Source organism: Paramormyrops kingsleyae, chromosome 3 (genome assembly GCF_048594095.1).
Source record: "Paramormyrops kingsleyae isolate MSU_618 chromosome 3, PKINGS_0.4, whole genome shotgun sequence".
NCBI classification, from domain to species: domain Eukaryota; kingdom Metazoa; phylum Chordata; class Actinopteri; order Osteoglossiformes; family Mormyridae; genus Paramormyrops; species Paramormyrops kingsleyae.
The window spans coordinates 40,596,236-40,884,593 of record NC_132799.1 but is presented as its reverse complement, the minus strand read 5'-3'; the positions used below and the strand labels follow the sequence as shown (position 1 = coordinate 40,884,593).

The following is a 288,358-nucleotide window of genomic DNA, read 5'->3' as shown; positions in this document are numbered from 1 at the left end:
TCTCATTCTGTTTACGCCAAATTCTGACTCTACCATTTGAATGTCTCAACAGAAATCGAGACTCATCAGACCAGGCAACATTTTTCCAGTCTTCAACTGTCCAATTTTGGTGAGCTCGTGCAAATTGTAGCCTCTTTTTCCTATTTGTAGTGGAGATGAGTGGTACCCGGTGGGGTCTTCTGCTGTTGTAGCCCATCCGCCTCAAGGTTGTGCGTGTTGTGGCTTCACAAATGCTTTGCTGTATACCTTGGTTGTAACGAGTGGTTATTTCAGTCAAAGTTGCTCTTCTATCAGCTTGAATCATTCGGCCCATTCTCCTCTGACCTCTAGCATCAACAAGGCATTTTCGCCCACAGGACTGCCGCATACTGGATGTTTTTCCCTTTGCACACCATTTTTTGTAAACCCTAGAAATGGTTGTGCGTGAAAATCCCAGTAACTGAGCAGATTGTGAAATACTCAGACCGGCCCATCTGGCACCAACAACCATGCCACGCTCAAAATTGCTTACTGTATATCACCTTTCTTTCCCATTCTGACATTCAGTTTGGAGTTCAGGAGATTGTCTTGACCAGGACCAATAATAATAATCCTTTAGGTGAGTGTATATATACACTGAACAAAAATATAAACGCAACACTCTTGTTTTTGCTCCCATTTTTCATGAGCTGAACTCAAACATCGGAAAATTTTTCTACATACACAAAATACCCATTTCTCTCAAATATTGTTCACAAATCTGTCTAAATCTGTGTTAGTGAGCACTTCTCCTTTGCCAAGACAATCCATCCCACCTCAGGTTTGGCATGTCAAGGTGCTGATTAGACAGCATCAATATTGCACAGGTGTGCAATATTTGTTTTCAGTTACTTACACTCCCACCAAATCATGTGTGTAATACAATAAGGTATATGTAGGGCAGTAGTTCTGATGCACCGCTATTTTGGCCATTTTACATTTATATGTTCGCTCTGGGACACCGTATTCCATACGCGGGTTTAGAGCGGATGGCATTTTTTTTCCTTTAGTTTGCTCTCGCTACCCCGAAAGGTGAGCATTGTTAATGGCCGCTCTCTTTTCATATTAGAATGACAGAGCTAAAATTGCCCACCCATCCAGTTGAATATATTCTGGTTAATGTGAGGTTCGGATGCAGACCGTTTGGTTTGGGGTATTTTGATGTTTTGGTACTGAATTATAATTTGTAACTTTGGGTTGTTAATTGTCGGAATGAAGGCTATGTGCGGCAAAGGGGTTATTATCATTTTAGTTAGTAAAATGTTACGATGTCATTAAATGTACTGTATTTGTTATTGTCTTACTTTTATTTTTGAAGTGGGAATTGTGCATTTTGTTAATTTTGAGTTTGCTCTCGCTACCCCGAAAGCACGGAGCGGCAACAGCGGAGAGAGAGGGAGCGAAGCTGTGTCCTCATTGTAATAAATCGCGTCAGTCCCGACCTACAATCCCGAACCTGCGTGGCTGGTGTTTTGTTCCTGCCCAACGCCCCTCGACCCAACACATACAAACACAACGCAGAGCATTGAGGCGCGGACCGGAGGCAGGCGGACCGACGCAACGCAGCGGGAGGGTTACATATACATAAACACAAATGATTTCTACAGTTACAATAGCCCTTTAGTCAGAAACACCTGTAAAGCACACATAATACGGCATAACAAGTCTCAAGATATCTGAACATTAAGCTTTAAGGTAATGAGAGTTGAGAGTAACACTCTAATCAGTCTCCAACAGCAAGACTAATTTTTGTATTGGCAGTTCAATCACCGACGGCCTGGTGGAGGTAAAGCAGCAGTGGATTTCAAAGTAAGCAAGTGATTAGGTGTAAGTGGTGTAGGGCTCCGTACTTTCTGTGTTCAGAACTCGTGCAGTCTTTACCTCTGGATCTCCAACTAACAGTTCTGGAATCAATTCCACTGAACTAGAGATCTCCTTCTCCCACAGAAATTTGGATCCTGTGAACCAGTTTGAGGATAACAGTTTTCTTGCCGTTAGACCTCTCGAAGCGTGGTCCGCAGGATTCTCATCGGTACGGATGTATCTCCATTGCTAATGTAGGAATTAATAGCTCAAATAAATTTTAATATTCTCCACCAATATGTTTGAATTAATTAAAGCTTAATTAATTATTATTTAATGCTGATTATTAATCGATTGTTATGCCGAATGGTCGGCTCCTCCAAACTCAGTTGGGGTATCCCTGTGAGTCTGTTAATGTGACACTTAAATGGGATTCACTAATTACCAGTATCGCTTAGTAACCTGGGTTAGAAGGCTCGTCCAGCGAGCTGCTTCATCAGGTAATGTAAACAATTGGTAGCGAAGCTCCCCTCACGGCCGATGAGAGAGAGTCTCGCGATGTTTCCGGTGAGTTTGAGGTTCAGAGCGTGTAGCAAGATCGCACAATGGCAGGAACTTATTATGAGACACACAATGACGGAGGCTAAAGTTGTGTAAAAGACATGCATTTATTCCTAGCTAACACTACAACTGACATAAGACAGACATTACACCTAACACAAACAACAAACAATGTAATTATGAAAATGCAATGACCGGATTTAAATGAGTAACCTGAAATGGGAAATACTGTTCTGCAAAGCAAGCATAGTTTGTGGAAACACGACCCTAAAGTCTTATAGCAGGTTAAACAGAACAGCTTAAGTTGTTAGAATGAAAGGAAGTTGGTTTACTTGGTTGAAGAGTGGGGGGGGGTCTTGGCAGTTGATGGCAGAGCTGCTGAGCTGATGGCACTCAGGAAGGCGCGGCGTTTGGAGCAGTGGAGTGGAGTCCCTTTAGATTCTCTCTCCTGGTGAAGCTTTGTCTTGGGTGCTGTTCTCTGTTCAGCTGGGCCTTCACCGGATGGCTTCTTGTGGGTTTCTCTTCTCCCGGGCTGATGTTCTCCTTCGGGCGGATGGTTTTCTCTGCGCCGGCTGGCGGTTGTTCTGCTCTGCTGCTGGTTGTTCTCTGCTCGCCTTTGTTCTGAGGTGCTAGATTTTTATGGTCTAAAGTTCATGAATAGGGATGACCAGGAATTCGACTCCTGGCCCAATGGCTGGCCATCCATTTGGCGGGCTTTCGGAAGGGGGTCTGTATCAGTCCTTTTGTGATTTATGGCCCGCCTGATTCTACCTTTACTGATGATTTTCATTAAGCTGTTATAACTTTTGATACATCCACTTTTATGGTAATCACTGACCAGATTTGGAATCAGGGGTGATTAACAATCAGATTGATACCAAACATGCCATACCAGCTTCACAGGTACATACCTCATACCATCTGCATTAATTGATTAAACAATTAATTATTGTATCTATGTGACTGATTCACATCAGTATAGGATACAGGTGTTTTGGGTTGCACCTCAACAGATGTTACACTTTGTGCGGATATTACATCAAATATTCATATTACAAACAGCACATCTTATCCATAGATAGGCGTGGCCGTTAGTTTGTGGTAATATCAATATAAGTTGCACATCTGGAAAGAACATAATTTGTTTGGTGTGGCTTATGCCAATTCATCTTCTCCAGAATGGATAAAATACACCTTAATTCAGTTCTTTTAACATAGCATGGTAGAAACAAAGAAACTTGGTGAGGTCCACCAAGATCAGATAAGGACCACAAAGGAATGTTGGAAGAGAAGGGGGGGGTTTTAACACAGAAGACTCTCTAAAAGTTAGGACACATTAATTACTCTCACTTTTCCCGATTCTTCTGGTATACCATGAGAACATATATACGATGGTAGCTATACCTATCTATTTATTTAAATTTATATGTGTTCAAGTGCAAAGGCGTAAAATAGGTGATACTCCGTGAACATGGTTATAAGGGTGGCACACAAAACACTGAGATTGTCTAAGGACACATACAAACATAACGTATCTGTATATTGAGACTAGTAGTCGTGAGTAAATCAATATACAGGGTATACAAAAGCCAAACTTAAATGAAATTTCCTTTAGGGTGTTTGTCTGTTGGGTGAGTGAAATGTAAGGCAGAATGTATGGGGAGGGGGTTGTGTGCCAAGTCGAGGGACCCCTGTCCGTGAAGTCCACTCTGCTTGTCTGTAGGTCCCTAAATCTTTGGGCAATAAAAGTTGGAGTGCTAGCCTCCCTGGTTATCTGTGTGTGTGTGTTTGTGTGTGTAACCCCCCTTTGGTGCCTCTCGTACCAGGCTCGGCCTTGTCTCAGGCCACCTGGAATTTAGGCCCTGTGATATGTGCATGTGTGATCCTACATATCCCCCCTTTCGGCTGATGATGGCATTGCCATCATTCAGGCGACGGAAGTTGAAACAGGATCACCACCATGCAACGAGGCATTGTTGACATCCCATTGTTTGGCACTCTGGGTGGCACAGTGACAGGATGGACAGGGAGGAGGCGCAGGGGCTGGCGCCTGGCTTCTGGGACCGCGAGGAGTGGTGAATCTTATGTCGAACAGGTTGCCAACGGCTGCTGCAGCTCCCAGCCGGGTGCTCAGGAGCCTCTTGGGCCATCGATTGGTCTCAGCTTGGGTCACGGTCGTTGGGTTACTGCTCCAACCTGTGGGTAGTGTCAGCGGCAGCATGATGCAGGGCCTCCTGAGTCCATCTGACACCTGTCCCACTAGTTTGGGGTCTCTCGGGCAGGTAATGGCTCAGTTGACATCGTCCGACGAATACTCTTTCTGTGTGGGTACAACAGTTAGTAATCAAGAGACCGGGCTGTCCCCGGACGATGGTGCTAGGCGGAGGCCCAGGGAACGCCGTGTCAGACTGGAGCCTCAGCCTCCTAGCCAGAGTAACGCTAGTAGCGGGGGCAGCATCATCCTAGTAATAGGGGGTAGAAAATAAAGACCAGATTAGGATTGAGGGGGTGAGTCGAGACTCTGAATGTTGTGCACACCGGTGCAAAAGGAACAGGAGAAAGAAATAGTGGGCAACAATTCTCGGCCAGAGAACAATTGCAAAGAAATAAACAGGACAAAGAAAATTGCAAAACCGGATCCTCTTCAGTAATTTCCCGGGCACGCGTGAGCCACCCCAGGTCCTTACCAAAAACAACAACCAAAATAAAATGAAAAGCTATCAAAAGAAAGAAACAGATAAGTACGGCAAAAACTGAAAAGGTCACCCAGATATCAGTAGTCAGGCCCACCACCTTAATCTACCCTATCTGTGACCATCTTTCCTCCCCTTTCTCTTTGGTCTTTCTCCTTGGGAGTTTGGGGAGATTTCAGACTGAAAAGATTTCTTTCTTTTGGTTGGAATGTGGTTTATTCCAAGCTGCTGGCTTCGTCTTGAGAAGACTGGTTGGTGGGTGTTTCAGGCTTTCTCTGGGCTTGGTGTTTCTTGATTTGATTCCGATGAACCCACTTGAGGCATGTTTCGTGGGTGCCTTTGTTGGTTCGGATTCGGTAAGCCACAGGTGACAGTTTGTCCACGATCTCATGTGGTCCCGACCAGTGTGGTAGAAGCTTCCTGGAAAGTCTTTGTGCTGAGTTTTGTTGCACAAACCTATAGGTCCAGATTTTGTCTCCCACTTGGAGTTCATCTTGTGAGGTTTTCTGGTCATAGTAGGCTTTCCTGCCCTCTGCGGTTCTTTGCAGGTTTTGTTGGGCGAATGCAAAGGAAGCTCTCAAATGCTGGTGCAGGCTGTCCAGATATTGTTGTGTGGTGTAGGCTGTGATGAGATTGTTGTCACCAGGTTGGTAGAGCAGGTGGAGAGGGAGTGTCATTTGTCGTCCTATCATCAGTTCGAAGGGGGACACTCCTGTGGACTTGTGGGGTGTGGCTCTGATTGCCATGAGCACCAGAGGCAATTTCACATCCCAATCTTTCTGATTGGATGCCACATATTTCTTGAGCATACCGACGACGGTTCGGTTGGTCCGTTCTACTTGGCCGGATGCCATAGGATGGTGGCTGATGTGGAACTGGGCTTTGATCCCCAACAGTTTCCAAATGTCCTGCATCACTTCGGCTGTGAAGTGGGTGCCTCGGTCTGAGTTGACTTTCAGTGGGAGGCCAAACCTGGAGAACACATGGTTCGTGAGCAGATATGCCGTTGTCCGGGCTGTGTCGTTGGGTGCCGGGAGGCATTCTACCCACTTAGTGAACTGACAGGTGACTGTGAGGAAGTATTTGTTTCCGCGAGCTGATCTCGTCAGGGGTCCTACCCAGTCAATCTGTAGATCTGACCATGGGAAATTGATACCCCGTCGCTGCAGAGGTGCCTTGTAGGTTGTTTTGGCATTGCGGTGTCCTGCACAGGGTGCGTCGTGGGCGTACAGTAGCATGACCCCCCTTTGTGCCTGAGGGACCACGAGCTGTGGTGAAGTGTGGGCATCAGGGACACCAAGAGGTACGCCCTCGGCAAAATGAAGAAAAGGTAAAGCCATGATCAGGTGATGGATGTCAGGAAGGGATGCCTGATCAGTTGTGGAGATCGAGTTAGCAGAGAGGTCGCGGAGGTGATCACAGACCTTGCCGAGCACAGCATCAGTGGGCTGGAGGGAGACGATGTCAGAGTTGGAGACCTGAAGGGAAAGTTCCAGAAGTGAGGCCTCTGGCATCGAGGTAGGTGCTCGGCTGTGGCTGCAGGTGACGACCTGGACAGCATGGGTGGGTGGGAGGGGACAGTCACCATGCAGTGCTCCTGCTTTAGCGAGTGCGTCCGTGTGGTCATCGTATGTCTTGTCCAGTCCTAGGAGTCTGGAATGACAGCTGACCTTCTTCCAATAGATCTGCGTGTTTCGTGCGGTAATCAGAGCATCGCACGTATGCAGGAGGTCTTTGTGTTTGACCGGCTTGTTCCCTGATGTCTTGAAGCCATTTCGTGTCCAGTGAGGGAGATGGCACATGAAGCTGAGACGTGCATAGCTGAAGTCTTTGCAGATCAGCAGGTCCTTTACTTCACGTTCGGAGGCCATCTCCAGGGTGATTAAGATTGCTGCCAGCTCTGCGTACTGTGACGTGTGAGGACCAAGCTTGAGCTGTTGTGGTGGGACAGGGTCGTCATTGAGCCACAGAATGCCAGCTCCAGCTTTCAGGGTCCCCTGATGTTTGAATGAGCACCCATCTACATAAATGGTGATCATGTCTTGACAGACATTTTCCTCAAAGTAGTGGTGTCGCGACAGTTCCATTGGTGTGGACGTGTCCACAATGTTGGGTGCCGCTGGTCCCTCCTGAGAATAGCTATGGCAGCTGGGTGACTGTACTGCGTCAGGCTGGGCAGTTATGGCATGGATTGTCAGGTGTTGGTCGTCAGCAAGCTCCACGTGACATACAGTCTCTTTTGTCACTGGTGGCTCTTCTACCCCCATGGTCATGACCACATCTGTGACTTCCATGCCTTGGGGCCACATGCATTTCCCGATCTTGGGGCAGAAGGATCCCAGGGTAGGGTCCTGCCTGCACAGGAAGGAGTCATGATGCTGGTATGGGTCTCTTGTGTCAAGACACTGATCTCCTGCTGCGTTCTCTCCATGGTGTGGAGTGAGGTCCGAGGAGACAGCCAGGGTTTGACATTCCCATGTGGCTGTGTCAGGTGTCCACAGTGGCAGCGGTTCTCTAACTTGAGCCCAAATTTTCTGACGTTGGAAGTCTAACAATGGCTCGAACCGGTTCAGCAAATCTTTCCCAATGAGGAATGGAATGGACTCAAGTTGGGAAATGTATACAGGGTGCATTACATTCATGGGGCCGATGGACAAATCGAGGGGGATCATGTGATCCATCCTGGTGCCCACTGGTGAATATGCCTGCACGTCCAAAGAGCATTTCCTCGGCTGGAGGGTTTTGTTCTTCTGGGCGGCTAGGTGCTGCACCTGGTAGAAGAGACTGGCTGACATGAGGGTGATGTCTGCTGCAGTGTCGATGAGGGCCTCGAGGGTGAGAACATCTTCCAGGGTGATTGAGAGGTAGAATTTCTTGGCTACCCCCCTTTCCATCAGGTCACCCAGAAGCTGTGGCACAGGGGCCTGGCCAGGAAATGGTGAGGCGTCGCCACAGTCAGATTGGTGCTCTGAGTCAAGGCACACAACCAGGACAGTGCTGCCGGGCACCGGCGGGGGCTCATCCCCTTGATCAAGCTCTGTGTTGGTGATGGCAACATCAGGTGCTCTTACTGGGCATGAGTCAGTAGCACTTTCTAATTGAGGTGGGACTTCTTCAGTTGTTCCAATATTTCTGGTAGGGAAGGCCGATGACTGTTGAGTGTCATTTGGGGCTGACCTCTGAGGGAGTTTGTAGGCATTGTCTGGTGTGGGTTCAGGTGAGGGTTGTGGGGTCCTGCGTGATTTGTGCTTCCGTCCTAGTCATTTTGGATCTTTCTTCTGAAAGTCCTCTTGACCCTTGAGGGGATGCTGAGTAAAGAAATCACGCAGCAACTGTAGTAGATTAGCCTCTTCTTCTTCCTTGGTTCGTCCAGGCCTCGAGTCTGGATCATAACCTCTCCTTCTGTCTTGCCAATTCTGTGGTGGATTCCGTCGGGAACTTGGGGGAGAGCTTAGCTTAGGAAACTGGTTTCCCTGTCGGTCTCTCCACTTGTTCCATGGCTCCATTGGTCTTAGCTTACCCTTGTTAGGATAGCGCCGTGTCTCCCACCAGTCTGGCTGAGTCTTTGACTGCTGTGGGGGCACACCAGGGTAACGCTCACTGTGGCTTGCTGCTCTCCAACCTCGGTCATGGATTGGTGTTTGATGAGGAGGGTGGCCACCTTCCAACGCTAGGTTGGGATCTGTAGTGCCAAGGTTCAGCACTGCCGGAGCCTTGGTTGCCTTCTCAGCTGCTGCTCTTTGTTTGTGGTACGCCTTGATCGCCAGGTCTCGCAGTTGTTGACTTGTCATGGTGCGGGGACAAGCCATGAGCCCCAGGTAGTGGTTAATGGTTGGGTGGAGGTTCCGAAGGAAGAGAGCCTTGAAGTTCGCATCTTCTTCCATGTCTGGCTCATTTCTGGACCCAAAATATGCCCGACGAAGGCGATTGTAGTAGGCTTGGGGAGCTTCTTGTCTGCTCTGTTTAACATCGAAGGCGACGGTGATACCTTGTTCTGACTCAGGATCAGCAAACTCCCGAGTCAGTGCTTCGTGTAGCAGCGTGGCGTCGGCTTTGATTCGACTAGGTTGTCGATCCAAGAAGCTGCGGACCTCGAGGCTAGATGTGATCCTGATGAGGTAGACTCTGTCCTCATTGGTCACATTGTCCAGTCTTTGGAGGTGGAAGTCAATGTCTTGGAGGTAGGCATGAATGTCGTGGCCTCCTCTGGGATTCGGGGTGAACGTGTTGATATTCCGAGCTACTTTATCAAGCTCCTTTGTGGTAGCACGGTGCTGGTGTAACGTTCGCTTTGGTAGGCCTGTTCCATCTGTGGTGTCTTCTCTGAGAGAAACCTTCTGGGTTCTTGGTTCCTCAAGGTCTGGTGAGGGGCAGGGAGTTACCTCGTCCCGATGAGAGATCCCCGTGTGCCTTGGGAGCGACCGCACTGTGGGAGATGACGTTGGTCCCCTCGCTGATTCGTAGGGTGTTCCGAATTCCAACTTCATCTCATATGCTTGCTTCAATTCCTGTCTCACCCGGTCAATCTCTTCTGCGTCCGCCCGATGTTTCATCCTGGCATCGGTGAGCTGTTCCTGGGAGCTGATCAGTTGGTGATTCATCTTGTGCAGACGTCTCTGTGCCTCATCCAGATGGTTTTCCAGGGCCTGGATCCGACCATCCTTTTTCTTGAGCTCCTTGTGGGCTCTGTCCAGCAGGGTGTCGGCCTGGTCCAGTCTGGCTTCAAGGTTTTTTCTGGTGGCTCTGGCTTGCTGTTTTTGCTGGTCAGCTTCAGCTCTGAGCTCTTCCAGGGCATGTTGAAGCTTTTTGCTGGTGTGAGGCATTTCACCTTCTTCCGTCTCCTCCTCCTCATGGGGTGGAGAGCTTCTCTTTTGGAGTTCTTGCTCCAGATTCCCAATGTGATGCTGGGCCTGGGCGGCATCTCTCTGTGCCTCTGCCAGTAGTCGTTGGGTGTTTTTCTCCTGCTGTTGGAGTGCTTGCACCCTTTGCTGGAGACGGGACGTTCCCTCTTCATTCATCTTCAGCCTGGCTAGTAGTTTGTGTGCAAGGGAGCCGAGTATTTTGGTTAGCTCTTTACTCCCGCATTTCTGAGTGGGTGGCATGTCCATAAGTTCGGCAATGTCGTCCTCAATTTGGTCAGCTTCTTTGGACCATGTGAGATTGACATGACCGGGCGAAAAGTTGGGAGTCACATCTTCAGACCAGATACCAAAATCTTTCCACTGGTCCAGTGGGCTTTCCATGTGGGTCATTGGGTCCATGTGACTCGGTCAACAGGAGGGTGGCCGCAGATATCTGTTATACTCAGGCTGGCTGTTGCCTAGGTGGGAGGCCTAACACCTACATCTGGGCGAACAAATAAAACCAACAAAATAAAATAAAGTAGAACTGGGGCCTGTCAATGGGTAACTGGAAGGGTGTAGTGAACCACGGGAATAGTTACCCACGACAAAATAAACAAACCAAAATTGTTCCCTGGGAGAAGTTGTTGCAGGTTAGAACAGTGTGAGTTACTCTAGGGCCTGAGAGATGCCCTACTGAGGGGGAAAGGATAAAGCCTTATCCTGGAAATTGCAGATCTGTGGCTATTGACAGTGTCAGAAGACCACAGGAGAAGTTGGGAACAGGAAATGAGAAATAACAGCTTCAAACCAATGGGACTGCATTCAAACGTAGCTTGCTGTTGCAGATCAGATTATCCCTGGGTTGGGCTCTGTTGTACAACTCCGCTTTGACCAGAAGGGGGACCACTAGCAGGTTCTGCTTTATGTGTCCCTATATGAGGTGTTGCGGTGTTAAGCTAGTCATGCAGTTAGAGAGGTTTGAACGCTGTCAGGTGTCCCTCCTGAGTAGGGCACGTCCCACAAGCTCAATCCCAGCCAAGCAGGCCCAAGTCCAGCTCCCACTCCCCCGATCCCCAGCAATGTCAACTTGGAAGGGGGTGTTCTGTACGCACAACTGAAACAACCCAGGTGGGGCTCAGCTTATCGGGCGCACTTTTGGCCCTGACTCGAACAAGAGACAGCGCAACGGCACTCGGGTGTCACCCAACCGATTGAGAGTCCAAGCTAGGGCTGTTCTCCTGAACTTCGCCCTAGACGAGGTCCTGCTCAAACTTGTAATGACCTCCCGAGATACCTGCCAACCTTGCCCTTAATGAGTCAGCGGGTGCAGCCCAGCTGGCGCGCTTTTGGGCGTCCAATTGCTGAGAACTCCCCTTCGGTTCTGACAAACTGTACGATCGTAAGCAGTGACAGCAGAGCCACAGGCAAGCTCAACCAGCAGAGAGCGAATGGTAAGCACCCAGCACAGGAAAAGCTCAACCGATCACGTCCAAAACCTCAATGACTCCCTGATGTGATTGTATATGTAACTGGTTTTCTGTTATTAATAATGGTTGAACTTCTATGCAAGTCTCCTTGTTGGGGAAGAGAGAGTGAATGAAAGCATAAAATGAAGTAAAACCTAAAATAAATCAAAAAGGTAAAACAGAAATCAAACCAAATTAATTGTTTCTTATTGTTTAATTGTAAACATCAATTAGTTATGCAGCAATAACCTAATTAGATGTTAATGTGTTGTGATCTAATCGATTTGGTCTGTGAAGTTGATTCCTGCTTTCAGGCAAGAACCTGTGTGTCCAATTATGTGTGTTGGTATTACCGGTGTTGACCACTAGAGACCCAACTCAGATGTTGTTACACTACTATGGCTGACCACTAGAGGCGCACTTTTGAAATGGAGTGGTAGTTCAATGCCTGACCACTAGAGGCGCAATTTCGAAATGGAGTGGTAGTCCAATGCCTGACCACTAGAGGCTCAATGGGACGTTGCTCCCTTTGTGGGGGGGGGTCCCAGGTACGTGAGCCTAAGGGGTGGGGTCACTGGTGACCCAGGAGAAAAAAAAAACAAATGGCGTCAGGCAGGCCTTCAGGGCTCTGACCTTTAAGTGGTTAGAGTGGCGTTCGCTGACTGCACTCGTAACCAAGACGGTTGCTAGGCGATTGCCGACGCTAGATGAGTGACATACTGTACACTTTTAACGTATGCACACGCCGCTTGCGGCTAACTTCTGTGTCTTGCGCAGTTTAAAACCCCTTAAAACAATTGCTGAAGCGAGACAGCGCTCGCGTTACGGCGACGGATCTAAATAGCGAGTGCACTATATCTCGTCGCAAATGGTGCTTAACCACGGCGGGTCTCAAGCACTGGAGACTCCCAAATTCTAAATAACACACACACTTGGCTCACAGCGCAAAGTGGTGTTAAACTTGCTTTGTCTAAAGCAGGCACACACATACGAGAAAGATCCTGATAGGTAGCTAAGCTATCGGTCTTATCTCAGGGAGTACAAACGCAACAGAATTCAGGTTAGATCCTCTTAACAAGAATTCCTGTTCGCTAATAGAAAGAGAGATCTCTGCCAGGATTTATAGAAACGGAGAAACTCGTCCGAATCGTCCTGGAAACAACGCGCTATACCTGAGAATCTCGTCAGATATAGGGTTTAAATTTACTGCAGTTTAAAACGAATGAAACCTAAAATAAAATAACCGAAAATAAAACAAAAGAAAATAACTACTAATAATAGAAATAAAAATAATAAGCCCGTATAATCCCGCTTAAATGCCTTCGGACTGCCGTGAGTGCAATTAATCCTCAACTTTGCAACCTGTTCACAGTAGCGCTTATTCAACTGCACGTTCGGTCATAAAAAGTTTAAATTGTGTGCTCACAAAAAGTTTGAACCTTGTGCCCGCGTTCTTCCACCATTAATGTAGGAATTAATAGCTGAAATAAATTTTTATATTCTCCACCAATATGTTTGAATTAATTAAAGCTTAATTAATTATTATTTAATGCTGATTATTAATCGATTGTTATGCCGAATGGTCGGCTCCTCCAAACTCAGTTGGGGTATCCCTGTGAGTCTGTTAATGTGACACTTAAATGGGATTCACTAATTACCAGTATCGCTTAGTAACCTGGGTTAGAAGGCTCGTCCAGCGAGCTGCTTCATCAGGTAATGTAAACAATTGGTAGCGAAGCTCCCCTCACGGCCGATGAGAGAGAGTCTCGCGATGTTTCCGGTGAGTTTGAGGTTCAGAGCGTGTAGCAAGATCGCACAATGGCAGGAACTTATTATGAGACACACAATGACGGAGGCTAAAGTTGTGTAAAAGACATGCATTTATTCCTAGCTAACACTACAACTGACATAAGACAGACATTACACCTAACACAAACAACAAACAATGTAATTATGAAAATGCAATGACCGGATTTAAATGAGTAACCTGAAATGGGAAATACTGTTCTGCAAAGCAAGCATAGTTTGTGGAAACACGACCCTAAAGTCTTATAGCAGGTTAAACAGAACAGCTTAAGTTGTTAGAATGAAAGGAAGTTGGTTTACTTGGTTGAAGAGTGGGGGGGGGGTCTTGGCAGTTGATGGCAGAGCTGCTGAGCTGATGGCACTCAGGAAGGCGCGGCGTTTGGAGCAGTGGAGTGGAGTCCCTTTAGATTCTCTCTCCTGGTGAAGCTTTGTCTTGGGTGCTGTTCTCTGTTCAGCTGGGCCTTCACCGGATGGCTTCTTGTGGGTTTCTCTTCTCCCGGGCTGATGTTCTCCTTCAGGCGGATGGTTTTCTCTGCGCCGGCTGGCGGTTGTTCTGCTCTGCTGCTGGTTGTTCTCTGCTCGCCTTTGTTCTGAGGTGCTAGATTTTTATGGTCTAAAGTTCATGAATAGGGATGACCAGGAATTCGACTCCTGGCCCAATGGCTGGCCATCCATTTGGCGGGCTTTCGGAAGGGGGTCTGTATCAGTCCTTTTGTGATTTATGGCCCGCCTGATTCTACCTTTACTGATGATTTTCATTAAGCTGTTATAACTTTTGATACATCCACTTTTATGGTAATCACTGACCAGATTTGGAATCAGGGGTGATTAACAATCAGATTGATACCAAACATGCCATACCAGCTTCACAGGTACATACCTCATACCATCTGCATTAATTGATTAAACAATTAATTATTGTATCTATGTGACTGATTCACATCAGTATAGGATACAGGTGTTTTGGGTTGCACCTCAACAGATGTTACACTTTGTGCGGATATTACATCAAATATTCATATTACAAACAGCACATCTTATCCATAGATAGGCGTGGCCGTTAGTTTGTGGTAATATCAATATAAGTTGCACATCTGGAAAGAACATAATTTGTTTGGTGTGGCTTATGCCAATTCATCTTCTCCAGAATGGATAAAATACACCTTAATTCAGTTCTTTTAACATAGCATGGTAGAAACAAAGAAACTTGGTGAGGTCCACCAAGATCAGATAAGGACCACAAAGGAATGTTGGAAGAGAAGGGGTTTTAACACAGAAGACTCTCTAAAAGTTAGGACACATTAATTACTCTCACTTTTCCCGATTCTTCTGGTATACCATGAGAACATATATACGATGGTAGCTATACCTATCTATTTATTTAAATTTATATGTGTTCAAGTGCAAAGGCGTAAAATAGGTGATACTCCGTGAACATGGTTATAAGGGTGGCACACAAAACACTGAGATTGTCTAAGGACACATACAAACATAACGTATCTGTATATTGAGACTAGTAGTCGTGAGTAAATCAATATACAGGGTATACAAAAGCCAAACTTAAATGAAATTTCCTTTAGGGTGTTTGTCTGTTGGGTGAGTGAAATGTAAGGCAGAATGTATGGGGAGGGGGTTGTGTGCCAAGTCGAGGGACCCCTGTCCGTGAAGTCCACTCTGCTTGTCTGTAGGTCCCTAAATCTTTGGGCAATAAAAGTTGGAGTGCTAGCCTCCCTGGTTATCTGTGTGTGTGTGTTTGTGTGTGTAACCCCCCTTTGGTGCCTCTCGTACCAGGCTCGGCCTTGTCTCAGGCCACCTGGAATTTAGGCCCTGTGATATGTGCATGTGTGATCCTACACTGAGGTGATGTACAGGAATGTATCTTCTGTACACTATTTGCGACAAAAGTATGGAAGCGACGTGCATCGTTGTTTATATAGCCTAATACTACCATGGAATCAGTCCAAAAGTATTCCTCAATGTTTGTACAGTATAACTCAATTGCTCTATGAGCATTCTGCTAGCTTTAACAGAGACAACTGCAGCTGTTAATTCTAATCTGGGGATGGTTGTAACTTTAATGGGGGAGACTCTTGATTTCCCCATAACCAATGCACAATGCACATCTCCTTCTTTGTAACAGAGTCTCACGTAGGAGCATTGTCCATATCCATAAGTGCTGGCATCTGAAAAATGATGCAACTGAACTTTGACCGCTTTTCCAAAGTTCGTAGGTGCATAGCTGCGAGGAATTTCAACCTCCTCCAGATTAGTCAAGTCATTCTTCCAGCGCTCCCACCGTGGTTTAAGTTCATCAGTCACTGGATTGTCCCAGCCTGTACCACGTCTACACATTTCTTGGAGTATTCTCTTTCCAGTTAGTAGTAAAGGTGCTATGAGTCCCAAAGGATCATAAATAGAGGCGATGGTGGACAGTATGCCTCGGCGAGTATCAGGCTGATCGCTGAGTTTGACTCGAAACTTGAATACATCTGATTGTCTATGCCACTGTATGCCGAGTGCTCTTTCCAAAGGCAAGTCCTCAAATGGTAGATCAAGATCTTCTGTGTCTGTTGCATGTTCAGATGGAGGTATGCTTTCCAGTACAGCTCTACTATTGGACACAAATTTGTGGAGTCTTAGGCCACCTATTGCGCAGAGCTCTCGAGCTTCCTTTGCAAGCCAGATACCATCTTCTTCAGTTTCAATGCTGGTGACTCCATCATCTACGTAAAAATCTTTTATCACAAACTGAGAGCCTAATGGATAGAGGTTACTGTTCACTCTCGTGAGATGTTTCATCCCATAATTTGCACATCCAGGAGATGAGGTAGCAGCAAACAAGAGAACCTTCATGCGAAACTCTTGGGGATCTTCGCTCAGGTTTTCATCCTTCCACCACACATTAATGCTGTAGAGTATTGACGGAATCGCATTATTATTCCAACCAAGTTATTAATCAAATCAGGCCCTTGGAGTAAATGATCATTCAGAGATGTACCTTCATATCTTGCTGAACAATGGAAAACTACACGCAGCTTATTTGGTTTCTTCGGATGGTAGACACCATGGTGAGGAAGGTACCATTTCTCTCCTTCTACACCACCATCAGTAATTTCCTCAGCATCACCCCTTTCAATAACTTCACAAATAAACTCAATGTAGTGTCCTTTGTATGTCTCATTCCTCATTAGCTTCCTTTTTAAATGGTTGAGTCTGACCATGGCAGCTTGCTTGTTGTCGGGTAGAAATGGTCTCACTTTAAAGGGTAAAGGCATTTCATAATGGCCGCTAGTGTTTTTCTTTATGCCTTCCTTCAGCTTGCTCAGAAAAATTATGTCATCTTGAGATACTTTCTTTCCCTCTTCATCAGCATCCTTAAGATTTGATTCAAGAACGCGAATGGCGTCCACTGGAGTGACAAGTGGAAGCTCCTTACATGCAAGATGATGACAGAAACCACTGGCTCTAGGCAGGTAATGACGTGGTAAGGAACACCCTATAACACTCCATCCTAAATCTGTCCGTACAGCAAAGGGCTCATCATCACCTCCTACGATTACTTCTCTTGGAACCATTGCCCTTGAGCAGTTAAAGCCTATCAAAAGACCAATTTCACAGTCCTTCAATGGCGGAATTTTATCTGCTATTGCAGCAAGATGATTCCAACGCTTGGCAGTTTTACAGGTGGAAATGTGAGAATGATTTACTGGGATACAGTCCCGAGTATAAGCAGGAGGAAGGTCAATGTAAATATCAGACTTAAAACCTCTTACCCGCAGTCCAGGCACTCTCTCACTCTGCAACACTGTGTCTTTGCCAACCATAGTAGATAATTTAAGTCTCACTGGATACGTGTCAACTTTAAGAGCCTCACTCACCCCATGGTCAATAAAAGTTGTGTTGCTCTGGGAATCCAGTAGAGCATAAACAAGTTTTTCACAGCTTGGATATTTCTGTGACGACACCCATACAGGTACAATCATTGATGTGCTAGTAGTCTGCTCTTCTCTAACCACACTCAGTGCCATGGCAGAGCTCTCACTTGTGATATTCTGGCAAGTGGCTGATGAAAATTTCTCTCTTTTCAGAAAATGATCATCGTGAAGACAAGTAGGATGTCTCCCCTTGCAATTACTGCATGCAAGACGATGACGATAGTCTTTCACAGCATGACCAGGTCTTAAACATCCATAGCATAGTTTCTTCTCTTGAACAAACTTCCGTTGTTCGTCAAGGGCTTTAATAATGAATTTGGAACAGCTGTGAAGCTGATGCTTATCTTGACAAAACGCGCAATGATGTCTTTCATTGTCGCCGCCTAGTGGTTCGGACGCATACGTCCGAATTTTCAATAACAGAAAAAAATGACGTTCAATAAAAGAAACAAATGTATCAAATCAACCAAAAACGGCTTGTTACACTACAAAAAACCTTTCAGATAATATCTGTAGAAAGTTGCGCAATTTTTGTGCCATGGTTTTTTTGTAACAAGTAAAAATAAAATGACCATGGTAGCCATCTTTAAACGGGTCGAGTGTCAGGAAGTAAAATATAAGTGTTAATAAAATGAAAACTAAGCACTTCAAACTATTTCTTTCACGGCCAATAATTCATAAACCGTCACAGTATTAAGACAAAACACGCATTTTTCCATAAATATGACTGTAATGCTCTGAAATAGCTTGTTCACTCATCGCGGAAAAATGTCAGTCGGCATTCTGTACATTCGTGCAATGTTTATTATCTTCGGAGTTTTAGAAGAAAACCAATGAATAAAATGACAAAGTTACCCTCGTTTGAAAGCTTGATCTCTTATGTACATAAATCAATCACTGTAATCCTTCATTGTCAAGTATTTTTTCAGATATATGCTCTGCTTCCCTGCTAGCACATTATTTTTTACGCACTGAACCTTTGCCCATGGTTATGTTTCACCATAATAAACTTTTTACATGAACATCAAATTACAGTGTCATTTGCTTCATCCAATAGAGGTGTGTCTAAGGTTTGCAAAATGGTATGGGATGTGCTGATTGGGCATTGTTTTTCGCGCTGGGGACATGAATGCGCAACTTATTATCTGCAGGTGCAGTATTTGTGGGAGTGTCTCGAGTACGCATTACGCACGTAGTCTCCGTGAGTTTACCCAGTTATTTTCGGACAACAACTTTTTTGACTGAAGAAAAATGGCTCGGATGACTTTCACTGTTGAGAAAGCACAGAAGATGATTTTGAAGAGTGGTTCGGGGGAAGAAAGTGTCGCTTTTATCCATTGATTCGATGGAGGAGGACGCTTTTTTGCGCGGAGAGGATGCAACGCTCGACATAAGTACATTTATTTACAGTTTACTCTTTTATTCTATAGATTTTTATAATTCCGTGATTCAGCAAATTACAATTAACATTTGCTTTGGTAACATTGTATTGTGTTACATTGGGAAAAGTTCCGCATTGCCTTTGTCAAGCTTTGAAGTGTTCAAAGTAATGCAGCGCTTTTGGCTTTCACTTGGGCAAAGTTACGCGGGGCTCTGTTTGGGCAAAGTTATGCGGGGCACTTGTCGGCCTTGTTTGAGCAAAGTTATGTACAGTACTTGTCGGCTTTGTTTGGGCAACATTATGTACGGTACTTGTCGGCTTTGTTTGGGCAAAGTTATGCGGGGCACTTGTTGGCTTTGTTTGGGCAAAGTTATGCGGGGCACTTGTCGGGCTTTGTTTGGGCACAGTTATGTGGGGCACTTGTCGGGCTTTGTTTGGGCACAGTTATGCGGGGCACTTGTCGGGCTTTGTTTGGGCACAGTTATGCAGGGTTAGGGTTAGAAACAAAATGTTTCTTATGACCCATAAGTGGTAATGCATATTAGAAAGAAAGATGCTATCCCAAAACACTGCTAGTTACACTGCGGCCATTTTGGATAGGTTTTGGATAGGTTTGGCACAAGTCGTGTGAATAAAATATAGATTTTCCTACAAATGTGTGGTGATTTTGTGTGACAAAATGTTACTTATGACCCATAAGTGGTAATGCATTTAGAAAGAAAGACGCTACCCCAAAAAACACTGCTAGTTACACTATTGCCATTTTGGATAAGTTTCAGATTAGTTTAGGTTAGGTTTTGGATAGGAAAAGCTCCCAGTTGCACCATTTGCTCTTTCCTCCGTAAAACCTGTTGGGCTGCATCAAATGATATGAAATTGGGCACACATGTAGAAAACAAGTTTGGGAACCAGATTTTTAAAATTGGACCTATTCCATCATATAGTTTTTGAAATATTTGCAAAAATCCAAGACACAAAGACAGATTTTGTATTTTTCCAGCTGTTTTTGTTATATTCGCATGTCCATAAATTATACACAGGTTATTCATTTCGTTATTGAACTTCCTACAATCAATTGTAAAGGGGTCAACTTTGATTTTAGGTATCAGGCATGTGTCTGTGACTTTTATATCTGAAGTTATAAGGTAATTATTCCAAAGAGGGAAGAAATGCCCCCCCATGCAAGGGGCCCCTGGTGCACTCCATAGGGACGGAAGAAGGAGGACATTATTATTTAATTATATTTAATAGTTAACTAGTAAGCTGCATTTAGAATTAATGGCTAGGCAGATGTACCATACTGATAGCCTGGCCAACGACCTACAAGGTAAAAACATATGGCACCAAAACGGGTTCAGTAGTCTTTCAAAGAATAAAATACTTTACAGGTATTTATTAACGAATCATTTAAATGCGTTTTAAGGTTAATAACTTTTATCAGCGTACTTTTAACGGTGCTCTGTGTAGTGATTACTGTTATTGTCCTCTAGATGGCAGTAGTGCTAAAACGAGATATAATAATAACAGGTTGGAACACGGTGGTAGAAGAGAGCCTAGGCCGTGGTAAGAGGAACGTCTTGGTGGCTTGACTAATAAAGAGGCTACACGCTAGTTCATACATTTAATTCCAAGAGTGTTTATTCAACAAACACCACATGGTACCAGGAGTGAACTGTCTTTTGATGCAACAGAGATGGATGCTGTTAAACCACCGGAATCTTTGAAACTCACCGGTAATGTAGATAGCAGCTGGCGGACGTTTAAGCAGCGATTCGTGCTTTACATGCAAGCAGCTGGCCTCGATGGTGAACAAGATTCACGGAAGATAGCGTTGCTCCTGACGGTAGCTGGTCCTCAAGCAATTGAAGTATACAATACTTTTACATTCGTGGACGCTGCGGCTGGAAGGAAGTATGATGAAGTCATGAAGAAATTTGACGAGCACTGCTCGCCAAAGAAAAACGAAACATATGAGAGGTATGTGTTTCGCTCACGTACTCAGTCACAGGGTGAAAGTTTTGACTATTTTCTAACTGATTTGAAACTAAAGGCAAAAACATGCAACTTCGGCATCTTGACTGATTCAATGATCAGAGATCAAGTTGTCTTTGGAATTTTTGACAAGAAGATAAGAGAAAGATTGCTCAGAGAAACTGAGTTAACATTGGATAGTGCTGTTAAGATTTGCCATGCAAGCGAACTTGCTTTGAAGCATTCTAAAACTTTCGGTGATAAGGAAAGTACTTCTGTTACTGACAGTCCAGTAGTTGGCGCTGTTACTCACAGAACGAAAAGATGGAGTCAAAAACCCACTTCGAAATCAAGCGCAGATTCTTTCAGCTGTAAAAGATGTGGTTCAAAGCATCAACCTAAACAATGTCCAGCATTTGGAAAACAATGTGCAAAATGCAAAGGCATGAATCATTTTGCTAAGCAATGTTTTTCAAAGAAAAAAGCAAGGCAATCAACAAATGTTAACGTTGTGGAAGAGACTGACTTGTCAGACACTTTCTTTGTGGGCATGATCAATAGTGATGCAGAAACAGTACGGCAAGAGTATGACACAAAAGAAAGAAATGACTCGGATATGACCTGTGTGTCTAAGGACAAATGGATCGTGTCGCTGCAGGTCAATGGAGCAATTGTGCTGTTTAAGCTTGATACAGGAGCGAAGGCCAATCTCATAAGCACAAGTGATTTAAAGGAAATGAAAATCAAGCCCCACATAAAAAGAAACCATGTGTCACTCAAAACCTACAATAGACAGGCCATAGAGACACAAGGTGTGTGCAGACTCAAAGTATGTGTCAAGAACAGAACTCATCACCTGCTCTTTGTTGTAGTCCCAGATGATCATCAGTCTCTCCTTGGTGACAAGGCCTTCGAGGACTTAGGACTGGTGAAAAGGGTGTACTACATCGATAGCCATGTTACAGCAACAATACAGGACACTGCAAATGACATTGTTTGCAAATTTGATGATGTTTTCAAAGGACTGGGAGCTCTACCATTCATTTACAAAATTCAGCTCAAAGAAGGTGCTCACCCTGTAGTTCACGCTCCAAGAAGGGTTTCTGCGCCACTGAAGGAGAAATTAAAAAAGGAACTTGACAGGATGACAGCTCTAGGGGTAATCAAGAAAGTGGAGGAACCTACAGACTGGGTAAACTCCATGGTTTGTGTTAAAAAGAAAAACGGTGATCTGAGAGTATGCATGGATCCTCAAGACCTGAATGCAAACATAAAAAGGGAGCATTACCAGATTCCAAAGCGTGAGGAGATCACAAGAGAAATGACTGGTGCACAGTACTTCAGCAAGTTGGATGCTTCACAGGGTTTCTGGCAATTAAAGCTTCATGAAGACAGTACCAAATACTGCACTTTCAATACGCCATTTGGACGTTATTCATTCCTACGTCTTCCCTTTGGCATAATCTCAGCCTCAGAAATCTTCCATCGTGCCATGGAGCATGTCATAGAAGGACTGGAGGGAGTACGTGCATATGTCGATGACATAGTGGTTTGGGGATCATCAGTGCAGGAACACAATCAGAGACTTTCTTCAAAGGATTCGGAAACACGGCCTCAAGTTGAACAGAGCTAAATGTCTGTTTGGTGTCACTGAAATGACTTTTTTAGGTGACAAGTTGTCTGGACGTGGTGTGGAACCTGACAAAAGCAAGATTCAGGCAATCCTGGATATGCCAAGTCCAGTTGACAAAACAGGTGTTCTGAGGATAATGGGAATGGTAAACTTCATTGGTAAATTCATTCCACATCTCTCTGTAAAAACTGTGAGCCTCAGAGAACTGTTGAATCATAGAGCTGAGTTCAAGTGGACATGTAAGCACGAGCAAGAATGGAAAATGCTCAAGTCAACACTGACAATGGAACCAGTTCTCACCTACTTTGATTCCTCTAAAAGTATCAAAATCTCCACAGATGCATCAAAGGATGGATTAGGTGCAGTCTTACTCCAAGGAGATCCTGAAGGCTGGAAACCCATAGCTTACGCCTCCAGGACTATGACGCAATCTGAGTGCAGATATGCTCAGATCGAAAAGGAATGCCTTGGACTTGTTTTTGGGTTTGAGAAATTTCACGACTATGTCTATGGCTTACCATCGTTCACAGCAGAAACGGATCATAAGCCTTTAATTGCAATCAAAAAGAAAAATCTGAATGAGATGTCTCCACGCATTCAACGCCTAATGATGAGGCTGCAGCGGTATGACTTTGAATTAGTTTACATTCCAGGCAAATACATAGTCATAGCTGATGCACTATCTCGTGCACCATTAACATGTAAATTCTCAGATGTGAGTTCCACAGAGGATGATGTGAGGATGCATGTCAATCTAGTTGTTGAATCTCTTCCAGTCTCTGATCAGAAGCTCAAGCAAATAGTTGAGGAGACAGCGAAAGATCCAGTTCTCCAAGCTGTAATTGACAATCTGAACAATAACTGGGTCAGAAGTTCTTGTGCACAATTCTATAATGTTAGATCTGAGCTCAGTTTGGCAGATGGTGTTCTTCTGAGACGAGATAGAATAGTCGTTCCACAAGTGCTGAGAGAAGAGATGCTTTCCAGGATACACGAAGGACATCTTGGAATGGAGAAGTGCAAAAGGCGATCTAGAGATTCTGTCTATTGGCCTGGAATAAATTCGGACATTGAGAAAGTGGTCAGTAGTTGTGAAGTATGTATAAAACATCAGAACGGGCAAGCAAGAGAACCTATGATCATAACAGACCTACCTCAGTATCCCTGGCAGAAAGTGGGTACCGATTTGTTTCATTTCCATGGAAATGAGTACTTGCTGGTAGTGGATTACTTTTCTAGTTTTCCAGAAATAGCCCTGCTGTCTAACTCCTCAAGTGCATGTGTGATTCAGCATATGAAATCGATTTTTGCCAGGCATGGCATTCCGCTGGTAGTTGTGAGTGACAACGGCCCATGCTACCATTCAAGAGAATTTCAGGATTTTGCTGCTCACTATGATTTCAAACATGTGACTTCGAGTCCCCTTCATGCTCAGTCTAACGGGAAAGCAGAAAAAGGAGTGCATATTGTGAAGCAATTGCTCAAGAAAGCGTCAGAAGGCAAGTCAGATCCGTATCTAGCTCTTCTGAGCTATCGGGCAACACCTCTTGAGCATGGTGCATCTCCAGCAGAGCTCTTAATGAATCGTAAGATAAGGACGACGCTTCCCTTCAGAATTGACACGAAACAAGACAAGATGAGCAATGCAAATATAAGGCTCAAACAAAAAGCTCTTCAAAAGAGACAGAAGACAAACTATGATAAACAGACAAAAATGCTGGAAGTGTTGTCAAAGAATGACATTGTGCGGGTGGAAGATGCAAATTGCTGGGACAAGAAAGCTGTTGTGTTGGAGGAAGTAAATCCAAGATCATATGTGGTCAAAGCCAGAGGCGGAGTCAGACATTTTATACACCCGGGGCTTAGCCCCAAAGGGTAGTATGCATGTGGGATTGAGGGGGGGGGGTCGGGGTTAGAAATGACTGAAAAACATGCTGTGAAGTTGAAGATTTATTAGGCTACTAACCTATCAGAAGCTTCTTAAGCTCAGAATGGAATCGTCTGGAGTTTTCTTATTAATTAAAGACACAATAAACTTAGTGTATATATACTCATAAATTTGATGAAAGTGATAAAAAATAGACATCTCTCTCTCTCTCTTTATTCTGACATTTAACTAATTCAAAAGATATTTCAATATTTATTTATATAAAACAAAAAAGTTTACTCTAAATTGATGTTTAACAGTAAAAAAAATGTTTTTATGTTTTTTCCCTAAAGTGTATGTAAATATTTGGTTTCAACTGTGAATATACTGCTGTGTATTGAAATTCCTCTTTTTTTGCATAGAAATATATTGAACAACATACAAAGCATAATATATAAAATAACATTTACCTGAGTTTTTTTCTGTGAAAGAAGCCCCTTATGTCCATTGTTGTGTACACCAGTACATAACTGAAACCGATTTAGAGTGCTTTATTTAGCCATGGAGGGTAACAACTGAAAATATGAAATAAACACACATGTAACCTAAGACTCTCTAAAAAAACAGCATTGTTGTTCGGCTTTTCATTTCGCCATTTCTTGATTCACTCGAAGAGCAAGTAACGTAATATGGGTCAAGTGATCAGTTTGATATCAATCTTTTGTCAGCGTCATATTTACATTAGCTATTTGTACAGTACGAATGATTTGCTTTGGTACCTGGTCAAACTTAAGCTCTCCTCTGTCTGCCTGTCTGCACTTCTCCTACAGCAAATTCGCAGGCAGCAGCTTCTCCCCCCTCGCTCACATGCGTAAGTGCTGTGCTCAGTCGCCTAGTGCCTGAGCTCGGATCATACCAAAATTATGGGGAATTTACGACTGTGCGCTATGTGCTTCGAATATTGTGTGTAGTTTTTGTTTTATACAGTTGTCAGTCAGGCATCTAACTATGAAATAAATTACACTCCAAAAGACCCTGGGCTTCTGAAACAACAACCCGGGCTTAAGCCCAGTAAGCCACCCCCCCACTCCGCCAATGGTCAAAGCAGAGAATGGACAAATTCTAAGGAGAAATCGCAGAAGTCTCCTGAAGATGCGAGACACAAGCAAATCACTAGCTGACAAGAAAGGAGAAGAAGTTCTGGTCTCACCTGAAGAACAAGCACCACCAAGCACGCTGTCTTTGTCCTCATCTTCCATTCCCTTGGATAATGGTCAGACTGAAGAAACCAATGACTCTCCAATGCTAAGAAGGTCATCGCGTATCATAAAGAAACCTGATCGACTTAACTTGTAACTGATTGTCTAGTTACATTTAAAAGCAGTGAACAAATGCTTTATTTTGTTTCTTTGTTTCAAATGCCTGTTTAGTGACAATTTAATAATTCTGTTTAATATTAATATAATTTAATATTACCTCTGTTGTTAATGCACTACAGCTTGTATTTAATTTTGAAGAAAAGGGGATGTAGTGATTACTGTTATTGTCCTCTAGATGGCAGTAGTGCTAAAACGAGATATAATAATAACAGGTTGGAACACGGTGGTAGAAGAGAGCCTAGGCCGTGGTAAGAGGAACGTCTTGGTGGCTTGACTAATAAAGAGGCTACACGCCAGTTCATACATTTAATTCCAAGAGTGTTTATTCAACAAACACCACACTCTGGGCTCGTCAATTTTTTCTAGCTAGAGATGAAATGAAAGACGGTCTGGATGTTTTAAATGGTAAAAAAGCAATAGTTGTATTTGTTAGCGTGGTGTTTTATAGCAGTAAAAACACAGCCAACATGTTTAGACATGTCAGGTGACGAAAGGGCTACACGAGGCCTGCCCAGTAATGATTTTAACAGGGAGTAGACCGGATAGGAACTAGCAAGCAGCATTTAGCAGCAAGCATCAAAAGCATATTTTTTTAAAACTTTGACAGAATACAGACTTAGTTATTTTAATAAACACGGTTTTTCAGTAAATGTTTGTTCACGCTCATATGTACAAACACACACCACGGAGGGCAGATGCTTTAGAGTTTAACTTTAGGTCTGTGAAAGTAGTCACACAAGGCGTATCAAAACACCAAAGCACACTAACTTAGGCGTTCACGTGCCTTATCGCGAAAACCAGACAGAAATAGACTTTTTTAAAAGGTATAAAAAACTTTAGATGTATTTGTTAAATTGGCAAAATTGTGTTATGTGAACTGGTATAAAAATTTAGGAGAGACGAACACCCCACAAGCGCTGAAAAGCCCCGGACGCACGCGCACAAGCCCGCAACCAGGGGTCAGTCTGCAAAACAATTGTCATTCTCTCTAGCCGACAGTAGGCGCGCCCTAACAAGATGGGTATTACAGGGCCCCTAACAACCCCACTTCATGCTCCTTATGAAAAACACCAGACATATATACACTCACCTAAAGGATTATTAGGAACACCTGTTCAATTTCTCATTAATGCAATTATCTAATCAACCAATCACATGGCAGTTGCTTCAATGCATTTAGGGGTGTGGTCCTGGTCAAGACAATTTCCTGAACTCCAAACTGAATGTCAGAATGGGAAAGAAAGGTGATTTAAGCAATTTTGAGCGTGGCATGGTTGTTGGTGCCAGACGGGCCGGTCTGAATATTTCACAATCTGCTCAATTACAAGGATTTTCACGCACAACCATTTCTAGGGTTTACAAAGAATGGTGTGCAAAGGGAAAAACATCCAGTATGCGGCAGTCCTGTGGGCGAAAATGCCTTGTTGATGCTAGAGGTCAGAGGAGAATGGGCCGACTGATTCAAGCTGATAGAAGAGCAACTTTGACTGAAATAACCACTCGTTACAACCGAGGTATGCAGCAAAGCATTTGTGAAGCCACAACACGCACAACCTTGAGGCGGATGGGCTACAACAGCAGAAGACCCCACCGGGTACCACTCATCTCCACTACATATAGGAAAAAGAGGCTACAATTTGCACGAGCTCACCAAAATTGGACAGGTGAAGACTGGAAAAATGTTGCCTGGTCTGATGAGTCTCGATTTGGTGTAAACAGAATGAGAACATGGATCCATCATGCCTTGTTACCACTGTGCAGGCTGCTGGTGGTGGTGTAATGGTGTGGGGGATGTTTTCTTGGCACACTTTAGGCCCCTTAGTGCCAATTGGGCTTCGTTTAAATGCCACGGCCTACCTGAGCATTGTTTCTGACCATGTCCATCCCTTTATGACCACCATGTACCCATCCTCTGATGGCTACTTCCAGCAGGATAATGCACCATGTCACAAAGCTCGAATCATTTCAAATTGGTTTCTTGAACATGACAATGAGTTCACTGTACTACAATGGCCCCCACAGTCACCAGATCTCAACCCAATAGAGCATCTTTGGGATGTGGTGGAACTGGAGCTTCGTGCCCTGGATGTGCATCCCACAAATCTCCATCAACTGCAAGATGCTATCCTATCAATATGGGCCAACATTTCTAAAGAATGCTTTCAGCACCTTGTTGAATCAATGCCACGTAGAATTAAGGCAGTTCTGAAGGCGAAAGGGGGGCAAACACCGTATTAGTATGGTGTTCCTAATAATCCTTTAGGTGAGTGTAGTTCACGCTTTTCTTAAAATTGCATAAGGATTGTTTTGTCATAGCGAAATTTAAAATTAGGATGAGTGTGATATAAATCAATTAGGCAACAAGAATTGAGTAACGGTAGGAATGAACTGTCCCTGAAAAACCCCCGACTTCTTGTATCCATCCATCATACAGTCATTGACAAAAGTCTTGTCACATAAGGACATAGTAACTTAAAAAGGCATATAACTTTATTTCTAATCAATCAATTGTTACATTGAATGGATCAATTTAATGCCAAGGGCTTTCACATTAATAACTGGGTACAAAATGAAACAGTCAAAAAGTGTCCTGATGTTCACAGCTTGTTAAAGTCCATAACACCTGTTTTTGCAAGGACAAAAGTCTTGTCATGTCTTTTAATTATTCAACCAATCACAAATTAGAGGTTCACCTGTGACAAATATTGTAATGAACATAATCCCAGGTGTGTATAAAAAGAACCCCAGTTCACCAGACCTTCACTTGAAGTGCAACCTAACTTCTGACAACATGCCAAAGATTCAACCACAGACCAAGTCTGCTGCTGAGGTGGCAGACATCGTTAATGTATCCAAACGTCAAGTGGAGAGGATTAAAAAAAGATATGAAGAAACTGGTGATGTTCATGACAAGCCCAGGTCAGGCAGACCCCGTAAGACAACTCTTTGAGAGGACCGTTTGTTGCTTCGAAAGTTCAGGGCCAACCCTTTTTCAACTGCAGCAGAGCTACATCAGAACTGGTCACCAGAAATTGCTGTGTCTACAAGAACAGTTTCTCGAATTCTCGCACGCAGTGGTCTCCATGGCCAAATTAGTGCTCAGAAACCAGCATTAACAAGAACACAACAAAAAAGCATGTTGAATTTGCCAAGGCCCACAGCTTGCAGCAAGGATGGACAGAGGCAAAGTGGCAGAAGGTTTATTTTTCTGACGAATCATCCATTGAACTACATACCAAATGCCGCAAATACTGCAGGAGACCTGTTGGAACCCGCATGAACTCAAAATTCACCCAGAAAACAGTCAAGTTTGGTGGAGGAAAAATCATGGATTGGGGTTACATCCATGGGGGTGTTCGAGAGATCTGCAGAGTGGATGGCAACATCAACAGCCTGAAGTATCAAGATATTCTTGCTGCCCATTACATTCCAAACCATAAGAGAGGGCAAATTCTGCAGAAGGATGGCGCTCCTTCTCATACTTCAGCCTCCACATTGAAGTTCCTGAAACTGAAGAGGATCAAGGTGCTCCAGGATTGGCCAGCCCAGTCACCAGACATGAACATTATTGAGCATGTCTGGGGTAAGATGAAGGAGGAGGCTTGGAAGACGAAACCAAAGAATCTAGACGAACCCTGGGAGTCCTGCAAAACTGCTTTCTTTGCCATTCCTGATGACTTCATCAACAAGTTATTTCAGTCATTGCCAAGACGTATGGATGTGGTCCTCCAAGCTCATGGGAGTCATACACATTATTAATTTTTTTTTCCAAGGCACCATGACTTTATGTTCTGATGTTATTGTAGCATGTTTGTGTATTCTAAATGAAGTATATGTATAATTTCTACATTATTTTTGCATATGACAAGACTTTTGTCCAGGCAAAAGTTGACCTTTCTGTCCTAATTACATGACAAAACTCAATGAATGATGCAAAACTTTATTTTGGTATAATAAGCATAATCTAGAGGGCTTTGCCTTTTCTTATAAGCCATTTCTGATTCCAACTGATTAACTACAGGTCAAGTTATTATTTGTTGTTCCTACAACTTGGTTAAGCGACAAGACTTTTGTCAGGCACTGTATGTTGGAAGGGTTAGAGTGTCTCCATTTAATAGGATGAGGTGCCTAGACAGTAAGGTAGTGAAAAATGTTACAGATACTGAGGTAGTCCTGGTATCGGCTGTTGGAATGCCTAACAGGTCTGTTAGAGGAGGTAGAACTATGTTGAGGGCCTGCACGATGGTTTTGAATATGCCTGTCCTGAACTCAGATAATCAAGGACAGATCCGAAAACACGTGGAAGTGGTCCGCTAGGGGGCCATCACGCCTATTGCAACCGACACATCTGCAGGGGATATTTTAGACAGCCTAGCTTTGGTAAAATGAGCTTTATGAAGCAGCTTACACTGCATGAGACAATGTCTAACTCTATCTAGGGTACCCCTCCACTGGCGGTCTGAAAAAGTAGTACCAAAGGCTGATACCCGGAGTTTTTCAGGGATAGAGTAGAAACTGTATTTAAAGAGCTAATTAAATCATACATGACAGAGATAAGCTGTTTACTGTGGCAATTAAGGGTTAGAAGCGCATCAAACACCGATTCTGGTGGCCATTTAGGGATATGGGGATACAGCTTTTGCGCAAAGTGTCTGCTTTGAAATAAATGAAACAGATGATTCTTTAGCGGGGTATACTTGACTGATAGGATTGTGAATGTTTTCAAGGTTCAAGTGGTTACCCTTTGTTACACATAGTGGACATCTAGCAATAATGACACAATGTTCTTGAGGCAGATCATTTAATTAGAATGATTACAAACAAATAAATAATATTCAAACATATTTTTGACCAGATTTAATCGCAAGCAGTTATACAGTATTCAGTGCACAACGTCTGTCGGGACCTGCTTTTCCCGCTCCATATCCCAGAACGCTTGAGCAGCTGCATCTACATCATTATCACATTCATTGACTATAACACTGTGTATCAATTCATCCATTTTGCTGCTGTCACGCCTACAGGGGCGGGGCCGAGCAGGAACAGCTCGTTAGCAATCGGGTTACCACCTATATAAACCAATCACCCCAAACCATCAGTGCGAAGTATTGAGCAGATATATAGATGCCATACCGAGCAATCTCTCTGTCTTCAGTCTCCCCGCTTACCCTCGCCTTGCCTGTTCTCTCCTTCTGTGATCCTAACCTTCTCCCATTCCTTCCTCAGTCCAGTTCCCGATCCTAACCTGCCTGACCCGCTGATCCCGGCGTCCTGTGTCCTCCTTCCCTCGTGTGCCCTGTTTTGGTGTCTCTGTTTCGGACGGATTCCCCTGGCATCGACCTTCGCTCTAGGATCACGACTTCGACTTCTGCGCGCCCCTTCTGTACCTTCGCCTCAGTTCCCCCTAGGGAAAGCTCTGTCTCCGCTCACCGCCCTCATAACCAGCGATCGGACTGCGGAGCTGTCACCGCTTGCCCGTATACCATAGGTCTCGATTTACTCCAGTAAAGCCTACCTTTCACCGCACTTCTGGATCTCTGTCTTTCTTACCCCAAGATCGTGACAGCTGCGTATGTCCCTCTCATTTTTCAACTTATTTAGAACTGTATCAATAACCCTTTGAACCATTGTGGGAGATGGCAGAATTGGGTTAAACCTCAAGACCCCCTTCACTACAACATTTTTCAACCACAGTCTACACAGTTTTTTTGACCACTTTTCAAAATTGTCAAAAAGGTATTGTGGTTTTGGATTGTAGAGACATGAGTGCTGCTGTGGGTCTGAGCAGAATGTGGTGCATGCCTTGCAATTCTCCTCTAGGTTCTTGTCTATTATCGTATCCAGAATCCCTACCACTACTCCTATAATAAACTGGATAACATTCAGCGGTCTCATGCTTTCGTCCTCGTTCTCTTCCACCATTAATGATGCCAGCTCTGTAAATCCCTCATTGACAAGCTTATCAATTCTGCCATGTCTGGGGTTTTCCATCCAAACCTGAAACTGTGAATACAAAGACATTCAGACTTTGTCCAATTTTAAACATATAAAAAAGCACCAGTACGGTAAACTATGTACACATACCAATAAAACTATCAACACTTTTTCGCTTAAGGTTGTCTTGCTTGGTCTCAGGCCTTCACGGTTGTCTCTGAAAGTAGCTGCTGGTGTGCTTAATAGATCGCCGTTATCTGCAACTGTGAGCATAAACACGTTCAGTCTTTTGCCGCATTTAAACAATAAAACCCATTGAGATAACTAATTATGAAAAGTAAGTTACCACTATTCCAATCCTTTGTTTCACGGTCCTTACTCAGGCTTGATAGCATAGAAAAAACTTTTGGTCAAAAATATTCGTCATATTTTTTCACAGTAGCGACAATTCTAATGATTCTAAAATGCGGTAAAAGATTTAGCATACCTCCAGTTTAGCATTTCCATCGTTGCGTTGAAAGCTGATCGGCGAAGATGCCTGTGTCTGTTTCAAGTTTTCAGATGTATTTGTATTTTGTGCTCACCACTCGCTCGCTTAATAAAGCGTGAGGTGGGGTTACCCCCCAGCTTGGCATTTCCATCAGGACAACTAGACATTATTCTACCAAATGAGTAATGAGATCAAACGTGATGACAGTTTTTTTACCGTTAGAAAATAATACATAACTAAGGCATTATTCCACAAAAGTTTTTTAAATGTTTTGATGTATGTTGATACATACCACTCACTAGTTCCTACCATTAATCAATTCTTGTTGCCTAATTGATTTATACACTCATCCTAATTTAAAATTTCGCTATGACAAAACAATCCTTATGCAATTTTAAGAAAAGCGTGAACTATACTGTATATGTCTGGTGTTTTTCATAAGGAGCATGAAGTGGGGTTGTTAGGGGCCCTGTAATACCCATCTTGTTAGGGCGCGCCTACTGTCGGCTAGAGAGAATGACAATTGTTTTGCAGACCGACCCCTGGTTGCGGGCTTGTGCGCTTCAGCGCTTGTGGGGTGTTCGTCTCTCCTAAATTTTTATACCAGTTCACATAACACAATTTTGCCAATTTAACAAATACATCTAAAGTTTTTTATACCTTTAAAAAAAGTCTATTTCTGTCTGGTTTTCGCGATAAGGCACGTGAACGCCTAAGTTAGTGTGCTTTGGTGTTTTGATACGCCTTGTGTGACTACTATCACAGACCTAAAGTTAAACTCTAAAGCATCTGCCCTCCGTGGTGTGTGTTTGTACATATGAGCGTGAACAAACATTTACTGAAAAACCGTGTTTATTAAAATAACTAAGTCTGTATTCTGTCAAAGTTTTAAAAAAATATGCTTTTGATGCTTGCTGCTAAATGCTGCTTGCTAGTTCCTATCCGGTCTACTCCCTGTTAAAATCATTACTGGGCAGGCCTCGTGTAGCTCTTTCGTCGCCTGACATGTCTAAACATGTTGGCTGTGTTTTTACTGCTATAAAACACCACGCTAACAAACACAACTATTGCTTTTTTACCATTTAAAACATCCAGAACGTCTTTCATTTCATCTCTAGCTAGAAAAGATCGACCTTACCTTAATTAACGTGTGTAATGTATTTTATTCTTTTGAAGACTAATGACCCCCGTTTTGCTGGCATGTATTGTACCGTATATGTTATGGGTACTGGCGGCCATGTTGCTTCACCATGCGGCCCACCAAAAACATTGCTCACGACATAATAGTGGGCTTGCGGGCATTCGTCGCCTGCCTGTGCTTTTACTGCTATCTGCTAGCACGTTAACAAACACAACTATTGCTTTTTTACTATTTAAACTCGCCAGACCCTCTTTCATCTCCAGCTAGAAAAGATTGACGAGCCCAGAGCACCGTTAAAAGCACGCTGATAAAAGTTATTACCCTTAAAACGCATTTAAATGATTCGTTAATAAATACCTGTAATGTATTTTATTCTTTGAAAGACTACTGAACCCGCTTTGGTGCCATATGTTTTTACCTTGTAGGTCGTTGGCCAGGCTATCAGTATAGTACATCTGCCTAGCGATTAATTCTAAATGCAGCTTACTAGTTTCTATTAAATATAATTAAATAATAATGTCCTCCTTCTTTAAAATACCAAAAGAACAATATCCTAAATTCTTGACCGTTGGTAACCTGGGGTATAAGAAAAACACACTTCTGTTGCTATAGTCTGCACGCATGTGGCATAATATGCTTGAATTCTTTATTAATTATCATTGGTCAAATGCTTTATAACACATTTAAAACTTATTTTAAAATAAGAATTCTACCAAAGTTTTTAAAATGTTTTTGATGTATGTTGATACATGCCGCTCACTAGGTTGTACAGCAATTAAAAACAACAGTGTTACCATGCAGTCCAATGCTTATCCTGTCTTGCTGGCTCACGCTGTGCCCCATATCATCACCGATAGAAAAAATGCCAGCAGTTTGTTCGAAAACTTTCTTTATTTCTTTCCTGATAGATTTGAGATGCAGGTGATCTGTTACCCATAGTGCACTGCTTCCACTGTCTCGCTTGCGAGGCATCCATGTTGGGTTAGATCAGTGGTTCCCAAACTTTCTCTGCAGGGCCCCCCTTTTCTAGATAGGAACATTATTGAACCCCCCCATTCAAACTACATAGGTTCAGATTCAAACTTCATGTGAAATACAACTCCCTTTTCTAATTGAATGAAACAAATGCAATTACAAAATACAAATGGTGCAATTTCACCACTGTGGGAGAAAAAAGAGCAATCAATTAAAAATAAAAGTCCAGCATAAGTTTGAGATTATGCAAATACAGATTTAACATTACTGTTAATATTCATTGGCGTACACAAATTAAAGTTTGTCTCACGTTTACCGCATTTTGTTTTTAATGATAATCGCAGGTTTCAGCCTATACTATAGCACAAAACAATACTAAATCATACCCATTAATTGATAGTCTCCCTGCACTTCATGTAGAAAATTTTAAACCTCGTTTTTCATGATATGGTTAGATTTTATTGTCCGGCGCTGCAAAACGTTGTCACGCATCACCATGTCACATGGTACAAAAACCTTGCAAGAGCAAGACGACGTAAGACAGATCGTACAGCACCATACCTCTCAGCCGGCTGAACAAACTGGAACTGCCTCCGTGACGACACAACTTTGCCCTTATTGGCTGAAGAACGTGACATTTGTATGACTTTGTATCCCAGGAAGTTCCGATGCGTTATCTGCTATTTCTCCCGAATATCACGTAAAGCAGTGAGAACTGGTTTTCAGTTAATTTACCTGGTAAAATAAAGTTTAAATAAATTACATAAATGTTGTAATAGTACACGTAAGTTAGTGGTTTATATATTGTTATTTACTGTAATGTTGCGCTGCTTTATTTGTTTAATCGTCCATTCTGTGAAGAGATATACTCGACATACTCGACCCCAGAGAGTTAACTAGGCCGAGGTTCTTTTCCTCAGTGAGGCGAGGTATCTTTGTCGAAAGTCCGGTCATTCTGTCATATGTGCGAGGGCACGAAGCAGGAAAGCAGGAGTCAGGGAAACAAGGGATTTATTTAGGGAGAACACAAGCAGGAACATGGAGCAACATGCCGGACTGACGTCAATGACCGACTGGGGAAACATACTATAACGCGGACTTAAGTACACAACAACAATCAACATGATTCAAAACAGCTGATAACATGGGGATTCCACACGGGGTAGATGAGGGGGCGTGGCACACAAGAGGATCGGCACAATCGGGGCATGACACTGTTCTAGCTGAGTGATCAATTCTGTCTCTTCTTCACTTCTCCCCACACACCACAAGTGACTTTTTTTAATTGTAATCATTATGTAGCGTTATTTGCATTCATGTATTTTTATGTCACAAGTACACATCATATAATGTTTATTTCTGACTATGTATTGTTGAATATTTGGTATTTGTTTCAAACTATATATCCATCTAAAAAAAAATTTGGATGTATTGGGGGAACCAACAGCGAAGACGATTGTGTAGTGTTATGGTGATTTTGTCCCGTATGCCTCTCCATCTCCCCATTAAATCCCCTTTTGCCCCAGTTTTTTAGTCTTTTGCCTGCTTCCCCAGTCCGAGCACCTCGGCACATAACAGAATGACGGATCTCACAGAAGACGCACATCAGCTTACCGATAGCCAACGCATCGGTCTACCACAGGAGGTAGTGTACTGGCTAAACCAGCACGAGGTTCGGGAGGATCCCGTGGCTTTAGAATTAGCCAGCCAGAGTGGGACTCTCCTAAAGGAGATGACTACACCCGGGAACGTGCATCTTATGAGCGAGGTGCACGAAAACCCCTGGCAGCTGGTGCAGCGTGTGACTGAGAAGAGGACCTAGCTCATCGCGCTGCGCAAGGCAGAAGTTGCTGAGCCAGCGTTCATCCTCCAGGAGACCAACCTCCTCCGACAGCCACAAACCGGAGGAAGAAGCGCAAAAGCAGGAGAGGTACAGAAGAACCCACAATCTTCCTGTGAGCCGTCTCCATCGCCTCCGCTTCTTTCCCCGCCGGGTCTTGGGAGGAGCCTCTCTCAATTTTAAACCCTGCGGTATTCACGCAGGAGATCACCTCTGCTGACCTGGAGTGCTTTCCTGCAGCTACCCCACCGGGATCAGCAGCATACACCTTAATTAGGATGGCTCTTAAAGGGGCCAGGTCTGTTTGGAATGCCATCCCGAGGGTCCCAAAGGCTTTTAAATGGGCAACGCCTGCTTGTAGGACACCAACCCAGGCTGCTACGCCCATTGTTCATGTTCTCGTGCTGCCTGACCAGCTGGACCCGGAGGCCGACGTACTGGCCCCAGTGGTTCCAGTCCCAGAGGCTGACGCGTCGCCACCCAGCTGGTCCTGAGCCGGCGGTTCCTGCGGCACCCCCTGTTGGTCCTGAGCTGGCGGTTCCTACACCACCACCCGAGGTCCCTGCTGCACCGCCGGTCGATGCACTGCCCTCCACGGAGCCTGTTCATGTGCTGCCTGACCAACCTGTTTTTTGTGTTCCTGCCCTGCCTGTGCTGCCTGAGCCTGACCTGCTGGTCTCAAAGGTCCTTAAAGGGGCCATGCCTGCTGCTGAGGTGCAGACTCCTGCAGCGGCCCCTGTGGTTCCTGTGCCGGTTCCACCTCCGCCTGCTGCTGCACCCCAGGTTCTGCCTCTGCCTGCTGCTGTGCCCGATGTCCTGGCCCTGGCTCCGCCCGCACCCGATGTCCCAGCTCCGCCCATCCTGTTTCCAGTCCCAATTCCTGCACCACCAGTCCCTATCCCTGAGGAGGTCCCAGACTGTCAGAACACTGCTCCTTCCCCCTTGGGGGAGGAGGAGCTCAAATGGGATCCCTCAGGGATTTCACTAATGGCCCCAATGGACCCCTAGAGGGGGCTGACTCTTCCACCATGCGCAAGGGTCAGGTCCCACCCGCCCTGCCCCCTGGCTCGCCCTTGCTTGTCTTGGCTGGGGCGCCTGCAGGTCTTCTGGCTCCTGTTTGGCAGTTGACTGCAGGTCCCCCTCCGAGGACTCGTTGGCCGCCTCCGGTTCCGCCTCCCTGTCGGTTGCTTGTGGTTTCCCCTGCCTCAGGTCATCAGTAGCCTGCGGCTCCCCCCACTACGGCTCGTCTGTCGGCTACGCCTTTTCCAGCTGTGGCTGCGCAGTCGCCTGCTGCGGCTGCTCCTCACCTGCACCGTGGTCCCCTCCGACTCCCTTCTCGCCTCTCCTGGTGTCCCCTCTGACTCCCTCCTTGCTTGCTCCACCAGTCCTTTCGCCTACCTCCTCGCCCCCTGTGAGGTCTCCTTCAGCTGTGGCCTCACGGTCGCCTGCAGCCCCTCCGGCTGCCACTCCTCGCCCACTGCGGTTCCCTTGGGCTCCCCATTGTCTGCCAGCCTTTGTTGCTCTGCCTCCTTCCTTCGTCCCTCCTATGTCTGCTCCTTGTCCCTTGGTTTTTCCTCTGTTCACTCCTGGTCCTTCTGTGCCTCCATTCTCTGTGCCCTCTGTGTCTCCTTTCCTGTTCTACTTGTCTGCGTCTACTTGTCTACCCGTAAAATGAAATTTACTCACACTGAACACAATTTTCATTCTCAAAATACTGAACAGAAATACGCGTCACGTGATCTGTACTTGTATATGAAGATTTGTGAATGAACGTGAAAAACATTTTGCAAATACACGTCAATATTTTTTGTAAATGCCAAACCAAACATCTTCATAAAAATATTTTTTACAAAGATAGAATGTTTTTCAAGTACAAAACCTGTATTGCAAATCCAAGTCCTCTTGCAAATATCAACCTGCGAGTGCAAATTCACACTTGTGCACATAAATAATTTTGGCACTAACTTGCCTAGCGCTTTGCAGATAAATATTTGCTCGCATAGCCACCAATCAAATAAATTTTCTAGCCATTCATAAAGCTGCAGGTAAGGTAACAACCAATCCTGGCCTTCCAGTAAAAAACATGCTGAAGAAGATGAAGGTGCTAGAGCAGGACTTTATACGGGAAGAAAGTAGTCAGAATTTTGAAAAAATCCAACAATTTCATAAAAATTGTACTGACGTAAGAATAAATTAGCAATGATAGCTGTAAAGATATGATAATGCCTTATCAAACTATGATGCAATTAATTTGTTTGCCGATGCTAATTCTATTTTTAGCTGGGTGTTTCAGCTGACATGTTTTTAAAATTAGCAATAAACTTTGTTGCTGCCCTTGGAAACGATAATAAAGTAGAGCGTCTTGAAACGGGTGCAATGTATTTATTGCCGCTCTGTGAGCACCGTGAAACTAAAGAAAGAATATAAATAAACAATGAGTTTTGCACGTTGTTCAAAATAAAATGTTAACAATCTCAATAATAATTTAGTGTACAGTACGTACGAATTCAATACAACAAAATATTCAGAAGTTACACAAACATAGATAAGTAATTTAAACGAAGAATAGCATTACAAAACAATCAACAGGTCATACTTAAAGATATCATACCTCGATCCACTTCCCGAGGGTACAAACTTTAATCTCTCAGCTATTCTCAATCAGGCTTGTTAGGCGTTTCACGTTACATGCCGCTCCCGTGAGGATGCATGAGAAGTGCAATGGAGGTCTGTGCGTGATCCTAAGGTTTTGTTTTTTTCCCCATAAACCCTCACTATTGCGCGCTACTCTCGCGCCGTCTTGCGCACTCCAAAACAAAGCTCCAAGATGATTACGTGGTCACTTACAAACTTGAATGCTAACTATAGGTTACTTGTTAAATCAGTGTTTCATACCAAGTCTAAGACCGTGAATGTTTTATTTTTTAAAGTCTTACAACGTACATAGCTAATCTAATAATAATGAATAGATATGTTATTAAAAGGAGTGCTGTTGTGATATCGTAGCTGTAGCATGGAGTTCTTGTGTGCTTTGGGGGTTAAGAGTAAGGAATACATTGTCCAGTAGATGGCACTCACACATTATCACTGTATGGGTTAAACAGTGGGCCGGCAGTGACGCAGAAGGAGAGGGAGATTTTTGTACTTAGCCAGTAGCTAGTGGCTGTGCCGGACGATTTGCTGTATGTATGTCTTTATTCAGTAAATGTTGTTGGAGTTAATCCAAGGCTGTAGTGAATTATTAATTTCAAGACACAACATCTTTTTGGCGACGAGGATGAGATGGAATTCAGTGATGGAGGTTTTTGGCATTGGATTCAAATGTGAGTGATCCAGTTTGTGTTGTTTTTTTTTTAAATGTAAAAAAAAAAAAAAAAAGAAGAAAAAGGGGGAAATGGCTAATACTATTGGTACGCTAGTGGCGTTTGATGTAAAAAATCAGACATGGGAAGAATATTGTGAAGTAATGGAACAGTTTTTTGCGGCCAATGAGATCAGCGATCAAGCTAGGCAACGAGCTATACTCATAAGTGTAGTCGGGCCATCCACATACAGTCTGATGAGAAGTCTTCTTAGCCCCGAGAAACCAAAGGACAAAACTTATCAACAACTAGTCGAACTGTTAAAAAATCACTTCCATCCTAAGCCAAGCGAAATTGTGCAAAGGTACAAGTTTGATTCACGCGCTCTGAAGCCTGAGGAATCCATACTGGAATACATGGCAGAACTACGCCGGCTAGCGCAAGATTGCAACTACGGCAATAAGCTACTGCAAATGCTGAGGGACAGACTTGTATGTGGGATAAATGACGAGCATATTCAGAGATGTCTCTTGCCAGAAACGGAATTAAGCTTTGATAAAGCGATGGCCATTGCTGTAGCAGTAGAGACTGCAAACAAGAATGCTGAAGATCTGAACATTCCAAGTTCGTCAGTTAAATTTATGAAGACACAGAAAGGCTCGCACGAGGTTAGTACATTTAAGGTAAAACCGAAAGAGTGTTATCGGTGCAAAGGAACCAGGCATAGCCTACTGCAACAGACTGTAAGTTCAAACAAGATAAATGTCACGCACGCGGCAAAATCGGACATATCGCGAGAGCCTGCCGTAACAAAGATCCACAGAACCAAGGCAGTAAAGAAAACAAGGGTATAACGAAGGAGAAGAAGCGAGGGTTCTACCATCGCTCACACCAAGTAGAAGTAAAGCAAAGCGAAAGTGAGAGCTCAGATGAAGACACACTCTCTCTGCATTGCATAAAATTTAGGCTGGGACGCATGAGTGAAGTGCATGTTAGAAGAATAGACCCCTACGTGCTGACGATGGAAGTGAATGGGAAAGGTGTTCATTTTGAAATAGATACTGGCTGTAGTCTCACAGTGATGAATGAACACATGTTCAAAAAGATATGGAAGGATGCAAAGAGCCCAGACATGAAGCCAGTTAAAATCTATTTGGAGACATATACAGGTGATCCTGTCAAGGTCCTAGGAGTAGCGTTAGTTAAGGTTAAATACGAACACCAGAGTTGCAAACTGCCCTTAGTAGTGGTTGGAGGGAATGGCCCCAGTTTACTAGGGCGTAGCTGGATGGAGCAAATTCAGCTAGATTGGAAAGAAATCAAAGCCAATCATAAAGCCGACAAAGTGAAACACATCAAGACAGAGAACATGACATTACAGCAAGTATTAATTAAGCATGAGAATGTATTCAAAGAGGAACTGGGTGCACTCAAGAGCACAAAGGCCACCACTCATGTTAAGGACAATGCAGTTCCCTGTTTCTTCCGCCCCCGGTCAGTCCCATATGCCATGCGTGCAAAGGTTGATGAAGAGATAGACAGACAGTTAAAGGAAAACATAATAACACCTGTGAAATGGTCAGAATGGGCAGCACCAGTTGTTCCAATTTTGAAACCAGATGGACATGTAAGGCTGTGCGGAGACTACAAACTTACTGTAAACACGGTGTCTTCATTGGAACAATGTCCAATACCAAAGGTAGAAGATCTCTTTGCAGCTTTATCTGGAGGGAAGCAATTTTCTAAATTGGATATGAGTCATGCTTACCAGCAAATACTCATGGACGACGAATCAAAAAAATACTTGACGATCAATACCCACAGGGGACTATTCACAGACAACCGACTCCCTTTTGGGGTAGCATCAGTCCCAGCGTTGTTTCAGAGAACCATCGAAGGACTTTTAAGAGGAATTCCACGAGTTGCGTTGTATCTCGATGACATACTTCTCAGTGGGTCGGATGAGGCAGATCACTTGAAAAATCTTGACACTGTGTTGAATAAGTTGGAGGAGGCAGGATTACGTTTGAAGAGGTGCAAATGCATGTTTCTACAAGAGGAGGTGGAGTACTTGGGACATAGGGTGGATTCAAAGGGACTGCATCCTGTGAAAAAGAAAGTAATAGCCATTATGGAAGCCCCCACTCCCAAAAATGTCACAGAACTCAAATCATACCTAGGGCTGTTGAATTATTACAACAAATTTCTACCCAACCTGGCAACACTGTTAGCCCCCCTACATGAACTCTTAAGACAAGATGTGTGCTAGAAATGGCATGCACAGCAAGAAGAGGCTTTCCAGAAGTCTAAAGACTTACTGAATTCGGCACAAGTGTTAGTCCACTACTCAGCGGATCGCGAGTTGATTCTATCGTGTGATGCTTCGCCATATGGCATGGGCGCTGTTTTATCACACCTGATGGAAGATGGAACTGAGCGCCCATTGGGGTTTATGTCACGCACATTGTCACCTGCTGAAAAGAGGTACTCCCAGCTAGATAAAGAAGGGTTCGCAGTCTTTTTCAGAATTCAAAAATTTCTCACTTTTCAATGAGAAAAAACCTATACCACAAATGGGATCTCCCAGAGTTCAAAGATGGGCTGTTCACTTGAGTGCCTACAACTACAACATAGTGTACAGACCAGGAAAACATCATGCAAACGTTGATGCACTGAGTGGACTACCTGTCACTGAAGTAGTGCATGATGCAGGGAATGAGCAGGTCTTGATGATGGATCTTTTGGATGACGCACTTCTAAAATATAAAGCGCTGGACAGTTACAGTTGTGATACTGTCCCAAGTGCATGATCATGTCCTAAAAGGGTGGCCTACTTGCACTCAATTCTAGCCGTCTCTGAAAATAAGGCTTCAGGTGAGGCCTTATTTTTAGAGACGGCTAGAATTGAGTACAAGAGATGGATGTGTGCTATGGAGTACTAGGCTTATAATACCCACTAAAGGGAGGGACAAGATACTGAAGCTGTTGCATCAAACTCACTCTGGCATGTCCCAAATGAAAGGCTTGCCCGGTCATATGTATGGTGGCCAGGCATGGACCAAGATGTAGAGAGGGAAGTGCAGTCATGCGAGGAGTGTCAGAAACACCGAAAGTCACCACCTACTGCGCCGTTACACCCATGGGAATGGCCAGACTGGCCATGGTCAAGAATTCATGTGGACTATGCTGGTCCATTCCAAGGTGAGATGTTCTTACTGATAGTGGACGCTCACAGTAAATGGCTAGACATCTACCCAGTGAAGGCAGCCACATCTCAGGCTACCATAGAGAAGCTACGGCAAAGTTTTAGTGTTTTTGGACTTCCTAAATTGTTAGTGTCAGACAATGGGACGTGTTTCACAAGCGTTGAATTTGAGTCTTTCATGAAGCAAAATGGCATTCGTCATGTGAGGTCAGCACCTTTCCACCCTTCTTCTAATGGGCTAGCAGAGAGGGCGGTCCAAACTTTTAAGGAGGGGATGAAAAAGATGAGAGGTGATACTTTGCAGACCAGGCTGTCAAGATTCCTGTTCAGTTATCGCATCACGCCTCATGCAACAACAGGCTTGTCTCCTGCAGAGCTGATGCTGTCAAGGAGACTCAGATCTGTTCTTGATTTGATACTGCCAGATGTGAAAGCAAAGGTGCAAGAAAAACAACTGAAACAGAAACAAATCCATGATACAAACAAGAGACTGAGAAGTTTCACACCCGGAGATGAAGTATACATCAGAAATTACTCCTACGGTCCTAAATGGGTCCCTGCAGTAATTCAGGATGCATCAGGTCCTGTGTCCTACACAGTAATTATTGGAAGTGGTCAGATCATGAAGAGGCATGTGGATCAAGAACATTCCAAGTTCGTCAGTTAAATTTATGAAGACACAGAAAGGCTCGCACGAGGTTAGTACATTTAAGGTAAAACCGAAAGAGTGTTATCGGTGCAAAGACGGTCTGACACAGTACCCAGCCAGGAGCCCAAGAGAGAATTAGGGCTGTTGGTATAGACTGATGAAGGTGCTGTTGGCTTGGTGCCTACAGAAATTGCAGCGACAGAAGAACATCCTTCAAAAGAGCTCGATTGTCGGCCTGTTCCAAAGGTCCAGGTCCTGCCAGGCTCTCCTTTGGCTACCGAGGTGCGACGCTTCGGGAGAGAGAGGCGTTCACCTATGCATCTAAAAGACTTTGTTACTTAGAGTGAGATCTTTTCCTGGAACAGAGCAACAATGCGCTCTGATCTCACTGGAAGGACGTACCTTCCTAGTTTAAGGAAAGTGTTTATTTATGTATAACAAGGAAGTTTCTGTTTTTTGTATTCGGGAGATCTGTATCTAATGTTTAAGTAACATGTTGTTTGCTTGAAGGTGGGGGAGATGTGTTATCGTAGCTGTAGCATGGAGTTCTTGAGTGCTTTGGGGGTTAAGAGTAAGGAATACATTGTCCAGTAGATGGCACTCACACATTATCACTGTATGGGTTAAACACGCAGGAGGAGAGGGAGATTTTTGTACTTAGCCAGCAGCTAGTGGCTGTGCCGGACGATTTGCTGTATGTATGTCTTTGTTCAGTAAATGTTGTTGGAGTTAATCCAAGGTTGTGGTGAATTATTCATTTCAAGACCCAACAGCTGTAGTATTTTATTCTAAGTTCTAAGTTACATGAACATATAAAACAAGTAATTCATGGTACAGTAATTATCAATTAGTATGGTTATGGTATTATGCAGGACACCAGTGGTTTTATGATTGGCTAGAAAATTAATTAATTTGATTGGTGGCTATGCGAGCGAATATTTATTAGCAAAGCGCTAGCCAAAATTATTTATGTGCACAAGTGTGAATTTGCACTCGCAGGTTGGTATTTGCAAGAGGACTTGGATTTGCAATACAGGTTTTGTACTTGAAAACCATTCTATCTTTGTAAAAAATATTTTTATGAAGATGTTTGGTTTCGCATTTACAAAAAATATTGACGTGTATTTGCAAAATGTTTTTCACGTTCATTCACAAATCTTCATATACAAGTACAGATCACGTGACGCGTATTTCTGTTTAGTATTTTGCGAATGAAAATAGTGTTCAGTGCGAGCAAATTTCATTTTACGGGTGCAACTTGTAAAGTACACATAAAAGTATATATGGCACTAAATTCTGACTCCATATCATTGGGACCATGGCGAGTTGACCAGCACTCGGGGTAACACCGGGCTAATATATTTGATATTCGTTTGATATTCGGATTTGCCTCCTCTATATCTTTGAAACGACACCACCAAAAATCACACTCTCTGTTTCAGGAGAAAATCCAGATTGTACTACAACATTGCATAGTGAGTGATATGTTCATTAATTATTGTAGTGACGAGCAGGGGCGGATTAAGGTGTACAGAGGCCCCTAGGCTACAGTAGTCTGTGGGCCCCCCAAACCCACCCCCCTCCGCGCCAATGGGGGCCCCCTTGCAGGCTGGCACACGTGGGGCCCCTAGGCTTAAGCCATATCTAGCCTGTGCGTTAATCCGCCCCTGGTGACGAGGCATTTTCTGCGAAACTAATAAGTCAGCGTAGGAAGCGCAGCTTTTTGCTAGGGACCGTCTACAAAGTGCAAAGTGCATTCTGGAGAAACAAGCATTGCTACTGGGGCTTTTCTGCTGAGATTTTTTAATACAAACATCTGTGAAATTGCAATAATTTTACATTCATACTAAACCAATTTCTCCCACTTCAGAGGTTGTAGTGGTTGTCAGAGGTGCTCCCTGACTTACTACAGGTGGAATTTCTCAGAAATCTCTCGTGAAGTGAACAGTAATTCAATACTGAAATAATCTTGCAAATTAGGCCATGAAGTGTGTCACCGAGCACAGAGCACACAAGACAACGGGACTTCCGTGGAAGGGCTTTATTTACTTGACCAGGCAGACAGAGTCGGAGGGGGTGATCAGAAGACGTAATCGGGGCACGGAGCAAGGGGTCTAGGAAGCCGGTGAAGTCAAGCCGAGGGAGAACACAGGACGTGGGACGGGCGGACACAGGTGGGAGTGGGGAAAGCGGGGGGTATCGGGATCAACACGGAAGGACTGGGCTTAGGGCTGCAAAGAAGACAAGGAGAGAAAAGCTCAGTAAGTTGCATGGGAATCAACAATACCTCGCACCGAGGAGAGCGAGGCGACTCCTTTTAAAGCCGCTGGTACAGGTGGACGCGATTCCGCAGATTAGGGAGTGCGCTCCATCCGTTGGGGGCGTGGTCGGGACGTGACAAAGTGTATATGTGACCATATAATGAACTCTGCAAATGAAGTAGGACAGGATAAAATATCTAACCTATCTAACTGTAACAGAAAATGGAAAAATTACTGATTTGGGGAGACTTCAAATGGTTGTTCAAGGTGAGAATAGTGGGCCTAAAAGCAAAACAGTAAGGGCGAAGACTGGTGGCAAATAAAATCAATATCCAAAATGGATAAATTAGAAAAACGTAGTGTGTCACAGAAATGACCTGGAGACAGAAATGTGGCTCAGAATCCCATATAATCAAGGAAGTTTTATTTAAGGAAGTTATGCTAATAATAATTATTATATAATATCAAGAATGACAATAAGTGTCACATGCCAATAGTTCCGATCCCCGCTCTGTGACAGATTGACCAGACTCAACAAGAAGACACCTCATCTTAATGAGGTGGTGTACCTCAGACTAGTCGATGAGGTGATATACTGGCTCAGACAGTCCAGGAGGACCCCACAACTCGAGCCTTTGCTATACAGTTGAGGGATAACCTGGAAGAGATCTCCTCGTCCAAAGACCCGCACCGTGTGGAGAAAGTGCGAGAAAGCCTTCTGCAGCTGAGGAGTAAAGTAGCAGAGAATATGCTCAGGCAGGTATCCCTGGACTGTGGACTGGCTTGTTCTCTGTTAGAACTGCCTGAACCATCCCTGGCTCTGACTAAAGCTGCAGGTAAAAAGAAGTGAAAGAATCGCAGAGAAGCAGTTTCCTCAGGAATCCTGTAAAACCCCATGTGAACCCCGCTTGCTTCCCAGTGGTTAAGAATGAGGTGTATCTCACAGTACTCGACCTGGCGGTGTTTGTCACACCTGTGTCGTCAGCCACCACTGTCAAGTCTGCGTCTGACCTCCCTGCTGCTGGTCCGCTTAGATCGGCACTTAAAGTCCCCGCCGCTCCATCCCTGTTGGGAACCCCGGTCTCTATTCCAGCGGTTCCTGAGATGCCTCCCGACACGGAGTCTTCTGTTCCCTGACTTCCAGTGTGCTCAATCTCCTTAGCCCCAGTTCCTAAGGTTCCTGTATCTGTCCCAGTTCCTGCACTTGTCCCAGCTTCAGGTCCTGTCCCGGCTCCAGTTCCCGTGTCCACTCCAGTTCCTGTCCTGGGTCCAGTTCCCGTGTCTGTGCCAGACCCCATGGCCACCCCATTTTGGAAGATCCCGGCCAGGATCCTGTCTCTCTGTCTCTTGCAATGGGAGAGGCCACTTACACCAAGGTCAAATCACACCCACCCTGCCCCCAGGTTTGCCTTCAGTCCCCATTGCTTCTGCCCAGCAGTCACTGACGGTTCCTCCACCTCCTGCTCGGCTGTCGCCTGCAGTCCCACTGGCTCCTGCTCGGTGGTCACCTGCAGCCTCCTCTGCAGTGACTCATTGGGCATCTACTATCCCACCTCTGATGACTCGTTGGTTGCCTGCGGTTCCCCCAGCTCAGCCTCGTCAGTCGCCTAAGCCGTTGCCGGCTGTGGCTTCTCCTTCGCCTGTGGTGGCTTCAACTTCCTCCTCGCCTTCTCTGGTGACCACTTCGCCTCCCCCCTCGTCTCCTCTGGCAGTCTCTTCAACTCCCTCCTCGCCCCCTCTGATGTCACCTCCACCTCCTACCTCGCAGTCACTGAGGGTCCCTCCAGCTCCGGCCTCGCGGTTGCCTGTGGCCCTGGCTGCTCCTGCCTTCCCTCCGGCTCCCAGTTTTTTCCCTGCCTTTGTGCCCCCATCCCCTGGTTTGGTTCCCCTTGTGGGTAGTTTCTCCATGTTCCCTCCTCGTTCACTTGGTTTTCCCATGTTCTCGTTTGATTCTTCTCCCCCTTTAGTCAGTGTGCCCTCCGGTGCTGTCCCTTTGTTGTCCCCTTCCTTGATTTCTTTGGGTCTCCTGTTCGTGTCTCCGTTTGTTCAGTTGGTGTCCTGGTTGTTGCTGTCCTGCTTGTTCTTGGTGCCTGTACAGTTTCTGTTTGTTTGTTAATGTCTTTTGGTTTTTGTTTCCCCCAGGTTCCATTGTGTCCCCTGTTTGGTCCCTTTAGGGGGACTTGTAGTAAGTCAGTCATCAGCTCTGGCAACTACTACAACCTTTGAAGTGGGAGAAATTTGTTTCTCTGCTTTACAGTAACTTTGCAAAAAACATATTGAATTACTGTAAACTTATGGTTGAATATTTTTGTAAAATTCCACATGTAGTAAGTCAGGGGGCATCTCTGGCAACCACTACAACCTTTGAAATGGGAGAAATTCATTCCTGTGGTTTACAGTAATTTTCAAAAAAAAATTAAATTACTGTACACTCATGGTTGGATATTTCTGAGAAATTCCACCTGTAGTAAGTCATGGAGCACCTCTGACAACCACTACAACCTCTGAAGTGGGAGAAATTGGTTTAGTATGAATGTGAAATTATTGCAATTTCACAGATGTTTGTATTAAAAAATCTCAGCAGAAAAGCCCCAGTAGCAATGCTTGTTTCTCCAGAATGCACTATGCACTTTGTAGACGGTCCCTAGCAAAAAGCTGCGCTTCCAACGCTGGTTTATTAGTTTCGCAGAAAATGCTTCGTTACTACAATAATTAATGAACATGTCACTCACTATGCAATGTTGTAGTACAATCTGGATTTTCTCCTGAAACAGAGAGTGTGATTTTTGTGATTTTTGGTGGTGTCGTTTCAAAGATATAGGGGAGGCAAATCCGAATATCGAATACAAAACCAACTTTACCACGCTCTTAATTATTAATAGAAGGGATATGAGACGCGCTTTTTGCTTATCTGAAATTTAAGCTCGGCGTTACTCACGTATTGCCAGCCGTCACAGTTAAACTATAAAGAAATCCTGGTTGCTAAAGCTGTGAAGTGAAAAACTCGAACTGTTAAAATAAAACAACGGTGGCGTCAGCGTGATTATTACAAACTAAGTTATAGACCCACACGTACAAGCGCTTATACTCATCGAAATCTCGAGATGGTCATCAGTCAAACAAAGCGTCAGAATCCGCATCTAATCATACAACACTCAAATGTTACGTCAGTGAGATTCAGCTGTCAAAACTATTGAGTATCCTGCAAGTTTCAGAATCACTTAAACTATTTGGAATAACTGAGTCGTTGATGTAAATATAAGGCGAAAAGAGAATTATATATATATATATATATATATATATATATATATATATATATATATATATATATATATATATACATACACACACACACCTACACTACACACTACATGTGTTTTCCTACTTACATGCTGTATATTGTATGTGTATTGCATATTTTATATATACTGTATGCACCTTACTATTTTTTTACAAACAGGTACAGACGATGGGTGGGTGGGTGCTCTTTATCGTTATTTATTGTTTAAGTCTGTTTAAATATTTCATTGGTCTTGTACAAATGAGAAAAAAAGTTTATGAATAAGTAAGTCATTGAAAAACTCTCATTAAAAAGAGCGCATATTATTTAATCAGTTGCCTACAAGTTGAATGTACATACGCATTGTATTTAAATTTCCCAACTTGTCTCGCTTCCGGGCACAAGTTTCCTGCCCTGAGACAGAAGTGAGTCCTCAGTGTCTTGTTAGTATGCGTTGATCGAGTGTGTAATTCGGATGTATAAATAATCGTGCTTTCTGTGCCGTATCTGCATAGTTAATTAGACAAGCTCAGGGCGGCGAGTAGCGTTAAGTCGTCTCGATGCCTTTCCAGCTCTGGCCGAGTCCGCTGTCACCGCAACAGCTGAAGCGGCTGGATGGGCACCGGTACAGCGCGGCCGGGCGCTCCTTGCTCGACGCACCCTGCCAGCTCTTCTGGAACTGGCTCATAGAGAGGATCCCCACCAGGGTCGCGCCCAACACCTTGACCATCACCGGCCTCCTTGTTAACATTACCACGACTGTCATACTAGTCTACTTCTGTCCGTCTGCAACGGAGGAGGTAAGTTAAACTGTCAGGTCTTTAAGATTTAATAACACATACGCAATATTAATTTATAGTTCTAGAATGGTCACTAGAATGAGAAAATGATTGTATATTTCGGTTTCGTTTTAATAAGCAAACACTATGGAGACAACATCGTGTATTTCTGTTTTTCTGGGTGTACGTTTTAAATATATTCTAGTCGTCCGTGTATTCGGGGGATAGGTCAAGCACTAAATAGCATGAACTTTACTCCAGAAATGAGCGCTGTGTGATCTGCTCCGGATGGTTTCGACCACTGCTGTCTTTACTCATACAGTGTTATAAAAGCCCAGACGAAATCAGGTGATCTGCACGAATAATGAATGAGAAATGAAGGTGCATTCATTTGACACACAAATTCTAGATTGTCAAGTTCTAGATGGCCCTGGGCAAAATTTCAGCAGCGACTGCCTTTCTGAGGAATCTCTTTCATTGTTGTAGTCCCTACAGGGCACTCTCAGAGCTGTTATCTGTTGGTAGTTACAATGAACTTTGTCCAGGTCAGAAAGGATTACTGGCAGTTTACTTGACAGTGGCTATATTTTTGTCCTACTCAGATAACAACTCAGGAAAGCTTGCTGTAGAGTTCAGGGTGACAGGGGGGCAAAGGTAACACTGGTATTGTGGTGTAATATAGAATTTAGTATATCTGTGTAATATATACATCGCTGGCATATGCCACAGCTGAAATGGACTGACAGCAAACCCACTTTGATCACACAAACACTAACTTATTCATTATGGTGTACACTGTGTGGTGATCTGTGAGCATGGGCTAATCCTTGGCACCTGTGCTGGCCATGCAAATTTATTATATGTTTCTTTCTGTGTCCCAGGGTCCAGGATGGATCTTTCTCCTTAGCGCCCTGGGTGTTTTCATCTACCAATCACTGGATGCTATCGATGGGAAGCAGGCACGGAGGACTAACAGCAGCTCGGCCCTCGGGGAGCTCTTTGACCATGGCTGTGATGCTGTTTCCACAGGTATGGGGCCTTACTGTAAGAGTTGCCTGTTATTGTAACACATATACGAATAGTAGGCAACATCATGGGCTTGAACATAGATTTATAATCCAAAGGTCTCTAGATTAATTCTCATGAGGCATTCTGCTACCCGAACTGAATTTTGTGCCATGCTTTGTCTGCAGTGTTTATTGCTGTGGGATCATGCATTTCCTGTGGAGTGGGGATGTACCCTAACTGGATGTTCTTCTGTGGCTTTGTGGGCATGTTCATGTTCTTCTGTGCACACTGGCAGACCTATGTGTCCGGCACACTCCGCTTTGGCTTGTAAGTGTTCCCCACCACGTCTAGGCGTTTGTACATGTATTAATGCTGGAGGAGTGCTAATTGAAACCAGTCTAGATTCTTGACCCTGGAGTGTTTAGCTGATGTGAGCAGTCTAGACCCATTAGTTATAACCCATTGCCTGCTTACAATTTCCTCTGTCTTAGGCTGGATGTGACTGAGGTCCAGATTGCCATCACCATCATGTATATAATGACTGCGTTTGGAGGTGTGGGTTTATGGGAGAAAAAGGTACTACAAACATACTCAAGCCCATTTATATCACATTGTCTTTATCTCATTGGTCATGGATGGATGGTCACAGTCCATATAGCCTTTGAGTCCTTTAGATTTTACCATTTCAGTTGAAGAAATACAGTGGTACCTCAGAACTCGAATTTAATCCGTTCAGAACTCCGGATCGAATCCTAAAAAGTTCGAGTTGTGATCGAATTTTCCCCATAAGAAATAATGGAAAACCAATTAATTGGTTCCCGGCCCCAAAAAATTACACCTAAATGTTTTTTTTTTAGTATTTAAACACAAAATGAACCGGATAAAACAAGAAGAGCATATACTGTACTAAACACATCTAAGCACATTTATCAAAACAGTAATTTGTAAAGTAAGAAAATGAATGTATCCAAACAATGTGTCCTGCCCCGATCGTGCGCTCCTTCCGTGTGCCACGCCCCCTCGTTAACCTCGTGTGGAATCCCCATGTGATCAGCTGTTTCTGGTTGTTGTCATTAGTTCTCTGTATTTCGTCCGCGTTTTAGTTTGTTTCCCCAGTCCAGTCATTGTATTGTCCGTCTGCTTTTGGCTGCCTAATTACCTGTAATTAAACCCCGTATTTCCTGATACCCTGATGTCTGCGCCTTTGTCTCCGTTCTGTCCCCGCTCGGCACAACAATATAATTATAATTAAACGTATTAATGGTTTTTTATTAATATTAAAATAATGAACAAGAAATCTTTATTTTAAAATGTATTTTATTATATAATAATAATTACTGTTATTGTCTATCATTGTCTAAATCTATTTTACTGTGTAAATATATGTATTCAGTTAGTGTAAACATGCACGGTGCTATCACAGCTAATATGAGGTTGAGACTGAAGCTTTACCCTTTGTTTCCACTGAGAGATGTGCCGCGTGACTCATTTCCCCACGTTCCCCGTTATCTTAGGTTGGCGTTCACGGTTTGACTTCTGAGATTCAGATCGAGCTCTAGGTAATTTTTTTCGAACTGGTTGGTTCGACTTTTAAGAAATTCAAGTTCTAATGAATTCGAGAACTGAGGTACCACTGTGTAATGTTCTGAATAATTACAATTAAAGTTCATGTGTAAAATAATGTAGTGGATTCAAATCTAAGGCCAGAGCATACCGACGTGTTGCGTGTTCATCGTTGCTGTGGTGCTGCTACTGCAAGCCCAAACTTTAAGTAAAAAGTAATAGAATATTTGATTTCAGTTTATTATAAATGTAATTTATATTTAGTGTAGACAAAGGTTAAGAAGCATGTACTGAATTGTAATAATAACAATAATAATCTGTATATTAAGTGTAATGCTCATGCGAAATGGTTTTACATTTCAAATTAGCATGTCTGTTATGCTCTAGCTACCCATTCTAGGCATGAAACTGAGCACTCTTCCTACCCTGGGCATAATTGGTGGCTTCCTGTCCTCCACCTTCAACTACTTCCAGGTTATTCTAAGTGGAGGTGTTGGCAAGAATGGATCCACAGTAGCAGTAAGTGTCTTTCAATTACCAGTACTCCTGATTTGACTGGCAATGGGAATTTAACAGCAGTATACACTCACCTAAAGGATTATTAGGAACACCTGTTCAATTTCTCATTAATGCAATTATCTAATCAACCAATCACATGGCAGTTGCTTCAATGCATTTAGGGGTGTGGTCCTGGTCAAAACAATTTCCTGAACTCCAAACTGAATGTCAGAATGGGAAAGAAAGGTGATTTAAGCAATTTTGAGCGTGGCATGGTTGTTGGTGCCAGACGGGCCGGTCTGAGTATTTCACAATCTGCTCAGTTACTGGGATTTTCACGCACAACCATTTCTAGGGTTTACAAAGAATGGTGTGCAAAGGGAAAAACATCCAGTATGCGGCAGTCCTGTGGGCGAAAATGCCTTGTTGATGCTAGAGGTCAGAGGAGAATGGGCCGACTGATTCAAGCTGATAGAAGAGCAACTTTGACTGAAATAACCACTCGTTACAACCGAGGTATGCAGCAAAGCATTTGTGAAGCCACACATGCACAACCTTGAGGCGGATGGGCTACGACAGCAGAAGACCCCACCGGGTACCACTCATCTCCACTACAAATAAGAAAAAGAGGCTACAATTTGCACGAGCTCACCAAAATTGGACAGTTGAAGACTGGAAAAATGTTGCCTGGTCTGATGAGTCTCGATTTCTGTTGAGACATTCAAATGGTAGAGTCAGAATTTGGCGTAAACAGAATGAGAACATGGATCCATCATGCCTTGTTACCACTGTGCAGGCTGGTGGTGGTGGTGTAATGGTGTGGGGGATGTTTTCTTGGCACACTTTAGGCCCCTTAGTGCCAATTGGGCATCGTTTAAATGCCACGACCTACCTGAGCATTGTTTCTGACCATGTCCATCCCTTTATGACCACCATGTACCCATCCTCTGATGGCTACTTCCAGCAGGATAATGCACCATGTCACAAAGCTCGAATCATTTCAAATTGGTTTCTTGAACATGACAATGAGTTCACTGTACTAAAATGGCCCCCACAATCACCAGATCTCAACCCAATAGAGCATCTTTGGGATGTGGTGGAACGGGAGCTTCGTGCCCTGGATGTGCATCCCACAAATCTCCATCAACTGCAAGATGCTATCCTATCAATATGGGCCAACATTTCTAAAGAATGCTTTCAGCACCTTGTTGAATCAATGCCACGTAGAATTAAGGCAGTTCTGAAGGCGAAAGGGGGTCAAACACCGTATTAGTATGGTGTTCCTAATAATCCTTTAGGTGAGTGTAGATGGCATAATGTTAATTGATGCTGGTGTTTTGCTGATTTAGTTGAACTGGTTTGGACTGCTATGTTTTTGTCTAATGTGAATAATCTTTTAGCTCATTTCCCGTAACCAGCTCCTGGTACATGGTTAGCATCATAGGACTCACATGGCATGAGACAGGACAAATACACATACACATGCATGCACAGTGATTCACTGTAGCAGGGCTAGACATAAGCCGCGGCACCGCGGCCAATGGCCGTCGTGCCTTTCAAAATTGGCCGCACGCCTCCTCAAAATTGAAGTACCTTACGGCCAAGATTGGCCTGCCTGGCCGTATGCCCCCTTTTTACCGAAAGTAACGTTCATTACACAAAAGACTTGCACACGACACGGTCCACTTTACCTCGTCAACAATCGATGCATCTGTACTGAACCCGAACCCAACCTTCGATACGAGAAACGAGGTCGACCCGCACATCTCGTAATTCCCAACTACTGAATGAACCGCAATGAATTCTGGACTAATACGATCATGTGTTCGTCACATGATTGGCTGGTACGGTATGTATCGTCCAGCCTACTATGGAGCCACAGCAATGACAATGGTGCATCATCGGGGGTTACGTTTTTGTTTGGAAAAGCCATCCGACGGTTTCCGAATAACAGATAGGTGTCCTCTTCGGCAATCATCGTGTAGTTGTCGTCTGCTGCTTATGCTGTCACCATGCCTCGCAAAGATCGAGAACGTAAAAGAAAGCAAGCTGAACTCGCGGCTACTGCCGCAGAATGTTGCAAATTATCTACTTTGTTCAGGTAAGTGTCAGATGGTGTTGTAAAAAAACATTTGCTGAGGCAGAGCAGATTTGACTCAGAGAAGTACCAAGCTCTGCTGGGAGGATATAGGACTGGTAGCGTGCAGTGTGCAAAAAACGAACGTCAAGTCAATTGTCATGTACACTAAAAGAATACGGGTGTTCTGAGCAAACAAATACAAAAATATTGACGGCTCCTTTATTGTTGGATTTTGTTTTTTGAAATAAAGCTATATATATCTATAATATATATATATATATATATATATATATATATATATATATATATATATATATATTCTGTCTCAAATCGAAGGTCGTATTGCGTAGGTTGTCTAAACTTGGTAATTACAGTAATTGGTAATTAGTGACTCAGTATTGGCCCAATGCCTTTTTGGTAAGTTTCTGCTTTTTTGAAAATAAAAAAATGCACCCTTTATGGAAATAAAATTCCTCCACAAGGCCCGAGGTGTCCTATGAAATTTAAATAAATGAAAAAAAACATTTTTTCAAATTAAAATTTTTAATTTGTCAATGACTTCACAAAAAACAATACCCCTGCACACTAGCTAATAAAATTTATGATCAAAATTCGAGAAAAAGATTTATGACCAAAGCTCTAATTTGAATTGGAGGTGCAGTGCACTAGGAAAAGATACCCAGTGACTCATATTTCTTTGTACCAAGAAATTAGATAGGTGGTCCAAATACTTAATTAATGTAAGCTTTGGAAATTGTCAAATTACTACATAGTCTGCGAGCCTCGGATATGTGACCTTGGTGCCCTGGATTTACTCCAGATTTTGGCCTTGTGCCCAGGCTTAATGGCCTTGTGCCCTAGAAAAAATATGAATAGCCAAGGCCAAAGTGGCTGTGCCCTCCTAAATCCTTGTGTCTAGCCCTGCTGTAGGGTAACTGAGTTTTTCATCTCTGGGATATAACCCATGAAAACCTAGAGAGATCCCCAAACACACAGAGAGAACCCTGGATTTATGAGACCAATGTGCTGCCCTTTAAGTTTGGGTATAATTACTTAATTCATAATTAATTTATTTATAATGGCATCTTACTTAATTGTAAGTTACCTTAGCAAAATACACACACACACGCACATAAAATTACTTAATTTACAGTAACCCTGTTTGGATAATATTTACATAACCCTGTTTTTCTCTGCATAAGTATATATCCACTTTATTATTTTTTTAAATATCTCCTTACAAGGTCATGTCTTTATTTGCAGTTAATACAGTGGATATTTGATAAGAATTTGTTTGTCAAGATGACTAGACTAAAACTGTGTTTTCTGCAGGGAACCAGTGTACTGTCTCCAGGGCTCCATATTGGTCTCATCCTCACGCTGGCCTTTATTATTTTCAAGAAATCCTCTAGTCAGCTATTTGAACTCCACCCTTGTCTCTACATCCTCACCTTTGGCCTTGTCATTGCAAAGATCTCCAACAAGCTAGTGGTGAGTTTTTTTTCCTCTTTGTACCATGTCAGTTCTTTCATATTTTTTCCTGCATCTTTTGCAGGATTGTAGGCTATACATGGCATAAATATTTTTTCAGGTTCTTGGGACCGGCAGGTGGGGGACAATTGTCAGAGGGGGTTTCAGCTGGGGGCAGATTTATTTTAAACTGGAACCTTCAAATATATTAAAAATAATGTGAACATACTATATGCATGTACAAATTATATGACACTAACAAATTAATCCATCTTCACAGTATAACAACAAAAACAATAATACTAGCTATTATTCAAGTCAAGTCAAGTAGGCTTATTTGTCATTTCACCCATATACACAGTACACAGTGAAAGGAAACATTGTTCCTCCAGGGCCAAGGTGCACAAAAAACAACAGAAACAACACAGGACTACACAAGTGCAATATACAGGACAAGACAACATACAGTGCAGTCGATAGTAGTAACTGTGCTGGTCTGCAATCAATATTTGAATAAATAGTGTTATTGCAGTGTTACGATCCAGTCTAGGGTTGGACCGCAACAAAGTGAAAGGGAAGGAGGGATTGGGGAGGACAGGACAACTAGGGCTAGGAGAAGGGAACACGGGACACAGAGGGAGTCTTTTTTTTATAGTTTTTTTATAGTTTTTCACAAACACAGTACAAACACTAGGTGTAACGAACGTCAGGAGTGACAAAGGCCAAAGAAACAAACAAAAGCACATCTACGGCTACCGAGTAACCCAAGCTGAACTACCTAAGCGAACAGAAAAAAGGTGAAACGAAACAACAATGCCTAAATCTATCTCCCTGACCAAACAAACAAGAATCCCCACGTTAACGAATAAACAAAAAGGCAGACACTCCCTACACACCTAGTGAACATGAAACACCAAGCCAAGGCAAAGGTATCAAAAGGGAAAACCGAGAGGCGAAGTCGAAACACAGGCGAAAGTCCAAAACCAAGCAAGCAGTCAAAAACCAAGGCGAAAGTACAAATAAGGGCGAGGCGAGAATCGAAAGTCAAGGGCAAAACAGTCATACACAATCAATCAAACAAACAAAGTAAAGTGAACGGAGAGCGAGCTAGCAGGCGAGAAGCAAGTATCGGGCCGTCGAAGGGACGAAGCGGCGATCTCTTCAGCCGATGAACCGGAAACGGCTCCGAGGGCAAGGGAGGCGGGGTCAGGTCCAGAGGGCGGAGTCGAGGGGGCGATTGACCAATCGGCGAGTGGGCAGGACGTCCGAAGGACCTGCAGGCATCCTCCTAAACTTACGGCATGTAACACTTACGGCACGTACCCGAAACTTACGGCACATATCCCTTACGGCACGTAACCCAAACTTACGGCACGTAACACCCCCCCACACATGAGTGAACCCACAGGGTTCACTAACATACACAGACCCCAAATCAAAATCCACATAAACACAAGAAAACAAACAGAGCACGAACGTGGTGAAGAATTTAATTAGGCTCTTCACAATCACAGGAGTCCGAAGACTACGTATGGGTATAGCTTCCAGGTAGCGAGTTGCAGCACACATCACGGTGAATAAATAACAATTACCCGAGCGAGTCTTCGGCAACGGGCCGACACAGTCTATAATGACATGTTCAAAGGGTTCTCTGAATACAGGGATGGGACGTAACGGGGCAGGTGCAATTATCTGATTTGGCTTACCCACAGACTGGCAGACATGACAAGTTTTACAGTAGTTTTTCACATCCGAATTAACTCCCGGCCAATAGAAATACTGCAACACACGAGACAATGTTTTCCGGATACCAAGGTGACCTGAACATGATCATGATCATGAGCTAAGGACAACACATATTCACGGTACAATTGCGGGACTACCACCTGGAACACCGTAGCCCACTCAAAAGGCGAGTCTGGTGGGGACCACTGTCGCATTAGGACCCGATCGCGGAAGAAGTACGCTGTGGGATGCTCCTTCACGTCAGGCTTGTCCATGGTAGAGGCACGACAGGGTTCCAAGGAAGGGTCCTCTTTCTGAGCAGAGATCAGTGCATCCCTAGTGGAGGGAACTTCAGGGGAGATAACAAAGTTATCAGGAACCGGGGCCACAGACTCAATTTTCAAAGGTTTGTCCAACACTGGCACGGACATGAACGTGTCCTCGAGGTCAATGTCGGCGAGCTGGCGCCGCTGTGCACGAGTAAGCACACAAGCAGGAAACACCGTCGGGTGTTCCACCGCTACATCATTTTCACATAGCACAGGGACCGGAACGACTTCGGGTAGAGGAACGATTCTCTTTCCCGCTATATCATTCCCAAGGATGAATGTAACGCCTGGGACAGGTAACTGGGACTGGACAGCAACCCGCACGTATCCCGAGAAATTGGGAGTACTCAAGTATACAGTATGCAGGGGAACTCCAGCCACACATAAATCAATTCCCTGCACTAATACATCCATACCACAGTACGTATTGACAGACAGGGGAATAACCCCTTCTACGAGGAAGGACTGCGCGGCTCCCGTATCTCGCAGGATGGTCACAGGGTGCCTAGCATCCATCTCATTAAGCGAAACCAAACCAGAGAATACAAACGGTTCGAAAGCAGCATCAACACGAGAGGAGGAGGGCGAAGAACTGTCGGGGCAGGCAGCAACATTTACTTTCCTAGCTGCTGTACGAACTTCCTTGCGCTTTAATGCAGGGCACCCAGAAATGATATGGCCCACCTCATGGCAGTAAAAGCACTCGCGTTTCTCCACGGGTGGTGGAGACGCTGACGAGGGGGAGGTTACAATCGGACGAGTTTTACGAGGCAAAGGAATCGGAGCAAACAGTTTTGTGGGTCAAAACGAACTCTTCAGCGAGGGTGGCAGCTTCAGTTAGCGAAGTGACCTTTTGCTCATTCAGGTACACTACCACTCGATCAGGAACACAGTTCTTAAATTCCTCTAACAAGACAAGTTCCTTAAGCTGGTCGTGATTAAACACACCACTAGCGCCGCACCACTTATCAAATAAGACGGCTTTCTCGTGTGCGAACTCCACGTATGTTTGGCTGGCGGATTTGGGAAGCTTTCGAAAGTTCTGCCGATAAGCTTCCGGCACTAACTCATAAGCTCTAAGCACAGTAGCCTTCACAATGTTGTAATCAAGGCTCTGCTCTAACGCGAGAGCCGAACAAACCTCCTGTGCCTTACCCACAAGCTTACATTGCAGTAACAGTGACCAAAGGTGTTTGGGCCAGTTCAACGTCATGGCAATGCGCTCAAAAATGGAAAAGTAGGCGTCTACCTCATTTTCCCGAAACACAGGAACAAGACCGATGTGTCGGCTCACATCAAAGCTCGATCTACCAATTTCCGGGGAGACAGGCGAGCTCAAGGGAGACCGGGGACTGGGTCTAGGAGCGTCTTGGGCGTCAGCCTGGTCTCGGGCGGAGCGAGCTGCGGGTGGAGGCGTACCTGGTGTGGGTGCTTTACGCGGAAGAGGCATCGGTTTTTGGTCGCCCCTGCTCAACCGACGTAACTCCAGTTCCTTCTCAGCCTCCATCTCCATAGCCCGGACACGGAGTAGCTGAGCCTGGTACTCCTGTCTCTTAATCTCAAGCTCTAACTCCCGTAACTTAATTGTCAGCAGTAGGTCCTCCCTGGTTGAGCTGGAATCTCCAAGATCCATGCGGTGTCCACTCCCTGGATCGTCGCTGCTGGCCTCCGCTACAGCAGACATCCGAACCGGGGTGGCAGCAACACTAGGGGATCCACCCAACTCAGGCAGTATACCTTGCTGAACCAATTCATCGAGCAAAATCTTCTTAACGACCCGCTTGGAAGCCTCAGCGGGAACCAAAATGTTAAAGAAGTCTGCTATCTGTAGCAGATCATCCTTGCGGCACACATCAAATTGTTCGAGTGTGGGGTAAAGGGTGAACGCAACGAGGTCGAATTGGGCCATCACGATTACTGCAATCACCACAACACCCCCCCCACACAAAAAAAATCCGCCAGACAAGCACGAAAAGGAAAGAAGGAAAGGACGAGCCCCCAATTTTGTTACCGCGGAAGGGGCACCAAACTTACGGCACGTAACAGCAGATATAGTATTTGTGACTTATACTGGTTTTTAGCAGCAAGATGGCAATAAATAATAAAGTGAAAATATGCAAGCAATAGTAGCGGCAGGACAGAGAGTGTGCAGTAAATAATAAATTGTGCATTAAATAGTTTGTAATTTTGATTCAAGAGTCTTATTTCATTCAAGAGTATTATTATTTATTTATTTTATAATTATTATTATCATCATCACCTGTGATTGGTTGGTGCCCCATCCTAGGTTCAGTGGCGGCTGCTAGTCTTTCAAACAGGGGAAGCTCATATTAGGCCTACATCATAAAATGCATTGTTATTTTTACATGAATTCTGCCCTCCATTCCTTTTGCAGAAAATGGTCTGTGTGTCATGGGTGCAGGCGGCTCGGGCACGGGAGCGCGGCATGGTGCACAAAGAAAGGGCGGACGACCCACTTGCGGCTCCAGGAAAACAGAACAGGGTTTATTAAATAAAACAGAAAGAAACTACAAAACCAAAACGGACCACGAGGGGTCAAAAACTAAATAACAAAAACTGGATACACATCTAACATAGACACGACGCGACGCAATGAACCAGCGGGGACAGAACACAGGCAGGAACTAATATACTATGGGGTAATGACTAACACAGGGCAGGTGAGGCTGATTAACAAAGACTAGGGAAACAGGACACAGGTGAAACCAATTAACTCAGACACTAACCATCAGGGAAACTAAACACTAACCAAGGAAGCATATAACACACGGAAGGTACATAGGTAATAACATAAGGCAGGGGAACAAGAAACAAAACCAAAACCAATTACTAAATCAGACACCAGGGTTTAACAAGCACAAAGGAAAAAACCAGGGAGCTAAATACAAAAACAGAGGAGGTGGGATTCGAACTCACAACAAGAGGGAACTCAGGACTGAGGGGCAAACAGACAGCACATGCTTAATACATTGAGCCACGAGACCAGACAAGTGACAGGGGAGAAACAAGGACTGACGTATGAACGGGATGACCAGCACCACCTGCTGGTCAAACGGGGAAGGGGAACGGAAGGACCACAGCGGGGGGCTGACCCTGACACTGTGACCCTGTTGTACCAATTGCCCGTCTTTTCCAGGGACTTAACTAGTTTCCTCTCAATGGCCAGGAGAGCAAAATTGCTCAAATGATCTTTGCCCATCGTGTTACGTGTGTATGACTTGACCCGTTTGAAACAGGAGAAGCTCCTCTCTACACCTGCTGATGTAGCGCCAATTATTGCCACTAACGACAACAGCTTGTATAGCTGAGGCATTGCACTATCCAACTCCATGTCTTTAAAAAACACCAAGAAATCACACAGCTTACCTCTGCTCCCCTGTAAGTCACGATCTGAATATAGTACTTGATAATTGTCTCCCTGAGTCAAAGAAATGGCCATAACTTTTCTGGACACTTTCAAATGCCTCCTCTGGAAACACTTGTCTAATTTCATGAAATATCACTGGATTGACTAGTTCTAAGAAGCTCATGCTTTCCAAATTTGAAAAAAGCTGAGAAATCTGCTCCATGAGATTGTCTAGGATGGCCATGTACAGATTTCTTGCATTTTTGACAGAAGTCACTTTCTCATAGGTTTATCTCGAGGGTCTGATGTGAGATTTTCTGCTTTTGCACGAACTGCTTGATATGCCTCCTCTGACCTCTTCTCCTTGGCAAAAGCAAGGAGAAACTCAATTATTTTTTTGCATTAAAGAACATCCATAGCCCTTTGCTGGACAATATCAAAGACAACATCTGTCTCAGAGTATATTTGTTCATTTGTGTACAACATGACCTCTGATACACTGCTGCAGCTGGAAAAGGGACTGATACCATATATCAGGGGTGCCCAACCCTTTTTAACTCAAGTTCTACTTTTCAACTCAAAGTCCTCCAGTTTCATTATGAAGCCTTTGGCAGCATCTAATGTTTCATCATCCATGCTCTCATCCTGGGTAATCTTGTCAAAAGTTCTCAGGAGCCCATCATAATTGTTTGCCATATTGCTCACTATCTGTGATGTGATATTCCATCGAGTAGGAGCGTTTCTGGGCAATCATGAAGACCCTGCAGACTCTAGAAAATACATCCTTTTTGTGGACTTTGAAAAAAATGTGGTAAACCCAGAGAGAGATGCAAAAAATATTCGTGATTCAGGCAAGCATTTAGCACCCTGTGACAACACCAGATTCAGTCTGTGGCCAGCATGTGGCTCAGTGGGCTAAGCCTATGTGCCTGTAATCTGAAGATCACTGGTTCAAACCCAGCCTCAGCATGTCTGTGGCTCCTTGAGCAAGGCCCTCAGCTCCCTGAGCGCTACTATGGGTGGCTGCCCTTCATGTATGACATACTCTACAAAGAGCAAGTTGATGGAGGTGTAAAGACAATTTCCCCATGGGGATCAATAAAGTATTGAATATTATTAGAAATGCACAAACATTGCACTAGGGGCTATTCCTCTAACAGCAGGCCCATCGTAGGTTTGTGCCACAAGTTTTTCTCTAAAACTGTAGCCTTGCATGTTCTTGCGCTCCTGAATTTTACCTGCAGTATCCACCTATCTAACAATGACAGACAGTTGGGCATGGAAGATATGTCAGTTGCTTCATCCACCTGCCATGCAAAAAAAGGAGAAGTCTGAATTTCACCTTTGAATTTATCAGAAACAGTGGCTGCGAGAGCAGAGATCAAGTCATTTTGGATTGAGTGGGACATATCAGAAAATGGGACAGCTGATGACTGAAATATTGTGGCCAAGACAAGAGTCATATTTAGCTAATGTTTCTGTAAATTCCCTGTAATTCTCCTAATTTGCTGATTCACTACTCTCATCATGCCCCCTGAATGCCAGCTCCTGATGGCCAAGCAAGGAAGTCACATCAATTAGGAAGGTCCTGTTTTTCTTTTACTGTTTCATTATGTTTTGCCACCTGAATGCAAAGACCTTCATTGATTGCATGTTCAACCCTGACCCTGCCCAGACAACTTAACTTTGCACATGAACTCACAGGTTCTTTGCACTTTTTGTGCCTTTTGTATGCCCTGTCAAAGTTACCCAGATCCCCAAAACCCACGTTTGACCAAACAACACATCCCATTCCCTGAGAAGGTTTCATCAAGAGGCATGGCCAACAGTAGATTTTCTTTGTCACAGCACTTCCAGTCAGCCAGTTCACCTTGTCATACCAGGAGAGCTGAAAAGACCCTTTCACAAGCTACTTTAATTAAATGAATGAACTAACTTTACAATGCTGAAACAAGGAGCAAAGTAAAGAATGCTATAATATTGTTTTTTTTTTCTTTTCATTTAAAGAATTTGTACAAACAAAAATGGCTTATACCACCAGCAAACAACACAGAGTGCACCAGTTTGTCTTACGACTTCACCTGCAAATCCGCATGGGACTGAACTTGAATTTCTGTAGCGCTGGTGTATACTTAAAACAAAGGGTAAATCAAAAAGGGGTTCCATCCTTTAGACAGTTCCTCCAATCATCATGCAGCAGCCCAGCGTCCTGGCCCGCCCACTGCTCCATTCACTCCCAGAGAAGCTGAGCTTTCATGGAATTGATGATTTTGGTGCACTTATCCAATTATTATACTACTATTACTACTACTAATAATAATAATAATAATACCTAAGGAAGCATAAGACAAAATCTCGATCTTGTTTCTAAGTGAAAAACAGCGGTGGGATATAAGTGGTGTTGATGGACACTTCTGATATATAATAGAAATATTAGTTAAATAGATTACAATAAAATTTTTTTAATGTTTTATTGGTCAAATGCTATCAATAGTCAGAGGTGAATGACCATTTATAGTAATAAGTCACAATCGTCAAAAGTGGACATACAGTGGTACCTCAGTTCTCGAACTCATTAGAACTCGGATTTCTTAAGAGTCGAACCAACCAGTTCGAAAAAAAATTACCTAGAGCTCGATCTGAATCTCAGAAGTCAAACTGTGAACGCTAACCTAACATAACTTGTACGCGCAGGGAAATTAGTCACGCGGCATGTCTCTCAGCGGAAACAAAGGGTAAAGCTTCAGTCTCAGCCTCTCATTCGCTGTGATAGCACTGTGCATGTTTACACTAACTGAATACATATATTTAGACAGTAAAAATACATTTAGAAAATGATAGACAATAACAGTAATTATTATTATATAATAAAATACATTTAAAAATAAAGATTTCTTATTCATTATTTTAATATTAATGATAAACCATTAATATGTTTAATTATAATAATATTGTTGTGCCGAGCGGGGACGGAACGGAGACAAAGGCACAGACGTCAGGGTATTGGGGAATACAGGGTTTAATTACAGATAAGGCAGCCAAAAGCAGACGGACAATACAATGACCGGACTGGGGAAACAAACTGAAACGCAGACGAAATACAGAGGACTAATGACAACAACCAGAAACAGCTGATCACATGGGTATTCCACACGGGGTTAACGAGATGTGTTTAGTACAGTATATGCTCTTCTTGTTTTGTCTGGTTCATTTTGTGTTTAAATGCTAAAAAAAACATATTTAGGTGTAACTTTTGGGGCCAGGAACCAATTAATTGGTTTTCCATTATTTCTTATGGGGAAAATTAGATCACAGCTCGAACTTTTTAGGATTCGATCCAGAGTTCTGAACAGATTAAATTCGAGTTCTGAGATACCAGTGGTTTTCATTGGACAGCTTATATAAATGTCAACTCCTATGGTATTTATACTTATAATTGACTCCATGTTCTCATTATCCAAACACACATTGATTTTCCCACACAACTGTCTTCAGCCTCTACATCATACCTCTCCATTACAGGTGGCACATATGACCAGAAGTGAGCTCCACCTTCAGGATACTGCCTTTATTGGACCTGGACTCCTATTCCTCAATCAGTACTTCAGTAGCTTTGTAGACGAGTATCTTGTTCTTTGGATTGCATTTGTGAGTAACCTTTTTTCAGCATAATTAATTTGAAAGTTTGAGTTCAGCTGTAGTATCCCAGCAATGGGAAAGTGATACAAAAGTGTCCTCTATAATAACTAAATAGCTTTTCCCCCCAGTAAATCACAGTTCCTTAATATCTTTATCCCCTGTTCTTCTGGCCTTTTCTAGTTCTTTTCCCTGGTGGATCTGACACGCTACTGCACAGGTGTGTGCCTTCAAATTGCTACCCATCTGAAGATCCATGTCTTTAGCATCACTCCACTGTCCAACAATCATCATGAATAATGACAAGCCCTCCTGGAAAAAGCTTGGTCTATGAGAGGGGAGACCAGAACCAAGACCTCTGATACATTGCTGCAGCTGGAAAAGGGACTGATACCATATATCAGGGGTGCCCAACCCTTTTTAACTCAAGATTTACTTTTCAAGTGGCCAGTTTGCCGAGATCTAAATAGGAAATAGGAAGCCATAACTATTACTCTTTTACTCTATTATTACTCTAGCTTTTGCCTTTCTACATAGTTAACATGCATGCAGCAAATCCAGACAAATCCAGGTAATTCTCCCAATTGAACAAGTGTAAAATATTTCTGCTGGCACTGGGAAGATGCAGCTAGGTAAAAATTGACTGCTGTGCTGCTAACGACTTTTCAGTTGTCGCACTTTTCGGCTGCGCATGGCTGTTTTAACAGGAAACTCGGTCTCGTAGCTTTTGTGCATCGTTTTGAAATGCTGCTCCAAATTGCCCTTCTTCGGTAAGGCCACGCTCACATTGCATATAAGACATATGGACTTTGAATTTGAGTAAACAAAAAAAATAATCCTCTTCCCACTCTGAATGAAAATGACACGTTTTTGATGTTTTGGCTTGTTTGTGTGCTAAATGTGTACTGTACACGATTAGTTGCACACTGAAAAATAGGCGTGCGCGCAAGTGCACGGATGCTTGTGATCTGTGTTGGGAAGATTACTTTGGAAATGTAATTCGTTACAAGTTACTCTATTTAAAATGTAATAGTAGTGTATCTATTTCAATTACTATATGAAAGTAATGTAACTGATTACATTTGATTACTTTTTGATTACTTTTGTAAATTATGAATGAATATTCTCTACTGTTAACTATTTATGAATAAGACCTGGTAGTGTTTACCTTACAGCAGTACTAAACACTGTCAAACTCCTTTCAATACATAAATTAACATGATTATAATTGATCAATTTAATAAAGATACCAAACATACCATACAGGCCTAATAATGATTTTAAAAACAACGGATAAGAATAGATCCTCGCTTCATACTCAGTGAAAACCCAGATTCCCTCAGTGTAACAAGTCATAACATTAATGTTACATAAAATATACATAAAATGTCAAAAAGAAAAATTGTTAAAACTCAGCCTTCAGTTATTAAATTCTAATGTGTGTCCATAATATAAACTTTTTGGGAGTCAAAACAAGATAAACTACGAGTGATTTGACCACTCTGTGATGCTTCAGAATTACATTATGATACAAACATTTTATATACTTGCGAAAATAAATGGTTCCATTTTTACTTCTGATCTGAACAGTTCTTGCATCAGACAGGATATGAAATTTCAGCTGATTGTGTAAACATTAAATCAATTTTTCAATCACAAATCACGGAGTAGCCTAAAACAGTGTCTTCGCAGCACTGTAAAATAAAATGGGTTAGCAGAGTGGTAATGCTGCATCGCCCAGGGTTTAGCTAGTTAGTGAATTTTCAAAACTCAATACGACATAGCATGTTGGGAGTGCTAATAACAGACCTAACATAAATTACCAATAACCTTAGCATATTGAAGGAGGACGGCACATTTTCTGTCAACGGGATCAGAAGTGCCAGTGTGGCTTTAAAACGCAGTACTCACTTCTCGATTCATTGTGGTGTTTACGCATGCTGTCAGTGTTTACATTTTGTTTTGTTGTCCTATGCAATATATCTTATGATTGAGTTGGTATTGTCGTCGTACACTCTGCATACCTGTCATAGCTAAGATTATTAGATGCGTATCGCACAGTGTGATAGGTAATGATTTTATAAGATTGCTGAAAACACACAGTGTGTACTGGGCATTACACTTTAGAAGCACGTGTAGCACGCTGAAAGTAGGCATGTCTTCCCTGCTTTGTTTAATATGACTATTTGCAGTTACAATAAGCTGCACTTACCTCTAGATGTTTCCTTCGACAACATCTTTACAGCCAGTAAACACGCACTACATTGCACAGTTAAATTTGTGGGCAATTCCATGAAAAGAGGGACATAATAAGCAAAAATTAAAACTTTGTTTTGTATCCAGAAAAGGCACTAATGTTATCCACTATATCCCTAATTTCAAGAAACAATTTGAGTTTAGGATAGAAACACTAATTTTGTGGGTGAATTTTCAATCCCAAAAGATGATATGAATTTCTCACAGAAATCAGCACTAAAACAGGTGAGTTGAACCCCTGAAATAAGCAGTAATTAATTAGCTAACACAAGTCATTTAAGTCGATTTGTTATGTCTAGAGCATCAATTTGTGGCAGAAAGGAGCTTCAGTCCTAATGTTGAAGCTGGTAACTGGCAGGCTGGGCTGATTTTTACTTCTCTGTCAATGTAACGTCTGTCACAGAAATTGTGAATTGATTTCATTGAAGGAAAATTGGAAGGAATAGGGACATAAGCTTTTCAATTCTCTAAGTTCTAGACAAGGCAAAATCAATGATGTGCCAAGTTTGTCCCCATGTCTGGCAAGTAGCATGGGCAAGGGGATGAAAAACTGTAACGTCCGTCACATGTAACGTCCGTCACAGCAAAAAGGGTCATGTAACGTCTGTCACGTCCCAAGAAAGTGGTAGGAATGTTCAGTCTTTTTTTATCTTATTTGTGTATTCTTTCATCTTTCTTAAGACAATAAGTAGTTCCACTAATTCCCCAAAGGTGGCAGCTGCAGCAAGGCAAATAAACTCCCACAATGCACCTGGCAATTTAGGACATGAAAAGAAGCTGCTATTTTCAATTTTGTTTTCAATTTCAATATCCAGCAACATCATTGAAACTAAAGGTATCTATCTAATTATTTCTGATATTTTAACAATATGAATACAAATAGAAATAAGATTTGGATGAAAATTCAAGAGTAAAAACAAATTAAGTGTAAATTCTTCCCTGGGGAGGTTACACAGATCAGAGATGGGAACTTTGAAGTGACAGTCATGTATAAAAAAGGCAATGACACCTGGAAGTGGCCAGATGGAACACATGAAGACAAAATCTTCTATGTGAGAGAAAAGATGATAAAGAGACTCCAGCAACCAACCATGGTAAATAAAAGAGATTATTGGGGTGCTCAGTTCCTCGACTTTGATTGATTGACCTACATGAACTGAACTGAACTCACCAAGTGGATGTCTCAACACTGTTTCACTAATTTTATGGTTTGAGTAGTTGCCCAAGTTTTGGCATATTTCATTATTTGCAGATTTAAAGTGTTCAAAGACATAGAATCTGATGTGTTTGTAAAAATGGTAATTTGAGTTTAAAATGTTTTAAAGGTTTAGAAGCATTTGCAGTTTGAATTTGAACAACTTGAAGGTTTTCAGAACAATTTCGAAATTATTTCTTTGTACCGGTCAATTTTAAGATAAAATTAAGGGCAAATTTTGATTTCCCAGTTTAAAACACAAAAAAACTTTCTCACATCACAGGACACAGTGGACAGAGGTAACATCCGTCACGTAACGTCCATCACACACAATTTGGAACAAATTTGGTAGTGCCTCCTAAGGGACTCTGATTAGAAACAATATCATTGCTTGTATATAAGAAGGATAAGTCACTCTATAATCCTAGGGTAAACATCAATTTGTACCTGTACTGAATTCAGAGAATTCTGATAATAGATATTAGTTGATTTTTTCCATGTCTTTTTTGCGTATCGTCTGTCATTCCAGTAATTTTGGTTCTTTTGAAAATCACAGAAGTCACAAGATGACTTTTGTTCCCCCACCAAACAGGTTCAGGCCTCAACTATAACCACACATAGGGTTAGGTTCCTTGGGGTACAACTTTAGCTGGGAGAGTGGTTAGTAGGCCTCAATGTCCGTCTAAATGTAACGTCCATCACGATGGAATTGCCCTTGTGTGTGTTTTCCGTAATGTATCGTACATGTTTTTTATATTTCCAGCAATGGAATGCATTCCTTTCCTTGTCTGGCATTGCCTGCAACAGAAACTCAGACCACCGCCAAGTTAATTAGCAGAATTGGCTGCAAATGTAGACGTGACAGGATAACCAATCAGAAGCAACGAATCGTTTCAAACTTTCGGCTGTGGAGGGAAATAGCAAAGGAGGATGTAAACATCAAAAGCAATAAAAATACTGTCATTAAAGATATTACCAAGGTTTTGCATACAATCTTATGATGTAACTAAAATTGTAATCATGAATATTTCCATAAGTAACTGTAATTTAATTACACTTTTTCTCTAGTAACTGTAATGGATTACAATTACATTTTTTTGTAATTAAATTATGTAATGCCATTACATGTAACTCCTTACTCCCCAACACTGCTTGTGACGCACTTCATGATCAACTGTTTGATCGTGATCAACTGTTTGGGCACCACTGCCATATATTCTTTTTCAATCTGTAGTTTTAAATGTAGGTACTCATGTTAAACGTCTTCTCCAAAGAATTCCATTGTCAAATGAATTTCCTATTTTTTTTATCATGCAGTTATTGTGTGAGTTTTCTTAGATGAAAATGTACCTTACATATCCTCCCAATTAGATATGATCCTGTTTCTCATGGTCCAGTTTAAATTAAGAGGCTTTTAAAAAAAAAAAAATTAAATCCTTAAATCAGTATTTAGTTTTAATGCTGCCATCTGAACAAATATGAAACAAACACAAATTCTTAGCAAAAACATAACAAAAGATTTTACTTTAAAATTTAGTGAAATCCTATAATGTATTCTCATGTTTTAAAATTTTGAGTTTGGTAGTTATTCAGATACTATCAACTACTCTCCCACCTTGTGCAACTTTATTTTACTAGTATATTAATGCATATGATGTGTCGTATAATGTTATAATGTGAAATGTTATGTAAATTATCACAATGAATGGGCTGTTGCAGGAATGAAAACTCTGTATTGGAAATTAATTCTTTTAGTCTTAATTCCTACACATTTAAGGCATTGACATATTTATTAAATTGTTTAGGGGTCAGGCCTTTTGGAGATTGGAACTGGTGTGATTCTGAGGCATTGCCAGCTGCGCAGCAAAAACCGGGTCCTAATCTGAGGCAGCCCGTCTGCTTAGGAGCATAGAACGCACTGTCAGATCATGCTGGTTGCTGGATCCTAGTTCCAGCACACAGAGCCACATTGTACTCCAGTACTGGTGGTGTGGCAAAGGAGATTGATCACATCCTAGTGGCCAGATGCTGAAGGCTCCGACGGAACTGCAGGGTCTACAGAAGTGCCCAGTTTATGAATTCTGACCACAGACTTGTCATTGCTATTCAGCTTAGGTCCAGTAGGCTACCACCTGCAAGCAATTTGTATGAAGCACTTGCAGACTGCTGATTCTAATGTGATGTGGGAGACCTTTCATGACAAGACCTTGAAGGTTGCTGAGGGTTATGTAGGTGTCGCCGGTGTCTCCAGAAAGAGGTATTTCATCTTGCAGGACACCCTGGATATTATTGAGAGAAATTGCAGTGCACAGCTTGATACCAGCAACCGGAGGAGAGTTTTATGCCTAAGAAGTTTTCCATCGACCGCATTCCAACACTGACGGATCTCATCAAGTGCAAGTGCAGCCTTCATCTTGCTCCTACTGCTTACATGGACTAGGTGTTGGGCAGGGTTGTGGGGTTCAGTGGTTGTGGAGCATCTTTTGGTGAATAAAGATTCACTGATCTTGACTTTGCTGATGATGCTATGATCTTTGCCGAGTCAATGGAGGTTTTTATCAGGGTTCTCGAGAGACTGAGCGAGGAGTCTTAGTGTCTGGGCTTGCGTCCTAGGTAAAAACCAAGATCCAGGCCTTTAATGACCTCTCTGGCACAGCCATCAGTGTATTTGTCTGTGGAGAGAATGTCAACTGCGTTGAGAGATTCACTTATATTGGCAGCGACATTGATGTCTCTGGTGACTCTTCCTGTGAAGTCAGTAGATGGACTGAGAGAGCATGGGGGGTCATGAGGTCGCTGGAAAGGGGTGTGTTGCACTCCCAATATCTTTGTAAGCAGATGAAGGTCCAAGTGTTTAGACTCCTGGTTAGGGATGGGTTTTGAGAACCGGTACTGAATTAGTACTAGTTACAGACTGGTCGATACCGGTACTATCAATAAGCTCATGGACAAATGGTGCCACTATCAGTATTTTTGATGTTAATTCATTCTAGCATAGTGGCATTTAAATTTGTAACCATCCCCTAATGATGGTTAAGGGGAGTAACACTAACTCATGAAACACAAGCACAACATCTTATAAATGTGAAGCAGTGCAGCGTGTTTGCTTAAAGTGTCATGATGTGCAGAACGCGGACCAGGGAAACAGGAGAATGGAAGCAGGAACGGGGTTAAATAAAAGGGTTTAATCGGGGAACACAAGGGCATAACAGGGAAGACAAGAACAAAACGCTCCACTACACTACACAACAATACAATGACTGAACTAGGGAAACAAACTCTGACGTGGACTTAAATACACCGAAATAGGACAAACAATTGAAAACAGCTGTAAAACACTGGGAATCGACATAAGGTTAACGAGGGGGGCGTGGCACAGGAGGAGCGGCACGATTGGGGCATGACATAAAGAAACTAACTCAGTGCAGCCTCTCAGTTCCGATGCTGCTGGAATTAGCCAAACTGAAAATGCAACTGTCTCATCATTGTCAAGTCAAGGTAACACCTTAAAAGTCTCCAGTTATTCACTCAGGACATACAAAATGAGCATTGTTTTAAATTTGTGTTCAGACGATGTCTGACGAGGAAAAATTATGAATAAAACAGGGCTGTTGCAAAGTTTGTTGTGAAAGATTTACAGCCCTTTAGCACAGTGGAGTCAAGTTGGATTAGGTATGCATAGCATAGCATAAATCACTAACTGCCAGGTAGTTACCTTAAGTTTGAATTGAAGTCTCCTGACAACCAGGGATAAGTAATTCACAACCATAATAAGCAATGCAAAAACAAACAAAATTAGTTCTCAATTATTTTTTATTTTTTTTCAACTGTAGGGAGATGACAACAGCTCACCATCCCCCTTCAAGTGATACATTATCTAACACCCTCATACCAGCTTGGTATGAGATTGAAAAGAGAATCATCAGGGAGCTTGCCAGTGTGACAAAAGTAGCCATAGCCACTGATGGGTGCACAAGTATCTCACAAGATCATTATATCACACTCACCTAGTTAAATGAAGGGCAACTGAGACAGAAAGTCCTAAAGACCCAAGCAGTGTATGAGTCTCAGAGTGGTTCTGTTGTGGCAGAGGAGATAGGAGAATTTGTAGCAATAACAGTTGATAATGCTACAAATAAGGACATGGTTGTACGACAACCCCAAATCATAAAGCTTGGATGCTTTGTGCATACTCTCAACCTTGGAGCACAAAAGGTCTATACCATCAAAACTATGTCTAAGTGGGCAACAAGGATCCAGGATGCTATTGCAAAAGAGCAAGAGATCATCCATCATGAAGACCTTGTTCCAGGAAAAGCAGCATATCCTGGGTAAGATCTGAATCTCAGAAGTCGAACCGACCTAAGATAACTTGTATGCGTGGGGAAATGAGCAGCACGTCTCTCAGCGGAAACAAAGGGTAACACTTCAGTCTCAGCCTTGCATTCGCTGTGATAGCATCATTTGTTGGTGATAGTGCTTTTTTATTGAAAATATCAGGTAATACACTGTACTTTATATCATTTTGGTAGCCATTGCTCACCAAAAATTTACGCAATACTTGTACAAATGTTACAACCTAAATCAATTTACGAACAAATTAACGAATACCGAGTAATAATAAAAATGAACAATGGACTGCATGGCATATACTCTCTCCCTCAATTTTTTTTCTTATTTTTTAAATGTTTTGCTTCCTACATTAAGTACAAACCCTTAGTATGACTCAAGGTAGTAGTGCTGTGTCTGGGTTTATGAAAAAGGTGTCATTGTTTTTTTTTTTACTTTACACATTGTTTGGATGCATTTATTTTCTTACTTTACAAATTACAGTTTTGATAAATGTGCTTAGATGTGTTTAGTATATGCTCTTCTTGTTTTATCCTGTTCATTTTGTGTTTAAATGATAAAAAAAAAAAAAAAAAAACATTTTTAGGCATAATTTTTTGGGGCCGGGAACCAATTATTCGATCAGAACTCAAACTTTTCATAAAATGTCACCAACCCATCCAATTCAGTAACTTTCACTATTCCACCAACGCGCTGACCAGGGAAATTTCTAGCTAAAGCTTCTAGCTTCCAGCTGAAGTTTGCCTTGATCAGGGGAACCTGGGGGACAATGCACACCCCTTACATTTTCAGAATAACTTAATCTCTAATAGCGAAAGTTACTGAACTGGATGGGTTGGTGACATTTTATGAACGCGAAATATGTGTTGTATACACCGATTCCTAATAAAAGTACACTATTATAGAACTACAAAGATGCAATTCAATGCTGTAAACTGGCTCCGGAGCTTCCCGCTATGTTGCGATGTTCTGATGCGTCATGGAGTGGGCGTGCTCAGATGGTTAAAGGCGTGTTCACTCCAAATTCCAGCTGACCAATAGACGTGTAAGCTGCTAAGGCCCGCCCACCCGTTAAAACAGTGCCAAAAGTCAGAAGCAAAAAAACATTCCAAAAGCAAAAAAAAATCCAAAAGCAAAAGAAAAAATCCAAAAGCAAAGAAAAATATTCCAGAAGCAAAAAAAAAAATTCCAAAAGCAAAGAAAAACATTCCAGAAGCAAAACAAATTAGAGAAGAAGAAGGATAAAATGATTTTATTTGACTTTTTTGATATTTGGAATACAAATGTTCATTCTGATACTTAATGATTTGCTTGCGGTTTTCAAAATTTTGATTGATACTTTTGGCACAAAATTAACTCCATAGTATTTCTCCTTAAAGTATCCTAATCCTAATCCTACCCCACATAACTACTCTTAAAAGGACGCAACCAGCCGCAGATATTTCTTACGTACCGGTTTTCCTCCTTTGGTAAAGAAACAGAAGTACCCCAAGTATCATCTACGGCCTTACCCCACTGGAAAAAGAAAAAAGAAAACTACACGGGACTTCCATAGAGTGAGTATATTATTTCTTTTATACATGTTTTATGATAAACGTTATACATTAAAATAACTCTAGTATTTTTTATTTTTTAGAGATTGTGGTATTCTGTGTCTTTCTACGAGAGATGGTGCGGATAGAAACTCCATAGAGTGAGTATATTATTTATTTTATACATGTTTTAAATAACAATAACATTAAATAACATTAAAATAACTATCATTTTTTTATTTCTTAGAGATTGCGCTATTCTGTGTTATATCTATGAGAGAGCAGATCTGTCAAGAGAAAATCTACGAAAGACCTGAATCAGCAGGTATGGACGGAGCAACACCCCCTCCTATACCCGAAGCCTTATTAGATGAAATCGACAATATCAACAACGCTGTCGGACCTAATAATGAAAATGATATGCTTTACTTCGCTCAACACAACTTGCCACCCCGCAGCGTCTAGTGAAGCGAGGGTCAAAGACCCCTGTTTCCTACTGTCCTTAGAGACATTATTAACCTTCCTATGCTGTTAGGGTCGGCACCAACCCGTTTTTAAGTTTAAAATGCATAAAAGCAGCACATGTATTTGTGCATACTCTTAAAACAAAAGGCTCCATATTGAACCTTTAAGGGTTCTATAGCTTGGTACATATATGACACCATCAAAGGTTCTATATAGAACCATTATTGAGGGTTCAATTAAAAGAAATAGCACCTTTTTGAAGGCAATGGTTCTATTTCCTCTGGTTAGAACCCCTATAGTTCTATATAGCACCCCCAAGAACCCTTTTTTCTAAGAGTGTATATACTGCATCAAAGCTTTTTGACTTTGTCAGGAATCTCTATCTAAACCTAAATAAATTAAAACAAAATCAAGGTAAGGCATGCCCATACACGTAAGGTAAGAACATAAGAAATTTACAAACGAGAGGGGGCCATTTGGCTCATCAAACTCGTTTGTGGAGAACTTAACTAATAGCTCAGAGTTGTTAAAATCTTATCTAGCTCTGATTTAATGGAACCCAGGGTTTTAGCTTCTGCTACACTAGCAGGAAGACTATTCCATACTCTAACTACACGCTGTGTAAAGAAGTGCTTCCTCAAATTTGTTTTAAAATGTTCTCCCGCTAATTTCTACTTATGGCCACGAGTTCTAGTATTTAAACTAATATTGAAATAGCCATTTGGCTGAACAGCATCCAGACCCGTTAGAATCTTATTGACCTGGATCATGTGCCCCCTTAGTCTCCTTTGCTCAAGGCTAAACAGATTCAGCTCAGCTAACCTCTCCTCATAAGACATTCCAGGAATCATTCTCGTAGCCCTCCGTTGCACCTTTTATAAGGCAGCAGTGTCCTTCTTAAGGTATGGTGACCAAACCTGCACACAATATTCATTTTTACCAATCGTACACAGTAAAAGAAAATGTCATTAAGCTAAGAGAAGTAGAGGTTTTACATTTACCATTCATGTAGTACTGGAGACTCAGTCAGACCATAGAATCATACAGATTAGCATTAAAATCACAATTTAATAATTTAAGCATCCAAAATGAGTAAAAGGGGGGCAGGGCTACTGCTCATTTGTACCACTCCCTGTATTCTTTCTCTTAATGCTACACCATAGGGTTCCCACAACAGGCCTTGAAGAAACCTCTGTCCACGACGGGTTACTTGTCACTCAGGTGGACCACAGTCATCAATGATGAAATATTTACCTGTTTCATTAAATGATTTTAAAAATAATACTTGAATATTATAAAGGAACAGTATAGCAACATACATACTCTACAGGCAAGAAACATTCAGCATACAACACAATGTTTTAAGCAGCAGGTATTCTTTAACCACAGGACTTGTTCACCATGTCATATTAGCCAAACAGTCTTTAGTCCTGACAAACTGCAACTACATTTTTCCATGAGACGTTTCCACGAAATGGTCATATATAACATGCCTTCAGAAATTCATCAAACACTGTCTGATATAACAGTTCATAAAAATGCCTGGGGTGAACCTAAAACAAAGGAAAATGACGCTTCACGATTCTAATACACATGTCACTTCATTTCAGAGTACCGCAATTCACTACATAGCTTCTACTGCAAGAATCCTACACCAACATGCCAATTAAAATCAGGCTCAGCCGACACTTCTAGCTGCAGAAAAAAAAAATACTATTGTGACCAATTTAAATTCGGCCTCAATGTCTGCCTTTTAAAACGCAGCACTTTATTCCCAATATATTTGTCTAAATACAAATAGATTTCAAAATGTGTCAATTTGTTGAGCAACACATGATCTGTCTATACATACCGGCGACTGGTTTGTGTGACGCCAGGCGTGCGAGGCGAGTGGGGAAACAGGCGAGCAAAGCCGTGAATACGAATAAACGGAGTTTATTCTCAGCAAACATGAACAAGCACGACACAACAATGACGGATCTGGGAAACAAAGGCAGACGTGGACTAATATACACAAGACAGGCTGACTTAAACAAGCAACAGGTGAGTACAAACAGGAATTAACACGAGGTAACGAGGGGGGCGTGGCACACACAAGGATCGGACGAGCCGGGCGTCACAGTTTGTTCCGCTGATATAATCATGTTACCTTGTTAGCTTTAACATGTGGTGACATTTCAGTGCCATTGTTTTAAAATACTCTGATTGGTGACTACAGTAAATCAGAACAAATGTAAGGTGATTAGAGGCTACTTGAAATGAATAAAATTAAGAATGTTAACAAAACCGAATGAGCCTTTAACTGTTTTACGTTAAAGAAAACATCCATGTTTGTAGCTATACTTAAACACATGTTGGCATAGGCGCATGTAGTTTACTGTCCCCACGACCATACCCTTCTCCATCACCTATCAAACACTAGGCCGACTGTGCTTAGGCAACTGTAGGCGAACTGTCCACTGGCCCAATGGCGGAATCCAATTGGACAGTCGAAGGCTTGAAATGCGTGTGGATCCTTCCGAGCGCTCCTGTAAAGTTACTTACCCGTTTTAGGTAAAGACCGAATTATATCTGACTCCAATTTAATTAAAGATCTTTATGGTAATTTTAGTCATGACATTTCTGATATTTGGATTACTCCTGGGCTGTGCCTTCTATTGCTGAACTCCCATTAATCCCGTACAGTGGGGCACACCGGATTCGCCTCAGCCGATAGGGCGATTCGTGGATCTGCTATGTAATTTTAGAAGTTGGGAAATCACTACAATGTAATACAGTGCCAGCCTAGATACCCGTCAGGACCCGGCGACCCATAACGCCTCAGAGGCTCAGCTGACACTTGCCGAATCTGAGGGCCAGGTTAAGCCGATGTTTGCCGTAACTCAGCGTGTGTGCACCTCAGAGGCTGGGCCAGACTTTGCCGTAACCCAGCATGTGTGCACCTCAGAGGCTGGGCCGGACGTTACCGTAACCCAGTGTGTGCGCACCTCAGAGGTTGAGCCGGACTTTGTGCCGTAACTCAGCTTGTGTGCACCGCAGAGGCTGGGCCGGTCTGTTACCGTAACCCAGCGTGTGCGCACCTCAGAGGCTGAGCAGGTATTCACCGTAACTCAACTTGGGCAGCCGCATCGGGTCTCGGAAAAACGGGGTCGAGTCAGAGGCTGCAAGAGAGTGTTAGAATAACCCCAGTCTCTGATGAACATGCAGAGGTTAGCAAAGTCAGACAGCCAAGAAGTAATCAAAACAAGGTTTATTCGCAATTAATATACTGTACATCACATCAATTTAACCAAATATAACATTACAGTAATTTTAACATGTGGCCACAAGTCCTAAACTATCTAATCCATTCAAAAGTATACAACAAGTCCATACCTCAGCTGAATGGACACATAGTAACTGCAGAAAATATCTGATTACAGATGAAGATTCATACAGCACTATGTGGGAGCTCTGACTACAGAGTGTCTCCCCTTGCTACTCTGGAGTTCTTCCTTAAGTATTCCAAACCAAGTGACAGGCTGTATCAAATATTGTGATTGATTATTTTAGGGACTGCTTTGATCTTGTGTGTGTGTCCTGGAGAACTGTTGATCTTATCAATTCTCAGACCCTCAGCCAATCAAATTGTTTTAGGTGGAATGTGACAATTCCTTTGTTCTACCAGGTGATAAGATCCTCCACTTTGGTGGGTTCAGTCTTATATTCTTTATCTCTCTTATGTGAAAACATACTGCATTAAGGTTGAGAGTATTGTGCCCGTCGTACTGTGACCATTCAAATGAGACCACACATGGGTGTATATATATATGTTCCTAATGTTAGTCTGAGGTAATACCTCCTGCACTGTAAAAAATGTCCGTGAAATTAACTGTAAATTCTGTAAAATAGCGACATTAAAAAACTGTAAAAGGAAAAACAATAGAGCAGCGTATATTTGACATTAAGATTTTGTAAAATACTTAACAAAAAACAACTGTTAATTTTTCAGTAAAAATATGTTTTTTAAAGAAAAATTTTTGGTAGAGTTAACAAATTACTGTAGTTTAAACGCAAACAAACTGTAATATAAAAACCAGTACAATACAGTTAAAATTACACCATAACGGTGTGAAAATAATATTTTTTTTAATCAGGTCAACTTTGTTTATACTGAAAGAAACCGTGTTACATTTTACAAATTAATATTCTGTGCTTTACAGAAGAGAAACAGTAAAACTTTAAATGATATATCAACACTTGCTTTTTGCTACGTGCGTTACGAACCAACAAGAAATAGTCCACACAACTCAGGATTTCTGGTTTGTCAGACAGCTTTTGACGGTACATTTGGGGCTACCGTCAGAACTTCGCCTCATGGCAAACACCTCTGGTCCGTTGATAAGAAGGTATTTTTCCACTGAGGTGATAAAAAAGACTGCAGCACCGGCGGGGCTCATGTCCCAGCATGCCCCGTGCGCATTTGTAAATAGCCCTTGTATTGTTGTTGTTATTGCTAATGGTTATATTTCCTTATTGTCGCGTGTGTTTACCTGTGTCTTATGTGTACCCTGTCCGATCCTCGTGTGTAATTAGCGTCCGTAAATCTCCCACCGTGTATGCGTCTTACAGTTGAGCGTCTGACAACCTCGTGTTTCCTGTATATAAGTGGTTCGGTGCTCTTTGGGTGCCTGGTGTAGTTCTTTTCTGGACTACTAATAAAGAGCATGTTACCTCGGCAAGAGAGTGTTGGCAGCTGGGGTTACCAGAACAATTCCGTAAAATATACAGCAAAACAATAATTGCTTTTACCGAATAACATGTATCTTCTACGGAAAAAAACTGGCAGCTGTGGTTACCAGAATAATTCCGTAAAATATACAACAAAACAGTAATTGCTTTTACTGAATAACATGTATTTTCTACGGAAAAAACTGGCACCTGTGGTTACCAGAATAATTCCGTAAAATATACAACAAAACAGTAATTGCTTATACCGAATAACATGTACATTTTACAGTTTAAACCAGCATATAACACACTGGACTTCTGTTATATTTACTGGTTTATACTGTAAAATTTACATGTTATTCGGTATAAGCAATTACTGTTTTGTTGTATATTTTACGGAATTATTCTGGTAACCCCAGCTGCCAGTTTTTTTCCGTAAAAACTACGGGATTTTTTTTTACAGTGTGTATTAGTGTGAGTTAGTGAGTGCAGGGTGTATCTGTATCTTGACGCAATCAGGTCTTGTCACTGGACTTTGGCTGCAGGGTTCTGGCTACCCAGTGGGGGTGAGGTGTCCCTTTTGATGTGGTGATCGGGTGATTTGGGTCCAATCTTGTCGGAGCCGGTGGACCTTTGCTTCAGGACACTGGGTGGAGCATTACCGGCTTGCCAGAGCTCAGACCGACGGGGCCTGCAAGGCCTCCAGCCTTACACAACCACACAACATGCAAACCAGAAAAATATGCACATTCTTCTGGGGGATTTCAATAGTTTTGTACGTTTATTATTTTTTTAATGGTGATTAGGTTTTCTTCTAAACCGTATATGTACTGAATGAAAAAGACCAACTAAAAATGTTATTGCTAACCCTATAAGACTTAACAAAACACGATCCTGGCTGAAGTGTCTCGGGGATAGTTAGCTGTACCTTAAAAACATAAGAGCACCACCGTTCGCAGCGTTACATCAGCTAGCAGCTCACGCGCCACACCGTGGACTCCCTCGCGCTCAGTGCCATTGTGTCCGACATATAATGAATGAATGAATGAATGAATGTCTTTTTATTGTCACTATACACATGTACAATGAGAATAAAAGCAGCTTCTCCAGTGCAAACACACAACAAACAATAAACAAAAAAGTGCAAAACGTTCTGCGGTGCTATATACATATGGAAGGAATAAATAACTGTGTAGGTTATTGCTGCCTTCATTTCCCTTGCTTACCGATAGGTGGTAAAGTAAGAAAATGAAACTTCGTTCACTTTTCGCTCAGAAATCTCACTGCAAAGTGGATGACAACTGGTTCTGTTGAATTAGGTCTAATTTTCATTAAGAGTCAAACACTCAAGCATCTCGTCATTTTTATGGAAGAACAAACCGTCACGAATAAGCTTAAAAACTCTGCAAAAAGCCAAAGGTAATGGTGGTCTAGAACTACCAATTTTCTATCACTACTTCTTAGCCAACAGACTGCAGTATATATCAAATTGGATCAAATCAAGCCCGGTAGATAGTCCATGGCTGGACTTAGAACAAGCAATCTGTGGAGAAGTCAAATTGTCTGATTTGCCTTTTATAAGCCCTACCATTAAGCGTTGTAAATGTTTTAAGAGCCTTAGTATTAGCACCTCATTAATAGCCTGGTGGGAATTTTTAAAAATTACAAGGTCTCCACTTATCCCTTGTGAATTGACACCCATTTGGAGTGATATTTGCCGAAAAAAGATAACATTGAACTTCCCCTTATGGCATGACAAAGGGATTAGAAATCTTGCACATGTTATTCAAAACAGGAAATTTATTTCGTTTGACGAACTAGTCTCAAAATACGGAATTAGCAACAGTAAATTTCTTGAGTACCAGCAACTGAAGTCCATTATTCAGGCAAGGTTCAATCTTAAAAACTTTAACTTGGAAATACCTCCATGTGTGCTAGAATTTTTAAATCTTTCTAGCCCCAAATTACTGTCAAAAATGTATGTTATTGTCAAAAATGGATGACTCAATTTCCCTTCCAATCTCAAAATGGGAGCAAGATCTATCCATTGATTCAGATCAAAACTTTTGGAAAAAAATATGTTTAAACACCTTCAAAATGACAAAAAACCCGAACTTACAGCTTATACAATACAAAACTCTGCATAGAACTCATTATACAGGACAAAGGATGTTCCAAATGGGCCTTATCCACTCAAACCTATGCACCCACTGCTCAGGTGACTTTGTAGAGAACTACAGTACATGCACGCCATATGGTACTGCACCCCAGTTCAGAAGTTCTGGCAAAGGATTTGTGAGGATCTATCAATTTGGTTTAATTGCTATATCCCAACCTCACCTACATTGTGCATTTTAGGTGATGGAAGTATATTAGATATGGAAGAAAATAAAACGCACATGATCCTTACTGCCTTAGGCATTGATTTCCATGAACTGGAAATCAAAAAATAATTTATGTATTACTCAGTATAGAAATTTAATTCTAGACCACGTAAGTCTGGAGAGAATGTCTAATTCCCTCCAAAAAAATCAATTGGGCAGATTGGATCCTCTCTGGTCCATTCTGGCCAATTCCATTACGTAGGGGGGGTGGTCGGCTGTGGTCTTGTCCCCTCGGGGTTCTGGAGGTTGGCGGGGTTGGGCCCCCGGGCTGTGGGCGACTGGTGGCCTCTTGGAGCTGGGGGGGCTGTGCCTGCCGTCCTGTGATGTCTGGGTGTCTGCCCTGGCTGGTGGTGGTGGGGTGGGCCTTGGGCGGGTGCTGCCTGGCGGTCATGGGGCGTGGGGTCTAGGGTGCCGGTGGTGGCGGGGGCTGGCCCTGGGATGGGTGGTTGGCCTCTTCGGTGCGGGCTTGGGTGGGGGTCTGGGACTCTGGTGCCCGGGGTCTGGCCGTTTCCTCGGTGGGCGCTACTTCCTGTGCGGGGGTGGCCTGTGCTCCCCCTGGGGCGCTGCCGGGGGGGGTGGGACGGTCCATGTCTGGGGGGCCAGCCTGCGCTGTTTGGGGGGTGGCATGTCTCGAGCCCGGGCTAGTCTGCCACTTTTTTTCGTCGAATGAGTGGGTGACTGAGTGCGGGCTGTCCTTCGGGGTGGGGGGGGGTGGGGGCTAGCTCTTGGCGTCGGCACTGCTCCGGGGTGTTGTCGCCGGGGGCCCCCCGGGTCCGCTCCATCCCGTGCCGCGGTGGGGAGCTGGGGTGCCTAATGAGCCAGCTTGGTTAGCTGGCTCTCTTCTGCCAGGGGGTAGTGATCTCCCCCCTGGTATCATGAATCCCAGCCCCTCTCCCCCCTCACTCACATAACATACCACGCACACATGTAGGATCTCGGGGTGGGAATGTGCCGCGCACGCTGCGGTGAGGGGGCCATCCACATGGCCTTACTCACTGTGCTGCGCGGCCCTCTGCCTCCCCTTGTTTTAATTGCACTTTAGTCATCACATATCAGTATACACACAGGGCCTCGGGGGGTGGGGGCACTACCTAGAGGTTGGTGGGTGGGGCCGCTGAGGTGGTCTCACTCACCTCTTCACTGCTGCCCGCCCCTCAATTTTACTTACACCGTATACATTGAGGGTTTTGGTGGGGGGGTGATGAGGAGGAGAGTTGTTTGCAAGCAGTGCTCCTCCGCGCTTCCCCCGTCAATTTTAACTCCATCTTAAGTTTCTCAACAGTCATACTCACTCACTCCTTACACCACATACACTAACCAACACATGCATCCAACACTCCACCTCTCACACAGGTGCGTGGGGGAGGAGAGTGGGCGGGTCTTCCTACACCCCCGCTTCCTGCCCGCGATGGTGGGGGGGCACTCGGGCGGTCATCCGGCTGGCGGTGCCCTGGGGTTGCGGCTGGCGCTGGGGGGTGGCGTCCGTTCCCCCGCATGGTGGAGGGCGGTCCGGAGTGGATGGGCTTATGTCTTTTTGTCTCTGTGTATGTGTCCGTGTATGTTGTGTGAGTGGGTGTATGGTCTATGTGTATGACTGAGAGGTGTGTCTGCGAGGTGTCTGTGTGGGCAGTGTGGGCCTGGGTCCGAGGCTAGCTGCTCCTTCCTGGGCGCGACTGCCTCCTTGGCATGGTTGCTGGCCCTCCTCCCCGGGTGGTGGCCTGGGGGGGGCTCGGGCCTCTCCGGCGTGGGTGGGGCTCTCTACCGTGGGCCGGTCGGCTCCCGGCCGCCTGGGGTCCTGGGGCCCTGGCTCTGGCCCGTGCGGGAGCGGCCGTCCCCCTCGCGGGGTCGGCTGCCTGTTGCCTCTGGTTCTCTGGGGCTCGTGCCCTTTTGGCTGCGGGGGGCGGCGCCTGGGGTCTCCCCCCTCCTCCTCCTGCTGGGGTGGGGACGCGGCTGTCGTGGGAACGTGGGGCCTTGGCTCTTCTGTGCTCTTGGGGGGCTGTGGACGCCTTGGGTCTCCTGGGCCTGTCTCCGCTGGCCTCTGGCTCATGTGGGGTGGGGTTGCGGCCCCCCGCCCTTGCTATCAAGTACATTCCATGGAGAAATTCACATGCACCCAACACACGTATACGTGTTCACACACATCCCCCACACAGAAGAACACACATGCAAACCCATTTCCACACTCCCTTCCAAGCACATGCAACAATTTTGGATGTCTGTATATCTGTTTTATTTTCTTTAATTCTGGTTGTGTCTTTGTATTTGTCCATTTTTGGTTGTATTTCAAATGCTGTTTTTTTTCTTTTTTCTCCTCTCTCGCCTCCTTTTTAATCTCTCTCCCTACCCCTTTTCTTCACTATCACTCCCTTCCGGACAGCTCGGCAACTGGAATATTTTACATGTGTTAAAAATAAAATACAATAAATATACAAATAAAAAGAAATTGACCAACATGAAGGGCCTATACAGAGTTTATAGAGCCCCTCATGGCAAAGCAAATATGTCTGACACAGCAGTGCATTCAGACCATTATTCTGCTTGCTAAAGCTGCCGGACAGGACACTTTAAAAAAAAAAAAAAAGGGATTGGAAAGGGGAAAGAAGGAGAAAAGAAAAAGGGATAAAAAGGGGAAGAAAAAAAAAGAGTCAAACACAGTGCAGCTCAGTTACCACTTAACATGCCGTCCTCAGTAAACATCTCAAATCAGGTGCCCGGATGGCATAGGCCGCGGGTCACCTTGTAGGAAAACCATTTACTGAAAAGGCGTCTTTATTAAAAATAACTAAGGCTTTATTCTTTAAAGTTTTTAATGTGTTTTAATGCGACCGCTAAATGCAGTTTACAAGCTCCTACTGTTATAAATAAAATGCTATTAACCAGGTGCACTCGAAGTTACAGCTTTTTATGCTTCAGCTAAAAAACAATTTTGGAAAACTCAGCATATAATGAATGGAAAGAATGGTTACAGATTCGTCGATACACAAAATGCTGCTGGATCGTTCTTTCACGGCGGAGACATTCTCTTGCGATAGACCTGACCCTACACTGGGTACATGGGGACCATTGCTGAAGTAAGGATCTAATGTGTAGGTGTCGAGTCTCACGGTTAAAAGCCCCAGTCCCCGTGTGGCTCAGGGTTCAAAAGGTGGTAAAGATTGGTAGATTCCACGAGAGGTACCCCTTTAAATACGCTTTATTCCCACCACCCCCCAAAAATTAGTACATTTTAAAAACATGACCGTGCTGCATACATATACTGTAACAAAACATATGTACAACTTTTATTTTGAATAATAAAACACCTGCACATGTTACATTTTAAAACTGATTTGATAAATGTGCACAAACATTTTTGTACAAGTTTGAAAAATAAAACACACTGTCAGCATCAGACGGGGAGGTGAGCAAGGAAGCAGGCGAATAGCAGCCAGAGTTAGGGAAACGGGGTTTATTCTCAGGCACGGACATCCAACGAGACAATACAATGACGGAACTGGGGACTACTGACTTAGACGAGGACTAAATACACAAGACAAGCTAGACTTAATAAGACACAGGCGAGCACAATCAGGGTTGAACACGAGGTAATGAGGGGGGCGTGGCACACATCGGGATCGTACGGAGCAGGGTGTGACAGAACCCCCCCCCAAAGGCGCGCACACCGGGCGCGCCAGAGAGGAGGCGACGGACGGGACGAAACCGGGGAACAGGACCTGAAAGACAAAACAGAACGTCAACCAAAACCAGGGAACAGGATGGAGACGCAAAACAAGAACAGGGACGAAAAGAAGGACAGGACCAGACAGAGGACAGGGAAGGCGGACAGACAGAGCAAGAAGGGAGACACAGGGGGAACACCCACAGGCGACACGAAAGGGCCAGGAGTGCCAAAAGGAGGAACAAAGCGACCAGAAGGAGAGACAGGCGGGACGAACGGAAAGGGAGGAGGAACAAGGGGAGCACGAGGAAGCCCAGGCGGGCGACGGGCAGCGGCCGGAGGGGCCGCAGGCGGGAGGGAGAAGGGAGCTGAAGGGGACCACCCAGGGGCCAAGGGAACGGGACGAGGGAGTGACGAAGGGGACACGGAGGGAGCAGGAGGGAACACCGGTGCAGGCAGGCAGAAGGGGGAAGCCGCGGCAGGCGGAGGCGCAGCCGGAGCCGGCGAAGGCGCCGTCCGACGCCCAGCCGGAGCAGGGGGGCCCGGAGGCGGCCGACATGGACCCGGAGGCGGGACCGAGGACCGGCACCGAGGATCCAGGGGGGGACCCGGCGGCGACCGCCGACCCCGAGCCGGAGGACCCGCAGGCAGCCACCGAGCCACAGCCAGGGGCCGAACGGGCGAGCCAGGGGGCAGGGCGGGCGGGACCCGGGCCCTACGCCTATGTCCCCGTCCCTTGCTAGAGACGGAGAGGCGGGGTCCTGGGGGGCGTCGGCCTTGCCGGGGTAACGGCGAGGGAGTCAGGGCCTCAGGCAGGGCCGCGGGCAGGACGGGAGAGGCGGCTTCAGGCAGGGCCGCGGGCAAGACGGGAGAGGCGGCCTCAGGCAGGGCCGCGGGCAGGACGGGAGAGGCGGCCTCAGGCAGGGCCGCGGGCAGGACTGGAGGGGCGGCCTCAGGCAGGGCCGCGGGCGTGACGGGAGAGGCGGCCTCAGGCAGGGCCGCGGGCGTGACGGGAGAGGCGGCCTCAGGCAGGGCCGCGGGCAGGACGGGAGAGGCGGCCTCAGGCAGGGCCGCGGGCAGGACTGGAGGGGCGGCCTCAGGCAGGGCCGCGGGCGTGACGGGAGAGGCGGCCTCAGGCAGGGCCGCGGGCGTGACGGGAGAGGCGGCCTCAGGCAGGGCCGCGGGCGTGACGGGAGAGGCGGCCTCAGTGGGCTTGGGTGCAGGCGGAGGCGGCACCGGGACCTCAGCTGCAGCTGCAGGCACCACCAGCACGTGGCCAACAGGGGGCGCCGCAGCAGGCACCACCAGCACGTGGCCAACAGGGGGCACCGCCGCAGGCACCACCAGCACGTGGCCAACAGGGGGCGCCGTAGCAGGCACCACCAGCACGTGGCCAACAGGGGGCGCAACCGCGGCGTGCACCTCAGGCAGAGCGGAGGCAGCTGCAGGCGTGCGACCAGCAGGGGTCGCTTGGGCAGGCGCCTCGGGTGTCCGGTCAGCAGGGGACGCCTTGGCGGGCGCCGCCAGCACGCGACCAGGAGGGAGCTCCACGGCGGGCGGTACAGGAGCCAGCAGGACAGGCGAGACTGGCAGTACAGGAGCCGGCGATACAGGCAGTTCAGGTGCCGGCAGGACAGGCAAGACGGGCAGTTCAGGTGCCGGCAGGACGGGCAGTTCAGGTGCCGGCAGGACGGGCAGTTCAGGTGCCGGCAGGACGGGCAGTTCAGGTGCCGGCAGGACGGGCGCCGCCATCACGCGGCCAGCAGGGGGCGCCGCCATCACGCGGCCAGCAGGGGGCGCCGCCATCACGCGGCCAGCAGGGGGCGCCGCCATCACGCAGCCTGCAGGGGGCACCTCGGCGGGTGCCGCAGCCATTTGGCCAGCAGGGGGCGCCGCAGCAGGCGCCGCCAGCACGCGGCCAGCAGGGGGCGCCGCGGCGGGCGCCGCCATCACGCGGCCAGCAGGGGGCACCTCGGCGGGTGCCGTAGCCATTTGGCCAGCAGGGGGCGCCGCAGCAGGCGCCGCCAGCACGCGGCCAGCAGGGGGCGCCGCGGCGGGCGCCGCCATCACGCGGCCAGCAGGGGGCGCCGCCATCACGCAGCCAGCAGGGGGCGCCGCCATCACGCAGCTTGCAGGGGGCACCTCGGCGGGTGCCGCAGCCATTTGGCCAGCAGGGGGCGCCGCAGCAGGCGCCGCCAGCACGCGGCCAGCAGGGGGCGCCGCGGCGGGTGCCGCAGCCATTTGGCCAGCAGGGGGCGCCGCAGCTGCAGGGACTGCAGGCAGAACAGGCGGGTCAGATGGTGCCGCTGGCATTGCGGCGGAAGCTGCAGCAGGCGGTGCCGCAGGCAGAGCGGCGGCAGCTGCAGCAGGCAGGACAAGCAGGGCAAGCGGGTCAGGCAGGACAGGCGGGTCCGCTGGCAAAGCGGCGGAAGCTGCAGCAGACTGTGCCGCGGGCAGAGCGGCGGCAGCTGCAGCAGGCAGGACAAGCGGGTCAGGCAGGACAGGCGGAGCTGCTGGCATCGCAGCGGCATCAGCAGCAGGCGGTGCCGCGGGCAGAGCGGCGGCATCAGCAGCAGGCGGTGCCGCGGGCAGAGCGGCGGCATCAGCAGCAGGCGGTGCCGCCGCGGGCAGATCGGCGGCATCAGCAGCTGAGAGCAGATCCGTGGCGGCGGCAGGCAGCGCAGCCGCGGGCAGATCGGCGGCGGCGGCAGGCAGCGCAGCCGCGGGCAGATCGGCGGCGGCGGCAGGCAGCGCAGCCGCGGGCAGATCCGGAACAGCCAGGTCCAGGCCACCCGCGGAACAGCCAGCTCCAGGGCTACCAGATCCTCCTGGACCTCGGGCTGGGCGTGCCAATATACGAAGTCTTGCAGGAGACCGAGCCGGTGGTGCTCGGTCTCCCGCGTCGTATTGTTGGGGAGTTCCGTCATTCTCTCAGCATCAGACGGGGAGGCGAGCAAGGAAGCAGGCGAATAGCAGCCAGAGTTAGGGAAACGGGGTTTATTCTCAGGCACGGACATCCAACGAGACAATACAATGACGGAACTGGGGACTACTGACTTAGACGAGGACTAAATACACAAGACAAGCTAGACTTAATAAGACACAGGCGAGCACAATCAGGGTTGAACACGAGGTAATGAGGGGGGCGTGGCACACATCGGGATCGTACGGAGCAGGGTGTGACACACACGTATACATGTTACATTTTAAAACCCTTGTGCAACTTTGAAAATAAAAAACTTCATGTTACATTAACAAAATCTCCTTTGATAAAAAGCCTACAAAATTTTTACATTTTTTCATATTAGATTTCAAAACTGATTCGCAAAATGAATGCATAAAACTTTGTACAAACACGCTTGCACTGCATACACGTAACAAAACGTTTTTGTACAACGCGTCTAGAAAATAAAACACCCAAACATTTTAAAACATCTGTTCATCTTACTTTGAAAAACTTTCATGTTACATTTTAAAACATCTGTACATCTTACTTTGAAAAAACTTTCATGTTACATTTTAAAATATCTTTACATCTTACTTTGAAAAAACTTTCATGTTACATTAACAAATTCATTCGATTAAATATTTTTAAAGACGTACAACACCCTTTTGCAATGCTGCTAGTTTTACATTTCAGTACCCAAAAGTCAGAGTCTCCCCACTAGTCAACAATCTGCGTTTGTCGTAGACGTCCCTGACATTTTTATTGAGGTCTATTAAACAGGTGAAACGTTTTCACGTCGCGTTTGATTTTGTTATAGTGCGTCATTATAGGGAATTATCCCGCTGCCTTTCATTTAACATGCTTAACCTTCAGGCTGTGTTAGCTTTCTGTTCCTGTCTCTTATGTTAGACGGGTCGGTGCCAAGCCGTGTCTTACATCAAAACAATTATTTATCATCCAATTTGTTTCTTACTTCTTGGTTACCTTGTTATGCTTCCTTATCCATGAAAAGATTGGTTTTAATATTTTTGGTGTGGCTTTCTGGACCTTTCTTTTGACAGCATTCCTCTCGTTTTCAATTAAAAAAAATGGTAAAATAAACCTCAAGAGAATGATATAAATAAACCGAACTGGTCTTATCTTAGCTTACATGTATGGGCATGCCTTACCTTGATTTTGTTTTAATTTATTTAGTTTAAATAGAGATTCCTGACAAAGTCAAAAAGCTTTGATGCAGTATATACACTCTTAGAAAAGAAGGGTTCTTGGGGGTGCTATATAGAACTATAGGGGTTCTAACCAGAGGAAATAGAACCATTGCCTTCAAAAAGGTGCTATTTCTTTTAATTGAACCCTCTATAATGGTTCTATATAGAACCTTTGTTGGTGTCATATATGTACCAAGCTATAGAATCCTTAAAGGTTCAATATGGAGCCTTTTGTTTTAAGAGTATGCACAGAATACCACAATCTCTAAAAAATAAAAAATACTAGAGTTATTTTAATGAATAGCGTTTATCATAAAACATGTATAAAATAAATAATATACTCACTCTATAGAAGTCCCGTGTAGTTTTCTTTTTTCTATTTCCAGTGGGGTAAGGCCGTAGATGATACTTGGGGTACTTCTGTTTCTTTACCAAAGGAGGAAAACCGGTACGTAAGAAATATCTGCGGCTGGTTGCGTTCCTTTTAGGATTAGTTATGCGGGGTAGGATTAGGATTAGGATTCTTTAAGGAGAAATACAGCCTGTCAAGTTTTAGGTTACCAAGGATTATCTTGTTTATTAATTATGCCGAATGTCTATTTGATGTACGTCGCGGTGTTTTTCCTTTAACTCGACCCGGGATGACCTACGGTGGGGTGTAAATAAGAGACAAAAATATTACCCCAAACTTCAAACAAAACTAAAAACCTTGTTATATACTGAAAGACAAAATGTCAAATTTGATGTGTGGCCGATATAGTTTGACCGGGATGACCTACGGGGATGTAAATATCAGTTGTATGTGAAAAAGGGGGGTCACCTTCACTCCCTGCCACTTTCACACACACACAGACACGGGCAAACTGCTGCAGAGGTCAGACACTACCCTGCTCTCTCCCACTTTCACAGACACGGCCAAACTGCTGCAGCAAAGCGTTTATTGGAGGATAGCGTCAGACCCACCACCTCTCATTCTACGCTCCAACTCTCTCATTTTCCAAGAATTTCTTTCAGACTTGCGCAACAATGGGATAAGCTCCAACATCGCTCTCAGAATGTCCAAGTCCTTTGCAGTATGTCCAATTTCCTTATCCGCAACGTTTCCAGGCTCTGGACCGACGGGGACATCATCCACCTTCCAACAGTACCGCACCACAGGCAGACCCAGCGTACGGTCACACTCAACCAGGTGACCAACCCGTTCACCTCCGCGCTCAGCTCCGCGCTCAGCACCATCTGCCATCACCCTCATAGCACGGGCTATTCGGACAAATCCCACTCATAAGCACCCAATTCACTGAAACAAAATAATAATAATAAAAAACCACCCCTCGCAACATCTGGAAATAATTAACAACACTGCCCTCTAGTCCTGGCCCCGCCCCCCAGTGACCTCTGTGACCCTAACCCTTTGATCATTGTGACCCTTTGATCTTTGTGATCTTTGACCCTGGCTGTCACTTCGATTAATGTGACCCTTTGATCTTTGACCCCAGCTGTCATTTTGACTAATATGACCTTTGATCTTCATGACCTTTGACCCGACCTGTAACTTTGATTAATGTGACCTTCGTGACCTTTGACCCGACCTGTCACTTTGACGAAAGCGGGATTCTCCATCTCTCTCTCACATACCTACATGGATAGGCTGCCTCAAATTAGTACCTGAGTGTTGCCATGTAGCAGGCGACACCTTGGTATCACGCCATTTCTGGTCCCCAACAGGTCTGACCGCATTGCCTCTCCAATGGTTTTCTCTCCTCCAGGGATGAGGCTCCCGAGGGCTTTGCCCCATCCCCTTCATGGTGCATGCAGCCTTCCAGTGGGCAGCTGCTGCGGAGCTACTCCTGTGGAGAGCGGAAATCAGTCCTGTCTACTGCCTTTAAGCTGTATGAAATGTTTTTAAAATGGCTGGAATGACAATCCCACCACCAATCCCCAAATTTTTCACTGCAAGTTGGGAGGACCACTTGCAGGGCTGGATGCAGTTTAAACTCAGAATAAGACCAGTTATCATAGAGAGCCTCCAAACAGGGAAATTGTTCACAAACTAGGACTGGGCGACATAAACATTATATCAACTAATCATATGCAATTTTAATGATTAAAAAATGAGTAGTCATTTGGTAGTTTTTTAAGAACAGACAATCTGTGGCAGATTGGATTATTGTAATGGTTTCCTGACCGGTCTTCTCCAAAAGACCATCAAACAACTTCAACTCATTCAAAATGCTGCTGTTACAATCCTAACACCAAGAGCACATTACTGCAGCTCTCAGATCCATACACTGGCTCCTAATCTCCTACAGAATTGATTCCGAAGTACTATGTATGGTCTACAAATTGCTGAATGGTATAGCCCCAAATTATATTGCTGACATTTGAAGAATATAAGGCTGGTAGTTAGGGACTGATCAGTTAGTGGTGTCCAGAGCAGAAAAAAAGCAGGGTAAAATGGCGTTTAGTAATTATGCTGCCAGATATTGGAAACACTTTCCAGTGAATATAAAAAATGCCCCAAACATTATTAATTTTAAGTCCTTGCAATTTTATGTTCTTTTCATTTTTTGTCTGTTTTTACTTTATGCGTTTTATTTCCTATTTCTTTTTATGTAAAGCACTTTGAGTGACCTTTGTGTATGAAAATGTGCTGTACAAATAAACTTCAATTGACTGATTTGACATCTTTATTATTTTTTCCCTGAGTGTTAGTCCTAGCCCTTGTGTCACGATCCGTTCCGTTCGATCCCGATGTGTGCCACGCCCCCTCATTATCCACGTGTGCTTTCCCGATCGTGCCCAGCTGTTCCTTGTTATGTCGGCTTGTCTTCTGTATTTAGTCCGCGTCTGAGTCAGTCTTCCCCAGATCCGTCATTAATGTTTGTTGGTGTTTTGGTACTGTCCACCCCAATAAACCGCGTTTGCCTGCAGTTTGGTCTTGCCTCGCCTGCTTCCCGGCTCGCTTCCCTGCCGTCCGCTGACACCTTGTTTATTTGTAATGGCCTACCCGCTTTTGTTATGACCCCTTGTCATCATTTTGGTTGCACGTGTGTTGTCATTTATAATGTCCTGACGTAACAGATGGCTTGTGTACTTTGCGTAGCTCATGTTGTGCTTACTCTCTTTCCCTTGTGTGCATTTTACATTATACCTCAGTATTCAGCACTTTGGCAGTATTTTCAAACAATATGTTGATTTATTGTTAACATATAGCCCTACATTTGCCTATATATTTGTGTTATTTTATGCAGATTTAAGCATTGCCAAAGAAAGCTTTAGGGTTCAGTTCCAAAAATTGGATTGGCTAATCAGGATATAGATATAGATGGAATCCCCCACTTGAAAAATCTGGCTGGCCCCATCATACCAGTTAGTAAATTTTATGGAATGGCGGAAGACTGAAATTGCCCATCCCCGATATTCAGCACAGCTGTACTATAAAAACTACTTATCAAGCTGACTTTCTTCTTCTGCTACAGAGATTCTGTTGGATGTCATGAGCCAGTCAACTGTCTCCCCCTTCTGGCTAAATGCAAACAGCTACAATAACAAGACCATTCAAGCTGATTACATACGTACACAAATATATTCATGCTGTCTCTAAATAAGCAAAAACTGTTTAGACTACAGACTATAAATTGCAACAATTCTCGTCTGACTTGGGGTTCAAACTCATATATTGATGATCACAATCTCTCCTCAAACACAATTAAGGCTTAAGAGTTGAATGAATATCTGAAGGAACAATGGTGAAACTGAAGTAGGCTTATACACTAACCTGGGGTCCGTTCATCGTACGTCGCTTGACACATCCGAGATGAATTGACACATCTAAGATGAGATCATCGCGCTAATTACGATGCAGCTAATTTGGTTCTTCGAGCATACCTGTTGTTGATGATTAGTATGGCTGGATTGAGTTGTATAGGATTATTGCACGTTTGTCCGTTGGTTTAAAAGGCGATATGCATCGACAGTAGAAACACTGATCACAACCCCTTCGATTTGTTGACGAAATGGCAAAAGAGCGAGCTCAATTTTTTTTCTCAAGCAGAGCAAAAGCTTTTATTAGAGGGTTATGGAGAATTTCAAACTTTAATAAAGACACCGGGAAACAGCAAATGATGCAAAAGCCAGGAGAGAGGGCTGGCAAAAAGTAGCGAACAAATTAAATGCGTGAGTGCTGCCCATGTTACATGTTCTTTGATATGTTATTTTATATATATATATATATATATATATATATATATATATATATATATATAATCCTATATATACACTCACCTAAAGGATTATTAGGAACACCTGTTCAATTTCTCATTAATGCAATTATCTAATCAACCAATCACATGGCAGTTGCTTCAATGCATTTAGGGGTGTGGTCCTGGTCAAGACAATCTCCTGAACTCCAAACTGAATGTCAGAATGGGAAAGAAAGGTGATTTAAGCAATTTTGAGCGTGGCATGGTTGTTGGTGCCAGATGGGCCGGTCTGAGTATTTCACAATCTGCTCAGTTACTGGGATTTTCACGCACAACCATTTCTAGGGTTTACAAAGAATGGTGTGCAAAGGGAAAAACATCCAGTATGCGGCAGTCCTGTGGGCGAAAATGCCTTGTTGATGCTAGAGGTCAGAGGAGAATGGGCCGACTGATTCAAGCTGATAGAAGAGCAACTTTGACTGAAATAACCACTCGTTACAACCAAGGTATGCAGCAAAGCATTTGTGAAGCCACAACACGCACAACCTTGAGGCGGATGGGCTACAACAGCAGAAGACCCCACCGGGTACCACTCATCTCCACTACAAATAGGAAAAAGAGGCTACAATTTGCACGAGCTCACCAAAATTGGACAGTTGAAGACTGGAAAAATGTTGCCTGGTCTGATGAGTCTCGATTTGGTGTAAACAGAATGAGAACATGGATCCATCATGCCTTGTTACCACTATGCAGGCTGCTGGTGGTGGTGTAATGGTGTGGGGGATGTTTTCTTGGCAGACTTTAGGCCCCTTAGTGCCAATTGGGCTTCGTTTAAATGCCACGGCCTACCTGAGCATTGTTTCTGACCATGTCCATCCCTTTATGACCACCATGTACCCATCCTCTGATGGCTACTTCCAGCAGGATAATGCACCATGTCACAAAGCTCGAATCATTTCAAATTGGTTTCTTGAACATGACAATGAGTTCACTGTACTAAAATGGCCCCCACAATCACCAGATCTCAACCCAATAGAGCATCTTTGGGATGTGGTGGAACGGGAGCTTCGTGCCCTGGATGTGCATCCCACAAATCTCCATCAACTGCAAGATGCTATCCTATCAATATGGGCCAACATTTCTAAAGAATGCTTTCAGCACCTTGTTGAATCAATGCCACGTAGAATTAAGGCAGTTCTGAAGGCGAAAGGGGGTCAAACACCGTATTAGTATGGTGTTCCTAATAATCCTTTAGGTGAGTGTATATAATAAATGAAGAACTATTTACATTAATAATTTTTGAATGAATAATTTTTTTCTCTCACTTGTTCCTATGTGTGTCCTCTGTTCACTGCTCAAGCAGCATGCCGACATTATGTATCCAGTCACAACTGTTTGTAGGCACTCTTGGCAGGTAAAGTAGGGGGAGGGGGGGATACATAAGCAATAGGTATAGAAGCAGGGATTTGAGGTATTACCATCATGATGGTGGAGCCTTGGGCAGGGTTAGGAGTTGTAAGAGAAACTGAATGAGGGGCAGAAACTGTACTAATAACCTTGAGTGTGCTAAATGTGGTGAGTCTTTGCGTAGAGCTACAGTCCTCCTTTTATCCATTGTCTGTCCTGCTGATGCTGGGGGCCACAATATGCCAGAGGGCCACTGGAACATAAGTAGAATCAACTTTCTGTCTGCCATTTCGCCATTCTTGATGCAAAACCAATTCTAAATGTGGTTACAGAAATGCCCTGTATCCACAGGGGATACGTTCCTTACCACGGAAAGTCAAACCTGTGGATAGGTGTGAACACCATGTATAACTTTTTTTGTGTACATATACACCTATGATGCAGTTTTATTTATAAATTATGCACATTAAGACATTGACAACTATAACTAATAATAAAATTAATCAGTCATAAAAAGTGGGCTACTTGAACACAAGTACTGCAAAACTGTGACAGTCGATCTGGTAATAAAGACAGTGACTAAATGACTAAAAACTTGAACCTGGTATTTTAAATACTAGCTGCACATGTCACTTGAACTCTAATTGCCCATGACCACTTTATATGGTCTCTGTTCTGTTTACTGTACATAGATAGTTAGTTAGTTTATTCTATCCATAAAAATTTAGTTAGATTTATTATTTATGTGAAATTTCTTTTTTTTTCTGTTTTATATTTCTTGGTATATTTTATATCTTTATAATGCACCATGGAGAACCTGTGTGGAACGACATTTCAATGCACTGTATACTGTGTATATTGTTGTATTGAGAATAAACCAATCTTGAATCTAAAAGGCAGTTAGCATATACAGTGGTGGGATGGCATAAGGTATCATCACACTATTCAGAATGACATGCAATTTAAAAAGTATGAATTGTTTATTCCTGGAATTTTCCATTTAATATTTTTGGACCGTAGTTGACCGCAGGTAACTGAAACCATGGAAAGCAAAACCGCAGATAAGGGGAGACCATTGTATACTACTTATAATCTGATGAGGAACTTCTATATCTCCGTCACGCTGCAGATAACAGCACCAATTAAATATTACTATGACATCAATTCTGCACCAATAGGACCAGAGTGCGAATTACCCCTCCATAATTGGGAGGTACTGCCTTCATAACACTTCTATGACCATTATGGTCCGCTACCGCGTCAATATGAATAGTCGCCACCAGGATCAATGTTAAGAGTGCAAGATGTGCTAAGGGTGTTTACTAACATGTATGCAACACACGGTCATGGTCTGAACATACGACAAAATGAGAATCAATACAGAAGATCTCATTATCCTTATCCCTGTCCAAAAGAATTTGGTTCTGATAACTCCCAGGAATTATCCTAGAAGAAGTATATTAGTAAAAGTAATAAGCCTATACAGTTACAAACAGCCTGGTCTGGTCCAGCAGTCTGGCGTTATTCCTGCCCTCTCAGTCCCCCCAGCTCCAACAGCCTTCAGAAATAAATATTTACCTGTTAGGCTAATATCTGTCTTGATGATACAGTAGATCTTAAAGTACAGCCTAATTTCTAACTCACCTCTTGGTCCTGGGTGCTGTCCTGCCATCTTCCTGCTGCCTGCACACTGTCCTCATCCTGCCATCTTCCTGCTGCCTGCTCCTGTGCCTCTCCTGCCTTCTGCTGACCACCACTTTCATTCATACACATTAACAATTTGCAAAACTGCACCTATACTTTTAGTGTAATGTTCTGTAGCTCTTAACGCTAATATTTCCTACTTACTCTTCTTTTACTACCAAAAAAAGTATCTGATGTCTCCATCTTTCCTTTTCCTCATAATGTGTCTGTGAATAAAATCTAATCTATGTTTAACAAAACAGTATCTGGGCTATCAGATGAAGCTTCTAAAAATGTCCATAAATATAAAATTGTGGAATGCAGAATCAATACCATTAAAATTCAAATAATAGGGCTTATTATTTGCTAGATAGTTTTTTAAGTTGCCCCTATAGGTTTCACTTATTATAGTAATGTTTTTTCAGAGCATAACGTTAGACCTTATGCATTAACATTGGCCTAATAACAAACCACACAGGCTAAATGGCGAATTAATTTCAGAAAGGCACAATTTATTCATGATAAAATGAGAATGAAACCATAGGGAGTTCATCTCCTTGGAAAATGACCATGATCGATTTTACCTCACCAAATAAGCCTGGTTTAAATAGAGAACTTAACTTATCTTGCTAGTTAACGTAACTAACGTTGACTGTACCGGCCTCAGAAGGACAATGGTAAGTAATTCAACTTATAAAGACGTCAGCTTGCATTAGTAGATGAAACACTTAAACGAATAAATTAAGATTGTAAAATAACACATTTTCAACAGGCTAGACTTCTGCTTCTCCCGGATCTCCGTTTAATCCAACAGCAGCTCTGCCCTTTGATGTGCAGCTTTACCAATGCACGACACACAGTACCATGACAGACGAACACAACGAACATGTTGCTCAATGAGAATGAATGATACAACCGACTGACTAAGCTGCTTCTAGCGCCAAGGTGGTTAAAATGGTACGGTCCACACTAGGGGTGTCTGAAATTGTTTTACATAAAATTTTCCTACAAGGTGAGGTTATTATTTTATTATTATTATTATTTTTTTTTACAGCAAAAGAACTGTAAAAAACTGCTATTTTCGAACCATGAATAGGACCATCTTGTATTGAGCTACAATGGCTACTTTTGGCCATAGGAGACAAACCAGGAAAACTAGTATTGTGATGCTAAGCTAACAAGCAATTTTAGCCATGATTATTTGAAGATAAACATAATGGCCTGGGCGCTGGCCAGTCTGACTTAACAATCCGCGACCCACTGACAATGGGTTTTGGGTTGCGATCCACCAGTTGACAAACACTGGTCAAGGGGACCCTGCTCCAAAGGGAAACTTGTCTCTTGTCTAGATATTGATAGGCTAAGTAATAATACGTTTTTTTTTCATTGATTGTATACAGCCATATTTCATCTGAATATGTAATTTTGGCTAAATATTTGGTCTGTAACAGTACAGGTATAAGTCAGGTATATACAGTACATCATTTTTTGGTTTGGGAAGCACAATGAAATTAATTAATACATTTATTGACAGGGATGGAACCTAAATTCACAAGTTCATTTCACAAGATGGAAAACATTAAGTTAATTGAGCCTGTGACCTGGTTACGGATAATGCTGGTCACAGTCTGGTGCAGTTGGTAGTTTGGGAACATTTTGGTTTCCCAATAAAGTACACCAGCATTTGGGAGAGAGTTGTTGATAAGACCAAGGCTGTCTGCCAGCTCTCTAATGCTGAACTCAGATATGCTGCTGCAAATTCTGTCTTCATGGGGGCCCGAGTTTTCATGGACTCCAGGTGGCTGCCTACCCTCGCCAAATGGAGTTTTAGATGACTTTGGCTAGGTTATTAATTAGTTTGAAAAGCTTGTATGTCATGGCACGCAGGCCACCTCCTTTTTATTAGTCTAAGCATAATAGTTTGAGTTTCTTGCCTTAGGTCTCCATTGGGCTGAATTTGCATTGCTTCATATTAGGGTTGGGTGGTGAGGTGTGAATTTAAAAATACTGACATTAATCAGGTCTTACCAAACAAATTTTGCTAATGCCAATAATTACTTCCCCTGATATTCATTTTTTTGAGGTGCACCCATAAAATTTGTCCTGTATTTTTGTACACTTTTCTGCTACCACTTTAAAATAAGGCTCCCTTTTGCCACTTGTAAATCTTAGTAACTCATTAATAAAAAGAAATCTGTGTTATAACTTGTTTAAAATTGTCTATGAATAATTTACAAAGTGTTACAACCTAATTAAATTCATTATAAACCATTCATATGGGTAGCCGTATTGTAAAGTGGCACCACATTTCCTATACCCCCAGCTTAGCAAATTTTTCCTGCTCTGTGTGTGTGTGTGTGTGTGTGTGTATGTGTGCGCAGGCTCACAGCCTGTGACAGGGTGAGAGAGGGGTCTAAGGTCACCTTTTATCACTGTAGTGGGAATTGATATTGGCAGCAGGACAGTCAGAGAAAATCTGCTAGAGTTAGTGAACAAAAGTCCAATGTACCCTGCCATGTACCATTCATGTATTTACATAAACTCTTAGAAAGTAATATTAGGTAGTTCCTTCCTATCCCTGAATAGTGTATACTATATACAGATTAGCAATAGAAAAAACAGGGTGCTCTAATCTCGTGGGACAAATTGGTGAAATCTAAAATGAATCCAGTAACACTTTACTTGAGAGGGAAGTACATATTATGAACAAATACAGTAGCTACTTGACATAAAAGATGTCACAATTCATTAATGAAGAACAAACATGAGATCAATATTTCACTTCTGCTATTCATTACTTGTTGCTTCAGTAGCTCTGTCAGTAGTTCACAAATAGAATTAACAGATATAGTAACAAATATAGTAATTGTGTCTGTCCTACCATGTGTCTGCCTGACCCTCCCATCTCCTCCCCAGCGTGGCCCTAATGAGCCACGCCTGTTGTTCATTGTACCCTCTTTAGTTTTATATAAGAATGCCTGCCTGTCTAGTCAGCCCCAGTCTGGTTATTGACGTCATCCTGCCTGTGCCCATCCCTGTGCTAGTTCTCCCGGATTTCCGTTTAATCCAACAGCAGCTCTGCCCTTTGATGTGCCGCAGCCAGTGCCCGCCACTCCACCCACAGTGTCTGAAACATCCGCTACTGCCACTCCACCCACAGTGTCTGATTCCCCTCCTGATTTGCTGCCAGAGCCTGCTGAAGTCACTCTGCCCGTCGCTTGCCTGCAGTGAGATGCTGATCTACCCATTGGCTCTCTGCAGCTTGCTGCAGCTCAGCCTGCTGGCTCTCCACAGCTCACCACAAGTCAGTCCACCCTCAGCACTTCACTGCTCAGCCAGCTTCAGAACCCTGCCCAGGGGAGACCACTTCACCTCCATAGCCCTGCCCAAGGGACATCACTGCATGTTCAGAGCCCTGCCCATGGGAGACCGCCACGTCTCCAGAACCTGTACTTACCTCTGCAGTGCCTCCAGAGCATGCTACTCTACTCACCGCAGTCACACAGCCAGAGCCTTTACTTTGCCTGCATCTCAAGGTCCCGGCCCAGAGGGGGCCACCATGCCTGCATCCCAGGTTCCCGACCCAGAGGTGCTTGAATGTCCAGCACCTGGCCCAGAGGATCCCACTCCGTCCTGGTCATCTGAAATAATATAGGCTAGTTATTTTTCAGTGACAGTTATAACTGTTTATTAAGTGGTTGCTAAATTAAGTCCTGTACAGTTTGCCCTTCAGCTTTACTCAACAGTGTAACAACAGCCTAAATGTACTGAACACAGCATAACAGTATGTGTGACTCAGTTGAAGTTAGTGGATTTGTTGTGGGAATTGAGTCTCTCCAAATGGGTGACTCCCTTTCACATATGAAACCCGTTAACATATCACGTAAAAACAGCATGGAATAGATAACAAGTTTTCATTCCCACTGAGTCTTCCATAACAGTAAAGTAATGGGTGTCGTGTACTCGCAACTGATACCAAAGTAGTGAATGAAGTGAAAAGTACCCCATCTCACCCCCCACACCCTTGCCCTTCTCGAACATGGTAATCTGTTATGATTTTGCATCAGAAAGTTCCCGCTAATATTACTAGGTCACCAGGGGATAGATTAACACGTAGACTTCACTATTTTGGTCCCATTCCAACACAACACCATAATGGTAAAATAACAATACATAAGAGGTCTCATTTTATTAGAGCTTTTTAAGAGTGTCTATTAAATGAAAACATAATATTGCCTATTTGTGCTGAATTAGTTCATGTGTGCACGGGAGATGGAGGCTTCCCAAGGGAATCATCAAGGGGTTTGATTAGGTTTGATTGGTTGGATAGATGTTTTTTTTTGCATGGCAAAATGGCAGCAAAGATTTGAATGGCAGCAAAGATTTTGGTGTGGTGGGCATGCAGAGTTCATACACATCAGAGATCTGAATTAACAGTTTTTGCAGGAGGGGGATAGCTTGGATGGCAGTAATCAAACCCGAGATTAGTTTCAGTAGAATAAGAAAGATGAAATAACGTAAGTCTCTGTGATTAATCAAGCTGTTTATTATTTAAAACTAAAACAGTTTATAGCATACCAATTGAGTACAAAACTGAAACACAAACAGTTTGCATAATGCTGTATAGAATGTACTGTTTTAATTTTTTGGCATTATTTGCGACATTGGAATGTTTATATTATTTCATAGTATGGGACACATGGTGTTTAATGAAACTGCTTCCACGTTACACAAATTATTAATTATTTAGATCCTTCAAAAGAAAAATTATTTTGATATCTAGTGGCAGTCATATTTGCTTATTACTTTATTGTGTACAAGAAGGAAAGGGGGCAGCTTTACCAACTTTGAACTGCAGACTCACTTTATTACACTGAAATATTGGAAGTTGTTGTTGGCTTGATACCAATAACATAATTGTTATTCTAGTTAAGGTTGTGAGAGTTGTCTGCTAATAATGATGTGATAGTATCAGGTATCATGCACTGACCCACAGGATGAAGTTGGGGGCTGTGGGTTCAGATGCAAGACTGTTTATTGACAATAAAAGACATCACAAGGATGTACTGTGAATAAGGCAGAGTGTTTGGTTCAATAAGAAGCCTAGCCTTTTCCCTTTTTTTCTCTCCCACTCTTAATGGTATTTCTTTTGAGTATATGCTGTGGACGTTGGGGTGCCATGTGGTGATGCTCGGGACTGCCATCTGCTGGTGCAATGCTGACACACCAATAGGTATGCCATTACACAGTTTAATACAGTTTAACAACCTGTTATTTTGTCTAGCACATGGAAGAATTGGAGAGGAGTCATCAGGCCTTTCTGATGGATGCACTGGCAGACCTGAATAATGAAATGCATATGCTACAGAAAAAAAGATTTTGATGAACACAGCAAGCAATTAAACAAGTTCTATAAGGGGAATAAGGTAGTCTTGCAGTTCTAATCAGGCTTATGTGAACAGAGTTTAAGCTGATGCTTTTCATGTCATATGTCATGCGTGTATATAACATGCCGGAGGCAGTTTATAACTTTCGGGAAGCGGAGTTTGATCGGGAGCTTATTCCATTACGCTGCATTATTGACGTCTGCAGTCAGGTGCTCTCATGTTCGCTCTGTTTACGTAGCTCTGTTAGCTCGGTAATTTAGACAATAGGCTGTTGACAGAGTAACGTTAACGTTTGTTTAAAAAGGTTAAAACAATGCTTGTGTAGTTGTGTCGAATTGTATGCACTTGTAGGAGTTATATGGTACGTTTAAGTTACTCTGTCTACTGCATATGCATAATTATTATAATGAATATAATTAAAGAATACTTACACTATAACGTAAATTAGAAGTGCAACGCAAAAAAACTGCATTTTTACGCCTATTTTGAATTTCACTCGAATACAAATACAAATACTTTTCCCCCCTCAACAAATACAGATACAAATACCGGCTGCTTTGCACACCCCTAATATATATATATATATATATATATATATATATATATATATATATATATATATATATATACATACACACACAGTATATTCTCTGTTTATTATCAATGATGAAGGGCTTCTTCCTTGCTTAATGGACATCATCCATCAGTCTTGCTTCTAAGAGACTGATACGAACTTAGCAGTGCACTTCACACTACTTAATATTTCCCATTCCTTTTTAAGGTCACTTGATATCATCCTCCAGTTCATGAGAAACTTTTGGATAAGTTAACAGTTACCTCTGACATTAGAAAGTCACTTCTGCCCTTTACTTGGCTGATTTCTGGTTGTTCCCAGTGTCTCCTGATTTTCCTTGTTCTTGTGTACTGCTGTCTTACAAGTTTTGAACCTGGAAGCAAGCTGCTGCTCATCGTAGCCTTCTGTCACCAGAACCAGGATTAAACCAGGATTTAAAAATCACAACTTTCATTATTACTTTATTTCAAGGGTCCATTTTTGCTTAAAATTCCTATAACATTCCACTTTTCAGATTCAGAACATGAAAAACACAACAAATTGAATGGAATGTGAACTGTAATCTAATATTAAATAATGAAATCATACAAAAATATATTTTTGTTATAGAGCATTACACTAGAAAATGCCTGCAGTATGGGTTGTTGTTGGGTTTTTTTTCTCTGACTGCCTCACTGTTCATTTCAGGGAACGGATTTGACATTGCTGGTGGAGATTTTTTTTACATCACAATAACATGGTATTTTAACAGGTGTGTATACATTTTTTATAGCCACTGTATGTGCTTACCCTTACCCTATTCCTCTATCCATCTTCGTAAGTAGTGTCAATATTAGTGACAGAAGGCTACGATGAGCAGCAGCTTGCTTCCAGGTTCAAAACTTGTAAGACAGCAGTACACAAGAACAAGGAAAATCAGGAGACACTGGGAACAACCAGAAATCAGCCTTGTAACACCCTTACCCAGTTAGCTAGCAGTTAATGACCACCACTACTTGTGCAGTTCATAAAAGGACAGGTAATGTTTGTCGCGCTGTTGCACAAACAGAACGCTCATTTATTTCAATTCATTTGTTGTTATAGACTATAGTGTGCGCTGTACACCCTATTTACTGTTTTGTTGCAGTCTGCACCTTCCAATTAATTTGCCTGCTTCTCCAGCTCCGCACCACCCAGCCTGCAGAAAATGCGCGTGCACTTTGCGAGCTCGTACCCGGCTCGTAACGAGCGCGCTCTGCCCTCAAGGGCGAGCATTGGTTAATGGCAGTCATGTGACTGATGCAAGCCAGATCCTTTTATTTATCAAAATTGAGATTAATAGTTACATTTTATTGTTGAGGGGCAAAGACAGGGCTCCATACGCACATACACATTAAAAAAAAACAACAACAACAAAAAAAAAAACCCAAGAAAAGGGACCTGCGTGAAGTTGGCCCCCCATATGTTTCAGATTTCAACCAAACTGGTCTCAATCGTATGTGCCGCGTTTGTGCCGGATTGTGCCGTTAAATTTTTTGTTTGTGCTGTTTTAGTTTCTGAGATATAAATGTGTGTTTACATGGTGACGTCATCAGCGTGAAGTTGGCCCCCCATTTGCGTCAGATTTCCACCAGACCGATCGCAATCGTGTGTGCTGCGTTTGTGCCGTTAAAACTATCCTTTGTGCTGCTTTAGTTTCCGAGATATTAATGTTTGTTTACATGGTCACGTGACACCAGCGTGAAGTTAGCCCCCCATTTGTGTCTGATTTCCACCAAACCGATCGCAATTGTATGTACTGCGTTTGTGCTGGTTTGTGCCGTTAAAACTGTCCTTTGTGCTGCTTTAGTTTCCGAGATATTAATGTTGTTTACATGGTCACGTGACACCAGCGTGAAGTTAGCCCCCCCCATTTGTGTCTGATTTCCACCAAACCGATCGCAATCGTATGTACTGCGTTTGTGCTGGTTTGTGCCGGTAAAACTGTCCTTTATGCTGCTTTAGTTTCTGAGATATTAATGTTTGTATGTAATGTAATGGCCATGTAAACAACATTAATATCTCGGTTTGGTTGAAATCTGAAACATATGGGGGGCCAACTTCACGCAGGTAGAAAACCGTACTTGAGGCATCCTGGAGGAAAGCACCCTCTGCACGTGCCTGATAACAATGTACAATTCAACTGAAAAACAAACAAAGCTGTTAAGGGAAAAATATAAAAAAATAAAAACATACTATACACTGGTTTTATATATGTGTGCACTTTATTTTCATTTTATGTTACCAAATAAGACAGCAATTATGCTCAGAATTCCAGCACATGCCCATTTCTCCAGAGTTTAACCAAAGCCACCGAAAAGCCCCACCCGTGAATACAAAGCCATACGAAAGACATATCAGTTCAGTTTTAATTAATCAAGGTTCATTCAAGACAGACTTGCATAGTCTCACTTAGTGCGCACACCCGCGATATTTAAGAAGCCCAAATAAATGGATGAACGATAGATCGACTAAATGAGTCGGAAAGCCTGTAAAACGAGAGCGGTGTTTCCGCTGCAGAATAAACGCTGCTGATGGAGCTGTATGAAAAATACAAAGATGTTAAAAAAAAGGCAATACTGTGGCCATAAACACAGCCAGGGAGTTGGTTTGGGAATGAATTGCAGACAGAATAAATGCGTAAGTTACGTAAATGTTATTAGGGCTTAGTATAGTGGCATGGTGGTACAGTGGTTTATGCTGTCGCCTTATAATGTGAAAGTTGCTGGTTCGATCCCCATAGCCAACGGGAAATAAACAGGGAAACTGGTGGAGATAAAATGACTATGATGAATAGCTCACATGGGTTTTTACCAGTTTAAAAATAGGTTCATCGATATCTTCAGATATATGAAGATGCGCACTGAATACATCTGAATGTATGTGATTCAGTCAAGTTGTAACAAAAAGTTAGACTTGGCATTTCAAGTTAAGTTGGTCAAAAAACTAATGTCTAGTGGCAAGTCAAATATATGGTTTTAGGGTCTAATAAGCTGCTTTCAAAAACTTTACTAAAAGCAAGCAAGCCACTCCTTGTCTGTGTCAGAATGAGAAATCAAATATCCAGATGTCTTTAGTCCATTTTGCATGCATCTTGTTTTGAATGCTGGTATGACTATTCGTAAAGACAGTACATTTGTAATATATATGCTGGATTTGTAATTGTTTTTTCCTCATATAGCCTAGCTATGCATCCATCTTCCAACTGCATATCCTGCGCATGGATGCCCCTGGAGCCTATTAACTGCAGCACAAGACACAGGCCAGGGGTGGGATGACAGTCCATCGCAGGGTGCCGATACAACTATAAAACTAAGGACCATTTAGTGCTGCTAATTGTTCTAATGGCATGATTTTTTTTGAGCGCGGGTAGAAATCTAAACTACTCGGAGGAAATCTTCTTTACATTTCTTGTATTTGAAACACTCGGAAAATAAATATAAACTATGTATTCGCGTTACTTTATTAATACGTGAGGTATTAAAGCGATATACCACTGAATCTGATTTGTCATAAATTAATTCCTGATGTTTACGGCAGCTAAAATAACAACCATTTTTTATCTGGAGTACAGCTAAATATTGATTCACTAACAGTTTTAGTAAAATAACGATTAAAAACCTGTTAGATCCCAATAAATCGTGCGCGTTTCTTGTGTAATCAATTGTCCGCCTCACAAGAAGCCTGCATATATTTTTAAATAGACTTTGCCGGTCTGTCTCTTGGGGTGCGTCAAACTGGAGTTCAAATAAGCTATTACGTAATACGAAGTGACCAAAGGGTGCATCTAAATTCTGTACTTCGGTACTAGATTGATTTTTGGATTGATTATTCTGACTGTTTACGACCTGTACTATTTAAGCGATGGGAAATTAAACCGGCGCAAATTAAGTACATTTCTGCGTTTGGTCTTGGCCATGGCAACGTGTTTCTGAGTAATAGCCGTATATTTGGAAATAGAGTAGAACGAATTTTGTGAATATCTAACAATGCAGCAAATATGGTTCAATAATATTGATATGAACAACATAATATACTATAAACTAAACAAAAACTTTAAACGGAGGTCATCTTGTAAGTATGCATATACTGGCGTGATGACTGCCTTCACGTTAAAAAATTTGCGCATCACAGTATTTTATACGGTAATGCACTGCGTTTGCTTGGAGTACGATTTCATGTATTTCTTTTCGCGGAAGTCGTTTGCTTGTTCTCACCCGTAGTATTACAACGCGCTTAGTTAGCCGTCGAAAAGGTCTCGCAGTTTGTATTTGGCGTCCAAAAGTGCAGCGAGTAAAGCTGATGGAGGACTCCGAGAACGTAAACGCTGGTGACACGTCTACGCGAAGGCGCAAGATGAACGATATGGCAGTTAAAGGTAAGATTTCGCCCCTTAATCCTGAAGTAGTCACAGATAGCCGTGCTTCCCAGGCTAAGAGGAAGAAGGGCGGGCACATTGCCGCATTGATTCTGGCGAGAGGAGGCAGTAAAGGGATCCCCCTTAAGAACATTAAGATGCTGGCCGGGGTGCCCCTCATCGGATGGGTCTTAAGAGCGGCGAGGGATTCCCAGGTGTTTGACAGGTAACTGCGCGATACAAATAATAATAAAAAAAAAATGTGTTGCCGTAAAAAGATTAATGTAAACAGATGCTGTAATGGGTCGTATTAAGCTGACGTCATTGTCCAAGGTACGCATAAATGAAAACGAGGCGGCGGCCTTTTTACCGGGGTGCGAGTGACGACAGCAGGAAGAAACCCCGAAACATAAGTTTCTTCTGTATACCTTAGGATCGTACAAATCAAGGCAAAGAGACCGACGAGCTGCCGGAAGGCTACAGAAATTTGGCTAAAGTCCATCGATCGATCGAAAGAACTTGAACGATGATACTGTCAAGAAGTGGCACGTTCTGAGAATGGGCAGTATTTCAGTTAAATGCATTTAAAAATGCGTATTCATTTCCTTTTGAGCATTTTGTAATTTGTATTTTGCTGGACGGAAAAAAAGATGTAGGCTAATTTGAAACAAAATAGATTGAGAGATTGTATTCTGTGTATTTAAAATACTTAATAAAATGCCATTTTAAGAACGTTCATCGCTAGGCTTACAGACTTTTAAATACAGCCTATCGCCATCCTTCGCAGTATTCCAAGGAAAGAAGCTGCTTTGGTGATCGGCGCAAATTGCCGATTAGTATATGCAGTAAAATAGGCATGTATTGCTGACTGAATGTCAGTATAGGACGATTAGCAAACAGCAGTACTGTGCTCTAGAACTTGTAAATTAACTCACTAGCCTGCTAAGTTAATTTCAACAGACATGCTCAGGCAGTGGTTTGTCATATATGGAAACCTTCATTAGCGATAAATCAGGCTAGCTCGTTTTTTTCCTAAGGACGACGTTAATTTCTATCATCTAAACGTGGGAGTTAATTTTATAGCCACAGCTTGTTTAAAAGGGCGAACCGACTGGTGAACTTGACGCTGCATATCATCTGCGTCGCAGTTGCGGATCCCGTTTGTATTTTTGAGTGTATATCTAAATAACAGTTTCTTTGATGTTATGTTCGGCACCTACTGTAAGACAAAGCTGGGAATTCACGCATTATGATCATTTAAGAAAGCGTTACGGCGCCTCATTGCTCATGCATTTACACGTTATGGTTAACTGTGTAGTAGATTGCTTCCTTCAAATGATACGAAGAAATGCCTCAGTCCCATTTGCCTGAACAAAATACAGCTTTTCATAGTCCTGAGCACTCGCTATACATTTAGTTTATATGAAACTTTCTTTAACATTGAAAAGAAATACAGAACTTTATGCATCTGTGAGATGGACGTCTCCGACATTACCTGGTAAAATGGCCGCTACGCACAAATCGTGACGTAATACGCATGTAAACTAATACAACCCATTGCTGACCAACTGTTTATATTGAAGGCGTAGTTAAGATCCTTTTGACGTACCTAAAAGTAAGCTAGATGGCAATACAGTCCCGATCAAAAGTTTAAGACCACTCGAAAAATGGCTTATGCAGTTCAACAACCCGACCACGTCCAAAAAGGGAGAGTTTTTTTGCCTTTGCCATGAATGAATGAATCCACATCTATGCACAGATTTGGCCTTTTAAAGGCATGTGGTCCTAAACTTTTGATCAGCTGTAAAACAGCCTGTTTCAGTTTAAGTGTTGTTTTCAATTAATTGCATGCTCAAAAAAATGTTTTGTCTCGCTCCCATTTCTTCTTTTTGCATGTTGAAGCTCTACTTGGAACCTTGTTAAGATCCAACCATGCAAAATATGTTTTTTTTTTTTTTTTGCCATTTTTCAAGTGGTCTTATACTTTTGATCGGGACTGTATTAAAAGCAATTCGCAGGCTTTCGTTTACTCAAGCATGCTGTACTCAAAATTCGTAAGGTTTGAGATATTAACAAATATGTCCATTTTGTAAAATTTTGTGCCATCTTTAACTGCGATTTCGCATCCACAAAGATGAAGTTTTACTTTATGGATAAATCAATCAAGTAATAACATAAAATATGCGTCTCTGCCAGTGTGTGGGTTTCGACGGACCATGATGAAATTGAAAGAGTGGCAGAAGCATGGGGTGCAACAGTCCACCGCAGATGCCCAGAGGTTTCCAAAGACTCCACAAGTTCCCTGGAAACCATTCAGGAGTTTTCCAGGCTGAATCCAGGTAAGGTATAAATGCAAGAAACATAGAGTTAAGGAGCGCGTGCTGATACCATGTGTTGCTGCACCCAACACACGACAAACCACTTCAGGGATGAAAGCCCGTGTGCAGCCTTGTGGCAGGTGATACCTCAGCTGCACACTAGTTTGAGTGGAATGGAAATGTGAAGTTTTTTCCACTAGTGGCTGGAGTGCCAATCTTGCCACCAACCCCTAAATTTTTCCCTGAAAGTTAGAGAACCTGCTTGCAGAGCTGAATGTAGATTAATGTTTTACCCAGAACTAAGCAATTGCAGGTTAAGGGCCTTGCTCAAGGGCCTAACAGAGTAGAATCACTCCTGGCATTCACAGGATTCAAACCAGCAACCTTCCGATTGCTGGCAGAGATCCCTAGCCTCAGAGCCATCACTCTACTCAAGAAACATAACTGGAATTTTATTGGGAAGACAAAACAATTCCTCTGATTTTTTTTTTCTTTTGTTACCAAATTTTTGATATTTTTACTGTTACATATTGTAGCAAGCATAATTTTGTTTATTTCTTAATGTCAACAATTGTAAAGAGGATGCGTCTTGTGCCTGCAGATGTTGTGTGTCATGTTGCTGACCATTAGAGCTGTCACTATTACTCAGCTAAACTTGATTACCAGATTAAAAAAAAAAAAAAAACATTAATTAAAATTCATCTTCTCGTTTACTCAGCAGTATGGTGGAAGGAAGGTGTGGGTTTAAATATAAACAGAGCAGAAGCCTCAATTATGTGGGAGTACTTCACATTAAAATGAATGAAAATGCAGTTGTCTGTCAATACTGTAAAGCATGACTTGAATATAACAGCATGACTACAGTGCAACATCTTGAAAGAAGACATCCACAGATTCCCCCAGTAATGCGTGGTTAGCCATAGACAACTATGAACTATATGCCCTATAGCCTCTTGGAGTAGCCTAGCCTATCTTTGTCATCATTGTGATTTGAATTATTTAGCTTAATTTACTTTCTACAATTCCTGTATTCAGTAACTTGAGATAAAGACTGGGCTCCTTTAGCACTGTGTCTCTTTAGAGATTCCTTGGGTACTGCTGGTTTGACTTTGTCTTGAATTAGCGATTGCTCAGGGAGTCCCGAATGAGGCACCTGCATTGTGAGGGATTGTTAGTTACAGCCCTACGGCCATGTGGTGTGATTTCCTGAGGGGGATCCAGTTATCAGGATCCTCATTGCTGAGGACCCAAGCAGCTGGACCAGGCCAAGGGGACGCCCACATAACACCTGACTGCGGCAGATAGGCATTTCCTTTGGGTGGGATTGGACTGTGGTTTGTTGTGTGGTGGGCACGGCAATGCTCTGTAGCAGTGCATGCTCCTAACCTGACCTGAATTCCTGTATATTAGGATAACTGCTGCTAAATCAAGGATTAGCTCTGTTGCTTTGACATTTAAAATTACATACAATAGAATACATAAATATATCTGACAGCTGTGTATAATTTTATTCTTTATTTATTGTGAACAAATGTGTATTAAGTAGGGCTGAGTGATATTGGAAATATGTCACATTGTGATATTTGAACATTTTTCATGGGTTTACACTGCATTCTCCATTTTCCTCCCACAGTCCAAAACATGCAACTTAAGTTAATTGGAGTACCTAAATAGATCCTATATATGAGTGAGTGAATGTGCACCCTCTGATGGTTGCCAGTTCCAATATATAGTAGTATCTTGTATATTCATATATTATATATAAACAATTACTCTATTAATCATCAAATTAATAGTGACAGCCCTAGTTGACATGATATGTTGGTGTCATTCAAGCAAAAGTGACCTTGTAACAAAAGCTGTTTCTAATCATTCACTAGATTTGTTTGAGCAATAATAAAAATATGATGTATTAGATCTCGTCATAAAACCTTATTTTATTTTAAGGCTTAAAGTCTATGGGGATGTGGCTCAGCTGGTTAGAATCCTGTGTCAGTAATCAGAAAATCACAGGTTAGATTTCCAAAATGCTTTTGATGTTGTCCCCCACAAGAGGCTCTTACTTAAACTCAAAGCGACAGGTATTTTAGGAACTGTAGCAACCTGGATTGATAACTGGTTAACAGATAGGAAGCAGCGAGTAGTTATAAGAGGCACAATGTCACAGTGGGCCTGCGTTCATAGTGGGGTACCGCAGGGTTCAATTTTAGGACCACTATTGTTCCTAATTTACATAAATGATATAGACACCAATATATACAGTAAACTGGTGAAATTTGCAGATGACACCAAGGTGGGTGGTGTAGCAGATACTGAACTAGCGGCTCAGCAGCTACAGCAGGATCTTGATTTAATTAGTGACTGGGCCGATACCTGGCAGATGAAATTTAACATAGACAAATGTAAGGTATTCCATGTAGGGAGCAGAAATATAAAGTACAGGTATTTTATGGGACCTACTGAAATAAAGGTAGCTGATTATGAGAAAGACCTTGGTGTGTATGTTGATGCTTCCATGTGTCATTCTCGCCAGTGCGGGGAAGCAATAAAAAAGGCCAATAGGATGTTGGGGTATATCTTCAGGTGTGTGGAGTTTAAGTCAAGGGAGGTAATGCTAAGATTATACAATTCCTTGGTGAGACCTCACCTAGAATATTGTGTGCAGGTTTGGTCACCATATCTTAAAAAGGACATTGCGGCCTTAGAAAAGGTGCAGCGTAGGGCCACAAGAATGATTCCTGGTCTTAGAGGAATGTCATACGAGGAAAGGTTATTTGAGCTAAATCTGTTCAGCCTCAAGCAATCGAGACTGAGGGGGGACATGATCCAGGTCTATAAGATTCTAACAGGTTTGGATGCTGTTCAACCGAATAGTTACTTCAGTATTAGTTCAAATACAAGAACTCGTGGCCATAGGTGGAAATTAGCAGGAGAACATTTCAAACTGGATTTAAGGAAGCACTTCTTTACACAGCGTGTAGTCAGAGTATGGAATAGTCTTCCTGATAACATAGTGCAAGCTGAATCCTTGGGTTCCTTTAAATCAGAGCTAGATAAGATTTTAACAACTCTGAGCTATTAGTTAAGTTCTCCCCAAGCGAGTTCGATGGGCCGAACGGCCTCCTCTCGTTTGTATAGTTCTTATGTTCTTATGTTTAAATCCTGAACTTGGCAGATATCACCTTTGAGCCACTGAGCAAGGCATTTAAGATGGCCCTTCCAAGAATGTCTGGACAGGACATAACAAAACAACAATCTATTTCATACTTAAAAGTATGGTGCCTTATTTGTTCTATGTCATGCCACAACAGTAGGCAGCACAGATTTTTTTTGATGCAGCAGACCCACAAATAGAGCCCAAATAAATTGTCCATTGTGCTGTGAACATGCGTCAATTAATAAAGATGACAGGTGTTTTAGAATGGAAGTTGCTGTTTTTATTACCAGGCACTACTGGTCTAGCAGCGGCACAGACAGGGAAGTCAACAATTTGCATGAGAAATACTAATAATAAGTTTTTTGTTTATATAGCACCTTTCTCACTTAAGGACATTTACAATACATATAAGGGTCGTTCCATGTGAAATCATCATACTTTCGGACTTCGTCGTCACGGATTTTAACAAAACTTGGCATGCTGATTTGGTCACTTGAGTAACCGGTGAAACTGAAATTGGGCGAGTCTTGGTTTCTTCAACACATCCTAGCCACCAATTATCATCATATTCATTCACGACATAACCTTTGATGCTTGCACAGCCGAGTGATTCCCTAAGTGTGCTCTTACACTGGACCGATTTCCACACCTCATTCACCTCTGATGAATGCAGGGCATTTATTAGCCATATTTACTAGTCATGTGGGTCTTTTCAATGGTATGGCAAGTACAAGTTTCTGCAATGACATTAATGAAGCTTCCATTTAATTTCATTGTAGCATATTTGTAACCTTAATTAATGTTACTACTTACACCTGTGCTTGTTATACTATTACATGTCAGTTTGGCTGCCATTAAAAAGGCTCATTAGTGATGTGAAACCATGTGATACTACCTTTAAGTCAAGATATCTCGGCAACACATTAAAAACCAAAGGCAAAATTTTCTGGAGATGTTCATGACATGATCGATTTTGAAATATAGGTTTTTTCGTTATTGAATTTTTAATATATTAATCAATTATTACATAGTAATTTATTTAAATGGGGATGGCATTATTATTTGTTCAATCTATAGAGATGGACAATAGCTTTAAAACAGTATAAGGACCACTTCTGTGCAGCTTACATTAAGGTAAATATAACCAGTCAAAGTCATAGCACTCCCCCCCCCCCCCCCCCCCCCCCCCAAAAAAAAAGTTAAAACTTTGTTCGCTCACACAGTATTGATCCAAGACTCCCCCAATTTCAGTTTCATGAGTTACTTATGTGACCAAATCAGCATGTCAAGTTTAGTTAAAATCCGTGACGATGAGGTCCGAAAGTGTGATGATTTGACATGGAATGACTCATAATTAAATATGATGAAACAAGTGAACCAACAGCATCAAAATGAATTCAAGGATACACAATGGAAAACCCAATATAACATTCATTAAACAGATGATGTTTGAAATTTTTGATAGATTTTTAATTCACATATTGGGGTGTAGGAATGAAGAAACTGTAATAGTGAGGGGCAAGTCTATGGAAAGCTTGGCATGTAATAAGTATAATATTGTGTTCGGTTCTGGAAGTAACTGGCAACCAGTGCAAATCATGAAGCTTGTATAAGTAAACAGGCAGCAAAGTTTTGTACATACTGTAATCTGTTGATAGTTTTGGAAGGAAGGCCATAAAATAGTCAGTTACACATGAACGAAACACGTATTACAGGGTTACAATATTTAATATTTACAACATGAATACACATATTACTAAATTGCTGATATCTAAAGTATAAAGCATCTCAACTGCAAAATTAGTCCTGCTTACCAACCCTGTGATGTCACTTTTTGTCAGTCAGTTGTGGACATTGTGTGGGATCAGAAACATGAAAAAATTTCCCTCCGGCAGTACATTGATATGCTGTCATATTGTTAAAACAACATTGATCCCATCGATTTTGTTTGAAGTATGCAACCCCCTTTAATCCCCAGTTGCCTCAGAGACTGACTGACACCCTCCTTCTCAATTACACGTTATTTTGGATAAAAGCATCTGCAAAATGAACGTAAATGAAATTAAGCTTTAACAGAAAGCTACTGGGGATGTACTTAATAGGATCAAGCAGATCAATGTAAGACATGTTTAGCATTTTGAAGAATGACATTCATCATGGTACCTGAGAAGGAACAAGACATCTGATTTCCCCTACCCTTTGGTGCTGAACCCTGATTCTCTGTCTCCTCAGATGTGGACGTCATCTGCAACATCCAAGCCACCTCCCCCTGCTTGCACCCCTATCACCTGAAGGAAGCCTTGGAGATGATCACCAAGCAAGGCTATGAGTCTGTCTTCTCTGTGGTCCGCAGGCACCACTTTCGCTGGGAGGAAGTCAAGAAGGGAGGTATGGCTTACTGTTACACACTTGGGATGTAATGATTTAGTATTTGCCATGCCTAATATGAATGATGCTTAATAATTATCACATTTGTGTCCCATTCGATGTTGCCTTGTATTAGTCATTGTCTGTGTATTTTGACATTTTCTTTTCTTAATCTAGGGCAGGGCTATTCAACTCGCGGTCCTCGAGGGCCGAGCCCTGCTGATTTTCCAGCCTTCCTTCTCCTGTGAGCCAGGTGTGAAGCCTCTGACCAAACAGAATCAATAATTATTAAACTAACTACCTGGGAGAACTGAAAACAAGGCCTGGATTTGGAATCGAGGGCCTGAGTTGAATAACCCTGATCTAGGGTATCATAGTTGATGGCACTGTTGCCTCTCTTCCCCAGGGATATGGGTTCTAATTGTGCCCCCCTCTTTTTGTGGGTGCAGTTTGTGTTCTCCTAGTGTTGTGTACACTCTGGTTTCTTCTAGCAGCCCAAACAGTTGGTAAAACTGGTATCTATAAATTGCCTTGTGTGTGTGTGTGTGTGTGTGTGATGTGCATATATAACATTTTGGGGACCATATGTCCCCACAATACAAAACATTTTTTGACTGTGGGGATATTGTTTTGGTCCCCACAACCGGAAACTGAATTTTGTAAAAATGTGACTGCAGTCAAAAAACTAAAAAATGGTTTTGTATTTTGTTTGTTTACTTATGGTTAAAGGTAGGGCTGGGTAGGGGTTAAGGATGTCATTGTTGGGATTAGTGTTTTGCCCATAGAATTGGAGAGTCCCCACAAAGACATGAAAATGACGTACCTGTATGTATCGCAAATGTGCCTCTACCCTATTCCCCTATTCTCCCTGGGGTATAAGGTCCTGTTCTTCACTCTTCTGTGACCCTGTGCTGGGTAATTGGATAGCTGGCTGGAAGAGTGGATGGATGCTTTTTGCATGCCCTAAAGATGGGCGTGTTGCCTGGTAGGCGGCCAGCCTCATTAAAGTGTTCCTACTCTTTGACTTTCTCTAGCAGGCAGCTACACAAACCCACTAAACCTCGACCCAGCTCATCGACCCCGCAGGCAGGACTGGGCAGGGGAGCTATGTGAGAATGGGTCGTTCTACTTTGCTACCCGTGAACTGGTAGACAAAGGCCTTTTGCAGGTAAAAGCCTGATTCCTGGGCTTCCGCTCATTTCTGTGACCATGATTTATCAAGGGTTCCTTGCTGCATTTTGACATGCAGCCTTTGAGCTTTTATTGTTTGGTTTGTTCTGTGACACTTAAATAGCATGTAGTGGGTATTCAGAAGCAGGCAGATAATGGATTCAATCTGCAAAGGAAAAAAATTGACAAATGTTATCAGAAAAATGGTTAGATGTTACATGCCTGGAACCCTGGGGAATTCAGAACCCAAAGTCATCAGAGCATGAAACAGGACAGAATGTGAGCAGTGAGATTAGCAGCAACAGTGTACACTGCTCTGACCAGCCAATTTCGCCCTTGGTGACACCTTCAGCTCTCAACGGTGCTGTTTCCTTTCACTGACAATTACTCTGCCTGACTGATGGGGTTTTCACATGGTAAGCATCAAGTGATGAGCTAAGTTGGGCATTGCATTATTTTGTCTATGGGGAGCTGACCATTGACTCACAACCTGAGTACTGTCACTCCACGTTAAGTGATGCGTTCTGCTCAGATTTTCCGTTTAGGCATTGCGCTAAATGGGCACTTTTTCACTGTACCAGGTACTGTACTTTTGGTGCTGTGCTTTCAGTACCCCCTTTCAGTTGATGTACAATTGAGTCCTAGTAAAAAAAAAAGTAGGGATTGGCACTCCACATTTTTTCAGTTCCGATCCGATTCCAATACACAATTACCGATACCGATAGATTCCGATACAAGAGCTTTTTTTACTTTGTTATACTTTATATATTATTTTTTAAGCTAGTAAATACAGATGGAAAAATGCATAACAAAATATATTTAATTAGGCTACTACAAACATACATAACGTACTGTTCCAACTCGTTTCTACATCTTGTTTTGCAGTTCAATATGAATATCTTCAAAGCAAGTATACACAAGTGGCGAATGCTTAAACATTTAACACAATTTTTCATCCATCGAGTCCTAAGTACCCCATGACTAAACTATAAAGCCCATCACGTACATACCTCTTATAATCATTTCAAACTCATTACAAGATCAATACTGCTATAGTGGCAAGTATAGCTGCTACAACGTCATATGCACCTGGATCACACACAGCCATGAGTGAATTAGCTCCCTCTACAGCCGGAATCATGCAGCTGTTTGGAACCGCGCACCCGGATGGCACACAGCCATGAGTGAATCCACCGGTTAGCTCCCTCTACAGCCGGAATCATGCAGTCGGTTCGGAACCGCTCACCCGAGCAGGTTAGCGCACCCGGATTGCACACAGCCATGAGTGAATCCGCCGGTTAGCTCCCTCTACAGCCGGAATTATGCAGCTAGTTCTGAACCGCTAACCCAAGCAGGTTAGCGCATTCGGATAGCGCGTTCGTGCATTCGTTTGTCCCGACGAATTTCGAGGTGCGAGACCCGACAAATTTCGCGATCAAGCTACACATCTCGGAACAAACATGGCTGCCTCCACGAACACGCTGTTTTGTTTTTGTCTGAGCACAAAATTTCATGGAAATTAGACATTTATCACTTCACATGAAAGACCGTGTGCAATTACATTCATGACTAATAATACATTTAATAAAAATAAACATTTTGAAGTATTTATGAAATAGAGAAGCTGGACAAATCGTCTCAGACAGGAGGAGCAGCCTCAGCACTTCAAAAGTGCAACAACTGGTATTTTTAAATGCTAACCCATAAAACAAATTCCATAGTATGTATATAGTTATTTCCCTACAATACTTCTATATTGACTATAGACATGTGTTATTCTTAGTTTTCAGTTGCACATGTTGCTTGTTTACTCCAATTGGTGTTTTTATATTTAACATTTAATTTTTAGCCTATATGCTCAGCAATTTGCACATTTTGCATTTTTCTTCCATTTGCTGCTGTTCTTATATTTAACACATTTGTTAGGTTAAAAGTAATTTGCACATTTTGCATATGCGTTATTTTAGAATTTTATTCTTGGCCAACTTCTGATTTGCACAGTTTGCTGTTTTTCTCCATTTGGTGACTTTGGTTTTTATATTTAACGTTTTATTTTTTGCCCTTTGGCTATAAGCAATTGGTACATTTTCCATTTTTCTTTCATTTGCAGCTTTCATTCTTAGGCTATGTTAGAAGTAATTTGCACATTTTGCATTTTTGTTCCATTTGTTGTCATGTGTTTACTATATAGTGATGCGCGGGTCGATCGACTACCTTGATAAACATCCGTTTCCGTGCAGATTTCGCGTATTTGCTCGCTATTCCGGTTTTTATGGTTTTATTTATTTTTTTGCACGTATTTGAATTTTATTGATCAGTTTCCCGTTTTGGACTCCGTTTGCCTCTACCAATCATAAGCTACGTATAATTTTAATATTGGGATTGTCTTAATAATTGAACGCCATTTGCACATTGGCGAAAGTTGTCCACCATCTGTGTTTATTAGGTAAGCAGATTGGCTATTATCGTGCCGAAAATTGTAGTATTACTGTTGTGCAGTATGCGGGACACGGAGCGGAGACAGAGGAGCGGCAGTCAGGAAATCGGGGAACACGGGGTTTAATAAAAAGGGCAGGCAGGAAAATACGCAGTAACATTACAATGACCGGACTGGGGAAACAAACTGAAACGCGGACCAAATACAGAGAACTAATGACAACAACTGTATTGTTTTTGGGGTCTAAAAAAATCAGAGTCCTCTTCCGATTTACTGCTAACCGGTCCTTTATTTTTTCTGCACCTTCTTGTTCACATAACTCACTTTCCCAAAAAACCCACTGCCCTCTAGAGTCTATATCAGGAACTGCACAACACATAGTATAACACTCATTATGAATTTATATTCAAACAGCTTGAATATTACATCCCCTTTCTTTGAAAACTTGGATATATTATGGTGGAGACACACTGCAACACAACAGTTATTATAGTTTCAGCATATCACTGCAACAATCAGTATACAAATTAAACAACCCACAACTGTATCATTGTTTTTTGTTTTTTTTTTTTTTTTTAGGGCAGCGATCCGCCTACACCCTTTACAATTATAGATCAAGAACGACTCTGGGTTTCACTTCACGTCCTGATCTGGTAACATAGTGGGAAGTATCAGCATTATTTGTTTCTATCTGCTTAGGGTGATCCAGTGGCACTGTGTGTAGAGTGCTCAAAGACATACTGGACTCCACATTAATAGGCTGTGCTTTATCTTGCAAAAGATGACGACGATTCCTATGGAAACTTTGGCCTTCTGCAGTGCACACGTGGTATGACCTGAAGGAGTCAGTAGGCTTGATGACTACCGCAGGTTTCCAGCTCCCTGAATCCTGAATTTGGACATGGTCCCCAGTCCGTAGTGGGGTGAGCGGTTTTGCTGAGCTGTTGTAATACTTTTCTTGGTACTGTTGCCTTTGTTCACGTCTAGCATGAACATCTTTCACACAGACCACTTTTGGCTGTAGCTGTCGGTTGGTTGTGAGAAGAATGGAGCGCAATCTTCTGCTAATCAGCAGCTGGGCCGGTGATCTAAAACCATCCACTGGGGTATTTCTGTATTCTAGCAGGTTGATGTAGGGATCTTTTCTGTCTGCTTTTGCTTTGTCCATTAATGAATTTGCAATCTGTACTGCCTTCTCACTCAGCCCATTACTTTGTGGGTAACGGGGGGTACTTGTGACATGCACAAAATCCCAAGCATGAGCAAAACTCTCAAAATCTTTTGAGCTGAATTGAGGCCCATTGTCTGAGATAACCTTTTCAGGAATCCCATGTGATGCAAATATTTTCTTTAGCTTCAGGATCACCGCAGCAGCTGTGGTGCTCTTGAGCTTCTCCAAGTCAAGGTATCTGCTGTAATAATCTACCACCACTATGTAGTCTTCATTATTCCAAGTAAATAAATCAGTACCTACAGTCTGCCATGGCCGATTTGGGATAGGATGTAGGATGAGAAATGAGGGGCTCTTTTGCGTTTGACATACGACGCTCAAGGCAAACAGAACACTGTTCAACCATGCTAGCAATCTGTTTGGATATGCCAGGCCAAAAGAGAATGTCTCTAGTACGCTGTTTGGATTTTTCGATTCCCATGTGGCCTGAGTGAATGCGCTGAAGCATCTCTTCTCTGAGCAGCGTAGGAATTACAATCTTTTCCCCTTTGAAAACCATCCCGTCCATCTCAGATAATTCATCCCTGTAGTTCCAGTACTCTAGGGTGGCTGTAGGGCATCTCTTTCTCTCATTGGGCCAACCTTCTTTTATCACTCTCCTTAATGTAGACATCTGCGCATCTCTCTCTGTTTCTTTTCGAATACTGCTGAGTTTCGCATCACTGACTGGGAGAGCGCTAAGTAGAGTATGGACTTGCACATCCATCCCTTCACTGAAGTTTTCATCCAGGCAGGGCATCGATTTTCTTGACAGTGTATCTGCTACTGGAATATTCTTGCCAGGAACATGCACGATGGTGAAGCTGTACTTCTGCAACTGCAGAATCATCCTTTGCAGTCTTGGTGGGGCCGCAGACAATGGCTTCCTGATGATCGCTTCTAAGGGTTTATGATTAGATTCCACTGTTATGTGCCGCCCATAAACGTATTGGTGAAATCTTTTGCACCCCCAGAGAATGGCAAGGAGCTCTTTCTCGATCTGGGCGTAATTTATTTCTGTGTCTGTGAGTGACTTTGAGGCATATGCAAGTGGTTTGCCTTCCTGCAACAACACCATGCCTAAACCGTATTTGGAGGCATCAACTTGCAGTGTGTGGTCTTTGCTTGTGTCAAAGAATGCAAGCACAGGGCCTGGTTCCCTGGTGATGATATCCTTCAGCTTTTGAAATGCCACATCATGTTGTTCGTCCCATAGGAACTCACTGTCCTGCCTTAGTAGTTGTCTCAGCGGTGCATTGATATCTGAAAGGCTTGGTGCAAACTTCGCGAGATAATTGACCATACCAAGAATTGTTTCAAGTTCAGCACGGCCTTTGGGTGGTGTCATCTCTTTTGTGGCTGCCACTTTCTGAGGATCAGGTTTGATTCCGTCTGGAGTAAGGCGGTGGCCAAAATAGCTGACTTTGGGGACACAAACAGTTCTTTTCTCAGGATTAAGGTGCACTCCCTTTTCTCGAGAGCGTTCCAACATGGTCCTGAGATTACGATCATGTTCCTCCTTGCTCTTTCCATAGACCAAAATGTCATCCACAATAGCAACGACTCCCAGCAGACCTTCATAGATCTCGTCTATTTTCTGTTGAAAAACATCCTGAGCCGAGACAATGCCAAAGGGTAAGCGACAAAATCTGTATCTGCCGAAGATTGTGTTAAAGGTGGTAAGATACGATGATTTCTTGGAGAGTTTAACTGCCCAGTAGCCAGATCTAGCATCCATTACGCTGAAATAACGGGCTCCGGCCAGCTTTGGGGTGATATCTTTTAATGTGGGCAACGGATGGTATGGGCGCTTTTATAGCCTTATTAAGATCCCGTGGATCCAGACATACTCTCTATATTCCCCACAAGTTCGAGAGAAGTTACTCAACCGGAGTGCTGAATTAACTTTAGAGAAAGCAATTGACATTGCCAGATTGCATGAGATTGCGCAAGCCCAAATGAAAAGCATGGCAAGTGGAAGAGGCATTTATTGTCCCCCCCTACTGTTGAATGAAATTTACGCCCATGTTTATACTACGTTAAGCGTTTTCCCCTCCATTGACGCCGATTATAAGGAAAAGGCTTAATGTAAAATAAAGTCCATATTCCTTGTATTTCGGTTTTGATTTTTTGTCAGGTGAAAGTGTTTATAACCAGATATATGTGTGAGAAATATAGTGATTTTTGGTGGCTGTCTTGGTACTTTAAGTTACATTAAGCCTTTTCCTTATAATGGGCGTCAATGGAGGGGAAAACGCTTAACGTAAAATAAAGTCCATATTCCTTGTATTTCGGTTTTGATTTTTTGTCAAGTGAAAGTGTTTATGACCAGATGTGTGTGTGTGTGTGTGTGTGTGTGCGAAATTTGGTGATTATTGGTCGCTATTTTGGTACATTAAACCACATTAAGCGTTTTCACATTAAGCGTTTTAGAATGTCCCCACACCGATCGATAACATTTGCTACTTTTAGAACGGCCCATGCTTATTTGACATGGATGATCGACGATCGTGTGTCCGGGGTGCCGGGCCAGTTTTGATTAGGCCCTACGGGTGCTACGGTTGAAAATTGGGAAAAAATGAAATTCGACTTTTCAAAAATTCAAAATTCGTCATTTGAAAATTGAATTCGCCAGAGTGACGATTTGATGCCGTTTTTCTTCGTCACCATGGGTTGCGTTTTCGTCAATGACGAGAGTGACGAGCGGCAGCGGGAACCCTGCCATCTCCTCTGGGTTCGTGTAACCACTTAACGAGCAATCTGAGCTGTGACGAATTGATCAAATGTTTCCGTGGCAGACTGTATTTTCTCATTGAACTTGTATCTTGCGAAGATAGGATTAGCCTTTGGTACCACGTAAGCTTCAAAATGATCATAGTAAGTTTTGAGCAACTTAGCTTCGTCTGCGGTGAGATTCCATGTGTTATAGATGTCTCTGCCTTTCTCTCCGACCCATAAAAGTAAGTAGCTGCATTTCTCGGCCTCTTCTTTGCGGCAAAATGGTCCCGAAAACATCAGTTCAACGTGCTGCTTAAACTTTCTCCATGTGTCGGGGAGATTCTGTGACTCCCAGTCCATTCGTGGTGCACGCACTCCGGCAGCATCCATATTCGCAATTTATTCTGACACCATGTATTGTTTTTGGGGTCTAAAAAAATCAGTCCTCTTCCGATTTACTGCTAACCGGTCCTTTATTTTTTCTGCACCTTCTTGTTCACATAACTCACTTTCCCAAAAAACCAACTGCCCTCTAGAGTCTATATCAGGAACTGCACAACACATAGTATAACACTCATTATGAATTTATATTCAAACAGCTTGAATATTACAACAACCAGAAACAGCTGATCACACTGGGATTCCACACTAGGTTAAAGAGGCGGCGTGGCACACGGAAGGAGCGGACGATCGGGGCAGGACAATTAGGCTACTATCTGAAACTGCATGATCATTAAATCAAAGCAAACTTGTGGGTTTTTGAGAATTTTCTTGTGGTACTGGAAAAGTTTTGGAAAAGTCATGGAAATGTATTCTGCCAGAACTGGGGGAACCCTGTTCAATGCGAATCTAGCACAAATCTATGTTATCTATGGGTTAGTGTCACAAATGACACTCCATTGGTAGGTTCCATGTCAATACAGGCACACTGGTGTTTTTAAAAAAAAAAAAAAATATTTTTCCTCGGGTCGGGTTTTGGGTCATTATCCACGTGTATTTTTGCAGGTTGGGCAGGGCGTTTTGGATCTCCTGACGGGTCGGTGATTAAAAAAAGCCGACCCGCGCAACACTAGTGTTTACATTTTGTATGATTCTTTTTTGGTGTGTGCCACTTGAAAATAAATATTTGCCACTCTTGTCTTAATACTTTGTCATTTATTTCGAAGTGCATTCATTTTCATCACAAGCCACGTATACTTTCTTCTATGAAAAACAAATGTTTCAGCTGGCGATTTGGCACTACTGACTCAAGTGAGTCGCACACCCGGATCAGTTTAGTGAGTGACTCAGAGAGAGCCGAATCCTAAAAAGGAACCGAATATTACAGCTCTAGTGCGCGCACGTGTCTGCGCGTGCATCGGGGTGGAAGTCCGCCATGCGCGATACAGAGAGCAGAGGAGAATTGTAAACACGTGACCATGTAGAGAGAAAAATGACAAACTGTTGTGTAAATAAGATAAATAACATAAGGCTATTTAGTTTGTCTAATAAAAGAACAATATATAGACCTGTTGTCACGCTCGCGGGTAGGGCGAGCAGGAAGCAGGCGAGCGCAGCCAGGTAGTCAGGGAAACGGGGTTTAATCGGAGGCAGACGTACAGGCACGGACATCAACGGACACTACACAATGACTAATCTGGGGATGACCGACTCTGACAAGGACTAAATACACTAGACAAGCCACGGACAACAAGCCACAGGTTAGAACAATCAGGGCAAAACAGGAGGTAATGAGGTGGGCGTGGCACACAGCGGGAGCGGACGGAGCGGGGCGTGACACCTGTCCTATAGGAAAGGTAATTTTAAAATGACTTCTGTTGTGATCTGGTACTATATAGAAAATAAAATTAACTTGACCTTCAAGGGGGGGCGTGAGGTGCCGTTGGGGGGGTGGGGCGTGCCCCTAATATATGTGTGAACAAATGGAAAAATGAAGAGACCCAAGCTTTAATTGTGATCTGTTGGGGGGGGGGGGCGCCCCTAATATATGTGTGGACAAATGGAAAAATGAAGAGACCCAAGCTTTAATTGTGATCTGTTGGGAAGAACCAGAAGATGATTTGGATGGTATAACAAGAAAAAAAAGTATTTGCTAAATATTGGGATATTTAAAGAGCCAAAAAAGGTCAAAATAAATACATTCCTGACAAACCTGTCTAGTGATATAAACAGCAAGGATGAAAATGATTATGACTCAGAGAGCACATGCAGAGCTCAGGCAGAAGCAGTGGCTGTAAACTTCAAACTGATTTTTTGAACATACTAGATAATCTTTAAAAGGAACAAACATTACAGTTGCAATGCTTGCTAAGTTTTGTTTCTTATGACAAAGTATAAAATGTTTTTATGAAACTTAAACTGCCCTGTGCTATAATGTCTGGACATTAGGTATCAATGTAAAAAGAAAAGCCTGACCTCAACCCAGCTTACTGTCACAGTCCTTGCAATGTGAGAATTGCATGTGCATAACATGTGAAGTTAGTATTTATATTGCACTTCACCCAACCCTATAATATACTAATAAACATTTTTGGAATTCAGTATAAAATACCCTGCCTCGCATTGTGATGTCATTCAGCAGCAGTACCAGTTTTTACACTAGTGGAAAACCAACACAAAGAAGTACCATACTTTTTAGAATTTTGGTACCCGGTGCAGTGGAAAAGCGCACAAAGTTAAACCAACCCACCGGCAACTGAGCTCTCCGGTGCACAGCTAATAAGAAAATGGTTGTATGTGACAAAGCTCATAGCTTGTATGGAGCATTTTTCTGTGATTTGTAATGCAACTTTAAAATTGTACGATAATCTACGAACAAAGGCAGCTGCTTGGCAAAATGTCAGCAGTCAGGCAGGGATGCACATCATGTATTGGTCTTTGTTTATCACCAGTGACAGACTATATCAATTGTTCCTAATGTGGTAATTATTACATAGAAAAACATTACTATAATAATAGTCTATTAATAATAAATAATATATACAGTGGTACCTCAGTTCTCGAACTCATTAGAACTCGAATAAAAGTCGAACCAACCAGTTCGAAATTTTTTTTACCTAGAGCTCGATCTGAATCTCAGAAGTCAAACCGTGAACGCCGACCTAAGATAACATGTACATGCGGGGAAATAAGTCACGCGGCACGTCTCTCAGCTGAAACAAAGGGTAAAGCTTCAGTCTCAGCCTCGCATTAGCTGTGAAAGCATCGTGCATGTTTACACTAGCTGAATACATATATTTAGACAATAGAAATACATTTAGACAATGATAGACAGTAACAGTAATTATTATTATTATATAATAAAATACATTTTAAAAAAGATTTCTTATGCATTATTTTAATATTAATAATAAACCATTAATACATTTAATTATAATTATATTGTTGTGCCGAGCGGGGACGGACCGAAGACAAAGGCGCAGACGTCAGGGTATCAGGGAATATGGGGTTTAATTACAGGTAAGGCAGGCAAAACGCAGACGGACAATACAATGACCGGACTGGGGAAACAAACTGAAACGCGGACGAAATACAGAGGACTAATGACAACAACCAGAAACTGATCACACGGGGATTCCACACGGGGTTAACGAGGGGGCGTGACACACGGAAGGAGCGGACGATCGGGGCAGGACACTATGTTTGGATACATTTATTTTCTTTACAAATTACTGTTTTGATAAATGTGCTTAGATGTGTTTAGTAGAATATATGCTCTTCTTGTTTTATCCGGTTCATTTTGTGTTTTAAATGCTAAAAAAACATATTTAGGTGTAATTTTTTGGGGCCGGGAACCAATTAATTGGTTTTCCATTATTTCTTATGGGGAAAATTCGATCACAACTCAAACTTTTTAGGATTCGATCCGGAGTTCTGAACGGATTACATTCAAGTTATGAGATACCACTGTACAACCAAAAAGTAAGATCATCAGAGTTGAGTGTTTTATGATGACATCTTAGCTCTTGGTTCTATGGCATTTCTCAGCAATGCTGCTCATGTACAATGACAGTGCTCACACTGGGCTTGGCACAATGCTCTGATCATTTGAAAACCCCCTAACAGGTGGATCTCTCTCTCTTTTCAGGGTGGAAAAATGGCCTACTTTGAGATGCTTCCTGAGTACAGCGTGGATATTGACGTGGACATCGATTGGCCTGTTGCTGAGCAAAGAGTTCTCAGGTAGAACAACTAAAAGCTTGGTGTTAATTGAATAATGAAGTAAAATGGATCACACTGGTTTGTATAAGTATTTACGTGGAGTGGTACTTTTTGACCCCCCAGGATATATATTTTTAATTTGAATGATATGTGTTTTTCATGTATGGAGATCTATATTGGAAACGGTAATAATCAAATTTGTGGGACAGTTACTGTAATTCAAGTTCTTCTGGAGTTCCACAGATCATATTGGGTCTCGGCCTAAATCAGTGCACTGATCTCTATGCTGTTAGATGATAGTGGCTGTGTGATGTGACCCCCCACAGGTATGGTTACTTTGGGATGGATAAACTGGAGGTGATAAAGCTACTGCTGTGCAACATCTCTGGATGCCTGACAGATGGTCAGATGTACATGTCTGCTGCAGGCGAGGAGATGGTGTCTGTCAACTGCCAGGATGTGGTTGGCATTGGCATGCTCCAGCAGGAGGGAGTGGAGGTACTTTGGCAGAGCTTTTCCCTGTAAAGTCTCTCCTTCATCTTCCATTCATCCGTATTTCAACCACATCTTGAGCTGAAAGCTATTCCCAGCAACACGAGGCTGGGGCGGACTTTCACATTCAATTTCTTTATGTATTTTTTGTTTATTACATTTATTTTAATATGGTATTCTGCTGACCCCCTGATTTTAACAGTCACTGTTACAGATCGTTCTGCCCCAGTCACTTGAACCACAGTGACAGTGCATGTCTGTGGTGGCATCTCTGCAGGTGATCCTCCTCTCCTCAAAGGATTGTCCAATCTCCAGAGCCCTGGAAGACAAATTGTCCCAGAGGGTAGGCTGTAAATTGTGGCTGGATGTGCAGGACAAGCACTCAGAGGTGAAGATGATCATGAAGCAGAAAGGGCTGGAATGGAAGGAAGTGGCATATCTAGGTGAGAACATTTCAGAGGCCTGTAAATCCATCCTTCCATCCACTGTATATTCTTTTCAGCATAGTGAATAGTATATGGTCTCAGCATACCTGCAATTCATTAAACTAATTGCATATTTTCTTTAGATTATAGTATGTATTAGGGATGGACAATTAATCGTTTTTAATCGCGGGCTCGATTCATACCCCTATGCGGTCTCCGATCAGAAAACAAATCTAATGTGTGGAACAAGGTAAAAGAAAACAATGAAGTTGAAAACAAGAAGAAAATGATTTGGACTTCAATACCCTGCCATGACAGTGAAGAAGAGGAAAGAAATTTTTCCAACCTCAGTTTAAGCAATAATGAAGTGTCGTACTGAAAAACATTTGTTTTATTTTTTGATTAACATATGAAATTTGAACATAAGAAATTTACAAACGAGGGGAGGCCATTCGGCCCATCAAGCTCGTTTGGGAAGAACTTAACTAATAGCTCAGAGTTGTTAAAATCTTATCTAGCTCTGACTTAAAGGATCCCAGGGTTTTAGCTTGCACTACACTAACAGGAAGACTATTCCATACTCTAACTACACGCTGTGTAAAGAAGTGCTTTCTCAAATTAATTTTAAAATGTTCTCCCAGTAATTTCCATTTATGACCACGAGTTCTAGTATTTAAACTAATATTGAAGTAGCCATTTGGCTGAACAGCATCTAGATCTGTTAGAACCTTATATACCTGGATCATGTTCCCCCTTAGTCTCCTTTGCTCGAGGCTAAACAGATTGAGCTCAGCTAACCTCTCCTCGTAAGACATTCCTCTAAGACCAGGAATCATTCTTGTAGCCCTACTTTGCATTCTTTCCAAGGCAGCAATGTCCTTTTTAAGGTATGGTGACCAAACCTGTGCACAATATTCTAGGTGGGGACTTAAAAGGAATTGTATAGGAATCTTAGCATCACCTCCCTTGACTTAAACTCCAAACACCTAGAGATGTAACCCAATGTCCTATTAGCCTTTTTTATTGCTTCCCCACACTGGCGAGAGTGGGACATGGATCCATCAACATACACACCAAGGTCTTTTTCATAATCAGCTACCTTTATTTCAGTGGAACCTATAAAATATCTGTAGTTTATATTTCTGCTCCCGGCATGGATTACCCTACATCAGGGGTCTCCAACTCCGGTCCTGGAGAGCTACTATCCAGTTGGTTTTGAATCCTACCTGGCTTCTGATGGGCCACACCTGTTCTCAGGTAAATACCAGGGCCAGGTGTGGCTCATCAGAAGCCAAGTAGGATAGAAAACCTACTGAATAGTAGGTCTCCAGGACCGGAGTTGGAGACCCCTTCCCTACATTTATCTATGTTAAATTTCATCTGCCAGGTATCAGCCCAGTCGCTAATTAAATCAAGATCCCATTGTAGCGTCTGTGCTGCTAGCTCACCTTGGTGTCATCTGCAAATTTAACTAGTTTATGTATTGGTGTCAATATCATTAATGTAAATTAGGAACAATAGTGGTCCTAAAACTGAACCCTGTGGTATCCCACTATGAACGCAGGCCCACTGTGACATTGTGCCTCTAATAGCTACCCTCTGCTTCCTGTCTGCTAACCAGTTTTCGATCCAAGCTGCTACAGTTCCTAAAATCCCTGCAGCTATGAGTTTAAGCAAAAGCCGTTTGTGGGGGTAATCTAAGTAGATCACATCGTAGGCCTTTTTGTGATCAATTTCTCTTGTAGCTTCCTCAAAGAACTCCTCAAAGAAAGTAGATGAGTTAAACAGGATCTACCTCTCCTAAATCCCTCAGAATGTTATTTGAATCCAGGTAATCTACCATTTTCACTTGGATTATAGCTTCCATTAATCAGACCACACCAGCAGATAAGGATTTCTGAAAAGTTAAAGGTTAGCTAATAATATCCCTCATCTCTTTTAAAACTATAGATAAGATGCCATCAGGGCCCTGTGATTTATTTATTTTGAGCTTATCTAGGCTTTGTACCACATCAACCTAAGTTATACATATATTGGTCATAGACGAGGCTGTATTTGTACTAAATGGTGGTAAGTTACTCGTGTTCTCTACTGTGAACACCCGTGTGAAATAATCATTAAATTCATTTACTATATCAATATCCTTTTCATTTGTAAGGCCCTTACGATCCTGCAAATTGGTGAATTCAGATTTTAGAGCTCTTTTGGAGTTAAAATATTGGAGGAAACTTAATATCCTCCTTAGCCTCCAATTTAATCTTCCTTTCTACATTCCTCTTAGCGAGTCTGTTATTTTTTAACTCAACCTGTAGACTTAAATACTCCTGCTTTATTTTGAAATCATTAGTTATTTTCCATTTGTGGAACAGAGCCCTTTTCCTCCTGACTTTATTTTAATTTCCATAGTAAACCACCTTGGTTGCAATTTCTTAGATTTAGTTTTGCTGGAAACAGGTATGAAGTCCTCTTGCACTTGCAACAATGTGCTTTTAAAAATTTTCCATGCCTCTTCAACAGTTTTGCTATTTAAACATCCAGTTTATGGTTTCTAGTTTCAGTCTCATACCATTAAAGTTAGCCTTCCTTACATTGTCTACTTTTGTTTTGGACTAAGGTCACTAAAATTTACCTCAAATTTAACCACGTTACGATCACTACCATCCAGTGGTTCTAAAACCTCTAATTAACGGCACAAACCAGCACAAACGCAGCACACACGATTGCGATCGGTCTGGTGGAAATCAGACACAAATGGGGGGCCAACTTCACGCTGATGACATCACCATGTAAACACACATTTATATCTCAGAAACTAAAACAGCACAAACAAAAATGTTAACGCCACAATCCGGCACAAACGCGGCACATACGATTGAGACCAGTTTGGTTGAAATCTGAAACATATGGGAGGCCAACTTCACGCAGGTCATTTACATGGCTTTAAAATTTTGTGTTTTTGTCAAAAGAGGGTCTGAAATACATCATTCAGCTTCACCTATGAAATTATGAGACTGAAGTCTTACAGTTAAAGGTATGACCAAGGGTATAAGGTTTAACTGGTATGATCAGCACCCAGGCATGACCCAGTCTCTTTTCATAGTATCCTTGCCTGGAGTTAAAGTGTAGCCAGCCCCGCCTAACTGTTTAATTTTGGCATGCTCCATCCAGGCAACGATGAGCCAGACGTGGACTGTCTGAACCTGTGCGGGCTCAGCGGCGCGCCTAAGGATGCTCCGCCAGTGGCCATCAATGCTGCCAAGTATGCTTGCCGCAGCTCCTCAGGAAAGGGCGCACTACGGGAGTTTGCCGAACACATCCTCCTGCTGAAGAAGAGGGCCAAGTCCAAAATGGACCAGGACCGCATCGGCAGAGAGAACTTCTAATGCAGCGTAGGCCACATGATCGTCTCCATCAGGCTAATGTTGAGCCTCCACTTTCCTTTTTAATATTCCTCGAAAATACTTTTGTTTATTGGCTGTGTACATCTAGGTAATTAAGTACAGGTGCCTCCCACAGATGGCGCTGTGGCTCACTGGGTAGCGTTGTGGTCTCACCCCCTTACGGGCCAGATTCCTGCCATGGTCCTGTGTGTGTGGAGTTTGTTCACCCCATGTTCACCCCAGGATCTCCATCTGTAGCCTATTTTACAAATTGTATTTAAATATGTACTACAAGTTTAATTTTTTTTAATGAAGTAAAAGATGAGGTATCCTTTTAAAAATGTTTTGTAAATTTCTGGACACTTCCAGTATCGGTGCAAGAATGAAACTGGGTACCTCGTGTCCTTATAACTATGTACTGGGATTAATGAAGTTGAATCTCTTATTTGGTGAACAATTGGTGACATGTTCCAGGTATTGTTTTCCAAATCCTAGCCATTCTTCATGGGAGGTAGCTGCTAAGATAATTTCTTTTGAATGTACTTTATATTTTAAAATGGATATGGAAATAATTATCAAATATTAATAATAAATGATTGAAAATCTGATTCAATCGCACATAGATCTCTGTAGCATCTGTTATTTCTTCTGGGGGGAGAATGGATGTTGTATCTCCAGGTTTGACAGCTAATAAGCTCTTAGATTCAATGGACGTAATTGTTTCTTTATTAAGGGTCCAAAGCACTATAGTGCTATAGTGCTTTGGACCATTATTGCTTTTCTTAGGATTTATTATTATTTTTCTTCCCTAAAAATGAATGGGCAGCCTAAACCGCAAGACCTAGGCCGACCAAATTGGGCCCGAAGATGTCAATTCTTACCCACTACTCAGATTGTCCGACCCAAGCCTATAAACCAGATGGGGGCGCTGTAGCGCCCCCCAACATGTTTTGGTCTATCTCCTGTCCTGTTAGTCCTACAATCGAAATTCTTTTTTCTGCTGATACAGACAGCCATGCCCTACTAACTTGCCATTTGGATTATGAAGCTCCGCCTACATAGATTTTTAGCTAATTTGCATAATTTGCAAATCCTACTTTTTCCTTAAAGTCCTAGCTTGTCCTACCAAATCAGACAAATGAGGTGTCAAACAAATCAGAACTCTAAGCTGATCAAGAAATATAAAAAAAATGTGGACATTTGTGTATCCTACTGCCATTAGCCACGCCCAAACAATGTCCAAATTTGGCCCATTTTGGTCTGACTGCCATAACTTGGTCGTGCCTTGGCCTACCTTGACCAAATTTGAAATCCTACCTCCCTACACCATTCTGGGGACACTGTCCCAGGCGGGCCGCATTTCCTCAATAGGGGGGTGCTACAAATATCTAATTCCCATGTCTCCCAAACTGCTTGGCCAATCCAAGTGAAATTTGGCATATATGTACTAGGACCCAGCCTGAGGTCAGACACGTACAATGGCAGTCATAAGTCCTAAAACAGTGGCCGGCATCAGCCAATCAAAATCAAGCATTTGACAGGCTTAACAATAACCAATCCAAACCAAATTTGGCTGGTACATTTGTCCTCTGACCCTCAGCCCACCCTGTAAAGGACACCTCACTCAGCCAGATGGGGGTGCTACGGCGCCCCCATTTGCATTTCTGGAAAATTTCTCCAGAACTGTCAAGCCTACAGTTTAAATTTATTGCACTTCCAATTCAGCACATCCAGTCAAATCAAACAACATATAGAACTTGATTCTCCATCTTTGCGTTTTTGCATGATTTATATTTGTCTGAAAACAGGTTTTTTATTAACCTCTTAGGATTTTCGCCCAACCTACATAAATCTGGTGTCATTTAAATCAGGAGACAGTCCTTTTAAAGATTTATAAAAAAAAAAACTGATAATAAAAAAAACTGATTTATAAAAAAAAAAGCCACACCCTGACTGTACTGGTGCCACGCCCATTTCAATCAGACAGCTATATCTCAGGCATGCTTCAGCCAATCATTACCAAATTTCTCGTACTAATGTAGGGCTCTACCACCGAGAGACCCTACAAATTTCGTATCGATCAGTCAAACGGGAGCGCTACGGTCACTGTTTATATATGTTTAAGACCCACCTAGGCTAATTCAGTTAAAATGAGTTACCAGATCAGGTAGGAAGGTGTCTACCAATCTTACCCAAAGCAGTGGGTGGCTCAGTGGGCTAAACCTGTGTGCTTGTAATTTGACAGTCGCCGGTTCAAACCCAGCTGTGGTGGGTACCCGAGCTAGGCAGCCCAATGTGCACAGTGTACACTCCGTAAAGTTGAGGGAGATGTAAAGGAGTTTTCCCCATGAGGATCAATGAAACTTCTATTATTATTAAACCAGACATTCAGACAGGCTCAGGCACTCTACCGGAGGGTTCAACATTCTGTCCAATGTCTACTGACCTGTTACGCCTATACTGAAAGCATCTCCAGTGGTGGCTTGATGGTTAGGGAAGCCCACTTGTAATTGAAAGATTGCAGGTTCGAATCCCCGACCAGCAAGGCACAACTGAGGTACCCTGAGCAAGGTATCGCCCTCAAGCACTGCTCCCCGGGCGCTGAATTAGCTGCCCCCTGCTATGTCACGAAAGTCACATATGGGTCAAATGCAGAGAACACAATTCGTTGTTGTGCACTGTGTGCTGTGGTGTGTTGACAATGACCACTGATCACTAAATCCAAATCCTAATTTCTACCTATTGCTCAGACCATCTCACCCAAACCAATCCTGTTCTGTCCTGCATCAACTATTCCGTTAGACTTACACTCAATCTCCATCCTGTAATGGGACTATACACTCACCTAAAGGATTATTAGGAACACCATACTAATACGGTGTTTGACCCCCTTTCGCCTTCAGAACTGCCTTAATTCTACGTGGCATTGATTCAACAAAGTGCTGAAAGCATTCTTTAGAAATGTTGGCCCATATTGATAGGATAGCATCTTGCAGTTGATGGAGATTTGTGGGATGCACATACAGGGCACGAAGCTCCCGTTCCACCACATCCCAAAGATGCTCTATTGGGTTGAGATCTGGTGACTGTGGGGGCCATTTTAGTACAGTGAACTCATTGTCATGTTCAAGAAACCAATTTGAAATGATTCGAGCTTTGTGACATGGTGCATTATCCTGCTGGAAGTAGCCATCAGAGGATGGGTACATGGTGGTCATAAAGGGATGGACATGGTCAGAAACAATGCTCAGGTAGGCCGTGGCATTTAAACGATGCCAAATTGGCACTAAGGGGCCTAAAGTGTGCCAAGAAAACATCCCCCACACCATTACACCACCACCACCAGCCTGCACAGTGGTAACAAGGCATGATGGATCCATGTTCTCATTCTGTTTATGCCAAATTCTGACTCTACCATTTGAATGTCTCAACAGAAATCGAGACTCATCAGACCAGGCAACATTTTTCCAGTCTTCAACTGTCCAATTTCGGTGAGCTCGTGCAAATTGTAGCCTCTTTTTCCTATTTGTAGTGGAGATGAGTGGTACCCGGTGGGGTCTTCTGCTGTTGTAGCCCATCCGCCTCAAGGTTGTGCGTGTTGTGGCTTCACAAATGCTTTGCTGCATACCTCGGTTGTAACGAGTGGTTATTTCAGTCAAAGTTGCTCTTCTATCAGCTTGAATCAGTCGGCCCATTCTCCTCTGACCTCTAGCATCAACAAGGCATTTTCGCCCACAGGACTGCCGCATACTGGATGTTTTTCCCTTTGCACACCGTTCTTTGTAAACCCTAGAAATGGAAATTTCCACCTATGGCCACGAGTTCTTGTATTTGAACTAATGCTGAAGTAACTATTCGGTTGAACAGCATCCAAACCTGTTAGAATCTTATAGACCTGGATCATGTCCCCCCTCAGTCTCCTTTGCTTGAGGCTGAACAGATTTAGCTCAAATAACCTTTCCTCGTATGACATTCCTCTAAGACCAGGAATCATTCTTGTGGCCCTACGCTGCACCTTTTCTAAGGCCACTATGTCCTTTTTAAGATATGGTGACCAAACCTGTACACAATATTCTAGGTGAGGTCTCACCAAGGAATTGTATAATCTTAGCATTACCTCCCTTGACTTAAACTCCACACACCTGGAGATATACCCCAACATCCTATTGGCCTTTTTTATTGCTTCCCCGCACTGGCGAGAATGAGACATGGAAGCATCAACATACACACCAAGGTCTTTCTCATAATCAGCTACCTTTATTTCAGTAGGTCCCATAAAATACCTGTACTTTATATTTCTGCTCCCTACATGGAGTACCTTACATTTGTCTATGTTAAATTTCATCTGCCAGGTGTCAGCCCAGTCACTAATTAAATTAAGATCCCGCTGTAGCTGCTGAGCCGCTAGTTCAGTATCTGCTACACCACCCACCTTGGTGTCATCTGCAAATTTCACCAGTTTACTGTATATATTGGTGTCTATATCATTTATGTAAATTAGGAACAAAAGTGGTCCTAAAATTGAACCCTGCGGTACCCCACTATGAACGCAGGCCCACTGTGACATTGAGCCTCTTATAACTACTCGCTGCTTCCTATCCGTTAACCAGTTATCAATCCAGGTCGCTACAGTTCCTAAAATACCTGTCGCTTTGAGTTTAAGTGAGAGCCTCTTGTGCGGAACAACATCAAAAGCCTTTTGGAAATCTAAGTAGATGACATCATAGGCCTTCTTATCATCAACTTCCTGAGTAGCTTCCTCAAAAAACTCCAACAGATTTGTTAAACAGGATCTACCTCTCCTAAATCCATGCTGGCTATCCCTCAAAATGTTATTTGAGTCCAGGTAATCTACCATTTTCTCTTTGATTATAGCCTCCATAACTTTACCAGTTATACAAGTTACACTGATTGGCCAATAGTTTGACAAATTACTTCTATCCCCTTTTTTGAAAATGGGCGTTATGTTGGCATGCTTCCAATCAGAAGGTACCACACCTTCAGATAAGGATTTTTGAAACAGTAATGTTAAGGGTCGGCAAATAATATCCCTCATCTCTTTTAACACTATAGGTAAGATGCCATCAGGGCCCTGTGATTTATTTATTTTGAGCTTAGCTAGGCTTTGCAAAACATCAGCTTCAGTTATATATATATTAGTTATAGACGATGTTGGATTAGTAATAAGAACTGGTAAGTTACTAGTGTCCTCAACAGTGAATACCCGTGCAAAACTATCATTGAACTCATTTACTATGTCAATGTCGTTTTCAATTATAAGACCCTTACTATCCTGCAGATTAGTAATTTCAGCTTTTAGAGCTCTTTTAGAGTTAAAATACTGGAAGAAACTTTTAACGTCATCCTTAGCCTCCAATGCGATCTTCCTTTCGACATTCCTTTTAGCTCGTCTAATGTCATTTTTTAATTCAGCCTGTAGATTTAGATACTCTTGCTTTATTATGTCATCATCAGTTATTTTCCAACTCTGGAACAAAGCCCTTTTCCTCCTTACTTTATACTTTATTTCCCTATTAAACCACCTAGGTTGCAATTTCCTAGATTTATTCTTGCTGGAAACAGGTATGAAGTCCTCTTGCACTTGCAATAATGTGCTTTTAAAAAATTCCCATGCCTCTTCAACAGTTTTGTTATTTAACTCCATCCAGTTCACAGTTTCTAGTTTTAATCTCATACAATTGAAGTTAGCCTTCCTAACATTATATATTTTTGATTTGGACTTTGCTCTTCGGGCACTAAACTTAACCTCAAATTTAACCATGTTATGATCGCTACTGTCAAGTGGTTCTAAAACGTCTAATTTACCAATCCTGTCCTGGTTATTAGACAAAACAAGATCAAGAATGGCATCTCCCCTGGTAGGGGTGTTAACAAACTGAGTAAAAAAACAATCCTGTACTACTTCCACCATCTCAAGTTCATTTTCAGAAGAGCCAGCAACAATGTCCCACTGCATCCCCGGTAGATTAAAATCACCCATAACTACCACATCATTTTTATTGCTCATAATCCTAATATCACTGTATAACAATCTGCTTTCCTCAGCAGCTACATTGGGTGCTCTGTAACAAACACCGACAATTAGGCTATTTGAGTTTGTAGCATCTAATTTTACCCATATACTGTAGCTTCCGTACTTTTACTTATATCAGTAAGCTCCCTTGCCTGCAAGTTTTCCTTTACATATACTGCAACACCACTTCCCTTCTTACCTATACGGTCTTTACGGAACAATGTGTAACCATCCATATTATATTCTTGTCCATCCTTATCACTCAACCACGTTTCAGTTATTGCTATAATATCATAAGAGTCTGATGAGATAAGAGCTTCTAAATCATGAATTTTATTCCTAATACTCCTGCCGTTTAAATACAGACAACAAAGGGTATGCCTATTACAGTGCCTACTTATAATATGATTTTTTGGGGCTTTCCGTTTCCCCCCAGTTACATACTTAACTAACCTCCCTGCCCCCCCAGTCCCTAGTTTAAACATTCCTCAACTACTCTACAAATACGCCTTCCCAGTACACTGGTTCCCCTCCGGTTCAGATGCAACCCATCCGGCTTGAACAGGTCCCACCTGTTCCAGAAGGTCCTCCAGTGCCCCATAAACCTAAACCCCTCTTTCCTACACCATCCTTTTAGCCACGCATTTAATCTCCTTATCTCAGCTAACTTAGCCTGACTTGCGCGTTAGAGTTTAGATTCTCTGCCCGAGGCCGAGCCCAGACTTGACCCGACCCGACCCGTGGGCCGGGTCGGGCCGATATTTCCTGCCACTATCTTCGGGCCGGGCCGGGCTGGGCGGGGCCATGATCAAGCATTTGTGTGTGTTTTTTTTTTTTTTAATCATTACTTAATTAGCCTAATTGGGTGGAGAGCTATGCCATAATTATAAATGTAGCTCCCTCCCGTAAGACACGAGCACAAGAGTCCTTTGCATTTAACTGAGCCGACGGTTTATTCGAAAGACAGTGGCTTCGTTATTATCACCATCATGGCAGACGTGAGAACTAAATACAGATACGGAAACACAAAATCAAGCACATTTACTTACAATATTAGCTAACAAACATTGAAATTCAAATGAAATATAAACATAAATAACAATAAAGACAGCTTAGAGAATTCATATACAGTTAACACGAACCTCAGTTAGCATTTACATGGCTAAATACAACAAACTTAACTAAAACTTAATTAACACATACCTCGTTGGCTGCTTACGGAAGGATTTAACCTTTTTCTTAACCCTTTACTTAAAGTTATCATATTTATTAAATATGCCATCCAAAGTTAATTACTTGTTCATTTTCTGTGTTTATCATTGTTCACGTTTTTTTTTCATTCGGATCTATTTGCGATCCATTCTGAATAAACAAACAATGCAGTTTACATGCTTCGTCCTTGTTGCATTTTTCATTAAGATAAATCTAAACTAATTTCTGTAGTTCAAACAACTTAGAATTGTAGTTGAGAACGTCTGTTACAACGGCTCACGTATTAAAAAATAGTCGGGTTTAAATCGGGCTCGGGCTCATAATTACAGTTAATGTGTCGGACCGGGTCGGGCTCGGACACAAGGTGCACGGGCTCGGGTAGGATCGGGTTTAATTTTTTGGGCCCGATCTAAGCTCTATTGCGCGTGGCACAGGGAGTATTTCAGAGAATACCACCATGGACGTTCTGCTTCTAAGCTTATTGGCGACTTCTATAAATTTATCCTGCAGAACAGCCCTTCTACCCTTGCCTATGTCGTTGGTGCCAACATGCACCACGACAACTGGATCCACCCCAGCTGGGGCCAAAAGCCTGTCCACTCGATCTGGAAGGTCTCCTACCTGGGCACCAGGCAGGCAAGACACCGTACGGGACCCTCTATCACGCGTGCACACATAACTGTCTACTCCCCTAATAATTGAATGCCCCACTACCACAACCTCCCTCTTTCTGGGGTGCCCAAGGGCCCACCTGCTTCCCCAGTCCCTTCCGGCTCTAAAGCTGGAAGCACCTGAAACCTGTTAGACACAGACACCTCAGGTGATGCCGCCTCTGTAACGTGTACGCCTTTTCCTGCGTCTACGACCTACGGTCACCCAGCTCTCTCGACCTCTCTGCTCTTCATTCTCCCTCCCCCCCGCTAGTGGCGTACACGCCATCTCCCTAAACGGCGTATCAACTAGCTCATCTAACTCACTGTTGCATTGGATGAGAGCCAGTTGCTCCTCAAGGTCGCGAACCTTGACCATGAGTGAGTCCACTAGCTTACATCGCTCGCAGATGAAGTCCGACTGGACACTAACGTCCAGAAGGGCAAACATCTTGCAAACGCAACACTGAGCCGGCCCCATAATTAACTAACTCACTATGACCCCGTACTCCCAGCCCAGTAAATTTATATAGTGTATTTAACTATAAAGATTAATTTGCGTAACAATAAATGCAGTAACGTGCGGAGTACACTAAAATAAGTTATTACTTATTTACTAATAATAATAATAATAAGTTATTAGTTATTTACTAATGCATTGAAGCAACTGCCATGTGATTGGTTGATTAGATAATTGCATTAATGAGAAATTGAACAGGTGTTCCTAATAATCCTTTAGGTGAGTGTATATGCTGAGCTTTTCCTTCACTTCAAACTCTTCCAAAAGTATTTCTGTCGTTTTTGGGTCAGGTGACCAGGTCATGTGATATGACACCATCATTCTCCTTTGTAGGTGGCTTGGCGTGTCCAATCCGTGGGGTGATTGTCTGACTTCCCTGCCAAGGAGTGATTACAGCTATTAAGAATACTTCAGACCACCTCAGCTTCTGGCAAATGAACTTTTCATTTCAAACACAATGCTTGATAGTCATAGGCAAAATCCCCCACAGAATGCTTCTAAAAAGGCATTGGTGATAAAGGATCAGATGCTGGGTCGCAGATCTTCACTTTCACTTTCCATGAGGTGGCATGCAGTTACTGTCTATAGTTCCATTTACAAATAATCATGCTCACTTGCAACAAATACTATTACTGAACTTGAATGAGGAAGGAAGGTAATTTAAGTGACTTCGAATGTTGCATGGTTGTTGGTGCCAGACAGGCTGGTATGAGTATTTCAGAAACTGTTGATCTGCTCTGGGATGGGTAAAAAGAAAAAAGAAAAAACATCCAATGAGTAGGGGTTCTCTGGGTGAAAATTCATTGACTCCATGATGACAGAGGTCAGAGAAAAATAACCAGACCACACTGGGTGCCACTCCTGTCAGCTAAGAACAGGAAACTCAGGCTACAGTGGGCACAGGTACAGGTTTATTCATAAACATGCAAGTAATTCAAACAAGTATGGTACGAGAAAAACTCACCCGCGCTGACATTGGCATCCCCCTCACCCGATAAAGGTGTGTCCCCAATCAGTGCAGCAACTCGTTGCTCAAAGGGTGTGAGATCAGGAATTCCGCTACCTCCGCCTGCCACTGCCTAGCTCTGAGCCATGCATCCCGTATAGAAGAACGTCCGACTTCTGTCTGACTGGATATGACGTCATGCAGACACGTGCCACGCAGTGGAGCTGTTTGTGCCATGAACAGTCAGTTTTAGTAAACATCCCAATACAGTTAAACACAAATTGCAAGATACCGGTGTTCTGTGACATAGTAAGGAATAATTTAATTGACAAATTAAAAATCGACAGATTAATAAATACAGTGGTACCTCGGTTCTCGAACTCACTAGAACTTGAATTTCTTGAAAGTCGAACAAACCAGTTTGACCTAAAACTATATCTGAATATCAGAAGTCGAACCGTGAATGCTGACCTAATATAAATTGTACGCGCCAGGAAATTAGTCATACTACAATGCAATTCTTATTTGAATGCCTTCTTCACAGACTGGACGATTAACCAAATAAAGCAGCGCAACGTTACAGTAACTAACAATAAATAAACCAATAACTTACGTGTACTATTAGAGCATTTATGTCATTTATTTAAACTTTATTTTAGCAGGTAAATTAACTGAAAAGCAGTTCTCACCACATTATGTGATATTCGGGAGAAATAGCAGATTACGCATCGGAATTGCCTGGGATACAAACGTCATGCGTGTAACTACACTCTTCAGCCAATAAGGGCAAAGGTGTATCGTCACAAATGCGGTTTTCGTCCTAGCCGTGGAACACTGGACCAGCTTTATACCCTTGCAAGGGTACTGGAGGGGGTCTGGGAGTTTGCGTTGTGGGCGATTCGGTCCCTGTATGAACGGAACAGAAGCTTGGTCCGCATTGCCGGTAATAAGTTGGACGTGTTCCCAGTGCAGGTTTGGCTCCACCAGTGCTGCCCTTTGTCATCGGTCCTGTTTATAATATTTATGGACAAGATTTCTAGGCGCAGCCAGGGTGTTGAGGGTGTCCAGTTTGGTGGCCTCAGAGGTCACAAAAGACCCCAGGACAACATCTAAAGAACTGCAGGCCTCACTTGCCTCAATTAAGGTCAGTGTTCACGACTCCATGATAAGAAAGAGACTGGGCAAAAACGGCCTGCATGGCAGATTTCCAAGACGCAAACCACTGTTAAGCAAAAAGAACATTAAGGCTCGTCTCAATTTTGCTAAAAAACATCTCAATGATTGCCAAGACTTTTGGGGAAATACCTTGTGGACCGATGAGACAAAAGTTGAACTTTTTGGAAGGCGCGTGTCCCGTTCCATCTGGCGTAAAAGTAACACAGCATTTCAGAAAATGAACATCATACCAACAGTAAAATATGGTGGTGGTAGTGTGATGGTCTGGGGTTGTTTTGCTGAGAAGACTCGTTGCAAGTTATCGCAAACGCTTGATTGCAGTTATTTCTGCTAAGGGTGGCCCAACCAGTTATTAGGTTACTTTTTCACACAGGGCCATGTAGGTTTGGATATTTTTTCTCCCTGAATAATAAAAACCTTCATTTAAGAACTGCATTTTGTGTTTACTTGTGTTATCTTTGACTAATAGGTAACAGTTTTTGATGATCAGAAACATTTTGTGTGACACACATGCAAAAGAATAAGAAATCAGGAAGGGGGCAAATAGTTTTTCACACCACTGTATGTGGGTCACATCCAGTAATATGCGGTGTCTGTATGCCGTGTACTGAATATGGTTGCACCAAGATGGCGACACAAAGCAATTGCAGAAGACTGTTGCAGCCCTTCTAGTGTGCCCCTACTAGTGTGGTACCTCAGCAAAAGCCAGATTTGCCTGGGCTAGGGGCCTCATGTATAAATGGTGCATACGCACGAAAATGTTGCGTACGTCCGTTTCCACACTCATGTCGAGATGTATAAAAACTAAACTTGCCGTACCGCTACGCACATTCTCACGGCAGCTCCAGACTCAATGTATGCACATTTCTGCTCGGTTTTGTAATCGGACGGCACCCAGTGGCAAGTCATTGCTACTGTGGTTTCCCTTTTTAAACTTACAATCATGACGCTGACTTTATCCAATACACCAACATTAATTATATGTTGTTTACAAATGTACGGCACCTGATTTTTAATCAATTTGTAACAACAAAACGTTGTTGACCAATACTATTGCAACAATAGTTGTTGTTGACCAAACTATTACAACTACCATGGAAACTCTTGCGTTATTGGAAGACATAGCTTATGGAAGAATTAGAAGAGAGCGTGTATTCAGGGATCATAGTGATTTCTTGGCCAATGATGATGACTGGCTTCTAAGTCGATTCAGATTTCCAAGAGCAATCCTTTTGGAGTGTGCTGAACTGGGGCCAGCATTACAAAGGCAGATGATGAGGAATTGCACTATACCTGTTCCTTTACAAGTTCTGTCCACTCTCGGGTTGTTAGCCACAGGTGCTTTTCAGCGAGAACTTGCGGACCGATCGGGTATTTCTCAGTCAACACTGAGTCGCACCATGCCAGCTGTATGGGATGGCATAATCCGCTTGTCACCCAGATATATATGGTAGAGTGCACTATAGTGCAGCTTAAAGGCTGTTGGATCTGCCTGGACAAGACCGGTGGGGTACTGCTATACAGTCCGCAAAAAGTGTGTTGCATTGTACACGCATGTAGCGTGTTGCATAATCTGGCACAAAATCATGGCTTGCCAGTATCTGAAGAGCTTAGGCAAGATGTACCTGACTCTGAGCCACCAAATTTTCCGCAAAATGGAACAGCGTTACAACAAATATCACGCAGCGTATCATTTAGTGATTTTAATTCATTGGCAACATCTCTTGCAGCATTCACGATTTCATTTTGTGACCGCAGCACAGCTTCCGTCAGCACACCGCCGGATGGTCACCCCCCGCTTTCTGAGGCACGGGAATGTGTGCAGCCAGTGCCCATAGATGTGCTCGGCGCAGCAAGACCATCACCACCTGTGTCATCCTCGGCACTGGGGACACCTCTTGTACTATTGTCTGTAAGAATAAACAAACAGAATAAACAAAAGTAACACCGCATCTACACCCTACTTGTTATTCATAAACATGCAAGTAATTCAAACAAGTATGGTACGAGAAACTCACCCGTGCTGACATCGGCGTCCCCCTCCCCCGATAAAAGTGTGTCCCCAATCATTACAGTAACTCGTTGCTCAAAGGGTGTGAGATCAGGAATTCCGCTACTTCCACCTGTGGTGTTAAGATTCTTACGGTGAGCGGCCACTCGTTTTTTCACCTCGACTTTAATGTCCAACCACTTCTTTTTAATTTCGGCTACCATGCGAATTTCGGAATCAACACTTTTAACTGATTCTGCTGCGCTGTGCCACTACGTCAACTTTTGTTTATTGCTGATGCCACTACTTAAACCACCAAATAATACCATTTTTTTTTTTTCTGTTAACATGACACTTTGCACTCCCTGAAATACTTCTTTTTCCCACGTGGTTGATCCATTGTTGTTTAAGAAAAACATAGAACAAAACGGGTATTTATACAGATTTACATATGCAAATATACATAAAGTGTATGTATAAATGTATCCGCTGGCATACCCGGACGATATTCTCCATGAAAGCCAAAGTTACACCACACGTTATCAAGTTACTTGCAAAGTTACCCCGATAAGCCAGTAACCCCGCTTCGTAGTACAGGCCACAGGTGTGAGGACTCCACAGCCAATCATACGGTGGCCCTGAAGGTCAAAACACAGCAACATTTCAGAAAATACAACAACACAACGTTGAAAGTAATACAAAGTTCTGTTTTGATTTGTATTTTTTTGCATCTATGATTTTTGGGGAAATATTAAGAAAACCCTATGTCCAACCACATTTTTCAAAGATAAGAACACTCCTAAACTTATTAAGAAATCTAATCATGTACATACAACCCAGAAGAGTGTAAAACAATTAAAGTCAGACAGAAAGAGCCATTCAGTAAAGAGATATTGAGTGTAATCACTTTTTGGCAATGGGTGAACTGCACTGTACTGGTTATACTGGTCCTATAGAGGCGTTTAAAGTGGTAAAAAGGACTGGATAGTTGATAATGCTGCACAGAGTAGGAAAAATCCACTGACTGTTTAATATGACTCCAAGATGAAGAATTGTCTTTATTTAATAAGTAATCCACATCGGTTGTGTAGTGAAACTCATTTAGACGTAGGAACATGTATAAACATATGTCAACATTAATGTGTCGCATTTGAACTTCCATGGCTTCATGACATAAGGTTACAGTTTTACAACGCAGTTACGACCGCTTTAAAGCGTTTTACATGACAATGGCTTCCTTTAACTCTTATTGTAATTATTTATTTAAAAATTCACCAAACCCTTAAATCTGACAAAGACATACCTTCGCTGTTATCTCGGGGATACATGTACTGTATACTTTTTGCACTTTAAGACGATTGTATATCGAAATTACCCGCCTTAGTCGCACAGAAACTGCGATGCATCCTGAACAGGCTGTGCGCGCTCCCGCGGATCGTAATCAGTTTCTGGCAGACAGTCACTTTTTGGCACAACACATGGAGTGCCAATTATATATTTTCTTGTTAGTCCGCGTGTCATGTTAACGACGGGGGGGGGGGCTACCATCGAGTAATGCAACAGCCAAGCAACAGCCAATGACATTTCAACATCATAGAAGACGTCTGAAAAATTTTAATGTGTTTAATAATTAGGGTTGTGATCTAGAGACCTGCGCGGGACGAATTTTTCAGTCCCGCTCCTGCCCGCTCCCGCAAGATTCTGTCCCGCTCCCGCAAAAAAATATATATTATTTTCTCCAGCTCCCGCCCGCAGTATTCAGTTTTGTCCCGCTTCCGCCCGCAAAATCCCGCAGGTAAACATATAAGTAGTTTTATTTTTACCACTTCTTCCCGCTACTCTGTTATTTGTTTCACTTGCTTCCCTTTTGAGTGTATATAAAAAAGAAACGGAAAATAAACAAATATGTTTCGTTTTATTTGAGTTTAATTAAAGGGAATGATGAACATGGGCACGAACGAGGAGCTTTTCAGAACATAGAAATACACTCAGAACAGTTAGAAATAGGCTAATAATATTGCAATGAAACAAAATAATAATAAACGTTGATTTCTCAAGTGGTCAAACAGAAAAGCATTTGGCCTAATACTGCTTCAGAGCGTTAGCCTTTAATTTAGTCGTTCTTGTTGCTTTTGTGCAGTAGATAAATAATAGAGTACTTGTTTTTAATTAATTAATTTTAAGATAATTCCATTTTGCGGGAGTCCCGCGATTAATTCTATTCTCCCGCAACCCGCACATACATGAGGACCTTACCGCCCGCACCCGCATTCACCCATCAAATATTGTCCCTCGGTGCACTCCCGCGGGAGTGCAGGTCTCTATTGTGATCATCGTCAGCGTGCCACCCGAAATTCCTCCGCGTGCCAGTTGTGGCACGCGTGCCTAGGGTTACCGACCCCTGCCCTAGACAGCTGTAAGACGGAAACAGATGGTGCAAGCTGTTCTTACTTAACTCTTGCTTAACAAAGGGAGGGGTGCAAAATGCTTATGTGACAAAATGCTGGGTGGGGGGAGTCGGGGACATGTACTAATAAACCGAAGCAAATGTCAAAACATGTTGCTGTCACATGGATGGAAAATACCAAGAGAGGGGGGGGGACGCCGCGAAGGGGCTATAAAAGTACAGATCGAGCCAATAAGTATTGATGAGCTTCCTACTGTACATGCTGAATGTATGTCAGAATGCGGCTCCCAGATCGATCTGTCGAAAGGAATAAACAGGTGACTTACAACTACTCCGCGTCTCTGGTGTGAATCTCTTCTCATCATCGGACCTGGAGGAGCGTGGCTCCAACAGATACCAAGGCTAAGCAATCGAATCTGTGGCTGCGTTCGACTTGGGCTTAGGTCTGTCTGCAGCTGACGTGACAAGAGCATCTGGCTGCGGCTGCAGGGGTGGAATATAAACTGACTGCAGCCAAGTCGGACAACTTCTACTCCTCATAGTGCGCGAGACCTGACTGCAATGACCGCACTGCCAGAAGGGTGTAGATAAATCTATACAAATATCAACTGCATGCACATTACTTCTTTTCCAATAACGAACTCCTGATCCAAACTGTTAGCAGTGGGGGAAAAAATAAACTATTGTGTATAGTGGCCCTGTGTAAAAAGATAGCTGCCAGGAAAAATATCAAATACATGTATTAAAAGGAATCAAAGTTTTTATTGTCATGTACTGAGTAAAATGCAATTCTTACTTGCATGCCTTCTTCACAGACTGGACGATTAAACAAATAAAGCAGCGCAACATTACAGTAACTAACAATAAATAAACCACTAACTTACGTGTAGCCTACTTTTAGAGCATTTATGTCATTTGTTTAAACTTCATTTTACCAGGCAAATTAAATGAAAAACAATTATAACTGTTTTACGTGATATTCGGGAGAAATAGCAGATAACGCATAGGAACTGCTTGGGATACAAACGTCAGGACCGGAATGCATTGCTGTTGTGCTTTAAGCGACTGCATGAAGTCGAAGGCAGCCACAGATTCGATTTCTTAGCCTTGGTATCCCGGATGTATAACTTGTATTTTTAACCTCATATTTTTGCATGTGAATTCAGACCGTCGAATTGGAGCAACTTTGAAATGTTGTCTTTGTATTTTTTAACCTCGTATTTTTTTTTTGCATGTGAATTCGGACCATCGAATTGGAGCAACTTTGAAATGTTGTCTTTGTATTTTTAACCTCGTATTTTTGCATGTGAATTCGGACCATCGAATTTCCGATGCATATGTCAAATGCATAAATATTCAATGTTAGAATTTCAGTGGCATATAAAATTCAAATTGTGATGACACAGATTTACTTCCATAGAACCTTCCGAGGATTTACTTTTCCGGGGAACCATTTAAACGTAGCAGCACGGTTGCAGATGGGATACATTTTAAGATACACCATTTCCTGTTACAGTGCTACAGTATGAAGAAAGAGCAGGTTGTGAACTGTCAGTTTTCGGTGTGGTACTCGTTATTTAAGAAGCATACGATTAAAAGGTATGTTTGTGATTTCGTTGTGTGAAATGCTGTTAAAGTTCCAGTGTTCGCGATTAATCAGATTCTCTGGAAATTTCTTTTAAACTTAGTTAGCTTGAATGCTATCCAATGCGATCCACTTGTGCATTACATATAAAGCAGTAAATTAGTAAAAGATCCAAATTCAAAAGTGTCACACTACTTGTGAGGTAATAAGAACAGTTTAATAAGGAGTGTGAAAAGTAATGTTGCAAGATCCAAACTGACGTGAATATTAGCAGTATAGTTATTTTCTGTGAGAAATTACTGGCATCAGTTGCCACTTTATTAAAACAGTCAGGGAGCTGTGCACATTGTGGCTTATTGTAATGTATGTTTATGTACCTTCCAGTGTGATCCTCCCCTTACCGCAGAATGTAATTGATTATTTGCTGGATGACGGGACTCTAGTTGTATCTGGAAGGTAGGCACGGCGCTTATTCATTTTCGGTGTGCACTGATTTTCCGTTTACCTGTATGAAATGTGTGAAAATCTACCCTTGTTTAAAGTGAAGGCCACGCACAGCCATCTCAGATAAATAACGATTCTGATGAAGACGAGGAGATCCAGGTACGCTATATGTCTGTCTCAGAAAATTGAACATAACTTTAACACTGTTATTGGTTGTGATGTGGATAAAGAATATAATATGAATGTTTTTTAACTTTTTTCCCTGCTTGGTATCAGTGGTCAGATGATGAAACTACGACAATTGTTACGGTATGTAAATGTTTCTGAGACAATTTTGTAATATGTTAAATTTAATCAAATGTATTAAAATTTTATAGATTAGGACTGATTTACTGTGTTACTTTAACAATTTCTGTGTTTTATTTTAACATTTGAATACAGGTTATTTTCAAATGTGATTATAGGATATTAATGTATCATTATTTATTTATTAAACTTTTAATGAATAAATGTAGTATTGTGTTTCCACCCTTGATAGCTGCACTCTCTTTTGTTTACGCAGGCTCCTGAGTTTCCAGAGTTCAGCTCCAGGGTGCAGGAAGCTATAAACACACTAGGGGGCAGTGTCTTCCCCAAGCTGAACTGGAGTGCTCCCCAGGTGAGGCCTGTGGCACTATCCCCCCGTGCCTGCAAAATTCAGCAAATTCAATACAATCTTTGATGCCATAAGAACATAAGAAATTTACAAACGAGAGGAGGCCATTCGGCCCATCAAGCTCGTTTGGGGAGAACTTAGCTAATATCTCAGAGTTGTTAAAATCTTATCTAGCTCTGATTTAAAGGAACCCATGGTTTTAGCTTCCACTACAATAGCAGGAAGACTATTCCATACTCTGACTACACGCTGTGTAAAGAAGTGCTTCCTCAAATTTGTTTTAAAATGTTCTCCCGCTAATTTCCACTTATGGCCACGAGTTCTAGTATTTAGACTAATATTGAAATAGTCATTTGGCTGAACAGCATCCAGACCCGTTAGAATCTTATAGACCTGAATCATATCCCCCCTTAGTCTCCTTTGCTCAAGGCTGAACAGATTCAGTTCCGCTAACCTCTCCTCGTAAGACATTCCTCTAAGACCAGGAATCATTCTCGTAGCTCTTCGTTGCACCTTTTCTAAGGCAGCAATGTCCTTCTTGCCCCTTTTGAGAGTTAAGAGCGTCTGTACCAGGCAGCTCAGCTCATTCGCTCTCTGTACTTATAAATATCCAAAGATACGTAGGTTGGGAGTGTTTTATTTGAGTGTGATTGCTTCCCAGCAGTGGAATCACAAAGGAGTAAAGGATTCTGGTGATGGTAAATATCATAGATTGACAGATTTTACATATTCTGTATATGGGGTGTTTTCCCATGTTTCACTGCTGGTTTGAGGGCTGATATCAGGCCATTTAGCTACAGGTCTGGCTGTCATCACTGCTCCTTATCCCTTGACAGTAGAGTCAATGTTTCTGTCCTCCAGGATGCCAGCTGGATCGCCTTGAACAGTTCCCTGCGGTGTCAGAGCCTCACTGACATCTTCCTGCTCTTCAAGAGCTCTGACTTCATTGCCCATGACTTCACACGACCGTGAGTTCAAGGCTGGCGGGGCCTTGGGACTGGGAGCTCTCAGCTGCAGCGCTCATTCTCTTTCAGAGGCTTTTTGGCATCAGAGCCTGTCATCCAGGCGGGTGCCTGAGGCAGAGGAAACTTTACCCCAGTAACTGGGCAGCTCGCTTGGCTAAAAGCACCAGGCTCAATCACTCAATTCTGATCACTGGCTTGGTGGTTGGCAAGGGGGTGTGCAAAGGTGTTTTTAATACCCTTAAAGATCCATTCCTGGAATTAGCCATGGCATCATTAGAACCCCCGTCAGCTTGGCGCTGTCACTTTTACAGTCCTTAGCCATGTCGCCATGTTGTTCTTAGGTTCCTCCACTGCAGTGATGATTCCCCAGACCCACCAATCAACTTTGAGGTACAACTGCATCTACCCTGTGTGACTGTCAGCTGTCATAGCACTCTTTTCTCACACCAGTTTGACCATAATCCAAAAACAACTGTGTGAAAATATAGTAAAACTAAAAATAATAACACTCAGGGTTTTCTCATCACTTTATTTCCTTGGCGTGAAATTCATGTAGCCATTTTTCTTTGAAGTCAAAGGATGAAATGGATGATGGTCTATTGGAATTAAATTCCTAGTTATTACCTAATTGCTAAAATATGAAACGCTAAATTATGTAGTTTTTTGTTAAAAGGGCTAAGCCATTACGCTTTGGAAATGCCCTGTTGTCCATCCTCTTGTTTTTTGGTTTGTTAAATATGTTCCAAAAAATGTCAGTGATGCAGAATTTGAATCCTATTACTCAGTGAATGTCACCCCGTGCAGCTTGTCCTAAGGAAGTGGAGTGAGCTGATCCCAGGTGGAGAGTTCCGGTGCTTCGTCAAGGAGAACAAGCTAATAGGTAGGGATGGACTGATAGCTGTTTGTAAATCATTGAACAGTAAAAACCCTCATGTCCAACAGTCAAGTACCCAGCACTTTAGCTTCTTACTGAAAATTTTAGGAGCACCAGTACAATATTTAGACACACTACTTAAATTGACATGCAATGCAACACATCTTCATTATATTGCTGATAAATGCTTTGGAAATAAATATACGATTTACTGAAATAACAATGTGATCTTTCATTTTAAAAGAAAAAGTCACAAAGTGAAATAGTGCTTAAGAGAGAAAAATCATTGTTTAAATGTTTTTTTTTAAAGATAAAAACCAAATAATAAATTTACAAAGGTAAACATAAGGTATGTAGTCAGCCACTATTCTGTCAGTGCATCTGTCCCTGCTTAGAAGCTGTTTTGCTTTACGAGTGTTTTATGAGGCGCTTTCCCACTGAAATTCAGGAACCTAATTTCTGGTTGAGAGTTTCTGGGCCAGTAGGACCAGGAACTTTTTTGTAACTCCACTTTTGTGTGTCACTTTCCCACCACGCAACAACAACTGGGTCGGTTATGCTAAACAAGTATGGGAGAAGCAAAAAAGTTGTTGGTTAAACTTCACATGGAATTTCATAGGAAACACCACCACAAAACAACAATGGAGGATGAACAAAAGTAATTTTGTTTGTTATTTGTTACTTACTGAGGGGGGGGAGCACAAACTTTATTTATATTTCATTTATGCAACATACTACGTTTATAATTCATTATTAATTCTGACAAGCAGATCAATCTTTCTTATGAGGTAATGTTATTTTGGTAATAAGTACTGGCAAGTTTCACCACTGGCGGTAGCAATATTAGACAAAATTATACTGGTTATCGATCAAATTGTCCTTTGCAGAAATATGGAGATGCAAGCAAAAAGGTATTTATTAATATATAAAATGTAATTGAGGTACAGTTTTTGCTCTGCTATATCTTTTTCTGCACTTCCGTGTTCCACTTCCAAATGAGCAGCCAGTGCTTCTGGTCAACCAATCGGCAAGTTATAGCTAATAGTCTCACCCCAGTAGGGCCTCAGAGGAACTAGAATCAAAAAGAGTTCGTAATACGACAGTAGTTCCTGGTTTCTGAAAAATTTTCCTGTGCTGGGAAAACGCTGTATAGCTCGCTCACACACACACACACACACACACACACACACACACACACACACACACACACACACACACACACACACACAGACAGACAGACAGACAGACAGACAGACAGACAGACAGACAGACAGACAGACAGACAGACAGACAGACAGACAGACAGACAGACAGACAGACAGACAGACAGACAGACAGACAGACAGACAGACAGACAGACAGACAGACAGACAGACAGACAGACAGACAGACAGACAGACAGACAGACAGACAGAGAGAGGTCTGTACTCATATCTTTGTAGGGATCATCCATTCATTTCTATGGGCATAACCCTAATAACAACAATGACAACCTTAAAGCCTACCTAGCCCTAACATTAACCGTAATTGTATCCAAACAATGTGTCCTGCCCCGATCGTCCGCTCCTTCCGTGTGCCCCGCCCCCTCGTTAACCCCGTGTGTAATCCCCGTGTGATCAGCTGTTTCTGGTTGTTGTCATTAGTCCTCTGTATTTCGTCCGCGTTTCAGTTTGTTTCCCCAGTCCGGTCATTGTATTGTCCGTCAGCGTTTTGCCTGCCTTACCTGTAATTAAACCCCGTATTCCCCAATACCCTGACGTCTGTGCCTTAGTCTCCGTCCCCGCTGGGCACGACAATATTATTATAATTAAATGTATTAATGGTTTATTATTAATATTAAAATAATAAGAGATTTTTTTAAATGTGTTTTTTATTATATTGTATTAATTACTGTTACTGTCTATCATTGTCTAAATGTATTTTTACTGTCTAAATATATGTATTCAGCTAGTGTAAACATGCACGATGCCATCACAGCAAATGCGAGGTGTTAGCCTTTGTTTCCGCTGAGAGACGTGCCGCGTGACTCGTTTCCCCGCGCGTACGAGTTATCTTAGGTCGTCGTTCATGGTTTGACTTCTGAAATTCAGATCGAGTTCTAGGTAATTTTTTTTCGAATTGGTTGGTTCGACTTTTAAGAAATTTGAGGTCTAATGAGTTTGAGAACTGAGGTACCACTGTACATGTCTTTTGGCATTTTTAGTTTTTTGATAGCAGTCACAGATTTAAAAAAAAAAAAAAAAAAAAGAATTTCCCCTGTTCGGGACCGAATAAAATGACCCCCGCAATATCAAAATAACAGGTTTTTATGCCTGACTCTCACCTCCTTTTTTCAGGTATTTCTCAGAGGGACTACACCCAGTACTACCAACACATCTCCAAGCAGAAACACCTCATCTCCCAGTCCATCCAGGACTTTTTCACCTCCCATATCCAGTACAAGTTTCTGGATGAGGACTGTGAGTGTGCGCTAGCCTCTGTATGTGATTTGGTACTAATGATTGTAGTGTGGAAAGTCTACTAGGACCATGTGCCTGAAATGTCCAGATGCCAATTCAACCCTGAGCTGAAACAAGAGGAAAAGTATGTCAGCGTGGCTGCTTGCATAAAGCAAGACCATCCGCATCCTTCTTAAATGTGTAAACTAGGGTTGTCCAACAATGTTGTTGATCAACAAGCTGCCTCCCAATAATTAATTATAATGGATTATATACTCAATACGTCATTCATCCATCTTCTTGTCATGAGACAGACACAAACAGAGCAAGTCTAAGTGAAAGTGATCGTCATTGTTGACACACCACAGGACACAGTGCACAACAATGAAATGTGACGTCTGCATTTAATGACATCATGACAGTAGTGGGCAGCTATTATTTAGTGCCTGGGGACGACCCCCCCCCCCTGGTTGAACCCTAAATCTTGAGCATCCAAGCAGTGATCTCTGACTTTTTGAGCTACCCAGCTCACTGATGGACCACAAACCCACAAACCATACTGAAAAAAAACCATTCTGTAATTGGAACTACAATTGTGAGTTCTGTAGATACTACAATATTACTGTAAAATGTGTCTGTCATAACTTTTTCCTCTCCTTCTTGCAGTTGTCTTTGATGTTTACAGAGATAGCTGGGTAAGTCATACTTCTGGTTTATCTACTGAATAAAGCTTTGAGGTTGGAGTCAAACATATTTCTACCTCAGTCTGAGATCAGTCAGGCCTCTAATCTTATGTGGGAATGTTTTGATGTAGCAGAGCCAAATCATTAATAGCTCATTCCTTGTCAGGCAAAATCCATCCGGCGTACAATGTGAAATCAGTCAGTCCAAGTAATCTGGATTTAATACTGTATCCACCCTGCTACTATATGGCTGTAACTTCCTAGAAGAGAAAGAAAAGCGTGCTGGTGGTTGAACAGTTAATGTTACTTAACAAAATTACAATGGAAACTGCTTATAGTGATCACAGCTATAGTGATCAACCACTTATATGGATCAGAAAGCTTGGCACAGAATCATTCCTCCACAAATATTGTTTAAATAATTTGCTTATAGTAATCAAGTAGTCCGCTTACAATGTTCAGTTTGGGTCTTTTTAAACATGATAACATATGGGAAAAAATTAGAATTGCAGTAATTCTTTTTTTTCCTTTAAACTTTACTTTGCCCTACTTTGCCTTACGGTAACCTGTCTGCTTTTGGCTAGTTACCTGAGGCTGATACTGCGTGCACAGAAAACATGACGGGAAAAATAAAGTCATTTTCTCTCAGTGACAAATATAGACACATCAAAGCTTATGATAAACTGCCAAAAAAGAGCCATCGATATGCAGCACTGAAACTACAATAAGCACTTTGAGACAATGTAACATTGTGAAAATATGTTGTATAAATACATATTCAATTCAATTGAAATTTATGTAAGGTACAGTACTGCACTATAGTATATTTAAATTATACAGTTAAGTAATTTAATTTGTACAGTACTGTAAATTGAAAAGCATTTGAAACAGATGTACTGTGTTTTGAAATCGTCAATAAAATTAAGTAAATAGCAACGCTGTCCATTTTATTACCTTATTGCCCAGACAGACATGATCACGATAAACGGTTTCCACTGTAGTCGTGTTACACTTAATTTCTTGCTTTGTTGTATTCCTCTTACCTTTTTCATGTTGTAGCAATATAGCACTTTTAAATAGCTTACTTGTTGGGGCAAAATTTAAACACACCATTGGTAACTGGTAGAACTTGGTGGGATTCCACCTGCAGTGTTATTGAGTGTGTTTTTCAGTGGTGCAGACTTGGTGAATGTTACAGTAAGCGTTGATGGTTACAGTTTTGGTACAAGGATTCACACAGTCGTCTTACCATAGGGTGAAGTCTGGCTGATCGACTTGAACCCTTTTGGCGAGGTGACTGATTCTCTGCTATTCACTTGGGAGGAGCTGATCTCCGGATGCAATTTGAGGGCCCAGCCAGTAGAAGGAGGTGCTCCTCAGCAGGTGGGTGATGTTATCAGTACCACACTCATCAGTCCGTGACACCAGAAGTATGAACAATGTATTTGTGGTTCTCGCAACTTAAAACTTGCCTATGGAACACACCATAAAAACACCTACAGCACTGTACATCTGTAGTCTGAGGCTTTTTGGGAAGATTACATAATGTAGGTATGTGAAGAAAAATTTAAAAGTCAACCAAATTAAATGCCAATGGTACCATTGGAAAGAGCTTGAATAAACAAAGACAATGACACCAAAATCACTCAGATATCTTAACAAATAAGGAAAATATTGGCAAAAGAAGTTCGCTAATTAGCCCTATTTTTTAAAATGGAATGTGTGTAGAAAACTGTGACCAAATACCTAACTTTTTATATAAAAACGCTTGTAGTTTCCTTAATAATCAAGATATCTCAATGAAACTTTCAGGGAAGGTGTATCTCTTTATATTCTATTAATATATATTCCAAGTATGTCCTTAGTCTGAAATAAAATTGATACAAGGTGAAGACTGGAATGGTGTATCAACAGGCGCCGCTGTTGGTTTAGGTCACGTGACCATGTGAATATCTCATCTTCTGCTTAATATGCTGCCTGTCCTGGTCAGTAAACTTTTTTTCTGATCCATAGAAAGCTATGAAACTGCAGGATTAGAAAGATGAAATGATAAACAATATGTCAATTTAGCTTTCAAAAGCGTCACTTAATCATTTGAAGTGGTTTTTGTATGTTGAAATCGAGTGTATTTTTCAACGTTTCCGGAAAAGGTCTAAATGTACACAGAATTGAACAATTCAAAACGGAGGACGAAGAGGGGTTCCCCATCTATGTTATCAGTGGGAATACCGCGGAATTCCGCAATGCGATATAATAAGAATGCGTATTTTCCGGGGTATACCCAGCACTCAGATGACCCGATGGTGGAACAGGAATCTGGAACAAAAAAGGCGGCCATGTTGGTCGCGCTCTTCACATACCTATATAATGTATACAATACATTAAAAATTATAATGTATACAATAAAAAGTTATTAGGCCTACAATAAAAATATAACAAAATGTAACAGCAATTTCTTATGCTCTGCAAAAAAACTTACTGTTGTCTTGTTGGTTGCCTAGAATAATACAGATTTGGTTTCCAAACCTTTCTCAGCATTTGTTAAATCATAGTTTTACACAAACATAAACATAATTTTCTTTGGCGGCCTAAGACTTCTATAAAGTGTTGTATTGTGGAGAAGCTCTTGATTAGCAAAAGCAAGACAGACTGAAATGATGTTACTTTTGGTTATTTTAGGGAGACCATTTTCACAGCTACTTCATGAGTCTCAAAGCGGTAGACTGCAGTACTAGAATCATCTTAGTGTGTCTGCTAGCGAAAGCAGCTCTTGGGGAACCAAATTGACGCATGTAAAGAAAGCTGCAATGGATAAACTATTGCTCTATCTATCATACTTCCAGTCACTTTTCCAATGCAGGAGCACAGGCCACCTGGCAGGGGACACACTGGACAGGCTGCTAGTACATCACTGGGTATACATGTATTATGGGCAGTCAAACCTCAAAGTATATCTGTGGTCTTGTGTGAACGTGTGTGCCCTGTGATCCCATCCAGAATGTTCTCCTGCCCTGTGCTACCTAGCATAGGTTCCCTGTAAACTTGTGCTAGGTAAGTGGTTAGAAGATGGATGGACATAATGTGACCTGTGATGTCTCCAGGGTGACATTGTTTGAACTGATTTATACTACGGGACCGTTGAATGCTTGAATCTGATTGGCTGACGAACGTTCTGAGGTGTGCAATTATTTTCAGGGAAACGCACGGCGAACGTAGTTCCAGGCAGCTCTCTTGACCGCATTACAGTTCCATATCACTTCGCATAGTTAACTGTAATAACAGAAATTAGCATACAGTACCTATATATACAGCACACAGGACTAACAAAAACAACAACATGACAGACGATTTTCCGAAAGTAAATTTTAATATTTACGGTGAATTTTGAAACTTTCAACAACTGGGCTGCAGCAGTATTAGACAGTCCAGATGAAAAACAACATAAACGGAAGCGGACATCAAAGGCAGCCGGCAACAACAAAAGACATAAAACGAACAGCGAAGAACAGCTAGACATACTCGAGGAAGAAAAACACGAAGAAAACACCAAAAAAACAACAGCTAATGACATTTTGGAACTAGCAAAAGAGTCGTTGGATGAGATGCGGAAGAAATAATCCTACTCACAATAGCGATTTAAGTAGAAAAACCGGACGAATCCCTTGAAATATATCATCTGATCGATGTCTTGAGGTGTGGCAACCGTAGTATAAGCGGAATAATTGACTCCGGACCGTTGAATTATTAGAAAAATAATGCACACCCGAGGTGTAACGGCCACTCCGCTTCGCGTCGTGGCCGCATCACCACCTCGGGTGTGCATTATTTTTCTAATAATTCAACGGCCCGTCGTCAATTATTCCTTACATAGTAGATTTAAATTACTTATTGGGATATCAAGCTTTTCTAGTAATAACAGTGTTTGTGTTTATGCACCTCATAGGATGACTTGGCGTTCCGCTACACCACCAGCGAGGTGACCGTCCAGCCCAGCCCCTGCCTCAGCTACCGCATCCCGCGTGACTTTGTGGACCTGTCTACCGGCGAGGATGCCTACAAGCTCATTGACTTCCTCAAACTGGTGAGGAGGACATACCACCCCCCCCACCCCCCAGTAGGGCTCCCTGTATGTCATACTGACCTCACATGGGCATCACTCCCCCAGCTGGGGATCTTCAACATCACTGCAGCTTTAGGGTGGCTCCCCTCAGCCTCGAGACTACAGAGTACATTCTGCTCTTCAAGGGAAGGTATCCAAGCTGTAGGTCAAGTGTTTGATGCCTGGCAAATGAGTGCCAAATGTAAAAGTTCACACATGGAAAAAAAAAAATCTTAACACCTTAATTTTGCTTAACTAGCTAGCTACACTAGCTGTTTTTCAGAGCAGCATTAAGAACACGTCGTAAAATGCAGTTTATGTTGTTGCGATGCCTCTGTGTGACTGGAGTCTCGTATGTGCAGCAGGCTTAGCTGTGTCGGTGACCTTTGTTTCCTGTGTTTGTTTCTATACTTTGATAACTGACATTTAATGGGCTTGGGACAAGAGGTTTTGCCTGCAAAGAAATGCTAAACACAAGTTAAAGGGAGGACTTAGGAGAACCTGATATTATGATGGAACCTATGGTTTGTACTTCTGGAGGAGATGTGGAATCTTCATGATCTCTTAACAGTGCAGTCAATGCTCCATCTCCTGATGACCTGACTTGCAGTATTCTTTACTTTCTGCAGAAGAGAGGGCAGCAGGATGAGGAGTCGGATGAGGATGCGTGAAAGGAGGCAATGGAGAAGGCGGCCATGGAGTCGGAGGAGCTGAGTTCTGTGCTCAGTAGTTTAGCTTGGCACAATGGGGGGAGACTGTGTGTAGGACACCTTATAGACAGACCTGAGGAAGAGATCACCAGCACAGCTGTACACGTGTGTTTGTATGGGGGGAGGGGGTACATTATACTACTGCCAAAGGGATCCACCATGGCTGCCCTTCGCTTGATTCACTTGCTGAGTGGGATGGGCTTCCTGATTTTCCATGTAGCACATGTGAAATTCCAGGTTTTGCTCTGGGCCACAGAAAAGAATACAAGCACATCTGTCGTTTGGTTCTCCCAGATGCTTCTGCCTCCGAGGTCCCGGCCTGTTGATTCCTGATGGTTCATGGATAGACTGTGATGGTTCACTTATTAGCAGGGCAACATGACAGTACAGCAGGGGACAGTAAGGGTGGGCAGAACAGTGTTTATATATAAATGGGATTGCCCCCCTTCTGGAATACACCAGAGGAACAAGAAGCTAAGCTGGATAAATTTGCTATTTTAATTTAATTCTGGATGGTCACCTGGCAAGCTTGGTTTTTAATTACCCTCAAACATTCCAGTCAATATTTTTTTGTCACAAAAGTCCCATTAGTCATATTTAAACCCAGTCCTGGTCCTTCAGTATATGTATGTGGTTGCCTTGGACAATAAATCACAGTTGCTTGAATAGTCCATCCTTATGTTGTCTCTTTTTAATGCTCCTGGTTGTTTCTGTTTGAAAAGTGATTTGTGTTGCCTTTATTTATTGTACCTGCTTATTTTGCTGTGTGTTTGAAGCATTTCAGTTTGTGTTTTGTAATCCTGATTCTTTAGGCTTGAATTAGCTGCTGGTTTAATGAATCTTACAATGAAAATCACACTGTCAAGGTTAATGAAGATGCTCATTCGGGTGTTCAGTTGTGTTAGACTAAACTGTTTGTAGATGTAGCTGTAATGGAGGAATGATACAAACTGCTTTCATTTGGCTTCTTAAAATTAAGATAAATAGTGCTGATAATTTTAATTAAACAATGTTTACACATTAAATTAATGTTGAACATTTAGAAGGACTAATAAGTATATACATAATTAAGTACAAAATGTACTTAATAGTACATAGTAAAGTTTAAAAAGTAAAATAACATTTTATTAGCACATGTAATATTATTTTAACATCTAGTAAGTTTTTAAAATTTCACGAATTGCAAAGCCTTTCCCACAAATTATGTATCACAAGGCTCATCCTGTAATAGTTTTGAAATTTGTTGTTAATATACATTGTCAATGACATCATTGTATTATTTAGTTTGGTTTAAGGCAATTTAAAAATTTGTAACATGTATTTTCTTTGATTTCCTCTAGGGGGAGACAGAAATCTAAAATTCTCGGTCCACTTTAAAACGGTGCTTATTGCTTAGCACGAACTGTAACGAGGTTTTCTAAATTGGTATATAATAACTACTGATAAATCCATGCATAAGTGCGCTAACACTAATAAACCTGTCAACCTAATTAACATTTTCTGTTGAATTTTGATAAACACACTTCTGATGTGCAGACAGCAATATTTAATTTTTTATTTTCTTGTTTTTCTACTTTTTAATGACAAATCGCAAAATTATACCTTAAATTAACTGACAATAGAAAAGGTAAAAAATGTCATTGTTGTATTGGTGATGTTCATCTATCTTCCAAACACTTACCTTGCTTGGGGTCTTTAACTGTGATTAGAATCAGAATCTTTATTGCCACATGACCAAGTCTGGTGGAAATTTGTGTTGGCACAGCTAGCTACAGTTGGACACACTACGACAACAGACAATTAACAGTTCGGTATAACATGGACAGAGCATAAGTATATGACACAATATAAACAGAGGCATAAATGCGGAGGTTCTTTGGGGGGGATACCGAAGCTTTCCCAGGCCAGCTGAGAGATATAATCCCTCCAGCACGTCCTGGGTCTGCCCTGGGGCCTCCTCCCTGTAGGACATGCACGGAAAACTTCTCCGGGTAGCCGCCCAGGAGGCATCCGTGCCAGGTGTCCAAACCACCTCAACTGGCTCCTTTTGACGTGGAGAAGCAGCGGTTCTACTCTGAGACACTGCCGGATATGCAAACTTCTCACCCTCTCCCTCTCTAAGGGAGAGCCCAGACACCCTGCGAAGAAACCTCATTTCAGCCACCTAATAATAATAATAATAATAAATTTTATTTGTATTGTACTTTATATTTTAGCAATCTCAAAGTGCTACAGCGTAAAAATAAAGAAATAAAACAGGAGAATCTATAAAATATTTTAAGAAAATATCTTTCTAAAAAGATGAGTTTTTAGATTTAGTTTAAAAGCATCAGTCGAGTCCACAGAGTGGAGGGTGCGTGAGGAGGTATGGGGGGTGAGGAGTTCTTGTAAGTAAAGGGGGGTATGTCCATAGATGCACTGATGGGTGAGGAGAGAGACCTTGTACTCTCTATCCTATCCTATACTATCCTGAGTAGGACAGGGAGCCAGTGAAGGGTTTTCAGGATGGGGGTGATGTGGTCATGCTTTCGCATCCTCATCAGGATCCTGGCAGCACTGTTCTGAATATACTGTAGTCTCTGGATATTCTTGCCAGGAATCCCAATGAGGAGTGCATTACAGTAATCCAACCTGGAGGAGACAAAGGCATGGACGAGCTTCTCTGCATCTGCCAGGTTGAGTTTTGGGCGGAGTTTGGCGATGTTCTTGAGGTGCAGGGCCGTGCAGAGACGTTTAAAGGGACGGGTGCTCAAAGTTAAAAAAGATAGAACAGGCTGAATAACAACAACTCACATTCATGACAAATCTAATATGGAATTATGTGGTATCCATATTAGATCGTTTTTAGTGAAATAAAAGCCCTCCAGAAAAGAAGGGAAAAGTCCTGTAACTTACTTTAAAACAAAACATGTTCCCTAAAACGGTGGACAGAGCTACAGACCCCCTTGTAACACCCTTACCCAGTTAGCTAGCAGTTAGTGACCACCACTACTTGTGCAGTTCATAAAAGGACATGTAATGTTTGTCGCGCTGTTGCACAAACAGCACTCTCATTTATTTCAATTCATTTGTTGTTATAGACTATAGTGTGCGCTGTACACCCTATTTACTGTTTTGTTGCAGTCTGCACCTTCCAATTAATTTGCCTGCTTCTCCTCCAGCTCCGCACCACCCAGCCTGCAGAAAATGCGCGTGCACGACCCGGCTCGTAACGAGCGCGCTCTGCCCTCAAGGGCGAGCATTGGTTAATGGCAGTCATGTGACTGATGCAAGCCAGATCCTTTTATTTATCAAAATTGAGATTAATAGTTACATTTTATTGTTGAGGGGCAAAGACAGGGCTCCATACGCACATACACATAAAAAAAAACAACAACAACAAAAAAAAAACCCAAGAAAAGGGCACTTGAGGCATCCTGGAGGAAAGGGGCGGGTGCTCAAGCACCCTCTGCCCCCCCCTCTGCACGTGCCTGTTGAGGTGGTAGAATGATGACTTACAAAGGTGTTTGATGTGGGTGTCAAAGGTGAGTTGAGGGTCCATTTTAACACCCAAATTGGTGACAGATGTGGAAAGGGGGATGTTTTGGCCAGAGAAAGTGATACTGGTGATGGTAGAAGAACGGAGATGGTGTGGTGTGCCAACTAAGATGGCTTCTGTTTTCGATCTGTTCAGCTTAAGGAAGTTGAGCATCATCCACGCCTCTATCTCCTCCAGGCAGGTAGTCAGTGTGGATGTTGGCAGAAGAGCAGTAGAGGAGGTGGGAGTAGTCCTGAGGTAAAGCTGAATGTCATCGGCATAGCAATGAAAAGTTAAACCATGTCTGCTAATGACATTTCCAAGGGGGAGCATGTACATGGTGAAAAGGATGGGGCCTAGCACAGAGCCCTGTGGGACACCACAGGTGACGTTGTGGGTGTGAGATTTTACACTGCCCAGGGCGACATACTCAGTTCTGCCGGTCAGGTATGATGTGAACCAGTTGTGAACATTTCCTGAGAGTCCAATGGTGCATTGCAGGCGGTGAAGGAGGATGTTGTGGTCTATTGTGTCAAAAGCAGCTGTCAGGTCAAGGAGGATGAGTAGAGAAGGGGAAACAGTATCCTGTATTCATGATCTCATTCTTTCGGTCACTACCCACAGCTCATGACCATAGGTCATGATGGACCGGGCTCAGTTCTTTTTTGGCCATGACAAGCCGATTAAGCGCCTGCAAAACTGCAGATGCCGCTCCAATCCGTCTGTCCAGCTCTTGATCTCTTCTACCCTAACTTATGAACGAGACCCCAAGATACTTGAACTCCTCCACTTGAGGAAGTACCTCCTCCCTGACCTGAAGAGGGCAATCCACTCATTTCTGGCTGAGAACCATGGTCTCGGACTTGGAGGTGTTAATCCTCATCCCCTCAACTTTGCACTCGGCTGCAAATTGCCCTAGAGCACGCTGGAGATCCCCAGCAGATGAAGGAACATGACCATGTCATCTGCAAAAAACAGTGACGCAATCCTGAGGCCACCAATCTGGACACCATCAACATGCACCTAGAAATCCTGTCCATAAATATTATAAACAGGACCGGTGACAAAGGGCAGCCCTGCCGGAGCCCAACATGCACTGGGAATACGTCCGACTTATTACCGGCAATGCAGACCACAGAGCACCTCGGAGCACCTCGTAAGTCTTCTCCAAGTCCACAAAACACATGTAGACTGGATGAGCAAACTCCCAGGCCCCCTCCAGTACCCTCACAAGGGTATAAAGCTAGTCCATTGTTTCACGGCCAGGATGAAAACCGCATTGATCCTCCTGAATCCGAGATTCGACTATCGATCTCACCCTCCTCTTCAGTACCCTGGAATAGACTTTCTCAGGAAGGCTTAGAAGTGTGATCCCCCTGTAGTTGGAACACACTCTCTGGTGCTTTTTCTTAAATAAGGGGACCACCACCCCTGTCTCGAAGGTGGTGCGCATAGATGTATCTGAGGCAAGGTTGAGGAGGTCCCCAAAGTATTCCTTCCACCTCCGGGAGATGTCCCCAGGTGAGGTCAACAGCACCCCCTCCCCACTGTAAACAGTAGGAACCAAGAGCTGCTTCCCCTTCCTGATATTCCGGACGGTTTGCCAGAACCTTTTTGAGGCCAACCAAAAGTCACTTTCCATGGCCTTACCAAACTCCTCCCACTCCCAGGTTTTTGCTTCCGCAACCGCCTGAGCCGCATTCCATCTGGCTTGCCAGTACCTGTTAGCTGCCTCCGGAGACCCCCAGGCAAATAATTCCCGGTGGGCCCCCTCCTTCAGCTTGACAGCCCCCCTCACCTCTGGTGTCCACCATCGAGTACGGGGGTTACCGCCACGACTGGCATGACCACCCTGCAGCCACAGCTCTGTATGGCTGCTTCCATAATGGAGGTCCGGAACAATGTCCATTCATATTCAATGTCCCCATCCTCCCCAGGTATGCAGTTGGAGTTCTGCCGGAGGTGCGAGTTGAAGATCCGGCAAACAGGAGCCTCTGCCAGACGTTCCCAGCAGACCCTCACTATGCACTTGGGCCTGCCAGGTCTGACCAGCTTCCTCCCCTGCCACCTGAGCCACCTCACTACCAGGTATTGATCAGTTGACAGCTCTGCCCCTCTCTTCAGGCAAGACAGAATCGATCAATGACCTGTAGCTCCACGTATGTTCGTACCATGTAGACTTATGGACACCATTATGCTCGAACATGGTATTCGTTATGGACAAACCATGCATTGCACAGAAGTCCAACAACAGAACACCACTCGGGTTCAGATCAGGGAGTCCGTTCCTCCCAATCACTCCCAGGCCACACTGTCGTTGCCCACGTGAGCGTTGAAGTCCCCCAGCAAAACAATGGAATCCCCTTGTGGTGCACTAACCAGCACACCACTCAGGGAGTCCATGAAGGCTGGGTACTCTGAACCGTCATTCAGCGCATAGGCGCAGACGACAGTCAGGGACTCCTCCCTGACCTGAAGGCACAGGGAGACAGCCCTCTCGTTCACCGGGGTAAACTCCGATGTTAATGCACCGAACTGTGGGGCCACCAGTAGCCCCACCCCAGCCCGGTGTAGCTCACCCGCTGCAACTCCAGAAGAAAAGAGCATCCAGCCCCTCTCCAGGAGATTGGTTCCAGAGCCCACACTATGTGTTGAGGTGAGCCCGACTATATCTAGCCGGTATCTCTCAGCCTTACACACAAGCTCAGGCTCCTTCCCCACCAGAGAGATGACGCTCCATGTCCCAAGCCAGTTTTGTCAGCCAAAGCCCGGCCACCAGGGGCTCTCCAATGGGCCCCTCCCACAGATGGTGATGGATGGATGGATGGTTTTGCACCAGGAATTTGTAGCTCTAAATTCCCCATAAAAACTGCATTGCAGTCACTGCCCAAGTGCACAAGACTGAATGCCTTTTGGATCGATGCACAGACTTTTCCACATTACCTGCCTAGTGGTCTTATTTTCAGGTGTAAAGACTCACTGGCGCCCTCCATCAGGCACGTATTGAATTAAACAACTGAAATCAATGCCTGTGTGACTGCACAGCTATAATGGTATTTGAACTGAATAATGTGAATAGAGAGCTAAAACTGCAGTAAATTAAAGGTGGAGCAGGGTAATGAAATCCAACCTGGACACTACAAAAAACACAGGCCTCCTTGCTTGCTTCTGTAACCCAGGAGTGATGTCAGACCCTGCCACTGGCTGCCCAGCCAATTGCTGGAGGGGATGCAACCTTGCTGGGGGGTTGTCTCCCCGTCCCCCACCCACACAGGCATTTAGACTTCCACAGAGGAGATGGCGCAGGAGGCGAGGAGAGAGCCCCGTCACACTAAACTTGCGAGAACTGCTGACTCAGTGCCAGACTCCGACGGGAGAGGGAGATGGAGAAAGCAGTAGAAGAGGGAATCACGGATGAGGAGTGGGGGGAGGGGGTAGAGACAATGAATTTTCTCAAGTCAGGCAACTGCAATAGTTTGCAGCTGGAATACTCATGAGTGTCTGAGGTGCAGCTACCCGACTAGAAGACAGGAGCATCTCGTGACCGGGTGCAGAGCGACAGGCCGGTTTCTATGGGAACTGTGCACAAATGGAGGAGTCCTGTGCTAAAGACCAGTGGCTGCAGGTCAAGGTTAGACCCAGGGTGGTGGAGGTCACACAAACACAAGGGCCCCCTGCCAAAAAGGCTATGGGTGGCGAGGTGGTTATGGGCATTGATGTGTTGTGTAACTCTTGAGTTATGTATGTGGAAAGATATAGAATTATATAAATCTGCATGAATGGATTAAAAAGCTGTAAGGTGGTTTTGATATAGATGTCACAGAAGCAGCAAAACAAAAGTCCTCCATCGGTCAGTTGTGCTGCATTGGCAAGGCATCATCTTTTAATTTAATACTTTCTAATTTGAAAATCCTCACTGGCCTTTGTGTGATTGCTTGTAAAATTATTAATTAATTAATTGGAAAAAATGTTTTTTTTTTGTAGATTTTTAGGAATTAATTTATATGTATCCTTTGTTTTATGAACTGGATCCTAATCCTGTCCATTATTTTAATCCATAAATTTATTTTCCCAGAACCACTTATCTAATCCAAGGTCACAGTAAGTCTGGGAACTATTTCATGAAGGGTCAAGTCCACCTTTGACAGGATGTTAATCCATCACAAGACAGGCACATATAACTGGAGTGATGTCATTCCACCTAAAAAGTGTGTTTGTGGGAGGCAACATCACCCATGCAGTTCCTAAGGCGTGTGGTCGTGGTAATCACCGTTATGTATGGTGTTAATTTCAGGGCAGTTTTTACTGAAACTCTGTGGTTAAGTGCACATAGTCTAAGAAAAAAGATTAAGAACTAGTGAGACCAATAAGAGGGAAAAGGAAGCAGAAAACTGATAACATTGACATAATGTGTATTAACAGCATTTTTTAAAATTAGTGTAGGATGAGCCTTATGATACATAATTCACAGGAAAGGCTCAGCAATCAGTTACATTTTTAAAAATGACGAGCTCCATGTAATCCGTAGCTCTTGTCAATACTGCTTGCGGTTCTGAAGCAGAATTTGAAATCGGCTCCTAGTATCTGCTGCCTGCAAGAGCTGCATAAAGGTGACATAGGAAGTGATACAGAACGTGCATGTTATGACAGGGGCCACAGCATCGGCACTTATTCAGAGCTCCGAGATTAATTATAATTATGCTGCAATCACATTAACGCCTGTCCGTTAGTGTGTAGTTGCAGGCATAAATGTAACTGTTCCATAAGAACATAAGAACATAAGAAATTTACAAACGAGAGGAGGCCATTCGGCCCATCAAGCTCGTTTGGGGAGAACTTAGCTAATATCTCAGAGTTGTTAAAATCTTATCTAGCTCTGATTTAAAGGAACCCAGGGTTTTAGCTTCCACTACAATAGCAGGAAGACTATTCCATACTCTGACTACCCGCTGTGTAAAGAAGTGCTTCCTCAAATTTGTTTTAAAATGTTCTCCCGCAACTGTTGTCAGAAACGTAAATGGGAAGGGAATCCCGCCCAGCGCCCAAAAAAGAGAAAATTCCTTGTTGAGTCTCCACCCGCTTTTCTGGACCCAGACAACTAGGCTTTTGACGGCAGCCTTGAGTCTTAGCAGCAAACTAACATTAGGTACCATGTAAAGAGTATTTTACTTTAAATTTTAACGCATCATGGGTGTAGAAATGAAAAAAGATAAACTGACTAAAACAAAATCTGAGTAGGTGTGATTGTGTTGTGCCAGGGCACTGCGGAAGAACATAGGCCTACAGTACAGCAACAAGTACCTTTTCTATTAGGCCTATATTTATAATTATAAAGTTATATTAATATTAGAATTTAAACGCTTTGATGCTAATTATTTTTTAATACACTAACGTCCTACAGTATATATAAGCCTTTTTCTACGTTTGGATTTATTGTCGTAAATAAATTTTTTATCAATATGAACTATTTATCCACTTTGATCATCACAAGACGCCAGTTTGTCCCTTTGATTCCCTAATAAAAGCCGATCCGTTTTGTAGTGAGCCGTTTCCCTTTGACGTGTGCCCTGGTTTTGGTGCAATGCGAATTATCGGTAGTCATTCAGTCATACACACATACAGAGACACGCACACACACTCACGCACGGAGCGCCGGCAGCCGGAGCGGCGAGCAGCATCCTACCCCCCTCTTATTGCCATAACAACCGATGGCAAAGTCAGTATGGTTTAATAATCAAAATATGCGATTTGGCCCAAGGTAGCGAAGGAGGATTCCATCTCTTCTGAAGGGCGAAAGGGACGCATCTAGGAGCGGTTGGGCGGCCGCGGATCCCAAGGTGACGCGCATCCGACAGCCACCGGCGTTAAAACGTGATCACCTGCGCGACCCGCAGGGTTGCAACCTCCGAAGGGGGTGTGGGGAGAGAGATCTCCCTAAGAAGAGGAGAGTGAGCGAAAGAGAGAGAGAAAGTGACAAAGAAGCGGAGAGGAGGCGGCCACATCGAAAAGAGGCAGCCGAGACAGCCCCGATCAGCCTGCCTCGCTGTAGCCAAGCTCAAGCAGGAAGTGTAATTCGAACCGTGGGAAAAAGGGGGTATTATATACCCAGGGGGCTCTGAAATAACTGCGTTCCCCCCCTCCGTTTCCACTATGGCAAGGGAGAACGGAGAGTCCGGCGGCGAATCGTGGAAAAAGCAAGTTGATGACATCAAGAAGATCTTTGAATTCAAGGAGGTGCTGGGAACGTGAGTACGGCAACTTTCAACGCGTTACACTGTCGCAAACAAGCATGTTATCGGCAATTTAAAATAAGCAATCAAGTTTCCACCTAGAATGAAACCGTATGTTACAGTCGGCCTAGCTGGCGATGGTGATATCGTGATGGAGACGCTTCCCGTGGTTACTCCGGTCTTCACTGTCGGAAAGTGGGGATGAATGAGCGATGATGTCCATCTGTGTAAACGCGTTAAAACCGGGATCATCACACTGACCCGGCTGCCATCGGTTTCATACTTTATTTCACGTACACCTAAAAAGGTACATATATTAACACATAGAGATCTGAAATGGGGAAACGTCCCAGATTACTTCAAGGTTGACGGCACGGGTTAATAAATGACTCAAAATGCCTCGTTAGTATATACCCGGTATTTTCGGTGGACTGTTAAGTCGAATACATTAAGAACTTACCATCAAAATGTGTTCCCATTGTACCATATTCTGATACTGTACTATATTTAATAAATGAACCCCCGAGACCTGTCGGATTATTTTTCTTGCCCATCGCGACAACCTTTCTTCCGCAGAGAAATAGGATTGAACTAATTAAGTCGTCGACCTTCTACCAAGTAATATGACTTACATCGCTATGCATGCAGTTATGCGTTCCGAATTACCTGCAGTTTATAATGTACATTTTTTTCTTTCTGCCAATTTATCGTAAGGCAGACTACCTGACCTGCACATACAACAGCGAGTGCATTGAATAGTATAAAATGGGATTCTTTTGTATTTATTCGGTGCTAAATATTCATAAAGGGAAATGTGGTCTATGATATACATTTTTAATCATGCTCTGTAACTGAAGTCGTCTGTGACAAACAGAGTGATATTAGCAGGGGGGTACGCGAATCAGGGACAGACTAGGATTAAAGGACTGAGATTAACAAGCTTTCCAGAATAAACGGATCTCTAGCTTCACATGTTGCATAATAATAATAGCAACAACGACAACATAATCGGACGTGTTAATTTTGTGGAAAACGCTGTGCGTTATTGTGTAATGTCATCTAGTTTTGGTTGTGCCATTGTTTGTTAATAGAGTACCAGTGGGGGGCTAACTCCATCCTATGAAGTAATTTGACGAATGGGTGACTGACTCTGCTGGCATAAGTAAAATGCTGGTTTGTGTTCCAACAGGAGTGTTTTCAGGAGTAAGCATATGTGCCATTTTTTTTTGCTGTGACAGATGTGTACTCACCCTGCCCTGGGGACCTTTCCTGCCTTCTTGTTATAATTTGAGAGGGGGGATGACCCGGATGAGTTGTGGCAACTCAGGCCAACATAACCAGTCAGGATTACTGGGCAGCTCCTATATATATCTGTGGTTAAATGCTATCCATTTACATAAAGCAGTGAATGGAAATTGATTAGTGATCTTACTTGCTAAGTATAGGAAAAGCCTCTCTTTCGATAGGCCATTGCATTGTATTTAACCAGTGAGTTCAGATCATAATTTTTCTTCTAAGGTCTGCAGGTAGTATGGTGGTTGCATGGCTTTGCAACCTAAAGGTTGGTGGTTTAAATCCCTGGCAGAATCATGGGAAAGGTACTGAATTTTTACTTTAGGAAATGCCAAGATGTATAAATCCTAAATTGCTTTGGATAAAACTTAAGCTGTCCTCCAATTTTGGATAAAAATGGAGGGTACGAAAAGTTGGGTACTGTTTTAACACATACAAATGAGTTCCCGGCTGACTGGCTTCTGATTGGCTGCCGTGATTCCCTTGTCAGTGTTCCTTCCAGGTCTTGATGGCTTGGGTAGAGGTTCAAACCCAGAGGTACATCCTAGTTTTATTAAGGGGGCCTTCTGCTCTGGCCCCAGTCAGTTGCAAATCCTCATATTATTTTCAGACACAAACAGTTTTTTTTTATAACTCTTATTTACTCCAGGGTTTATAAGAGAGCCTCTGCCAGACGGCTATTCCTCCCAGTCATGGCTGACTTTGAGGCACAAAATAGCAGAGCACTATCTTTGGGGGGAAAAAAATGGCCACTTTTAAATTTGGATTGGGGTATAATTTTGAATTTGGATAGTGGCAGAAGGGGACCACCAGGGGATCCCTCCAGTAAACAGGGGAGAGGGCGTGTCCACTCTTACAGGTTCAGGATCAATATCTGCATGGCTGGCAAGCTGCGGCAGAGCTGATCGTCCATAAAACTGCTTTGTTTACAGATACTCGGGGTGAAGGGCGATTATTTCTTTGAGGTGGTTAAAATTTTCACATTGAAACATAAGTTATACTAATTATTTTGGTTACATTTGTTACAGCTAATATATTTGCCCAAAATCTGATTTTGTTAAGGGACTGAGGTAATCATTGTTGACACACCACACAACAATGAAATGTGTCCTCTGCATTTAACCAATATGCAGCATCTAGTTCAGTGCCCAGGGAGCAGTGCTTGAGGGTGGTACCTTGCTCAGGGTACCTTAGTGGTACTTTGATGATTGGGGATTTGAACCAGCAACCTTTCAATTAGAAGTGCGCTTCCCTACCCATTAGGCCTCCACTGCCCCTATGTGTATGAGTGAGCGAGCATATGCAGTGTTTTTTTCTCCCTACTTGTGAGTTTTTTATTTCTTTCTTTCTTCACCATTTCCCTGTTTTGTGTACCATTCTGCATAAATGATGTTATAATGGATTACCACTCACCCTTGTCAAGCGCTTTGGGGCAACTAAAATTCCCATACTGCACTGTCTTCTGTCTTGCACTGTCTCAAATACACTGATTTTATTTATCTAAGTAGTTTGATTAATACAGAAGTCGACTTTGACTTGATGTCAAGTAATAATAATGATTTATATGCGGCTGATGTGTATCGGCAGGCTGAATATTCCGCTGCGGGGGTGTTGGTGATCTCTGTGCATATCAAACCAGCTAATTTCCATCTATGAAAACGGTGTGGGGCTAAGGGCTGTGATTTAGAAGAACGCCAGTTCATTCATTCATAATGAAATACATTGTTGTGGCCTCCCAAATGCAAGCTGTGCACAGGAAGGCTATATCACACGATGTAAGTGCCTGTATAACCACAGGGCATTTCCTCAGGCTTTATCGGCTATCTTTACCAGCATCTGAAAGCAGCCACACAAAAAAGAAGCACACAATTATAAACAACAAAAAAGATTAAACTGCAGATTGTTGCTAATGGCTTCCCTTGAAGCATGGTGTTCCTGGGCTACCGCTATGCTCACTAATCACCGCCGACGGGCTGTGCAGGCGTCCTGCTATGAGGCGTGTGCCAGTTACGGTGAGGGAGGCTGCCCCGTCAAGGGCGTGAAGTACAAGCCCAATTGACAGTGGCGGCAGTGCGGAGAGACCTTAAGGGGGGCATCCCAAATGGGTTGGCAGTCAAAATGCAGCATATGATGCTCTCCCTGTATGTACAGTGTGTGGGTCTGGCTGTCTTTATCCTTAATACACGTGTGTGTGTGTGTGTGTGTGTGTGCGTGTGTGTGTGTATGTGTATGAGCCCTCCTCCATTCTCTGAATAATCAGACCCCAGTGCATTTCTTGCCCCCCCCAGCGCGGACCTGCATGGCACAGCTTGGCCTGCGGGGCATGCCTCCTGCAGGGTACATGGCTGTTTGCTGTTCAAGGGGTGTGGCTTAACTAGCCTCCCAGCTGGGCTGTTGTCGAAAAACACTGAAGGAACTTCACCCTGGTGATGCAAGTCTAGAAGGACCCTCCTGAAATGTCTATCTTTCAGGGGAGTGAGTGGAGCTAAGATACTTTCTCATTCTCTGTTAACAACAAGGCTAAACGACTTGTCCTCTTAGAACACACAGTCTGACCTTTGACCTGGCCCTTGACGAAAAGTTCAGTACTAGCTCTGTTCTTCTTCAAGCTTGAATCACTGAGATGACTGCAGTTTGCAAATTATGAGGCTGAGTTTCTTGCTTAAAACACCTAATTTGACCTTTTAGCTTAACCTTGGTGAAAAGTTAACCTTTAGCTTCAGGCAGTGAATCTGACTTCTTCCCAGTATTAAATATTAATTATCCTGCATTGCATTTTGATTACTGGTTTACCCACCTTCCCTTTTTACTGTGCTAACTCATAACAATCAATCCATCAAACAATCTTTCAAATAATTTATTAAACATAATACATATTACATGAACACTGTATATATAACAGCTATCCTGTGATGGACTGGTATTATGTCTAGGGTGGTCCCTGCTTTTTATTTCTAGGACATGGGCTGGGCTTACTCAGACCCTATGCCAGTAAATATTGAAGATGGATGGATGGTGGATGGATAGAATATATAATAATAATTACAGAATCAGTATAATTTGAACAGTTTCCTAGGTCTTTCCCTGTTTATTGTTTGAATATAGATTCACAGGAATATATTTGTTTCATTTGGATGCTCTTATATGTGACATCTGGTTAGCAAGCTAGATGCTTATTCAGGCTCTCAGTCATTTGATATTACTTCCTGCCTTTAGCTGGCAGTATATGTAGTTCACTTTGGTTCCACATTAAAAACAAAAATGAAGTGAGTTAAAGTAACTAGTTCCTTAAATGTGATTTCAGTTTAGACAAAAAGGGCAAATCACTGACCAGAAGTTTATCTTTAGAAATGGGCTGGCACTTGTTGTGGCTAGCTTATCCGGGGTTGGGGGGGGGGCTATCTGGGAGTGATGGAAGCCTATTGGAAAAGCACTGTTTAGCATATTGACTGTTTAGTATAAAGACTGTTTGCCTGAGTGAGCTTATTTCCCTGAGGTTACAGGTCGCTGCTGTGTCACATGCACTGGCCCCAGCCTTGGGGCCCAGCCCTGTCCACACTCCGTAAGTGCCGTTGGTGAGCCATGAGCCTCCAGGCTTGTCTCCCAACACACAGCACGAGCAGAAACCAACAACCCTGACCTGATCCTAAATGACTCTTAATTATTGTGGCCATTTGCTGTGGAGTATAAATGAATTCAAATGCGATTTTATTTAAGCCTTATTTTATTTGAATGTCCACTAAAACAGGAAGATCTAAAAAGCCACTAGTTGTTTTTTAGGGCCGTATCATACAGTCATCCTGCTTTGATGTCCCAATGCCCTAATTGAGTAGCCTGCTTGCATCTGCCTGGGTGTGTCTTTGACACGCCTTTACAGCTTTACATCTCAGTGCTTGGGAGGGATGCTGAGGTTGGGGAGAGGCTGTGTGTATGACTAGGCCTGTCACGATAACAAATTTTGCTGGACGATAAATTGTCCCAGGAATTATTGCGATAAACAATAATATTGCAGTGACGCCATATCCGCCAGTGTGAAATACTGAAGTAACTATGAGCACAAGAAAGGATAAACTTGTGTTTCAGAAGCTAAAAAAACAATAATAATAATTTCCTAAGTGCACCACATCCTCAAAATACAATCGAGTTTTAAGTTTCCACGCACACCTCTGGGAAATTCGGCAAATCCAACATATTTATACTCACATTTCATGTAATTTATTGCCACATTTTACTTTACCGCTTATAGTGAACGCGTCTGCCAGGCCGAAATCGATAATTATAATCGGATGATCATCATAACCGATTTTTTCTTCTTCATGTCTCAGACTAACTGACACATGTATATTTCTTACATGAATATTAGGTAATAAAACGGACAGCGTCACTAATTTTGATTGCAAAATATAGTACAACCGTTTCAAACGCTTTTCAAATTACAGTACTGTACAAATTAAATTACTGAACTGTGTATAATTAAAATACGCTATATAATACAGTACAATACTGTACCTAAATATTCAATTTTATTTATACAGCGTATTTTCACAACATTGTCTGAAAGCATTCACTGCAGCATCTCCGTGGCTCGTTTTATGGCGGTTTATCATAAGCTTTGATGAGTCTATATAACACAAATCTGAATACTGAACAGCTTTAATTACACTATGATGTTTGTCATGCTTCTTCATGGATCTGAAGCAGCAACCTCTCCTGTTCCCGTGTTTCTGTTTGACACTAAGAATAGCAAACACAGATTAACGCAATGTGTACTTAAGCACATATAGAACATACTTAGGTAAACATTCTCCGCTAGAATGACTGGGGATGTTCATAGTTATTTCATTGCCACATGCATACACTATCACTGTCCGGGAGTAACGTCTATTAGCGTGAGCTATAGCTAACGCCAACCACAAAGTTGAACGAATAAGACTACCCTTCGTATCCGTGGATGTAAGACAAGGCAAACATCTTAAAGCCCTTCTCTAATTTACTTGTTGGTACTTTGGAGAAGGATTTGCAAAAGTGATGTATGTCGTTGATCATAAGTTTGGGCAAGTCCTGTAAACGGCACGTATAAACCAATGTCACTTTTCACAGACCGGAAATGAGTGAGCCACATTTCCATGAACGCTGACGTGCAAAGAGCCCACTGACACGAGAGTTCACGCCTCATTACTAGTGATGTGTCGTTCGCGAACGAGATGGCTCTTTGAGCCGACTCTTTTTAATGAACGATGGGAGCCGGCTCCTGTTCAAGGGCCGTTTTATTAATGTTTATAGACTTGTCCAGGTTTTGAGCTGCCTAAACATTAAGGATGACAGTGGCCGGAAAAAGCCCGCCCACAAGCTCAAATCAGGTCACGCCAATCAGCATCAGGTTAAACGAAGAGAGGAACGGGTTTTTTAAAAAAGAAAGAGCCGGCACTTCTTGGTGAGCTGAGCCAAATGAGCCGGTTTGCTAAAAAGAGCCGATATTCCCATTTGGTAGAGAGAGACACGAGGAAAACAAACAAGCATGCAAATGAAAATTATCGTGGCCGGAAAAATTATCAACCTCATTTTAATTATCGTGCAATTAATTGATTTATCGTTTATCGCAACAAGCCTATGTATGACTTTATTTTCCTATACCCCCTTCCCACTTTCACAGCTTCGAATTGTACACTGTGCGGGTGTGGGTCGATGGACTGGTGCATGTAACTACCACAATCCTGATTGGTGGAGAGATGGTCAACACCTTAACGGCTGTGATTGGTGTAGAGGTAGCCATGACATTAAAGATTCTGCTTGGCAAAGAGACATGACTGTGAGAGTGCTTACTGTTCTTAACTGATCCTTCGTCTGGCTCACTCAAATCATCCTTCCCTTGTACCTTGGGTCATTGCAGGAGTGTCTAATTGTACAGACCAATGTGCCCTGTTGTAATCAATACTAGCACTCTTAGATATACGTTTACACAGGGGTGTTAGTCTAGCTGTGCCATGAAATCATAGGTTGTTTCTGTTGAAAATGGTCATGCTGACCTGTGGATTCCATGTACTGTTCATACAGTGAACCTTAAATGGAGGAACTAAGTGACATAAGTAATTATGTCATATTGCGCAACGATTTCCTACTCGTACAGAGAAAACTCACAGTCCGAGCCAAAAACTTCTTCATTAAATTACAAGAAGTCTCTGTTCTGATTTGTACGAGAAGACTCTAAAGGCAAGTGTTTATACTCTTTACATTACTAGCAGCAGTGATGTTTTGTGGTTTAAGATTCACAAGGCTAAGCTATTTGAATGCTTTTAACCCTTTGCCCCAAGAATGCCTTACTCTTCAGATAGATGCCATACTTCTGCCTGCATGATGCTTAATTCACATAATCATCAACCCCCAATGCCAGATCTCCAGAGTGCCTGCAGAGCACTTGCTTGCTGCCTGATGCTCTCTGACCTTGAACCTGGTGACGCGGCACAGGGCAGGACACTGCAATATGCAGGACATCCCTCCCTGGGCCATAGGGACCAGTGGACAGCTGCTTGGCATGTGGCTGATATCTGAGGAGGGTAGGGAGGCTAGTCTCTTGGGGGTTTGCTTTTGTCAGTATAGGATTATGATCTCTATAGCTTACTTTTGCCTCGTTTCCACCAACACGGTGCCGGAGCTGCTGCCAGAGCCACAGCCGGAGCCGCTGCCGCTGGACTTTTTCCCAATCTGGAACTAGTTCTGCACATTTCCACTACAAAAATACTGACCCTGGGCCAGAAAAAATGGCTCCAGCAGGACATCACTGAAAGCTGGTCTCAGAATTTGGAACCGTAGCATCAGTGAAAGTGGGATGGGCTAACACATCCAAACCTTCTACATAGCCAGAAAATTCAATCCATAACCAATATAGTTTCCTTTAATATCACTGGTGCTGGGAGTGAAACAGCTTGCCAGCTTATTAGCAGAATAACGTTAGATTGTTTTTTTTTTAATTCTGTGGAAAATGAAAGACTGATCTGCTGGCCAGATTTAATAATAAATCCTAAACATGTCGCAGGTTAAATAAACAAAATATTTTGGTGCTCAAGTGGTGAACAGATCACGAGGCAGACAGCAAAGTTTTTAGCAGACTGTTTTATTACGTGATCCTTAGAAGGACAGCTGTAAAACAGCAAGGAAGAATAAACTCCACAGAAGTGGATACAGGCAATAGAGAGAGAATGCATCCCAATCTTTTTGGAAACCAGTCGAAATGTGGGCAGGTTTTCAAAAGGCACCAAGCAAGAACCAGCCAGCACCAATACCAGCACCAACTCCAAGGCATGTCTGATATAACAACACCCCCTAGTGGAAGGCCAACTCGTGGTCATCTTGCCTCAAATCCTCAATGTCCTCAGCATTCAAGCTCCTACCACATTCCATGCTGCAATAACAAAAGCATTAACAACACTGTCTGTGTATATTAAACTATTTAATTAAAACCCCATTGCATTGTGGGAACTGTTGCCACAACATCCATTGTGGACTTCCTGATTGCTGCTTTACTCAGGTTGTAAGGACCTGTATGTGGATTGATCTGTGCAGTCACTCTGTCTTATGAGGACCCTGTCCTCAAAGCACTTTCACAGGGGTTTCTATAAGGCCATAGATGAGACCTGCTCAAAGGCCAGTTCATGACCAGATCTAAGTGAATGAGAGTTTTCTAAAAGTATTGTGGGGTTTCCTTGTATTGCTTACAGTCCTTCCACTAATGTTAGGACCTCATAGAAATTTACGTTATACAGTGGTGCCTGCGGTTCACAAACACTGTGGTCTACAAAGAATTTGGTTCTGGACCAAAAATTTAGTGAAAAAAATGTATTGGTTCGCGTACTAAATTTGTTCTACTAGTGTAGCACCGGTGGGGCGCATGTCCCAGCATGCCCCGCATGCAATTGTAAATAGAAGGACTACAACAGGCAACCAACAAGCACCGAACCCAAATACACAGACAGGAAACACAAAGTTGTCAGATGCCGAACTGCAAGATGCACGCGGTGGAATATTTACATACGTTGAATACATGCGAGGATCTTTGCAGCAAATTTTTGTTGATTGTGTTATTTATGTTTCTTGTCATTTACTGGTCAATACGATAACTTATTGCAACCCCAACTAGTAGGTTTTTATGTAAGTAATTCGCTAGCTGCATTAATTATCACCAAACTTATCTTGCTTGACCAGTAAACGACAAGAAACATAAATAACACAATCAACAAAAATCTGCTGCCAAGTCAATCAGTACTTGTACTGATTGCTTGCTCCATTTTGATCACGGTTCCAGAAGAGAACTCTATCGGCAATCTATGGCTCATCCTGCTAGTCCCGGATGTAGAGGGTTGAATTTCGGATCGTATTTTAAACCACTGAACCACTATTTGAAACAGCGAAAATAACGGGACTGAATATTGTAAAGCAGAAATAAGAGGACTGAATGTTACTGCTTGAATAATAAAGACGCGAATAAAACACATGGAATATTTTCAACTGAATTTGTTCTTTTGAAATTTATTTTGAGGCGAAATTAAATTAACTGTATTCATGTGGTTGAATTGAATGCACTTTAAAATACGTATCTTTTGGAACTGAATTTTGGAAGCCGAATATTTTTGTACTGAATATTTAAGCAATGAAATTACAATTGAAATATTTTTAGTTGAAATATTCAATGTTTAAATGTATGCACATATTAAATTACAGTCCCCAAAAATTCAAAGCGTCATTAATGCAATGCGTTTTTTTTCGATAAGTGTAATTCAACGTGTTTTTTTTCATCAACGACTTTTGTCATTAATTTACTTCCATAATATTGTGTTTTTCTTTAGTTTTTACTATTAAAAACCAGAAAATAAATTAGCAAAAAAATATTATTTGGTAGGCTTGTGAACGAATGAATCGAATTTCAATGCTTTCTTATGGGAAAAATTGCCTTGGTTCGCGTACAAATTGGTTCGCGATCACTTTCCTGGAACGGATTGTATTTGTGAACTGCAGGCACCATTGTATTAAATTTTCAAATAGATCTCAAATGAGTCTTAAAATAACAATATCCTTTTTATCAGTGGTGTAAAGTACTTGAGTAAATGGACTTCGTTACTGTACTTAAGTATTTTTTTGGCTACTTTGTACTTGTACTGAGTATCAAAAATATAAGCAACTTTTACTCTCTACTCCACTACATTTGTGACTGAATATATGTACTCTTTACTCCACTACATTTGAACGGACGCTTACCGTTACTCGCTACATTGTGATTGCATGCAACAAGTCGGGATCTTTATCTACCACGGCTAATTTCGTCAAGTATGTCTGGCTGCAGCCTGCAGGAGGGCGGGGTTGGACATCCAACCCCGCCCACATCCAACCCGGCCCATTCGTACCGCGAAAGCCACGGCCTTGTCCAACACGTCTTAAAGCGGAAGCCAAAGCGAACTCGCAGAACGGAATCGTTGTAGTACCTGTCATTAAGTTAAACATCTTTAGTGTCCCAGTGTAATAACAGTGCTATCTATTATTTTGTTTGTTAATGTTTCTGCTAGACACACTATTGACTGTCAATTACTGCACAAAGATTTTACTGTGGGACCCGCATGGTTGTTTGTGGTTGTTTTGCTGCTGGTTAAACGTTTCCATCAGTTAGCTGACTATCTAGCCGACTCACTACCAAAACTATGGTAACTAGGTAAAGACCTTCTTGCTGATAATATAGCTTCCATGTAGTTAACAAGACTTGACACTTAAAGACTTTGTGCGTCATCAGATATTACTGTCTGCTCAAACGACTGTTCAGCTTGCTTCCTATGGGTTACTAGTTATTAGCTAGTTAGCAAAGCCACTGTGGTAGCATCCATTAAGGCTGTGCGATATAGCAAAAATATTTTTATCATGATCATATCAAACGATATTGATAATTATCATGGTGTAATTCAAGTCATTATTTTATTAATATGAGTGCTCCATTTTTGCTTGAAATGCCCTTAAGAATTGCCCTTAAGAATTGCCCTTAAAACACCATTAAAGTCAGCTCTGAATTTGTTTTTTTATTAGTTTTTTTTATTGTTTTACCTTTTTTTTTTGAACATTTGAGTTTGACTGAGACTGACTTTTTGTTCTATTTTCTTCTTCTGCCATTTTGAAACATTGAGGTGTTCAATTTAATGTCTATATTAGGAAATAAAGCCTCATAAATAAATAGTTCCTTGTTTTCCACATTTCTTGGTGTTCTTTGAGCCTACATTCAGTACGAGTAAAATACTTAAGTTCTTTTAAAATTGGATACTTTACGACTTTTACTCAAGTCTTATTGGAATTGGTGACTTGTAACTTGTAATGGAGTAATTTATACAGTAAGGTATCTGTACTCTTACTCAAGTATGGTTTTCAGGTACTCTTTACACCTCTGCTTTTTATTGACCAGTCTGGAACTTTTTGTTCTTCTGTCTTGAATAAGCTTTGTAGTGTTTGAGTGGTGTGTAGCACTCAAAGGGGCCTTTCAGCAAGGACACTGGCTGCCCCATCTCTCTGATCTTTATTTAACGTTGCTTTGAATATAAGCGTCTGATAAATCAGTGTGAGCCTGTGATTTATTCCTGTTCTGTCTTCAGATTTGAGATGGGTGGGTCACCATGTGGCAGTGAAACTGTGTGAGGGGGTGTGATAATCTTAGGCTCTGACACAGCAACCCTGCAGGCCCCCAGGCGAGCCGTGAGCGGCCCAGCATCTGTGGCACTCTGTTGGTACAGGCTGGAACCAGAGGCTCACAGGGCAGCTGGTTTGCATTCAAGCCCTTCTCTCCACCACCTGTATTTAAGTCATTATTCCGTTGGGGAATCCCATTACCTGCCGCCCCAGGTGTAAATCAATCACCAATGGATTTTGTCTGATTTTGACACCTGAATAGGAGTAGACCTTTCCTCACACAAAGACCTGACTCCAAGAATAAACTCACACTGGATTTCACCCATTCAATCCAAAGGGATCTTTATGATTTTGTATGATTTTACAGCAACATGAAATGTGAACTCAGACGTTTTGAGTGTTCTGAAATTTTGTATATCCCTTACAAAGCAGCAACCTGATGAAAATCTGGATCGATCTGTAAGGATATATTAAGGCTTGATCCCCAGAAATGCTCAGTGCACGCAATTCTGTATCTCTGTGCTTTGATGGAAGGGTTCCGGTGCCATGTGTTTTTTGGTATTTACTGGAGCTCATGAGGTTCAATACTTAACCCTTACCCAACCCTGACCTTTGCCATAAGTAACCTAACACAATACAAGATTTTGGGCATTTTTAGGTTTCTGATTTGCTTTCATAGATTTTTAGAAAACTGAGGTTATGCTTGTGGAGACTGAAACAATGTCCCCACAAGATGTAAAAATAGGTTTTTATTACATTGTGGGGAAATAATAAAAATAAATAAATACACACCCCTGCAACTGAATGAAGAGGGCCGTGCTAACAGCAGCAGGCAGCTGGAGACCATGTGACATTTCATTATAAATGTAGAATCAGGGCTGCTGTTCTTCTGTCCACTTTCTATGTCTTTTTTATATAAAAATCACGGCCCATGCAATAGTTTCCAGAACACTGAGTAACACCCCAGAACGGTACCTATTATATTAAGCTAACATTTAAGATTGTCATTGCTGGGATTAAGGTCATTGGGATTGGAGATTAGAGTTTTCCCCATGGAAATGAATGGAGAGTCCCCACAAAGATATAATTACAAACCTGTGTGTGTGTGTGTGTGTGTGTGTGTGTGTATGCACGTGTCTGGTTCTTCAGTGGTTTCTGGTCTTTGCTGTTGAAGTACAACGGGCCACTGTATTTGCAGAGAACATGCCTCAGCTTTGGTCACTGTATCCAAGGAGGAAACAACCACTTCTGGCCACCATTTCAGATGAGACCTGCCGCTCATGGAGCAGAAACAGATCAAAACAGCAGGACGACTTTAGTGCAGATGAGGAATATTTGAACCGTGCTCCGAGACTGTCTAGCATAAACCTGTCGGTCTGTCAGTCCAGCAGGCAGCTGACCAGCCACCCCCACACCGGCGCGCTGGGCTCAGCTCTCAGCGACGAGGCGACCATTTAACCAGCCCTTTTAATCCACATTTTCTCACATCATCAATCTCTGATCTAACGAGCAACATTTAGAGAAGTGGCGAGGTCTGCTTACCTTCCAAAACCACCCACACAGACAGTGAGGAATAACTGTGTTCCTCTTTGCTTCAAGAGACGGTTTCACTCAGTTTCCTCTCATGACGTAAGTTGTGGCATTATGGGAAACTGACGCCACCCCAGTGCGTGTATGGTGGTGGTGGCGGTGGTGGTGGTGGGGGGGGGTGGATTCAGGTAAGTGACATTGTAGTAACACAGCTTGAGGGATCTCTCTGCTGTGGAAGCAAAATCTTGCCAAGCTAACCACCCAGTTTCCTGATAAAAGGACCCGATTACACGCACACATAACCAATCAGGGGAAGTAAATACACACAATAGCAGGATCCTTATGGGGCCTTTGAATCTTCACAGGTAATTACCATATGAAACCCCATTCTTCGGCATGATCATTTATTATGGAATAATGCTGTTCGTAGAGAGTATTTTTCTTTTAGGACTGTTGGCAAGGTTCAGGAGTCTGAACTGGACACTTTTGAATTTAACTCGTGCTGGTGAACACAGCTTGAGTATACAGCGCTGACGGTAACCGAAATGCCAATATTTTGGAGGAATTCACAGCGTAACCAACACTAGGATCAATGATGTCATTTGGAAGACAGGTTCAAAAAGCCTGTGTATTTTTTGAGGTCTCTGAAACATGACCAGAGGTGAATACAGGGCAGAGTCACAGTCGCATTGGCTCCAGCTGAAAACTGATTGGTTCCTAGAGTGCCCTCACTCCTGTCACTCACCAAATAAAATGCATGTCTGGTTATGTCTTCCCCCTCGATGGCACGCTTCTCCTTTGTGGGATGTGGCATAGAAATCCGTGCCCAATGGTGTCTCCAACGCCACTTCCTTTCACTCTGCATGCTCTGCTTAATCTTTAAATTGTCCTTATCACTGTAAAAAATGCCTGTAAAAATACGGTAAAAATACCTTAAATGGCGACAGAAAAATACCGTAAAAAACAATCAGGTAAAATACCGTGTCAAATATAGAAAAAGAACTGTAAATGTAAATACAAAATATTTCTGTATTTAATATATTGTTTGACTGTACAATTTTTTAAAAATGCAATAAAAAATACTGTAAAACACCTTAAATGATAACGGGAATATACTGTGGCGATCCGATTGCGGTCGGTGTATGACGTCAGGAATTTCCCAGCATGCCTCGGTGTTCAATTGTTAATTATGTCTTGGTTTTGTCTTTATTAGAGTGTTCCGTGATGTTTAAAGTTTGCCTCCTGTTTATTTAGTTTATGTCCTTATCTTAGGTATTAGTTCGTGTGGTCGATGTGCATGTTCCCATGATCGGGATTAAGGTTGTCAGTAGTGGGGAGTGGACCGGCAATTGTAATGAAGGGAAGGGGAGAGGGCGTTGTCCAGTTGTATACCGCATAACGGCCCTACCAGTTCATGTAAATGAGACATGGATGTCGCACCGGCTACCCCAACAGCTTCGTTCAAGGCTAAGTTGTTGTCTAATCAATAGTCTGTTCAACGAAAATTGCTTGTCTTGGAGTCCCTTCTGGAGCTTTGCCACAGTACTGTAAATATCAATCAGGTAAAATTCTTTTAAAAATATACAAACTATTTGTAAGTATGAAGTTTATCTTTAATTAATACGATTTTTAGTTGTAACATGAATTATTTTTTGCTTCAGTTACTGGTGTAGTCTGTAACATGATAATGACACGAGAATATGTGTTAAAATACAGTTTTAAATATGTAGTTCTACAGTTTATGGACACTAGGTATACTGTTATACATTGAACAGTGCTCCTGTAATTTTACAGTAGAATTTATACTGTGCCATCGGTGAGCCAAGCGCCGTCTGGCCTATTTGCATGTGTCCCAGCATGCCGCACTGTCGTGCTGACAACGGCCACTATCTATATCATGCATGTAGTTAATGTTCCAGGTTCCATGCATTGTGTGTTCTGTACTGGTGCCCTGCTTAACTTCAAACTTTATCCCCGTGTGTTTGACTGTGTATGTTACCCACCATGTGTAGTTCCCATTGTTCGTACAGTGACCCTCCCTAATGCTTGTCCTTATATGTTGTTATACAAATAGGTGTTTTGATGATTGGTGTGATTTACAGTCCCATTAAGGATTATAAATAAATGCATTTGTGATATAGCATCATAGCTGAAACCAACGGATGCTACAATACAATGGAAAATCTACACCTATACATTTTACTGCTACAATTTGCAGTTTTTACAGTTTTTAATTATTTTCATTAATAAATGTTTGAAAAACATGTTTTAATATGAAAATGTTTGGAAAAATATGAATTTAAACCGTTCATTATACAGCATAATATTATGTACCGTATTACATTAAACAGTACTATTGTAATTTTTACGGTGAAATTCTGGCAACCACAGCTGCCAGTAATTTACCGTAAATTTAACAGATTTTTTTAGTGTACTGTGTGATCGTGTGTGTATCCTGCTAAGGACCAACATCCTGTACCGGGTGTCCCCTGCCTCGTATCCTATTCTTCCTGGGAGAGGCTCCAGGCTCATTGTGACCCTGTCCTGGATAAGTGGTTGGGGGATGAATGTATGAATATTAATAGCATTAACAAAGGGACTATAGCATAAGCAACAATATTAGCAGTAATTGCAGCACAATAACAGCAGTATTATTTGCTGAATCTACAAGACATTGAGTACTGCTGTCTGGATACAATGTCCCCAAACACATTAGGATCATTACCATCCTCACCAGCCACATTGTTCTGCTGTTTTAGGAGTATAATTGTGATCTACTGTATATTATTAAATGCATTTTCAGAAGGATTTTCAGTAGGGTGCAAAAGAAACCTCGTTCTTCAAATCACCTTGAGTCCATGTGTTAGAGTCCCCACTTTGAACTTTTACGAGGGAAGACGGATTGGGCAGTACAGCCTTTGATGACCAGGCACCCTGTCCACTCCTCTTCATGCAATCCACTGGTACACACCACTTTGGGACATTTGCACTGTACAACAGGGATCTGCTGTTTGGACTTTGTTCCAGACTTGAGTTTCTGTACTGTTAGCAGTCCAATAGTTTGCACTTTTTATGAACACACTGAGGAGACTGAGACAGTACTGCTGAGAATGTCTGAGACTCTATTATGGAAATGCTTTAGTGGAACATGTACTGAGAGGAAGACCTTACATCTGAGAATTACAGAGACACTTTAGCTGAATATGAACTGAGAGGAAGTCCTTACAGCTGCTCTGAAGACATGCCACCTACTATGCAAAGAAAGTTTTGCTCTTTTTGCTGTTCACCAGGAGGCAGAGGTGTTTTGACGAGTAGTGCAGTGTGTGTGTGTGGGGGGGGGATAATGCAAGGTGCCTCACTTCACGTGGCAGCTTGTATCACCTGTGAGCAGAAATGAAAGGTTAAACGAACAAAAGCTGGATGGAGAGCAGGGTGACCTACATTGTGCTAGAAAATGTGTATCATAAGTCCCCACCGGGGTGGTGCCTGTGGTCAGCTCACAGAGCCTGCCTTTCTGGGTTACAGGTGAGAGTGAAGGTTTCACACTAGAATAGAGTATCTCGTCTCCTGGAAGGGAAGTTGACTTCCACGCCCACTTCTCAACGGTCGTTCATTGCTGAGTAATGCAGAGTCATTAGCTAGCAACAGTGCTCAAGGTGCTTATGGTGTGTAGCAGTCACTAACAGGGCAGCAGTCCCGAAGATTTGGGCCTGGAGGGCTGCAGTGACCATCACTTGGGGCAGGAACTAGACTAGGATCTAGAGTCAAACCTGAAACCACCTTTAAACTTCTGTCTGTCTGCCTCTTACTTTGCGTATATGTGTGTGTGTGTGTGTGTGTTCTCCAGGTATACATTACATTGTGGGGACATATGCTCCCCACAATGTGATAAAAACGTATTATTTTGACATCATGGGGACCATTTTTTCAGTCCCCACAAAGGGAAATTCAATTTTATAAAAATATGTGTCTGCAATCAAAAAGCTAAAACAAACAAAATACAAAAACTTGTACTTTGTTTGATTACATATGGTTAGCATTAGGACTAGGTAGGGGTTAAATTTGTTATTGCTGGGATCAGGGTTTTGTCCATGGAAATGAATGGACGTCCCCACAATGATATGAGTATGTGCCTGTGTGTGTGTGTGGAGTTGGAATGTTCTCCCGGCATTTGTGAAAGTTTCTTCCAGGTCCTCTCATCCCCCCCCCCAGTCCAAAGACATGCCGTTAGGCTAAGTGGTGTCAGTAAATTGCCCAAAGTGTGTAATTTTCTGGTTTGTGCCATGTGATGGACTGGCTTCCTCTCTGGGGTGTCCCCTGCCTTGTGGTTTCTGGGATAGGCTCCAGGCTCCCTCTAACCCTGTACCCTTTTCATATTCCACAGAGTAGGGAAAGGATGATAAAATCGAACAAAATCCTCCTGATTGTCAATATGTTGAGTGTTTTCGGCTCTGTCATTTCCAGTCCTTTCCATCTGAGCTGTTATTTTCCTGTGAGTGCAGAAAGGCACTTGAGAAAAACATAAATGTTTCACAGACCGCAAACATATCACGCTGATCTCACACAACCCCAGGCTGCCATAGAAGATTCCGGGATCAGATGTGCCTTAATCCGCTTTCTGTGGGAGCCAAAGAGCTTACTCTGTCCTTGCTTACGAAGACATTCAGAGACAGAGGAAGAGAGATAGAGAGAGAAAAGCAGATTAGACAGCACAGGAAAGAAAGAGGTGGGGTGAAGGGCACTGAGAGCTTCCATTCCCCTTCCTGTCACTGGGAGGCAGCACCCCTGACCTGCTCCAGCTTTTTTAGTTCTGCCAAGGTGCAAGGAAACGGAGGTCCGCTCTTTGGAGGGATGCTTTAAGAACAGCCAACTTTAGCATATTATGAACGGCCCTGAATGACCCAACAAAGAACATAGGGATGGAAATAAGTATTTATTTCTGGTTTAGACAGGCTTAAGGCATAGCCCAAAATGCTCTTTGTATTCAAAAGTGTTTAATGTCATAAAGTAAGACAGTGTAAGACAGTAAGACTTCACATTGTGGACATAGCTATTGAAAACAGACTCATCATTTGCTGGAACTTGTTTTATTGTGGTAAGATCAGACACGAGACATGGATACAAGCTATCCTGAAATAGAGCATCCCAGCCATAATACCAGGCTTTCTAATCAATAGTCCCAAGTCGCGATACGGAAGAGAGTAACTGCTGGGAAAATCTGGAAAGAGAAGAGCTGAAGAAGGACTCTGGTGTGAATTGGTTGTAGGGAAATTAAATGATGCTTTATTTTCCATTTGCATGAGTACAGCTATATTGGAATGCTTCTTTTTACATAAAAAATCATGTTCTCCTTTGAGATATACACACACATGTATAAATAGTTGAGAGTGAAGCTTGGGGCTTGAGCACATGGTGAAGCCATTTATCCAACATCCCTGGAGCAATTGGGGCTTAAAGGCCTTGCTCAAGGGCCCAGTGCTGGTATCGATCTGCTAGCTCTGGGATTCGAGGTGATGACCTTCTGATCACAAGCACAGAGTCCTAGCCTGCTGAGCCACCCCCCAAGGGAAATATGATGGTGGAAGACTAAAACCAAGCAGCAGAGAGAGCAGATGGTAGCGAGTAAACTGAGCTCTGAGTAAAGCTAACATCTACGTGTATGTAGAACATGGGACTTTAGTTTTAATGAAGCCCAAAAGGGTTGCAATACTTAAGTATATTATGGGAACAATGCAGATCATCACTGAGAAATACACACTAGCCCTGTGCACTGTGAGCAAGGAGGTGAGTGACTGTGTTCAGCGGACCTCCACCAGCGACCCTCTGCATCCCCCTCCCACCATTTCCTGTTTCCAGTTTCACATTATTCTGGCAGTCGTTACTGATTAAGGTTCTGATGGTTAATTGGGCATTGTCATCAGACTCCTGGCTCTGTAATCATACAAGTTTTTTTTTTTTGTTAAATATTTGTATCTACATCATGTTTGTCCTGGGAGATGGTGCTCTAACATGGGGCTTAACTTGAAATGATCAGAAGTTGGGGTTAATGGTTAACCCATCTCACAGACGGCAAGCGCAAAGCTTATAAATTACCAGAGCCTGAAATTATGTGGGCCCCGTGTAGCATGGGCCAGCGCCGCCTCAGTTCTGGAGCCTTCTGTAAAGTACACTGATCAAAGGGCAGTCTGACCCAGTGTGGAGCTGGTCCTCTGATCACTGCCATGTTTGCAAATGGGCGTTTTAAGAAGAGTGAGTGCAAATAACCTATGCAGAATTGTGCGTTCATCCAGAAATGTAACCAATTACAAGGCGGGAGCAGAGTCAGGTGACCGTTGCACATGTTCAGCTAACCTGTCCTTATTCTGTTAGAAAGTGTTAATATCTTATCTTCCCTTGTGCTGAGGTCCGTCCTCACGCCCGAGTGTGACCTGACACCCCTTTTCTTTTGTTCATATGCCTTCCTAGTCCTAATCCAGCTTTCATTTGCCACCCCCAAGATTTAGTTTGGCCTGTCCTACCCCCCATCCTGAAGAAAGTTCCTGTTCCTTTCTTCTCAACCCATGATCCATGTCACGCTCCCTGCTCTGAGTGATTTTTTTTAAGGTTTACCTTTTTAAGAATTTTAGTATGTTTAAAAGCTGTTCTGAAAAGCACAGTGCCCATAATACAGTGAGTCTGGGGAAAGGGCTTCCAGTAGTCCTCCAATGCATATATGAAATATATATAAACACAGGCACTTTACTCTCTGCTGTGTTATGTGTGAGACCTACTTTCCATTGTAGGCTTTACTCTGAAGGGACCTGGCTCAGTTTGAGTGTGTAATAATGATGCACAGTTCTAGGGGTGTGTATGTGTGTGTGGGGGGGTGTTCTTGAACATGGCTCATGGTCAAGCGATAGGAGGCCACACTCCCAGGATGCCTGTCGCAGGGCTGAATCTAATGCATCAAACACAGAGATATGCTTTACTCACAGCTTTGTACAGATCTGCTTCATTCTGTTTTTTGTTCCTTTCATTCTGATGAGTCAGGTCTGTGTTTGGTCTATGAGGAGACAGGCCTGTGTTTGGGCCATCAGGAGACAGGCCTGTGTTTGGACCATGAGGAGACAGGCCTGTGTTTGGACCATGAGGAGACAGGCCTGTGTTTGGGCCATGAGGAGACAGTACTGTGTTTGGACCATGAGGAGACAGGCCCATGTTTGGGCCATCAGGAGAGAGGCCTGTGTTTGGACCATGAGGAGACAGGCCTGTGTTTGGACCATGAGGAGACAGGCCTGTGTTTGGACCATGAGGAGACAGGCCCATGTTTGGGCCATGAGGAGACAGGCCTGTGTTTGAACCATGAGGAGACAGTACTGTGTTTGGGCCTTCAGGAGTCAGGTCTAAATTTGGGCCCTAATGGGACAAGTCTGTGTTTATACAGTGATGAGACAGACATGCGTCTGTACCCTAATGAGACAGGTATACATTAAAATGTTATTATTATAAGTAAAATCATAAATCATGGCATACAAATGGCATTATGGTTATTATAAAAAATACATTTTATATAGAAATTATTACTACTCTAAGTGAATTTGGTTTCACTCATTTATGTGTCTTCCATCCCAGGAAGTACAGGGCAGGGGACACACTGGATGGGATGCCCATCCATCACAGGGCACACACACTCAGTCACACACTTTGGTCAATTTAGAGCAAGGTTTCTCAACCCAGTCCTCGGGGACCACCAGACGGTCCACGTTTTTGCTCTCTCCCAATTGGCAGGGAATTGGCAAAAACATGGACCGTCTGGTGGTCCCCGAGGACCGGGTTGAGAAACCCTGATTTAGAGGCAATAGTTCAACTAACTGCGTGTTTTTGAACTGCAGGAGGAAAGCTGAGCAAACTCCACTGAGTATGCCGTCTTACAGAGTCTTACATGCAGATTAAGGAAACACTGAATTACAGGGCCAGCAATGTATGATAACAGTTATGCAGCAGTGGCAGATGGAGGGGAAAAGTGCAAAATTACGTTGATTCAGTTGTCTGTGTGTTTATGTGTGTTTGCAGTGTGGGATGTACACATGGGCTGTAAAGTTTTCCCCATGGCCACTCGTGTGGAGTCAGAGAGTTTGCTTGAAGTCAGGGCGGAGGGGGGTGTATGCATATGAGTTGCATATGCAATATGCATATGTCATTTTCAGCATGCACCCTACATGGGTGAATAAAGCAGCCTGAATAAAGCAAGCTGCTTCTTCATCTTGTTGAGGGTGGACTTCGGGATGCCCCCCCCATTCACCTACTTTCCGTGGCCCAGCATCCCGGACCCTAACCCCATCACTCATTTTCCCATATGAAGCTGGAGGAGGACATTGGCCAGGGTCACACTCACACGTCTCACAGCGTCAGCAGGAAAAGCCTCTTAAAGCAGTCGATATCTGGCTGGCTGGGAGGTATTGCTTTACAGGCAAACCCCTAGTCTGCTGGTCTGCCCTTACCTATGTTTCTGGATCCAGATAACACTGCCACCTGTGATTGATACTGAAATATGACTGACACTGCATCCTGTGATTAATACTGCAGTCTGATAGACACTGCAGCTTGTGATTAATACTGAAATCTCTGCGAAACTGCAGCCTTTAATTAATACTGCAGCCTGTGATTATTCCTGTGTCCTATTTAAACTTGTAAGTCAGATATTTCGAGTTCCTTGTCAGAAATTTCAACTGGAAGTCAAAATTCCGAATTGGAAAGTCGGAGGAACCTCTGCAACCCCAACCACAGAATTAAAGATGGCGGCACCCTTCATTAACAGAAGTGAAAGCTGTAGTTATATTCACACTAATATACAGCGCTTTTGTCTGATTTGTTTCATTAAATCTGTCATACAGTAAATGTAAGTGAACAAAGTTGAAGACTTGTTAAACTGGGGTATCTTAAATCCAACAAGTTTAAGCAAGAAATCTTGCTTTTTGAAACAGATCCCTGGTATTGGTAAATGGCTTTTCAACTTGTTATACAGGAGCATGACTAACTCAAGTGTGATGTCATTCTCAGCTCCAACTTCCAGCTTCCAAGGTAAATGGAACGCAGCATAATACTTTAGTCTTACAAACACTGCAGCCTGTGATTAATACTGTAGCCTGTGATTGTTACTGCAGTCTGATGGACAATGCAGGCTGTGCTTGATACTGCAACCTATGATTAATACTGCAGTCTGTGGGGCACTGCGGACCTTGATTAATACTGCAGCTTGTGACTAATACTGCAGTGTAAGGGACACTGCCTGTGACTGGTACTGCAGCCTGACAGACACTGCAGCCTGTGATTGATACTGCAGTCTGACAGGCAGTACAACCTGTGATTAATACTACATTCTGACATGCACTACAGCCTGTGATTAATACTGCAGTGTGATGGATACTGCAGTTTGTGATTAATACTGCAGCCTGACAGGCCATGCAGTCAGTGATAAATTCTGCAATCTGAGTGACAGTATAGCCTGTGATTGCTACTGCAGTGTGGTGGATACAGCAGCCTGTGATTAATACTGCGGCATGTGATAATAAAGTCCCTTCTGTTTGTACCCGGCCAATAAAGGAAGTTGTAAAATGTGATACTTGTCTCCTGTGTAACGGCCCGTTAGCAACCTTGTGGTTAGCAGAGTTGCTGCAGGTGCAACCCACCCCCCAAGCACAAGTACAAAGAGCACGTCTTCCTGTGGGTTCTTCACAGCTATGCTTCACTCCTGTTTGCACGCTTCGCCTCGATGGCAGATCAGGAAACGGGCCTGGTCTCATGTCATGTACACAGCGTTGAGCCCTGCAACGGGCTGCTATGGAAACAGCAGCAAGGGGGAAGCTCTGTGAATAGGAAGACTTAATAAAGTTTCTTCAGACTTTGTCACTGGCAGCCTGAAGGGGTTCACTGACACAATGGGGCGATGCTATTAACCAGCCTACTTTTAATACTAATAGTATTAATACTTTTAATACTAATCAAAGTAGGGCCTCTTGTACAGGAAAACATCTACGCTAGAGTTTATGAAATTTATCTTGTTATCATGCTGTACCACATTGTTGATTACACCCCTCCCCCATCCACTTTTGAATCATTTCAGTTGCCATTATTCTTTCTGTATGTTGATGAACTCAACTTCTATTTATGTAGCCAGTTTGAAGCTTGGTTGTTTCAGTGAGGTCCTTAGGCTGAGCTGCTCATCTAAAGTAATGGGTGATGGCTTGTTTGGTGTCTGGTTATTATTCTGTAAGTAGGCGTGTGGTTTCGTGTTCTGCTTCTCAGGCTGAGAGTGGGTTTTTGAGGCATTGCTTCTGTGCCTCTGAGTTGACCTCCTGAGGCCATGGGGGGTTCGTTGGATCTGGAGAGGGGTAAAGCCCGCTAGTGAGGATGGCCTGCATGTTCAGGTGCAGCTGTATAAATGAGTCACAGGATATGTGAGATTACTGCAGTAACGCGTGGCCACACAACTGATTGCTTCCCAGTGCTGTGAGCGAGGCTGTTTAGGCTTTAATGATGGTGTTTTGAAAACACTGTTTTCTTTCCTGGTGAAGTGACAGCACCGTGCATGTCCGCCTACGGGCCAGAGCGCAGGTATCCTTCTGCTGACGTCACTGAGCCTTACTCACTGTTCCGGCCAACCCCCTGCGCCCAATTTTTCCACAGGCGTCCCCAGCAGCAATGTGTTTGTGACTCTGGGGCAAAATCGACAACCACCATAGCTGCGATCAGGCTTTCACCAGCTCCCCCATCAGCAACATCAATCTGAAGCAGCAGCAGCAAAGCATAGTGAGGATGGATTTTATATCAATGAGAAAATGAAGAAAAATACTGGAAGAGATAGGACAGGATGAAGGAGGGAGGTCTGAAGGCTGTCACAGCATTGATGCGACAGTCATTTATATAAGTGGCCCACCATGTTTTTGTCATCTCTGAGCATGTATTTGTGTGTGCGTGTACATGTTTAAAATTCATTCTTCTGACACACAGAAAGTGCCAGGGAGTGTGTCTCAGTAGATGTTATGGACAGCAGGAGGTGTTTGAATGGACATATGATGGTCTTGGGGAGCTCTTGGGAGCCTGGAAACTGTGGGGATGTTCAAAAGGCCAACAAAAGCAAACTGTCTGAGGGTGAAGTAGGGAGGCGAGTCCATCGATCAGGCAAAGTAGAAGCACTACAGCACATGCAGGAACCCAAGACATACATCCAGATCACCGCACAGCAGGACAAGTCAGAGAGCTGAGTCTATACTTGGAGCCTGTGCCTGAGTGATACTGAAGCCCATGTCTGATTAACACTGCGGCCTTTGTTTGATTGATACTGCAGTCTTTGTTTAGCAATACTGCAGTCTGTGTCTAATTGATACTGCAGATAATGTATGAGTAATACTTCAATTTGTATGGGCCAGTGTATGGCTCAGCAGGCTAAGCTTCTGTGCGTGTGATTGGGAGATTACTGGTTTGGGGTTCAACCTCGGCAGAATAGTTACATGTTTGTGGGCCCCTGAGCAAAGCCCCTAACTACCAGCTCAAGGATGCTGCATGTTGGCTGACCCTGCACTGGAGATTATCACTATTCTGTTCTAATGCTCCAGTCTATGTTTAATTACTTCTGCAGACTGTGTCTGGGCAGTACTGCGGTCTTTGTTGGAGTAATATCTCAGATCATATCTGAGCAATAATGCAGTCTTTGTTTGAGTAATACTACAGTCTTTTTTGCAGTAATACTGCAAATCTTGTCTGATTAATACTGTAGTCTGTGTTTGTTTAATGCTGCAGGGTACCTGATTAATGCAGTCTGTGTCTGACTAATACTGCAGATTCTGTCTGATAGTACTGCACACTGTATGCGATTACTGCCAGCTGCCACTGTCTTTCAAGAAGAATTTTGATATGCCACCAATAGTGTATATTTTTTTCTTAATCAAGACTTAAAACCTGTATTAATAATGTCATTTGCATCATTGACATGATATTTTCTCCCAGTCGTCATTGAACTGGTTACTCAGAGGGGGCATACATCACCAAATGATTGTGAGGAACAGGGGTAGGATGAGGAAAGCCAGAAATGAAGATCCTTCAAGCTGTCTCTACATGCCGTGTGTGTGTGTATGTGTGTGTGTGTATGTGCATGTGTGCCCCACAGCAAAGCCCCCTGAAGACAAATTTCTGTGTACCTGTTCAATAACAGCAAGCGGCAGATAGAAAATGAATGTCTCGTGTTTCACTTCCAGATGCCATTGTCACAAATCACCCTCTTGCTGAGAGGCATGGTGCAGCCCCCCCCCCCCCCCCCCCCAGGTCCTGTGGAAAGCCCAAGCTGCGGCATCATGCTTCTGAGCCACAGCACATTGTGATGTCAGCATCCCCTCCAGCTCTGTCCGCTTTGGGCCAGTTTTGGTCTCACTGGGTGCCTCCAGAAACCAGGTTTATTGACCATCTGAGCACTGCCCGCCATCATGATAAATTTCCTGTAAAAAGGTTATTCCTGTATTACACAAACCTTCCTCAAATCAAACTTTAATTGGCCAGTCATCATCCTTCGCACGGTTGGCTGCCTCCCAGGAAATGGTGAGTATGCATGAGGCATCATTGTGATACCATCTTTGCAGTTCCCCGGGTCAAGTCAGGCACGCTAGGGCTTAGTGCGTTAGCAGCACGGCACTGAGTGGGGCTTAAGCGTTGTACACCTACAGTGGGGTCAGCAGATGTCACCAATGGAAAATGGTGGGTTCAGTATTGCCCCATTGCCCCAGGAATGCTGTCCACCATTGGATCAAGAGAAGGGTCTTGAGAGAGGTGTCTGGGCAGCTGTGTAATGTTACAATCATGAGCCTTGTTTGCTGGGACTTTTTGTTCCATGTTTTCTTGGCTGGGAGGTGGAGGGTGTCTGTGTGTCATATGAGGACTGACCCCATGCTGCTGGTTTGGGTGAAGTTAGCTCCCTCACCCACTGGTTCCCATCAGCCCCTGCCCCCTGTTCCATCTCTCCTTCCTGCGGTTCTACCGTCTTGACTACCGGCGCCCTCAGACTTCCCTACCCCATTTCGTCCTGCCCCTGTGATAGATCTTGTTTTTCATTTTGTCAGCTGCTTACAGCACCCTCCCTCAAAGGCTGAAACCAGAGTATGGCAACTTTAATAAGACAATTTAACACTTTGTGTACAGCCAAAACACACATATGCATTGGCCAGTGCTTCTAACTGATGGAAGGGCTGTTATCTCCCCCTCCTGCTCCAAGGTGTTCTGGGAGATGGGCAAAATGGGATGAGATGTGATTCCCGTGTCCATCCTAGTGTTCATTTACACACTGTGTTTCTCGGGAGTGTGACACAACAGAAACTGAGCAGCAGCATCTGGGGTGTTTTTATGTCCATGCTGTCCCATTGAAGACCAGCAGGGATGTCATTAAAACAGGGACATTTTCAATGAGCAGAAGATACCTGTCTGTCACACTGCAGGCCACTCAGCCAGGAGAAACTGGCACTTTTCAGGGATGCCGTGGCAGTTCAGTCTGATTAGACTATGAAGACCAAAAGCAGAATGGCTGTCCATGTCCTGGCAAGAGCCCTTTTTTTACATCTCCAGACATGGTATTTAGGTTAAATTACCGCTGTAAGATATCCTGGGGTGTACATGATAGGACATCTACGTGGAAAAAAGTGTTCGCTGAGCGGTTAAAGGTAACCATGCTGATAAATAGACAGGCATAGAGCTCCCTCCCAGCCAAGGCCCAAATGGACGCACATGTTTTCACCTACTAGCTTTTCGTTTGCCAGATGCTGCCGTTAGCAGTCATCCATCCCGCTGTGCTCAGAGCTGTTCAGTTCCAGGGGTCCGCCAGGCTCTTTGATGCAGCTCTGGTTTGACACAAGGAGGGGGAGCCGTTGGGGGGGTTGTTTTCTGCAGGTTGACAAAAGAAAGGCAGAGAAGCAGACTGGATCCTGCTGAATGAACTGTGTCTGTGCCGGACTGTGTCTATCTCTGTCTGTGTATGCGCCTAACTGAGTCTCTGTGTGTCTATGTCTGTGCTTGGCTGTGTCTGTGTATCTTTGCCTGACTGTGCCTGTGTGTGTTGTGTCTGTGTCTGTGCTTGGCTGTGTCTGTGTATCTTTGCCTGACTGTGCCTGTGTGTGTTGTGTCTGTGTCTGTGCTTGGAGGGTATTGAAGGACTCATTTCTTTTATGTCAAATCACTATCGTAAATCACATCAACAGATGAGAAACTCTTGCACTTTACATAATGAGAATATTGAAGAATAGAGTATTAATAACGCATTTTACTGCATGTTTATTTTAGTGGATTGCTTAATTATTTACAACCATTGAGAAATAATTGCGGCATAAAAAGCAACAGATGTAGGGTTCATGAGACGTCCTCAATGTTTTTTTTTGCCGAACAAACACCTTGACTTACCAGCATGAATCCTGTGCAATATGGACAGTGACACATTGTCTCCACAATGCATTTCCATGACACATGCTTCCATTCCATTAATGTGGCAATACTGGACTCCTACCCCATGTCTTGAGCTCGGGACCTCCTGGGACAGATTCAGGTTCAAAGCTCTGTCCATCAGCATCTCCAAGTCCAAGCTGATTCAAATCTAATAAATAAATGTCATAAATTTAGTTAACTGAGTTTTTATTTTGAGAACTTATTTTTATTGTCTTGGGTTTATATACTGAGCAGAAAAAGACTACCAACAGGCTCATGTGTCTGCCTTGGAAAAGGATGTCCCCACCAGAGGATGGTAATGAATTGTCCAAACTGCAGGACGATGATGGAATCATCTACACCAATGGATGCTGATGAAATGTCCACAGCAGAAGACAGTATTGTAGCAAACATGGCACAGTTGAGTGGTAAGACCAGTGTCACCTTCTTAGCCAGAACCCCAGATTGTCACTTGGCATCAGCATGGCAATGGAGGAACAGGAGAGGTCCATATTTTCATTTCTTCCGGGCGTTGGGGGGTGGAGTTGAAAGGCTGCCAGTCTTTTCCCAGGCCATTCTGACAAGGCAGAGAGTGGGTGGCTGGGGAAGAATTGGCCAGCACCTGAGGCCTGTCTGGATGGTTGCTGCTTCAGGTTCTATGAAGTATCTGGTTATCAGTTCCTTCAGTGTAATTACTGTAATGTGCCGAAATAAAGGAAACACCAAATGTTGAGCCACTGTAAGCCACCAGAGCAGTGTCGGTGCTCCTTAGCAAAGATTGTATAAGTTTCTGGAGCTCAGCCGGAGGGATGGGACACCATTATTCAGGAGATATCATATCACTTTGCTGTTATGTTAATGGCAGTGGAAAACATGCCCCAGGAGTCACTCCAGAGTCTATGCTTAATTGGGTTTGGTGACTGAGTTTTTATGTTGATCAAGCTATTCCGTGGGCACTGTCTGGTGCCTTTTTAGGTGTACCAAGGGGATTTCTAGCGTGACCTGCCATGAGGTTTACCTTCTGTCAGACTGTACTTGATGAATCTAGCTGCTCCCACCTTACACTGATGATTGAATTTAGCTGTTTAATTTGTCTATTTTGCCTTGAACCAGTGGACTAACATCATGGTCACAGTAATTTACTTGCATACACTAGTTGATGATGTCTCCTCTCTCTTCAGCCTTCACCTTAATTAACCACTATGCCTCTTCATCAATGGGATATCAGCAAGTTAAGCATCACCACGACTTATGTCAAAAGAGTCCCACCACCACTCTTCAGAGAAACAAAATGGTTGAGAAAGCAGTTGGCAAAGCAAAGTAATCTCTGTTGATGACCCTAGACATGAAGCCTCAGGAATAATAATAGTGTAGAAGCACCTACATTTCAAGTTTTTCTTATCCCCAAAGACACATAACCCCACCTGACCATTCAGTACTCCTAGATGAACAATAACTCCACAATGACTGTGTGAACTACACCATGCAGAAGAAAAAGGAACGATGTAGATCAGGGGTGCCAAACTCTAGTCCTGCAGGGCTGGAGCCCTGTGCAGCTTAGATATTTCCCTGTTCCACTACAAATGACTCAGTTCAAGAGCTGTGTGGTAATTAGCACAAGGAGCTACAAGGAGTTGAATCAGGTGTGTTAAATGAGGGGAAACCCAAAAATGTGTAAGGCCCTCCAGGACTGGAGTTTGACACCCCTGATGTAGACAATTTTGGATCAATAATGAGTAGTGTAAATGGACATAGAGCTGTAGTTTCAGGGTAATGCTTGAAATCGCTTTACAAATAGTTGATCGTTATGGTAGACTTTAGTAGATTAATAATGCAGAAATACATGTCTCATTTCGAGGCATGGAAAGAGGTGAAGGCAAGCATCGGGACAATCAAAAGGGGCTTTTATTGGGATAAAGCAGAACACAGATGGGGCAAACTCAAAAGTACCATGTGGGGTCAAAACAGGGAGACAAGGAGCAGGCAAGATGAGATGGCACAGGACACAATCAGGAACACAAGCAGGAAGCAACATCAGTGCTTGGACTGGGAAGAACAAGACTGTGAGGCACTTTATACACCACTGATGAGGGAGCAGACGAGAAGCAGCTGGAGTGAGTCAAACGAGGGCTGAAACGAGAGGTAGGACAAATTAGTAGTGTGGCAGTGAGAGAGTCCTTCTCACATGCCAGGTGTATATGACCATTCGTAGTATCTCTCTAATTTGCTGAATTAATCAACCAAAACTCTGACGTGTGTCCTGGACGTTTGTTCTGTCTCAGTCTGGCCACAGTCTGCTCAGGTTGCAACCATCTTTTCTTTGGTAGCATGAGTAATCTCATTAGAGCCACACTGGGAAAAGAACAAGGGGCAGGAAAGCAGGATGTGATAGTAAAAATAAGTTCTTTGGCCAGAATTGGGGCTTATTAAGTAACAAAGTTGTTTTTGTCTGTTAAAGAGTGAATCTCAATGCAATGAGCATTACAGATGGACATGCATGGTCTTGGTATAGCTGGATAATGGTGCCAGGCTTGAGTTCATTTAATGGTTGAAGGGTTTGAGTGACCCAAACAGTCTCGGCCATTCAGCCTGACAGCGTGGGTGGCTTTGGATTTAGGCTTCATTTGATTAAAGAGGTGCTCATCATCTTTGTGGGATTTAATCTACAAAGCAGGCCTGTTCAGCTATAATCGGGGGGCAGAGCCCTGCTCCAGCATTTTTCAAGGACAAATGATATTGAGGAGATTAAAGGGACATGTTTTACTTGCCTGCTCATAGAAAGCCTCCACTTGGCCGTCTGGGGGGGAACAGGCTACAGTAGCTCTCAAAGGTCGTCTAAGGATCTCTCTGGTATGAAGCAGCCAATACCTGGGTGGGTGGACCGGGGTCACATGGCCCATCGGCAAGGTGATTGGCTATGAAAGGAGGCTGCAGTCATGTAGAGTGGCAGCTCAAGCTCTTAGTCAGCCAGAGAAGAGGCAGGATCTGGACCTGTTTCCAGAAAGTTCCCTTCTCCTGCATAAGCAATGTTCGGTCAAATGCACCATTCTTTAGCAATTAATACAGTATGAATAGTATGATCTGCAGACTTAACCTTCAGAATGACATATAGAAAAGGGTTTGTGCCATGTTATTGCCAAATACTTTCAGATGCCAGTGGCAAATGATGAATTTTGCCAACAGAAATTCATTTTTTAAGAAGAGAATATCCTCTTTCATCTTCTTAATAGCATACTGGTGCTTGATTGTTTCTGAAGAGGAACAAATTATTTGAATGATTTTACGTAAATACAGTGTGGTTCTTTGAGGGGTCCACTCAAATATTTAATGTTTTTGAAGGAAGCTCATTTTAAGCTCAGTTCTTTTCAGTAGGTAATTAACTTTAAAACTTTTTTTGATATTTCAAAGCCCAGCATTTCTTTACATAATTTAAACATAACTGCTGCATTAAATAACTTTTATGAAGTTCCAGAGGAGTCACGTCACAACGTGGGTTGTAGGAGCTCAGTAAAGATTTTGCCAAAATCTGATTGAAATGAACCAGTCTTTGTTTCCAATAATCCCTGCATCCGTCAGACTGAACTCCACAGCGGGTGACCGGGGGTACTTGGGGCCACTGTTGGAATGGAAGGTTGTGGGACAAGGCATGCAGAAGGCGCGGATGGTTGTCAGTGCTGGATGGGGAGGGCAGCTGGACCAGAACAAGGTTCACTAAAAAACAGCCAAATGGATCACAAAACCGGGATTGTGAACTCAAAGGAATAACCAGATGTAACTAGACTGAGTCCTAAACAACCTCTCTACTTGGTTTATGTAAGAGTAAGGGATGCCTGGTGTCAGTTAAGTTCCAACGAACACAGGTGGAGCATCATGGAAAGGTTATTCTGGAAGCTTTAGCATCGCTGTGCTGATCACATGATGGATCATAGCACAAGGACCTGGAAAAGGTGCCTGAGGTTTCTGATGGTTTCAGTATTCACCCCCTGCTCAGAAACAAGCTTGAAACACAGACGATGTGGGCTAATGGCTCCGTTTATTATCCCACCCATGATCTCTGACACGGGGCTGAATGACTGCTTTAATCACCTCCCACTCTCTCTGCCTCTCTCCCTCTGTGAGTCTCCCTGCGATCTGTCGCTTCTCACTTTCCTGCTCTAATTAAAATTTAAATTCAGATTCAAGAAGGACTTTGTTAGCAGGACAGGAGCTGGTTATAGTGTCGCCAAATCATAATAAATTAATTCATTAAAACACTAACGAGCATAGAGAACATAAATAAAGAGCAAGGGAACAATGGAAAAATAAAATTTCTCCTGCACATTGGGCCTATTATAAAAATAAAATTTCTCCCCCCACCTGACTCTCCCCTAATCAGTCCTGCTTGTTTATGTCACACTCTGTCCTTCAGCTTTTAACAGGAAAACACACATTGTGCTTCTAATATCCCCTAGCAGGAGCTGTGGGAGATGGGGGAGTCTCTGAATGAGAGCCAGATGGAATTCGTTTTGTATGGGGGATGTGTGGAGATTTATAAGTCTCTATGATTGCATTTGGACATGTAGATACCCCTGATGGTGGTGTATTTGGGGTCATGTTGTGTATAATGTGTATTTGGAGTTGGAGGTTGTCATGTATTTTGGGTCTGCATGGTTTGTGGTATCTGTTTGTATTTGGGCCTGTAAGCCTCTGTGGTGTTTTTGGTGTGTAGGTCTATCAGTTGTGTTTGAGGCCTGAGATTCTGTGATTTGTTTGTCTTTGGGGTTACAGGTCTGTTTGTTGTTGTATGTGGGTTGTATGTGGGTTCTGGTGCAGTTCAATCTGTTGTACTTGTTTTTAGGGTAGGATTCAGGAAGTGAATCCTCCATCCATGTATCTTTGGTGTGTGATGCAGCAGAACTGTGTTACTTTGACAATCTGCGTCTTTCCGACACAGCCCCAGCAGACAGAGCAGTGCATGTATTTCCTCTGACTAATTGTGGGTAGAGGGAACATCATTTACCATCAGTAATAGTGCTTGACTGCTATCACCCCTATGGATTTTATTTCACTCAAATGTAGGCCCCTTCTTCTCTCTGCTCTTGGTGTGTCTGCTTCAATGACATCAGGAAGAAAGCCCAATTCCATAGTCTAAAGGTAGTGTGGCAGTGAGAGAGTCCTTCTCACGTGCCAGGTGTATATGACCATTCATAGTATCTCTCGAATTTGCTGAATTACCGTAATCAACCAAAACTCTGACGTGTGTCCTGGATGTTAGTTCTGTCTCAGTCTGGCCACAGTCTGCTCAGGTTGCAACCATCTTTTCTTTGGTAGCATGAGGCCTGGCCTCATTAATGCTGTTTACCACGGTTACCAGCGAGTGCTGACAGAGAATGCCGGAGAGAGGCTTGATTGTTTTTTTTGTTTGTCTGTGACTGACAAAAAATCCTGCCAAATCCTGGGATGAGTGGGGAAGATGGTGCTGATTAGTTTTTACATGCCTTGTCACACTAGTTCCAGGTCAGAGACCTTGTTTTCTACATGCTGACAGTGTGTTTCATTGTCATTTTAATTTCTCATCACATACAAGGCCGGACTTATGCATCACCTAACCTGTAGTTGAAGGAGGCCACAAATGTTTTTTTTCTAGTTTTTTGTCGCACTTTATGCTATGTACTTCTTGTATTTATCACTATACAGAGGTTGTTTAGCCACAGAAATTCAAAGTAAAAGCCGACTAGATTAAGATTAAACCGTTGGGTGTAGGAATGGTACTAGGGATAATTCAAACCCAGTACCCTAAAGGGAGGAACCTTTTGATCAGTGCCTTACCCAGGATGCTAGCTGCTGTCTGTAGCACAGTGTCTGTAGTGCCTCCAACCCAAAGTGAGAGTTGCCGTGGTGGTCTCCCACACCATACTAGAGGCCCGCCTGACTGCGTGTGTATGTGTGTGTGCGTGTGCTTCTCTGTACATGTGCATGCGTGTGCTCTGCCTCGCCATCTTGTCTGCGCCATCCGTCTCACAAGGTCCCTCTACAGCAGCACACGGCCCGCCTGCGTACTTTGTTTAATCATTCCTCTTTCTGCAAAATGGATAAAAGGCATATTTTTCTATTATTTGAATCCCCGGGAAAGAAAGACAAATAAAATGAGCGCGAGTGAAGATGCCCCCCAACACCCCCACCCCGACCTCCCACGAGAGCTCTTGTCACGGAGCTGACAGAGACTCAAAGCGGGGGCTTTTCATTCGCTGCATTCGCTCTCTCATTTCTCTGGCTCCACATATCGCCTGTTGCTTTCTGTCCCAGAGACTCCACACTCCCCCCCCCCCCCTCCAAATGGCAGGGTTTTCCCATGATGCAGTTCTCCCATCATGCACACAGTCCAGCAAACCCATTGGCTGCTGTGTCTCAGCGCTGCAGTACCTGCCATGTGACTTGTCTCAGTGTAGGGTCACCACAAAGGCAAAAACAACATGTGTCACCTTCTTTTACAGCTGCTTACTCGGGGTGTAAACAAATTAAAGTCTTAATTAATCCTGCGTGATTTTTTAAAATTCAGATCATTTAAGTAGCTTCCCCAAAAACTGAGCCTGATCCAAACCTACAGCCTTCCAGTTCCTCTGCCATGTTCCCCATCAGGTGCCATTGGATTGGCCGACAGACTTCATTGCTGTTTATGTAGGCCGTTCCGGTTGTCTTGGTGCATGAGGCTTTTCCCATGCAATTATCCACGCTGTAGCACAAGAGAGAATCAAGCATTAGCCAGCAGAAGGAAGAGTTATAATAATGCAGTTAACACGAGGAGCAAACAGAAAGCCTGGGTTTTTTATCTACAGTGAAGAGGTGCAAATAGTCAAACACCATGAACACATTGTTATAAAAATGGGCCACATCTTTAAGCACGGGCGGGCGCTTGGTCTGAGATCAGCTGATCAACGCTTTCATTCATTTCAGCCCCTAAAAACACTAACCCTCATACTGTGACAACTCTTTCCAAGCTCCCACTTGACTCTCCTGTCGCATTTGCCGAGGTCAAAACTACCAAAAGCCAAATCAGCTACCTTTTGTTGTCATTGCTTTGTAAAGCCTCTGTTCTTGAACCCAATGTCCTCATTCTTTTACTTCCTCTCCTTGTCACATGACCCTATCCAGTATCCCACATGGAGTGAGTCTTTTGTGGTAATTTGTATGGAAAAGATTTTTAAAAAACCCAAAATAATCTAAAATTGGGAAAAACTAGAAAGAAAAACTGCCCCATCCATCCATCCATAACTGCTTATTGAACAAAAGGGATGCAGAATGTATAAATAACAATTAGAACTGTGAAATTAGCATGAATGAGGTGTATTGAAATGGGATTGAGACATCAGGGTCAGGTGATCCAGCATGTGGAACGGAGACAGACCTGGTGGACCAAGATGAACCAAGGTGATGTAGTCAACACCTGGGGAGGGACACTTGGGGGAGTCAAGAGTTAAATGAGATGGGGAAGAGCCAGTCACATGTGATGGCAGAGTGACTTCATTGACTGCTTGGCTAACAAACCGCTGTTGGTTTAAGGTGTATCCTCTGCTCGGCTCTGCTAATTATAGCAGAAAATAAAAATATGGGTTTTATGTGAGACATAAAAGTAGAGTTTGTTTAAATCCTATATATTAGTAGATAGATTGTCTTGTAAATTCTTACAGCAGGATAACCAGCATCATATAGGCAAAGTAATGGGGTAAGAGTTTATGTAACAAAAAGATCACTGAAGAGACATTAGAGTGAGTATCCTTTAGGCATTGAAGGTGACAAGCAGTTTATTATAAACTCCAAATTTGATGGGTATTCAGTGTAGAGAGCCAAGTACAGGACTAATATGTTCACACATTTCAGTTCTGGTGAGAGCTCTTGTAGCTACATTCTTTGAGTTGAAGGTGGCATTAATGAAGCTAAACGATATAGTGTTACAGGAATTTTGTTTCGAGACAATAAGTGCATGGACGTTTTACCGCATTGTTTATAGATGGCATTTTTCTGACCTTGGTCACATTCAGCAGTTGTAAGAAGACACTGAAGAAATATTTCTAATGTAAGAGCCAAACGTTAATTCCTTAAGTATAGCACAAAGCCACCTGTTGACCTAGAAATTATCATCTTAAAGTCTGTACGTTTGAGTGACTGAGCGGCTGTTAAAATCAATTTCAATTCCGTAATTATACAGATTTTCAAAGGGGTTACGTATTTCACTGACCCTTTTCATCAGCTTGGCTGTGATAGTTAAGCTCATGTTTATGATTGATATATACAGGCAGAAGTATAATAGGCCCAATACAGAGCCCTGGGGAACTCCATATTGATATCTGAGTATTTCAGTGTTTTATAATTGACTTATAGCAGCTAGTGACAGTCTAATATGAAATACGTGACCAACAACAAGAGACATTAACCACAGCCATAGACAAGAAGCAAGTTATCTCTGACAACCTCTATTCCAGTGCTGTGGTGATGTCTGACCCTACAGTGAACCTGTCATTGACATTGTTGAATCATAAGAAGACAGACAGCTGCATTTCTGTCAAAGTAAAGATGAAAATGAGGTGTTTAACATAGATCTGGTACTAGACAGATGAAACAAATCCACTAGGTGCTTCTTGAGTAAGGCCCTGATTACAGTTATCTTAAAAGATTTGGGGGGGCATGTCCAGAGGATTGAGGTTTATAATATTTGACATGGGTTTTCCAAATATAGACAGAAGCTTCTTAATTACCTTTGCAGGTATGGGATTAGTAAGCAACGGGTTGATTTAGATCTTGGAACGAGAGTAGCCAGTCAAATGACAATGCACATAGAACTAACGCTTGAATGAGATGCATCATATGGTACAATTTGTAGATTTGTTCTTCTAACTCAGATAATTTCCTGGAATCTCATATTACATGCACTCATTAAAAGTGAAGTTAATCGTATTAACAGCAGATGAAAATAATGCATGGGGGAAGGAGGCATTTCAGTGTCTAGACAGGAGTATTGATGTTCATGGTAATTTCAGTTGAAATCTGCAACATCTTGTTTTTATGAAGGAATCAGATATGGAAGCAGTGGTGGGTCTTGATGGTAAAGGTTCCTGTCTTGACTCTGCTGAATGGTAGAGATAGGTAACCTTTAACTGAACCTAAACTATAGGAGCAGGAACATCAGGTGTGACTGTGCAACTGACGATGGGCTGGATCCTGTGACTCAATGGCCTTCATCACAGTTAATCATTTATGTCTTTTCATTAATTGTGTCCTCAGAGAGTGTGACAGGGAACATGCTAGTTTCTGAGGCACTTGCTTCATGACTACTGTTCTCTAGGAAGCCTAGAATTATCGGGATTTCAGGGAGGACAGATCAGTCTGAAGCATTCCCAGAAGGAGAGGGCAAGCAGTAGGTTGGTGAGGGTGGCTAAGGTTCAAAAGAACGGTTAAGGCTTGCAGTAGGAGCCCTGCTGCTTCACCCCTGCCAAAAAAGCTTATCTTAAACTACGTCACTCGATTTGGACGGAGGAGTTTGCTTGGTAACTAAGTGATGTAACATTAGTTGTAGAAAAGACAAGAAAGGAGGGGGTGGGGGAAAAGCCAGTGGAGGATGAGAGCATAGGAACAAAGAGGAGAAAACAGAGCAGGTCATCAGCTAGGGCGACCATCAGGAGAAAAACATGGTAACGTAAAACAGAAGGGCCAGCTGGGCAGATGCACAATCCTCCCTTGTCTATTTCCCAGGAAATTTATGTTCCTGAGGCCACAGCAGCAAGCAGGGTTCAAAACGGACATGCTCACCCAGGATGCGCAGCCTCAATGAACATAAACATAAGAACATAAGAACTATACAAACGAGAGGAGGCCATTCGGCCCATCGAGCTCGCTTGGGGAGAACTTAACTAATAGCTCAGAGTTGTTAAAATCTTATCTAGCTCTGATTTAAAGGAACCCAAGGATTCAGCTTGCACTACGTTATCAGGAAGACTATTCCATACTCTGACTACACGCTGTGTAAAGAAGTGCTTCCTTAAATCCAGTTTGAAATGTTCTCCCGCTAATTTCCACCTATGGCCACGAGTTCTTGTATTTGAACTAATGCTGAAGTAACTATTCGGTTGAACAGCATCCAAACCTGTTAGAATCTTATAGACCTGGATCATGTCCCCCCTCAGTCTCCTTTGCTTGAGGCTGAACAGATTTAGCTCAAATAACCTTTCCTCGTATGACATTCCTCTAAGACCAGGAATCATTCTTGTGGCCCTACGCTGCACCTTTTCTAAGGCCGCTATGTCCTTTTTAAGATATGGTGACCAAACCTGTACACAATATTCTAGGTGAGGTCTCACCAAGGAATTGTATAATCTTAGCATTACCTCCCTTGACTTAAACTCCACACACCTGGAGATGTACCCCAACATCCTATTGGCCTTTTTTATTGCTTCCCCACACTGGCGAGAATGAGACATGGAAGCATCAACATACACACCAAGGTCTTTCTCATAATCAGCTACCTTTATTTCAGTAGGTCCCATAAAATACCTGTACTTTATATTTCTGCTCCCTACATGGAGTACCTTACATTTGTCTATGTTAAATTTCATCTGCCAGGTGTCAGCCCAGTCACTAATTAAATTAAGATCCCGCTGTAGCTGCTGAGCCGCTAGTTCAGTATCTGCTACACCACCCACCTTGGTGTCATCTGCAAATTTCACCAGTTTACTGTATATATTGGTGTCTATATCATTTATGTAAATTAGGAACAAAAGTGGTCCTAAAATTGAACCCTGCGGTACCCCACTATGAACGCAGGCCCACTGTGACATCGAGCCTCTTATAACTACTCGCTGCTTCCTATCCGTTAACCAGTTATCAATCCAAGTCGCTACAGTTCCTAAAATACCTGTCGCTTTGAGTTTAAGTGAGAGCCTCTTGTGGGGAACAACATCAAAAGCCTTTTGGAAATCTAAATAGATGACATCATAGGCCTTCTTATCATCAACTTCCTGAGTAGCTTCCTCAAAAAACTCCAACAGATTTGTTAAACAGGATCTACCTCTCCTAAATCCATGCTGGCTATCCCTCAAAATGTTATTTGAGTCCAGGTAATCTACCATTTTCTCTTTGATTATAGCCTCCATAACTTTACCAGTTATACAAGTTAGACTGATTGGCCTATAGTTTGACAAATTACTTCTATCCCCTTTTTTGAAAATGGGCGTTATGTTGGCATGCTTCCAATCAGAAGGTACCACACCTTCAGATAAGGATTTTTGAAACAGTAATGTTAAGGGTCGGCAAATAATATCCCTCATCTCTTTTAACACTATAGGTAAGATGCCATCAGGGCCCTGTGATTTATTTATTTTGAGCTTAGCTAGGCTTTGCAAAACATCAGCTTCAGTTATATATATATTAGTTATAGACGATGTTGAATTAGTAATAAGAACTGGTAAGTTACTAGTGTCCTCGACAGTGAATACCCGTGCAAAACTATCATTGAACTCATTTACTATGTCAATGTCGTTTTCAATTATAAGACCCTTACTATCCTGCAGATTAGTAATTTCAGCTTTTAGAGCTCTTTTAGAGTTAAAATACTGGAAGAAACTTTTAACGTCATCCTTAGCCTCCAATGCGATCTTCCTTTCGACATTCCTTTTAGCTCGTCTAATGTCATTTTTTAATTCAGCCTGTAGATTTAGATACTCTTGCTTTATTATGTCATCATCAGTTATTTTCCATCTCTGGAACAAAGCCCTTTTCCTCCTTACTTTATACTTTATGTCCCTATTAAACCACCTAGGTTGCAATTTCCTAGATTTATTCTTGCTAGAAACAGGTATGAAGTCCTCTTGTACTTGCAATAATGTGCTTTTAAAAAATTCCCATGCCTCTTCAACAGTTTTGTTATTTAACTCCATCCAGTTCACGGTTTCTAGTTTTAATCTCATACAATTGAAGTTAGCCTTCCTAACATTATATATTTTTGATTTGGACTTTGCTCTTCGGGCACTAAACTTAACCTCAAATTTAACCATGTTATGATCGCTACTGTCAAGTGGTTCTAAAACATCTAATTTACCAATCCTGTCCTGGTTATTAGACAAAACAAGATCAAGAATGGCATCTCCCCTGGTAGGGGTGTTAACAAACTGAGTAAAAAAACAATCCTGTACTAATTCCACCATCTCAAGTTCATTTTCAGAAGAGCCAGCAACAATGTCCCACTGTATCCCCGGTAGATTAAAATCACCCATAACTACCACATCATTTTTATTGCTCATAATCCTAATATCACTGTATAACAATCTGCTTTCCTCAGCAGCTACATTGGGTGCTCTGTAACAAACACCGACAATTAGGCTATTTGAGTTTGTAGCATCTAATTTTACCCATATAGCTTCCGTACTTTTACTTATATCAGTAAGCTCCCTTGCCTGCAAGATTTCCTTTACATATACTGCAACACCACCTCCCTTCTTACCTATACGGTCTTTACGGAACAATGTGTAACCATCCATATTATATTCTTGTCCATCCTTATCACTCAACCACGTTTCAGTTATTGCTATAATATCATAAGAGTCCAATGAGATAAGAGCCTCTAAATCATGAATTTTATTCCTAATACTCCTGGCGTTTAAATACAGACAACAAAGGGTAGGCTTATTACAGTGCCTACTTATAATATGATTTTTTTGGGCTTTCCGTTTCCCCCCAGTTACATACTTAACTAACCTCCCTGCCCCCCCAGTCCCTAGTTTAAACATTCCTCAACTACTCTACAAATACGCCTTCCCAGTACACTGGTTCCCCTCCGGTTCAGATGCAACCCATCCGGCTTGAACAGGTCCCACCTGTTCCAGAAGGTCCTCCAGTGCCCCATAAACCTAAACCCCTCTTTCCTACACCATCCTTTTAGCCACGCATTTAATCTCCTTATCTCAGCTAACTTAGCCTCACTTGCGCGTGGCACGGGGAGTATTTCGGAAAATACCACCATGGACGTTCTGCTTCTAAGCTTATTGGCGACTTCTATAAATTTATCCTGCAGAACAGCCCTTCTACCCTTGCCTATGTCGTTGGTGCCAACATGCACCACGACAACTGGATCCACCCCAGCTGGGGCCAAAAGCTTGTCCACACGATCTGGAAGGTCTCCTACCTGGGCACCAGGCAGGCAAGACACCGTACGGGACCCTCTATCACGCGTGCACACATAACTGTCTACTCCCCTAATAATTGAATCCCCCACTACCACAACCTCCCTCTTTCTGGGGGGAGGGGGCTCCTCAGTGCCCAAGGGCCCACCTGCTTCCCCAGTCCCTTCCGGCTCTAAAGCTGGAAGCACCTGAAACCTGTTAGACACAGACACCTCAGGTGATGCCGCCTCTGTAACGTGTGTACGCCTTTTCCTGCGTCTACGACCTACGGTCACCCAGCTCTCTCGACCTCTCTGCTCTTCATTCTCCCTCCCCCCCGTTAGTGGCGTACACACCGTCTCCCTAAACGGCGTATCAACTAGCTCATCTAACTCACTGTTGCATTGGATGCGAGCCAGTTGCTCCTCAAGGTCGCGAACCTTGACCATGAGTGAGTCCACTAGCTTACATCGCTCGCAGATGAAGTCCGACTGGACACTAACGTCCAGAAGGGCAAACATCTTGCAAACGCAACACTGAGCTGGCCCCATAATTAACTAACTCACTATGACCCCGTACTCCCAGCCCAGTAAATTTATATAGTGTATTTAACTATAAAGATTAATTTGCGTAACAATAAATGCAGTAACGTGCGGAGTACACTAAAATAAGTTATTACTTGTGTTAAAACGGAACTTAATTATTATTTTATTAAAAATTTTAAACCTGATAAACTTACTACTACTTACCAGAAGAACTTCTGCCTGAACCAAGTATGAACTAAAAACAAGGCGAAATCGAAGTTGCTCTTGGGAGGTCGAAAAACCACAAAAACCCCCTCACAGCAGGCTACTGCCGGAGCGGGAAAAAAGTGGAAAATGTCCTCCCGGCCCCGACTGGCGACCGAGCAAAGCTCAGGAGCAACTGTCCTTTTCCGACGCTTGGTAGCGATACCGACGTTAGATGTTGTTAGTTATAATCGCCCCGCGGGTGTTCGTTACGGAGTTTAAACGCGGACAGAAAAACGCCGCGCACGCGACACCCGCAGCTCTCCGTCGGTAATAATCGCGCTGTTGATTAACAGACAGGACAGACAAGCACTCACGCTGACCGAAATAAGAACAATAAATAGAAATAAACAGCCACCCACGTAAACAGGTAAAGCACACAAACACTCAAAACACTCCAAAAAAACAATCCCAAACAATCGCTGCAGCTCAACACCACTCTCTCGCAGCAATCCCAGCAATCAATAACCTCGCCCTGAGTTGAGCCTGTTTTCTTTCATTTTTTACCGACTCCTTTGAATCCCTCGGGCTAGTTATGAAATTATCACCAGATTGACCGCAGTCCAACTTACTCACTGGCTGGTTTTCATTCCTCACCAGATTTCTATCCTCAGTGCCACATAGTGGTAAAATTTAGTAGCATGTGAGATGAAACTGTATACATGTAAAGAATGTTCAAAGCTCCATTTTGCCATTTTTATATTTAGACAGCTGTGGTACTTTGTCTGTGGTGCACCGTCGACTGGCAATTTATCACCAGATAAGGAGTTGTGGAATATATTGGTTACCCATTGGTAGGGGTGTATGGAACATGGAGGGCACTTTGGAGGCGGGGAAGGCTTAGGATATATTCCAAAACTCACTCATGGAATAAATTTTCAGAAGACATGGCCCTGATGAGCCAAACCTGTTGCTTGTTACCCCTCTTTAGCCTTTGTATTTGTATTTACCTGGTTGTCTCGTGAGCCCCATTTCATTCATTTACGTTGCTCCTCTTGACTGCCTGTGTCCTTAGCCAAAGTTGCCTTTTTGTTTTGATCCCTCATGGTCTTGTTTGTTTCCCTGCTCCTATTTAGTTAAATAAACCTCTGTTGTTCACTCAAGCACCTGTTTTTGAGTCCTTCATCTCGCATTTTGTGACACCCAGTGAGTTTTGCTTCACAATACTGTAACATATGATGCCGGAGAAAGCCAGACTTTAGGTTGCTGGTGGTCTCTTCTCAAAAGCAACAAAAAAATGAACTAAGTGAGTTTTGGAAATTTGCCCTTCCTATGGTGGTAACTTATTGTAAATAGGATTGTCGGGTATGACTGCTACTGACCATGAAGATTGTGGCTGGGAACAATCCTAACTCAGTGGGAAGTCAGTAATATACTGGTGAAGGGGATTGTGGGACAACGGTACTTCGCTGGGGGAGGGAATGACTCCCACGGGTACTCTGCATAGTGACTCTGAACACAGTATGTGGTAGGCTTGCCTGAGCAGGGAGAAGCTACAGTTTGAACACTGCCTGTGCCTTTACAGACTCAGATATACTCTATCATAGCTCATGAGCCGCACACCGTCTAGCCAACAGCAGAAAAACTGAGCGGCTGAATGCGGCCGGCTTGGTGATCAGAGAAGAGGTGCTGCTGTTCAGGGTCAGGCACTCGTATTACACCCTGAATCAGAGGCAGGTATGCTTCCTGAGACCAAACTGTGGCTTTTCTTTTTAGATGCGATGCTTTTTCCTACCTCAAAAAATTAAATCATTAAAACTATTCCAGCATTAATCCAAGTCAGTTCCTGTAAATTCAAAGAGCTCATAGTAAGATATCAGACTTTTTATTCTTCCATTTCCACCTTGGAAATGTTAGATTTTTAGCCTCACTCATCATTAGTTTCTGGTAAAATCTAAAGATGATTTAAAAAATGCATACCTCAGCACTGTTGAATTCTCAAATCTGAAGATTGTTGATTCATTTTCTATGATTGAGCATGTAGAGCAAATCACAGCAGTAAATCAATGTGTAATTATGATCTTTAAGTCTAACGAACGTTGCTTAATGTAAATTATAAAAACAAAGATATTGCTACAAGTCACTTAGACAACAACCAGGATTGTAAAACCTGTGGGACCTGTGGTCAGTGGTTAAACACCAAAATGACTTGCTAATGTAATGCACTTCTGGTCCAGTCACACTTTACAGTCCAGTTGAACCTGCCTAAACAAGATGGTACACAAACTCGGTTTTACTAATTGGTAAATAGTCAATAACTTGGGTTTTACTTACAATACAGTTGAATATGTGTATTTATTTACTTTTATTTACTTCTTTGCCTCTGTAGAGTGCATTTGAAAATGTAAAATGCATGGCTTGGAGTGCATTAAACCACTTATACCACAGTTACTACACATTTTCCTTAAATGTTTGTACATAAATTCTGAATTAAACTGAATTTGAGAAAACACTGAAGGGTAAGAGGGAAGAGGTGGGAAGGGCAAATCTGCAGAGCACATAGAGCACTTATAACCCTATATATTTCAAGAGAATCACAGAGAGTGAAAAAATTGTAAGAGAAAGAGGATTGGAAATTAGCGGGAGAACATTGTAAACTGAATTTAAGAAAACACTTCTTTACACAGTGTGTAGTTAGAGTATGGAATAGTCTTCCTGCTAGTGTAGTGCAAGCTAAAACCCTGGGTTCCTTTAGATCAGAGCTAGATAAGATTTTAACAACTCTGAGCTGTTAGTTAACTTCTCCCCAAACGAACTTAATGGGCCGAATGGCCTCCTCTTCATTGTAAATTTCTTATGTTCTTATGTTCTTATGTCTGGCCTTTGGACTTAGCAATGGTAAATTTTGAACTAACAACTGGCTTAAGGTCTTAGTGGAAAATTTTTGAATTAACGATGATGGCTTGGGTTATATGTAGGCTAAATTTCAATAGTTGTTCTAGTAATAGATTTATTTTTGATTCAAAACATGAGTATGTCTTTAGGGACAAACATGTAAGCCAAGTATGTAGTAACTGTGGAATAAGGGTTAGGTGGTACTTTGCCTGTACTGTACATCCATGCCTTTAAACATGTACAATATATGGCTTGTCACGCATTAACCCTTAGATATTCTGCTTGTAGTATGGTTATATCGACTGCCCCTCATACTTCCTGGAGGTTTTCTATGTTCGTTTCAAATGTTGTCTAGTGACTAATGCTGATCCATAATTTATGTCTGACAGCTCAGTCCAGTGCAGGTGGGTTAGCAGGGGGGGGAGTACACTTAGGTTGTTGTATTTTGACAGCTGGTCTATATCTGAAAAACATTCAGCTTGAAAAAAATAGCCTGTAATTTAATTTGGTAAGAGACTGGGATAGTAGTGTGTGCAACAGAGAGGGAGTGTGTGTAACCGATGTTCCACACCCCCCCCATCCTGTACTCTCAGATATGATGGACTCTCCCAGGACTGTACTCCATACTACTTGACTTTATCATAACTCAAAGACATTGGATCCTGAATGAAAGTGATGGGAAATGGCACTGGCTGTAGCGGGGTTTGTTTGGATTAAGTTCTACATATCGTGATACTGCCCATATCTCACCTGTGGGTGGCGCTGTGAATGGGATGTTAATCGGTGATCTGTTATGTTGACTGATTTACCTGAACCTTCTACACATCGCCACCCACCGACATTTGTGCACCTTGCATGTTTCCCAAATGGGTTTTACCACCAGCTGTGCCAGTCAGGGGTAAACTTCAATTTTTTGAAGGGTATAATGGCAGATTAGGATCTCAAACATTGTTTCCTTTCATCTCCTATTCCCATGGGTCATTACAGAGATAGGGCTGTAAAATTGGAATGGAAACACCTTCCCCAGGAATACAGGAAATGAGTTCAGCACTACCCCCTGGGTTTTCCGGGTTTTGGGGAATTAAAGGAGAGTTTTGTTCATTTGACAATTTACATGTTAATGTGGAGTTAAGTGAACAACAAAGCTAAACAGGAGAGGAGCCATCAGCAGCAATCGTGCTATCTGGCACTCTATGGGGGAGTTGCTAGTTTAATCAATAAATGGAGAATATGCTCTATGGCCAAACAGTAAAAGAAAGCAATTCTTTATCTGTTCCTTGCCTTTCATATTAGCCTGGATTTTCAAAGATCACTGCTAATGGAATGGAAAAAGAATCAGCCGCAATATAAATGAGGCCTTTATTTGTCCAGTTGACTGAAGTGTTGGCCAGTTTGAAGTGATATACTGCAGATACTTATCCTTAGCTGTCCCCTCTTGTTTCTCTCTCCCTTACCTTTGATCCCATTCTCCACCTTCTTTTACAAGACCACTTTGAACAGATCAGTTCACTTTACAAGCCCAAAAATGATATCTTACTGCCCAAGCACCCCGAAATTAGAACAGAGGAGTGTAGTGTATAAGCCTGCTAATGATGATGTTAGTGAAGACATTAGTGATCCTACAAAATAGAAACACAAATAACAGATAGCCCTTTAATTATAACGGTGGCCTTTTACCAGCAATTACACCATGGTAATCAGTAACGGACATGCCTGAAGCCTGAAGACCCACACAGCAAACAGAACATTCTTGACTTATACCATCTATAAATGAGTCTTGACGGTACCTGATACTCACAAAGGTAAATCTGCACAAAACTGAATGGGATCAAAACAATTTTAAGAACATAAGAAATTTACAAATGAGAGGAGACCATTTAGCCCATCAAGTTTGTTTGGGGAGAACTTACTGTAACTAATAGCTCAGAGTTGTTAAAATCTTATCTAGCTCTGATTTAAAGGAACCCAGGGTTTTAGCTTCCGCTACACTAGCAGGAAGACTGTTCCATACTCTAACTACACACTGTGTAAAGAAGTGTTTTCTTAAATTCAGTTTACAATGTTCTCCCGCTAATTTCCAATCCTCTTTCTCTTACAATTTTTTCACTCTCTGTGATTCTCTTGCAATATATAGGGTTATAAGTGCTCTGCGTGCTCTGCAGATTTGCCCTTCCCACCTCTTACCCTTCACACCCTCCTCCCAGCCCTATGCTGTGACCTTGACCCTGGTACTCCCTCTATTTCAGTGGGGCCTTCTCCGAGGTCGTCCTGGCTCAGGAAAAGACCACAGGGAAGATGTTTGCTGTCAAGTGTATCCCCAAGAAGGCGCTGAAGGGCAAGGAGAGCAGCATAGAGAATGAGATCGCTGTGCTTCGCAAGTAAGTGCTTGCCCCCTCCCCACCCCAACCATGTCTACCACGGCTTTCCATGGGAACTGCCATGGCCGCGGACATAGGACCACACATACATCTGAGGGGACCCAGCATGAAGACACAGAACACACTTGCCTGACTCTTACTGATATGTCAGAAATAATAGCATCTATCATCTAATATCTACCTATAATGTGTATGTAAAGCATATACCAGTGTCCATCCATCCATTTTTCTGTAACTGCATTTCCTATTCAGAGTCGTGGTGGGTCCTATACTGGATGTACAGGCACAAGGCAGGGAACAACCAGGGTGGGACACCAGCCCATTGCAGGGTACACTCACACACCATTCACACACACATGCACACCTATGGGCAATTTGGTAACTCCAATTAGCCTTATCATCGGGGCTTTGGGGGGGACACTGGAGTAACTGGAGGAAATCCCATAATGACATGGGGTGAAGATGCAAACTCCACACCCATGAAGTCAGGGCGGGTAGGCTAGCCATAGATTTGCCATAGACTTTATATTATGTCGATTTGATCTTCAAGAAAATGTAAGCTATTGAAGAAAGCACAGATTCACAACCTTTTCCCCCTGTCACCTTTGCCCTTTCTGGGCCACTCACTGGCAGCTCTGTGGTTTCCTGAGACCCTCAGAGTGTGCTGTTTACTCCTCCCCAGGCAAGTGAGGGATGTGGAATTGCAATTCCTCCCCTTTCCCGGAGGTTGGATACTCCAGCTGAACTTCATGGGGGGGGCATCCAGCATGAACCTCACATGCCTGCTTACACAACAGATCGCAGAGGCTCTGCAGAAAGAAATGCTTCTTCTGTGGGCACTTCCGAGCCCACTGCTCTCATACTTATGCTAACCGGTAATGGGTATCCGGCTTGAAAGCTGTGTCCGTGGAGAGACATTACAAAATTACAGCACAGTCACCAACTGATATGAAGACTAAAGAGACTGAATTAAATAAAAAGAGTGGTGAGAGGAGATGATCTGTCTGTCCATTATAAACCAATGCACCTCTCAGTCTGAGGGTAAAGCCGAAACAGACAGAGCCATGAACTAGGCCAGAGTTTTTGTTGTTTGATCCATTCATCCATCCATTCATTCATCTATTCATCCAACTTTCAGTCAATTGTCTTAGGGAGCCTGAAGCCTGTCACAGGAATCACATTGCTCCAGGCGGGGGATACCTTAGGCATGATGCTTGTCCATCTTAGGACACACAAACACAAACACACACACACACACACACACACACACACACACATACATGTTGGTGTACCTATCTATATGGGGACATTCATTTATATGGGGAAAAACCCCTAATCCAGCTATGAAAACCTTAATCCCTACATAGCCCTACCCTTAACTATAAGTAACCAAACAAAATGCAAGACTGTCAGGTTTTACCCAGACAATAAATACAACCCCCCTTCCACACAAACACACAGACTATGGGCAATTTGGGGATGACAGTTTGCCATACTACATTTTTTTGCATTGTGAGAATAAACCGGAGTACCTAGAGGAATTTCACATAACATGTAGGGAACGTGTCCTCTGCCACTTGTATTGTGAACTGAAAAGCATTTTTACTTGTCATGGTGAAGGCGTGGACAGGGATTTTTGCTTTCAGAAGTTCAGTTCCCAGACAGGAAGGGCTTACCTGTCATCGGATGAGGCCACCATAGCCTACCCCCCTCCCTGTGTGGCCTCTGGCTCAGGATGAGTTGATTCCGCTGAGCTTCTCATGGCAGCTCCCCGACTGCAGGCAACATGTTACCCAGTCTGAGCAGAGAGCTTGTATTTACTGTGGTCACATGCAGCGTCATGTTAATGCAAGACATCTGATGTTTTAATGAGTTACTCCTAATGACTTGTTTTATTGTGCAAATACATTGGGATGAATAACTACCAAATGTCATGGGACATGCACAGTTATGAATGAAACATCTTTATTCTATTAATTAACAGCATGATGACCTGCCTGTTAATTACGACTTCAATCCATCATACACGGTTTGCATACATTTATGTTGAAAAGCTGGTGTTTTTTTCTAGTGCATGAGAGAGTTGATTAATATTATAAAGCTGGTGGTCTTTTGTTCTACAGTACATCATGGAGGACGTGACTGATGTTAAGAAGATGGTCGGTCTGTGTTACTCTCCATGGAGGATTTGATTGACTTTAGAAAGCTGAAGATGTTATGTTACACATTGTGCAGGACTTGACTTATGCTCATGTTAGGTATTGAGGATTAGCGATAGTTTAGTTCATTTCAGAGATGTTCTGCCAAGTTGACTGCTGTTCTCTGCAAGTCAGCATGTTGGCATATTTTAATGTCACATCCATTATCCTGCAGTTAGGTGGGGCCCCAATTACTAGAAAGGTGTTACGGTGGATTTCACAAACTTAGGAACATTACTTAATGATTGTCTTCTTGCTTTCATATTTGTAATGATTAAGGCAGGACACTTACTCTGAAGCACATTACAGAACCAACCCACAGTGAACTTGTGATGGATGTGACAGGTATGAGAGAATACGTGTTTGGAGTCCAAGTGTGTTTCAGATAGCTCAATTTCTACAGAGATGCTCTCATCCATGTGTGAGACACATCCTAGGCTGTACCTGTAAGGAGTTAGCTTTAGTCAGCCTGGGTGTTATGGCACTTCAGGCAGGACGTTAAAACACTCACCCATTTACGCTTTTCGTTATGCATGGGTGGAGTATAACAATGCTGAAAGTGGAATGGAGAGCACTAACCTGGAGAAAGACCCCACTTTGAAGAGGCTTCCTCTGACTGCCTGTCTCCCATCATCCTGCTTGTTTCCATTTCTGAGATTCGCTGAAACACGGCAGAATATTAATGGATCAGTACACTCATTGATTGTGGTTGTGGCATCCAGTTTCTTTCCCTTACATTTTCTTACTGACTGTATTATACTGGGGGGCAGTGTGTGGTTAGTGTGCCTGTAATCGGCAGGCTGCTGGTTCCAGCCCAGCCGCGGCACATTGGCAGGTTCTTGAGCAAGGCACCTAACCCCCAGCTCCCTGGGCGCTGCAACAAGTGGCTGCCTTTCGTAGCCGGCTTGTTCTCACCTACAGAAAGCAAGTTCTGGGAGGCGCAAAGAAAATTTCCCCACGGGAATCAATAAAGTATCGATTATTATTATTATATACCTATATTCCTGAACAAGACACATTTTGATGTAGACTGTAGGTATTGTGTTAGCATCATACAAGGATGTACAACCATATGCACGTATACTGAACATATAGGAAATGTCGACTTATGTTTGCCAGCTTGTCATGTACGCCATTTAACCAGAGTTGCATCTCAACGATCCTCAAGTTATTCATCCCAATGTATTTGCACAATTTTGATGTAGACTGTAGGTATTGTGTTAGCATCATACAAGGATGTACAACCATATGCACGTATACTGAACATATAGGAAATGTCGACTTATGTTTGCCAGCTTGTCATGTACGCCATTTAACCAGAGTTGCATCTCAACGATCCTCACAGTCACCTACAGCCTAGGAATTACTTTTAGATTTTGCTTGGTACCCCTAGAGCAGGGGTCTCCAACACCGGTCCTGGAGAGCTACTATCCAGTAGGTTTTCTGTCCCACTTGGCTTCTGATGAGCTGCACCTGCTCCTGGTATTTACCTGAGAACAGGTGTGGCTCATCAGAAGCCGGGTATGATAGAAAACCTACTGGACGGTAGCTCTCCAGGACCGGAGTTGGAGACCCCTGCCCTAGAGTCTAGTGGCCTAGTAGCTATAACTGAAGATATAATAGTCAAGTGTTAAATCCTGTTTGTTTCATTACTCATCAATGTACCACTGCCTAAGGACTCACCCTGTACAATGACTTACTTACATATATGGGCAAACTTTTGAGTTGTACGGTGATTGGTCCTCGACTACAGAATCACTATTTAACTATGCCCAGATTGGCTGACACAATACACTATAGTAAGCTCTGTGTTCTGTAGTAAACATTAATATTATATTTCTTGGGTCTTTCCAGCATAAAGGTTTTTGTTGAATTTTTCAGGCAGTGTGTTATATTATATTAATATATTTATAATATAATATATTATATTATATATTCATAGCAAATGTAAGCTGTCTGTCACATCTGTGTTTTAATAGTGCATCTCTGAACTCATTATGTTATGTGGACTTTCACAGTCGATGGAATTTGTGACTTTGAAATGGCATTGAAGTGTTTAATTGTAGTTCCTTGGCTTTTTCTTTTGTGCTGTATTCATATTTATGAAGGAAGACCTGGCTACTGGAGTGAGAATATTCTGGAGGAGTTCACACTCTAGGAGTCAAAAGCTTTATGATGACAAAAACATTACACTTTTGTGTGAGTCCTAGTAACCTGTAAGAAAATTGTTGTCACATAAAACCTTACAGACATATAAAAATTACATAATTTAAAGCTGGTATTCATTGGATATCATCTTCTGTTTTCATGCTCTGGGCAGCCAAGCCCTGTCTTCAGCAAGCTCCCTGGAACATTTATATGGGAACGTTGACTGTTGGTCTTGTGATTCCTAACAGCAGAGTGACTGAAAGTCTTTTATTGCTTGTCAAATGACCCAATAAGTGTTAACTTCAACTGGGAGCAGGACCCTTCCTGTTGATAGACAGTTTGTCAGAGCTAACTTATCCCTTGCTAACACAAACCTTTCTCAGCGGCTTACAGACTGCAGTAGCAAAGGTGTTTTCCTCTTGTGTGTGATTCATATGACCCTCAATCAAGGGATGATACACGTCACTTCCTTGCGTCTGGTTAAACAGATAAACACACCACAGTGGTGCTCTGTTTGTGTCTGTTTGTGAGGGCAACGCTAGCCAAAACCACCCAGAAAGTATTTAGCATTAGCCTCTTTGTTGTGTGTGTTATTACTCAGAGTGCTGAGTCTGAGAAACAGCCTTCGGGGCAGACAATGGGGGGGGGGGGGGGTCGCTGGATACCGATCCATGGACAAGCCACAACAGCAGCATTAGCACATAGCGTTTAAGCAGAACACCTGTGTTGTGCTTGGAACACCAGCCTCCAGCAGCAACCAACAGCTCAGGTGCACCAACATTATGGGCCGATACACAGTTTATCCTGGGATACCCCCAATAGGGACTGGGGGACAACCTCGGCACTGAGAGCTGCATTGTTCAAAGAAGTAAGGATAAAATATTAAGATGTTTTACAGAGGATTAAAAAATGACTATTGTCATGATCTCCTACCTCCTCTCGCTTGTTTTGTCTGTGTCTTGCACCCCTGTGTACCTCCTCCTCTTCTCTCCACTATCATTACCAGAGTGTAAATGTGAAGTCGTGCCTCAGCCCCTGCAGATCCAACCCCCCCAGCCATGGTGGGTGGCTGCCCACACTGCATGTCTCATGGCAATGGCAAGCGTTGGCGGCTCCCTCCTAATCCCATTGCGGCACTGCCTTCCCTCTTCTGAAAATACAGCACCCGCTAATGGCCCTCACTAAAAGGCAATCTTACAGACCTCAGTAACAACACCCTGTGCCCCTACCGAGGTGGGCCTACATGGCTAGTGGTGTAATATTCATTAACAGCCCTCACAAATACCATCTTAATTATGGCAGCTTTTGCCATACCTTTCAATAATTCTGCCATTCTCCCGATGTTCCCACAACTCTCGTTAAATGTTATAGATTCCCCCATAGTTCCTGCTAAAACTTCTCTCATCTGGATGCTAACACATGGCCATCATCCATTCTCCCAAAATCCTCATGCCAACATTCCTCATCCAGATGCTAAAACGGTCATCATCCAGATTATCCCAAAATTCTCATTACAATGTTCTTCATCTGGATGCTAACACACCTTTCGGCCAGATGCAAACATAGCCCTTATCCAATTATCCCACAATCCTCGATATGATATCCCTCATCCATCTATCCATTTGCTAACTAATGCACCCTTCATCCAGATACTAATATACCCCATGCCAGAACATCCCTACTGCAGGTGGTACCACATCATTGATATCACTGTTGCCCAGATGCTACCACAGACCAGGCTAACACACCACTTGTCTGCCTGTTAACATGACCCTCATCAAGGATAGCACAGCTCTCGCTAACATGGTCCTTATCCAAATGCTGACACAACTTTGGCTAGCATGTCCCTTGTCTAAATGCTTACACGCCTCTCATCCAGATGCTAACAGATCCCACACTAATGCATACCTTAGCCAGATGCTAACACAGCATCGCAGCTAGCTGAGGCCATCCCATGTTCTTCGTTCAAAGATCATAATTGCACCTAATTCTCCACTAGGTAGAGTCAAGGTAGAACATGAACATTAATGTTTAAGTCACATCCTGAAGCAAGCAGAATTTATAGCTTAGAACAGGGGTGTCAAACATACGGCCCGCGGGCCGAATACGGCCCACTATGGTGTCCAATACGGCCCGCGGGATGATTTGAACAATAGTATTAAATATCAAATCTTTTTTATTATCATCATTATTATTAGTAGTAGTAGTATTAAAAAGGAATGAGTGTTAATGAACAGTTCCTGAGGACTTGTTAAATGCAGTTTTACAGAATATAGTGCATTTGTTGTAATTTGATGCACTATGATTAAAAAAAAATAATAATAAATTCGGCCCGCACATGGTCACATTTTCTTCTCATCCGGCCCTCACCCTAAAATGAGTTTGACACCCCTGGCTTAGAAAGTGCCTGTTCACCATCAACACCCAGCTAAAGGTCATCACAGCTACGTCACACTCTAATAGCTTAGCTTTTCCACAACTGCTCCCAATGCACAAGATGCTTTTAGAGCCAACTTGTCGGTCGACAGCCTAGTATCACGTGACATGTCTCTGTCCAGGCCTCCTGCCACCTGTTTTCTTGTTATTGTCCCCTGTCACCATGGTTCCCAGGACTGTCATCATGACCCTCTGGGCTCATCAGTACTGTGGAATCGATTAGCATCAGTCCTGTAAACACATCCTCATGTGTACACACACGTATTTGCCATGAGCTGGTTGCCGGGGTAATTTACCACAGAGGCGTGGGCTTTGGCAGCTGCGGGGGAGGGAAGAGAGGTAGGACAGAGGAGCTAGAGTCTGTGTCCTGCACCCTGGAGAATTCGGTGCATTAACAAGCACAAGGGATGTGTGTTATTGATGTGATGATGAGTGACCAAAGGCATCGGATGAGAGGACACCCATGTGGTAAACAACTTGGAGGACTGTGACATACAGGTTCTTAAAGACATGCATGTAAGCTCACATGCACAGATATGGTTACAGGGACTGGGAAGTGGGCATACAGCGATGTTTTCAAGCTGCGTGCTGACCCGGTCACATGGATGGTAAGACTACAGTTACCACAGGAACATCTATAGCCTCCGAAGAGCCACATAAGGAGTATGAACAATACAGGCTTATATGGGAATCTGTGGTGTTAAAATATTCAGGTGTTAATAATGGCCATCTTAGTCAGCCTGGGTCCATTCTGCCACATACATATTAAAGCAGCCCTTTATAAATGCATCAGCGCTGCGCTGAATTTCCTGCCCCTTTTCGCTCCATATTACATTGTCATTAATTCCGGCACAGGAAAAAACTCAATGTATTATTAGTTCTGCCCTGTCCTCCTTCATCAGCTATTACTGCATGGCTTTCTACCATGATTTTAATGATGAAAACTTAATGATTTTGCTGGTGGGTGGAGAGGATAGGATGGGCTGAACTGGACTAGCTGAGAATATAAAGTTCTGGGCTTTTCATCTTAAGAGGGAATATGCTGCCAGTGGAAACCACTAAATTATCCTCTGTTTTATTCTTTGTGAGATAAGAGTAATGGATCACTCTAGGATCGGCTGAACTGGGCTGGCTGAGAATATAGAGTTCTGGGCTCTGCTACCACTATTTCTACTCCTAATATCAGTGAACAATTTTCCTTTTGGGTGTTTCTGTCTTAAAGCAATTGTCAATGATTCTGTGGCTGGTCATCCTTCTTTTGGGAATCCATAGAGTCTTATTTTCTGTTCACTCTGATGAAATCTTAATGAGTGGCTCCAGTGGGCCAGTTTCTCTGCAGCAGCATCTATTCTCCATATTGGTCTATTTTCTTCAAGGAATTAAGGCCACTATTGGTCTGCTTTCTCAGAGAAAACACTTAAGTCTCCTACTGGTTTTTTCTTTCCACATATATGACTAAGACTTGTTCTTTGTCATACTGAAGGAAGGAAGAAATTGTGTTTTAAATTAAACATTCTTGAATCTCAGCCTGTGTATGTGTGTGTTTGTGAGATGTACCTAGTTACTCTATGATTTATATACTCATAAATATCACAGCATAGCATTGTGCTCAGGGAACTGGACTTGGGGCTTTTATTCCCACAGTGGGAGCCGATGTACCTTTCAGCAGGGGTTTGTTTATTTCAGTTAATGTCAAATTAAAAAAAAAATGTCTTCTGAGTAATTGGGTAAAATAATGTTAATATGTGGAGTCGCTGACCTGATTTTTTTCTTCCAGAATAAAGCACGAGAACATTGTGGCCCTGGAGGACATTTACGAAAGCTCCAACCACCTCTACCTGATCATGCAGCTGTGAGTAAGCCCCCCCACCACGGGTTAGCCATGAACTCCGAGATATGGTCACCACCTCAGCTCCCATGAGATGCACACCAGCATACATGCATGTGTTTAGCGCATAAATGAGCCCCTTACCACTAGAGGGCACCATCTTTAGGACATCATCATAACCCAGCCTTAAATAATGGTTCCAGAGCTGTTTACTTTACCGCCTGTCACGTGGATAGACATGGAGTTGCGATTAAGCTGGTTGCTTTTTACCTCGGCTCCACAGAGCTGCTTCCTGGATGATTCAGACACACCTGCGACAGGTGCTGGCTAGCCAAATCCCGCCATCTGCCGCCTCGTGAGTCGTTGGTTAGCAACATGCTGTCCACCAACACTACGCATCGGTGCTACGTTCCTTGGAAAAATAATACCCCAGGTTGTTTTACGCAGATGATTTCCATGTATCTGTCACGCCTGAGGGGAGCGGGAGGAAACCCGGCTGGCAGCCGGACAGGCCCAGTTTGGAGATGCTGAGATCTTTCCTCACATACACTGCATACACTGAGAAGATTCTGCTTCTTGTAGATCAGTGGGGGCAGCTTGGGTTAGTTTTACCCAGAATTTATATTTGTGCTGTGTAAGCCTGATTTATACTCTTCCGGAAGCTATTGTTAAAAGAACCAGAAGACAGGAGGCTCAGGGATGCAACACTGCTCTATTGCCAACCATCATTGTCTGCTTGGATTGGGCCAAAACTCCTGCATGTGGCAAGCTGCAAACTGAAAGTCTCACATTTTTAAAAAGTCCTCCCTTCATCTCCTCTGTGCCACCCCCTTGTCACCAACCGTTATCCCCTTAATGCCCCTGGGTCCCTCCTTGCAGACCTGAAGACCTCACCCGTCTTACCCCTGATAAACCAACTTTGCACTACTTTTCCATCTACATTACCCTGCAAATCCAGTCAGAAATCTCCCAAAATCTCTCAAATAACCGTCCCCAGTCCACCACAGCCTCACAGAGCTCCGCACACTCCAACTTTGCTCCTCTGGGGGGAACCCAGAGCAAGACCTCCCCACTCTGAGGCTGGATAACCTTCTGGAGTCATGGTGTTTCCACGGCAATGTGGAGCGGAGAGCAGGCAGCATCATCATGGTCCTTTAAGTTCGCAAATGCAGGACCTCAGAAACCCACTTGACCACATAACCACACACGTGCACACGTGAAACCACAAGATTATTTTCAGCAGGGAGCCCTGGCTCTGCAAAGTGGATGTGTTTCTGTAGACTGTGTGGGCACAGCAAATGCAACAATAATGCATTACTCTGAGGGGCTTATCAACAGAATCTCAGTGTGATTCAGGTGGGCAGAGAAACACCTCATGTTAATTTTGCCTGAAATGAATTCAGGTGTCAGTGTGTCAGTGCAGGGTGGATGAGGGGGGATAGGTGTGATCTGATCTGCATGCAGCCCTGCCTGTCCCTCCCACCATGTAACAGACATGCCTATAGAGCTGCCCATGGGGCTGCTAACACATCTGCCCATGGGGCTGCTTACACACCTTGTTGTGGGGCTGCATAGACACTTGATCTTGGGGCTGCTTACACATCTGATTGTGAAGCTGTTTACACACCTGATCATGGGGGTGCTTACACACCAGATCTTCTGCTCTTTGCCTATGTCTGGCTGATTCCCCATCCTCATGTCTCTGTACAGCAGTGTGTTATGCAGTGTCAAGTGTGAAGAGTCACAGCAAGATGCAGTGTATTGCACAACTGTATGACAGTACATTGGTGTATTCTGGACCCAGATCACAGTGAAGTGTAGTGTGATGCACAGCTGTATGACAGTACAGTGGTGTTTTCTGGACCCAGATCACACTGACATGCAGTGTGTTATGCGTCCGTATGACAGTGTAGTGGTGTGTTCTGGACCCGGATTGCAGTGAAATGCCAGGCGTTACATTGCCGGAGCATGTGGCTTTCTGGGTTTATGCATCATTCTTCTACATCATTCTTTGGTCTCTTTAGACTTTTAATCCGCTCACACTTGTCTAGTTATTGCTGCATAAATCGATGCAAGCTCATTCTTCATCCTCCTCATAGAGTGTAGTTTGGACCCACTCCAAGAGCAGCCCAATGTCAGCATGGTGGTGAAATGCTTATGACTCAAGCTTGGGCAGGTGGGGTGGACCGGGGGGAGTGCACCACTCTCTCCCCCAGCACCATCTGGGCTGCCCGCTGCCTGTCCACTTTGCATTGGTCTTCATTGTGAAAAAATCACTGGCTCTGTTATGCATAACGTCAGCGCTTTGTGTAATAACAGCAAGGGAAAGGGTGGGGCATGCCTTAGTTTGGGGTGACTGCCCCCTGCCTGTGATTAACAGCACACACCACAGGTCTCTTCTACACACCTCCATGCAAGCCATGGGGACAGTGGGTACGATTTTGTTAGCTAATCATGTTGTTAAAAAATAAATGGTAGAAAATTCTGGAAAATGTCACAGAAAGTCCATCACAGACATTAACCGGCTGCTCCCCCGACGCACTGCTCTCGGGTTCCACCAGGGGCAGCTGAACAACGCCACTGCCTCTGACAAGAGATGCCCATCACACATCCTTCCTTTTTTCTCCTCTGGCCCCATTTTCTCAAGAAACTTCATTACAGTGTTAATTTAGATGATGTCTAATTGGATTTGTTACTGTGTTACTGTGGAGCTGCTGTCATGGGCTTTGGATGGTCACGCCTTCCCTGTTAATGAGCTTCACGCATGTGTCATGGCCAGCAATGGGGAATAGCAGGCTAGGGCCTGTGGGTCAGGAGTCTGGTACCGTCACACGGTGACACACCACACTCTGACCGAAATGCGGCACAGACGTATGCTAGGTGGGATGGTCTGTAAAGTTACTCAGGTTATAACTGGATTACATTGAGGCATAACTGCAATAATTATGAGTGAAATATGTCTCAACATGCCTCTTTTTTATTTTGTTTACAAATCTTCCATAATTGCTCTCACGGACAGGAAAGATAGCCGATGACACCAGGGATATCATTTTATTTCGTAACATTATTTTGCAGTAAAAATTTTTTTTTATTTGTTTTTCCTCCCATGATAGAGCCGTATTCCTTTGTATGTTCATCTATCCATCTTCTGTGTGGGAGTGTCGTGTGCTCAGTGAGTTCATCCTCTGCACCTATGTCTGGAATGGTTGCCAGTTAGAATCCTAGCATTGGTAGAATAGTTACATCTCCATTGGTTTTTGGAGCAAGGCTCCTAAGCCCCCTCCAATTGCTAAAGAGATGATCATGTACTTATGAGAGTTGATTCTGCGCTCAGACTCCAGCCTTGGCTTTCAACTATATATGTGTATGTATGTCCCATAGGTGGGAATGAAGGAATATGTGAAAAGAAGCATTCCAACGTACTTGGGCAAATGACAAATCATGCATCATTCTATTTTTCTTTATCCTGTTCAGGGTCACTGGGTCCCATGCCAGTCAGCATAGAGGACAATGCTGGAGTGCCTCCTGGCTAGGAGGCCACCAAGATTTAATATTTATTTTTCATTTCATAACATGCAGTGGTGATTCCTGTGTATGGGATCAGGCTGATAATTGGGGAGCCAGCTCTAATACAAAGCTGCTGACATAGAAAGGTGACGGGACGTTTATACTGAAAAAAGCTTGGTTATGCAAGGGCCAGTGCACCTGGACATGGATAGCACAAGGATGCAGTTTCTCACGAGCTCGGAACTCACGTACACTTGCTATAGATGTTACTTGTTTGCTGGAAATGTAAATGTGCTCAGCAGTGAAAAGCTAATTTTGGTCTGAAAGGCAGCAGCTGCAGTTTTATGATACAGAGCCTGAGGCTGGGCAGCTTAGGAGATGTGTCTGTGACTATCAATCCAGCAAGCAGAGCACTACCTTTGGGCCTGAAGTGCTAGCTAAGACCGTCTATTTAAAGATAGTGAATCCCAGTGAGTGGTAAAGCTAGAGGGTAAGGGGGTGGAGCAGTAGACTGGACACTGCGACGGACAGGTCCTTGATCTATATAGCAGCAAGGGCAGGGGGAGGAGCACCAGGCTGAGCTCTGTTACAGACAGGTCCTTGCTCCATATAGCAACAAAGGCAGGGGGCAAGGGGTGGAGCGTCAGGCTGGCACTGTAACGCAATGGACTGTGGGGCTTGAGAGCAATAGGGCTGGAGGAGGGGCATAAACCAATGCACTTGAGAGGCAGCTTACCGTCAGGATAACCTCCAGGGAGTATTAGAGATTCTGAGATTAGAGCAGTGTGGAATGTGCAGAGCTGACCAGGGATTAGCTTTGCCTCATTGCAGTAGCTTGAACTAGTTTATCACGTGGTAGGAAAGTGATGGTGTTACTGGCTATTAAGATGTATTTTGATGGTATTGGAAAGGGGATTCATAGGAGAAAATGACTTTATCAGGGAGTCCAATCCCTGTATCCCTGATGTTTTTCTTGAAAAGAAGTGGCTGCTTTGCTGCCCTTCTTGACACCAGGCCATCCTCCAAAAGTCTTCACCTCACATCTGCCTGCTGCCATTCCTGAGCAAGCTCTGCACTGGTGGTGCCCCGATCCTGCAGCTGAATCAACTTTAGGAGAAGGTCCTGGTGCTTGCTGGACTTTCTTGGGCACACTGAAGCCTTCATCACATCCTTGAAGTTCTTGATGATCCGATAAATGGTTGATTTAAGTGCAATCTTACTAGCAGCAAAATCCTTGCCTGCGAAGCCCTTTTTGTGCAAAGCAATGATGACTGTACATGTTTCCTTGCAGGTAACCATGGTTAACAGAGGAACAATGATTTCAAGCACCATCCTCATTTTAAAGCATCCAGTTTGCTATTCTAACTCAATCAGCATGATAGAGTGATCCCCAACCTTGTCCTAGTCAACAATCTCACCTATTTTAATGAGAGAATCACTGAAATGATGTCAGCAGGTCCTTTTGTGGCAGGGCTGAAATGCAGTGGAAATGGGTTTTTGGGATTAAGTTCATTATCATGGCAAAGAGGGACATTGCAATTAATTGCAATTCATTTGTTCACTCTTCATAACATTCAGGAGTTTATGCACATTGGCTTCATAAAAATTGAGGCAGCAGACTTTGTGAAAATCAATATTTGTGTCATTCTCAAAACTTTTGGCCACTTCTGTAGTTATTCATGGTGGTATCATACAGGGGTGATTCTAGGATGTCATCCCCCCATAATTAAATTTGCAGAGAGGAGGGGGGATCCCCACAATAAAGTTTGCTGAGCCGGGGGTACGAAATGTATATGAAAATCCAGGACAAATCAGTAAATGGTTTTAGAAACACTATTGTTAAGTGCCTTCGACAAAAAACACGGGGCTGAAGCCCCACTAAATAATGTCTAGAACCACATATAGTACCATAGTGGTATTATTGTGTTATTGTGGAGATATTATGATGATGGCAGCATATCTTTGTAATACCTTCATGATTGTATCATGTGGTATCATTGTGGCATCCAGTTAGTATTGTGATAGTATTGCGGTATTTTGTTATTATATTGGTGAGGTGACAGGAGACTCAGTAATTACTCAAATATAGCACATAAGATCAGAAGTAGAGTGAACTCTTGAAGACTAGATCTGTCAGGTCCTGGAAAGGAGAAGTTTCAGTTTTTTGTATTTCCCACATGCGATTAAATAATCATATTTGCTGGAACAATCATTGCACCAGTGCATGTTGTGCCTTCCACTGCGTCAGTGGACTGCCGCAGTCTCTACCATGGCCAGGAGCCTGTTACATCCTCCCTGCCATTTGTCCCTCACTGGCCTGGACCGAACACAGACGGCCTATGATTTCTGGTGGGGGTGGGAGGGTCGCTTCTCTCCCAGAATGCATCTCCAGTGACGTCAGTGCTTTCTGTGGCAGACATGCGTGGGAAAACACATCTGCAGTGTTACGTGAAGGGCATCTGTTTGGCTATTGTAAAAAGACATGCTCATACTCATTAAAGGAAATACTCTGCACCAGAAGAGGGAGCCAGACCCCTTATAAACTCTAAAATATGAATATAACATTAACCTGAAATAAGATATTGCTCCCTTGGTGTTAACTATGTACAGAGGAAAATGCTTTTTCAGGAACTGCATTTCTTAGACTTTGTTGTTATATAATAAGGCTTCTGCTCGCTGCCTTGAACTGTTCAGATGAAAGATGGTTTCAATTTCCCAACACCAGAGTCTGGTTATTGCGGCTGGTTTTATCTAATGATGTTTTCCACACGCCCCGGGACATAGATCTCCGCAGAGCAACCCCCTTCTGTGGATATATCCTTCATAACACCTGGTATCAGTCGCTCTGACTTTTTCCATTCTAATGATTACAGCAAGGTGACTGTAACTGCCCCCTTGTGGCAAACATTCTTGGGTGCCTGTGTGCTGAAATGTGAGTGTGTATGCTGACGCATGATCGATCACACAACCATAACGAACAGTGTCTCCATCTCTGCCCATAAAGCTCAGAGTCCCAAGATGTCTCCTCTAATCGCAGACCCCAACACCATCTCGCTAAGGACACAGAGCAGGATGGTCGATACAAGATGGCTTCAGTGTGCTGGTTCTCACTCTAGTTCAGATTGTAACTCTTAACTTTGAAGTAATTGTCAGATTGATGATTCTGCTCACGTGCTTTGAGAGATAACAGATACCCACTCTGCATCCTCTTTGTGGCAAATGAGTCCAAGTTGTTTGCATTGATTATTGCCATCTGTCCCTCTTTCCAATAAGGTGAATTGGTGTGTTTTAGCTCCCAGTAACCTGGATATATTTCAAACATCAGTTCCCCACTTGTGTGCAGTCACTGATTTGTGTTGGTTTTTGTTTTTGGATCGGTTGTCCGGTGTGATCAGCCTGTCCTTCTTCTGCCCCAAATTCAAGTACACAGTGATTTCCTTTCAAGTCCCCTCTCACACGCATTGGACAGTGTTGAGTTCTTAGCCTTTGGCATCTTTGTTTCCTCACAACTGTTCTGCCTGGTTTCTTGGCTCCCCAAATCCTGTACTTCCAAGATTCTGTACATCTATACTACCTGCCCTTCCTGTATCTTCATGTGTCAAAGCTGTCCGTGGTTACTGTTTTCTCTTGCCTCTCAACTGCCTGTCTTTCCTGTATCCTCTGGTGTCTGTGCTGCCTGGGGTTCCTGTTTCCTCCTGTGTCTGTCCTGCGTGACTTCCTGTTTCTTTATGTGTGAGAGCTGCCTGAGATTCCTGCTTCCCCTTGTTTCTGTCCTGTTTGACTTCCTGTTTTTCCTTCCATCTGTACTACATGCCAATACCTGTTTGCTGTCCCTAGGCTTGGTGTAATGTTCACAGAACAGTGTCCCATTAGCGAAGAATAAGACAACTACAATGGTCAGATATAACGACAGTGATTGTCCCACTAAGGCATCTCAGAAGCATGGCAGCATCCCTTAATGTCCTTGTTACACTGCAGTGGAGGCGTTTACTACTTATAAAAAACCCCTGGCACTGGTCAGGACCACTGACCCTTTCAGCACTGTTACCATTCCTGCCAAGTTCAGCAGTCCTATGTGGACTTGTTGGTTGGCTGGGATGTATGAGGGTGACAATGAGGAGCTGGGGAAAGGTTTCCTTACCCCTCAATCGTAAAAACCATATTTCTGACAACCCAGAAGACTCCTAGCATTAGCATGCTTCTGTACCAGTGTGAGTAGGGAGGTTCCGGGAGGCGGGGTTCACCCAGAGCTTCCCATGATTGACCATATTTCACACCATCTCATCTTACCTGTGGTTGTGCTACAATCTTTCAGGAGACATGGCCTGCTCTTTCTGGTGTGGGCCTTTATCGTGGAAAGTTTGTGACCCTCTGAAGCAGATCGCACACATCAAAGAGCTTCTCCTGTCATCCATGCAGGGTGTCAGGGGGTGAGCTGTTTGACCGCATTGTGGAGAAGGGCTTCTACACAGAGAAGGATGCCAGCACGCTGATCAGGCAGGTGCTAGATGCAGTCAACTACCTCCACAAGATGGGCATCGTTCACAGGGACCTCAAGGTACTCGCACAGTCATACATTGACAGGCACGCATGTATGCACATGCACACTCACACTGCTTATGAACAGCCGCCTCTGTGGGGACTTTCCAGTGACTCACTTTAATGCCATTAACAACTCATAACTCCACCCCAACAGACATAAAAAAACTGAGGAAAACTGGCACCAAAATGACATTTATGTTGGGTTGATTACACACATGCTGTACACATGAAGATACATCACAGTCACAATTTATTTACATTTGTTTATATAACAGATGCTTTTATCCAAAGCTACATACAAATGAGAAGGAAGAATCAGTATTTGAGGGCTAAGGGCCTTGCTCAAGGGGCCCAATGGTGATGCCATTCTGCTGAACGCGATTTGAACAAGCAACCTTCCGATCAGTCATGTACACATGCCTCATTTGCACATGCAGGGTTTACTTACACTCCACATGTGGGTGTCCTCTCTTTTCAGCCAGAAAATCTTCTGTACTTCAACCCACAAGATGAGTCAAAAATCATGATCAGTGACTTTGGTCTTTCCAAGATGGAGGGCACGGGTGATGTCATGTCTACCGCTTGCGGGACACCAGGATACGTAGGTAAAGTGTACATCCACTATCGGCAGCTACTGCCACTCTTTGCTAAGATGCTTTTTCTAGGCATGGGCTCTGAGGCTCAGATTATAGTGGGAATCTGTGCAGAGTGAGCCATAGGTTGTGATTGGGAGACACCTGCTTGCAGAAACAACAATTTGCTGTTGTTCCTTTCAGAGAAAGGGACTAATCAGCCAGAGTATCTCAGCCGGCCGGTACCAAATGTCTTAGCTGGCCTGACAGGTGCCTGCAAATTGCTTCGCTCAGCTACAGGGTGGTTGTAGATTCAGTATAAAAAAACATGGCATCATCTGCCACCTGGTGCGTCCATTACTCCCAAAGGCAGGCGAGTCGAGTAACAGTTCCGGATACAAAGAGAGCGTGGCTCAGATGCTGTAGATTTTGTCAGAGATCCAGAATTGCCTTTAAATTTGAACAGATTGGATAATATACCTAATATGACAGGCCTTGAATGAATACTTAATTCTATATCTGTAGTCCTACATGTTTGCACTGATTGAGGACCCAGGAACATGGAGCAGATGGTTTTGACATATTTATGCTAAAATGTGCAGCATGGGGATAAACAACAACGACGCGTCCTTGCATTTTAATCAATTGCCTTAAGGCTCCTTTCACAAAAACACACCAATCACAAGCATTAGACACTGACCTCTGGTTCAAGGGCTCATGGGATATTTTTCTGGCATTCTGGGCCGCCGGGGTGGCCTGCATGGAAGGTTTCTGGCTGTACTTCGCGACGGCAGGGCATGCAGGCTGCGAGCAGCACACGCACCATAGAGAGGGGAAGCCGAAACAGTCAGCTTTTCCGCTCTAATGGGCGCTGCTCTTTAGTTGAAGGTTTACATGCTAGTGAGAGAGAGAGAGAGAAAGAGAGAGAGAGAGAGAGAGAGAGAGAGAGAGAACAGAACCGAGAAATGCCGGAACCTGACCTGGGCCGATATACGTTGTACCAATAGACATCATTGTTTATTATGCATTTGGCTTTAATTAAGGCTAAAGAGCAGAAGTCCTATGCATGCTAACAGCTATGCAGAGGATGAGTGACGTAAACAGGCCCAAAATAGAGGCTGGCGTCCTGCTCGCTGAATGAAGTGGCTCAGTGGGCTCCAGTGGGCGGCTGTCCATGCCCGGAGGAGCAGGTGGATCCGTCGGGCCGCCGCTCAAGGCCGCACGCAGTCAGAAAATATGGCTATTTCTTCCAAGCGTGATGCCTGTTCCCAGGGATGAACCACCGACCAGAGGGGGGGGGGGGGGGCGCACTTTTTACAGCTTTGTAACAATAGCCAGATATGAGCCGTGCTCGTCCAGGGAAGGCAGTTTTGTCATCTTACAGTATGGTTTTTTGAGGTGTCAATCCCCCACCACCACCACCTATTGCATCTCATTTCAGTTTGTGTACCAGATTGAAGATATATAGCAAATGGACAGGAAAACAGATGGCAGATCCATTTTATGTGACACCCTCTGCATAAATGCATGTGCAATTTAAATTTAAATGAATAAATACACCAGAGATCACAGTGTCTGGCTTTGGACTGAATCAGGATACGTTCTCGTCCTTGTTTTTGAGCAGAGAATTCGACTGACCCTCCGGCTAAAATGCCGTATTCTGGGGAATGGGCCTCTGAGTGCTTATCTTGGGGGAGCTGAGTTTTTCTGAGCCCAAGTCTTATTTTTCCCTATGTGAAGGAGAAAAGCAAGCAGAGATTGGCATGCTATATACACACACACACACACACACACTCACTCCTGGAGGCCCAACACCTCTGGATCGCTCACAGTGCTATTGCACCCTCCCCGGTGACTGGAAAACACTGATAGATATGGAAAGGGAGAAGAAAAACATGACAGATGGGAAGAAAATGATGGAAATAAGTGGAGGGAGAGAGATTTAAAGAGAGAGTGAGTGAGGCGAGACAAAGATGGAAAGGTGGGGTGTAAGAACATAAGCCACAGCTGGGACACATTGCCTCTCTGCAGAAGAGGAGGGTGCTGCCATTGCCGCATCATGCAGACAGTGTGCTGGGCCCAGAGGTGACGGCGAGCAGCTGACTGTAAGGGGCAGTAGACTCAGGCCCCAATGGTGAACACACACACATACACACACACATACACTCCCCCACAGGGATGTCCCATTTTTTGTCACTATAGTACTTTAATTACTCATCTTCTACTGATTACTCATTCTTAAACTGCAAAATTTGTTTTCTGGGGACGTTCCAAAAACTTTTTTGAAAAAAAATGCTCAAAATGTATCCCCAGAAAGATGTGATATAAAAAATATGGCAACATACTCTTGGTGATGAGGTGGGACTTTCCCAAGCATCAGGACACACCAAACCGCAGCCGTACTCCACCTTACGGCACAGCAGAGCGGTAGAGTGCCACAGTGTGTTCTTCTCTGCTCACAGGAATCCAGGCCAGGAGGCTGCCTCCAGCCACTGTTAGCGCTCAGGCAGCATTGGAATTTCGGCCTTAAAATGGTAAAGTCTTTGAGCCATTCATCCCTGTCTCCGCTGCATCACTGGTCCCGACCGTTGGTGCTGTCATTCACATTTCCTTTGTACTGCCCTCCCCCCGTCCACTTCCCCTAATGTCCACCTCATACCTCTGTAGACTAAAAAGCCATAAATCTGATCTTGCAGCTAGATATCCTGCTAAGAATAGCATATACCCCATGATCCAATTCAAGAAAACTGCATTCCTGAGTAAAAATAGGTCCAGTGACATTACTCAGGGAAATTTCTTTAATGCGGTCTGAATTAAAAACAGAGTGGATGTTTCTGCACTGTGGAGAAATTGCCCAGAATTACGGAGAGAAAAAAATTAACCACATAAGGGGGAATTTCATGTAATTTTCTGGGATCTGTTCAGGGTCACAATGGGAAGTAGCCACCAGCGATGAAGCTGAGCTTCTGACCTACTACTGGGTCCTTTTTATTGCGGTCCAGTTCCTGACCTGCATTTCTGAGCTGGCCCGTGTCAAATCTATGGAGAATGTGGCAGTGAGGGTCAGTGCGGTAATCCCCAATGCAGTGGACGCATCCAGTGGCTGTATCACTGCACGGTTTTGGGATCTCAGGAGACAGGTGGCTTTTTGTTTGATCCTCAAACATCCCCAGAGGGATCTTGCTGTAGAATCTCTATAAGAGGCCATCTACCCACACTGCTTCAGGAAAACACCCAGCTCAACACGCTAAATGCTGAAATGCCACTGCAAATGTTTAATAAAAGGCACTTGTTAAACAAATAATGGGAATTATTAATAATAATGGTATTGGTGTTCAGACTCTTTAAAGTATGGAGGGTGAATGCCAATTCTTCCCTGTCTGCAGGCATTTTCATTGCCTTCCAGTTATTTAATGTGATGTTCAGTTTCACATAAGGATTTTTAAAAATTAAAGGCTATATACATCATGCGTCTGACGACTACCATCACCTGGTTACAGTCTCGATCACCCTTCATAGTCCTGGTTCCATGCATAGACAGCATTGTCTCTGTAACTAACATTGGAGCTCACTGTAAATTGGGGTAATTACGATACATCAATGACTAAGCTAAAATCTGGCACCAGCTGGTATCAATGGTTGAACTTTAGAGGTGTTGAGTAGCGGGGAATTCATGAGAGATAGCTGGGGTCTGTTAATAGCCAGAGGCTGCAATAATATCACAGTACTGCCAGGTCAGCTCCAGGTGTCACTTGGAGGCATGGCTGCACCTGGCTGGGCCCCTGAAAGATGCTATCGAATGGGTCCTCCCCTTCTCCAATCCAAAACCACTATTATCCACACCACTATTATCCAGAAACAGGAAGTCGGCAATCTAGGGTTAAAGACCAGGGAGGAACGGCTGGTGGCCAGTCTGGGCACTTGGCTGTCTGCTGTTTTCATTCCCAGTGCACTGTGGGTAAGTTCAGGCCAGCCTTTGATGTCTTTGTATGGGATCAAAGGGAGGGACACCATGGAAACTTCACTCTCTGAAGATTCTGGGTTATCTTTCAGAAGCTCATGCCGCTCTACACTGTAACTTGGAAATGAACCGCAGGTGGATCAGCTGTTATTCAAAACAATAAGATAATACAGATTTTTTTTTTTTGGGTGGGGTAGCGGTGAAGGTTGTGTACAGATTGTGAGGATTCTACAGAGCCTGTGGGGAATCCAGTACACAGAAGAAGGTATAGAAAGCTGATGGAGGGTTTGTTTTAGGAGGAAACTGCTTTGTTATCTGGAATAAGGTAATAAGCTGGATAGTCAGGACAATTTTTCAATTTGAGGAATCTGGTCCTTCAAACGCATGGAAATCGCATGGAAGTCAGACCATTAAAAGCTGGAAGAGCTTTGATGTTCCAGACAAGTGAGCTGACAACTTGGCATGGTGTGCTGATGTTAGTGGGCTGTGTGCTATTCAACAGTGGGGTAGGGGACAAATGGAGGGACCCCTCAGAGTTTGTGGAAGTCTATTACAAATAGGGAGCCGGGTCATCACCATGGCAACTGGGTCCCAATGCATTCATGAATCATTCAGTCAGGGAGCCCAAGTAACCCGATAATGTACCTGGTTATGGCTCTGAGATACCAACTCAAATGGGGCCTCAAGACCAATTCATACAGACCTGCTCACTTAATTAATTAACTTAATTAAATAACTTGATGAGGTATTGATTAGCCAAACATGGTGTCCTATTGGTTGAGTCCAAAAGACATTGGTGCATTGAATGGTTACTGCAGATGCTGGGGTGATTATAGGAGATGTTTTGAAATGGCTAAGTGGATGCACATTGATAAACATAAAATCAGTTTTACACCAACATAATTCAAATATAATTTTCTTGGACTGTCTAAGACTTTTGCACTGTGTTGTAGAATAGAAACCAAAAGTGGTTTCTCTGAAAGCAGATTCATAAACACATACACATATAAACACATTCAAATCCACAATACAAACAGAGCACCTTGGAGAGTTTAGAAAAATAAACTACTGGACCATTAAATTTATTTTTAATTATGTGTGGTTTGCACATCCATATGTTAACAAACCCACATCCCATCATTTCCTTGAAGCACTATGTACCCAGAGCTTTTGTTGAAATGCACCATGGGAAATTATTTTTGGCTCTCAGCCATCAGGATGCACAGCATCGTTCCCTGTTACATTGGAGGGCGGGGCTGTGAAAAGTCCTGAAAACATGCGGTAAGCCCCCAGTGACCCAATGAGCTAACAGCGCAAAGGTAAGACTATGCTGTCAATGCCAACAGAGGATACCTACAGTACTGTGAAAAACAGCCTCAACCTCATGATTTTCTGTAAAAATATGCAGTCTGTTGGGTTAGTGTCTACTCATGTGACAGTCCATGCTCAAGATTAAGTATCCTTCAATAGCAAAATTTTTACCTCTGGCTAAGAAATGTGGCTGAAAAGGTATAGTTTGAATGATGAGGGGTCTTATCAAGTGCATGGATCCAGAAAGTTCTGGTCTCCAGGGAGACGGCTGAACTTCCCCGTGTTTCTCCACAGCTCCAGAGGTCCTGGCCCAGAAGCCCTATAGCAAGGCTGTGGACTGCTGGTCAATCGGCGTCATCGCCTACATCCTGTGAGTAAACCCTCTGAGTATGAGCACTCCCCCTGGTGGCATAACATCATGCTGCTAGAGACACAAAGTTGATCTCCCGCTGTGAGAGGCACCCTCTCAGGATGAATATGGAACAGTCTGCATGTGCTAATTCCCCGTGACACTTCAGTTTTTAACTGCTGTTATTATGGCTTTTAGGGTGCCACGCTGCGGGGGTGTGTGAAAGCAGGAGCCAAGCAGAGTACAGATCCCAGATAAGAGCGGCGCTAATCCTCCTTAGAAGCCTCACCTTTTATCTGGTTCACGGGCCTTATAACGGACCCCTAACTGTGGGAGGGGCTACAAAGGCAGCCCCGCCCACAATCACCAGTAACCATATTCGGGCATGGTTCAGTGTCTCTTTTTTCAACCGTTGTTTAGACCGTTGAGTTCTCTGTATACTTCTTAGACCAATTAGATATTACTATATACTTAGGCATTATTTAGTCCAGCACTTTTGTTTTCTGACAGTTAGAGCTCAGATGGGAAGAATAAGGGCTAGTTGCTGCATTTGGTGAAAAGTTTGTCATGTGGCAGTCGTGCGGTCGGAGGCACCCCGCTCCTTTCTCGTCAGGTGTGGGTGGAGGCGCTGGCTGGAGTTGTGGGGTACGGGGAAGGCTGCCTCACCCCTGCAGAGCCAGGGATGTACACATACACAAACGGCTCCATTGCCGTTTGATTACTCATCAACCAACCCTCCATCACTGACTTTGATCTCTGATGTGCAAATCAGGGGCTGCCTGCTAGTCCCTCTTCACTGCCATCCTTCCTCACCCTGTCTTTGACTCAGAAGCCACACATAGTATGTCTTAGCTTAGCAAATGGTTTTCCCAACCAATAGCTAGAAGCTGCTCCCACTCATATGGGCAGCTTGTAATTCTGACTGTAAGGTAGTAGTGATGCCCCTGCTGCGATTCAGACCTGCAGAGTTTTTCTCTTATAGTCCAGCTTCTCTGTGCTGATAGCTGCTGCTCTTACCAATCTGACTCATCAGTCATTAAGGGTCACTCACATTTTTCAGACCCACAAATCTGCAGATTCAAAGCTAGGTGATAAAGCCCCCCCACACCCACACACACCCACCCCATCTCGCAAAGCTGTCAGCAATTGGAGTTGGCTCTGTGGAAGAATGATCGCAGGAGAGCTGACCTTTCCCAGCATGCAGTGCGGGCGTTCATGTGGGATGCTAGCCCGAGATGTGCCAGCCTCTTGTCACCCACAGTTGGTGCCAAAACAACCCCCCCCCTCCCCACATACACACACACTCAGGCGCAAACACTAGTAGAAAAAAATATATTTTATTGTCCTTTATGATTTAGATTTGAATTCTACTTTTTTCCCCTTTGGAGCAAGGAGGAGGAAAAGAGATAAAATAAGAACTAAGCCATAGGCTGGAGGGGATTTGCTAGGAAACCTGGACGGGCTAAGCCGGGGCTCAAAAGTCACAGGTAACACGGGGGGATGCTGGACAGAAAGTAGAGGCTTTGCAAAGGAAGACCTGCAAAGTTAACACGAGAGCAGAGTTATATTGCCATAACCATGACAACACTGGAAACTCTGCAAGTGTACAAGTGAGGAGGAGATTCAAAGCTATTCTGGGGGATGGGGGTTCTGTGTTTCAAGAAAGCAGCTGTTTGACCATCTGCACTGAGTTGTTAGGATGCCCTTCTCATTTTGAGTTATTTGTTCTTAAGTACAGCTCAACCCTGTTTCACAAGAAAGGCCTCCGAAAGTGGTTCCTCTTATTAATAGAACGGTGGAAAAATGACCCACAGCCCAGGAAACCATTTGCTAGCTAACCTGAGCCTCTCATGTCAGGGGCTTTGATCTGCCATCTTCCCAGGTCCTTGCTAGTTAATTTTCTTTTAATTTTACGCTTCACAGTTTCCACTTCTACATTTTTAAAATGAAATAACGTGGTTCTAATCATACGGACAGAACCTGAAGGGACCCTGTTACAAGCAGGAAAACAATGTTTGGTATTATCTTATGAAATATATTAATATTTATTTATGTAGGAGTGAGGATCAGAGAGCAGGGTCATATGGTATCCCTGGAGTAATTGCCGTTAAGGGCCTTGCTCAAGCATAACATCACTCTGCCAGCCACGGGATTGGAACCAGCAAACTTTCTAGTGCTAACCCGCACAGCCACATTCCACTTTAGACTACGAAAAAGAAAGAAATTGCTGCTTAGCTCTGACAGTGATCTATGTTCTAGTTTATGTGCCTTTTCCATTTTTGTCAGTTTTATTGTCTTCCTTGATGGAAGAAAGCTACATTTCATAAAACAAACAGACATGGCAAAGATGAAAAGTTTGGGCCAGTTAGGTGAAACGCTGAAGAATAAGTGACAGATGTCTGGTTAGCCATATGTCCGTTGTGAGGACAGCTTCGGCAATAGAGCAAGATGATTGCTCCTGTCTCTGCAACTACAACTGTCTTAGTGTCTGTGAGGAATTTGCTAGACTGCCTTCATCTGAAACTAGCAAAACAGTGGCAAGAAGCTTGCTTTCCTTGAGTGATCCTTAAGGAAGACATTATCATTTTACTGCATTTCCCTGAAGATTTAGTTTGATCATTAATAACCGTAGTATATTTGTAACCCCAGGGCAGTAAACTTGTACCTGTAATCTCAGACGCTTCTACAAGCCATAAAAATGTCCATTATGTGGTCCAATTAATGGTCTGCATGGTAAGACACCAGACCCAATTTCACCGGTTTCATTTTCATCCTAGTGTCTCTCCCACACCTCTGACTTGTCTAAATGTGTCCCATTCATGCCATTTAATCTGAATTTGTGTGTTTTGCATACGTAGCCTACAACAGTCCGCCCTGCCTTAAACTTTCCTTCTGGTTTTGTGCAGCTCTGATTGGATAAGAGCATCTAAAAATGGAAGAATGCTATGTGTGCTGTTACTTGGTCATGCACCACCATTTCATCCATCCATCCATTTTGTGAAACCGCTTATCCTGTTCAGGGTCGAGGGGGTCCAGAGCCTATCCCGGAGGCTACAGGCACAAGGCAGGGAACAACCCAGGATGGGGCACCAATCCATCGCAGGCACCATGAAAATCTTTCTGACAGAGATACTAATACATGTTCGAGCTCAGTGGGCCAAACTACCCAACAGAGATGTCACATGCAAGAGTAGCCTATCTTTTATATGAAAGGGTGTGAGGCTCCACAGTCCAGCAAGCAATATAGTATTTTTGTTTTGCTTTTGGTGACATTATTTCCTGTCTTGCAGGTTGTGTGGCTATCCTCCGTTTTACGATGAGAACGACTCAAAGCTCTTTGAGCAGATACTTAAGGCGGATTATGAATTTGATGCACCCTACTGGGATGATATCTCAGATTCCGGTAAGTAAATCTAACTGTGTACCTTATTAATAATCAATGTGCAATTGTTAGAATATTCATGAAATGTGTATTTATTTGGAAGAGTATTAGTGGTTGCTTCTGTGTCAGGTTAGGTCAGGTTTGGAAGCATGCACTGATACAGCACATTGCTGCACCCACCACACAACGATACACCACGGTCCCATGCTCTAGAAATGGCCGTCTATCTGCCGCAGCCAGGTATTACATAGGTGTTCCCTTTGCCTAGTCCAGCCACTTGGGTCCTCAGCAATGAGGATCCTGCAAGCCGGATCACCCTCAGGGAATCATGCCACATGACTGTAGTGCCATAACTCACACTTCATCACAATCAGATAATATGCCTCATTCAGGAGTCCTTGAGCAACCGCTTGTGTGACACAAAGTCAAAACCAGCAGTACCCATACATACAGTACCAAAGGTGTCCAGTCTTCATCTCAATGAGGCGAGCAAGTGATCATGGATCCTGTTGAGGATGAGCACTAACAACAGTCTTATCCCCCTGTAGCGGTCGCAATCCAGGTGATCACCCTTCCCTTTACAGAAAGGGACAAGGAGTCCAATTTCCTTGTCAATTGGGATGACACCTATCTCCCAAATGGAAGCAAAGATCACTTGCAATGCCAGGAGGACAGCCTTCCCACTAGCCTGGAGAAGTTCACCCCGGATACCACAGGTCCCTGCAGCCTTCCCTAGCCCCAGCTGGTTCACCACCTGTGCAATTGTGCAATCTCAATGAGACTGGGTGGTTCACAGCAAATCGGAGGACCAGCCTCAAAAACTGTGGAACCACAGATGTCCATTGTCCTAGCCAGAGAATCAGCTTAGTCGGCTGCTCAAAGTAGCCAGCCCAGTGGGTCGCAAATGCAGTGTCATCCATAAGGACCATTCCATCACCCACCCTGACTGCAACTCTCTGAGGAACAGATTTGGATGTGCATAATGCTTCGATTCCTCTGTAAGGAGGACATGGGTCACTAGGCTATAGATGGTGTATCACTTGCTCTCAGATTCCTTGAATAAATGCCTCCTTATCCGCCCTCAGAGCCCTCACAGCCGTCCTTCTCAGTTCCTGGTACAGACCGGAGTTGCCATCAAGCCGTGTTCTGTGACTCCTCTTGATAATATACAGGGTGCCATGCAACATGTAACACCTTCTTCTGGGAACACCGGCAAAACCAATAAAACCCTCAGCAACCTTTAGGTCCTGTCACAAAAAGTTTCCGACATCACATTAGAATCAGCAGTCGCATACAAGTCTGCAAGTTCTCACACAAACATCAAGTCATTAGAATCAGCCTGATCTTGAAGTCTGGTCAGGTCCCGCCTCATTTTCCTAGTATGTGGCAATCCACTGGACTTCAGCTAAATCTTCAGAATAGCAACAACAAGTCTCTGGTCACAAGGATCTGACTGATCTCCTTCACCGCACCATCAGTACTGGAGTACCAAGTCCAATGATGCGACTCAGGGCACTAGAACCAGAATCTAGCGTTCGCAGACCCTGACCTTTTGCAAAGATAAGGAACATAGAGCCACTTTCACCACAGTCTCCAAACGTGTGGGGACTGACACAGTCCTCATAGCCAGTCCTATTAACACCCAGAGAGTGCCTTAATGTGAGTCTCATGATGCACTCATTAAAAGGAGTGATATCGGACACCATTGGGAGGAGCCAATCTGCCACAGCAACAGCTACTCCCTGAGTATGACAGCCATCAGAGTGACCAGACTAATAATAGGTATCTACCTACAGAGATCTGGCCACTCCTCGGTCTGCATACCTCAGGAAGTGCCGCCACTGAAATGCAGAGTTTACGAAGCTCCTGCAAAAGCAAAAGAAAATGGTTATCATGCTGGAGAGACAAGACAGTTTTGACTATGATTTTGTTAAACTATGATTTTATTAAATTATTTAGTTCATTCTAGGCAGCATAGAGTACAAGGCTGGGGTACACCCTGTATGGGATGTCAGTCCAATGGGACACACACATAATTTAGAGGTGCTAGTTAGCCTACTGTAACTGCATGTCTGCTGCCTCCATATTGGAAATTAGAGTCCCTGAAGGAAATCTGCTCGACCTAATATATAGCACATTGTAAAACAGTTCAAAACAAGCTTTAAAAAGACCATCTGTTTATCAAAACACTTAAACTCCAAAGTAAAACATGCTTTGTGAAATAAATACTAAAAAAGTTTTGTTACATTTACAGTGAATTTCAGCTGAGACAGGCCAACTGGCTGGAACTATTAGCTTTAGCAAATGCTTGTCGTGAGACCCACATGCCCAAAATAACACCCGCATTTGGTACAGATGTACACATGCATGGACCACTGACTTTTGGGCTGGCTCCCAGATGTGGCCCCTGGCCTGTATGTAGCCAGTATGGTGCTCACACCTGCTCACGGATTTAGTAGATGAGAGCGGAGAGGTCACCATGGCAGTCGAACTCCTCTCTCTGGAGACCAAACTGGTGCCAGCAATCTACAGGCCTGTTCTAATAAACGAGCCACAGAAAACGTCCCAGAGTTTACTGAAAGACAGCTGACTAATCAAGCTGGTATTCCAGTGTATGGGCAAACACTCCCCAAAGGCTCAGCAGAGCTCTCCCCATGTGTTTGTGTTCAGCAAAGCGTCAGTATCCAGACCATGAAAGGTGTTTGCTCTTTGAGTGGAAGGTATGCCATTCTAGTATTAAAGTACCAGCATAACATGTACAGAGAAACAGCATCTTATGTTTGTGGAAATGTTAAAGATGGTAACGAGCATGCTTGTGTTTGTGTTCGACAGCGAAGGACTTCATTAGCAGTCTGATGGAGAAGGACCCCGAAAAGAGGTTCACCTGTGAGCAGGCCCTGCGGCACCCCTGGTAAGACAGTAGCCAGCATGTGGTACTAATGCATGTAGCGAGTTTCTGAGCAAGCTAACATCACTAGCATGCTAACAAAGTACTTTTAGCATACTGTGGTTCGTGTACAGAGAAAGCATAAACATTTTGGGGAAGAGTTAGCATGTTAGGCCCTTGTAGGCCTATACATCTATTACTGAAAGCAGCACAGGTGCTTCTTCAGGGCATTGTGCTATTGAATGCCCTCTAGTGTAACACCCCGCTCCACCTCTCACCCGGCTGAAAAAAACCTCGTAATGAATGCTTCCTGACTAGTGGCATCCAGCCTTAATGGCACATCCTGAATCTTGCGGGGCTAATCACCAATTAGTAGATTCCCCCACTAGAGTAGGGGCTGGTAATGACTAATGAGTCTATGCAAGGGGAGCACAGTGGAGCTAGGAGACATGGGAGAGGTTGAGGAGCAGTCTGGGAGTAACGTAGCAATGTGTTTATATCCAGGGAGAAGGCTGCAGTATTTGGTGGGGGGGTGGCGGTGGTTGCACAATAGCATAGACTATGAAACTGTCAGGGACAGAATCAGATTACCGTACTGAAGGCCTGTCTCTAAACAACCAGGCCACCTACTTATTCATTCCTCACAAATAAGCTGACACTACCCTGCTAAGGTTAACTGAAGGTTGGCACAGAGTAGATGTAAAAAAAGCACAGCTAACAGAGTACAGCCAAAAGAGTATAGTTAATAGAGTCTTTTAACTAGAGCAAAGCTAACACAACAGAATCAACAGAGAACTGCTAGCAACACAAAATCAATATACAGCATGCTGGGGGGGGGGGGGGTATACCTGTATGTGTTGGTGTTTCATGGAGATGTATTCATACACTTACCTAAGCATGACCTCACTCAACCCCACTTTGTGCCATGACAAGGAGAAAGGAGTGTTATTGTGTCACAGAGAAGTACCTAATTATAGCCAACATGCACAAATATCACAAAATGCTTTATTACAAATGAGTGTACAGGTAAAACATGCACTGCAAAATCCAAATATTTCACTTGTGACTATATAAAATGAGCCGCACTTTTAAGTTCTCTTATTTTCTGTATGACAAGATTAATCCACATTACATAATTAGCGGAAATACCATTGATCCAATATGGCTACAGACAGTTCAAGGACATTTTATTTACCCTGCTCTGGACAAAGTTAAAAAAACACATTTAATGAAGTTATACGTTTTTATTCGATAGAGATCTTGTTTATGATGTGACTGAAATCTATTGGCCTTTTGTGGGAGCTAAATTAGAACAGCTGTAGGACAAAAGTATGGTTAATGAAGCAGTACCCATACAGAAAAATACATTATAGTTCTTATATGTGTACTACTTTGCATACATGATTATGGGGTTTGCTGTTGAAAATAAATCTTAAATGTTTTGTGATTATGTTGCCAAAACCTTGATGTCTGGTGGCCAATGTGCTTTTTCAGGATTGCCGGGGACACCGCCCTTTGCAAAAACATCCATGAATCTGTCAGTCGGCAGATGAGGAAAAATTTTGCTAAGAGTAAATGGCGGGTGAGTAGGTGACACCAAGACTTGACAGGCGTTTTAACTCTGACTGAAGTATTGAGACTAACAGAGGCACTGAAACTCCCATAGGAACACTGAGACTGAGAGAGACACTGTAACTCTGATAGGAACACTGAGACCGACATAGGCTAGTGATGCATCAATATGGAAATTTTGATTGATCTGATAACTTCCACTCGTCATTTGGGGGGGAGATTAGCAGAATGACATCACATTATTTTCTTTCTTTGGAAAATGAAAGACTGACCCGCGGGCCAGATTTAACAATGAATTAGACACATGTAGCAGGTTGGCAGTTTGAGACATCTTATAAGCAGCGAATGAGACGAGGAAATCCCCCGGTCTCCACTAGGGCAAATGGCTCATCATCCAATACAAACACGTGCGTAATTTTAGTAGGTAGTAGTTATGTCTCTAGCTGTGCTGCTGTTAACTTTGAATACTGATAAAGTTTAAATATCAGCCGGTAATATCAGCTAAGATGACACATCCGGCTAATGCCAATATCTTGATTTTTAACAAATATCAGTCGATACTCAAATGTTAATTGTTAATATATGCCAATATACTGTATCATGCAACTCTGACATAGACACAGAAACTGTCAGAGTCACTGACTATGACTGAAGTGCTGATACTGACAGAAGCCGTGAGACTTGAGAGAAGTGCAGAAACTCTAATAGGAACACTGACTCAGACAGAAGCACCACATTGAGATTGACAGATACACTGAAACATTGACAGTATCACAGAGACTTTCACTGAGACACTGAGACTATAGTATTGCTACATAATTAAAATTGAGGCCATGGGACACCAGCTTCTCAATTACCTGCCGATACTGGCTGATTTATGTGTTATATAAACTCATGTTGCTGCAGCATTGGTTAACCTGTATAGTTTTAACCCCAGAATGACACAAATGTCCCCCCATCCCATATCCCCAGCAAGCCTTCAATGCCACGGCAGTGGTTCGTCACATGAGGCGGCTGCAGCTGAGCAGCAGTATCGACAGCTCACACCAGGGCAGCCATGGGGCGGCCCGCAGCCAGGCCTCCAGTGCTGCCCACGTCAAGAGCCAGTCCACAGACTCTAGCACCCCAACCCGCAAGGAATGTGAGTGTGTCAAACATGCTAAGCATACTAACCTACAGACTGGCACACAGCTGCTCTTCTTGCAGAGCAACCAGCCTGTACGCTAAAATAATCCATTCATTCATACAATACAAATTATCCTTAACTCTAACATGAACCAATCCTTCACACAATACAAATTAGCCTTCATGCTAACACAAACCAGTCCTTTACGCAACATAAATTAGCCTTCACACTAATACCAACCAGTCTTTCTCACAATACAAATTAGCCTTCATGCTAACACGTGTCTATCCTCACAATACAAATTAGCCTTTATGCTAACACAAACAGTCCTTCAGATAACACAAATTAGCCTGAATGCTATCATAAACCAATCCTTCACACAACACAAATTAACCTTTATGCTAACACAAACCAGTTCTACACACAACACAAATCAGCTGGTTCACCCTAAGATCCTACCACTGTTCCCTCAAGCTAACAGGTCTGGTCTGTTTTAGCTTTACTGAGTCCTTTGTGCCAGTTCTGAGTGGTTACCATTCCCAGGAAACTTGCGTGGGGCAGGTCTCAGCCCTGGCTCCCCTCACTCCTCATGGCTTGCAGCAAGATATCTAAGATTGTACAACAATGATCTAATAGCGTAATGCAAACCCCCATCTCTGGCACCATCCTACTGTCAGTAATTAATGCATCACTGGAATGAAAAGCACATTATTTAATGGAAAATTCCAGCAGTTTGATGCCCGGCAGGATGTGACTGTGCTGCCTTTGTACAGTAGGTGCCAGACCTCCTCCTCTCCCAGCTCCTAATCCTGCTGTCCTCCTTTAAGGGAGCCTGAGTATCCAGCCTGCTTTGCGAGGTGGATGCCAAAGTGTAATAGTCATGCCAGTCACTGGCCAACCTGTTCAATCCCATTTGTAACATAATCTTGTCATGCTAACCCTCTGAGGGCCATGGTCAGGTGACCGTGAAAGGCCGGCTGCTCAAAGTCATGTGTTCAGGTGCTGCTTTTCAGTTCTTCTCAGCATGTCCCATTTAACCTCACATCTCTTTTCCACTAGTGCTGTTCCTGTGCTGTCATTTGACTACATATGTCAACGTCACAAACATACTCAGGAGAGCAAGCACCAGTTTTCGATTGTGTGTAATCGCAGTTTTGAGGCTGGCTACCAACAATAAATATAGAACATTGGGACACTTTTAGACTTTTTCTGTACTGCACCTCTTTGTTTTTTGTCTCGATAGTTTTAGTTTTAAATTTTGGTAGCAATTTGCTCCGTACTATGAATTTCTCCGGCTCTATTTTAATTTCTGCTGTATTCAGCAAACACTCAAGCAAATCAAACAAAGAAAGCATCAAACCCTGGGAATAATAAATGCTACTCTGCTGAACTTTATAGTGCATTGTACTCCCTCCCCACATGATGACATCACGGGTTTGCAATTTCAGAGGCAATTCTCTGGGGTCATGCCAGGGCGGGTTTATCGGGCACGGGACCAGTTGTCGAGTCTTCTCCCCCCCCCCCCCCCCCCCAGCATTGTGTCACCCTGTCGCCCTCCCAGCGTAGTGTCCCCTTCTTGCCTCCCCAGAATCCTGGCTCCCTCTCACCTCCCCAGTGTTATTTCTCTCTGTCACCCCCCCAGCATCATATTTCCCTCCTGAGTGTCAGGCCTCCTTGTTGCCTCCCCCGAGTATCGCATCTCCATGTGGCCCCCCACTGCAGTGTTGCATCAATCTCTCCTCCCTCCAGCATTGTGATTCCCTGTCACCCCTGCCTCAGCGTCCCCAGCATCGTGCCTCCCTGTCACTCCCCCGGTGACACTTGTCACTTAAGAGTATTGCTGGTTTGTCTGCAGGTACGCCAGCCTCTCCCACACCCTGCAGCCTGGCTTCGGCAGCCTCCTCTCCCTCGGTGGGCCTCACACCCGGCGGAGCAGATCAGAGCCGATCCCGTCCCTCCACCGTCACTGTCGTCAACACAGGGACCAAGTGACGCCAGGTCCCGCGAGGAACGAGCTGGGAGGCCACAGCACTGTGAGGCAGGGGCGCCCATTACGCCCCGTCAGCCTCTGTGTCCCCCTGCCCTGGATGTCTGCCTGCTCAGGTAGACCCCCCAGCTCGCCCCTCGCCCTGCTCCTCTTCCTGGCCTGGGAAGACTTGGATGAGCAGAGGACCTTTAAAATGCCATATTTTCTACCGTCTCACCACCTCCGACACGGAGCCACAGCATCGCCCCCCCCCCCCCCACCTTGCTCCCGGCCCAAAGGTCAGCCCTGAGGTCAATCCTAACGTCACCACGTGACTCCCACATAACGCAGCTTGACTTGTAAATCAGACATGTTTAATGCTCATGGGTCAGTCTTTTCACGTTGCATAGGATTGGATCAGGATCTTCATGCAAATATAAGTCCTCATGTTTCTGTAGAAGCTTCTTGGGCCCCAGAAGGTCAGGTAGCTCTCATCTGAGTGGATGTCCATCCTGGAGATCATGGTGTTGAGCAGAATCATTTTTTAGACGTGTTTTGACCTCATAACCATGTAACCACAGTTTCCCTCTATTGACTTTTTTTCTTTTGTTTTTCTTGTTCTGGACTGGATGATCAACAGGGCTTTTATTTCCTGAACCGCATTTTCTTTCCCTTTGTCTGTTTTTTTATTTGGAGGACTTCTCCCTTCCTCAGTTCCTGCCATCGCTCTGTCGATTTCTCAGCATGGTCCGGCGCTGCACCGGCCCGTCATTGAGCTCCGTCTGCCTGTCGGCGGTAGAGATTGTAAACAGTTTTAAAAATCCCACAATGGGGTCATAGCATTGTACAATTTCTTTGTTAATGGAAACATTTAATATGTTTCTTTATTTTCTTACTTTATAATACTTTTTCTAAAGTCATTCTATATGAGGTATGTATTCAGTGTATAAAACGTTTATCGCTGTGTGCTGGTATGTTTCAGGAATCAGCTTCTGAATTGTGGAGTTGTGTACAGAAAAACAAACAAAAAAACCCGTTTGAAATGGCCATGATCAGATTTCTTCATTAGCATTACCAGTAGGTGGGCTTACGAAAGGCAGAGCTGTTATTATTGGCTCTGGTGGCGTGATGTCAGAGTGTGAAGTATCGCTGACACACCCAGTTTAGAGTTCTCAGGGAATTCCACAACTGCAAACGCACGTGGGCTATACAGTGTAGGTCTGTGTGAACCCGAGACGTATAGGGCGTCTGGGAAACGGCCCGCTGCGTGGAAGCGGGAAGCTTTTCAGTATGTTTCCAACTCTTAAACTGTCAGAGTGCATTGTGTTTCTTTACATTTTTGGTAACGTGGTGAAGAATATACGAAGTGAATAAAATTACAATATGGTGTATTCTATAGGTGCCATAAGCACTGCTGGTTATAGTATCTCGTTGTTTTTTTGTTTGTTTGCTTATTCGTTTTTGGAATGATAAATGCCATACCTTGTGGAGATTGCTAATCCTCCATTTCCCAGTGTGTTATTTTAGCAGAAGGGGGTGGACTTCAGCGTGTAATAACGCAAGTTTTTTTGCACCTCTACCACAATGCGGCTGTTGGTTTTCTTGCCTATGAGCTCTTCCCATTACAGAAGGCCCAGAATTCCTTGCACAGCCTGGGGCAGGGCTTGGGTTGGGGAACTGTTGGGGTGAGGGCGGAGTTGTTTGGGTCAAGCCTGGGAGAGGGAGGTGGCTTTGCGTCCCAGAAGTCATTAGAAGTGGCGGACAGCAGCTCGGAGATGGAACTTCATCCCCGTGACCAGGTGGCCTTTGTGGAAACCCGGTCTGCTCCAGGCCATGTTACTGTCTTTCTTCTTGTGACTCACCAACGACCGTGTTGTCAGGGTTAGTGTCCCCTCCCCCCACGTGCTCCCAAAACACCCTCATCCCTTTTATTAAGTCACGTTCCCATTTGCCACATCTGTACCGTTGGGTATGGCTTCTGTCAGTTCTGTGTTTGTATTCGCTGCTCTTACAGTATGTCCGTGTCCCCATGATTCAGGGCTTTGACTCACTGAGCCTGGATCTTTAATAGGCCGGAGCCAAAGGTTCGGCCTGCCCTCTTCATGCAGTGTAGCTCTGTCACATGGCAGTGAATGTGCAGAAATCCTACTCATTTTCATAATTTTGTTGTATTTTTCCATGTGTCGTTAATAGAACTCATCTGGCTATAGATTTATTTTGATTCTCAGGCATCGTTTAGCTACAGTTTTTTCTTTGTTAAGGGAAATGTGATGGCATCCTAATGCTGCCATCAAAGCTAGTGTTCAGTTACTGCTTCACACTGAAATTAGTATTCCTGCTCAGACACAAAATGAATTGTTACCATAGCAGGATTAGTCCAGACACTAGTTAAAGTAAACGGTTTGGATTTAACACAAATATTATAACAGATCTCTGCAGTCAATACTAACATACTGGGATGGGGTGTGGGGTGGATTTGGGGTCCAACTGGAATTCGAAGATGCTTCTGTTTCTAGTGAAATGGATGTGTGGCTGTACTTGGAAATTCCGGAGAAGGACATATGGTGCTGGTCCGAACACCATCCGGACAGATGTGTGTTCAGGGTCCCATTCAGTGGCTTGCTGGAGGCAGTGTGCAATGCAGATTGCTGAGGGACTCAGCAGTGCCCTCCAGGGGGTGCTCTGGTCTAGTGTGACTGGAACGCCAGTGTGACAGAACTTCGGAATGTGGCTCTCCCTGTCGCATACACACGTGTGCCTCTCAGGTGCCGCTTTCCTCTGTCCATGATTGTGACTATACATCTCACCCCCATTGCTACTCACACCATCTCAGAAACATGCTTGCATAAGATAAATCATACTCTGGATGATGTTCTACCAATTAGATAGCTGATGGGATTTTTCTTTTTAGATCCAAAAGATTAGGTAATTTTTTTTTTTTAAGCAAATTTTTATCAAACATATCTATGCTACATGTTCCGCTTCCTGAGGCCAGTCCGTGGATGTCAGTCCATGAGCACCTGAAGTTGGCTCCTTTGTGACATCACAATAGCCACTGGGAGGCCGTGGGTGTCACGCTTGTCAGGAGAGCAGCATGGCCACCTTCATGATGCATTCAGATGCTTCAATAAAATTCTCAATTAGATTATTTTGACACCAGGCCAGGTACCCAATTCTCACAAACCATAACCGGTAGCCAAAGATAAGTAGAACAGAGTATTAGAGAATAGCCGGCAAGCACTGACCGGCCAATCACTCTTGGCAGAGTGGTTTCAATTGTTTCATGCTAAGGGCTAATGTAAAACAACCAATAAGGATATTTGTAATGAAGTGCCTCCAGTTTGTGGGGGAGCACTCAAAGTCGCGCTGTCTCCGCAGAGCAGAATTTGACTGCAGTCTGACCACACAAGGGTGAATGTCTGCCAGAGCTCCCCCTGCAAGTAGTACGAGACGCCACACGCTTGATATCCTACATTCCTGACCAGGACACTGTTGTATTGGTGTTGTCTTTCATCCTGCTTCAGTCACTGATTTCCCACCTTTATTGGGTCTGTATTTTTTTTGCCCCAAGACCCTCAAGCCGTGATGTGTCCCACCCCTCCATATCTTTGACGTATTGCTTATATCCATGTCACGTGTGGTCAATGCGAGTCTGTGTGTGGCATGAGCGTGTAGTGTGTTTTTAGCAAGGCGTGTGCAGGATGCTATGCCTCCAGGGGGCGCTGCATCATTCAAGCCACCTGTGTCACCCTCTGCCATCAGGTGGTCTATTTTACACCCAGTCTTGCTCCTGGCATCTTTTCGGGACGCTTGCACTCTAGCTTTCCCGTGTCAGTTTTTGCTTTAACAACAGGGAGTGTCTATTGGACAGCTCCAGCTGTCGTCCTCCCCAACTGCACCCCCTCTGCTTTTTTCCAGCTGATTCAAAACCACGCAATGGATATCCCGTCCTAGATTGTGATGCGCTTACAGTCAGTCAGGGCCGATCGGTACTTTAAGGACAGAAAATCAGTGACGATTGCAGGACCTCAGCTGACCTGTCACATAGTTTTAAAAATGTAATTTCCAGAATGCCGAAGCAAGGCCTTTGGTGTGCCACACCACGCATCATAAAACAAAGTAATATGTTTGACTTTTACAACCAAATAACCAAGGCTTTCTCCACCTCTAGCTTAGTGCTGTGACTGACTGGTCCAGATGTGACATGCTTTAAACTAAAGTTATTATTAATTGATATGTGGTCTTCAAGCACCAAACCTGTTAAAAGTTAACTTTAGTATAGCAAGCACTCATAAAACGGTATTAATAAAGCAAGTCTATAAGCGTCCGATGTGCTTTACAGGAGGTTTTTATGAAATGCACGCATGTTTAACGCTCTTTAAGACTCGGCTCCACCAGTGTCTGCGTAACTATTATACCCTACTATAATATCTATATGTATTAAATAAAACACACTGTTATGAAAATCCAGGTCTTGTGGTTGTAACATTTCCATAAAGGTGTTTTCCAAAGCCCGATGAAATGTGAAATATTTACTCTTTGCATGTTATGAAGATGATCCATTATTTTCGGAAGTGGCTGCCTGTTGTGGCTCTACTGTGATGTGACAGTTTGCTTATGGGATGTGTACAGCAAATGCCTTTGACAATCATGTACACATATCAGAGTTTACATCACAGTGAACGCAGAAGTGAGAGTGATTGGTTTTTTTGTTCCTTCAATAAATTTTGAATGATCATTATGCTACAGTTCAATGTCTGCTGCCTTCTTTGTACTGCAACCCCCCCCCCCCAGCCCTTCACATAGCCCACCTAGTACTGATACTAACCTTCATTCAACATGTACTAATCCACAGTAACATCTACATCGATCTATACTAACTCAAATACTGTTCTGCTTTCTCACCATAGTACTAATCCCTCAAGTACCCTGTGCACTGACCCTAATACTAATCGCTATGATATCATTTGCTCTGAAATCCATTCTCCAATACAGTCCCTGGTTATAGAATCCCTGAAGGGCAAAACACACCAGCAAATATGAAGACACACCAAAAAATACAAAAATGCACCAGAAAATATGAAAATACTACAACACTAGCAGCACTGAAAATGGGAAGGCTATGTACTTCCTGATAATGTCAGTTGGCTAACAGATTAAACTAGTCAATCCAAATGTACAGCTTTAGGTACCTGGAGGTGCCATTTTGGTGCCTTTGTTAGTCTTACTAATGGAGCACTCTGCGTATGTGAATCAGCTACCACCAGATGTAAGCAAAAGACACAAAGAGAAAACAGATGTAATAAGATGTGATCATACACATTGAAAATGAAAGACTTTGATGGACGTGAGCCGCCTTCTGTAAGTTCTGAGGATATCATGAATTATATGGTTTTTCAAACATCACGGGTGGCTCTGAAGCATCTGAAATATTTTGTATTCACAGGTAAGTGCAAGTATAAATCTCTCACTTACTCATCATTTATTATACTTCCATTCATCCATCTAATTTCTATAACTGCTTGTCCTGTTCAGGGTTACAGGGGGTCTGGAGCCTATCCCAAAGGCTATGGGTGCAAGGCAGGAAACAACCCAGGATGGGGCACCAACCCTTTGCAGTGTGCACACACACACCTTTCACTCACACATGCACACCTATGGGCAAATTGGCAACTTCAATTAACCCCAGCGTTTTTTTGGACTGTGAGGCAAACCTGAGTACCCAGAAGAAATCCCACAATGACACGGGGAGAACATGCAAACTCCACACACATGGAACACCAGTAGACACTTAAACCTAGTTTGCAGAGGTGTGAGGCAACAGTGCTAACCACTGAACAACCTTGCTGTTAGCACTTATTGTTATATATTAACATTATCTTAATTTCATTGTGTAATGGTAATGTTAAGCCATTACTTTGTTCTGGGCTGTAATGTTAATGTTATAATGCTATTACTGATTTTGTTGTCATTAGGTCAAATCTGTGGCCTGCACTGCAAAGCGGGGTTACTGGCTTATTGGGGTAAGTTGTCGGATTTAAGGTATCACAGTTTAAATGCACTTCATATTCGTTTGCTTACATTTTGCCCAGACTACCTTAAATACGAAAAGTTACCCCGATAAGCCAGTAACCCCGCTTCGTAGTACAGGCCACAGGCCCCTGGTCTGATCGCACATAAGTGATTATTTTATGGGTAAATTGCAGATAGATTTATTTGTTTCAAGATCTATTTATTTGCTGTTGTGTTGTTATAATTACTCCCAGAGAACCCACAACAACCTGTTTTCTCTGCCAAGAAAGATGGAGAAGTTCACACACCTGGGTATATTGTTTACATATTTGTTTGCAGTTTTATCAATGGTTTTTGCACTTTGACCTAACTTAAATATATTCAGCATGCATAAGTTTATTGCATATATATTGTTGCACTTCCCATATTGCAGTCTCTTCTCTTTTTGCACCGCTGTTTATGTTGTGTTTTGTCCTATTGTCCACGCGCAACTGTTCTGTTCCCTGTAACTGTGACATACAAATTTCACTGTTTCACTGAGTTCTATGATGCATGTGAATAAAGTAATCGTGATTTAAGTGATATTTCTCATTGACCCCTATTTAAAGGCACAATATGAAACAAACCACTTGGCACCATGAATGAAACAGTCATTATTTGTTTTGTTAGTACTATTTTTCAAGTTCCAGAAAATTCTCACTCAAATGGAACAACAAACTGACAGATTTAAGGCACCACCTATTCTCACTATTCTATCTACTTGAGCCTCTTTGTCTTCTTTTGTATTTAACATTTCCAAAAGTAAAGTACCATTGAGGACTGAATATTTCCTCCTAACAAAGCATCCCCCAAAGCAAACCAAGAGCACCATCTAGTGGGGGTCAAAAAATACAGTAAATGGTTCATGAAGCATCATTTTGGCCATCACTAGTGGGTGTGTGTTTTTCATTTGGCTGAACTCTAACCATATTTGAGCAATGCTTATCTATTCGTGGGATTCCATTAGTCCTTTCTATTGCACCGCCTGCCGCCACGCCCCCTGCTTTGCCTGAGCCTCCACCCTCGGGGACCTCTCTGACTCCGGCTCTTCTGTCCAGCCCGGCTCTTCTGTCCCCCGTCCTGCCCGTCCAGCCCGGCTCGCCCGTCCTGCCCGTCCAGCCCGGCTCGCCCGTCCTGGCCGCGGCTCCGGCTGCACCGCCTGCGGCCACGCCCGCGGCTCCGGCTGCACCGCCTGCGGCCACGCCCGCGGCTCCGGCTGCACCGCCTGCAGCCACTCCCGAGGCCCCGGCTGCACCGCCTGCGGCCAAAGCCCGTGGCTCCGGCTAACGCCAGCGGCTCCGGCTGCACCGCCTGCCGCCACGCCCCCTGCTTTGCCTGAGCCTCCACCCTCGGGGACCTCTCTGACTCCCTCGCCATTACCCCGGTGAGGCCGACACCCCCCAGGACCCCGCCTTTCAGTGTCCCTTAGGGGACGGGAACACAGGTGTCGGGCCCGGGTCCCGCCCGCCCTGCCCCCTGGGTCGCCCATTCGGCCCCTGGCTGTGGCTCGGTGGCTGCCTGTGGGTCCTGCGCCGTCGGGTCGGCGGTCGCCTCTGGGTCCTCCCCCGGTTCCTCAGTGCCGGTCCTCGGCCTCACCTCTGGCTCCGTGTCGGCCGCCTCCGGGCCCCCCTGCTTCGGCTTCCCCTCCGCCTACTCTGGCTTCCCCCTTGTGCCTGCCTCAGCCGGTGTTCCCTCCTGCTCCCTCCGTGTCCCCTCCGCCTCTCCCTCGTCCCGTTCCCTCGGCCCCTGTGTGGTTCCCTCCTGCTCCCTTCTCCCTGCCACCTGCGGCCCCTCCGGCCGCTGCCCGTCGCCCGCCTGGGCTCCCTCGGACTCCCTTTTGTCCCCCTTCCGTTCCTGTCTGGTCTCCCCTGTCTCTGCTCCTCCTCCTTCTGTTTCTCCTCTGTTCACTCCTGGCCCCTTCGTGTCACCTGTGGGTGTTCCCTCTGTGTCTCCCTTCTCTGTCTGCCTTTCCTGTTCTTTGTCGGGTTCTGTCTTGGTTCCTGTCCTTGTCCTTGTTCTGTGTTTCTGTTCTGTTTCCGGTACCCCATTGATGTCTTGGTTTTTGTCTTTCAGGTCCTGTTCCCTCGTCTCGTCCGTCGCCTACCCTCGGGCACGTCCGGTGTGCGTACCTTTGGGGGGGGGGGGTTATGTCACGCCCAGCCCCGTACGATCCTTGTGTGTGCCACGCCCACCTTGTTACCTCGTGTTTATGCCTGATTGTTCTCCACTGTTGCTCGTTAAATTCAGTTTGTCTTGTGTATTTAGTCCGAGCCTCAGTCAGTCTTCCCCAGATTTGTCATTGTATTGTTATGTTTTGTTCCTTGTCCGCTAGTCTACCCGCAATAAACCCTGTCTGTCCGTCTTTACGGCTCTGTTTGCCTGCTTCGCCGCTCACCTGCTTGCCAAACGTGACATTTGTAACCTGGATTAAAATTTTATACAGTTCACCTAAAGCCTGTGTAAAAACGAATGATCAAATCTCCCCAAGCTTCACTCTCAGAAGGGGCACTAGGCAAGGTTGTCCACTTTCTCCATCACTATTTGCTATATTTATTGAACCATTGCCAGCAGCAATTCGGAATAATAATAATATCAAAGGTATTCAAACAGCAAGTATAACCCATAAAATTAGTCTTTATGCAGATGATGTATTACTTTTTCTTCAAAATACACAGGGTTCCCTCACGGAGATGATAAGACTCATAGATAAGTTCTCCTCCATATCAGATTACTCTATTAATTGGAATAAGTCGACTACTCTTTCAATATCTTGTGACTTCCAGTCCAATCCAACTATCCCACTTCAATCTGGGAACATTAGATATCTGGGTATTAACATTTCTGCCAAGCTGTCAGATCTGACGCGATTAAATTACAGTCCGCTGCTTAAAAAGATAGAAGATGACCTTGCACGGTGGAACAATCTACCCACATCACTTCTGGGAAGAGTAGCAACAATGAAAATGATGATCCTACCAAAAATTAACTACATGTTCTCAATGGTTCCGAGTCAACCTCCGTGGACTTGGTTTAAATCACTGGACTCCTTAATTTCAAAATATCTATGGAAATCCAAACCACCACGAATAAGTTTAAAAACTTTACAGAAACCCAAAAACTGTGGGGGTTTGGAGCTTCCCAATTTCTACAACTACTTTCTTGCCAATAGATTGATATATGTCCTAAAATGGACTACGCAAAATAACTTAGACCATAACTGGCTGGATATTGAGCAAACTTTCTGTAATGATATTCGAGTCCAGGACCTGCCATTTATCAGTCATATACTTAAACGACATTGCTGTTTTAAGAGCATCAACATCAACACATCGCTGACAGCCTGGTGGGAATTTCTTAGAATGAACCAAACTTCACTGGTCCCATGCAAACTGACACCCATCTGGAACAACCCTGACATCCTGTTAAATAAAAAAGTCATAAACTTCCTGGCTTGGCATAATAAAGGAATCAAGTGCCTTCGAACATATAATGCAAGACAATCGCATGATATCATTTGACAAAATAGCAGAAATTTATAGCATTGAGAAAAACAAATACTTAGAATGAAAAAAAAATCAGTAGGTAAGTCTGTGACTCGAGGCCTGTTTATAGTGGACATCACTATTTTGGGGGAAAGCAACTCCAGTTTGCGCAGCATCTCCATTGAAGCAGGCAGGCACATTTGATATTGAGCCAGCACTTCTTTAAGGAAAGCCAAGCACCATGCTGAGATGGTCTCCTTCTGTTCAGGTGCAAGTGGGCTGAACTTTTTAAAGTTGTTTTGGCGCTTATAACAAGTGACCAATACAATTTCACTGTGATGTTTGGTTAACCAATGACTGTCACTGATTGATGATGTCATATCATATTTGACAGATTCTCTGAATGAACTAATTGTGACGGCTGACTGGACAGCTAAGTGACACGTACATTTAATCACCATGATTTTTTTTATATATTCTTAGTATATTTTTAATATATTTTTAAAAAATGATAATAATAATAATGACAGTAAAACCCGCTAAATATTTTAAAAAGCAGCCCAAATTTTATAGACCCGCCCAATGCCAATTTTCCCAGCCCAACATAACCAAAAGAAGCACAATTGGGCGGAAAACCGCCCAATCTGGCAACACAGCCTGCAGACTACTGCAGGTGGCAGTTCTCGCGAGGCTACTGACAGTTCAGTTTGGAGAGGCAGAGGATTTTTTTTTTTATGATATTATAATACGGGAGATTTACGGGAAAATACTAATACGGGAGGACGGCGGGAAAGAGGGGTAAAATACGGTAGTTTCCCGGCTAAAACGGGAGACTTGACAGCTATGATGTAGGCACGTAATATACATGAAATTTCTTCATGCATGTGGAACATGTTGTGAATGCTGAAGACAAATTTAGAAGGTAAACTGGACACTCAGTCAAGTTGAGTGGTGAAAAAGCATCCACAGCTGTTTCGATCACCATGGTCTGTTCCTTAAGTAATTATTAAAAAAACCAAACACAATCAACATGCTTCCAACTGTGATCAGATGCCCTCTGCTTAGTTGAATCTTGTAATTATCAGCATGATATCCATCACTGTTTGCATTCTATCCTGTAGCATCATCCCAGTGAGACAAGAACTTTCCACAGCACGCTGGGTAGGCAGACAGCTTGATGTCATTACTATGGACTATGTGTGCAAGATGAATGCAGTGTTCTGTATAGAGCCCCTGCACTACCTCCACCCCCACACACACTCCCATAAGATGTTGAGACATCAGTCTTTTGTAATAATCAATGAGGCTCTTTTCTTGAATACCTCTAAAATTAAATTCCCCATCAGTAGATGAGAAGCCCAGTGTCCAAGCTCTAATTAAAGCTCTCACAAAGTAACCGTCTATTCGCCCCTAGTACAAAATGAATTCCTAGATCAACTAAATGGACAGAAATGGGTCACCTTTATGAATATGTTGTTTGGTTTATATAGTGTAATATCAATACATGAACAGAGAGCATGAATATCACCAAGACTCAGATTGCAGCACTACGTTTAGTCTGGATACACCATCTTATGTGTGCTTCACTCATTACCATGGTGAATCCCAGTGTTGGCATGACAACTAGGTCCACATCTTCCCCAGAACATGGGCATTATACCAGAGTCATGGCAACAAGGAACATCTACATTATGCAGTCATTCATAAAAAGCCTTTTTCGTGGTTAGAAAAAAATACAGTGGTTATCCTTCAGTACATCAGGTGCTGCTTAAAGTCTGTGCACAGAGCATTCCTTCAGATTCAGGACATCTGTAGAGCAAACTGCAGCTGTTCCTACATAACAAGATAAAACATATTAAACATGAGAAGCTAAAGGCTTACAGGTGACATGACTTGAGGGGGCATGATGTAGTAGCACACTCTTATTTAATGTATTGATTAACCAGTAACTAAGTGTTAGTTATGTACTGATCCAATGTCCGTCAATCATCAATCATAACAGTTCATGTTTTTCATGTAGCTACTATATTTGTTCATGATTTGTAGTAGTAACTGAATTACTAAGTTATTTGTGCTCCCTCAAGTAAAGTGTTATCATTCAAGGAACAATTTTGAGAGGGGTGCAGAGATGTGGAGACATGCTGAATATGTGGAAGTCATGGCAACTTTTGAATATTTCATCATATTTAAGAAATCCAGAGTGCAATTTGTACTCAGAGAAATATTTTTAGAAGTTGCTGTAAAGAAGACGTGTTTTAAAAAGTGTGGTTAAGGGTTGGGATATCTTGTTTCTTTCTGTCTGGAAAATATAGTTGAAATTGGATCCCTGCTCAAAATTAAGCAATTGCATTTGTCTGGGGTAAATGGAGTGGTACTATGAAAATGGAGTGGCCCTGGCTGTGTCTTTCGATCTGGACCACTACTCATTGAGTTGTAGTCCATGGATGAGAGGAGAAAAAAGCAGAGAGGCCGCCCAGCAGCTCTCAGGTAAAATCAGGAGACCCCTCGCACCCCCTAACCAGATTCAGCCTCCCATGGGTAAAACGTAGGGGGTGCTGTCTTGCTGGATGGCGTTGAGGTGGTGCCCGGCCCGCTGGGAGGAGGCAAGGAGCTCCTGGAGCTGCTGCTGATCCCTTTGGGCACGTCGGGCATCGCGGCGGGCCAGCTGGAGGGAGCGTTTCACCTTGCGCACTCGCTCCTTCAACTGCCGATTCTTATCCTCCAGCTGAGCCAGGCGCTCCTGCAACTTCTTCACATGTTCCTCTTCCTCAAAGAGTGCCAGCTGCATGGAGGAGCATAGCAGCTGGAGGAGGAGACAGAGGCCAAAAGGTCATGTACATTTATACGTACTGTATATACCAACAATCATTTATATTCATACACACTATGTATACCAACAGTCATTTATATTTATATACTGTACTGTATATACCATCAGGCATTTGCATTTATACATACTGTATATACCAATAGCCATTTAATGTATATATTTTATACTGTATATGCCCACAGTCATTTGCATTTATATATACTGTGCATACCAGCAGTCATTTACATGTATAGATACTGTAAATACCAAGTCATTTACATTAATGTGTTTTATAACAGTGGTTTATATTTACATGTACATATGAATTACCATTTATATATATGTAACTATACAATATTGCATTTCTATATGAAATGTATATTAATAACTGTGACCCTGGATTGGATGAAGGGAAGATGTAGGAATGAATATATAAATACACTTATTATTGTTTGTTAATGAATTAATGTCACACACTTGAACCACTTGACATGAAGGCAAAGAACGATTTGGGTATGGGATGGAACTAATGAGAGAGATTATTAACAGACAGCCAGTGGAGTACTTTGAATAACATGGTGTTTTCATGGCTATAAATCCATCATGAAACAATGCTTGTTCTGGTTCATTTTCTCATTTTAGTGGCATTTGAAGCACTTAGCTTTCACTGCATAAAAATACCTTCACAACCTTCATACCTTGTGCATGTCACATGCATTAAGAGGAATGTGCAAAAATGTACGTTGGCTTAGTTGGTTAGTATTGTAGCCTCACATCTAGATGTAGGTTCTCCCTATATTTGCACAAATTTCCTCCAAGTACTCAGGTTACCTTCCTAAATGCATGCAGTCAGGTGACTTGCTGACTCTGAATTGCCTGTAGTGTGTTTGTTTAAGTATGTGCTGTGATGGACTGGCATCCTGTCCATGGTGCCCCCTGCCTTGTGCTCTGTGTTTACTGTACAGACTCACCATGACCCTGCAGTACCTAAGCATTTACGGATGATGGATGGATGTCTGACTTATACACACCATACTTAAGAAAGCATATTGTGGCAATAAAAGAATCACATATTTTTGATAATCTTTTCCATGATATGATTTCAATTATACTATTTATTACCTTTGTCCTATACGTCGCTAACCTTGTGCCCTAAAATAAGATCCAGGATCACTGTGACCATACTTTTGATAAGCACGTATTAAGAATGCATGAATGGATATTTAATATGTCCTCTTTGTTGTAAAGGTCACACTCCTGTATTCTCCTACAGATACTGTAAGGTGAAGGCATCTGAGCAGTGCATTGTGGGAACATTTGGATGGGTAGGATGTATATCCTCACTGCTACAGTTACTCAGTCAGAGTACACCTGCAGAGTTAAATGTGTGGAGATATATATATACACTCACCTAAAGGATTATTAGGAACACCATACTAATACGGTGTTTGACCCCCTTTCGCCTTCAGAACTGCCTTAATTCTATGTGGCATTGATTCAACAAGGTGCTGAAAGCATTCTTTAGAAATGTTGGCCCATATTGATAGGATAGCATCTTGCAGTTGATGGAGATTTGTGGGATGCACATCCAGGGCACGAAGCTCCCGTTCCACCACATCCCAAAGATGCTCTATTGGGTTGAGATCTGTTGACTGTGGGGACCATTGTAGTACAGTGAACTCATTGTCATGTTCAAGAAACCAATTTGAAATGATTCGAGCTTTGTGACATGGTGCATTATCCTGCTGGAAGTAGCCATCAGAGGATGGGTACATGGTGGTCATAAAGGGATGGACATGGTCAGAAACAATGCTCAGGTAGGCCGTGGCATTTAAACGATGCCCAATTGGCACTAAGGGGCCTAAAGTGTGCCAAGAAAACATCCCCCACACCATTACACCACCAGCCTGCACAGTAGTAACAAGGCATGATGGATCCATGTTCTCATTCTGTTTATGCCAAATTCTGACTCTACCATTTGAATGTCTCAACAGAAATCGAGACTCATCAGACCAGGCAACATTTTTCCAGTCTTCAACTGTCCAATTTTGGTGAGCTCGTGCAAATTGTAGCCTCTTTTTCCTATTTGTAGTGGAGATGAGTGGTACCCGGTGGGGTCTTCTGCTGTTGTAGCCCATCCGCCTCAAGGTTGTGCATGTTGTGGCTTCACAAATGCTTTGCAGCATACCTCGGTTGTAACGAGTGGTTATTTCAGTCAAAGTTGCTCTTCAATCAGCTTGAATCAGTCGGCCCATTCTCCTCTGACCTCTAGCATCAACAAGGCATTTTCGCCCACAGGACTGGATGTTTTTCCCTTTGCACACCATTCTTTGTAAACCCTAGAAATGGTTGTGCGTGAAAATCCCAGTAACTGAGCAGATTGTGAAATACTCAGACCGGCCCGTCTGGCACCAACAACCATGCCACGCTCAAAATTGCTTAAATCACCTTTCTTTCCCATTCTGACATTCAGTTTGGAGTTCAGGAGATTGTCTTGACCAGGACCACACCCCTAAATGCATTGAAGCAACTGCCATGTGATTGGTTGATTAGATAATTGCATTAATGAGAAATTGAACAGGTGTTCCTAATAATCCTTTAGGTGAGTGTATTTATTCAGCTATCCCAGCACTGCTGGTATTTAATGGTGTCTATATTGAAGTCTTATTATCTATGTATAAATGGCTTTTTACATACAAGTTGTTGAGACCTGCATGAACGAACGAGCAGGGAGTGGAGAATCAGACTAAGGAAGCCGTGAATACGGGTAAACAGGGTTTTATTAAAGCAGCACAGGACGAATGTTAATGACAGACCTGGGGAAAATGGACTCAGTCGCAGACTAAATACACAGGACAAGGCGAAAATAACAGGCAACAGGTGATCACAATCGGGAATTAACACGAGGTAAGGAGGGGGGCGTGGCACACACGAGGATCGTACGAGCAGGTCATGACACAAGTCTCCAAACACAAGGACAGATCATAAGATATTAGTTATTATTATTATTTTAATTCTTGTAATATACAGCTGTTACTTTTTCTCATCATTCGTTGTCCCACAGACATTATTTTAAAGTGAGTCAACATGAAAATGTTGTAGCAAAAATTACTGCATTTTAAAAAATTTTGTGCATATTGTGCCTCTGACTACCATTTCGGGCATCAGTGAAAACGGTCGATTGTGCAAAAAAACTGCAACGCGCAAATACATCATCCATGCAATGTCTGATCAGCTCCCCTGATGAAGAAATCTGTCACATTAGTGTTTCATTCATCGAAATCATTATCGGCATTTTGCGTTATTCTAGGCTCGTTTTCACTTTAAGTTGTACATTTGAAGTTGTTAAACCAACATAATAAAGGCAGAATCACCTTGTGCTCTAATTTGAATAATCGAAAAGAGGAAATACGACAACAATAGTTAACCTACATCACTGTCAAGTGATTTGCAGTCACACCTCAATGATCCACGCGTGTACTTACGTCATAGAAAAAAATTAACATACTATAAATATTTATTATTACGAAAGTGGACGTTTCGTGTCGCAGCAATGAATATATAAATTATACTAATAAGCAGTGGGACGTATCGCCGTACGTGTTTAAACGTACTGTGACTAAGAGATAACGCAGGTCTTCGCCGCAGGTACGTATTTCTGCATCACTTTACGTTTTTGATTACGGATTCTTTGCGTGGTTGTGATGAGCCACAGAAGACTACTTAACGGAGGTGTGCGTGCCATTAAACTAGATAGAGAACTTGGTTCGGAGCGCAAAGGAAAATGGCTCTTAGAAGCTTTGTTTTGAACTGCAATCAGATATTTACAGAATACACCCGGCTGGCATTGTCTAATAATGGACAAGCTAATGTAGACACAATACTGATGAAGTAACTCATTTTCCGCTACTTTAATATAACAGCTGTTATTATGATTTATGCCCTTAGCGTGTCCTTGAATATCTCTATTTTGCTATAATAGAATGACTACAATGGAAAGCAGTGTACGTTGGGCAAGTGGGCGATTGATTGAAAATGAATTTGCTGATGAGATGATAATTTCGGAGTTTGTTGCCGAGATTCAAGGTTTGTCAAGTGTATTATATTAAACATATATTAAAATCGCATATTATTATTACAGCATCAATTGTCCCAAAGCATAAAAAAATCACTACACACACTTGCACTGTGCTGTGGTGACGAATAATTACTCACTTTGATAATAATGTAGTAAAATTTGTTAAATACAACTACTAGTAGCAACAAGAATTGTAATTAAGAATATTAATAATACACGCATACATGCACATATTTTATTATATTTTTAAATAATTAAGTGTATGTCCTCATTTAAAAAGAGAGAAATTCTACCTGTTTTTGACGTCTGAAGGTGTAAAAAAAGTACGTCTTTAGGCGTGAAAAATCGACATGTTGATTTTTTGCATGTGAAAAAATCAACATGCTGATTTTTTACGTCTAAAGGCATGCAAATTTGACGTCTCTGGCCGTTAATATTTGACGTCTTTAGGCGTAAAGTTTTAAGATGTTTTGGCCCCGTTGGCCTTCCATAGTAATGCTACGTTCACACTGCGAGCGGCGAGAGCGTCAAAGCGACTGGAAGTCATTCATTCTCTATGGGAGGGAGCGTCGGGAGGCGTCAAGGAGCGGCGCTGTGCGTCGCGATCTGGGCGGTGGGAGCGTCAGACAGAATCCCAGTCAATTTTATGGTAATGAGCTGTGCAGGGGCGCCGTAAGGGGGAGGAAAGCTAGGACGATTCCTGTCTGAGTGACAGGGGCCCTAAAAAATTTGGAAAATAACTGGATTGGTTTGGACTGGGGGGCCTAATATGATATGCTTTCATGGGGCCCAAAATCTCTAGCAACACCCCTGGAGCTGTGACACGGTTGGGCGGCAACCAATGGGAAATTGGGAATGTAGAGATGCTCCGCTAAAGAGAGTGCCGTAGAACATAAGCGTGTAAACTTTTGTTCCGACCCAACCCTTTCTAGGCACAATAGAGGAGAGACTTATTATTGCTGTGGCCGGGTACCCAGTTATATATGTGTCTCTGTTTGCATACAGGGACATAAATAAAAAAAAAAATGAGGCATGGACCAGAGTGTCTGAAACAATCGGTGTTCCAGGTGAGATGGTGAAGTGCATAATATATTTTTTGCGAAAAAGGAAGGAGATCAGTAGTAATTTTGGCGCCATAGCAGAGAAAATGCAAATTGTCGGTAATGTTAAACCTATTTATAGCATTAGTGTTCGTCAAAACATAATTATGTGTTTTAGTACAACTGTCGTGATACATTTTAAGTACTATTTATGTTAACTAAAGAAACATAAAGCACAAGCAACTACTTGGCGATCATCCATTGTGATCCAAGGTAAATTTGAAAAGAAGCGCTACACTATTTATAGGTAACATTTTCCCTCCAGAACGCTTGATTTTAAGTGGGAATGCAAATAACTGGCTCACAACAATATTTATTTGACAAATTATGTCCTATCAGGAGTTCGCGCAAAGATATAAGCTACACGTTTGTTTGTTTTGCGGCCCCTTTAAAAAGTTCTCAGAGCCTGGCATTCTGAGCGGCCTTGTCCCCACCCACTCTATGACGTCAGAGAGCGTCTCCGGCGTTGGCTAGCGTCGCGTTCAGGGCGGCGGGAGCGACGGCTGGCGTCTTTGACGCTCGCGGTGTGAACGTAGCATAACGCTTCAGTCTAAGCCTCGCATTCACTGTGATAGCATCGTACATGTTTACACTAGCTGAATACATATATTTAGACAGTAAAAATACATTTAGACAATAATAGACAGTAACAGTAATTATATAATAAAATACATTTAAAAATAAAGATTTCTTATTCATTATTTTAATATTAATAATAAACCATTAATACATTTAATTATAATAATATTGTCGTGCCGAGCGGGGAAGGAACGGAGACAAAGGCCCAGACGTCAGGGTATCAGGGAATACGGGGTTTGTTTAATTCAGGTAAGGCAGGCAAAACGCAGATGGACAATACAATGACTGGACTGGCAAAACAAACTGAAACGTGGACTAAATACAGAGGACTAATGACAACAACCAGAAACAGCTGATCACACAGGTATTCCATACAAGGTTAACGAGAGGGCGTGGCACACGGAAGGAGCGAACGATTGGGGCAAAACACATTGTTTTTTTTAACTTTACATATAGTTTGGATACATTTATTTTCTTACTTTGGCCGTACCTGACTGAAACGTGGCAACAGCCTAATGACTTTGTTTCGCTTAATGACTCCACTCCACCTGAGTTTGTTTACGTTTGTCAACCTCGCAACTCAGGGAGGGGTGGTGGTCTCGCGATAATTCACCGGAAGCAGTGGAAAGTCCTCCCTCTCTCAGCCCCACTCTTCCATTCATTTGAATACACAGCAATACAGCTCCCTGGTTCCACTCCCACCATCATATGCACTGTTTATCGGCCACCTAAGCCGAACAAGGACTTTTTAAACGACTTTACTGCTCTACTCGCTCACTTCTCTGTACTCACTCCAAATATGATAATTGTTGGCGATTTCAATTTACACATGGACAATGACAATAACCTTCTTTCCAGAGATTTTACTTCCTGTCTGGATAGTTTTGGAATACAACACATCAAATTTTCTACGCATTCTAAAGGTCATATCTTGGACTTGGTCTGCTGTTCTGGTGTCACCCCCACAAACTGCAAAGCTAATACTTTTCCTCAATCTGATCACATGTTTATTTCTTTTATTGCTAATGTATCAGCTTCAAAAACTTGCATTCCTCGTGACATTTCATTTAGGAAAATTAGTAATATTAATCCGGATATTTTCTCCTCTGCTATAAATGAACTCTCACCCATCCACAGCTCCTCAACCCCTGAAGAACTTGTGTCACACTATAATGACAACCTCCATAATCTTCTTAACACATTTGCTCCCCTCAAACACCGTTCTGTCTCTTTTTCTCACTCAGCACCATGGTTTACTCCCAACCTGCGTCTTCTCAAAGCCAAAGGACGGCAACTGGAACGTCTTTATAAGAAAACCGGTCTCACCATACACAAAGAAATGTACAGTGATCATATTTTGCTTTATAAGAACAGCATAGTTTTAGCCAAATCCACATACTACTCCGGTTTAATCAGTTCTAGAGAAGGGAACTCCAGATCTCTCTTTTCTCTCTTTAAAAAAATTACAAAACTCCCTGACCCATTCCCCCCTCATATGTACTCAACTGATTTTTGCAACAATATCATGTCCTTTTTTACTCTTAAAATCTCTGATATCCACCAACAACTTAACTCTATAGGAGCTTCTAATTCTGTAGCCAACTCCCCACTCACTTCACTGTCTCCCTGTCAGTTATTTTCAAGATTCACCATTCCCTCTGTAACTGATGTATCAAATCTCATTCAAAAATCTAGACCATCCACCTGTCAGCTAGACCCTCTCCCTACAGTGTTAGTTAAAGCCTGTTTGCCCTCGTTGGCTCCTCTTATAACCAGTATTATTCACTCTTCCCTTAACACTGGAATTGTTCCTTCATCCTTGAAAACTGCTGCTGTTACTCCAATACTCAAAAAGCCTGGTGCAGATCCCAATAACTTTGACAATCTTCGCCCTATATCGAACCTCCCTTTCATTTCAAAAATCCTAGAGAAAGTTGTTGCCTCCCAGCTCCACTCTCACCTCAATGAATACAATCTTTATGAAAAATTTCAATCTGGCTTCCGCCCCGATCATAGCACTGAAACTGCTTTGTTAAAGGTCACTAACGATCTTCTGATGGCAGCTGACTCTGGCCTTCTCACCATTCTCATTCTTCTTGATCTCAGTTCAGCATTTGATACTATTTCCCATGATATCCTCTTAAACAGATTAACATCCATTGGCATTAGTCATATGCCTCTCACCTGGTTCACCTCATATTTCTCAGACCGCACTCAGTTTGTTCAATTTAAATCTCACTCCTCAAGATTGTTTCCTGTTTCTGCAGGTGTACCCCAGGGTTCAGTATTGGGGCCTCTTTTATTTGTCATATACATGCTCCCTCTTGGCCATTTATTCAGGAAATATAACATTAATTTTCATTGTTATGCAGATGACACCCAGCTCTACATCTCTTCGAAACCCAATTCATCCCTTCCCCCCATCTCCCTCTCTAACTGCCTTATGGAGATTCGATTATGGTTCTCCTCCAGTTTTCTAAAACTTAACAGTAATAAGACTGAAGTTTTGCTCATTGGTACACCGTCCACTCTAACAAAATCCCATAGTTTTCCTATTGACATAGATAACTCCCTTATCCATCCTTCCCATCAGGTAAAGAGTCTAGGTGTCTTATTGGACAGTACACTCTCTTTTCAGTCCCACATTAATTACATCACCCGGTCTGCATACTTTCACCTACGTAACATTAACCGACTCCGTCCCTTCCTTACTCCCCATGCTGCCGCCATCCTTGTGCATAGTCTCATCACTTCCCGTATCGATTACTGTAACTCCCTCCTATTTGGCCTTCCCAACAAATCTCTCCATAAACTTCAAATTTTACAGAACTCTGCAGCTCGGGTCATAACTCGGACTCCGTTAAGAGATCATATCACACCAGTTCTCCAACAACTTCACTGGTTGCCCATAGATGCTAGGATACACTTTAAAATCCTACTCTTTGCATTTAAGTGCATCCATAACCTCGCCCCTCCCTATCTGTGCGATCTGCTACATATTGCCACTCCTTCCCGTTCTCTCAGGTCATCGTCTGCCATTCATCTCATTGTTCCCTCTGCCCGTCTTACTACCATGGGGCACAGAGCTTTCAGTCGCTCCGCCCCTCGGCTCTGGAACTCACTTCCCCCAGTCCTAAGGAACACTGATTCCCTTTCCTCATTTAAGTCACAGCTCAAAACACATCTGTTCAAAATGGTATACTTGCTTTAAATACAGTATTTACTTGCAGTCAATCTTGTCTATAGCTTTTCCTCTTATCTTATTGTAATTTATTGTGATTTATTGTCTTATGTCTGTAAGGTGACCTTGGGTTTTTGAAAGGCGCCCTGAAATAAAATGTACTATTATTATTATTATTATTACTTTACAAATTACTGTTTTGATAAATGTGCTTAGATGTGTTTAGTACAGTATATGCTCTTCTTGTTTTATCTGGTTCATTTTGTGTTTAAATGCTAAAAAATAAAACATATTTAGGTGTAATTTTTTGGAGCCGGGAACCAATTAATTGGTTTTCCATTATTTCTTATGGGGAAATTCGATCAGAACTCGAACTTTTTAGGATTTGATCCGGAGTTCTGAACAGATTAAGTACAAGTTCTGACATACCACTGTAAATATTTGCCTATTAGGCTAATATCTGTCTTGATGATACAGTAGATCTTAAAGTACAGCCTAATTTCTAACTCACCTCTTGGTCCTGCGCGCTGCCCTCATCCTGCCATCTTCCTGCTGTCTGCACACTGTCCTCATCCTGCCGTCTCCCTGCTGCCTGCTCCTGTGCCTCTCCTGCCTTCTGCTGACCACCACTTTCCTTCATACACATTAAGTTTGCAAAACTGCGCCTATACTTTTAGTGTAATGTTTTGTAGCTCTTAACACTAATATTTCCTACTTACTCTTCTTTTACCACCAAAAAGTGTCTGATGTCTCCATCTTTCCTTTTCCTCACAATGTGTCTGTGAATAAAATCTAATCTATATTTAACAAAACAGTATCTGGGCTATCAGATGAAGTTTCTAAAAATATCTATAAATATGAAATTGTGGAATGCAGAATCAATACCACTAAAATTCAAATAATAGGGCTTATTATTTGCTAGCTAGTTTTTTACGTTGTTACGTTACCCCTATAGGTTTCACTTATAGTGTTTCACTTATAGGTTTCACTTATAATGTTTTTTCAGAGCATAACGTTAGACCTTCTTATGCGCTAACATTAGCCTAATAACAAACCACACAGTCTAATTTCAGAATGGCACAATTTATTCGGAATAAAATGAGAATGAAAACATAGGGAGTTCATTTCCTTGGAAAATTACCATGATCGATTTTACCCCACCAAATAAGCCTAGTTTAAAAAACATATTTAGGTGTAATTTTTTGGGGCCGGGAACCAATTAATTGCTTTTCCATTATTTCTTATGGGGAAAATTCGATCACAACTCGAACTTTTTAGGATTCGATCCAGAGTTCTGAACAGATTAAATTTGAGTTCTGAGGTACCACTGTACCTCCAAAATAGCGATTCCAGCCACAATACACTGCGACTATAGCGAGTGTGACGGCAACTGTCAAAGACCGATACCATGGACCCATATCAAAAAACAAGATGTTTTTTGCTTAACCGGGCAACTTGTCGGATTTAAGGTACCTCAATTTAAATGGTCTTTATCTTCGTTCACTTACAATTAGCCCGAACTACCGTAAATCTGACAAATAATCCGACTAATCATGAAATCCAATTCTAGCCCGGTTAATTGCCATTGTTAGCAATATCAGTTTATAACACATTACACACGGTGCTTTACGTATAAAACTCCATAGCAACACGTCCACAGATAAGTTTGGCGGTAAAGTGTGTGTGACCGATTTAATGAGCCACAAATGAGAAGTATTGCTTAAACAGTATAAAACTACAACTTTCCCTTGTGTTGATAAAGGGTGCAGCCATCTTGGATTCTGAACTCGGGATCCTCTGTTACCCCTTTGCAAAGGTGCCGGTGCTGTTCCAGTGCCGATCCCTAATTTGGAACCAGTGCCACATTTTTCCACAGAAAAAAAAATGGTGCCGGTGCCGCAAAATCGCCTCCAAACAGGCACCAAACCTTTGCTGGTCTGGATGCTGGTGTTGTCATGAGAGGTGGGCGGAATAACCGAGGCAACGCAAAATAAAGATAATGTTGGAAAGTGGGTGTGGTTTGTAACGTGGGCGCAGTGTTGTCACCTGGTTCCCAACGGGCTCTCAAGTCCGTGGAAATGCAGGCAGGCTCTTGCTGGTTCCCAACTACAGCACCGGACGAGCACCAACCCCAGAGCCAGCACTGGCACCACTGGAGTGGAAAAGGGGCCTGTGCTGCTCCGAGATATTTCTCGGATCTCCGAGAAACAGGAGTGCACATGTCATCACTTCCGGCTTCAAAACTCCGGAATCCGACTCGGAATACGAGTTCCGAGGGCAAATGGAACACACCAAAACTGCCCGAAATGGGTTGACAGAGACATTTCAGGGATTTTGAGTCATTCTGCGCTAGAGTTTAGATTCTCTGCCCGAGCCCGAGCCCAGACCCGACCCGACCCGACCCGTTGGCCGGGTCGGGCCGATATTTCCTGCCACTATCTTCGGGCCGGGCCGGGCCGGGCTGGGCGGGGCCATGATCAAGCATTTGTGTGTGGTTTTTTTTTTTTTTAAATCATTACTTAATTAGCCTAATTGGGTGGAGAGCTATGCCATAATTATAAATGTAGCTCCCTCCCGTAAGACACGAGCACAAGAGTCCTTTGCATTTAACTGAGCCAACGGTTTATTCGAAAGACAGTGGCTTCGTTATTATCACCATCATGGCAGACGTGAGAACTAAATACAGATATGGAAACACAAAATCAAGCACATTTACTTACAATATTAGCTAACAAACATTGAAATTCAAATGAAATATAAACATAAATAACAATAAAGACAGCTTAGAGAATTCATATACAGTTAACACGAACCTCAGTTAGCATTTACATTTACATGGCTAAATACAACAAACTTAACTAAAACTTAATGAACACATACCTCGTTGGCTGCTTACGGAAGGATTTAACCTTTTTCTTAACCCTTTACTTAAAGTTCGATGCCGAGCACACAAACTGGTTCCAGCAGCAAGCGAACTGGATAAGTGAAAACGTGCTTTTCTTCTAAACGTGTCTCAAAAATCCATTCTGAATAAACAAACAATGCAGTTTACATGCTTCGTCCTTGTTGCATTTTTCATTAAGATAAATCTAAACTAATTTCTGTAGTTCAAACAACTTAGAATTGTAGTTGAGAACGTCTGTTACAACGGCTCACGTATTAAAAAATAGTCGGGTTTAAATCGGGCTCGGGCTCATAATTACAGTTAATGTGTCGGACCGGGTCGGGCTCGGACACAAGGTGCACGGGCTCGGGTAGGGTCGGGTTTAATTTTTTGGGCCCGATCTAAGCTCTATTCTGCGCTGCAGATGGATTAATTGCGTTAAAAAATTTTATCAGATTAATCATGATGATGGATTAATCCGCGTTAACCCGTTGACAGCCCTAATATATATATATATATATATATATATACACACACACACACACACACACACACACACACACACACATTTCTTTGTGGGGACTCTCCATTCATTTCTATGGGGGAAACTCTAATCCCAACATGAAAACTAACTCCCACCCAGCCCTAATTTTACCATAAATAACCAAACAAAATACGAGGCTTTTCGCATTTTTAGTTTTTTGATTGCATTCACAGATCTTTGTGAGGACCTGAAAAAATGGTCCCCACAACGTCAAAATAAGATTTTCATCACATTGTGGGGAACATTTGGTCTCCACAATGTAATACAAACATAATACACACACAACCCATTATTATTAGCCACGCTAACATGAACTGTTTATATGCAGACTATTACTTCTGTCCTCAACAGAAAAGGATTTATTAGTGCATATGCTCCACATTACCCCAGAGCCATTCCAGAGAGTTAGTTATGCTGTAGAAATAAAAGCCAAGCCAGACTTTGACCTTCCCATCTGGCACAGTAACCAGTCTAGACATCATCAGCACAGCAGCCCTCTAGGAACAGCAGTGATTACCCAGCTGGTTGACCTTCCATGTCCAAACAAAAAGATCTAGGTGATAGTCTGAAATAATCTTGGCCTGAAGATCTTCATCCAGAAGACTCCTCCCTACCATCCCCTGTCTGACCTGCTTATCAGCTTGTCCATATAAAAATGCATGTCCATACCTGTGATTTCTGAACTTTCATTCCTGGCTGTGTAGATGAGCTTGGTGTGTTTGGCTGTGTTGGTCTATCCGCAGCCTCTGTGATTCCCAGCTAATCTGGCCCGTTGTCCTCTGTTCTCGGTTGCTTACAGGCTTCATTTCAACATCACAGTGCATCACTCCCAGTCAGACTGCAGGCTAATAGCCACAGTTCTGTTTTGATGGAACATGGCAGTCTCATCACCTTGCAGGACTATTTGACTGTTACTACTGATTGCTTCCAGCAGACTAGACGTTTTGGCCTCTCTGAGCTAAGGATATATATAAATCTAGAGGAGATGTCACAAATCTCTGATCTATTCAGTCTTGATTCAACATCTTTACGAAAGCAACAGGCCCTCGCCCTGGACACATTTATATGTGAAATTTAAAAGGGTTTAGTAAAGTGGGTGATATTAAACTGGATAGATGTTGGACTAAGAACCCCACCGTTAAGTTTACAGTTTCCTGCTCTGGCGTAGTTTAGTGAGTTAGTAGGACGCGTTTGTCACTGATGTTGATTCTCTCCATCTCCCAGTTCATCCCTTGTGGAAGGAGTGACAGCTGCACTAGCGTCCAATGGGAATGCAACATAAAGGAACTAAGTGTCAGGACCCACGTGGGTGGAGCTACTAAGAGGAAACAGAGGACAGGTGAGAAATGGCTGGATAATGAGTGTGCCCATGGGCAGGGGCGCCGCTAAGGGGGGGAAAGTTGGGACAATTCTAAGGGCCCACGCCCTTTAGGGCCCCCCAGAGATCTGCTTTATTAATAATAAGTTACCGTAGGGGGGCCCAACCTCATATTTTGTCATAGGGCCCAAAATTGCTAGCGGCGCCCCTGCCCATGGGTGTCACTCATGACTCGCATCAACCACAAGGATCAGTGCCAGATTCTCAACTGACCCTACTGCAGCACTGAGTTTACCCCAGGGAAAGACACTGGGCTAGATAAAGATCAACTTCATACACAGATGTTATTTGTAAGGAAATCTTTGGCAGACACTGATTGGTATCACCAGCTGCATTAGAAGGTGCTCGTTGTCAACAACATTCCAAACTAAATGGCAAATATTGTCTGCGTCATATATTACCTCTTACCTATTTTTTAAGAACCACATTCATTGGCCTCTATAAAACTCATAAAACAGCCACTCCATAGCTAATTCTTTCCAGACACCACAGGCATTCTTAATAGATATACACCGCAAAGATTTTTATGACCCTTTTGGCAAGACAGCATAGGAGATAAAATGCATATATATTTCAATCGTGCCTCCAGTCTTGGAGGTGTGCTTATTCTTGTTAACACAACAGTTATTCAGGTTGGCACCAAGGGCCACATGTTACTGAAAATGTTGAGTGGTTACTGTACACATTTTTAATTCATGTTAAACACCTTAAGTACCCTGGTGGCACATAAAATTGAAGAACCTGCGTTATTAACTAGCATTCTGCCTGTAACACCAAGCACCCTTATCAATAAACATGTTGACTAAGCTTTATCCTCCTTTAACTGCTTCACTACCTGTCTCAGGACATGCACTACCCAAAAAGTTTAGTCAATTAAAGGCAGAGGGTTTCTGAGGTTCCAGGGCAGAGGAGCTGCCCACCTTAACCTGTGCCAGGATAGGATGGGAGAGTAGATGCCCAACTCTAGCCTGAAACAACAGCCCCTGACACTTTCGTTTTGCAGCTTGGCCTTGGGGCTGACCCATCTCAAAAGGGTACTCACACCCCTCTCAGTGCTGGAAGACTGGAGGAATGATCTGGCTGCTGCCCATGGAGAATGGACATCCGGCTCAATGAACTGAGCGTGCTCTACGTTTAATCACACTGAAGCATTTAGAGCATTACACGACATCCCAATGCTGACTGAAGGGCCAAATGAGCACAATGACGCTTAGTGATTCTGTGCCGCTTTTCAAAAGAGGGCCTTTCTCGAACCCGGCTACACCAGAAGAGGCTTGCTTGACTCTCTGAGAAGGTTCATTAACCAGCCAGCAAAGGCGTTAGTCTTTTGCCAGGAAACATACAAAAGGCAGCAGAAAGCTGTCTCATTCACCAGTTTCGGGACGGAATGTCCTTAGAAAAGCAGGCCTTGAAATGCCTTGGAAATCATTCATTGAATCGAGTGCATTTCTCATTACAGTGCATCTTTCTTGCTTGTACAAAATGGTCCTGGAGTACCGGACTGGTGACCTGGGTGGCTCTGAGATAAGCTATCTTTAAGGTGATAAACTGACCAGAACGATCATGGTGATCAGAACGATCAGACTGATCCTCAGAGCCTTCAGCAAAAAGGCCAACAGGAAGTCAAATGGGTCAAAATTATTCTGTGCATTCCCTTTGAGTCAGGCTGATGTGTGCAATGGAGGCACTTTCCTTAACTCTCCCCCCCCCCCCCCCCCCCACCACCATTTTCTATGCACCCTGGAACTTTAGCCGTGCAGATGAATCATCTGGTAGTGACCCCATTCATCACACTACTATCCCTGAGAAAGTCAGTGGTGGAGTGGGATTGGGTAGTATTCGGACATTAAATGCTGTGATAATATAACAAGGCTGGAGCTACAGAGACATGGACACTCCCGCAGATTAAAATGACTTCCGACTCAAAAGGCAGTGGTGGTTTGTCTGCCCTTAAAATCCCTGGAGGCTTTGGGGAATTTTATGAGTGCTCATATTTCCATGAAATTTTTTCTGAGCTACTATCCTGAGTTTCCAGCTCTGAAATGAAACTTGGCTATCTGCAAGACAGGCCATCTAGTCATGACACACCCCCTTATTTTGATACCGAAAGTTACACAGACTGATAGTGCATTTCAATGTAGGCAACCATCTGACCTGTAGGAAGCATTGGAGAAGACCTGAATCTGATGGCAGAACGATGACATTTAAGAAAAGGTCCCAAAGTGGAACAACTATATTTCACCACATATATATATCTATACTTAAAACAAGGAACATTTTAAAAAAGCAATTATTCCTGTTTGTAAAATGTCATTCCTAGAGCTCAGCATCTACACTCTACTTATGGTTATGACCACAGTGTTCAGAGGACAGGGTACTGTGATGGCTTACCCAAATATGCTGGGGTCAGAAGTTCACATCACACCACCATTCAGTTTATCATTCTTTCTGCACCATTATTTAAAGGGCTGATGAGATCAATGATTGGTTAATGATCATGTCATCATGGAAGGCTTATATTGGCTATGTTTGTTTTACTTGGCCCAAGGCCTTAGAGAGAAGCTGCATTGGTTGAAACCTTTCGCTCTTTAGGTCATGCAGATCATGGTCATTCTCCATGTGGTAAAAGCTACCTCTTCATTCCAGAGATGCAGCATCGTAAAAAAGCAGCATCGTAAAAAAAAACAGAAGGACCTTACCCCCCTCCTCCTTTTTGGTCATTTTCTGCAAAGAGATCTACAGCACGTCTGGACAAAGAAGAGGAAGAAAAACAAAGTCAAATGGAAGGAGACGCAGCTCCGACACGGCTTTAGTTTTACCTGATCTGCTTGGGTTTTTTTTTCCTGTGCGAAGACCATTTACACAAATTTAAAGTGAATGTAAAAGAGGCAGTGATTACTTAAATGAGCTATGGGTCTCCTCAGTTACCATCCTAATTCCAGCCTGGCCAAACCAAAAATCAGCCAACCACTTTGCACAGGGGCAGCATGAGTATCCCATGTATGTGGAGGAACCCCCCTCTTGCAGAAAAATCCTCAGCAAAAGCATCACTCTTATCACAGACAAACAGGACCGTGGCATTTGCACAAGGGACTTTAATGAAAAAATGCACCCTGTCCTTACAGACTGGTTATATAGTGAACAAACTGTATGCATTCTAATAGCCTGTAATGTATTGCTTTTGAGGACGCACACCCCCACTCCAAACAAGCTCGTCTTAACCTTTGCGCCTACTGACTGAAGCATAAAAGACATCTCAGAAGTGAAAGAGATTTTAAAATATGAAATAGTTTCCCTAAATATGTGGGACAGCATCACAAATATATACATGCAGATCTAATCTTTTTCAATGCATTTATAATCATGCAGAGGGTGAGTTTCCCGAAGCCTTCTTAACGCTACGTCGTTCGTTAGTTCTATCTTTTAAAACAGAACTTAAGAACGACGTAGCGTTAAGAACGCTTCGGGAAACTCAGCCCAGATTTATTAATCATTGCTCCTCTTTTGCTTGTTTTGATAGTTTTGACAGTATTAAATAAAGTAGTTTATACAGAAATCATTTTCACTTCATTTTTACTAAAGCGCCGAAATGGAACCACCCACTAGAACATGATTTTAAATCACAGCTACACTTCCTGGAGAAGAGGAGTGCATAGACCACTTGAAGGAGGGGGGGGGGGTACACAGGTGTGTTCTGGGAAGGTGCTGTTTGGGTTTTGAGGCATTTTGGTAAGATATTCAGCTGGGTCATATCACTGGGCATCTACCTGCCACCATCCTGTCTGAAACTGGTCTAAATTTGCATACCTATACTGCCCATCAAAGTGGTGAAGAATTTAGACTAGTTTTGTCTGGTTTAACCAGACCAAAGGGCTGTTGTCATGGCGGTCTGTCCACTTTCATCTACATGTGTAGTAGGTGCTGTCTTCCTGAACATCTGGGAACAGACACATTAATGCCTGCATCTTTCTGCCTCTCTGTCTTCCTGTTCCTGCTCACTTTATCTCCACCATTCCCAATCTAATTCCTGTTTCCCCCATCAATGTTTCCTGTGTCTTTACCTGTAATTTGCCATTATTTGAGAAACAGTAAGCATTCTTCCATCTTTGATAACCACGTATCTAGTACTGGGTATAAAGAGTAACTACACAGCAAGTATTTATCAGTACTCATCCAAAGAAGTGCTGCATGAAGCGGTTTTCTGTTTGTGACAAAACATCCCTGGAGTATAACACAATTTTTTTTACTTTTTCTTTTTTTCATTTAACCTCAGGATGGCTTCTGACCGTATCTTAAAGCAAAAAAAAAAAACCTGTCCTGATTTTCTACAACCTCTCCTGCCAGACCTCACATCCAGTCGTGAGACTTGATTATGACCACTGCATGTCTCAACACAAGCATGTGCCCCAAGGCGCATCCTTAACCCCTGACCCCCGCCTGCATCCTGCTCCCCCCTCCTAATTACAGCCCTCAGCCATCTCCTTGTATATTTTAGAGTGGTTTGTGCGGTCCTGAAAGTGTGCTGCTTGAGACTGTAATGTTTAAAAACGAGGCGCCAATTTCATCTGTGGTTCAGGGCAGGGACAGCATCTGCACGCAATGCCTGTTCCCGACTGCTCCATCGCCAAACAGGATGCCAGAAAATAGTGGGCATTTTCTGGAGGAAAGAATCTTGTTACTTTTCATGTAGAAAACTGTATAACAACACTAGGACCAGAGGAGGGCACTTCTTATGAAATATCATAGAGATCTCCAAGACCACCTTATCTGCAGTTGGGCTATCAAGCTCCTAACATTAAATGAAATTAGATTAGATTATGGACCCTGCAGATTGATGGTGTCCAGAAGCTACAAAACAACATGACAGATTGCACTATAATTCCAGACATAGAGGTAGGAGTCAACACATACCAACAATGGAAACATTCAGAAAAGTACCCTTATAAGAACTATACAAACGAGAGGAGGCCATTCAGCCCATCGAGTAAATATCTTTTTTGTTTACAGGCAATGGGAAGACCATATCTGCTTCCATATTCCCATGTACTGCTGGGAATGAACAAGACGCAGGTAAGAAGACAGGAAACTGGAACTCCAATAATCGAAGACTAATATTTTAAAACAGATTAAGTTTCCTTATATTGGGGCAGGTGATCAAATATGCATGCTGCAGTGTCCTAAAGCAACCAGAGTCCTAAACTTGGATATTTATTGTATTCTAGGTGTCTTGCACAGACAATTCGAACATGTACACAGCTGTCTGGATTTATAAGTATGTGCTAGAAAGAAGAACATTATTGTTATTCTTTGGTGCTTTGTGTGTTTACTGACTGATGTACACATAATACCCCTGAAATTCAAAAGCATGGCATGTGTCTGTATGTATGGTTGTGATATTTTTCTCTTCATGTTTGGAAGATAAAAATGCATTCCGAAGCTACCACCACCACCACCACCTCCCCCTCCCCAACTGCTGTTGGGGTTTTCAGCTAAAGCATGGCCAAAAGTAGAAATGTTGACTTAGAGAGGCTTCAGAAATCTGGCCATTTTCCTAAGCTGTGTGCGAGAGAGACCACAACTTGTGTTACCCGGTTATCCTCCTGAATCTCCCAATCAGGAGTGAAGGTCTGTAGCGGCTGTCCATGGGAGCAGTTGGAGAACTGAAAGAGGCTGGAGAATATCCTTCGGTTCTCCTGGGTGTCTGGGAAAATGGCGTCCTGGAAGTTAACTCCGTGGGGCAGTATATTGTAGTTTTCATCCATCCTATGACAAACAGAAAACAAGACAAGCTAAGATAGAGGCTAAGATGATTCTCTTGTCAGTATCACACCACCTCTTAACAGATTCCTTACCCTCAAACCAGGATTCTCATGCTATTTCTGCTCGCCTTATGTTAGACAAGATTCGTCTGACTCCCCAAGAAAATTCCAATTCCTGTTTACAGTAATTCAGAAAAGCCATTTGATCTGCAAAAGCATTGTTTTCATCAAAAGGGTGGTGTAGACTCACTGTACCTATTAAAAGCCTATTCCACAACAGAATATTTTTTTTTATTGAATTTTAGGCTCATTCAGTCACAGCATCAAAGGCTCTGTCTAGAGGGTTCCAAACGTCTGCAGCTGAACACAAGCATGATGCCGAGAAACAGGCAAAGATGAAAGTGGACAATCACTGTCAGTTTTGATTAATGCTTTTTTAAGGGGACGTACAATAATGAGAAGCACTGTAATTAACGCTGACCCTCTGCCTGGGTCTCACCCTTCCCATCTGTGCGATGCTATCAAATTGAACTGAACCGAGACCCAGCAGACGTGACGGTGACACACCATACCCGTGGGACCAGTGGCAGTGCACTAGATACCCTGAGGCAGATTCCATGTGTAAAACACAAGACACCTCAAAAATCCAGCTCTGCTTAATCAAAATAGAACAATAGAGAGGCCCAGTGACCTCCTTCAACTGAAAATAGTTTATCGGACACAATGGTCCGTACAGTTTAACTCTGATAGGCAATCATGGTTGGCTCCTCAGCTAGGTGAGGAATTTTCCCCAGGCCCCAGATCAGCCCTTTCCTGTGAACAACCCCAGGTGGCAAGGTCATCTGCACAGAAATACTTCCTGGGGGTACTTCCCATCTGCCAAAACAGGTAGGTGTCTGTCAAAGCACTTTGTTTGGTTTAGAGTTAGATGAGGAAATACGTCTGGTCTTTTCATACTGATTATTCTATAGGGTGTGATCTTTAACTTGTCTGCAAGGGGTAGAGACTGTTTAACTAATTAAAAAGAGAGTTTGATCAGTCAGTTGTAAGCTATTGGAAGTAGATGGAGTGGGGGGGGGGTTGAAAAACAAAAGGAAAGGTAATTTCTTGATGACTCTAACAAGCAAATAAGCACAATAGTCTCATTCTTCATTGGGGGGGGGGGGGGGGCCACAGAGCTGTAGTGTTTCTGGGAGTCTGTAAGGGATGGATTTTTTATATTGCCCCTTGTGCTCATATGTGCAAATGTAACCAGATGGTACAATTTGGTTTTAGTCAAGGCTGCTTGGTGAGAACAGTCAAAGGAGGAACTTAACCATGTGTGCAACTGCTATATTTTGTTTTGAACTTTAGGATAATTCATGATTGTACCTGCCTACTCCTATTAATAATTGAGAGAGTAGCCAATGAATTGATGTTATAATATAACAAGAATACAATTTATTATTTAAAGTTATTTCAGAAAAAAAAAGAACACCCCCGCCAAAACTACCAACAATAATGAACAATACGCAAATTATTGAGGATGAATATAGTTCCTACCTCAGGAAGAAAATATAGGAATAGTTTTGGACCACCGTGTGCGACTGGCAGGAGAAATATCCCAGGCCGGTGATGTTGAGACGCGAGCCGGCGGGGACCTCCAGCATGCTGCCCCACGCCTGGTCACAGAGCAGCTCAATCTCCGCCGAATAGAAGAGTCCGTCGTCGGTTCCGTCATACTGGTAGGGCAGGTGGTTGTAGGCGTTGGCCCCGTATACCTCTTGATGGATGGCCAGCACCCTGGCGTAGACGATGATCTCTGCTAGCTCGGCGCGGCAGCTTTCGCTAAGCGGTCTCCATTCCGTGGGTAGCTGACATCCAAACCCAGGATTTACTTGAAATATTACACAGCCCAGGGTTAGCAAGAGTGCCGGCAGCATCTTGTCCTCCTTAACCCCGCCGGGTTTGCTAAGAAAACTGTCAGATGAGACACATTTTGTGAATTTAAATATCCCAGCTTGTGGTTGAAAAGTGTTGCAATGATATACAACACACTGTATACAATAAAATAAAAATGAATACCTTGCTCTTATAATTACTCATAATACATGACGCCGCCTACTTTTATTCTTTTAATTATCAGTACTTGCCAATCGGTTTACTGTATCATTTTATAACCAGCAGATATTTGAATTAATCGAAGTAATTACTGTCCGGGACTGAGTACTCACGCGTCTTATTTGTCTTTTTCTGTAATGAACCTTTCATTGATTACACGGATGCAAAGCGTGAAAAAGTAATCCATTACCAGAGCTGATCACCAGGTAATAAGAGTTTCTCTCATCAGCTTTGACGCAGTATTGGAACCTGAAGCGGTTCGTGGGATTCCGTTCCCAGTTGAGACATTCCTAAAGTTTACTGAGTAATCTGGGGGTGCATGACGGCAACCAATCAGATGACCTCAAGGTCGGGCTGTCCCATAAGGGGTAATACTCCATTACACCCTGCCACCCCACCCCGACTGTTTTGCATTTGGCGTGAGGCTGTGCAGATAACATGCACATTTCTATATTTTTAACGCATTAATATATTTAGTTTTTATTACATGCAGACTACCACTTTGTCCAAACGCCGAAGTGTTCTAGCTGTCTTATTACCCTTACATGATTATTGCGAGAAACATTTTGATAATTTAGAAAGCCTCAGAATTTTTTTAAATATTGATAGTGTGGAAGTGGAGAGCAATATGGAGCATATAATTTCGTTCAGCGCAAGATGAGTCACAGAGATTTATCGTGGAAATGGAATCCCATTTTCCAATTTGCGGATGTTATCAAGAAAGATCGTGGCTATTGGAGGCAGTAGCCTATATCTTACGTTGTTTTAAGTGCTTAAAAGGCGTATCAGTCCTTATTCAAGAAAATGCTTTGATGACACGCACAATGAATTGCGTACGGTGTTTTCTTCCTAATTTGTTCCTTAATTCATATTCTTACCTACAGGGTAGCACTGCCACCTATTGGTGCTTGATAGTAACTGCAAGGGAGAAATTTTGCGATCGTAATCATCACATTAATAATTTTTCCGGGTACTTTGTCTTGTTTATTCATTCATCGTTTGTTAAGTGAAACTTATTTGATGATTACTATCTTGATTCGCGTATTCTACAGCATCTTCCAGCTGCTTGTCCAGCTGCTTATCCTGATCAGGGTTTCGGTGGGGGCGGTCGGGCTGGTCAATCCTATAGGCGACATAGGCGCCGACTAGCCACGCAACGCGCACTTTCCGAGACAACGTGAAAGTGGCTGACTCGCGACCATGGAAGTACCTCTGTAGTGCGGGGGCGTGGTGAAACTCGCCAAGGCACTGGAGTCAATCCCAGGTAGCATACGGTAGGGGAGACCGGGGGGTATTCCATGAAAGTAGCTAAAAAAGGCAGACTTTCCCGAAAAAGTCAGACTCAACCTACCTCGATCTCTAAACTTAGCCTCACGTCGTTCCACGAACGCAGTTCAGTTTTTTTATATATATATATATATATATATATATATATATATATATATATATATATATATATATATATAAACTGTCAATGGCAATGTGAGAAAATGATGCACCCATCTCCTTGCTGTTACTGCAGCTGGGCGGGGCTGCTGCGCGCGGACAGGCCACCTGTGAGTGCTTTTGGACGGAGAGGAGCCCACGGCAGCACCCGCTGCCCGGTGAGAAGAGTAAGGACCAGTGCTTGAAGTGGGAAAAAATAAGTGCAGAAACTCTAATTTTCCGACATTTGACATTTGTGCGGTGAAAAAAAAAATCAAGTCTTTAGGATGTGTTGGTTCAAAAACTATTTTAATCGGTCTTTGACAGTTGACGTCACACTCGCTATAGTCGCAGTGTATTGTGGGTCTAATCGCCATTTTGAAGGTATATAACTCAAGAGCAAGCTTTTGCGTCCGCCATTCTCCTTTGTAAGATGGGATACTCGTGTTGTGTGAAAGGCTGTCATACTAAATCACATGGCAGAAAGGTGGACCACAAGATAAGATAATCATTCTTCCAAGCAATAATCTATAGGCATAGGTTACTTTTTTCTAATTCACAAATGGAATACTGAAAAACCATTAAAACAACATGAACCAGACCAGTGTGATACTTGTAGGCCTAATAGATTGATTGATTGATAATAGACTAGGGCTAAAGCTGATGCGATTGGTTGGGACTCAGTGGATGCATATGATAGGGCACTGTCGTGGCTCGTGGGTAATGTAGTCTTTTATCGGTCTTGTGCTATTGTCTATTCTCGTGCCACTGTCGCTGCGTCGGATCAGTTTCAGTAAGTACCGGAACGCAGAAAAAAGTGGCGGAACCCAAAAGACGAAAATACAGAAGTTCCGAAACTGCGTTCCGGCCCACTTCAAGCACTGGTAAGGACGATACGTGCTTTGACGTCAGAGTCTCCAAAAGTCTCCAGTTACACTAGAAAAAGTCGCTAGATTTGTCGCTAGTCGCTTTTTTGAAAATGAGTCGCTAGAGGGGTCTAAAAACTCGCTAAATATAGCGACAAAGTCGCTAAGTTGGCAACACTGACTTGCATAGTCTCACTGTGCGCACACCCGCGATATTTAAGAAGCCCAAATAAATAGATGAACGATAGATCGACCAAATGAGTCGGAAAGCCTGTAAAACGAGAGCGGTGTTTCTTTACGTCGCAGAATAAACGCTGCTGATGGAGCTGTATGAAATATACAAAGATGTAATCGTTAAAAAAGGCAATACTGTGGCCATAAACACAACCAGGGAGTTGGCTTGGCAATGAATTGCAGACAGAATAAATGCATAAGTTACGTAAATGTTACAAGTGGTTAGTTCTGCACAAATAACCGAAGGCCTATACTGTATGTTGTCTTTGCTATTTTAGTAGTAAACTTTCAAAGTATACAGTGACTAAAAATATAAAGATATTTTACTGTTCATATTATTTTAACGGATTTTTTTTCCAATTACAGTCATTGCATTTCATGTTTCACCTTTGTAATATGCGTAAGCTTTTATTTTACAGTAAAATACCGTTATAACGGACTTCAAGGGACCTGGCAAAACAGTCTGTTACATTCAGAGTTGCTGTATGCCCAGAACACAACTACAGGACACCATTTGCTCATGCCACACCTCAGCAGACACACTTGTGGTATAGATTATTATATTGTACATATAGTAATCCAACTTTACCTGACCAGTCCGGCATGCCACACGCCTTGTAGGCGGAACTGCATGTCCGTTATAGCCGAACAGAACTACAGCTAAAAGCGGCCCTGGGGACCAAATTGTTTGTCCATTATAAGCGAAAATTCGTTATATGCGAGTCCGCTATATCCGATGCTTTTTCTACATGTTCATAAAGGCTCACGGCCGGGACTAGCGGACATCGTCCGTTATAGATGATATTCCGTTATAAGCGAGTCCACTATAACTGGATTTTACTGTAATTATTTTGGAATTAATTGGAATGCTAAGACGTGATTTTATAGACTTTATTATATTGATTATGTAGCAATCTCAGCTCTGTTCTCCATATTATGGAAGTATCACACAGAGCTTTACTTCAGAAAATATGTTTTTTTTTATTCTCTGCATTCTCATCTTGCTTTTACTCACAGTACTGACTGCAGGGTTCCATTTTTTATGTATACGTAGCCTATAGCCTATACAAGACTCATTCTCCCGCTAACTCAAACAAAATCATGAAATTTTGGTACAGCTTACAGATTAACAAAAAATTCAATCAGATAATGTAAAATATAATGTCTGATGAGGACATATAATTCAACAGATTACATGACATGAATAATAATATCGCGGAATTTCGTCCGACGGAACGATCTTTTGGGAATCTGTTCCCACATGTCGGATGTTCTTTGAGACAACGCTAAACTAAGCGAGACAGTTAGCCTGGTCCGGACCAGGCTTGTTCGCAGGTCTAAATTACCATGGTAATTCAGCGGGGATTCATTTAAGACACGTTGATGGAACGAAACTCTCACTTAAGGCTCATTGAGTTCCACGAACAAAATTCAGGTGTATTTAATCTCCGCTAATTCAAGCCAAGCTTGACAAGAGAGGCTCGTGCGCGTCCACGCGATATAAAATGCAGCCTTGTTAATCGATGGAATGGAAGGAAAGGAAAGCTGCGTTTTCCACCCAAGTGGAGCAAGAATTATTAATGCAAGCCTATGAGGACTAAAAAGATATAATAACCAGAAAGGGGACCACGAGCTGCATCATCAAGTCTCGTGAGGCTGCATGGCAGAAAATAGCTGACAGGTTAAATGCGTAAGAACATGATTTAAGTAACCTTTGTGTTAAGGATGTAAAAATATTTTACAACTAAATGAGAACAGTTTCAAGCCTTCAAAATGTATAGTCACAATAATATTTCCTTTTACATATGTATTTTGTTACCAGTTGTAAGGCTATTTTAACACAATTATAAACAGGACAGCGTGTTAATTATATGGGTCTATCTTAGACAAAAAGTCTAAGATGAATGGGGGGCCCACCTCCAGCAGCCTGTTCCCCAGCTGAGGTGATAGGCCGTGTACGGTTCTGTGCAAGGGCCATTATTGAGGGGATTGAGGGAGGAACATCCTCAGACGTTGTTCCTTCCAGTCATGTGCAATCTTATGTTAAAGGTACCGTATTTTTCGGACCAAAGACGCACCTAGTTTTAGAGGAGGGAAATGAAGAAAAAAAAGATTCTGAACCAAATAGTGTCCTAAAATATTTTATGTCAACCATCCTTACCTGGCCACATCCCTCCCCCCCCCCCCTTTTATGGCGCTGATGGGGATGTATCTGGATCGTGTTTCACCGCTGCGTTGTTCAGCAAATTACCATGCGAATGCGATTTGAATACGGCTATTTAGAATGTGAATAGCGATCTTCGGGTGACAGCAGTACTATACGCCCCCGAAGCAGATAAAATAAAGTAAGGTGACATGTTTTTTTTTTTTTTTTTTTTTTAAACCTAATTTTCAAAAGAAGACAGATTACGGATTTAGCCAGCGTTTTTTATGATTCTACATTAAGATTTCAGCGAGATATAAACTGAAATAGACGCGAAATGTACGCTGCGTCGCCGACAATACACTAGGCCCCAGAAGGTTAAAGCATGTTAGCAGAGCAATATTCGGACCATAAGATGTAGTGATTTTTTCTCCCCACTTTTCGGGTAGAAAAAGTGCGTTTTATAGTGCGAAAAATACGGTATGTCTTTACTCTGTTTCCCCTCTCTTCCTTGCTTTCTGTTAAATGTCTTAAATATTCTAATGCATTACAGTAGTGGATGGTGTCTTGACCCTCTTGGATCCTGAACCACAGTCATTAAAATCTCTTGTGAGTATTGTATTTAATCATATACACTGCTCAAATAAATTAAAGAAATGCTTATTAATCAGAGAATAGAATCAAGTAAACTAAACTTCTTGGATATTCATCTGGTCAGTTAAGTAGCA

At 43.1% G+C, this 288,358-nt stretch overlaps 5 protein-coding genes and 2 long non-coding RNA genes across 10 annotated transcripts; 5 read left to right on the top strand and 2 right to left on the bottom strand.

The window, feature by feature from the left end:
* The first annotated feature begins 48,757 nt into the window (after positions 1 to 48,757).
* LOC111842712 (cholinephosphotransferase 1-like) lies at positions 48,758 to 66,150 on the top strand. The gene is made up of 9 exons (XM_023809616.1): positions 48,758 to 48,859; positions 49,007 to 49,234; positions 50,095 to 50,242; positions 50,407 to 50,548; positions 50,713 to 50,797; positions 52,172 to 52,303; positions 55,695 to 55,853; positions 64,776 to 64,901; positions 65,073 to 66,150. The coding sequence occupies exons 1-9, from the start codon at positions 48,785 to 48,787 to the stop codon at positions 65,187 to 65,189; spliced, it is 1,212 nt and encodes a 403-aa protein (XP_023665384.1). The 5' UTR covers positions 48,758 to 48,784; the 3' UTR covers positions 65,190 to 66,150.
* Positions 66,151 to 74,154: 8,004 nt separating this feature from the next.
* On the top strand, positions 74,155 to 74,530 carry LOC140588420 (uncharacterized). The gene is made up of 3 exons (XR_011989753.1): positions 74,155 to 74,246; positions 74,327 to 74,383; positions 74,470 to 74,530. It is a non-coding gene; the product is annotated as an uncharacterized lncRNA (long non-coding RNA).
* A 32,464-nt stretch (positions 74,531 to 106,994) lies between these two features.
* On the top strand, positions 106,995 to 131,679 carry cmasa (cytidine monophosphate N-acetylneuraminic acid synthetase a). Of its 2 annotated transcripts, none has more exons than XM_023799032.2 (8): positions 106,995 to 107,448; positions 109,419 to 109,561; positions 114,930 to 115,085; positions 116,099 to 116,232; positions 126,687 to 126,781; positions 127,087 to 127,258; positions 127,530 to 127,695; positions 130,846 to 131,679. In XM_023799032.2, exons 1-8 carry the CDS (start codon positions 107,168 to 107,170, stop codon positions 131,058 to 131,060), a joined length of 1,362 nt encoding a protein of 453 aa, XP_023654800.1. In that variant the 5' UTR covers positions 106,995 to 107,167; the 3' UTR covers positions 131,061 to 131,679. The 2 variants fall into 2 exon arrangements, with proteins under 2 accessions (XP_023654800.1, XP_023654801.1); XM_023799033.2 differs by lacking the exon at positions 106,995 to 107,448 and adding an exon at positions 107,551 to 108,720.
* Positions 131,680 to 143,283: 11,604 nt separating this feature from the next.
* On the bottom strand, positions 143,284 to 145,124 carry LOC140588389 (uncharacterized). Its single transcript, XR_011989737.1, has 4 exons — positions 144,889 to 145,124; positions 144,149 to 144,223; positions 143,614 to 143,718; positions 143,284 to 143,505 (listed from the first exon to the last, which is right to left on the bottom strand). It is a non-coding gene; the product is annotated as an uncharacterized lncRNA (long non-coding RNA).
* Positions 145,125 to 147,132: 2,008 nt separating this feature from the next.
* On the top strand, positions 147,133 to 159,116 carry cdc123 (cell division cycle 123 homolog (S. cerevisiae)). The gene is made up of 13 exons (XM_023799037.2): positions 147,133 to 147,591; positions 147,962 to 148,033; positions 148,120 to 148,180; positions 148,298 to 148,330; positions 148,584 to 148,679; positions 149,538 to 149,644; positions 149,983 to 150,031; positions 150,446 to 150,521; positions 152,852 to 152,974; positions 153,620 to 153,648; positions 154,891 to 155,019; positions 157,580 to 157,717; positions 158,365 to 159,116. The coding sequence occupies exons 1-13, from the start codon at positions 147,518 to 147,520 to the stop codon at positions 158,404 to 158,406; spliced, it is 1,029 nt and encodes a 342-aa protein (XP_023654805.1). The 5' UTR covers positions 147,133 to 147,517; the 3' UTR covers positions 158,407 to 159,116.
* Positions 159,117 to 167,554: 8,438 nt separating this feature from the next.
* Positions 167,555 to 253,765, top strand: camk1da (calcium/calmodulin-dependent protein kinase 1Da). The gene is made up of 11 exons (XM_023799030.2): positions 167,555 to 168,207; positions 215,101 to 215,232; positions 223,792 to 223,866; positions 231,769 to 231,907; positions 232,370 to 232,496; positions 238,030 to 238,105; positions 241,375 to 241,487; positions 244,299 to 244,377; positions 245,848 to 245,935; positions 246,898 to 247,066; positions 248,907 to 253,765. Exons 1-11 carry the CDS (start codon positions 168,113 to 168,115, stop codon positions 249,041 to 249,043), a joined length of 1,230 nt encoding a protein of 409 aa, XP_023654798.1. The 5' UTR covers positions 167,555 to 168,112; the 3' UTR covers positions 249,044 to 253,765.
* A 5,846-nt stretch (positions 253,766 to 259,611) lies between these two features.
* Positions 259,612 to 283,263, bottom strand: ccdc3a (coiled-coil domain containing 3a). Of its 3 annotated transcripts, none has more exons than XM_023799035.2 (4): positions 283,153 to 283,263; positions 282,405 to 282,821; positions 280,692 to 280,866; positions 259,612 to 261,353 (listed from the first exon to the last, which is right to left on the bottom strand). In XM_023799035.2, exons 2-4 carry the CDS (start codon positions 282,782 to 282,784, stop codon positions 261,075 to 261,077), a joined length of 834 nt encoding a protein of 277 aa, XP_023654803.1. In that variant the 5' UTR covers positions 282,785 to 282,821; positions 283,153 to 283,263; the 3' UTR covers positions 259,612 to 261,074. The 3 variants fall into 3 exon arrangements, with proteins under 3 accessions (XP_023654803.1, XP_023654804.1, XP_023654802.1); XM_023799036.2 differs by having other exon boundaries at positions 282,405 to 282,738; positions 283,076 to 283,252; XM_023799034.2 differs by having other exon boundaries at positions 283,076 to 283,246.
* Between the last annotated feature and the right edge of the window lie 5,095 nt (positions 283,264 to 288,358).

Coding starts and splice junctions, on each gene's coding strand:
- LOC111842712 (XM_023809616.1), top strand. CDS start 48,785: ATGTACATACGCATTGTATTTAAATTTCCCAACTTGTCTCGCTTCCGG. Junction 49,235..50,094: donor GTCCGTCTGCAACGGAGGAG/GTAAGTTAAACT, acceptor TCTGTGTCCCAG/GGTCCAGGATGGATCTTTCT. Junction 64,902..65,072: donor TTGTTCTTTGGATTGCATTT/GTGAGTAACCTT, acceptor GGCCTTTTCTAG/TTCTTTTCCCTGGTGGATCT.
- cmasa (XM_023799032.2), top strand. CDS start 107,168: ATGGAGGACTCCGAGAACGTAAACGCTGGTGACACGTCTACGCGAAGG. Junction 116,233..126,686: donor TAGACAAAGGCCTTTTGCAG/GTAAAAGCCTGA, acceptor CTCTCTTTTCAG/GGTGGAAAAATGGCCTACTT. Junction 127,696..130,845: donor GAAGGAAGTGGCATATCTAG/GTGAGAACATTT, acceptor TGCTCCATCCAG/GCAACGATGAGCCAGACGTG.
- cdc123 (XM_023799037.2), top strand. CDS start 147,518: ATGAAGAAAGAGCAGGTTGTGAACTGTCAGTTTTCGGTGTGGTACTCG. Junction 152,975..153,619: donor CAAGTTTCTGGATGAGGACT/GTGAGTGTGCGC, acceptor TCCTTCTTGCAG/TTGTCTTTGATGTTTACAGA. Junction 155,020..157,579: donor AAGGAGGTGCTCCTCAGCAG/GTGGGTGATGTT, acceptor TGCACCTCATAG/GATGACTTGGCGTTCCGCTA.
- camk1da (XM_023799030.2), top strand. CDS start 168,113: ATGGCAAGGGAGAACGGAGAGTCCGGCGGCGAATCGTGGAAAAAGCAA. Junction 168,208..215,100: donor TTCAAGGAGGTGCTGGGAAC/GTGAGTACGGCA, acceptor CCTCTATTTCAG/TGGGGCCTTCTCCGAGGTCG. Junction 244,378..245,847: donor CAGGCCCTGCGGCACCCCTG/GTAAGACAGTAG, acceptor GTGCTTTTTCAG/GATTGCCGGGGACACCGCCC.
- ccdc3a (XM_023799035.2), bottom strand. CDS start 282,784: ATGCTGCCGGCACTCTTGCTAACCCTGGGCTGTGTAATATTTCAAGTA. Junction 280,867..282,404: donor TCCTATATTTTCTTCCTGAG/GTAGGAACTATA, acceptor TGTTTGTCATAG/GATGGATGAAAACTACAATA. Junction 261,354..280,691: donor AGATTCAGGAGGATAACCGG/GTAACACAAGTT, acceptor CTCCTCCTCCAG/CTGCTATGCTCCTCCATGCA.